This window comes from Phaethon aethereus, assembly GCF_964289735.1.
Source record: "Phaethon aethereus genome assembly, chromosome: W".
In the NCBI taxonomy this organism is placed as follows: domain Eukaryota; kingdom Metazoa; phylum Chordata; class Aves; order Phaethontiformes; family Phaethontidae; genus Phaethon; species Phaethon aethereus.
Window position 1 is genome coordinate 14,866,078 of NC_138581.1, and position 288,358 is coordinate 15,154,435.

General features: G+C 42.6%; 4 protein-coding genes and 1 pseudogene across 7 annotated transcripts; 3 read left to right on the forward strand and 2 right to left on the reverse strand.

Annotated features, from left to right (window-relative positions):
* Window positions 1-11,401: 11,401 nt before the first annotated feature.
* On the reverse strand, window positions 11,402-110,343 carry LOC309415256 (NAD(P) transhydrogenase, mitochondrial-like; the record flags this gene model as incomplete). Its single annotated transcript, XM_082012722.1, has 21 exons — window positions 110,169-110,343; window positions 85,446-85,675; window positions 82,948-83,165; window positions 81,596-81,683; window positions 80,783-80,871; window positions 78,926-79,113; window positions 78,044-78,177; window positions 76,078-76,269; window positions 74,793-74,946; window positions 66,477-66,638; window positions 60,254-60,364; window positions 59,343-59,488; window positions 58,478-58,673; window positions 57,617-57,850; window positions 54,999-55,159; window positions 54,070-54,249; window positions 42,004-42,163; window positions 40,764-40,845; window positions 15,145-15,263; window positions 14,529-14,644; window positions 11,402-11,551 (listed from the first exon to the last, which is right to left on the reverse strand). The coding sequence occupies exons 1-21, from the start codon at window positions 110,317-110,319 to the stop codon at window positions 11,402-11,404; spliced, it is 3,261 nt and encodes a 1,086-aa protein (XP_081868848.1). The 5' UTR covers window positions 110,320-110,343.
* Window positions 110,344-112,080: 1,737 nt separating this feature from the next.
* LOC309415192 (polyadenylate-binding protein-interacting protein 1) lies at window positions 112,081-152,864 on the forward strand (the record flags this gene model as incomplete). Of its 3 annotated transcripts, none has more annotated exons than XM_082012640.1 (11): window positions 112,081-112,594; window positions 128,324-128,505; window positions 136,078-136,266; window positions 139,837-139,949; window positions 141,797-141,908; window positions 143,218-143,343; window positions 146,743-146,849; window positions 148,127-148,244; window positions 148,377-148,431; window positions 149,037-149,130; window positions 151,773-152,864. In XM_082012640.1, 11 exons carry the CDS (start codon window positions 112,564-112,566, stop codon window positions 151,864-151,866), a joined length of 1,221 nt encoding a protein of 406 aa, XP_081868766.1. In that variant the 3' UTR covers window positions 151,867-152,864. The 3 variants fall into 3 exon arrangements, with proteins under 3 accessions (XP_081868766.1, XP_081868765.1, XP_081868767.1); XM_082012639.1 differs by lacking the exon at window positions 112,081-112,594 and adding an exon at window positions 125,554-125,785; XM_082012641.1 differs by lacking the exon at window positions 112,081-112,594 and having other exon boundaries at window positions 128,395-128,490.
* A 2,824-nt stretch (window positions 152,865-155,688) lies between these two features.
* LOC309415132 (uncharacterized protein C5orf34-like) lies at window positions 155,689-189,354 on the reverse strand (annotated as a pseudogene). Its single transcript has 8 exons — window positions 189,047-189,354; window positions 171,600-171,825; window positions 170,122-170,190; window positions 163,916-164,556; window positions 163,202-163,303; window positions 158,128-158,250; window positions 155,996-156,087; window positions 155,689-155,764 (listed from the first exon to the last, which is right to left on the reverse strand). The product of its transcript is annotated as an uncharacterized protein C5orf34-like (transcript).
* Window positions 189,355-193,621: 4,267 nt separating this feature from the next.
* LOC309415245 (hydroxymethylglutaryl-CoA synthase, cytoplasmic-like) lies at window positions 193,622-200,272 on the forward strand (the record flags this gene model as incomplete). Its single annotated transcript, XM_082012710.1, has 9 exons — window positions 193,622-194,069; window positions 194,424-194,549; window positions 195,065-195,229; window positions 195,961-196,129; window positions 196,240-196,410; window positions 197,942-198,048; window positions 199,202-199,327; window positions 199,612-199,775; window positions 200,180-200,272. The coding sequence occupies 9 exons, from the start codon at window positions 193,622-193,624 to the stop codon at window positions 200,270-200,272; spliced, it is 1,569 nt and encodes a 522-aa protein (XP_081868836.1).
* Window positions 200,273-256,217: 55,945 nt separating this feature from the next.
* On the forward strand, window positions 256,218-272,321 carry LOC309415096 (zinc finger protein 131-like; the record flags this gene model as incomplete). Its single annotated transcript, XM_082012540.1, has 8 exons — window positions 256,218-256,325; window positions 257,008-257,146; window positions 258,222-258,323; window positions 259,536-259,680; window positions 263,358-263,715; window positions 263,818-264,040; window positions 268,393-268,523; window positions 271,677-272,321. The coding sequence occupies 8 exons, from the start codon at window positions 256,218-256,220 to the stop codon at window positions 272,319-272,321; spliced, it is 1,851 nt and encodes a 616-aa protein (XP_081868666.1).
* Window positions 272,322-288,358: the final 16,037 nt, after the last annotated feature.

Sequence of the window (288,358 nt, forward strand, 5' to 3'; positions counted from 1 at the left end):
ATTCTTGTATCGTCCTGTGCCGCGAACTCAGCCCAGCAGTCGGTAGGTGCCAGCTTTACGTGGGCGTCCCCACGGAGGCAACGGTGGCCTTGCTGTACACCAGCCCACTGCCCTTTGGGAAATCCTGGTATTTATACATTTGCAGAGGAACGAGTTTCGACACACGTGGCCAGCGAGTGTCGGAACACGCCTCGGTTGTCACCTTTTAACACAGGGAGCCTATGGCGTATGCGCCCGCTGGCCAGACGTGCTGCACGCCACAGCCATCCCATCTATGGTTCGTAGGCTTTGTTCACACGGCATATTACCATAATCCAGCAGTCACATATCAACTATGCTTAAGCCAATAGCAGAATGTTACAAGGCAAACAATTCTAGCTGTAATACTCCTAGCGATGGAAACTACTCCTAGCGATGGAAAAAGCGCCTGCACAAAGCTATGAAAACCAATATTATATCTTACCAAAGGATTTGTAGTTATAGAGCGCTTTGCCCTGAAAGCTTTCCATGTTCCTCTCATGATACCACGAATTTCAGTGTGATTTACCCATACATTTTCTTTTGGCTGAGGTGGCATCCAGATTGTGATGACACCTGATAGTGTCAAGATGTGTCCGACGACGATGATGGTGACTGTTTCACCCATGGTTTTACCCATTTTGCGGGTACCCAACGAGTTCCAGAATCTGTAATGACACAAGCATAACCTCATCCCCAGGTTAGCAGTTGAAAAGGTCCTTCCCACGTATTCTTTTCCAAATGTTTAACTTTTACTTGCACATTTTGTGTTAACTCAAACGGACTTCCTGTCATTCCTTTTACATGTTTTATTATGGGAGGTACTGTTTCTCCTTCTGCTAGACGCAAATAATTTAACACATATAAGGCTTTATTCAAACGTTCTTGCGGTGGCGTGGTAGCCTCTCCCCCTTTTTGTTTTTGCAATAAACACTTCAGGGAATGATTCATTCGTTCAACAATAGCTTGTCCAGTTGGGGAATGCGGTATTCCAGTAACATGCGTCACTCCCCATTGAGCAAAAAAATCTTTGGGTTGACTGGGCTACATAACAAGGACCATTATCGGTTTTAATTTGTAGGGGTATACCCATGGGCTGCGAATGCAGCTCGCAAATGCTTTTGTACATGCCTACTAGTTTCTCCTGTTTGTGCAGTGGCCCAAACTACTGCAGAATAGCAATCAATTGAAACATGAACGTATTTAAATCTTCCAAAGTCTTGATAACAGATTCAACAATGGTGTCATTTCTACATTTGTTATTCCACAAATATTACGAATCCAATTCAAATCTCCAACTAATTTTTGAACACCGTTCAATGATCTGATTTCGGTTCTCAACATCACATTCTGTGAAATTTTTTTTTTTTTTTTTTTTTCGGAATTACAAATACAAGTGTATTCCATGGACTTGTCGTGGGTTTAATATGTTTCTTTTCTAATTGCTCATTTACCAATTCCTGTCGCTTAGCGACCTTTTCTTGAGATAGCAGCCATTGATCCACCCAAACCGGTGTATCACTTTTCCATGTCAATTTGAGTGTTAGTTGCTTCTCAATGGCTGCTCCACAAAAGGTTCCGGAGTGCTACTTAGAACACAACTCATTTGTCCCAAAACGTCTCTCCCTAGCCAATTGATTGGGATTGGAGCTACATATGGTTTTACTGTTACTGTATACACATCTGGGTTCTTACATTGCAAGAGTACTGAACTTTGCATGGTATTAGAGACGCCTCCGACCCCAATCAACCCATGGGCTGGATTATATGTTGGCCAGGTTGCAGGCCAGTCCCTGCTGGAAATAATGGTTACATCCGCTCCCGTATCTATTAGCATATGACAACTCCATTCTTTTGGGTCTGCTTGGTTGTTGCAAAAAGTAATTTTTGAGGTAGGTTGTCGTTGCCCTATTTCAAGCACCCATTCATCTGCCATTCTGGCAGATTGCAAGTTACCTAAAATTCTCTATCCCCCCAACTCTGTTATACCGTATACACCGTGGGGAGAGCGTCTTATTGAAATATACTCTTTGATTCCCTGCAAAAGAAATGATACATTTGTGACAATAATTACAACGACATAGAACAAACCCACAACACCGTTTTACAAATATGGCATATTGAAGTTCCTGCTCTTGAACGTCCAGGGAGTGCCGCTGAAACAGTCAACAAGCCGTCATTCCCCATACAAAAGAGCGAAAGCATCAGCTGGCGGTACGTCGGAGTTGACTGCGTCTGTGGGACGTGTGACAGGATCTTCTGGACTTACTGCCAGCCGTACCGACCTGGCCGGTACCCACTTCACTCCGTCCCCTCCCCCTCTGCCAAGGCCTCTTGGCTCATGCCTCGCCAATGTTGGGCAGGGTCGTATCTCGACTTGGGGGAAGAATCGCCCCAGGCAGCCCCCTCCTGTTGCAGCACGGGCGACCAGCGCTCATGTTCCAGGTCAGGAGGCGGGGGCCAAGGAGGACTCGCCACCTCCATTGGTTGCGTTAGCGGTGGGGCGGGGGCCCGGGTGGGGGGCGGGGGTCGCTCGTTCTCATCATCCCCAGCTCGGCCTCCCTTCTCTCCCGAGGCTGTGGCAGCGGCAGCTGCTGCCGCTGCTGTCCGCTCTAATTTTATCGCCTTTATAGAGTCTCTGACTAATCGCCAGGTTGTTAACATTTTTGCAGCCGTATGATCCCCTTTAGGGGCTGCCTCAAACACCAATTTTCCTGCTTTGTCCCAAGTATCTAGCTCAAAAACTGTTGCAGAGTCTGCTCCTAGCCCCTGGCTCTTCAAAAATGCTAACAATAATCGCAAAGTTTGTTCATCACAAGTAATCCCCCTTTTCTTCAAAATTTTTACTGTAATACAAAGGATTGCTTTTTCTTCTGAAGATATTTGCGACCCCATTACTTAATGTCCCCAGCTGCTCACATCTTTGGTGATTATTTGTTCAGACTGCAGCTCTCTGGTCCGCTGCTATTTTCCCCTTTCAGGTGGGCTACTCCACCGGTCGTCTCTTCCTATGACTCGGGTCCCTGTTTGGGCGCCATTTCTGGAGTAACAGGGCACAGACTCTGGCGGGGATTCAGGCCAAAGACCTTTATTGCTACAAGTGTCCGCTTTTTATGCAGTTACAGCTCTTTCACGTGCCACAAAATACGTCCTGGTTGGTTACCACACACAGTCCACGCACTTCTCCACAGTCGGTATTCGCTGCCTGCAGGTGTCCACGCGCTCCTTTGCTTCCTCTTAGTTGTTTACCACAGCTCCTTCTCCTCAAGGCCGAGCCTTGCAGGTGTCCAGCTGTTTACCAGCTTCTCAATGCCACAGCTCCTTCTCCTTAAGGTCGAGCCGTGCAGGGTGATCCCAACATGTCCCTATGCTCAGCGTTAAGATATCTTCTCTGTTCTCTTTAATCTCTCAGTCCTTGCTCTTAACTCTTCTTTGTTTTAATTTTCATGAGGCCTGCTTTCCTCGTGATTAACCGTTTACACACAGTTACAATGTTAGCATTGAGGCAAATACAGCCTAAGCACTATGAGAGTAGGACGTTAAACATAATCACATAGTTATTAGGCTAAAGAATTCTATACTAAAGACAAACTAATCATGTAATCAATAACCTTCCATATATTAAGAAATTTGCAAAACTTACAGTTGATTAGTGACACATGCTGAAACCTTATAATTCTTTTAGATCCTTGTTTCACTGTCCAGCTGAGGAGGGGGACTGATAAAGCAGCTTGGTGGGCACCTGGCATCTAGCCAAGGTCAACCCACCACAATGGATTAATTTCAAGACCTACTTCATAATAGTTATGTTACACAGATATGAATGCTTTCTAATAACAGTACAGCTCGAGTCATCTGTGACCTCCCCTGTTAACCAGGACTGCTGATAAATGATGGAGAGTGGCTTGACAAGCTCCTCTGCCAGCTCCCTCAGGACTCTTGGGTGGATCCCATCAGGCCCCATAGACTTGTGGGTGTCCAGGTAACCTAGCAGCTCCTTAACTGGTTCTTGATGGATTATGGGGAGTTTATTCTGCTCTCCATCCCTGCCTTTCAGCTCAGGAGGCTGAATACCCTGAGGATACCTGGTCTGGCTATTAAAGACTGAGGCAAAGGTGGCATTAAGTACCTCAGCCTTTTCCTCATCCTTGGTGACAACGTTCTACCCCTGCATCCAATAAGGGATAGATATTCTCCTTGGCTCCATGGAAGTGGTTTTCCTGACCCCCCTCCTTACTTCACCAAGAATCGAGAATTCTACCATGTCGTGGTTGCTAAGCCCAAGATGGCCTCCAACCACCACATCTCCCACCAGTCCTTCTCTGTTCATAAACAGCAGGTCAAGCAAGGCACCTGCCCTGGTAGGCTCACTTACCAGCTGTGTCAGGACGTTATCTTCCACACACTACAGGAACCTCCTAGACTGTTTCCTCTCTGCTGTGTCATACTCCCAGCATATGTCCGGTAAGTTGAAGTCCCCCACAAGAACAAGGGCTAGCGATTGGGAGACTTCTACCAGCTGCTTGTAGAATGCTTCGTCTGCCTCTTCGTCCTAGTTGGGTAGTCTATAACAGACTCCCAGCAGAATATCTGCCTTGTGGGCCTTCCTCCTCATACTTAGAGAATCACAGAATCACTAAGATTGGAAAGTACCTTCAAGATCATCAAGTCCAACCATTAATCCAGCGCCACCATGTTCCCTAAACCATGACCTGAAGCGCCACATGCACACGTTTTTTGAACACCTCCAGAGATGGCGACTCCACCACCTCCCTGGGCAGCCCGTTCCAATGCTTGACCACCCTCTCGGTGAAGAAATTTTTCCGAATATCCAATCTAAATCTCCCCTGGCGCAACTTGAGGCCATTTCCTCTTGTCCTATCACTAGTTACTTGGGAGAAGAGACCAACACCCACGTCGCCACAACCCCCTTTCAGGTAGTTGTAGAGAGCGATAAGGTCTCCCCTCAGCCTCCTCTTCTCCAGACTAAACAACCCCAGTTCCCTCAGCTGCTCCCCATAAGACTTGTGCTCCACACCCCTCACCAGCTTTGTTGCTCTTCTTTGGACACGCTCAAGCACCTCAGCATCCTTCTTGTAGTGCAGAGCCCAAAACTGAACACAGTATTCTAGGTGCGGCCTCATCAGGGCCGAGTACAGGGGCACAATCACTTCCCTACTCCTGCTGGCCACACTGTTTCTGATACAGGCCAGGATGCTGTTGGCCACCTGGGCACACTGCCAGCTCATATTCAGCCGGCTGTCAACCAGCACCCCCAGGTCCCTTTCCACCAGGCAGCTCTCTAGCCACTCCTCCCCAAGCCGGCAGCATTGCATGGGGTTGTTGTGGCCAAAGTGCAGGACCCGGCACTTGGCCTTATTAAACCTCATGCATTTGACCTCTGCCCATCGATCCAGCCTGTCCAGATCCCTCTGCAGAGCCCTCCTACCCTCCAGCAGATCAACACTCCCACCCAACTTGGTGTCATCTGCAAACTTACTGAGGGAGCACTCGATTCCCTCATCCAGATCATCGATAAAGATATTGAATAAGACCGGCCCCAGAACCGAGCCCTGGGGAAAACCGCTTGTGACCGGCCGCCAGCCGGATTTAACACCATTCACCACAACTCCCTGGGCTCGGCCATCCAGCCAGTTCTCTACCCAGCGAAGAGTAAACCTGTCTAAGCCACGAGCCGCCACTTTCTCCAGGAGAATGCTGTGGAAGACGCTGTCAAAGGCTTTACTAAAGTCCAGGTAGACAACATCCACAGCCTTTCCCTCATCCACTAGGCGGGTCACCTGGCCATAGAAGGAGATCAGGTTGGTCAAGCAGGACCTGCCTTTCATGAACCCATGCTGGCTGGGCCTGATCCCTTGGTTGTCCTGCAGATGCCCTGTGAGCACTCTCAAGACAAACCGCTCCATGACCTTCCCCGGTACGGAGGTCAGGCTGACAGGCCTGTAGTTCCTGGGATCCCCCTTCCGGCCTTTCTTGTAGATGGGTGTCACATTGGTAAGCCTCCAGTCTTCTGGGACCTCCCCTGTTAACCAGGACTGCTGATAAATGATGGAGAGTGGCTTGGCAAGCTCCTCTGCCAGCTCTCTCAGTACTCTTGGGTGGATCCCATCAGGCCCCATAGACTTGTGGGTGTCCAGGTGGCTTAACAGGTCCTTAACTGCTTCCTCCTGGATTATGGGCGGGTTATTGTGCTCTCCATCCCCATCTTCCAGCTCAGGGGGCTGAATACCCTGAGGATACCTGGACTGGCTATTAAAGACTGAGGCAAAGAAGGCATTAAGTACCTCAACCTTGTCCTCGTCCTTGAAGACAATGTTCCCCGCCATATCCAGTAAGGGATGGAGATTCACCTTGGATCCCTTTTTGTTGTTAACATATTTGTAGAAGCATTTTTTATTATCCTTTACAACTGTGGCCAGATTGAGCTCTAGCTGGGCTTTTGCCTTTCTAATTTTGTCCCTGCTTGACCTAACGAGATCCTTGTACTCTTCGTGAGTTGCCTGCCCCTTCTTCCAGAGGTGATAAACTCTCCTCTTTTCCCTGAGTCCCAGCAAAATCTCCCTGTTCAGCCAGGCCGGTCGCCTTCCCCGCCAGCTCTTCTTACGGCACATGGGGACCGTCTACTCCTGCGCCTTTAAGATTTCCTTCTTGAAGAATGTCCAGCCTTCCTGGACACCTTTGTCCTTCAGGACTCTCTCCCAAGGGACTCTCTCAACCAGTGACCTGAACAGGCTGAAGTCTGCCCTCTGGAAGTCCACGGTAGCAGTTTTGCTGACCCCTCTCCTTACTTCACTCACAACTGAGAAGTCTATCATGTCATGGTCGCTAAGCCCAAGATGGCCTCCGACCACCACATCTCTCACCAGTCTTTCTCTGTTTGTAAACAGCAGGTCAAGCAAGGCACCTCCCCTGGTGGGCTCACTCACCAGCTGTGTCAGGAAGTTATCCTCAACACACTCCAGAAACCTCCCAGATTGTTTCCTCTCTGCAGTGTTATACTTCCAGCAGATGTCCAGTAGATTGAAGTCCCCCACAATAACAAGGGCCAGCGAATGCGAGACTTCTGCCAGTCGCTTATAGAATGTCTCATCCGTCTCTTCATCCTGGTTGGGTGGTCTGTAACAGACACCCAGCAAGGTATCTGCCTCATTGGCCTTCCCCCTCATCCTTACCCATAAGCACTCTACTTGGTCTTCACAATCATTGATTTCTATGCAATCAAATCACTCCCTAACATACGGAGCCACCCTACCACCTCTCCTTCCTTGCCTATCCCTTCGGAAGAGCTTATAGCCATCCATTGCAGCACTCCAGTCATGAGAAGCATCCCACCATGTTTCTGTGATGGCAACTACATCATAGCTGTCCTGCTGCACAATGGCTTCCAGCTCCTCCTGTTTGGTGCCCATGGTGCGTGCATTGGTGTAGATGCACCTGAGCTGGGCTATTTCAACTCTGGCATGCCACCCCTAGGCTCAACTCTAGTGAGCCTGGTTTTATCCCCTCCCCCCTTCCAATCTAGTTTAAAGCCCTCTCGATGAGGCCTGCCAGCTCATAAGCAAGAATCCTTTTGTTCCTTGGAGTCAGGGAAGGGTCCCCCGGCGCGATCCTTCGCTCCAGAGCCCTTCGCCTCGGTGGCACAAGTGACAGGCTCAGGCACTCTTTGCAGCCAGGCATCTGGACAGCCACGTACTTGAGCAGGAGCTCAGTCTGGGTCGCCACATTCCTTTTGGTCATGGCTTTCAGCCGAGTGGAGACCATGGCTGGGCCTCTTCTGGGAGGGCGATGGCCACTTTACGAGAGAGCCTCTAGCTGCAACATACAGATGGGCTTGTGATCGAGGGGTAGACCTGACCATGGAGGCCATCACACAGGTCACTCATGAATATGAAACATGTGCTGCAATCAAGCGAGCCACATGAGTAACATCTGGAATAGAGGGCGGAGGCTGGGTTTTCGATATGGCAAGGCCTAGCAAATTGACTGTATTGGACCACTGCCACAAACACACCAAGGCAAGTGTTGTCCCAAAAGTGGGATCGTATACCTGGTATGCAACATGCCAGTATACACACTGGTAGTAGTGGGATTTTATTTAAAGCATATTTGTGCAGATATGGGTGCTAGGTGGTATTCCACAAAGCTAGCACACCACACAAAGGAATCACAACATATTTATCCCATTACACGCTAAGCAAAAACAATAGAGAACCTCCCAAATTTACATTCATTGGCTAGTAATTACCACATTGATTATTATTGGTTACATATATTTAAATTATCATGCATGATCCTAGGAAGGGGGGTAATTTGCATAGTCCCTCAACTGAGTCAGTGGTCACCATCTCCCCTTGCCACCTTTACCTTTATCCTAGTTACTGTGGATTCTGCTGATCTCATGACAGTTACTTTTTTCAAGAGTAAAAGAACAACTCAGTCTTCATGGTTCACTGCTTAAGTACAACTACTTCTTCATCTTCTTGACCACTAAATCCAGGTTCATTAATCTTTTTTCAATTGTGTTGTCTCCTACTGACCTGCCCCCTTAGAATCCTTCATTTGTCTCCGACGTCACAAGCACTACATACTCACCATGGTGGAAGCAACTACTGGTTGGCTAGAAACATACCCAGTAAACCATGCCACTGCCCGAAACACCATCTTAGGCCTTGAAATGCAAATTTTATGGCAACATGGTACTCCAGAAAGAATTGAATCAGACAGTGGAACTCGCTTCCGAAATAGCCTCATAAACTCCTGGGCAAAGAAACATGGCATTGAGTGGGTGTATCACATCCCCTATCACCCACAGGCCTTTGGAAAGATTGAGAGATATAACGGACTGTTAAAGACTATGTTGAGAGCATTGGGCAATGGGGCATGGAAGCACTGGGATATAAATTTTGCAGAAGCCACTTCGCTGGTTAACACCAGAGGATCTGCTAACCGTCTTGGTCCTGCCCAAACAAAACCCTTACATGCTATGGGAGGAGATAAGGTCCCTGTAGTGCACATAAGGAAGTGGCTGGGGAAGGCGATGTGGATTGCTCCTCCCATGGGAAAAGGCAAACGCATTCATGGGATTGTCTTCGCTCAAGGACCTGGGTGTACTTGGTGGGTAATGCAGAAAGAGGGGGAGACCCAATGTGTGCCTCAAGGAGATTTAACCTTCGGGGGGGGAATAATGTGTGATGTGAGTTGTATGTTGTAGGAAATAATGTAGCAGGAACAACCTGAAATGATGAAGAGCAAGTTTCACGAGGAACCAGACAAGTGCAGCGATGACCCAAACCAAGTCAGTGCTGGTGCCTGGCAATTGAACATACTGCTTCTCCTGTCCTGAGCACCCATCTTGACAGATGAGGCCCAAGTCACAGCCTGTTCTTGTGAACATCTGGAGGAGTAAAGGAAGCCCATGGAACAGGAGAGTAATATCTATTTGTTAAAGGACAGGGGATAATAGTAAATGAGAATGTCAAACCATCTTTATACCCAACATACAGATTTAAAGTATGCAGTATAAGTTGTAAGTGTTGGTAAGAAAGGGTTTCAGAAATGAGAATTAAATACAATGGGATGGTTAGAAGAGAGAGAGAGAGAGATAATATTAAATTATGTGTGACCTGAACATGACGCAAATGGTATGGAATAAGGCGTGGAGATTGTATTGGGTCTGGCTGAGATGGAGTTCATTTTCCCCATAGCAGCCGTCATAGTGCTGTGCTGTGTATTGGTAGCTAGAAAGGTGTTGATAACACACCAGTGTTTTGGCTACTGCTGGGCAGTGCTCCCACAGCATCAAGACTGCATCTCCAACAATCCCCTCCCCTAGCACCAGTAGGCTGGGGGTGGGCAAGATCTTGGGAGGGGACACAGCCAGGACAGCTGAGATAAACTGGCCAAAGGGATATTCCATACCATATGACATCTGCTCAGCAATAAAACCTGAGAAAGGAGGAGGAGGGCATTCGTTTTTTCAACATTTGTCTTCTGGAGCAACCGCTACATGTACTGAAGCCCTGCTTCCTGGGAAGTGGCTGAACATCGCCTGCTGATGGGAAGTAGAGAGTAAATCTTTTGTTTTCTTTTGCTTCTGTGCATGGCCTTTGCTTTCTGCTTATTAAACTGCCTTTATCTTGACCCACATGTTTGGTTATTTTTTTCTATCCTAATTTCTCCCCCCTGTCCCACTGCAGAGGGAAGTGATAGAGAGGCTTGGTGGCACCTGACGTCCAGCCACGGTCAACCCACCACATATAGGAATTTAACAGTACTTTTAATTATATCAGGGAAAAGTCAAATAATCAAACCACTGGATTTTAAGTTTGGTATGATTCTGTGCTGTCCAAACAATAGCCTATTTATTTAGAGAAATTCTAATGAACTCCAGCATCTTAAATATGTTCAAAAGTGCCTTTTCCAGCATCACAAAAATGTTAATTCAGAAAGCATCACTAAATTTTGAAGTAGGAAATACAGTTAAAAGTCTAAGCGAACAAAAACTGAAACACTGTGGTCCAAATTCTGTGAACAGATCAGGTATGCAAGATATTCTGTACAGAACTGGACCATATTTTTCCTCGGACACTTAAAAAGGTAACGACTGGAAAAGATGGAGAATTTAGCAGCTGCTGAAAACAGTTAAGCAGTGCAAGTAAGTGTACATTTCCTTGTCAGGCTTGAAGATCACTTGGTAGGTCCCTGAAATCCTATGTTTTGTTTTACACAATGTAAGTGGATGCTACAAAAAAGTGGAACTGTATTTTAAAGAAAAATAACTTTCCTAAAGTGTTCCCGATTCACAGCATCCATACAATCCACAAAAGAAACAGTTCAATCTTTTTTTTAATAGAGATTTAACAGAATATTATGTTTAGGATCTCAAATCATGTAAGCATCTGTTTGCACTGCTGCTTTAAATTTTGATGAAATAAATAGTTATTTTTGTCCATACTGGCCAAAGAACAGCTTTGATGATAAAACAGAATAGAATTCTGGCACAGTAATTTTTAGTGAATTTACATGACAGAAGTACAGACAGTTAGGAGGAAGAAGCCAATAACTACTTAAAGATGACAAAGAGTAATTACTTCCTGCTTCTAACAGCTCAACGTTAACCTTAAAAAGCACATTTTTGTTCTTTAATGCATTGCCTCATGGGAGATTTAGTTTGGAGGGCTGATGTGCCCACCCTCTCATAAAAGCCTACATTCCCTGACTGAACTACATCTCCTAAGACTCAATGCAGTCTTCTCCAAATGCCAGTTGCATTACAACAGTAAGAGATTCTTCTAACTCCTGTTTTCCATTACCTCTGTGACAAAACTGTAGTCGCAATCATGAGTGGAATATAAATCAGTATTTAGCTTTGATATGATTCCCTGACTTTGGCCTGTAGGGCATCACAAGTCTTCTTAGCATCTCCCAACAACATGGCAGTATTGGGTTTGTAGAAGATTGGATTGTCCACAGCTGCATAACCGACTCCCAAAGATCTCTTCATTACAATGACCTGCACATAAAGAGTTCATGTTTGATACAGGGAAAACCAACCATCATTCCTCCTCAACTGAAGACAACACAAAACCAGCCTCTATAAATGAAGGGAGAGGAAGAGAGATCCCTGGCCAAAATATGGTGCTCAGTGCTACAAAACTGTATTTCAAATTTTAATATACCAGATAAATTGAAATCTGGACCAGTTTCAGAAACATGGTATTGTTAAACACAATATTACATGTCAGATGAAGTGACTGTGGACGTTACATCTATTCATATGCTTTTAACTTTATTCCATGTAGAATCACAGAATCATTAAGGTTGGAGAAGACCTTTAAGATTGTGTAATAAAGTCAAAGCAGGATGGGCACTGATGATTAAAACATAGGTTTCTGACGGTTTTTTATTTTTAAACTATTTTAAGAACCCAATTCCCTGTCAACACCAGAATTCAGATGAGCGTTCATATCAATACTTGGTGCAACGCTCTCCAGTACTTCTCCAGACTATTACTCTGTATTACTTCACACATAGGATTTTAAAGAAAAAATCCCAAAATAAATTTCAGCTAGTTTTAGCCATTAAATGTCAAATTAGTTAACCACTGCACCTTCAGGAGGGAAACTGTGAAGCTGTACCAACTTTAAACATGTAAATGTTTACTTCTCAAATTCCAACACATAGCTATGGACAAAACACGGATTAATGTATGTGCATATGACACTGAGTAATTGCATGGTTCAGTATAACACTGAACTCCAAAAAAAAATTTCACAAAAGGTGCAAAGGAATAGTTAACCCATAGAAGAACTGAGGCTGACTAGGTTCAGAACAAGAGGTCTAAGATTTCACATAAAGGAAACTGGATATGAGCAGAACATCATTTGTTCTAATCACATTTTTTGAGCAAAAGTACTTTCATTGGTCTTTCTGACTGCAGTCAGCATTGGTCTCACTAAAGCACTTGTTGATGATTATAAAAGGAAGGCCAAGGTGCAGCTACAGCTGAACTTGGCAAGGGATGCAAAGAATAATAAGAAGGGCTTCTTACAGGTATGTCAGCCAGAAAAGGAAGGTCAAAGAAAGCATAACCCCGCTGATGAGCAAGACTGACAGACCAGTAACAACAGATGAGGAGAAGGCTGAGGTACTCAATGACTTCTTTGCCTCAGCCTTCACTGGCAAGCTCTCTTCCCACACCTCTCGAGGGGATGGCCTGCAAGACGGGGACTGGAAGAGCAAAGTCCCTCCCACTGTCAGAGAAGATCAGGTTTGAGACCACCTGAGGAACCTGAATATACACAAGTCTATGGGACCTGACGGGATGCATCCCAGAGTCCTGAGGGAATTGGCTGATGTAGTTGCCAAGCCACTCTCCATGATATCTGAAAAGTCATGGCAGTCAGGTGGAGTCCCTGGAGACTGGAAAAAGGGAAACATTGCACTCATTTTTTAAAATGCTATAAAGGAGGACCCTGGGAACTACGGACCTGTCAGCCTCACCTCTGTGCCTGTGAAGATCATGGAGCAGATCCTCCTAGAAGCTATGCTAAGGCACATGGAGGACAGGGAGGTGATTCGAGACAGCCGGCATGGCTTCACCAAGGGCAAGTCCAGCCTGACCAACCTAGTGGCCTTCTATGATGGAGTGACAACATCAGTGGACAAGGGAAGAGCTATGGATGTTGTCTATCTGGACTTCTGTAAGGCCTTTAACATGGTCCGCACAACATCCTTCTCTCTAACTGGGAGAGATATGGATTTGATGGGTGGACTGTTGGGTGGATGAGGAATTGGCTGGATGGTCTCATCCAGAGGGTAGTGGTCAACGGCTCAATGTCCAGATGGAGATTGGTGATGAGTGGTGTCCCTCAGGGGTCTGTATTAGGACCAGTACTGTTTAACATCTTCATCAATGACATAAAAAGTGGGATCAAGTGCAACCTCAGCAAGTTTGAAGATGACACCAAGAGGAGTGCTGCAGTTGACACACCTGAGGGACGCCATCCAGAGGGACCTGGACAAGCTCAAGAAATGGGCCTGTGTGAACCTCATGAGGTTCAACAAGGCCAAGTACAGGGTCCTGCACCTGGGTCAGGGCAACCCCCAGTATTAATACAGGCTGGGGGATGAAGGGATTGAGAGCAGCCCTGCTGAGGAGGACTTGGGGATACTGGTGGATGAAAAGCTGGACATGAGCCAGCAATGTGCACTCACAGCCCAGAAGGCCAACCGTAGCCTGGGCTGCATCAAAAGAAGCGTGGCCAGCAGATTGAGGGACATGATTCTGCCCCTCTACTCCGCTCTGGGGAGACCCCACCTGGAGGACTGTATCCAGCTCTGGAGCCCTCAGCACAGGAAGGACATGGACCTGTTGCAGCAGGTCCAGAGGAGGGCCACAAAAATGATCAGAGGGACGGAACACCTCTCCTATGCGGACAGGCTGAGAGAGTTGAGGATGTTCAGCCTGGAGAAGAGAAGGCTCCAGGGAGGCCTTATTGCAGCCTTCCAGTACTTAAAGGGGGTTTATAAGAAAGATGGGGACAGACTTTTTAGCAGGGCCTGTTGCAATAGGACAACATGTAATGGTTTTAAACTAAAAGAGGGTAGACTTAGACTAGACATAAGGAAGAAATTTTTCACAATGAGGGTGGTGAAACCACCAGAGAGGTGGTAGATGCCTCATCCCTGGAAACATTCAAGGTCAGGTTGGAGGGGGCTCTGAGCAGCCTGATCTAGTTGAAGATGTCCCTGCTGATGGCAGGGGGGTTGGACTAGATGATCTTTAAAGGTCCCCTCCAACCCAAACTATTCTATGAGAAAATCATGAACACTACCACACTTGCAGAGCACTGACTGTTTTGTTGGGCACCTTGCAGAAAAGCTTCTCATGGAAACCAGAAGATAATCTTGTTAGATTCTCCTATAAACCATGTTTTTAAAAGCATGCTATCTATAGGTAGGTGCTAACACAACCCTGTTTATCTCACCTGTTTGGACTTCCAGACCTCAAGAACTGGCATTCTGGCTATGATAGAGTTTGGATCTTCCTGAGCTGCTGAATTAACTGTATCATTTGCACCAATTACAAGGACCAAGTCAGTTACTGCAGCAAGAGAAAGAAAACAAAACCGATGAAAATTTATCTGAAACCTGAACACAGAGGCTGATCTACATTTGTGTGTTAAATCTGATCTTTAGAGGCAGAAGAACCCCTTATGGTAAGCGCTCTACAAACATTTATGAGGACTTCATTCACAAATATTTTACAAACTTATCAAGGCAAGTTATATATGAGAGTCCAGGTGTGCTACCAACTACCTCCAGCAAACTGCAAGCATCTAGAACCCCATTCCAAGGGGTTTATTAGGCCACTTTGCCACACAAAGTTACATCCTTTGATATTTAAATGTGGTTTCATACACACATAGTATCAGCACTTTCAAATCTCTGTGCATACAGTGGCATCACAACAGGCACAAAGAGAAACTGCATGGCTTAAGATTTTCTGTTTTTAAAAACCTTGTGTGATGTAAAAACAGAAGAATCAAAAAAATTGCCAAGATCAAATCCAATCTATTCAAAAGTTATAGCTCACATGCTAACCTGGGAAGTCTTTGTTGATCTCATCCATTTCCAGTACAATATCATAGGGAACACCAGCTTCTGCTAGGAGTACGTTCAGCTGACCAGGCATACGGCCAGCCACAGGGTGAATACCAAACCTAACAGGAAAAATTCCATCCCTGTTAATAAGTACTGACCACTCTGTTTTATATAACAAAATTGTCACCTGTGACCTACAAGGCTGAGAAGTTATTTAAGTATAAGCACGCGTGCAAATTAATAAAAAGAAATTGTTAAATTTTAACAATATTGTAAGCACTTTTCCAGAGTTGCAGGGAACTGAGTGGGTGGGAAAGGGAACAAGGCCCATAGATTTGACTCTTCACCTGGAGAGCAGCTGTTCCTTTTCTGGAAAGTTAAAAGTATGACTGACACAACAGGTACACACAAGAATATGCTCAATTCCCAGTAAAACTAAAAAAGCTAGGAGTACATTTTCAATCCTTCCATCATAAGATTCTTTCAGAAAGTTGTTGCACCTGCAAAGTGGCTTTGGAGAGCCTACTGCGATAAAAATGCCAAGGACACTTCTAGTGACAACACGGAAGGAACTAGTAGCCAGAAATGCCTGGAAACACATCACTGCAGGATAGACCAACAGAGTAAATTTCCCCCCAGCAAAAGCTTATACCAATAAAAGCTTATACCAATAAGCTTGGTGGGTTTTCTTCAATTATTTTTTAAATTAATAGAACTATTATACCATTCTGTCTGGCTACAATCATCAGCCCAAGCCACATCACGCACAGCAAGCATTCACATCCACCTTCCAAGCAGGACCATATTTAAAACCTTGAGACAGATATCTTTGGTTCTTTATGAATAAGCCCGTTTGCTGCAAAACCATCACCCACATTAATATGCTTTTCAGGTCCCTTACATCACTGAAAAGTGAAAGCACCACAGAGTAAGTGAACTGGCTACAAGAGAATACTCTTCCCAAAAAGGCCAAAAGCATGCAGCCTTCCTGAAGCAAAAGCACTCCTAGACCTAGAAATGCACTTGGCAAATTACCTTATTGACTCAGGTCTCTCTAGAGTATGCATAGTTATCACAGCCTAACACTCCAATCCAATGGAAAAATTAGCAGGTACTCAACTTCAAGCACAAGACAAAGCTGTGCTGAATTAGGTTAACATACCACTTTTTTCTTATGATTGATCTTCGGAGGGGGAAAAAAAAAAAGAATGCAGGGGAGTTGAGAAGCTAAGAATCTATAACAGTTTAAGCATATCATCTTAAGAAACGTTTACAGAACAGCTCAAAACCAACTTACGGAAAATACACTGCTTATGAGTTACTAAAGATACAGACAGACACACAAGGTGTCAGCAGAGGGGTGCTGACGCATGAGTGCAGGTCTGTAAAAACCTGACAAAATTCAGAACAGAGAAGTTAAACTGGTTTAGCTGCAACACCCAAAGACGTATTTTGGTTAGAAGCAAATCTATTTCTTGTGGGCACATAGTACTCTTCTGCTCATCTACTGGCCCTGAATAAACCAGGCGGATCATGCCTGCTGTCCTGTGCATTTTCTGTCTTTCCAGCTCTGGAGCTATCACCAAAAGTAATGCTGACTCAAGCACACCAGAAATGCCTCAGATTAATGTTGTATAGGGCTGAATCTAAATGTTTAATAAGGGAGTCTACATGTATTTTGGAATAATCAGAAAATACCCAAGAGAAAACTGTAAATTCTTGGATTTCTGAACAGAAATTTCTGAGCAGAAATCCAAGTGAGTCAGGAATACAATAAAAGGACTTTAGACAGACTTCTTCAGAAAGGAGGGAAAGACTGACAAATCAACTTGCCATGACAGAGGGACTGTCACGTATTTTTATTTTCAACTGCACTGCAATGGAAGCAGACCATCAGTGATGTGTTATCCACAAGTCACAGTCCAATCAATACACATCACTTGTGAATCACTTGGTCAGTCACCGAGGCGAGCTGCTCTGGAGACAGCCCAATATGCAGTGGAACGGAAAAATCTTGGCATACAGGGGGTTTCCTGAGGCAGAGAAATGCCAGGGCAACAAAGACACCCGCCAGGAGCCGGCAGCTCTCCCGAAACAATGACGAGGCCTGGGTGTTGCCAGAGCAACCATGGCCACCCCCACAGCTATAAAAGCAGCCTAGGGAGTGCAAGCAACCAGAGAAGGAAACAGAGTGAAGTGTGGCAGTTTCTGGAGAAGGGCATGCAGGAAGGGTGTAGTCACCCTACCAGCTCAAAAAGGTGAGTTCAATTGGTGGTCATCACCCTCCCAGAAGGAGCTTAGCAATGGTATCCGCCCAGCAGAAAGCTGTCCTTTGCACTCACCAGAACGGATGTGCCTACCCAGACAGAGCTCCCACAAAAACATGCAGCCATCCAGATCTCAGGCTGTAGAGAGTTCCAGAGCCTCTCACTAGTAACGGATGGCAGTAGCAGGAACAGCTCTGTGAGGTGTGACCAGGTGGATGATCTGCTCAGCCTGGTGGCAGAGGTTAAGGAGCATCAGGAAGTCTGAGAAAGAGATAGAGTTGTGGAACCATGCTCTGCCCTCCCTGAGACAGAAACAGGAACAGCCACCAGAAAAAAAACATAAGATCAAGGGGATCCTGTATCCTCTCCCCACCAGGCAGAAGGAAGAAGCTTAAAGGAGTGAATGGAGACAAATCTTCCCCAACACTGGATGCTTTTAAGATTCAGCTGGACAGGGTGCTGGGCCATCTTGTATAGACCATGCTTTTGCCAAGAAAGGTTGGACCAGATGATCCTTGAGGTCCTTTCCAACCTGATATTCTATGATTCTATGAAGTTCACACTCGGGGCAGCAGGCAAACAGCCTCCTTGCCTACCTCGCCTTCCCAGGTGCCTCTGTACAACAGGTATGAGGCTCTGGATGTGGAAAGCCAGTCAATGGATGATGTGGATGATGGTCCATCTACACCAGAGGTGTTGCCAAGGTCAGAAAGGCCTATTCACCCCATATGACGACCACCTCCATGAGGAAGAAAAGACGGGTTATAGTTGTAGGCGACTCCCTTCTGAGAGGAACAGAGGGTCCAATATGCTGGACAGACCCTCCTCTTAGGGAAGTCTGCTGCCTCCCTGGGGCCCAGGTTAAGGACATCACTAGGATACTTCCTAGCCTGGTACAGCCCTTGGACTATTACCCATTATTGCTCTTCCATGTGGGTGGCGATGAAGTCGCAACGTACAGTCCAAGGGCAATCAAAAGAGACTTCAGGGCCTTGGGACAGTTGGTTAGGGAATCTGGTGCACAGGTTATTTTTTCCTCTATCCTTCCAGTTGTGGGCAGTGACACTTGAAGAAATAGATGGTCAGAGTCTATTAATAATGGCTCTGTGGCTGGTGTCACCACCAGAATTTTGGTTTTTTTCGATAATGGGATGGTCTACATGGCACCAGGCCTGCTGGTTGACACGCCTGAGGGACAGGATGCCATCCAGAGGGACCTGGACAAGCTCAAGAAATGGGCCCGTGTGAACCTCATGAGGTTCAACAAGGCCAAGTACAGGGTCCTGCACCTGGGTCAGGGCAACCCCCAGTATTAATACAGGCTGGGGGATGAAGGGATTGGGAGCAGCCCTGCTGAGGAGGACTTGGGGGTACTGGTGGATGAAAAGCTGGACATGAGCCAGCAATGTGCACTCACAGCCCAGAAGGCCAACCGTAGCCTGGGCTGCATCAAAAGAAGCGTGGCCAGCAGATTGAGGGACATGATTCTGCCCCTCTACTCTGCTCTGGGGAGACCCCACCTGGAGGACTGTGTCCAGCTCTGGAGCCCTCAGCACAGGAAGGACATGGACCTGTTGCAGCGGGTCCAGAGGAGGGCCACAAAAATGATCAGAGGGACGGAACACCTCTCCTATGCGGACAGGCTGAGAGAGTTGGGGTTATTCAGCCTGGAGAAGAGAAGGCTCCAGGGAGGCCTTATTGCAGCCTTCCAGTACTTAAAGGGGGTTTATAAGAAAGATGGGGACAGACTTTTTAGCAGGGCCTGTTGCAATAGGACAACATGTAATGGTTTTAAACTAAAAGAGGGTAGACTTAGACTAGACATAAGGAAGAAATTTTTCACAATGAGGGTGGTGAAACACTGGCACAGGTTGCCCAGAGAGATGGTAGATGCCTCATCCCTGGAAACATTCAAGGTCAGGTTGGAGGGGGCTCTGAGCAACCTGATCTAGTTGAAGATGTCCCTGCTGATGGCAGGGGGGTTGGACTAGATGACCTTTAAAGGTCCCTTCCAACCCAAACCATTCTATGATTCTATGAATTTAACACTGTACAAATACATCCTTAAAAGGTCAACCGAGTGCTTCATCAGCAAGACAACATTAAGGCAATGCAAAGATGAGACAACCAGAATTTGAGATACAAAATTAAGGACATATGATTTATCCACATAATGCTAGATATACTAGAATTTTAAGCTCTATATCAAATAGCAGGATAAAAGCTAGATTAAAAAAAACCAAAAATAATATATTGTATTCAGCTAGTAAACATTTGGGGTCCTGTTGCAAAGGATAATACTTAGAATCAGAAAAAGGAGAGCAAATATACAGGACAAAACATTAACAGCTTACGTTTCATACCACTCAGTAATATAAGCAGTGTGCAGTACTGCAGCTAGTCCTAAAGTGTACAAAATTCAATCACAGTCCATTAGAAGAATTCTTATTCTGAAGTACACTTGAGAAAGCCCATCACTCCTCTGGCAGAGCAAATAGATTTTCCAACAAAATTCTCTTTCGTTTCTAATAAAATTATTTGAGCATCTCTGTGACCAAAGCTGCTTTGACAATACACAAAACAAAATATTTGTGAGGTTTCTATTAAATACTATATACAATCTTATTTCAAGGGCTGAAAAGCCAAAATTTAAGCTGCCAAGAGAATGAGTTTCACCTTTGGCTTCACCATTCCTGGCAAGATGCAAAGAAAACAACAAGGGATCTTAATTCAGGAAGAGTTATGGCATGAACAATCAGTAGTTAGAGACTTCTGACAAACTCTGCTTGAAACCACATATTGCATATTCACAAAGTTTGAGAAAGCTGCTTATACAAAAGTCTTTTGGACAAATATTGAAGTGACTCCCAGAAGTTTGCTTCTGAGAGCCTGTTAACCAAATATGACAGTAGCCTGCCAGTACCTCTTGAAACTGGATGTGCAAGTGTGTCAAAAAATATGCTCCTCTCTAAGGCTTTCATTATTTCACAAGAGAAGACCTACATATATCTGGAGTGAAATTAGCCTGTCCCACTGAAAGCAGAATTCAGGTAGGCATGGGAGAGAGAGAGAGATAAAACCCTCGATGGCTCACAGCATGTCTAACAAAAGCTGTGTATCTTGCTCATGACTCAACAGCAGCAGTCCTTCAAAGCCACATGCATCACGGCAGAAACGTTTTGTCACATATGCTCTCCCAGACGTTGAAAGTATGAACCTCATTCATATGTAAAAATCCAAAACATGAACGACTGAGAATCATATTTTATGGTAAAAATGTTTTCAAGTGAAAAATTGCTAAGTTTCTTTGATATGCTTTTAATATCAGTTATTCAAGAACTCCCTTTGGTTGGTTGGTTTGTTTTTAAATCAAGCAGAAATCTCATGCTCCTTTTGACTTTCTGTTCACATGACATTAAGTTTTCAGTCTACATATACTTCACCCAAAACAAAGATTGACAATCATGCTATGTCTGACATGAAACATTATTCTGGTATTTCATTGAAACACAGAATTCACCAGGAATTTTCTCTCTAGACCCTGATCCTGACTGTATAATGTGGGGCTTGCTTATCACCTCCAGCTGTCAGATATACTGAAGTGAGCATACACTTCCCTGCTAGTAACTTCACATCTAAACAGTATGAGTACCAGGCAAGAATATTCAGCCTTTTTAATCAGCCTCTTTTGGATTCTTTTTAGATTTAGGAAAATAAACACAGCACACTGAAAAATTAGTTCATATTTTGAACCTGTCCTGGTTTCAGCTGGGACAGAGTTAATTTTCTTTATAGAAGCTAGTATGGGGCTATGTTTTGGATTTGGGAGAAAAATAATGTTGATAGTGTACTGATGTTTTCAGTTGTTGCTAAGCAGTCAAGGACTGTCCAGCTTTTCATGCTGGCCTGCCAGCGAGAAGGCTGGGGGTGTTGAAGGTATGCAAGGAATGAAGCTGGGGGTATTGTCTAGTCTCTGTGAGCAGTTAACAAGGTGCAACCTTGAGGGAAGGAACAAAATAATCACAAAAGAAAACATAACTACTGAACCTTGAGTGAACTGTCTTAATTAACATATAATTAGCATAATAGAAACCTGCCCCTGGGCAGGGAAAGCCCCCCCTCACAAAAGCCCCTTCCTCACTGAACATACCTAGGAAAAAGGAAGGATGCTGTGACTTTAAGTGGAGACGAGGCTTGTGAGAACCCATGGGAACAAGGGTGACAGCCAACTTTTAAAAATACTGATAACTGTTGCTCAAAGTGTATAAATATTTTCCGTGTGTTAACTGAGGCGTGCTAGCTTTGTGGGCCTACCACCTAGCACCCAACTCTGTGCAGATTTGGAATAAAAACAAATATCTCGACTCTGTGTGTTTTTCGGCTCTCTGCACACAGAGTGAAAGAACCCATAATTGGGACAACAGGGGTGCACAGGAAGCTGGGAGGGGACACAGCCAGGACAGCTGACCCAGGCCAGCCAAAGGGATATTCCATACCATATGACATCATGCTCAGTATATAAAGCTGGGGGAAGAAGGAGGAAGGAGTGGAGGAACATTCAGAATTACAGCGTCTGTCTTCCCAAGTAACCGTTACACGTGATGGAGGCCTGCTTCCCTGGAGATGGCTGAACACCTGCCTGCCCATGGGGAGTGGTGAATGGATTCCTCGTTCTGCTTTGCTTGCATGTGCGGCTTTTGCTTTACCTATTAAACTGTTTTTATCTCAGACCATGAGTTTTCTCGCTTTTACTCTTCTGATTCTCTCTCCCATCCCACCGTGGGGGAATGAGCGAGTGGCTGCATTGTGCTTGGTTGCTGGCTGGGGTTAAACCACGACAGAAACTTTTCTTATAATATGAAGAGTACAACACTTTCTTTTAAATTTAGACTAAAGATCTAAAATTCCTGACATATACAGCATATCTAGGGCAGCACATTCAGCACAGAAAGCATTTAAGGGGGGGATTACTTAAAGTAGTATGAAGTTAATTACAGAAGTATGAAGACGACAACTATTGCATTAAAAAATTCTTGTAATAGAATCATAGAATCATTAAGGTTGGAAAGGACCTTCAAGATCATCAAGTCCAACTGTTAACCCAACACCACCATGCCCCCTAAATCATGTCCTGAAGCACCACATCCACACGTTTTTTGAATACTTGCAGTGATAGTGACGCCACCACCTCCCTGGGCAGCCTGTTCCAATGCTTGAACACTCAGTGAAAAAATTTTTCCTAATATCCAATCTAAACCTCCCCTGGCACAACTTGAGGCCATTTCCTCTCATCCTACCACTAGCCACTTGGGAGAAGAGACCAACACCCATGTCGCACAACCCCCTTCCAGGTAGCTGTAGAGAGTGATAAGGTCTCCCCTCAGCCTCCTCTTCTGCAGACTGAACAACCCCGGTTCCCTCAGCCGCTCCTCATAAGACTTGTGCTCCAGACCCCTCACCAGCTTCGTTGTCCTTCTCTGGACACGCTCCAGCAACTCAATGGACTTCTTGTAGTGAGGGGCCCAAAACTGAACACAGGATTCTAGGTGTGGCCTCACCAGGGCCGAGTACAGTGGCACAATCACTTCCCTACTCCTGCTGGTCACACTATTCCTGATACAGGCCAGGACGCTGTTGGCCTTCTTGGCCACCTGGGCACACTGCCGGCTCATATTCAGCCGGCTGTCAACCAGCACCCCCAGGTCCTTTTCCACCAGGCAGCTCTCCAGCCACTCCTCCCCAAGCCTGTAGCGTTGCATGGGGTTGTTGTGACCCAAGTGCAGGACCCAGCACTTGGCCTTATTAAGCCTCATACAGTTAACCTCTGCCCATTGATCCAGCCTGTCCAGATCCCTCTGCAGAGCCCTCCTACCCTCCAGCAGATCAACACTCCCACCCAGCTTGGTGTCATCTGCAAACTTCCTGAGGGAGCACTCGATTCCCTCATCCAGATCATCTATAAAGATATTGAATAAGACTGGCCCCAGAACCGAGCCCTGGGGAACACCACTCGTGACCGGCCGCCAGCCGGATTTAACTCCATTCACCCCGACTCTCTGAGCTTGGCCATCCAGCCAGTTCTCTACCCAGCGAAGAGTAAACCCGTCTACGCCACGAGACGCCAGTTTCTATAGGCGAACGCTGTGGGAGACGCTGTCAAAGGCTTTACTAAAGTCCAGGTAGACAACGTCCACAGTCTTTCCCTCATCCACTAGGCGGGTCACCTGGTCATAGAAGGAGATCAGGTTGGTCAAGCAGGACCTGCCTTTCATGAACCCATGCTGGCTGGGCCTGATCCCTTGGTTGTCCTTCACATGTCCTGTGAGCACCCTCAAGACAAACTGCTCCATGATCTTCTCCGGTACGGAGGTCAGGCTGACAGGCCTATAGTTCCCAGGATCCTCCTTCTGCTCTTTCTTGTAGATGGGCATCACATTGGCAAGTGAAAGAGCTAGCACCTACCTAACCCATTGCAGAAGTGCTTCAGGATCACTTCATCTATTTAAAGATAGGATTCCTGTCATTATGCCATAACTGGACAGAGTGATGCAAGTAACATCTGGCTGGTGCCTAATTTAGCTTACTCAGCACTTTAGAAGTTGTATATAGAGAGAATAATTTGACCAAAGGTTTTGCCTCACCCTCTCTTCCCTGCCAATCACTTTGTGTTTTGACACCTCACCACCTCTGTTTCCAGTACAGACAATAATCTGTTAGTCAAGGTAACAGGACAGGAAAAAAACAAAAAAGCAAAACAACCAATCGAGATGAACTAAGCAGCACATCATCCAGATATTCCACAGCTTGAATCCTGCCATATAACAACAGTTGCAGTATAGCACACCTTGTAAATATCACAGCATAATGCTCTCATCACACATTATAGATGTTTATGTAAGTTACTAGCGTCAAAGCACATAGCTAGCTAAGCTAGCTCAGGCCTGGTGACATGCCTGAGTGTATTGGGTTTGCATGGCAAGGTTTTTGGTAGCAGGGGGGCTGTAGGGGTGGCTTCTGTGAGAAGCTGTTAGAACCTTCCCTTGTGTCTGATAGAACCAATGCCAGCTGGCTCCAAGACGGACCTGCCACTGGCCAACGCCGAGCCAATCAGCGATGGTGGTAGCACCTCTGGGATAACATATTTAAGAAGGAGGAAAAAAAACAGTACACAGCATTTGCAGCTGGAGAGAGGAGTGAGAATATGTGCAACAATTCTGCAGACACCAAGGTCAATGAAGGAGGGGAAGGAGGTGCTCCAGGCAGGGGAGCTGAGATTCCCCTGTAGCCCATGGTGAAGACCATGGGGAGGCAGGCTGTTCCCCTGCAGTCCACAGAGGTCCACGGTAGAGCAGATATACACCTGGCAGCCCATGGAGGACCCCACACCGGAGCAGGTGGATGTGCCCAATGGAGTCTGTGACCCCGTGGGAAACCCACGCTGGAGCAAGCTCCTGGCAAGACCTGTGGACCCAGGTGGGCATCCAGCCAGGGTCAACCCATCACATTGACGCAACTAGATGTCCCCAGAAACAGTACTTCAACGTGGACTAAGCTCAGTGGCTCTGCTGGGGTTAGGTCAGTTAAATTTAAACTGAATTTAATTAGTTAAATTAAGCTTACTTAAGTGAGGATTGGTACTGGCTCCCTATTTCTGACCACTATGGTTTATCACAACAGCAAGGGCAAGATCCAAGTACATGGCATGGACCTTAGCTCAATGCAATAACCCTCCCAAGAACCCAACTGCAGGGAAGAAAGAAGAGCCTGCCTCCACAAACTGCTGGACTCCATTTTTCCCTCCATCTGCAGCATTAATAATTCAGAACATACCCAGTTAATTTGACTGTAAGAAAGAAACTGAGAACTGACACACACATACACACTTGGTGTTCTCCTAGTAAACATACTTCAGCTTCCTAGAAACTTGCATCAGTACACATTGTTCTTAAGCTGCCATTCAGCACTGTGACAGTAATTTCCATCTTTTGCACACCTGAGCTATGCAGTATGTTAAGAGTGATTGGGACAGCATCTTAACTGCTCATCCTTTAAAATTCTTCCAGATTTTCTTGTAGAGCAGCAAAGAATGATGACTGTAAACAGAAATAATTAAACAATTAAAATGAATCAGTTTTATTTATTCAGTTAGAGAAATGTGCAAGTGGTACCCATCCACATGTTCTATTACTCACAACCAATTAAAACCATGGAGAAAAAAAAAAGAACCGTAAACACATTTGATTAGAGCTCAGGTGTAGAAGTAACAATAAAAATTCAAAAATGCAGATATAACGCTAAATCCATTCTGTCACATTTTCAAATATGTAAGCAAGCTGTGTTTCCATTTCTCAAAAGTAATTAGATTCTCCAGCATCAGAAGACAGAAATGCAAGTCCTGCAAGATATCCACCTATAAAAATTAGGTTTAAAAAAAAAACACCCACACAAAACACACTAACATATTAGCAAGTAATCTGAAAGGCTGTTAAAGAGATAATCTGCATTTCCCTCAACTACAAGAGTTACCAGAAAACCACCATACTTTAATTATGAGTCAGATTTAGAAAGTCCATACAAAGCACAATTTTAAGAGTCCTTGCACCCTGGAACTCACTTTTCTTATTAAGAGTACTATGCAGGAAAAAAACCCACATTGATAGAAAAAGTCTTAGGAAAGTTATGCTGTGGCAAAAGCTAAGATACTTAACTTTATGTGGACGTGGACAGTGTCAATTACCCATGCATATATGAGAATGTATACAGTTTTAAACTGTATTATAATACTATAGAAGAATTATATATTCTATATATATAATTATTATAGAATATAATTTAATTATATAATAAGAAATATGAGTTTCACAACTAGGGGCCTACAAACAACACAGCATGTGGTTGAAGAACTTTGCTGAAAGTTCTCACCTTACTAATTTACTCAGTTGTAACTTTGCAGAAATACAACACTAGTTGTAGAACAAGCATTTCCTCTCCACGGCCAATGAATTCTGGGGACTGCGGGATTTAGCCTATGAAGAGTTTTGGTTTTTTACCCATCCATAACAAGGAAAGGCTATAATGAAGGGTCAGCAATATCCAGCTTTCTATGTGATCCTACTAATGCACTAAAGATGTGATCTGCAAGACCGTCTCAAGTAAACGATGATGTTAGCTATGCAATTTAATAACTAAAACAGTCTGAAGTTTCCAAACTCTCCCATATTTCTAAATTTAAACCCTAGTCATAAAAGGTTATGCATCATGTTATATAATCTGTGCTCTTCACTGAGAATGTTATGGCTATAGGCAAAGTAAATGAAAACAACAGTGTCTCTGGATCAATCATGAGCCATGAAGCAAAAAAGACCACATGACAGATGCAATTTTTCTTGGCACAGTATGGGCATTACAAACTGATGACAACTGTATGTCCACACTGGCACCCTTACACAGCAGAGCTTTGTGGGAGCCCCACAAAGTGATGAAAGGCCAAAATGACCACAAACTGTAAATTACAGATTTATTTCATTAAAATACTAGGTTACTACTGCAGTGATCCCTTCCAGAAATTGACTCTCTTCAAGTATAAGCCAGTTATTTCAAGAACTCATTCATGTTTCTCCCCTGCAAAGCCAACATAAAAGGCAAAACCAATAATCTTTTATACCACAGAATCACAGAATCACAGAATCACTAGGTTGGAAAGGACCTTTAAGATCATCAAGTCCAACCATTAATCCAGCGCCACCATGTCCCCTAAACCATGTCCCGAAGCGCCACATCCACACGTTTTTTGAACACTTCCAGAGATGGCGACTCCACCACCTCCCTGGGTAGCCTGTTCCAATGCCTGACCACCCTCTCAGTGAAGAAATTTTTCCTAATATCCAATCTAAACCTCCCCTGGCGCAACTTGAGGCCATTTCCTCTTGTCCTATTACTAGTTACTTGGGAGAAGAGACCAACACCCTCGTCACCACAACCCCCTTTCAGGTAGTTGTAGAGAGCGATAAGGTCTCCCCTCAGCCCCCTCTTCTCCAGACTAAACAACCCCAGTTCCCTCAGCCGCTCCTCATAAGACTTGTGCTCCAGACCCCTCACCAGCTTCGTTGCCCTTCTCTGGACACGCTCCAGCAACTCAACATCCTTCTTGTAGTGAGGGGCCCAAAACTGAACACAGTATTCAAGGTGCGGCCTCACCAGTGCTGAGTACAGGGGCACGATCACTTCCCTACTCCTGCTGGCCACACTATTCCTGATACAGGCCAGGATGCTGTTGGCCTTCTTGGCCACCTGGGCACACTGCCGGCTCATGTTCAGCCGGCTGTCAACCAGCACCCCCAGGTCCCTTTCCGCCGGGCTGCTCTCCAGCCACTCCTCCCCAAGCCTGTAGCATTGCATGGGGTTGTTGTGGCCAAAGTGCAGGACCCTAAGGTTGATAAAAAAATAAAGCTTGCCCACACAGAAGCACTGAAAAGAAAGCCAAAAGCATGCGACACTGTCATCACATTAGCCAAGAAAGGTTCTTTTGTTGCACAACTAATGGGTCTTCAAAATTTTTAATGCAATTTGGACACACATACAGCTTTTGCCAAACATGGAGAAATAAGGTGTTGAGAGCTGCTCCAGGAAGCAGATACACCAACACACACTCTCATTTCTCATGTATGCACACACAAATACATCTAAAAAGCAATTTTCTATGCAAAATTATGACATTCTGGGTAAACACTAACAAGTAATTGCTACTAAACCCTACAACAACCCTGCTGTTATTCATCACAATACATGCTGTAAAACACTGCGAAGACTTATATGCAACTTTTCCATGAACCTGGAAAAATAGTGGAAGAAGAAAAGAAAAACCAAAAGAAACCACCCCACTAATTGCTGGAGTATTGACTCAAAAGGGAAATCACCATCTGATTGAAATAAACACATGGAAATCAGAGAATGAGTCTGGCTAACCAGCATCTGTCCAAATATCTTGTTTCAAATGAAAACTGAACCTTGGCTAATTTAGAAATATTAAATTACCATAATTAGAAAATAGTTTCCCAAACAATCAGCAAGGGAGGCATGATGTTAGCTTTCCAGTACTTTCAATACCTATAAGGTCTATGAAAAACTGGAGGAGGAAAGGACTTGAGCCAATACTGGCACCTAAGAATTATCTCTGCTTTTTGGAGTAGCACTCCAACAGAATAAGTCCATGGGACTGGCCACATGCACTCCAATAATCCTTCCATGCAATACTCAAAGAACTCTAATAACAGTATTGCTTGCAATAGCAAAAATTTATGGGAACCTGATAAGAGTATGTCTAAAATGTTTAAGGGATGGGAGTATTTGTCATGAGAAGAGAGGCTGAGAGCTGAGATTCTTCAGCCTGGAGAAGAGAAGGCTCAGGGGAATCTTATCACTGTGTATAAATACTGATGGAGAGGAGTAAAGAAGACAGAGCCAGATTCCTCTCAGTGGTATCCAGTGAACGGACAAGAGGCAATGGTCACAAATTTAAATACAAGAAAAACCCACTTTACTCTAAGGGTGATTGAACATTGGATCAGATTGCCCAGAGGGGCTGTCAAGTCTCTATCCCTGGAGATTGGATATTCAAAACCAAACTGGACGAGATCCTAAGCAACCTGCTCTAGTTGACTCTGCTTTGAGCAAGGGGGCTGGCTGAACTAGACAATCTCCAGAGATCTCTAACTTCAACCATTCTGTGATTCTGTAAAGATTCAGGTTATATTAAAATAGTGACAGAAGTTTACATCTTCATACCTTCCTGTATTCACTGGCTGCTTTCTGAACAAGTCAGACTTTAGAAACCTTAAAAGCATGGTGTGAGAGAAGATACCACAGCCCTTATGCTTGGAAGAAGTGAAGGGAAATCAGGCAGTATATCCTGTGGAAGCTAAAATCCTGCTGCTAACATAAGATCACATGAATTGACTTATGAGGATTTCAAGGAATGTAACAGACAGGTGATCTACTTTTAACAGAGACACTGTGTGCAGCACATCAGTCCAAACACAGCAGCTCTTGAGCATCTGCAAGACACCTCTCATCAATACACACTGAATGTCTTCAGCTATCCCAGAGTGCAGAAGGGGTTAGTAGAAGAGTAAAAAGGTAATGTAGACTGTGGATTTTTAACCAAAGAAGGAGGACATCTAACATTACAATGTGGTTATATTTTTTCCAGCATTGTTTCAAACATGCCAGTCAGAATTGGATGTTACTGTCCATTTTTTTGTGGGGTGGTGTTTTTTTGTTTGGTTGTTTTTTTTTGTTGTTGTTTGTTTGGGTTGGGAGGGGTGTGTTTTGGGGGGTTTTCTGTTGGTTGTTTTGTATTTGTTTGGCATTTTTTTGTGTATTTTTGTTTGTGGTTTTTTGTTTTTTGTTTTTTTGGGGTTTTTTTTTTTTTTTGTCGGTTGCTATTAATGCAAGTCAGTTATCCCAGGAAAGAACTAAGTCCTGTGTTCTTGGTGCAGAGACTGCTACCTGATCTACTCTTCATTTCATACCAGACTGACCCCAGCAAACACTTTCTCCATACTGCAAGGAAGCCCTCATTTCCTGCCTAGAATCCTCAACTCTTCACATCACACCCCTTTAACTATTCCCAAACAGTTTCACAAGCAGAGGGATCAGTTTCCTTAGGAAATTAGGACTTTAAAAAAAAAAAAAAAAAAGCTACTTTAGCCTAGTAAACTAAACAATCCCCCTTAATGGAGGTTTTTCTAGGAGGCAATTCAAAGCACTTAGGCCTGTTCTCTCTCCCCATTGACTACAAGCATAGAGGAAAAAAAACTATTCTCCCTGCACTGGTCAGCCATTGCAATTACTCCACACAGTAACAATTTTCGACAGAGTGACTGCTTTCACAGAGTTCTCCAAACTCCACCTTTAGAAAAGGTTGCTAACTGTTCTCTTGAAGAGACTACAAAAAGCTAAATTTATGAATTTTTTTTTCAAAAAACTTCACTGCTTTTTTTTGTAGAAAAGTACTACTATATCTAAAGGCAGAGTGTATGTATCTAACGGAGCTATCTAACTTACCTTACAAAAAAAGTAAGATTTTGTTGCTACAATAAAGTAGTATTAAATTTTAAAGCCATTCTTTTTAACTAAACTCCAGCATGACACTAAACAAAAATCAGGAAATAAAATTATTCTCCAACTGCTGGGGCTACTTCCAAAACCCAAATTTAAGAACAGTCTGTGATAAATGATTTAGTCCCAAACAGGATTCCAATTTGTTTACAATTTATTAAACGAATAGAGGCAAGCAAACAGTGCTGGGTGCGCCGGGAGTCTCCGCTCCACCAAGACGCACACCTTCACTTCTTACAATTCCTTCCTTTATACTTCTCTAGGCTTCATTTCTCGCCTTTCTCCGCCTTTTTCTTGGAAGATGACTCTCTCTTTAAGTACGTCACCACTTCCCCGGTCTGCGCATGCTTCATCTTTTTCTAGGTGGTCGTCCGGTGGTCGTTGGGAGGAAGATGCTCCTCTTCGTCAGTGCACTCTACATGACCTCTCTGTTTGTGCAGGCGCTCCGTTATTCTACTTATATTATGCTACCTTATTTGGCTATACATTTTCTCGACATTTCTGCGGTTATTTACAACACTGGTTTGCACTAGTATATCAGGAACTAACTTACATATCAGGAGGCTACATAAGCTACACATATCAAGGGAGTTACCCAAACTATACTTATCAGGAAGTTACATAAAGACTACCACTCCCCTGTTTATGGTCATGCCCTACATATATTCCTTTATTTCAATATAATCACAGAATCACTAGGTTGGAAAGGACCTTTAAGATCATCAAGTCCAACCATTAATCCAGAACCACCATGTCCCCTAAACCATGTCCTGAAGCGCCACATCCACACGTTTTTTGAACACTTCCAGGGATGGCGACTCCACCACCTCCCTGGGCAGCCTGTTCCAATGCCTGACCACCCTCTCAGTGAAGAAATTTTTCCTAATATCCAATCTAAACCTCCCCTGGCGCAACTTGAGGCCATTTCCTCTTGTCCTATTACTAGTTACTTGGGAGAAGAGACCAACACCCTCGTCACCACAACCCCCTTTCAGGTAGTTGTAGAGAGCGATAAGGTCTCCCCTCAGCCTCCTCTTCTCCAGACTAAACAACCCCAGTTCCCTCAGCCGCTCCTCATAAGACTTGTGCTCCAGACCCCTCACCAGCTTCGTTGCCCTTCTCTGGACACGCTCCAGCAACTCAACATCCTTCTTGTAGTGAGGGGCCCAAAACTGAACACAGTATTCAAGGTGCGGCCTCACCAGTGCCGAGTACAGGGGCACAATCACTTCCCTGCTCCTGCTGGCCACACTATTCCTGATACAGGCCAGGACGCTGTTGGCCTTCTTGGCCACCTGGGCACACTGCCGGCTCATGTTCAGCCGGCTGTCAACCAGCACCCCCAGGTCCCTTTCCGCCGGGCTGCTCTCCAGCCACTCCTCCCCAAGCCTGTAGCATTGCATGGGGTTGTTGTGGCCAAAGTGCAGGACCCTGCACTTGGCCTTATTAAACCTCATACAGTTGGCCTCTGCCCATCGATCCAGCCTGTCCAGATCCCTCTGCAGAGCCCTCCTACCCTCCAGCAGATCAACACTCCCACTCAGCTTGGTGTCATCTGCAAACTTACTGAGGGAGCACTCGATTCCCTCATCCAGATCATCTATAAAGATATTGAACAAGACTGGTCCCAGAACCGAGCCCTGGGGAACACCACTCGTGACCGGCCGCCAGCCGGATTTAACGCCATTCACCACAACTCTCTGGGCTCGGCCATCCAGTCAGTTCCTCACCCAGCGAAGAGTAAACCCGTCTAAGCCTCGAGCCGCCAGTTTCTCCAGGAGAATGCTGTGGGAGACGCTGTCAAAGGCTTTACTAAAGTCCAGGTAGACAACGTCCACAGCCTTTCCCTCATCCACTAGGCGGGTCACCTGGTCATAGAAGGAGATCAGGTTGGTCAAGCAGGACCTGCCTTTCATGAACCCATGCTGGCTGGGCCTGATCCTTTGGCTGTTCTGCAGATGCCCTGTGAGCACTCTCAAAACCAACCGCTCCATAATCTTCCCTGGAACAGAGGTCAGGCTGACAGGCCTGTAGTTCCCAGGATCCTCCTTCCGGCCTTTCTTGTAGACAGGTGTCACATTGGCAAGCCTCCAGTCTTCTGGGACCTCCCCTGTTAACCAGGAAAATGACATTTGCTTCAAGCTTATATCCACTAGATTTTCTTTACACGAATCACTCATTCCTCACAATCCCCCGTTTTCTTTTTCACCACTGTGATTCGTGTAAAATTTATTTAAAGTTTGTTTGATGGGTATTAACTCGGGTTCCTCTATATGTTTTACCAACATTAAAACATGTTTTCTCTCACTCTGTGTTGGTTCTATTGGAGTGGCTGTAAATTTCATTCCATTAATCGCAGAAGCTACAGCTTGTGAAAGACAAGGAATTAGACATGGTATTATTAACATACCTCCAAACAATCCTAACAAAACGATAATGATTTTTGTTACCCAGTTTCCTGAGAATAAATTTTCCCACGTTGTCCATAGTCCTTGGACATTTATTCCATTCCACGTTTGGACTGGCACATGGGCTACTTTTTTAATTTCTCTTACTAATTCATTGATGGCTTTTCCTTCATCATTTATCTCTAAACAACAATTTGTGAGATTAAATTTTCCACAGACTCCTCCTTCCTGTGCTAGTAAATAGTCTAGCGCGAGTCTATTTTGATATAGGGCTGTACGCATTTTAGTATTTTGTTTAGCCACCAATCCTAGAGCATTACCCGTTTTATTTACAATTATTTCTACTACAGCTTGCAACCTGATTATTCTATTCAACATATAAATGGGGGTCCTATATCCCCAGGACCCATCTTCTGCCCATGTCGCTGGGTCATAATATGCTATTATTCTTTCAGGTGGCCACTCATTATCTTTCCATTTTCCTATTTGTAGCTCTCTTTTTTCCCTTTGGTTGTGAGTTTCTAATGCGTCTGTATATACCTGTACCCCTAGGCGTTCTCCTCGGTTTATAGGTAATAAGAAAAAGCTTGGCCGTATAGTTCCTAACACGCACGCTCCGGTCCAATTTTTTTGGTAATCGGGTATATGCAAATTTTCCACAGATCCAATATTACCCTTCTGGACTTGACCACCCTTTATCAATAGTGGTTCCGTTGGTCCAATTTGCATGATTTTTACTTATTTCTTGGGCAGTGCCCCATTTATCCTACTTTTGGTAAGTACTATTCCAGTTATATCCCCCTTCACATACTAAATATCTGACTGGTTTACTCCTGCCGTCATTTTGCCAACAGCTTCTTCCTATTATGCTGGTTTGTAATATCCATTGTTGTTTCCTGACCTGAGTTGATATATTCTAAACATTAGGGTCTGATATGTTGCTCTCTTGGGCCTCCCAGGGCCAATTCTCTCCTGATTAGTTCCACCACATACATAACAATTAGTTACATTTAGTGACTTAGCAATGTTCTCAGCAAGATTTACAAATAGATTTTTAGCCACTGTGGGAATTTCATATTTCGTTCCTGTTTCCATTTCATGATAAAATGACTTAAATAACAGTCTATGCTGCACTGATTCTCTTTTCTTTCATTTCAATATTAATAACTACACCTGGGTCTTCTCCAGGTCCATATATCTTAAGTCCAATTTTGGTGGTGTTTTTTTTTTTTTTTCTGTTTCCAAATTTCTAAATTTATAAGGTTTAAATTTACTAAATTACAGGTACAGGTTGTACAATTATTGTCTGTTTGTACCCTTGTGATTGAAGCTTGTAAATCCCCACATTGGCTGTCATATCCCCAGCTTGCAGTATCCTAACATACACAAGACCATCCCCTTCTTCCACATAGATGTGCTGACTGATATCTCACCGTTTGACTAGGTACATAATCAGGATTTATCTGACATTGACGTCCACCTCCACCTGGGCAAACATATTTTGGTTGATTACTATAGTACCATCTCCACTCTACACTCCCACAATTAATATCCAGATCATCATCTATAATATCGCATGCATCAAAAATTACCGATACTGATGTGCTCAAATTGGCCATATCCTTACTTATTCCAATTAATCTTCCTACTTCCGAATTTGTTTTCATTTCTACCCACTATTGATAAGGAAGTTCCTTTGGATCGTAACAAACAGTATCATTTTCCACTGAGCATTTCTTATATTGTGTTCCATTGTATATACAACTCCCGTTCTGTTTCCCTTTGCACTCATAATAGGTGTGGTACATTAATGTTTTATTACTTACTCGTCCGTGCCGGGCGGTTCTTATGCACTCGGTGCAATTTTGATTACCTGTCACCAGGTTGGTGAGTCCGAGTAAAATCAGGAGAGGTCCGGTAAGGGATCTCATGGTCGGAGGCATCAGCTACAAGGGGTGCTCGTCCTTGACTGGCCTTACTTGGTCGCGACTGAGAATCCCTACCCGGTCTTGCCCTCTCCCCCTTCTCAAGCGGACTTCTTTATTTCGATGACAGTAATAAATCTTACCCACCAGAAATCTCCTATAGGAGTAGTCTGTCCACACCGAATGCAGAGGAAACTTCAGCTTTGAATTTGAAAACGTCCCTGTTAGCCTCTGTGGGAAATGATATATTTGTTACACAGGTTACACCTAACCCTCAATAATCATACAACATGGTTTACATAGTGGACATAAACTTAGTCCTGCCCAATAATTGCTTAATGCTATAGTCTTTAATTCGTGATCATTTCTCATACGTTCATTCCCTTTTTAATGTTATTTTTGTGGTTCCAGGTTGTAAAATAACTTTCCAGTCTTTCATGGGTCCTTTTACTCGAGTCGCGTGTGTCCACCCCTTTTCCGCAGTCCGGATGGCAGTATCTGTAGTTAACAATACAACAAAGGGTCCTTCCCATGAAGGAACTAAAGTTTCTTTCTTCCAAGTTTTGATCAGTACCTTATCCCCTGGTTTGAATTGATGGATTGCAAACCCCAAAGGCAGGGTTTGTGCCATTATTCCTATATCTCTTAGTTCTTTCAACCTTTCTCCTAAAACGATAACATATTTCCGAATATTATAATCTTCCACTACATTGTTTCCCTTAGAGATAGGGCATGCCGTATAAAACCTAATATGGCGATAATCCAGTCTCACTGTGCGGTTTGATCCTTATGTTAAGAAGGGCTAGCGGTAAACATTTAGTCCATGGCATCTGTGTTTCAACCATTAGCTTTGCTAGCTCTTGCTTTATTGTTTGGTTTATTCTTTCTGCTACTCCCGAACTTTGAGGATGCCATGGGGTATGATATTCCCATTTAATACCTAATGATTGGCACAAGGATTTTATAATTTTAGAAGTAAAGCGAGTGCCTTGATCAGAATCAATATATTGTATTATCCCATACCTGGGGATTAGGTGTTCTAATAAAATTTTATCACCGTCTGAGCTGTCGCTCTTGCTACAGGATAGGCTTCGACCCATCGTGTTAAATGGTCTACTATAACTAACAAATATTTCAATCTTCCTATTCTTGGTAATTCAGTAAAGTCGACTTGAATCCTTTCAAACGGTCTATAAGCTAGTTTTCTTCCTCCCATGGCCACTTGTCGAAACACGGCCTTATTTACCCTTTGACAAGTTAAACACTCTTGTGTAATTTGCCTTGCTATTTCAAAAAATTCCAATACAGCCAAACTGTTTAAGGAAATGATCACTTAACACTTTTGTACCCCAATGTGTTTGTGCGTGTAAACGTTCTAATACTTGCCTAGCGTAAGCTTTTGGCAACATCTCTCGCTCATCAGGTAATGTCCATTTCCCCTGTTCCACTCTAGCTCCTATTTTCTCTAATTTTGCTTGTTCCTCCAGCGTAAACTTTTTCTCCTTTTCCTCTTATCCTCTTCCACTAGTGTCCTCCCTTGTTTGTGTATGATTAATTTTAACAGTTTCAATCCTCAAGGCTGCTTCCTGAGCCTCCTTATCTGCTAAATTATTTCCTCTAATTCGATAATCTAATCCCTTTTGGTGTCCCCTCACATGCACTACGGCTATTTCCTTTGGTTCTCTTAACACTTTTAAAATTTTACTATCAACTCCTGATGTATTAAGTTCTTTCCTTGAGTGTTAATCAAGCCTCTTTCCTCCCAAATTTTTCCAAAAGTATGGACTACTCCATATGCATATTTGGAATCTGTGAATATGGTCCCTCTTCTTTCTTTTAATAATTCCAGGGCCCTACATAGGGCATAAAGCTCACAAGCCTGAGCTGACCATGATGGACTCAGAGGTCCTGATTCCACAAGTTCTAAGTCCTTGTCAATTTTTGCATATCCTGATTTTCTCTTCCCTTCTATTACTTGGGAGGATCCATCTACAAACAATTTTTCTCCTCCCTCTAATTCAATATCTCTAAGATTGAGCCTTACTTTTGTCTGGGATTCTATAACTTCTAAACAATTGTGTTATAGCACTACTGCTTCTGAGGGTTCCCCAAACTGGAACTGAGCGGGGCTCTGGGCAGAGGTGACTCCTAATTCCAAATTAGGTGAATCTATCAAGATGGTTTCATATTTCAAAAGTCGACTATCTGTCAACCATTTCTCTGTCCTCTGTTGGAGGACATTCCTAACATTATGTGGCGTATATACCTTTAGAGGTGCACTAAAGGTAATTTTCCTAGCTTCCTCTATCAATAATGCCATAGCAACTAGGGCTTGGAGACATGCTGGCCACCCCCTGCTCACCGAATCTAAAAATTTAGATAAATATCCCACCAGGTTTTTGGTTTTGTTGGTTTTTTTTTTTTTTTTTTCATTCCCTTTTTAGTCTGTGGAGGTTTTAGGATTAAAATACCAGAAACCCGGTCAGGATCTGATTTCTTTTTTTTTCCTTTGCTTAACCAATGTCCCAAATATTTTACTTCTTGCTCTATAAATTGTAATTTCGAGCAGGACACTTTTAATACCTTTTTCTCTAAAAAATTTAACAATCTAATGGTGGCTTTTCGGGTCTCCCCTTCAGTTTCCCCTGCTACCAGTAAATCATTCACATATTGTAATAATTTTCCCTCCTCGTGTACTGTAAAACCTTGTAAGATTTTCTTTAAGGTCTGTCCAAACAAATTTGGTGACTCCGTAAACCCTTGTGGTAGCACAGTCCACCTTAATTGTTGTTTTTCGTCCTGTTTCGGGGTCTTCCCATTCAAAGGTAAAATAATCTCTGAACCCCTTATCCAAAGGACAGGCCCAAAAGGCATCTTTCAAATCTATTACACTATACCAAATATGTTTAGGAGACAGGTGACTCAATAAAGTATAAGGATTTGCCACGACAGGGAATTTGGTGATTGTTCGCCGATTCACGGCTCTCAAATCCTGTACCATCCTATATGTACCATCTGATTTCTTTACAGGGAGTAAAGGGGTATTATGGGGTGACATACATGGTTCCAAAGTCCCATTTTTTTAGTAATTTATCCACAATAGGTTTTAGACCTCTCCGGCCTTCTATAGATATAGGATATTGTTTAATTCTAATTGGCTTATGAGGGTCTGTTATTTGTACCTTGATGGGTTCCATATCTAATCTCCCAACATCTCCTTCCTTATACCATACTTGGGGGTCAATTTTTTCCTCATCAAGTTGGGTTAAGGTACATAAGTTAATATATAACCGATCTCCTTGGCTCTGAATAGTTAGGTTTAGTTTTAAAATCAAGTCCCTCCCTAATAGGTTATATTCTGCTTCTGGTAATAAAAGTAAATCATTTAAACAAATTTTTGTCTCTGTCTCAATCTCTACTTCTTCTAAGATGGGGACTTTGAAGGGTTCTCCTTTTGCACCTATTACTGACATCTGGGCTTTTCCTTTTCCTACCCCTTTTGGGAGTTTCTGAATCGTTGACCTTTCAGCTCCAGTATCTACTAAAAATAAAACTTCTTCTTTTTGGGGACCTACTAATAGCTTTATCAAGGGCTCTGTTGATGTTGAGGTCCCCAGAAGATATAGCCCCTGACACCCCTAATCCTCTTTGAACATTTTCTCATCCCGTTCCCGTTTACGGCAGTTTTTCTGAACATGTCCCTTTTTGTTACAATAGTAACAGATGGGAATTGTGGGTCTGTCTTGATGAGATTGTCCCTGGGGTGGCTGTTCTGGTCTCTTCTCTTTTTTCTCTCCCAGCTGAGTCTTACTCCTCTGACTTTCCCTCACTGCTGCTACAAAAATTCTTGCCTCTGCTTTTTGTTTTTCTTCGTCCCTCCTGACATAAACCTTTTGAGCTTCTCTTAGTAATTCTTCCAACCCTCTCTCTTGCCAATCCTCTATCTCCACCCAGAGGTACTTCCCGTAAAGGATACAAAGACGCTCTGGGTGCTCAGTTTGGGATCCTTCCCTTAGAGTTGAATTCGACCCCGGGGCCATAGGGGAAGTCGTCAAATTTGGTGACGGTATTTGACGGGTAGCTGGATTATACGGGGGAGGTAAGTGATCTAGGGGGTCCCAATCCTTCTTTTCCTTTTCCATGTGTTGCTCCCCTACGGTCTTATTTTTCCCTACTCCTGTTTTAAGATTAAAAATGCCCACACAGGCCTTTATCCATAAACTAGCATACTCGCTCTCCTCTTGGCAAAACGGTTCCTTAGAATTTACATACAGGTTTAGCACCTGACAAACCCAATCCTCAAATGACCCAAATACAGGCAAAAAAACGTGGGGTCTCAAGGGGTTCTTTGGCCATTTTACCATACAATATTTAACTAATTTCTCTTTTGTCTTCCCTTTTCCAGGGCCCTTATTATTCCAATGTTTTAACATTATCCCTAATGGACTCTCCGGAGGTATTTTTAGTAATTCGCTCCCTTTCTTCTGGTCCTGGGTTCTCGATTTCGTCTGACCCATCCAGGAATTTTTACTGTGGCAATTCCTACAGCCCTTGGTTACCAATAAGAGTGTCTTGCAGGGGGTTTCAAACTTGTCACTCACCTACGGATCCTATAAAAATCGCTTCGGTCCTTCACCGGCCAAGTCCCTCGCGGGAGATTGGAACCGCTGTTAGAAGACCTCCACAATCGCTTCGGAACGAGGTTCCGTCTCAGTCACACTCTTACACACACAGGCAACCGAATCCCACCCAACCGAACGGTATACACCTTAAATACTTACAACCCCGTCGTCTTCGTTCGGATCTTCGCGCGCAGAATTACGGGCAAAATAAACTACTGCAGCTGGCAAGGGAGGTCATAAAAATTAAATTCTTTGCTTGCCCCTATTTGGGTTCAGGATGGTGTTAGTCCCGACCCGACCCGATCAGGAGCCACCAAATGGTGGGGCGCCCCTCCTAGATCAAGTCAGTATTCAGGAACCAAGACCATCCCGGACGAGCCCCCAATTGTGATAAATGATTTAGTCCCAAACAGGATTCCAATTTAAGTTTACAATTTATTAAATGAATAGAGGCAAGCAAACAGCGCTGGGTGCGCCGGGAGTCTCTGCTCCACCAAGACGCACACCTTCACTTCTTACAATTCCTTCCTTTATACTTCTCTAGGCTTCGTTTCTCGCCTTTCTCCGCCTTTTTCTTGGAAGATGACTCTTTCTTTAAGTACGTCACCACTTCCCCGGTCTGCGCATGCTTCATCTTTTTCTAGGTGGTCGTCCGGTGGTCGTTGGGAGGAAGATGCTCCTCTTCGTCAGTGCACTCTACATGACCTCTCTGTTTGTGCAGGCGCTCCGTTATTCTACTTATATTATGCTACCTTATTTGGCTATACATTTTCTCGACATTTCTGCGGTTATTTACAACACTGGTTTGCACTAGTATATCAGGAACTAACTTACATATCAGGAGGCTACATAAGCTACACATATCAAGGGAGTTACCCAAACTATACTTATCAGGAAGTTACATAAAGACTACCACTCCCCTGTTTATGGTCATGCCCTACATATATTCCTTTATTTCAATATAAATGACATTTGCTTCAAGCTTATATTCACTAGATTTTCTTTACACGAATCACTCATTCCTCACAAGTCTAAGGGATCTTAATTCCCTGAAATAGTAAAAAGTAGAAATACCTTTTACACTAAAGCATGAAATTTCTAGATATTCAGCTATCAGTTAATAAGACTAGAGCATTCCTCCAGCTAGTATTTCTGAAAGAGAGATCAGCATAAGAATGACTGCTGAAAGAAAAATTAAACCAACACAGACTTGTAGGAGATTTTAGCAGAATGGAAAAAAAAAAAAAAGTAATACTTTTCATCAAGTAAAGTACTTACCTGACATTTTTCCCTTGTTCTCTCAACATCTTCACTAGATCAGCTATGGGGTACTGAGCTTTTGCTGCACACAAACCATAACCTGAAAGAATTTCCAGTTTTTAAGCAATTTTTCTGTTTCAATACAGACAATAGTTATGGGGAATAAGCGTACCTTCCACACAAACAGAAGCTCTCACAATTAAAAATAAACAAAAAACCAATATATACATCAGAAACTCATATATTCCCAGGGGAGTTTCAGCCTGACCGCTATAATTCAGTAGCTGAATGTGGCTTTTAGCAGCAAATAATCTTTTCAGTCTTTCTATCTGAATTAATTCAGCAGAGCAATAAAGCCCAGGAAGAAAATACAGAGTATAAATTATTAATAGTGTCCTTAATGTCTGACCACAGGAACAAAAGACATCCTTGAAGATGTTTGCAAGCTTTGTTTGAAAGGTAACTTCCCAAATTAGAACCCTATCTCACTGATGTTTTCATTTAATTAAAGACTACTTTGTTTTTTAGAATTCTTCTCATTCTGATGCTAAAATATAATTTAACACAATAGTTGTTCCATTCAGTTGAAGGAAAAGAAGTCTTGAACTACTCCCCACCTGACTTCTCCTAACAGGAAATGTGCTACTTGAACTATATAAGCCTATGGCCAACATAAGAGTTTCAGAGAACTCAGGATTTTGGTTTTCAGGTTTTTTCTACTTCAATTCCAGTATTTATTGGATAGTAATTAAATTTGAGAATTTTTTTTTTCTGCTGGCTTTCTAACAAAACAATACAGAATTGAACAAGTAGACAAGAAGCATAAACAAAACTCTTTCAGTAACTTAAGGGACAGATATTTTGTTATTGGTACCACTGGTACTGTGGTAGTGCTTAGAAACTCACACCACAACAGCTGTACACAAAATTATCTGTAAGCATAATTTACAAAAGACAGCCTTTGTCCTGAAGAATTTAAAATCTAAGTAGGAAAAAGTCTGAAGATATACACACAAGGAAAATAAATTAAAAAAATATCAAGTGACATACACATTTCTACACAGAGGAATGATGACTAACCTGTGAACAAAAACAGATCCCACAACCCCAGTCAACATTTGACATGCTGCTGCTATGTTGCAACTGCAACACAGGCTACAGGTTTTTTGTTTTGGGTTTTTTGTTTGTTGTGTTAGTTTGGGTTTTTTTAATAATACAACCTCTGAACATCTTGCTGTATGAGTCAAGAGTGTCTTACCTGGAGTAATAGTGATATTATTGGCTTCCTTTATCATTTCAATTGCATTGTCCACATTGATTTCTGTGTGGGTTCCAGTAATTTCCATGGGCTTCCCACCAGCTGTTGATGTGATGCCATAGCCCCCTAGAATCGCATTTGCAAGGGAACGGTTCATAGCCTGAAAGACAAGAGCCTTTTGATTAGCTAAAGATGAAATCCAAAAACAAAGGAGAGGAGATAACCACAAATAAAACTTCTGAAGATATTAAAACCTTCCTGACAATAGTCTTGGCTGGTTTTGCCTGTTTTCAACTCAAAACTTCTTAAAACAGGCTCTTTAAAACAGAGACACAGATTAAAACAGCAGTAGCCAAACATCAGCTTCTAACACATTACACACATAAGATATCATCAGCATTTCCCCAAGGCAAAGAACAAAACAACACAAACTTTATAAAACACTTCAGTAAATATTGATCTCTTTCTGTTCTTAAAAGGGAGGGCTATAAAAGAATGCATATTTGATGACAGATTTTTTAATATATAAATATATACACAATTTTTGTAAGATATTTTCTTAAGTTCTTGAGCAATTCAACACATAAGCACAGAACTGCTATATGACAGCATGGAAGCCACACAGCTCTTACAGATAGCACAGAAGCAAAGCTCCTACAGCATCAAGACAGAAAAGAACAGAACAAAGCTAAGCAGCCACACAAAACTAACCAAATGCTAACTCAAAACAAATTGTAATGAACTGAAGGGGGCCATTAACTTACTGTTGGAGCACCAAAGGGGAACAAGAGATCTTAAACTAGGAGCTTTAAGAGGAGAACACATCCTGAAAATTCAGCTCTGTAGATGCATAACCAGGAAAAGCCACTGGCTAAATGCTTTCACTGGCATGTCTCCTTGTGAGCATTGGTCCCAAAGCAATATCTGGAAGTAGGCAAAACTTGTAATTGAAGTAAACAAAACTTTAGAAACAGGAAAGGAACAGGATAAATCGCTTCTTTAAACAAACGTGTCATACATCTGAAGAAAGCTCAGAAACCACAGCAAAATTTAAGAATGGATCTGGAGAGGCACACATACAAGCAAGAGGAAACACCTGCACAGAAGTATGTTTCCAAGTGTCCATTTTCCACTGACATTTCAAATCATGCAACTCCACAGGTTTTTGCTATAGCCTGAGATAATGTGCAATTCTGTGAAATTCAGCATCTAGCAAATAAGCAAAGATGTTAGAAGAACTTTTGTTTATCCTGATACATCATCACCATTTCAGATACTGTAAGGCAGGCACACAAATGCAGGCTCTGTGAAATCAGCATCTTTCTACTGACTGCAGTAGGCAGTAGTTCATATCCTCTAAGAACACACTGCCTTTGACATGCATCACTATTAAACCTCAAAGAGAAAAACAGACTACTTCGTATATTGCATCAGTTAAGCATCAGGTAAGACAGTCTACACAGAAGAATACCCTCTTCAGATGTTACACATGCTAAGCTTACAAGTAGCAAAGCACTTCCTATTCATATCTAAACCAAAAGACAACAGTAAGACCAGACCAAAGGAAAAAAGTTGAAATATTAGAAATCTGAGAATCTACACAAAGCAAGCATGAGATTGAAGCACCCTTGCTTGGCTATGCACCACAGAGCCGAGGAAAGAGGAGGGAGGTCTGGCAAAAAGGGGGTGGTACAGAAGGCTTCAAAATGAGCCAAGATCTCATCAAGCAACAATTAACCAATGCAGCTAAGACCTATCCAGCACAGGGGCACTTCAATGCTTCACCATTCACAGATAATCCAACTACCAGCAAAAAGGCCTCTCTGCTGTGCATACACAGGTGATACTGGCCAGGAGCTTTCAAGCCAGGGAAAACCAAACCTTTCATCCCCAAGAACTCCAAGTCCTTCCACACCACCCAGTGCCCACATAAACCACACAGATAGTACAGGTGTTGGGCCAGCATACAATTTGTAAGATTAACACAATTTGTCACTTTTCTTGCTCTCTTTCATCACCCCAATTAATGCTTCCTTTTCTACCTGAAGCATTTTCCCCATCCCTAAGCATACTGATTGTAATACCACAGTTGTTATCATCAAGTATTCGGGGGGGGGGGGGGGTGCTGACACGGATGACACACACACATGCTAATACAATCAAATGTTCTGAAAAAGTCACAGTGTTAGTATTTTACAAGAAGTCACAATTCACAGGATGAGTGAACAGTACAGGCCTTTGCTTTTTTGTTTTGGAGTTAATTTTTTTTTGTCCTTAACTTACCTCAATAGGCACAAAAGAGGGATAGGTGGAAGAATCAAACTGATACGAGTACAAAAATTAAGATATTACCTGAATATATGTTGGCCAATTTTATTAACTCATGTAAAACCTTTAAGAGATTATCTGTGTAGGCTTTGGATGATTAAGCTACAGTTTTATCACAAAAAGTAATTGGAAATGTTGTAAAAAGTTTTCAACCATTAAGATGTTTCCACAAACACCTTTTAATCTGTACTAGAAAAGCTTCAATAATGTCGTGGTTTAGCCCCAGCTGGCAACTAAGCACCACGCAGCCGCTCGCTCACTCCCCCTCCCACAGTACGGTGGGGGAGAGAATTAGGAAAAACCTCGTGGGTTGAGATAAACACGGTTTAATAGGACAGAAAGAAAGAAGGGAACAATAATGATAATACCAACAAAGGAATGTACAAGAACAAGTGAGGCCCAATACAGAGATTGCTCACCACCCCGTGATCGACAGCCCGTCCCCGAGCAGCGATTTCCGCCCCCCGGCCAACTCCAGTTTATGTACTGGGCATGACGTCGGATGGTAGGGAATATCTCTTTGGCCAGTCTGGGTCAGCTGTCCCAGCTGTGTCCCCTCCCAGCTCCCCGTGCACCCCCAGCCTGCTTGCTGGCAGGCCAGCACAAGAAGCTGGACTGTCCTTGACTGCTCAGCAACAACCCAAAACATCAGCACATTATCAACAGTTTCTCATCCCAAATCCAAAACACAGTCTCACGCTGGCTTCTGTGAAGAAAACCAGCTCTATCCTGGCTGAAACCAGGACAGCTGCTGAAGCCAGTTCTGGTTTCATCACTGCTGCACATTGCTTGGTTTCAGTGAAGCTCATTCTTCATCAGTCTGGGTGATTCTTACTATAATACCATTGATATGGTAGATAGCAGCCATAGTAGTAATGTCATACTGAACAATTAACATAATACAATTCAAATCATTGACTGTTTTCACCCAAAATCAAGTCTCCTTGAGGTACACATCGGACTTCCCCATCCTTCCGCATTACCCACCAAGTGCACCCAGGTCCCTGGGCAAAGGCAATCCCATGAATGGGTTTGCCTTTTCCTAATGCAGGAGTAACCCAGACTGTCTTCCCCAGCATGTTTCTCACATGCACCACAGGGACTTTATCCCCTTCTACAGTACGTAGAAGTTTTGATTGGGCAGGGCCGGCTCTATTAGTAGATCCCCTAGTGTTGACTAACCAGGTGGCTTTGGCTAAATGTTTATCCCAATGTTTGAATGTCCCATCACCCATTGCTCTCAGTGTAGTCTTTAACAGTCCGTTGTATCGTTCAATTTTTCCAGAAGTTGGTGCATGATAGGGGATGTGATACACCCACTCAATGCCGTGCTCTTTGGCCCAGGTGTCTATGAGGTTGTTTCGGAAATGAATCCCATTGTCTGACTCAATTCTTTCGGGGGTGCCATGTCGCCATAAGACTTGCTTTTCAAGGCCCAGGACAGTGTTCCGGGCGGTGGCATGGGGCACAGGGTATGTTTCCAGCCATCCGGTGGTTGCTTCCACCATGGTAAGCACATAGCGCTTGCCTTGGCGAGTTTGTGGAAGTGTGATATAGTCAATCTGCCAGGCCTCCCCATATTTATATTTCAACCATCGTCCTTCATACCAGAGGGGCTTTAACCGCTTGGCTTGTTTGATCGCAGCACACGTTTCACATTCATGGATAACCTGTGCAATAGCATCCATGGTCAGGTCCACCCCTCGATCCCGAGCCCATCTATATGTTGCATCTCTTCCCTGATGGCCTGAGGTGTCATGGGCCCACCGAGCTATAAATAATTCACCCTTATGTTGCCAGTCCAGATCCACCTGAGCCACTTCAATCTTAGCAGCCTGATCCACCTGATGGTTGTTTTGATGTTCTTCGGTGGCCCGACTCTTGGGTACGTGAGCATCTACGTGACGTACTTTTATGACGAGATTCTCTAGTCGGGCAGCAATATCTTGCCACAATTCAGCAGCCCAGATGGGCTTGCCTCTGCGTTGCCAGTTGCTCTGCTTCCATTGCTGCAGCCACCCCCATAGAGCATTTGCTACCATCCATGAGTCAGTATAAAGATAGAGTACTGGCCATTTTTCTCGTTCAGCAATATCTAAAGCCAGCTGGATGGCTTTCACCTCCGCAAACTGACTTGATTCACCTTGTCCTTCAGCCACTTCTGCAACTCGTCGTATAGGGCTCCATACAGCAGCTTTCCACCTTCGATGTTTGCCTACAATACGACAGGACCCATCAGTAAACAGGGCATATTGCCTTTCGTTCTCTGGCAGTTCATTATATGGTGGAGCCTCTTCAGCACGCGCCACCTCCTCTTCTGGTGATATTCCAAAATCTTTGCCTTCTGGCCAGTCCATGATCACTTCCAAGATTCCCGGGAGATTAAGATTTCCTATTCGAGCCCGCTGTGTAATAAGCGCGACCCACTTACTCCACGTAGCATCAGTCGCATGATGTGTAGAGGGGACCCTCCCTTTGAACATCCAGCCCAGCACTGGCAGTCGGGGTGCCAGGAGGAGCTCTGCTTCAGTACCAATCGCTTCTGAGGCAGCTCGAACTCCTTCATATGCTGCCAATATCTCCTTTTCAGTTGGAGTATAGTGGGACTCAGATCCCCTATATCCTCGACTCCAAAACCCTAGAGGTTGACCTCGCGTCTCTCCTGGTGCCTTCTGCCAGAGACTCCAGGTAGGGCCATTCTCCCCGGCTGCCGTGTAGAGCACATTTTTAACATCTTGTCCTGCCCGGACTGGCCCGAGGGCTACGGCATGAACTATCTCCTGTTTGATTTGTTCGAAGGCTTGTCGTTGCTCAGGGCCCCATTTAAAATCGTTCTTCTTCCGGGTCACTTGATAAAGAGGGCTTACAATCAGACTGTAATTTGGAATATGCATTCTCCAGAAACCCACAACGCCCAAAAATGCTTGTGTTTCTTTTTTGCTAGTTGGTGGAGACATAGCTGTTATTTTGTTGATCACATCCGTTGGGATCTGTCGACGTCCATCTTGCCATTTTATTCCTAAAAAATGGATCTCTTGTGCAGGTCCCTTGACTTTACTTTGTTTTATAGCAAAACCAGCTTTCAGAAGGACTTGAATTATTTTCTTCCCTTTCTCAAAAACTTCTTCTGCTGTGTTGCCCCATACGATGATGTCATCAATGTATTGCAGATGCTCTGGAGCTTCCCCCTGTTCCAGTGCAGTTTGTATCAGCCCATGGCAAATGGTAGGGCTGTGTTTCCACCCCTGGGGAAGTCGATTCCAGGTGTATTGGACACCCCTCCAAGTGAAAGCAAACTGTGGCCTGCACTCTGCCGCCAAAGGGATTGAGAAAAACGCGTTAGCAATATCAATGGTGGCGTACCACTTGGCTGCCTTTGACTCCAGTTCATATTGAAGTTCTAGCATGTCCGGCACGGCAGCGCTCAATGGCGGCGTGACTTAATTCAGGCCACGATAGTCTACTGTCAGTCTCCACTCTCCATTAGACTTTCGCACTGGCCATATGGGGCTGTTAAAGGGTGAGCGAGTCTTGCTGATCACTCCTTGGCTCTCCAGCCGACGAATCAGCTCATGGATGGGGATCAGGGAGTCTCTGTTGGTGCGATATTGCCACCGGTGCACTGTTGTGGTAGCGATCGGCACCTGTTGTTCTTTGACCCTGAGCAACCCCACCACAGAAGGGTCCTCTGAGAGACCAGGCAAGGTGGACAGCTGTTTAATTTCTTCCGTCTCCAAGGCAGCTATACCAAAAGCCCACCGGTACCCTTTTGGATCCTTGAAATACCCTCTCCTGAGGTAGTCTATGCCCAGGATGCACAGAGCCTTTGGGCCAGTCACAATGGGGTGCTTCTGCCACTCATTCCCAGTTAGGCTCACTTCGGCCTCCAGCACAGTCAGCTGTTGGGATCCCCCTGTCACTCCGGAAATACAGATGGGCTCTGCCCCTATATGGCTTGATGGCATCAGGATACATTGTGCACCGGTGTCCACTAAAGCCTTATATTCCTGTGGGTCTGATGTGCCAGGCCATCTAATCCACACAGTCCAATAAACTCAGTTGTCCCTCTCCTCCGCCTGGCTGGAGGCAGGGCCCCTCTAATCCTGCTCATAGTACTCGTTACCCACTTCTTGTAAATAGGAATCAGAAGTCCCTTCAAGAGGATCAGAGTTGAGATCAGCTCTTCTGTTCTTTCTGGGAAGCTGCCCACTGGAAAGTGGAGCGACGATTTTCCTCGAGGAACCCGAACCCCCTTTTGTAATTGTTTTTCCTTGCAGCTCGCGTACTCGTGCCTCTAGGGTCGAGGTAGGTTTTCCATCCCACCTCCTCATGTCCTCTCCGTAGTCACGCAATTGAAACCACAGGGTGGCTCGTGGTGTGTATCCTCTGTATCTTCTCTCTTGAACAGAAGAGCGCTTACTCCTAATGGCTGAGACACTGGTCCGTATGGGTGGAGGGTAGGGCATATCCTCTTTGAATTGCCGGAACTCCCTGGACAGTTTCTCTACAGCAGAGACGCAGGCCCGTAGGGAGGAAGAGAGACTTTCTTCGTATTGCCGGAGTTAGCCAGCCAATTCATCCACCGTTGGTCTCTCTCCGTCCTTCCAGGCCATTACTGCTAATGAGTTGGCATATGATGATGGTGCACTCCGTACAAACTTCCGCCACATAGGTTGCGTGCAATTGACTTCATCTGGATCTTTGGATGATTGTCCATTGTCCAAGTCACCATAAATCACTTCCAGCACCGCTAGCTCCCTCAGGTACTGGATACCTTTCTCCATGGTGGTCCACTTGCCTGGGTGACATAGAACATCTTCCTTGAAGGGATACCTTTCCTTCACACCCGACAGGAGTCGTCTCCAGAGGCTGAGGACTTGTGCACCTTTTCCAATTGCTTTGTCAATGCCTCCTTCCCTAGAAAGGGATCCCAGCTGCTTGGCTTCCCTACCCTCTAATTCCAGGCTACTGGCCCCATTATCCCAGCATCGGAGCAGCCAGGTGACAATGTGCTCACCTGGACGACGGCTGAAATCCTTTCGCATATCTCGCAATTCACTCAGGGATAGAGATCGGGTAGTTACCGTCTCTTTTATAAGTTCTTCCTCTTCCTCCTCTTCAAGTGATGACTCGCTCTCTTCCCTCTTCCGTGCTTGTGATGGCCCTGCTTCAGAGCACTCTGCCTCCTCACTCTCTTCCTCTGGCTCCTTCTTAGCAGAATCTTCCTCCTCCCTTACTAAACGAGCTGACTTCTGCTTCCGAGATTTCTTCTTTTGTACAGGGGCAACTGATACCGGGATGGGCTGGTTCTCTGGTTCAGCTGCAACAGTCTGAGTAGCTACAGTGCCCGCCGTGGGGGTTGGAGTAGTCACAGTGCCTGCCACATTGCCATCAGACCCAGAGAGCCTCTCTCCCCTTTGCATAGTGTTAAATAGGGTTCGATAGGCATGGGCCAGGCCCCAGCACATTGCAATGATTTGTGTCTCCTTGGAGCTGCCAGGCTGACAGCATACTTCTTCCAGATATTCTGCTAGTTTATCAGGATTCTGCACTTGTTCGGGAGTGAAGTTCCAAAACACCGGAGGTGCCCACTGCCCCAGGCATTTGCCCATGCTGTTCCACACACCCTGCCATTCATAACTATCCAGCCTTGGGGCAGATCTCCGGGTGATATTCTTAAATCGCTTGCCAACCTTAGACAAAACCGAAACAATGTTCCCCAGAAGTAGCAATAGAGGTATTTTAACTACCCAAGGGTGTTCAAAATACTGAAAAATTATTGTGATGAAGGAGGAAATGTTATGATAGAGGGTACCAAAGGTACCATTCTGCATTTCCTCCATAAAAAACCTTTCAGAGGCAGAAGTATAATTGCTAATCGTCTCCACAAGACAGTAGCCAAAATACAGTAACGGCTTTAGTACAGAGCTCAGATGATACCACATTAAGCTCAAGGTCAGTGCTCTAAAAACAAAATTCACAGGCGAGACATTACTAATCATTGCAGAGTACAGCAGCCCGCAGAAACCAACACCGATCCTTAACATGTACAGCAAAGACGAGAGCATCATGCAAATCAAATAAACTGATATTGTGACCTACAACCGTTATTATCTCAAGCCTCGTGCCCCACGTTGGGCGCCAAAAAGGACTGTCGTGGTTTAGCCCCAGCTGGCAACTAAGCACCACGCAGCCGCTCGCTCACTCCCCCTCCCACAGTACGGTGGGGGAGAGAATTAGGAAAAACCTCGTGGGTTGAGATAAACACGGTTTAATAGGACAGAAAGAAAGAAGGGAACAATAATGATAATACCAACAAAGGAATGTACAAGAACAAGTGAGGCCCAATACAGAGATTGCTCACCACCCCGTGATCGACAGCCGGTCCCCGAGCAGCGATTTCCGCCCCCCGGCCAACTCCAGTTTATGTACTGGGCATGACGTTGGATGGTAGGGAATATCTCTTTGGCCAGTCTGGGTCAGCTGTCCCAGCTGTCCCCTCCCAGCTCCCCGTGCACCCCCAGCCTGCTTGCTGGCAGGCCAGCACAAGAAGCTGGACTGTCCTTGACTGCTCAGCAACAACCCAAAACATCAGCACATTATCAACAGTTCCTCATCCCAAATCCAAAACACAGTCTCACACTGGCTTCTGTGAAGAAAACCAGCTCTATCCTGGCTGAAACCAGGACAAATAAATATACTGCTTTAGATGAAAGTCATACAAGGGGACACACAGGGGACTGTTGCTTCATTACCACAGGTTGCAACAGCCTCAAGCAGAAACTCTTGAACATTTTTTCTCCTGAAACACAGCTTGAAGACTTGCCTGATTTCAGCTCAGGTAGAGTTAATTTTCTTCATAGAAGCTAGTATGAGGCTATGTTTTGGATTTGGGATGAAAATAATGTTGATAACATACTGATGTTTTCAGTTGTTGCTAAGCAGTCAAGGACTGTTCAGCTTCTCATGCTGGCCTGCCAGCGAGAAGGCTGGGGGTGCACGGGAAGCTGGGAGGGGACACAGCCAGGACACCTGACCCAAATTGGCCAAAGGGATATTCCATACCATACGATGTCATGCTCAGTATATAAAGCTGGGACAAAGAAGGAAGGGGGAGACATTCGGAGTTATGGCATTTGTCTTCCTAAGTAACCCTTACGTGTGATGGAACCCTGCTTCCCTGAAGATGGCTGAACACCTGCCGGACGATGGGAAGGAGTGAATGAATTCCTTGTTTTGCTTTGCCTGCGTGGCTTTCGCTTTACCTATTAAACTGTCTTTATCTCAACCCATGAGTTTTCCCACTGGGGGGGAGTGAGCGAGCGGCTGTGTGGTGCTTGGTTGCTGGCTGGGGTTAAACCACAACAAGACATTGATACGGAATCCCTTGATTATAAAAACACTTTTAAAAGTAATGATTTCCATTAAAGGAAGTAAAGCAGAAAAGAAAAATGCTGGGGGAGAATCAAGTTATTCTTCTTATTGATTAGAAATTATACAAAATAATTTTAATTTTACTAGCTGATCAACTTTAATTGTCTAAGCTTATGTGAAGCAACACAAGATTTCTAGAATATTACCTCAAAAACTAAACTTTCTGAAGTTTAAGAAATAGAGGAAAGCCACTATCACTGCATAACTGTTTTGCTAATTATTTCCCCAAGCTTCCTATTTAGAAACATAGAATAGTTTGGGTTGGAAAGGACCTTTAAAGGTCATCTAGTCCAACCCCCCTACCATCAGCAGGGACATCTTCAACTAGATGAGGTTGCTCAGAGACCCATCCAACCTGACCTGGAATGTTTCCAAGGATGAGGCATCTACCACCTCTCTGGGCAACCTGTGCCAGTGTTTCACCACCCTCACAGTAAAGAATTTCTCCCTTAGATCTAGTCTAAATCTACCCTCTTTTAGTTTAAAACCATTACCCCTTGTCCTATGGCAACAGGCCCTGCTAAAAAGTCTGTCCCCATCTTTCTTATAAGGCCCCTTTAAGTACTGGAAGGCTGCAATAAGGTCTCCCCAGAGCCGTGTCTTCTCCAGGCTGAATAACCCCAGCTCTCAGCCTGTCCGCATAGGAGAGGTGTTCCGTCCCTCTGATCATTTTTGTGGCCCTCCTCTGGACCTGCTGCAACAGGTCCATGTCTTTCCTGTGCTGAGGGCTCCAGAGCTGGACACAGTCCTCCAGGTGGGGTCTCACCAGAGCAGAATAGAGGGGCAGAATCACGTCCCTTGACCTGCTGGCCACGCTTCTTTTGATGCGGCCCAGGATACGGTTGGCCTTCTGGGCTGCGAGTGCACATTGCGGGCTCACGTCCAGCTTTTCATCCACTAGTAACCCCAAATCCTTCTCGGCAGGGCTGCTCTCAATCCGTTCATCCCCCAGCCTGTATTGATACCAGGGGTATACATAGATCCTTCCAATCAACAGATGAAAATATCTCAAAATTCTGTGAATTCTGAGAGTAGCTAGCAATAAAAAGGGGACAGTAAAAGAAAAATGAAGCTATAGAGTGACTATATCTACTGGTAAATACATATCCAACAGATCATATTTTCACCAAGACTTACAAGAATTTGATCTTTAAAGAACATACTTTTCATACCTGTGTTACCCATAAGCATCATCTTTCTACTGATATGGACTAAATTGCTGACTGTATACAAAAATATATATATTTTTATATATAAAAAGATATCCTATAAGACATAATCTGATTTCCTTCTTATAAGGAGATACAAAACGTTCAGGAAAGAACAAGATTCTTTAAAATTCATACCTGAGATTGTTCATTTGAACTCACCTCCATGAAGCTGCAGAAAAATACTTTCTTTAAGCTTTTCTGAAATTATTCCTCAGGAGAAATGAACATTCCTAACGTGATAACAACACTATTTATCAGCAGAGAGGAAGTAAAAGACAACAGCCAGGGCTGACCATAGAAAAACATCAGGACAGAAGAACAGCGACATTGATCATACAAGAACATAAGAGCAGAAATGAAACAGAACTACACAACAGAATCAGGAGGATGGCAGCTGTTGCACTGTGAACAGTTTTCTTTAAGTCGTTACCTCTCCATCTATGAAAACAAAAAGGAGACACACAGGAAGACAAGAGAAACTTCTGTACAAATGTTCCAGGAAAAAAGGAGACTATTACTAATAATGCAATACGATTACAGAGAGTTGAAGCTCAAGTTTGCTGACACAGAGGTTAGTATTAGCAGTCCATTAATGCAAGCCTGCTGCCACCCCGTGGTACTTCAAAGTAGCTGCTCTGAAGAAAGTAGCACACTTTTCTATACTTCAAAACCAAACTTTAAACTACTCTCTAGTCAAACCAAACATGTTGGTTTGTCGTTTTTTGTTTTTTTAAAGAAAATCACTACTTAAAATATCTCCTGTTGATAAATTTTAAATTTAATTTAAATTTAACAACACTGCAGAGTGACGTGGCTAAAAAGACAACTGAGCACAAGTAATCATATCTATTTGAGCCCAGATTCAAACCCTGAATGCCCAAATCAATGCAAATGTTTTCCTCAGTTTTGAAGTAGGTATCTCTCCAAACCAGAGAGAGATGACTGGCATCTAGTTAAACAGTTTCAATCAAGAATTTTCTAGTCTCTAAACACCTAGCAGTCTGGTCTTCTGATTGCTTATCTTCCTAGCAAACATGCTGAGTAAGGTTTCTCATTACTTGGAAAACAAGCACAATTTCTGCTCACTTCTTACCACACACATGATGTAAGAGAGGATGGCGCCAGAGGAGCCAATGAGTGCACCAACAATAGTCAGCAAGTTGTTGTTCAGTAGGAAGCCCTCAGCACACAAAGCCCATCCAGAATAACTGTTCAGGACAGTAATAACTACAGGCATGTCAGCACCTCCAATAGCTGCTGTTAAAGTGACACCCTGGAAAAGGAAAGAAAATACATACTTCGGTATAAGCCACGACTAAGGAGAACATGCAAAGAGGACAGTCTGCCTGCAGCATTAAAAAATAAATAGGAAGTTACTTAATAAACCAATCCAAGTATTTTCAACGTAGGAGACATCAAGTTGTGACCTGAGGATTTGACTTACCAATTCTGCCTTCTGAGAAAGGACAGGAAGGCACTCCCCTGTCCTCATCCTGTGTTTAGTCACATATTTTTACTCACAAAAATATCCCACCAGCTCCATGTAATTGTTCATACCAGTAAAGTATTCATACTGAGCAGACTTTGCAAGACTCAGTGTACAGAATGGTAATATGCAGGGTAAATTTTGCAACAGCTGGTGTGAGTGAATGGGGGAAGTTACACATAGGGATAATCTTATTAAGTCATCATAACAACCTGTACATCCAGTGCCTTTATAAATATTTTAAGGATGAATATTCCAAAAATTCTTTTAAAATATCAGTTTATCATATAAAAGCCTCCATTAAATCATAACTGCAAAAAGTAATTATATACACACATGCCTGTTCTTAGAAACAGTTCTGTTTTACGGATAGATTTAGGAAAGTCAGTTACTACTTGCTACTGCAAGTTAACATGGAGACACTATGATGATAGTGACTCAGGATGGTAAAATACAATCATCAAGAGGAAACTTGCAAAGCTGAAGAATGAACTGCTTGTTGAATTTGTTTCACCTCCTATAATTCCCCAACTTACCATTACGGCTGAGAGCACTGAGACCGAACCTAAACAAGTAATTCCCATAGTGTAACTAGGATCAGTCATGTATGGAACCATTCCACCAATGCTAGCAGCCAGCAATCCTGCATTCAATGCACGTCGACCAGGCAAGAGCAGTGGTGTAGAATTCAGGATACCTGCAAACGCATATTCAGAGATTGACACATACATGCAGGAGAACCTGTCTCTTGCCCCAGAGAAGACAAAATACCTCAGCAAAAGAAAAATTTAAAAAAGTGTCCTGGTTTCAGCTAGGGTAGAGTTAATTTTCTTCATAGAAGCTAGCATGAGGCTATGTTTTGGATTTGGGATGAGAAAATGTTGATAAGGTGCTGATGTTTTGAGTTGTTGCTAAGTACTCAAGGACAGTCCAGCTTCTCATGCTGGCCTGCAGCGGGCAGGCTGGGGGTGCACGGGAAGCTGGGAGGGGACACAGCTGGGACAGCTGACCCAGGCTGGCCAAAGAGATATTCCATACCATATAACGTCATGCTCAGTATATAAAGCTGGGACAAAGAAGAAGGAAGGTGTGGAGGGATGTTCAGAGTTATGGCGTCTGTCTTCCCAAGAAACCATTACGCGTGACGGAGCCCTGCTTCCCTGGAGATGGCTGAACACCTGCCTGCCCATGGGGAGTGGTGAACAAATTCCTTGTTTTGCTTTGCTTGTGTGCGCGGCTTTTGCTTTACTTATTAAACTGTCTTTATCTCAAACCATGAGTTTCCTCACTTTTACTCTTCCAATTCTCTCCCCCGTGCCACCGTGGGGGAGTGAGCGAGCGGCTGCGTGGTGCGTAGTTGCTGGCTGGGGCTAAACCATGACAAAAAGGAAGAGGAAAAAAAAAGGGGGGGGGAGGAGCGGAAGATAAAACAAGATAGTTGAAGCTGAGACCTTGTGCTGACTCAGTATTGCAACACATTCAGACTTATTCTAGATTCTCAAATACTCCTGATTAAACTTGGTTTATTTCCTAAACTCTCTTAAGTGTTTCGGAATAGTCAAAGACCTCTCTTCCTCTTGAAAAGTGCCTTTTTTTTTTTTTTCCTTCATTAAACTTACTTAAATTCTGGCCCCAAGTCTTTGCATGCTGTGCATGAAGCTCTGTAACAGGAAGCTCTTAGCTGGAACTTCTTAGTACAGGTATTATCTCAGTCTCTCAAAAGCTGTATGCTTAGAAAAATATGACTACACAGATAACCCCAAATATAAAATACTCCTGCTTTGAAATGCTTTGGTTTCACCAGTACCCTCAGTCACACAGACTTCCCACAGCTTCCCACATTGGCAAAGACTTGAAGGGAAGAGAGGTTTGGGGATTTGTAAGATCCAGTTTAAAAAGACAAACAAGTATTTATTTTCACCCTAGGCTTTAAAACAACACAGCAAAGAGTAAAAATAATTATCCATTAAGTAATAATGTAAGTGTAAGTAATTACTTACTGTCTAATTTAAATTTAGCTGAATTCAAAAGAATGAACTGATCAAAGTGTGTGATCTGCTACCTTTAGTTCAATAGTATAGACAAGTTTATTATTATGGTACTGATATGACAATAGAAGGGAAAAAAAACCAACCACAGGATAGTGGGCTGAAACAGGCAGTGAAGTTCACCAGAGACATGCGCACAGATCACTAGGAGGGGTGGAGAGGGGAAGATGGAGAAGAGGAAGAAAATAATTGCTAAGTAGTTACTCATTTATTTCTTCTCAGAAATACATGCTACTGACAAAGCCTTCAAAAGATTATTAGAGAAGACAGCTTTCCATCCATATCATGCTTCCTCCTTCAATGACTGGTCTCATGAACACTGAAGAAAGCAAACAGATGTTTCCCAAAGGAACTATTGCAAGGCTAATAACAAGATCAGTAATAGGAAGCTCTTAATACCTGTACTAAGAAGTTCCAGCTATCTCAGTCTCTCAAAAGCTGTGTGCTTACAAAACCAGAAATAAATGCAATAAAGAAACCTTCAGGTGCATAAGAATCAGGAATTAGTGTTTAATTTAGAAGGCATATTTACTAAAACAGTAAGAGGCATGGAGTTTGCATAGTAGGTAAAGAGATAGTGGATTGGATGGTTTAAAGTGAGTCAGTCTTAACTGATACTGCAAAACTACCTACCTAAATGAAGCCTGCAATGCTAAGAACAAAGTCCCGTAAATATTAGCAGTGCTCACTGAGTCCAGCAACACCAGGGTTTCAATTAAAATGTCTACTCATGAAGATGAAGTTGTGATCATATAGATTCAATAAAATAGAATCAGGTACAGTGTCTTAACAACACTAAAGCAACATTCATTTCTAGATTAGATGAACTGAGGAAAGCTTATACGATTCGGTAATCAATAGCAGTAATATGTCCAAGCACTGAAGACAAACCATTTATAAAACTGAAGCTGTACACAAGCAAGAACAGAATTTTTAAAAGTACACTCATAAAAATTAAACACATAAAATTTTACCTAATGCAAAATACAATGTTTCTTTCCAATTATACAGCAGTCTAAAGGCAGAGCTAAATCGGGGGGGGGGGGAGGCAGGGGACACAGGACACAACCTTTAACAAATACTTAGTTCTGAATGGAAGGTCTCACCTTGCAGTTTTCCATAAGCAACAAGAGAGCCACTGAAAGTCACCCCACCAATGTACGTGCCAAGGTACGCCACAATCTTGGTGAGGTTTGCAGCTGGATCAGTAGTGAAGTGAGGATATTCAATCATGTATTCTGCTACACAGGTGAGCACAGCAGCCAAACCAACCAAACTATGGAAAGCAGCCACTAGCTGAGGCAGATCTGTAATCTGGATGCGTTTGGCAATTATCAAACCTATTGAGAGTTGAAGACAGGAGAGAAGTCTTATAAAACACAACTAATCTGTGCAGCTAGAAATTGATATATCATGGTTCAGTGTGCAATGAATACATGTACACACATGCTTGTTCGAATGGAAAAATTTGTTCTACACTAGAAATTGCTATAGCATTTAACTGAAAGCTGCATATGTGTATTTTGTGCAATGAGGATATAATGGAAATTAGAGAGAAGATTAAAGCATATCATGTTCTTAGAAGCTTCATTAAATATTGAGAAATTCAACATTTTCTGTTAAGAAAGCACAGTGTGAAAAAGTGTATTTGGCAGCATTCAGTCAGCAACTGAACAGAAGTATGAGGTTGGGCAAGTTCGTTCACCTCTGCGTACCCAGTTTCCCTAACAAAGATGATGTGCTCCTGCTTTTCCACCAGTCTCTCCATTCTTTACCGCATCCTGATGCATTAATAAAAGCCCTGGGACTTATGATTCTTTGTTCACATACTTGCAAAATAACATAAGCAAGCCATAAATGTAAGTTAGTCAATTCGCCTGTGAGCTATACAATATTTTGCATATATACAGCTTGCATAAATGCACATATAGAGCATATATTGTTAGTTTATAGTATCATACACATACCTATGGTACCACCAAGTGTCACTGCACCTGACATCTGCGACAACAATTCAGGTGAGGGTTTAAGGCCTCCAAGAGTTGCTGCTAAACCTCCTGCAACACCAATCATACCCAAAGCATTTCTAAGACGAGCTGTTCCTTGGGTGGACAGACCAGCCAGGGTACCAACACAGCATAAGCCTGAGCCCAGATACATCATCTTTAAAATAAGAAAAACATCAATATGCACACATGAAGTAGAGGCACATTCTGTTAAGAAAGCACAGTGTGAAAAAGTATATTTGGCAGCATTCAGTCAGCAACTGAACAGAAGTATGAGGTTAGGCAAGTTCATTCACCTCTGCATACCCAGCCCCCAGGATAAAGCTATGCTTGGATTCACTTTTTCCACACACAGAAGAATACACATTGATTTTTCTTACTATTAAAACAAATGCAAACAGAAGTCCGTCTACCATAAAAGGTGCTATAGGTACAATCCCTGTACATCCCTCTGTGCTGAAATCTCATCCCATCCAGATATCATACCTACTTTAACTGTCACTTCAAGTTAAGCTTTCAGAAACATTTAAACCAAAGATTGGTTTCTATAGTCACTCTAATATTTAAGATGTAATTTAGGAAAATTGCCCAAAAAATAACAAAGTACCTACTGCTTGGGGGGGAGGGGGAGATTAAGCTTTTAAAATTTGCAGATTCAGCATTTGAGGTATGATTACAAGCTTAATCAACTTCATATTGGCTTTTTTGGAATACATAGCTGATTAAAAGACCATGGCTAATTTGCTGTTTACTCCTTAACAGAGTAAGCAGTGAAGGATACCTTGCTGCGAACAGTGGACTGAGAGTCACAAAGTTATCTTCTTACCTGTTCAATATTATAGCCACCGTTGAGAGCAGCTGCATAGCCTCCTACAAATACACCACCAGGAAGTAGGTACAAGTAGTTGTACTCAGGAGGGTCTGTGGGACGTTTGAACATATCCAGCATTCTCTGTGTAACTAGAAACCCACCTGGACAAAAGGCGGCAACAATTTTTAAGAAATAAAAGCTAAAACTAATCATATGCCAAGCTATAACAGAAATATTTCGTTAAACCATATTACCACACAAAGTTAGCAACTGACACCAATAAAGCCTCTGAAAAACTAGTAAGCTGGAAAACCACCAGGAAAAAAAGGTGTAATCAGGGTAAGATCCTGTTGTCTTTTTTAACCTTTGGAGGGAATTTATGAAAGCCTGGAGGACTTGCTCTGGCTCCATACTCTATGTTGACTACAGGGTACAGTTTAGTTTATAACTATACTCTTTTCCCTGTCTACTCTAGAAAAAAAAAGTATTTAAGTCATGTTACTCACTTTTGCATCTTTTTTTATTCATGAAGCTAGGACTTTTGAAGAATTCTGTTCTATGTCACCAACATATTTTTCAAGTAGGAAAAGGAATACAAAGACAAATGCAGTACCATCTTGGGACATACAGGAAAAAGCTATTTTATATAGTCATCACCTAAAGGATACTGTAAAAGAAAAATGCACATTTAAATGCTTCCCTAAAAAAAGGTTACACCACAGGCTGTGTGAACCAGATACAATAACTACCACGAAATTTGGGGTTTTTTTTTTCTTTATTGATGGATGCTATCAGATCCTATTCCCAGAATATTTCTGGAATCTAGACACTGTAAGAGCTTGAAGAATTAAAAGAATTACACAACTGCTTCAAATTAGCCTCAGGGGAAGAAAAAAAAACCCACAACCAAACCCTAACATTCATACCTGCAACATTGACTGAAGAGTTAAAAGTTGAAAGCACTGCTAGATTTTGAGGAGTGTTTTCAGGGAAATAGTTTCCTCCCATCAATACCAGTCCACCAACTGCAGTTAGTCCTATTTAAAAGGGAAAAAAAGTGTTACTGAACCTTAAAAGGCTCTACATATAGAGCAAGTTTCCTTCCACCTGTCAAAAAAATACCAGTCAACTCAAATTTTTACCCCTACTCTACACATTACTATTTAAACAAAGACTGCCATGATTTATTTCAGCAATATAAACATGTTTAAAAAAAAAGTATATGAATGTAGTTTTGAAGTACAGTGCCTCAAGCACAGAGTCAGCCTCTGAGTACGTATTTGATAAAAGAAACATTGCTTTTAACAGTCAAAATAGACCAGACTCGTGACCTGTCACATATATACACACATAGATATATAAAATCTTACATGTTTATAAGGTTAAGAATCTTACAGGTCACTGTTAAGATATTTCTCTTTTTTCCCCTGCTCAAAACACATAGTTTAAGGAAAGGAAAAAGAGAAAGCAAAAAAAATGAAAGACAAGTTCTTTTCAGGGCAACAATTTGGGAAGAAAGATGTGTTGTATGAAAGGAGAGACTGCAGCTCTCCAAGTAAAATAAACTATAGAGCAAACAGCTTAAGAGTTTATGCTAGTTTTGGCTGTGATACTGTCAATTTGCTTTACAGTAGCTAGTATGGGGCTATGTTTTAGATTTGTGATGAAAACAGCGTTGATAATTCGCGAATGTTTTAGTTACCGCTGAGCAGCGCTTACACAGTGTCAAGGTCTTTTCTGCTTCTCACACCACCCCACCAGCGAGTAGGCTAGGGGTACACAAGAAGTTGGGAGGATACACAGCTAGAACAGCTGCCCCCAACTGGCCATACCATATGACATAATGCTCAGCATAAAAACCTGGGGGAAGAAGAAGGGGGGGAGGGGAAAACACGTTCAGTTATGGTGCTTGTCTTCCCAAGAAACCATTACATGGGATGCAGCCCTGCTTCCCTGGAGATGGCTGAACACCTGCCTGCCCATGGGAAGTGGTGAATGAATTCCTTGTTTTGCTTTGCTTTACCTATTAAACTGTCTTGATCTCAAACTATGAATTTTCTCACTTTTACTCTTCTGATTCTCTCCCCCATCCCACCCAGGGAGAGGGAGCAAGAAGCTGTGTGGTACCTGGTTGCTAGCTGTGGTTAAACCACAACAGTCCTTTTTGGCATCCGAATAGGGGCATGAAGGGTTTGAGATAATGACAGGTTTGATTGGAACATGCTAGATACTGAATTTATAGCTGTTATGGCTGTTTAGCTATTAATCGTCAGGCTTCTGAAACTGTCATGGGGCATGCTTGCCTTCCTGTATATTGAGTCTAGTGCTTGTTAGTGGCTGCTTTTTGCATTCACTGCTTGCCGTACTGCTTATCATCTTACTCTGCCATGCCTGGGAAGATTTTGATAAAAGCAATGACGATGCGCCTGAGCTAGCAGATGGCCAGGACATTGCTGCTGTTTCTGTGCTGCTGTACTGGACAGGATGTAACTCCAGTATGAACTCGAGTCGAAAGGACTGTGACCTGTGGATGAGTCCACGTGGGAACAGGACACCCTGAAGCATCTGTGGCCGTGGACAAGCCCATGCCAGGGCAGGTATATCTCGAAGCATCTGTGGCCATGGTGATGTCTGTGCCACAGCAGGTAGACCTCTGATGGAATTGTGGCAAAAGGATAAGTCCACACTGGAGAAGGTACACGTCACAGAATCACAGAATCATTAAGGTCGGAAAAGACCTTTAAGATCGAGTCCAACCATCAACCCAACACCACCATGCCCACTAAACCATGTCCTCAAGTGCCACGTCCACACGTTTTTTGAATACTTCCAGAGATGGTGACTCCACCACCTCCCTGGGCAGCTTGTTCCAATGCTTGAACACTCTCTCAGTGAAAAAATTTTTCCTAATATCCAATCTAAACCTCCCCTGGCGCAACTTGAGGCCATTTCCTCTCGTCCTATCACTAGTTACTTGGGAGAAGAGGCCAACACCCATGTCGCCACAACCCCCTTCCAGGTAGTTGTAGGGAGCAATAAGGGCTCCCCTCAGCCTCCTCTTCTCCAGACTAAACAACCCCAGTTCCTTCAGCCGCTCCTCATAAGACTTGTCCTCCAGACCCCTCACCAGCTTCGTTGCCCTTCTCTGGACACGCTCCAGCACCTCAGCATCCTTCTTCTAGTGAGGGGCCCAAAACTGAACACAGGATTCTAGGTGCGGCCTCACCAGGGCCGAGTACAGGGGCACGATCACTTCCCTACTCCTGCTGGTCACACTATTTCTGATACAGGCCAGGATGCTGTTGGCCTTCTTGGCCACCTGGGCACACTGCCAGCTCATATTCAGCTGGCTGTCAACCAGGACCCCCAGGTCCCTTTCTGCCAGGCAGCTCTCCAGCTACTCCTCCCCAAGCCTGTAGCATTGCATGGGGTTGTTGTGACCCAAGTGCAGGACCCGGCACTTGTTATCCTTTACGACCGTGGCCAGATTGAGTTCTACCTGGGCTTTTGCCTTTCTAATTGTGTCTCTGCTTGACCTAATGAGATCCCTATACTCTTCTTGAGTTACCTGCCCCTTCTTCCAAAGGTGGTAAACTCTCCTTTTTTTTTTTCCTGAGTCCCAGCAAAAGCTCCCTGTTCAGCCAGGCCAGTCGTCTTCCCCGCAGCTCGTCTTGCAGCACATGGGGACCGTCTACTCCTGCGCCTTTAAGATTTCCTTCTTGAAGAATGTCCAGCCTTCCTGGACACCTTTGCCCTTCAGGACTGTCTCCCAAGGGAATCTCTCAACCAGTGACCTGAACAGGCCAAAGTCTGCCCTCCAGAAGTCCATGGCAGTCATTTTGCTGACTCCCCTCTTTACTTGACCAAGAATCGAGAATTCTATCATTTCATGGTCGCTAACCCCAAGACGGCTTCTGACCACCACATCTCCCACCAGTCCCTCTCTGTTTGTAAACAGCAGGTCAAGCGAGGCACCTGCCCTGGTAGGTTCACTTACCAGCTGCGTCAGGAAGTTATCTTCCACACACTCCAGGAACCTCCTAGACTGTTTCCTCTCTGCTGTGTCATACTTCCAGCATACGTCCAGTAAGTTGAAGTCCCCCACAAGAACAAGGGCTAGCGATTGGGAGACTTCTGCCAGCTGCTTGTAGAATGCTTCATCTGTCTCTTCATGCTGGTTGGGTGGTCTATAACAGACACCCAGCAGGATATCTGCCTTGTTGGCCTTCCCCCTCATCCTTACCCATAAGCACTCTACTTGGTCTTCACAATCATTGATTTTCTATACAATCAAAACACTCCCTGACATACAGAGCCACCCCACCACCTCTCCTTCCCTGCCTATCCCTTCGGAAGAGCTTATAGCCATCCATTGTAGCACTCCAGTCATGTAAGTCATCCCACCATGTTTCTGTGATGGCGACTAAGTCATACCTGTCCAGCTGCACAATGGCTTCCAGCTCCTCCTGTTTGGTGCCCATGCTGCGTGCATTAGTGTAGATGCACTTGAGCTGGGCTATCGATTTCACCCTCAACATCGGCATGCTACACCCCTAGGCTCATCTCTAGTGAGCCTGGTTTTATTCCCTTCCCCCTTCGAACCTAGTTTAAAGCCCTCTCGATGAGCCCCGTCAACTCATGAGCGAGAATCTTTTTCCCCCTTGGAGATAGCTGAACTCCATCTGCTGCCAGCAGGCCTAGCGCCCTGTAAACCTCTCTATGGTCAAAAAACCCAAAATTCCGCCGATGGCACCAGCCTCTGAGACGTCTTAACCAGGCATGTCTTCCTGTTCCTTTCAGTGTTCCTCCCTGCCACTGAACGGATTGACGAAAACACTACCTGTGCTCCCGCTCCATCAACCAGTCGCCCCAGCACTCTGAAGTCCCTTTTAATTGCCTTTGGGCTTCTTTGCGCAACCTTGTTGTTGCCAACCTGCATGACCAACAGCGGGTAGCAATCAGTGGGCTGAACCAGACCAGGGAGTTTCCTAGTGACATCTCTCACACTGGGCCCCAGGGAGGCAGCAGACTTCCCTGTGGGTTGGGTCTGGTCAGCATATTGGGCCCTCTGTACCCCTCAGAAGGGAGTCACCTATGACAATTACCCTCCTTTTTTTCTTGACAGAGGAAGTCTTGATGCATGGGGCTGTGTGACTCATCCCCCTAGGCAACCCCCTGGATGGACTTTCATCAAGGTCCTCATGTGTCTGGCCCTCAAGTTCCAGAGCCAGATCTGTTCCTGCTCTGTTGTGTAAGGGCAGCTGGGATGGTGAAGGAGGCTGGGAGGGGATTTGCCTGCCGCTCCGAGCAGGGACCTGTTTCTGTTCCCCCTTGTCTCTTAGGCCCTCTCCTTCTGCCCAGCAGCAAGAAGGTAGGGGATCCTCTGCTGCTTGTGGAGCCTCCACCCGCTGCCTTTGCCTCAGGGATGGCAGGGTGTGGTTACACCAATCTATCTCCCTCTCATAGTCTCTGATACTCCTCAGCCTCTCTCCTTCCTCTTTCAGCTCTTCCACCAGACTGAGCAGATCATTGTGACTGTGGCTGTGGTTAAGTCCATGCTGCAGCACATACACCTTGAAGCATCAGTGGCTGTGCATGAGATCATGCTGGAGCACCTCAAAGTGTGTGGCCATGGATAAGCTCTTAACAATGCCGGTACATTACTGGAGGTACTGGAATCATGGCTAAGGCCATGCTGGAGCAGGTTCACTCCTAAAGTCATTGTGGCCCATGGAGATGGCCACTTTGGAACAGGTGCACCTCAAAGAGACTGTACCTGTAGATAAGTCTATGTCACAGCAGGTATATCCCTGAAGAGACTGTGGCTCATAGATAAGGCTCCACTTGGAGCAGGTACAACTTTAAGGGACTGCAGTCTGTGGATAAGTCCAAGCTGAAGCAGGGGCAAGGGGAGGAGTTCATTGCAATGTTAAACCCTATGGTCCAGTCCAAAGGGCCCAGGGGTGGAGACTGTAATGGAAATATCTTTAAATTGTTGTAACCCATGATTTGAGTTGCATGTTATAGGAATTACTGCTGTAGCAGGAACCACCTGAACCAATGGAGGACAAGCCTTACAAGAAACAGTGCAAATGCAGCAGTGACCCAACCTGAGCTGGCTTTGGTGCCCAGTAACTCCACAGAACACACCAACTCTCCTGTCCTCACCTCTCCACCATAACAGATGGAGCCCAAAGTCATGGACTAAATGAACTCAATGGATATTTTCTGGATATTTTATGGGCTTTTAACAGATATTTTACAGGAGCAGTCCATAGTCTAAGGAAATTATATATGTGTATTATATCAAAGGATGCAAAGGAGGGTGGTAGTTAATGAGATTGGATAGTGTGGAACCTGGGCATGATGCAACTGGTATGGAATAAGGGGTGGATGCTGTCCTGGCTCTGGCTTGGATAGAGTTAATTTTCTACATAGTAGCTAGTATGGGGCTGTTTTGGATTTGTGATGAAAACAGTGTTGATAATATAGAGATGTTTTCATTATTGCTGAGCAGTGCTTACACAGAGTCAAGGCCTTTTCTGCTTCTCATACCACCCCACCAGCGAGTAGGCTGGGGGTGCACAAGAAGTTGGGAGGAGACACAGCTGGGACAGCTGACCCCAACTGACCAAAGGGATATTCCATACCTGTCCTAGTTTTTCTGGGACAGAATCACAAAATCAGTTTTCTGTTCAGGAAAGCTGCATTTCTGAGAAGACTGCAGCACCCATTACTGTGAGAACAAAGTTGATAAGACACTTTGTTTTAGGTCATGGCCAGCCATGGTATGCAGGTGTCCATAGTGATCAAGGCCTCTAGCAGTCTTGAGACAGCCAGGTGCTACAGCTAGGAGGAATGGAGGCCAAGGCAGCTGACCCAGGCTGGCCAACAGAAGTATTCCATACCATAAGCATCCCACTCAACATAAATTGGGAAGTCTGCTGGGAACAGTACTCTCTCTCTGTCTCAATGGCTGCCATCCCTGGATGGTCTCACCCATCCCTCTGCTCTTGAGGCCTACTCTCCCTTCACTGACCAGCACTGGCATTTTAAAAGGCATATCAGCAGACGTTTGTCTAAAGTTCATGTAAAAGGACTGGCATTTATTTCAAATAGAAAACAAGAAGTTGCATGACAGCTACTTACCAGAGATAGCATTAGTCACTGACATGAGTGGAGAGTGAAGAGCGGGAGTCACACCCCATACTGTATGGTACCCCACTATTCCAGCTAGGCCAAACGTCATCACCATTTGTGTGAAAGCAGTATTAGGAGCTATGATGCCCAGTCCTAACATGCCCACTAAACCTAGAAGACAAGCACAGCAAAACATTTCAGTTGTTTCTTACACTTGATCTATGTACAACAGGAGTCCAGTATTGAGCTAAAAGCAAAAAGGAGTTTTGTGCATGGACTTGTTTCAAGATCAGCTGGATCATCCTTGTCAACTACAAGACTCTAAAGTGCTAGTGGTTCTTTAACAATAGAAAATAAATCCATAAATGTTGGGATCACTCTGCACGGCTCGACCTTAAGGAGAAGGAGCTGTGGCGTTGAGCTGCACGGCTCGACCTTAAGGAGAAGGAGCTGCAGCATTGAGAAGCTGGTAAACAGCTGGATATCTGCACGGCTCGGCCTTGAGAAGAGGGAGCTGTGGTAAACAGCTAAGAAGCAGCAAGAAAAACAGGGACACCTGCAAGCAGCAATCCTGACTGTGTGAGGGGCGCGTGGACAGTGCGTGATCAGATGCTTGTAACCAATGGGGGGCGATGTCTGGCGCGTGGACAGTATGTTAACCTATAAAAGCTGTGTACTTTGCTAAAATAAAGGAGAATGACCATACCCACATTGGGACTCATCATTACTCCGGGATCGCCTCCCACTCCGGCATCTGGTAGCAGAGGATGGTTACGTGCTACAATTCTTCGTGACTGCGGTAAGCGCAGCGAGAGAAGGGGAGTGGGAAACAAGCGACTGGGAGAGGTACTGTAATCCTCAAGCGTGGGGACAGATACGGAGCAGTCTAGCTAACTGCCTCCCAGAGGGTGAGCTGCCATCATGGAGAGTGAGGCAGCTGCTTCGTTGCTCGCAGGCATACTCTCTAAGAGAGAAATCGAGACAACGGGATTAAATTAGGAGAGGGTGAGCTGCCATCATGGAGGGTGAGGCAGCTGCTACGTTGCTCGCGAGTATACTCTCTAAGAGAGGGATCGAGACAACGGTGAAAAAGCTTACTAAGCTGATTAAATTAGGACAGTGCTTGGGACATTTTAAGGACGCTCGCACATTGTTTTCAATAACGGAGTGGCGAGAGTTAGGAGAACAAATGTGGCAGAAACTTATTGAAGGAGATGAAAAGCTGGAAAAGGAAATAAAGTCTGTGAGAGAACTGTGGAGAGACATGATAGAAACTTTAAAGGCTATGAAAGCGGAACGAGAAGTTGCGTGTGCGGCTGCTCAGATGCTAACTCCAGGTCTGATGCCAGAGAAAGCGAAAAACGGGGAAGCCAAGGCGGGGCCGATCGCGCGGTTCTTTGGGCTACCTGCTGTGAAAGGGATGACGGGGTCTACGTGTAAGACTGTAGCTGAGTTGCGTGATAAAGTTGAGCAGGATTCGGGGACGAAAGAGCCGGATAATCTATGCTCCCCGCTTTCATCAAGAATGTCGCCTTCTCCAGAAAAAGCGGAAGTCATCGGGGTTCAAGCAAGACAGCAGAGACAGCAAAGGGGGTGCGGAAGCCAGCCATAGCAGGCACTGCCCCGGTGCCTGGAAGTCGCTCGCGCAACCGAGGAAACTGTTGGAATCTCGCCCTGATCAGGTGAGCGGCTGGGGAGGAGATGGGGTCCACGCTAACAAAAGAGGAAGAAGCAGTGGTTAAGCTCCTCCAACATATCCTCTCCAAGAGAGGTGAACAGTATGAGGAAGCCGGCCTAAAAAGATTATTGGTATGGGCACGGCAAAAAGGACTAATTCCCTCAGTAAGTGAGGCTTTTGAGATCCGATCTGGGAAGGAATTGGCGCAGCACTGTGGGAGGAAGTCAGCACAGGCAACAAAGACAGTGTAAAGTTTCTGACACTCTGGAGGTTGATCCTAGAGACATTAAAAGAACTAAAGGCAGAACACATCGCATGAAGAAGGGGCGATGGTCAGACTCCTGCCACATATGCTCTCTAAGAGAGGACTGAAATATGATGAATATACACTTAGAAGGCTTCTAATTTGGTGCCAAAAAGGGTACCTCCCCAATCTGTCTGTGGCGTTTAAGGCAGAGACGTGGGAGGAGATAGGAAAAATGTTATAGGAACATATTGGGAATGGAGATAAAACCGCTGCGGAGTTAGTGACAGCATGGAAGTTGATATTAACCACATTAAAAGCCTTAAAGGCAGAGAGAAAAGCTGCAGCTGATATGGAGGAGGCTGTTAAACCGCCTTCAACCAATCCCTTTTTAACCGAGTCAGAGGGTCCAGGACCTTCAGTGACTCCGACTGCACCTCCTGAGGTGCCAGATGCACCAGGTGAACCGGCTGCATTAGATAAGTCAGAGAAACAGATCTACGAAGATGTATGTGAGGGCAAGACGGGACAACGTTGCCCAGAACAATGTACTCAAGGTTCCCCTGTGTGCCCGTGTGAAAGATCAACGGGGCGAGTCTCGAAAGGAGATGGGCAAGCAGCGGAGCTAGGAACAATGTGGCGATGGCTATTCGAGACTGTTTTGAAGAGCCAGGGGCTAGCAGCAGACTCTGCAACAGCTTTTGAGTTACCTACCTGGGAGAAAGCAGGGAAATTGGTGTTTGAGGCAGCCTCTAAAGGGGATCATACGGCTATGAAAGTGTTAACAACCTGGCGATTAGTCAGAGACTCTATAAAGGCGATAAAATCAGAGCGGATGGCGGCGGCAGCAGCTGCCGCTGCCACAGCCCTGGGAGAGAAGGGAGGCCGAGCTGGGGATGATAAGAACGAGTGACCCCCGCCCGCCCCCCCCCACACACACCCCTGCCCCCCCCGCTAACGCAACCAATGGAGGTGGCGAGTCCTCCTTGGCCCCCGCCTCCTGACCTGGAACATGAGCGCTGGTCGCCCGTGGCGCAACAGGAGGGGGCTGCCTGGGGTGATCCTTCCCCCAAGTCGAGACACGACCCTGCCCAACATTGGTGAGGCATGAGACAAGAGGCCTTGGCAGAGGGGGAGGGAATGGAGCGAAGTGGCTACCGGCCAGGTCGGTACGGCCGGCAGTAAGACCAGAAGATCCTGTCACACGTCCCACGGACGCAGTCAACTCCGACGTACCGCCAGCTGACGCTTTTACTCTTTTGTATGCGGAATGATGGCTTGTTGACTGTCTCAGCGGCACTCCCTGGACGTTCAAGAACAAGAACTTCAATATGCCATATTTGTAAAATGGTGTTGTGGGTTCATTCTATGTCGTTGTAATTATTGTCACAAATGTATCATTTCTTTTGCAGGGAATCAAAGAGTATATTTCAATTGCTTTTTTACCATTCCCTTAGCAGCTGAGGATGCAGAGAAGTTTGCCTTTACGGTACCACCAGTAAATAAAGGAGAGCCAGCAAAGAGGTATCATTGGGTAGTATTACCACAAGGAATGAAAAATTCACCTACGATGTGTCAGACATTTGTGGCATGGGCTCTAGAACCGGTGCGGAGAAAGTATCCAGACTTAATAATGTATCATTATATGGATGATATATTAATAGCAGGGACACAATTGAATGCAGACCACATTTTACAGCACTTAGAGCACTATTTAGGAAAACGGGGTTTAAAAATAGCACCGAAAAAAAAATTCAAAAGAAGGGACCATGGCAATATTTGGGCTGGATTATTACCAGGGGAGTGGTCCGCCCACAAAAAATAAAGATTAATTCGAAAATAGAAAATCTTTCTGATGTCCAAAAATTAATGGGGGATATACAGTGGGTTTGCAATATTTGCGGAATTACTAATGATGATCTGAGGCCGTTGATGCCGCTCCTGGGGTCTTCAGCAGAGGCTCCAGAGCGATGTCAACTGCACAAGGATCAACACCAAGCTTTGCAGAAGATTACTGAGAAGATAGCAACAGCCTATGCTCACAGATGTTCACCTACTGAGAGTATCTCGCTTATGATAGTTAATTCAGGAGGGCAACAGCAACATCCACTAGGATTGATCGTGCAGTTAGGAAATACGGCAAACAGTTTGAAAGTATTGGAATGGGTTTTTCTCTCCTATCAACCCAGAAAAACAGGGGTCACCAGATATGAATTATTTGCACAACTCATTATTAAGGGAAGACAAAGAATTGTAGAAATATCTGGATTAGAACCTGTAATAATTTATGTTCCTGTATCTCAAAAGTACTTAGATTGGTTGTTGGCCAGTTCTCCGGAGTTTCAGATCGCAATTTTTTAAGACGCGTTACAAATAGCTATCCGTCCGATGGATTATTGTCACTGTTGGCTAATCAACAGTTTGAAGAAATGCCTATGCGATCAGAGACCCCAGTGAACGGGATGACAGTCTTTACCGACGCAGGACGCAAATCCCATAGAGCGGCTGCCACTTGGCAGGAAAATGACGAAGGGAAACATCAACTGTTACCTGGGGTGTGTGGAGATTCTTTACAAACTATGGAACTTTGGGCAGTCCTTTGGGTATTCGAAAAATGGTCTCAAGAGGCTGTTAATGTTGTCTCGGATTCTCAATAGACACCTTTTCGCATGCCATTTGGGCTACCGCACAAGGCGGAGAAACAGCGCGACATGTTATCAAGCAAATGCATGCTGCTATTATGCCCTTAGGAGTTCCTTTACAGTTAAAAACGGATAATGGGCCTGCGTATGCGTCTCGAAAATTTTCCCACTTCTGTCAGCTTTGGGGCATTCGACATATTACAGGGATTCCTCATTCCCCTACAGGGCAAGCTATCGTGGAGCGGGCACATCAAACATTGAAAGCGCTTTTGCAAAAACAAAAAGGGGAAAGCGTGCTGGACACGACAGAATGACTTGCAAAGGCGGTGTATGTGTTAAATTATTTGCATTTTACGGGAGACAGGGAAGACCCTCCAATGGTGATTCATAATTCAAGTCTACGATCTGGGGTGTCCCAGACTGGGGAAAGAATTTTAGTACAGTATAAAGATGTGGTCACTGGAGAATGGAAAGGACCTGCAGAGTTAAAAATGACTGGTCGAGGCTATGCTTGTATTCTTACAGATAGCGGAGTAAGATGGGTTCCAAGTCGATGGCTTCGACCATGGCGAGCGCACCTCTCTCCACAAGCAGAAGAAAGTTGTTCGTGAGTCTGATAGTCACGTGTTTGATATGCCAGGTTCAGGCATGGTTTTCCGTTCAACCAAGAAAAAATATCTGGGTTACACTAGCTAATCAAACGGGCCAAGGCCACCTTTGCTTATCTATATCCACTGCTGAGAATCCGTTTACAACATGCTTGGTTGGTCTGCCCTTAGGGGACTATGATTCGGCAATGGTAGTAAAGAAGACCGCCCCTGATCTAGCCTTGTTTTTAAAAATAACAAACACCTCTGCAGTTATGGATAAGTGGGATAGATGGATGGCACATGGACCACAGGAGTTGTTGGAACCGCAGGAGTTGGATATTTTAGGATGCATTACAGCCCCTACCTGTTTATATTTTAATTGGTGTAATTATACAATGAGCAACATCTCGTGCTCTACTATTGTCCCAATAAGACTCCCTAAAGGAATATTTTTGATTTGTGGTGATCGTGCATGGCAAGGTGTTCCCTCCTGTTTGAGAGGTGGTCCTTGCACATTGGGGCGCCTGACATTGCTAACTCCCAACACTTCTATGATATTGAACCTTACCCGACGGCATAGAATAAGACGACAGATTCGAAAATATCAGGAAGGGTGCAATGACCAATTGGATTTTTGGACTGCGGACAAAACCATACTAGCCTCTTTCCTTGCCCCTGGGGTCGCTGCTGCCCAAGGCTTAACCACTTTAAATAAATTGGGATGTTGGCTAGCGAAACAAATCAATGCTACTTCTGCAGCACTCAGTGCTTTGTTTATGGAAACTGACTCAATAAGGCATGCGACATTGCAAAATAGGGCAGCTATCAACTTCCTACTTTTGGCCCAAGGGCACAGGTGTGAGGAGTTTGATGGCATGTGTTGTATGAATTTAACAGATACATCACAGTCGGTAACTCAACAATTGCGAAAACTGAAGGACTTAACGGACAGGTTACAGGCAAGTTCACTAGGCCCCGAATCATGGCTGTCAAGTTTGGGCCTAAGCGGATGGTTACTTAGTAAAAGGGGCAGTTGTTATAGTACTTGTTATCTTAATACTAATGCTTATTGTACTGTTTTTATTGCATTCTCTACAAGGAATGTTTCAAAAGGCAGTAAAGAATGCTTGGCTAGCTAATAACTCCAACGAGTATCTTACACACCCAATGAATGAGCTTTGTTAGATAAACACGCTCAAAACAAAAAGGGGGAGAGGCTACCACATTACCCTAAGAACGTTCGAATAAGGCCTTATATGCGTTAAATTATTTGTGGAAGGAGAAAGGACCTTTTCAACTGCTAACCTGGGGACGAGGTTATGCTTGTGTCATTACAGACTCTGGAAATCATTGGGTACCCGCAAAATGGTTAAAACCATGGGTGAAACAGTCACCATCGTCATCGTCGGACACATCTTGACACTATCAGGTGTCATCGCAATCTGGATGCCATCTCAGCCAAAAGAAAATGTATGGGTAAATCACACTGAAATTAGCGGTATCATGAGAGAAACATGGAAAGCTTTTAGGGCAAAGCGCTCTATAACTACAAATCCTTTAGTAAGATACAATATTGGTTTTCATAGTTTTGTACAAGTGCTTTTTCCATCGCTAGGAGTAGTTTCTATCGCTAGGAGTAGTACAACTAGAATTGTTTGCCTTGTAATATTCTGCTATTAATTTAAGCACAGTTGATATGCGACTGCTGGATTATGGTAAGACGCCGTGTGAACAAAGCCTACGAACCAATAGACGGGATGGCTGTGGCGCGTGCAGCACGTCTGGCCAGCGGATGCATGCGCCAGAGGCTCCCTGTGTTAAAAGGTGACAACTGAGGCAAGTTCCGACACTCGCTGGCCACGTGTGTTGAAACTCGTTCCTCTACAAATGTGTAATACCGGGATTTCCTGAAGGGCAGTGGGCCGGTGTATGGCAAGGCCACCGTTGCCTCCGTGGGGACGCCCACATAAAGCTGGCACCTACCAACTGCTGGGCTGAGTTCGCGGCACAGGACGATACAAGAATGTACAGATGGTCCATCTTTCTCACAGTCCTTGGGTTGTGAATGATCCATCAGGTTTTGTTTATACAAAAACAAAAAGGGGGAGATGTTGGGATCACTCTGCACGGCTCGACCTTAAGGAGAAGGAGCTGTGGCGTTGAGCTGCACGGCTCGACCTTAAGGAGAAGGAGCTGCAGCATTGAGAAGCTGGTAAACAGCTGGATATCTGCACGGCTCGGCCTTGAGAAGAGGGAGCTGTGGTAAACAGCTAAGAAGCAGCAAGAAAAACAGGGACACCTGCAAGCAGCAATCCTGACTGTGTGAGGGGCGCGTGGACAGTGCGTGATCAGATGCTTGTAACCAATGGGGGGCGATGTCTGGCGCGTGGACAGTATGTTAACCTATAAAAGCTGTGTACTTTGCTAAAATAAAGGAGAATGACCATACCCACATTGGGACTCATCATTACTCCGGGATCGCCTCCCACTCCGGCACATAAATATAATACCAACATCTTTGTTATGCATGCAGACCAAGGAGCAAAAATAGGTTTCTCCCTCAACACTGGCTCCTGTCACACTCGTGTTCTATAGCAAAAATGTAGAAGAGTCACAATCACGTTGAGATACTACTTGAAAGACTCAGAGTATGAAGAACAGAGGTTAACATTAAGAACACTCAATCCATTAGTTACCTCATGCAGAAGTTCTGATGCACACAGAATACCAAATGACAGGAAGAGCCAATATTTATTTGTCAAGACAATGTCCTGTTCCAAATACTTCAGTAGATTGTGGGCATTTAAGTCTCATACAATACATTAAAGACTGAAGAAAGCAATGGCATTAAATTGATTCTGCTGCAAAGTATGAGCACAGTCCCTAGCAGGAATCCTTCAGAATTTTAAGTATTTTACTGATATTTAAATAAAGCCAAAACACACATACATGCACACAGCATGAGTCAGCACTGTTTGAAATGGTAATACTTTTGGTTAAACTTCTAAAATTTTATTTTCCCCTCTTAAAAGCAATTATTACACTACACTGATTTTGCACTCGGATACACCAGCCAGTTATGAAATTAAACGAGTAAAATGAGAAGTCAATGAAAAGTATTAGCCAAATGAGGAACACTACACAGATTCTCCAACTCTGGAAGTTGCCTACCTGCTGTGTATACAGATGCACTAGTCATAGTTTTTCTAAAAGGTGTAATAGTAGCTGCTTTTTCCGCTTCCAGCTCTGCTACAGTCTTCTGCTTCACAGGGGCTCCTTGGGGAATATTATTTGGTGGAGGTGCTGGGAAAATCACCTTGCCATCCTGACAAGAGATATTTACAGTTATCCCTAACATGGCAGATGCTTTATAATTCAAGGAGCCTACTCTTAATCCCGCAACTAAGATAAGTCTTAAGACCCTAGAGCCGTGCCACAAGAACATCTTACGTTTTCCCTGCATCAGCAGAAGTTTGTAAGGCTGAATGAACAGTACAGCCGGACCAAGTTAACCATACTGGTTTACACATTTCTCAGACAAGATTTAATATCAGTGTCCAAGAGCACCTGGCAGAAACACAGCCCGGAGCTTGAAAGCAGGAACAAAAACAAAGAGAAAGTTACTTTGGATAAGTGTTTTCCATTTAAGGAAAATGGGGTCTTGGAAAAAGCAAGTTCTGCTACAGATCTGAACTGTAATCAGGGCCTGCCTGGACCTCAGCAAGGTTCCAGACATGATGTCTCACATTTCTTGCTGTCCTCCAGGCCTCTAGAGGAACAACTGCTGGAGCCATCAGACCTAAAAGTTGTACACGCCACTTCAGTGGTCTGAGCGCGCTGAAGTCAATGCAAGCCTCCTCCAGAGTAGATAATAATCATTACAAAATGTTGGCAACATTATGCAGCAAAACTCAATAGAAATTAATACCTCTTACCTGAACTGCAGATTGTTTCCTAGTAGTTGCACAAGGAGAGTCCATACTGCAAGTTTGTATTTTATCATTTCCTAATAGAGCTTAAATTATCCTGCATATTCTAGTTCCACCATTTTTTTTTCCTGAATTTACTCTCATGAGACAGAAACATGTATTTATTTAAAAAAAAATAAAGGAAGAATGTTTTTCTGGTCCTGTAGTAATGTTTCAAAAATGTTGTAAATAACTGTGCTTTTATCACATGAATACAACATGCAAGTTTAATCTTTTTCCTATTTTTCAATAGCAGATACATTAGGTATTTGTTTAACTTTGACAAGAAGGCAAAAGCAAAGAGGTTTCCCTTCACAAAAAGGGACAGAGGAATATTCAGCTGAATACACACACAGTTACCCACACTCTCCATCAAGCTACCTCTGAAGTCTGTTGGCATGCAGTATCTTTTAATGCATTTTAAAGAGACAGCACTGATAAATGTAAAAGCATGTGCTCACAAATTAAGAGAATATTTACTGACTTACCTTCATTACTACAGTTCCTCTAATAACATGATCCAGAGTCCCATAATCAAATTCATCTTTTGGATCGAAGTAGAAGTTCTCTTTGTCAGGACTAATAGCCTTTAGAAGTTTGATAATATTATTGGAATACAGAGTACTGGCCTGAGTAGCCATTCTGCTAGGCATGTCTGTGTAGCCAATGTGTGTAACACCCTAAAAAAAGGGGGGGGGGGGGAGAATCAAGTAAAATATTAAGGATTAGTTCAATCTCTGAAGAAGCAGCATCTCTTCCAATACATCCTTCTGGAAATATATATCCAAACTGTTTAATTTATTTCTGGTTTTTTACCCCAGATAAAACTGTTACCTGCAGCTCTAACATTATTAGTTGGGGGGAGGATTATTCACAACAGTTACAAAATTCAATGTGATCAAACCCAACGCCTTAAATGCTATTGGCAACAAGCATACAGAGAGAGAACGTATTGGTGCAAGAGCTTGTCCTCTCCAAATTCTACCATTCTCTCAGAATTTAGCTTCTTAAAGCAACCAGGTAACAGATTATCCTGACCAGTGCTTGGCATCTTCTCAGTCCTTCTGGAGGACGTGCACTGGAGGCAACGTTCTACATGACACAAGGAGCAAAGGGAGCTTCCTCAGAGCTAGCTAGCTGTGCAAGTAATATACCCAGTTTCACATTTATGTAAAGATATAATATATCCACACTGTTTAAAGAACAAATGTGAGTATACCTGGCTATCAGGCTCTTGGGCTTTTAGAAGGTGTGAGAAGCTGAGGCTGGCATACACTCTTCATGCTCAAGCAGGCTTGTGTTAAAACACTGCTCCTCACAACTTACAGCTAAGATCCATACATGCTTCCAGGAACTCTGGCTTCTTAATGCAATGCTCCAGCACACTACTAGTAGTTCTGCACTGCTGCTCTTTTCCACAGCTCAGTGTCAGTACGCTATATCCAGGAGTAATATTCCCCTGGCTAAAAGCACTCCATATAAATTCTTCATGGAAGTATCTGCTTATTTCTGTTCTACATACTCTAATTTCAGTTTTTAAGCAATGACATCAAAAGCCCTAGAAAACCACAAAGCCAAATACAATGCGTGACTCATGATATACACACAGAGCCCTGTTTATATTAAGGACAACCATGGCAGCAATATATCCTACAGGCTTCCCTAGAGCAGAATAATAATGGTATTATGCCCTTACGTTACCAAATAATAAACTTGGAAATCTGCTACTTTAAATCTCATCACCCAGATTTCTGTAACTGCTAGTAGATTTCTCACAAGTACCAAAAATAAACCCCCCAAAAAACAGAAAACAAGCTCTCAACTGAGCCAATGAACATCGGAGCAAAACCAAAGTAGTTAGCTCAGTCCAGGGCAAAATTTCTTAGTTTAAAGAACCAATTCATACTACTCCTAGTTTGGGTTAAAAGTGGTTTGGATACTCTAGGGCAGACATGCTCATGCTGGCAAAGCTAAAGACATGAAGATGACACCCTCCTGAAGCTGAAATTATATAGAGCTAAGCCAGAGACTTTGCACTGAAGTAAACACTGACATAATCTGAACCTGTTTAGCTGCACCTGTGACAGGGATTGTAACCTCCAGTCGTGGGAGGTGATGAGCAAGTCAAAGAAGCTATTGCTACTGCCATCTCTTTAGGTATACCAAGAAATAGACATCAAACCACATCCTCAAATCAGAGGCAAATCACTGGACTTGGAAGTCTAAGAAATAACACTTCCATACTTACAAACCAAATTAACATTATACAAAAGTATTTGTTTCTTTAAAAATCTTCAAATTATTATACATAGAGATGATTAGTGACCAAATGGGATTCTAAAGGATTACTTCAGCCTAAAGAGCAAAATCAGCTACTCATTTTCAGCATACAGTTTACAAAATGCAATGTGAATTCATGCAAACAGAGAATGATCTGCAGATCAAAATACTCACCTTATGAACATACATTTCTCCAGGCTTTGTGGTCTCAATGTTTCCCCCTGCTTCTGCTGCTAAATCCACAACAACTGAACCTTCCTTCATTGATTCAATCATATCTTTCTTAAACAAGATGGGAGCTTTTTTGCCTGACAAGACAAGACACGGTAAGTTAAACACAAAATACAGCTTTTATTTGTAGAGCTCAGAAGATGAGTTCTCCCCTTTTCTCTCTAAACCTTATTTTTGTAAGCAAAATTTTCAACTAATTGGTACCTAGGATGAAATGTCACAGAGGGTTTCTTTATACAGGCAGAGAGAAGATATGCTAAAACATCTTGCTCCCAAGCATATAAAAAAAAAAAAAAAGTCTACCAAAGATGCTGGCAAGCCCAATTTTGTCCTCAGTAAACAGACAACATCCAATCTTACAATTCAAGTCATAACCGAAAGAATCGCCACATCATAAGTTATTAAAAAGACAGATGTTGTGCAATGCAAAGTACTAAAACCTAAGTTTTACCTTACTATGTTTCAATTAGAAAAGACAGTATTGTTTCAATTGGACTTGTTTCAGTGCACAAGCTGCATAGCAGAAGTATTAGTGATGCAATAAATATGCAGGAGAATTATATATTCTTACTTTATTACTATCTACTTGTTTAATAAGAAAACATGATATTGAGTCAAAGACTGCTAGTTCATGAAAACAAAAGTTGTAAAAAAAAAAAAAAAAAAGACACACTTTAAAAATAGGCATTTATCAGGGAAGGGCAAAGGTACATGCTCACACAGAGATAATTCATTAACACCTCTGTTTTCACTGCAGGCACAGCTCCAAAACATGGAAACTTACAAATTTTCCTTTATCTTGTGTATCTTGCATGTAAAAAATACCTGGAATAAGTGCTGTAGTGATGTTAATATCAATGTCTTGGCACTGTTTGGCAAAGAGTGTCATTTCAGCTTCAATAAATTCTTTGGACATTTCTTTAGCATAACCACCTTGTCCCTCTCCAGATTCCTTTAAGTCTACTGCCAAAGGCTCAGCACCAAGAGACTTGAACTGTTCCAGAGCTGCAGCTCTAGGAAAAGAAAATGGGAGGTGGGGGGGTTACAGGGGACACAGGACAGGACACAGACAAAAGGTGAGGGACACACAACCACTACATTAAAAAGGAGATTCATGTTTAGAGGCAATTCAATCCACCATGACTTTTCTGGTCTTTTTAGTAGTAGTCTTCTTCAGACAAGAGATCTAAAGTTTATTCTAAGACTAAGGAAACCATAACTAAAGTCATCGATTTTCTGTGTTTAGTGAAAAAAAGTAATTGCATCGCTAATTTTAGGTCTCTAATGAAGATACTTGGATAAGGAATGAAGGCAGCCTACAGTTTCCTGTACAGTCAACAGTTGCTCCAAGAAGAGACTCGAAGCTGGGAGCTTAACTGTTGACTAACGCTGCTCACCCATTTCTCTTGTCATGACTAGGTAAGTCTACAGCCCAAACTTAGATGCCTAAGATAGCCAATAAATACACAGCCTGTGGCCCTGTCTTTCATCTGTGAAATGGGAAATAGCAGCAAGTCTGGTTTTCCACAGGGTTGTGTGGGTTGGTTTTTTTTTTGTTTTTTACACTTATCCTGTAAATCTGTCATTTATTTTGCATCATGTGATATCACAGTAAATGACAGACTAAATTTCAGTGTGAGGTGAGGTGAACATTCACAACATGCAGAGGATTTAAACACAAACATTCTTGCACATCAAGATAAAAAGAATACAAGGATGCTTAAAGAAGGAGATTAAAAAAAAGAAATCTGAAAAGTTTTAGACAGATTTTGATCATGCTTCTAAGAAAAAAGAAACTCTTTCCAGTCTCTTTTAAGGCATATGCAGATTTTTCTAACAAACCAGAGTGAAGGTTTTTTCATATGGCACATCACAAACCTGGAGATATATTCATTATTATTCTTTCATATTAGATATAGCTAAGTAACACTAGATGCCACTTCTGCATAAAAACAAACACATAAGTAATTTTAATGCAGATATAATACCGAATTTATATGTGTTTGATACAAGAAGGCCATTTAATAGAAAATAAAAATTAATCAAGTTTTCAGTTCCTGTAGCAATAAGGAGAAAAATGTTTGTGGTCTGTAATTTTCCCAGTCTATTGCTCTAAAAATAGCTATGGGACAAAATAATCCTTCTGAACCCCAAGACAGCAGCATTTAAAGCAGCTTCAACTGAGTTTCTGACCTTTCATCTTGAGTTTCATATATAAAATAACTTTATCTCTTTCTTTCCTTCAGCAGATTGAAGTGTGTCTCCAAAGAGTTCCTAGCTGGCCTCTCTGGGATCAGGAGAGTAGAGGTGAATGAGAGTATGCAGCTATGAACATGGATCAAAACAAGCTCTAAATGAGGGCATACAGATTCTTTCTTTACTATTCTTCCCTGAGTCCCCAAGAATTGTGGAGACATGAAGTTCAGGACAAAAGCCCTAACTTTCTCATTTTCATAAAGCAATATTTTTTTTTATTCCTATAGTCCCAAATGATTTAATGAGATGGACTCTTTGGAAGGTTTGGTTTTTTTGGGAATAAAAAAATGAAGGAATAATGCAGGAATAAAAACGGTATCAAGGGAATTGTGATTCAGTGCAGTACAAGTACTTTCACCTGTAATACAGCTACAAACTACTTAATCTTAAAAGTTTTAGATTGCTATTACCATTTCACATACCTACCTCGTATCAAATCCACGAACAACTGCACCCATTGATTTAGCTGCTCCTGCAGAAGCCAGACCAGCAACTCCTCCTCCAATGATCAAGACCTAGAATGATACCATCATCATGCTTGGAGCATAAACTAAAACTAGAACTGGTTAGAAAAGCAGCAGCATTATATTGCTTTCGCAACAGCAGATATGCCTCATTAACCAACAATTTAAACAAGTTACCTTTGTAACAGAACCAAAAGCTGCCCTGTAAATGTAACGGTTTAAAAGCTGTAACTGCTAACTTCACTTATACGAGAGCAGACTCATCTGTAGCTAACAGTTTATGTAAGTAAATACAGGTTTTCTACTTAATTTCTCTTCCTTTTTTTTTTTCTTCTCTAATTCTTTTACTTTCATTTCTCTTTATCCCAAGCCACCTGCAATCCCAATCAAGCAATCCTTTCCATCACAGCCTTCAACACACCAAAAATCTCAACCTCTCTGACTTTTCTTAACTGCTTCCTTGCCTTTCCCCATCTGGGAAGAAAAAAAAAAAAAACCCACCACCATCCATGTATCACTAGTCTGAAGTTTAAAACTAAGCAAGCTTACATAAAACTCAAATTATTCTATTATTAAAAGAAACAAACACCACCAAACTACACTACAGGTAGTGAACAAAACTTGGTATGGGAATAACTATATGGGTTTCCAAAGTATCTAGAACTAGCCCCAGGAAACAACAGGAAAAAAGCCTTTAACACAGGTTCATCAGTGGTTAGCTGTGCTCAGGAACTCACGTATTATTCTGCCACAGTATTTGTTTCATTGCACATACCTTTGCTGGAGGAACTTTACCAGCAGCTGTGATCTGACCCGTGAAAAATTGACCAAAGTGATTTGCTGCCAGTACTACAGCCTTGTAACTGTCAAGTAAGAACAAACACATATCAGTATTTTCCCAGGCTCAGCGTGATTCCATTCATGACAGCAATCAAAACAGATATACATTTGACCATAGCATGCATAGGATGAAGCAAGTTCAATATTTTACTATTGAGCACAAGTTTAGTAGTCTTTCTGTCTTTGTTCCTATTTCTTCCTTTTTTTTAAATCATGGGATGCATTTTCAGATAGAATTTTTGGACTGCAATATACTGGATGTCCACAACTATTCACTCTCTCAAAATTTTACATGAATAATAAACGCTAACTTGACAAAAGTTAACTTTGTCATCTTTGAAGCTACCTTCAAAGGCTGTAACCTGAGGCTTGTTAGGGAAGGAAACATGAACAAGCAATTGCAAAACCCAGAGTAATTTTGCAGTAATCTCACTTAAACAAGCAAGCACACATTCAAAAAAGATACCCTAACTAAGCTATATGGCTTCGGGCAAGTAGCTTAACCTTGCTGCTTCTTTTGCCCCATCTGCTTTTTCACCATCCTAAAATGAGCAGCTGGACACCAAGTTAACATCAGTGGACTATCTGAAAATGCAGATTAATGTGCAATTATGTCTCTTGTTAATAAGAGTGCTCATTTTATTGCATTTTTACTAGCACTGTTGTGGTTCAACAGTCCCATTCCACTCTTTCCCATCCCTAACAGGGACATATGGAAGTATGTATGCCGTAAAATCAGTTTTAAATTTGGAATACAGCTTGTAGATTTTACACCTTTAAATACTAAAATATCATAACAATTCATAATGTAAAGTTACACAGAATGAAAACACAGAGAAGCAACCAAACATGTATGTTGAGAGAGAGAGAGATATATACTGCTGGTGTCCACAAAATAATCTGGCAGTCTTCTCCCAGCAACATCAGATCCCAATGACAGAGACAATCTGTGTTCAACCTGTTTCAAGGATATCTCTGAGCCTACTCTGATCTAGTTCTGAGCAAAGAATCACTAGACAAAACAGTCCAGGAATTAGAAGAACTGCCTCAAATTTTTGTTTGTTTGTTTTTTAAAAGTCTTGCTCTGATCTGCTGCAAAGCTGATCATAACCAACTTAAAAAAAAATTGTATGGCACTTTCAACAGCTTCATCCTGCTTGAAACAGCTATATGAAAATAGAGACACAGAATTGGTTTAGATATACCTAATATCAAATTACGCAGCTTTTAATCCAGCTATACTTAAACTAGAGAGAAAAGAAAAAAAAAAAAAGGTAAGGTTCATACCCAGCAATGTTGGCCATGGAACTGAGTGCATCATATCCCTGAGCAATGGTGACCCATGGAACCTGATCCATAGCCAAGACGGTAGCCTTTTTTTCTGCGAGTTTTTTCAGGAGGTCTGGATTTTGTGCTGGGTAGATAAAACTAATCAGGGTAGCCGCTGTCTTAAAAAGATCTGCCTCATGTACACCTAGAGCCGAGTTATATATAGGAGCCCTCACCTGAAGAAAAGGAGAAATTTCCAAATTAATCAGCAGAAATAAACCAGTGCACACCAGTGCACTTCCTTTCTCACAGCTTGCAGTCTGTCCATTCCCATCCACAAAGTACATGACAAAGGAGCATGTTAGTTTACACAACTAAACTGAGTAACTGCACTTCTTAGCTGCAGTCCACATATTAGAATTAACTCTAGGTAGATGGGTGACAGAGCAGTAATAGTCAGCAGACACTTTCAGAAAGTTCTGATGGCTTCTAACCAGCAGTTAATGGCTTTTATGACAGACAGCTGCCCCAAAACCAGCCATTCTCAGGCAAAATGATTACTGAACAGATGTGCCAATTAAACTCTACAGGCTAAAAATCACTAATTAGTTTGCAACGCACCATCACATACAGGGAATTTCAAGCATAAAGTCCAGTAGAAACCCATCTTGATCTGTATTCATTTCTTTGGAATTTCTCACTTTTCTTCAAAAAGAAACCTACTTAAAAGGGTTGTTCTCAAACTAGCGCACAGAAATTCTGTGTTCAATCCTGACACGATAACTCCATATAAACATTTAAAAAGAAGCCTCAACATCAAGTTTAAGGTCTTCCCCCCACCCCTTCAGGACTCTGCACAACCTAATACCTCTCAAGCAACTTTACTTTTAGCAGTCTTCCCAGACCAGATACAACTCCTCTAGTTACAAGTACTTTTGAAACACACTATTGCTGTGAAATTGTTGGATGTCTTATTGAGAAAAGTTAGAAACCCACATCTTGAAAATTCCAAGCAACCTCTCTGAAGAGTAACTTGGAGTTATACGTTACTACTCTTTGAGCAAAAGTTTCTTAAGAGCAGGGATCTTGTCTGATTAGAGTCCAGAACTAGTCTACCTCACTCTATAAAACACAACTGCTCCAAGGTAGTTTAAAAACGTGATAAGAAGTTATCCTCTCACACCCCCCCAATGCTGCTATTTACTAGTTTATTACTGTAGGTGCACATCTGAACTATTAAAAAAGAGACAGACTAAAATTAAAACAGAACTTAGAATGGAAAATATGAATTTAAAGGAGCTTATTTAGTGAACTTTCATCAGACTATTCAAAAAAAATTGACCGATATGTTTCTCCAAAAAGAACATGGTAGGAAATATATTAACAGTGTCTCCCACAGCATTCTTCCGGAGAAACTGGCGGCTCGTGGCTTAGACAGGTTTACTCTTCGCTGGGTGAGGAACTGGCTGGATGGCCGAGCCCAGAGAGTTGTGGTGAACGGCGTTAAATCCGGCTGGCGGCCGGTCACAAGCGGTGTTCCCTAGGGCTCAATTCTGGGGCCGGTCTTGTTCAATATCTTTATTGATGATCTGGATGAGGGGATCGAGTGCTCCCTCAGTAAGTTTGCAGATGACACCAAGTTGGGTGGGAGTGTTGATCTGCTGGAGGGTAGGAGGGCTCTGCAGAGGGATCTGGACAGGCTGGATCGATGGGCTGAGGCCAACTGTATGAGGTTTAATAAGGCCAAGTGCAGGGTCCTGCACTTGGGCCACAACAACCCCATGCAACGCTACAGGCTTGGGGAGGAGTGGCTGGAGAGCAGCCTGGCGGAAAGGGACCTGGGGGTGCTGGTTGACAGCTGGCTGAACATGAGCCGGCAGTGTGCCCAGGTGTCCAAGGCGGCCAACAGCGTCCTGGCCCTGTATCGGAAATAGTGTGGCCAGCAGGAGTGGGGAAGTGATTGTGCCCCTGTATTCGGCCCTGGTGAGGCCGCACCTAGAATACTGTGTTCACTTTTGGGCCCCTCACTACAAGAAGGACATCAAGGTGCTGGAGGGTGTCCAGAGAAGGGCAACGAAGCTGGTGAGGGGGCTGGAGCACAAGTCTTATGAGGAGCAGCTGAGGGAACTGGGGTTGTTTAGTCTGGAGAAGAGGAGGCTGAGGGGAGACCTCATCGCTCTCTACAACTACCTGAAAGGGGGTTGTGGCGACGAGGGTGTTGGTCTCTTCTCCCAAGTAACCAGCGATAGGACGAGAGGAAATGGCCTCAAGTTGCGCCAGGGGACGTTTAGATTGGATATTAGGAAAAATTTCTTCACTGAGAGAGTGGTCAGGCATTAGAACAGGCTGCCCAGGGAGGTGGTGGAGTCGCCATCTCTGGAAGTGTTCAAAAAACGTGTGGATGTGGCACTTCAGGACATGGTTTATGGGACATGGTGGCGCTGGATTAATGGTTGGACTTGATGATCTTGAAGGTCCTTTCCAACCTAGTGATTCTGTGATAATAAAGCAATTACTTTGACAATAATATCAGAAGCCAGGACTTCCTTGGTCCCCTGGATCTTTGCTCCAACTTCTCTGTAATGCTCATCAGAAAATTTGGAAGCTTCTCCAGCACCTGACTCCACCACAACATTGAAGCCTTGTTTAACCAAGGCTTGAATTCTAGCTGGTGATAGAGCCACTCTCTTCTCATTCTCAAATATCTCCTTGGGGACACCTACAGTCAGCTGTTTATAAGGAATTCCTGTAGGAGTGGCAGATAAGACAGCATTAGTTGCACTAAAAAATATTGACTTGATATTAACAGAACTCTTCAGTGTTTTATAGACACATGCAGACATGTCACACTAGTTATTCTCCCTCCTCAGGGACAAGGAAGGAGAATTATATTTTTTAGCAGTGTAGTTTACATTTCCTTAAATTACACCACCTTTCTAGAAATCCCTGTTCTCTCAGGCATCAGCAGGTCAACACAATCAGCCACACAAGCAGTAACAAGTGTTTGGTGCAGTTCATACCTGTGATAAATGATTTAGAACCAAACAGGATTCCAATTTAAGTTTACAATTTATTAAACGAATAGAGGCAAGCAAACAGCGCTGGGTGCGCCAGGAGTCTCCGCTCCACCAAGACGCACACGGTACAGTTCCTGTTCTTGGTTTATATCCTGTCTGCTGATACATATTCATGAATAGGCGTGTCTGCTGATACATATTCATGAATAGGCGTGTCTGCTGATACATATTCATGAATAGGCGTGACTTCTTCGGCGCATGCCCTCTTCTCCTTCTAGAGTCTTCTCGAATCTTCCTCAGCGTGCCCCCAGGATGACCCCAAACTCTATGCATGCACTTACTATGCGGTCAGTGGTCAAACTGGTTTGAGCTGATATACCAGCAAAGTAGTTTAAGTTTCTCCTGTAAAATACCCCTTTTTATGGTACAGGAGAAATCCATAAAGTACAGAAGGTAACACTTCATCACACGAATCAGATGAACATATTTCACAATCCCCCATCTTCTTCTTTATAGTATTGATTCGTGTTTTCATTTCCAATCGAGTACTGCAGATATCTGCATTCCTTGTATAACTGAGTGGATTAATCTAGTAACAATCCCCCACATATCCCCAATACAACTATCCTGATTTTAGTAAGCCAATCACCACCCATAAAATCTCCCCAAAATCCTCCTAGATTGACTCCATTCCAAGTTTGTCTCTCAGGAGGCCATTCGTTATACACCTGGACTCCTAGTCGCTCTCCCCGATTTATGGGTAACAGGAAAAAACTAGGTCTTATAGTTCCAATTCTTTGGCAAATATGCATATGCTAGCTTGCCACAAATCCAATAATGTCCTTCAGGAGTTGGCCAACCATTTGGTATTTTGCCAACAACTTCTTCCAATTATACTCGTTTGGAGTACCCATTGTTGTTTCCTATTACCCTTTCCCATTGTTTTCCAAACTTGGGGATTACTTGTATTGCTCTCCATAGCTTCCCATGGCCATCGTTCACCTTGATTTGTTCCACCACAAACATAACAGTTATATTCAATGACTTAGCAATGTTTTCAGCAAGATCTACAAATAGATTTTTAGCAACTGTGGGAATTTCATGTTTCGCTCCTGTTTCTATTTCATGATAAAATGAATTAAATAACAGTCTATGCTGTACCGATTCCTGTTTCCACTTTTCTAAGTTTAGAAGAGTTACATTTATCGGATTACAGGTACGGGCTGTACAATTAGAAAAGGTCCTCAGTTTTTCAATTTTTGCCTCCAAGTTAGTTCCTACACACTTCTGGGGTAAACCCCAGCTGGACTTAGTTCCAATTAATCTTCTTCATCTCTGTCCAATATTGATAAGGGAGTTCTTTTGGATACACATTGACTACAGTTATTTGCCGTAGTCAGAGTCAAGGAACTCACCCCAAGTAGAACTAGAAGAGGTCCGGTCAGGGCCATAGTGATCGGCGGTCACAGCCCGAAGGGGTTGCAGCCCTTGGCAGACCCATTTTAAGCCGCAACACCAGTTCCACTCCGGTCTTGCCCTCTTCCTTCCTTTAAGGGGGTGCTTTCTTAGTACCCAAATTAATTGAGAGAAAAAGAAAGACTACTTGATTATTATTTCTTAAACTATGTTCTTGTCCTCCTCTTGGAGAGATAATATGCTTATTACACTGAGAACATTTTGCTCTTACAAATAAACAACACCTTCTACACAAAGGACAAATTCTAGTTCCAGCTCCTTTTTTGAGGTTGTTTTTTTTTTTTTTTTAAAATACACTAGTATATTTGCAAAACTGATCCCTGTTATTAATTTTTTTCCCTAATGGATATCCACTCAGGAGTCTCCCTGTTCACCAATTCTACAGGAGTAGCCACAATAAAATTCCCACAGCAATTTAGTCAGATGTGACTTTCCACTCCTTCACTGGACCTTTCACTCGTGACACGTGTCCATCCTTTTTCAGCAGTTCTCACAGCTGTTTCTGTAGTGAATAAAACAAGGAAAGGTCCTTCCCAGAGGGGAGATAGGTTTCCTTCTTTCCATGTTTTTATTAGAATTTTATCTCCTGGTTCTAACTGATGAATTGCAAATCCTAAAGGTGGTGTTTGGGCCACCATCCCAATCTCTCTTAATTCTTTTAATCTTTTTCCAATGGTAATTATATATTGTTGGATACTATGATCCTCAATTACATTGTTCCCCAGAGGCATTCCTTGAAAATAAGGCACGCCATATCACATTTCATATGGCGATAATCCAGTCTCACTGTATGGTTTCGTTCTTATGTTTAGAAGTGCCAATGGTAAACATTTCGTCCAGGGCATTTGCGTCTCAATCATTAATTTAGCCAATTGTTGTTTTATTGTTTGATTCATTCTTTCTACCTTCCCCGAGCTTTGTGGGTGCCACGGAGTGTGGTATTCCCACTGAATACCTAATGATTAATAGTTTTATTATTTTAGAAGTAAAATGTGTGCCCTGGTCAGAATCAATGTACTGGATTATCCCATATCTAGGTATCAAATGTTCCAATAAAATTTTTACCACCATCTGTGCCGTAGCTCGTGCTACAGGGTACGCTTCTACCCACTGTGTTAAATGATCTACTATTACCAATAAATATTTTATCCTCCCTACCTTAGGCAATTCAGTGAAATCGACTTGTACTTTCTCAAAAGGTCTGTAAGCTGTTTTTCTCCCTCCCGTGGCTGCTTGTCGAAACACTGTCTTATTTACCTTTTGACAGGTTAAGCAACCTTGTGTAATTTGCTTTGCTATTTCAAAAATTCCAATACCACCAAATTGTTTAAGAAAATGATCACTTAACGCTTTTGTACCCCAATGTGTTTGCGCATGCAAACGTTCTAATATTCGCCTGGTGTAGGCTTTTGGCAACATTTCTCGCCCATCAGGCAGTGTCCATTTTCCTTGTTCTAATTTAGCTCCTATTTTCTCCAATTTTGTTTGTTCTTCTGGCGTAAACTTCTTCTCTCTTTCCTCTCGTTCTTCTTTGCTGGTGTCCTCCTTTGTTTGTATTACATTAATTTTGGCAACTTTAGTCCTCAAGGCTGCTTCCTGGGCCTCTTTATCTGCTAAGTTATTTCCTCTAGTTCGGTAATCTAATCCCTTTTGGTGTCCCCTCACCTGTACCACTGCTATCTCCTTTGGTTCTCTTAACACCTTTAAAATTTTTACTATTAATTTTTGATGTATTAAATCCCTCCCTTGAGTATTAATCAAACCTCTTTCTTCCCAAATTTTTCCAAAAGTGTGGACCACCCCATATGCGTATAATTCCAGGGCCATACATAGGGCATACAGCTCACAAGCCTGAGCTGACCATGATGGACTCAGAGGTCCTGATTCCACAAGTTCCAAGTCCTTATTAATTACTGCATAACCCGATTTTCTCTTCCCTTCTACCACTCGGGAGGAGCCATCTATAAACAGCGCTTCTCCATTTTCCAACTCAGCATCTCTTAAATCTGGTCTCACCTTTGTCTGGGTCTCAATTACCTCTAAACAGTTATGTTGTAATACCTCTGATGGTTCTCCAAACAAAAATTGTGCTGGACTCTGAGCAGAAGTCACCCTCAGTTCTAAGTCAGGGGAGTCTATTAGTATTGCTTCATACTTTAGGATTCGGCTGTCCGTTAACCATTTTTCCGCTTTTTGTTGTAAAACATTTCTGACATTGTGTGGGGTATACACTTTTAAAGGAGAACTAAAGGTAATCTTCCTAACTTCCTCTATTAATAATGCTGTAGCAACCAAAGCTTGGAGACAAGCATGCCATCCTCTGCTTACTGGATCAAGTAACTTAGAACAATACCCCACGGGTTTTTTGATTCCTGCCCAGTCTTGAGTAAGAACTCCATATGCTGTCTGGCTTGATGTATTCACAAAGAGATAGAAAGGTTTTTCTAGATCTGGGAGGCTCAATACAGGTGCTTGTGTTAATGCCTTTTTTACTTCCTCAAATCTCTGATCATCTTCAATAAACCACTTAAGTTGGTTATTAGTTAATTTTTCATATAGGAGTTTTATTTTTTCACTATAATTTTCAAGCCATGGTCTACAATATCCTAATAATCCCAGTATTTGCCTAATTTCCGTTTTAGTTTGTGGGAGTCTTAAGGATAGAATCCCAGATACCCTATCAGGATCTAACTTCTTCCTTCCCTTACTCAGCCAATGTCCTAAGTATTTTACTTCTTGTTCTACAAACTGTAGCTTTGATCGGGACACCTTTAATCCCTTTTCCCCTAGAAAATTTAACAATTTAATGGTGGCTTTTCGGGTCCCCTCTTCAGTTTCTCCTGCTACTAATAAATCGTCCACATATTGCAATAATTTTACCTCCTTGGGTATTGTGAAATCTTGTAAGATTTTCTCTAAAGTTTGTCCAAATAGATTTGGTGACTCTGTAAACCCTTGTGGCAACACAGTCCATCTTAATTGTTGTTTTCGTCCTGTTTCGGGGTCCTCCCACTCAAAGGCAAAATAATCTCTGGATCCCTCATCCAGAGGACAGGCCCAAAAAGCATCTTTCAAATCTATTACACTATACCAAGTATGTTTGGGAGATACATGACTCAATGAAGTATAAGGATTTGCCACCACAGGGAATTTAGTGATTGTTCGCTGATTTACAGCTCTTAAGTCCTGCACCATCCTGTATGACCCGTCCGGTTCCTTTACGGGAAGAATGGGCGTGTTATGAGGTGACATACATGGTTCTAGGGTTCCTTTTTCCAAAAGTCTGTCAACTACAGGTTTTAATCCTTTTTGACCCTCCATAGGTATAGGGTATTGCTTGATTCTAATTGGGCGGTGCGGATCTATTATTTGAACCCTTATGGGGTCCATTTTTATCTTTCCAGTTTCCCCTTCTTTATACCACACTGAGGGGTTAATAGCTTCTTCATCCTCTTGTGTTAAAGTGTATAATTTAATCTGCAATTTGTCCCCTTGACTCTGAATGCTCAAGTTTAACTTCAAAATCAAATCCCTTCCTAATAAATTGTATTCCGCTTCAGGGAGCAAAAGTAAATCATTAAGACAAATTTTCTTTTCTGTTTCTACTCCTACATCTTTCAATGTATTTACTTTAAAAGGCTCTCCTTTTGCTCCTACTACTGACATATAACTCTTCCCTTTTTCTATTCCTTTTGGAAGTTTTTGAATGGTTGATTTTTCAGCCCCTGTATCCACTAAAAATAAAACTTCCTCTTTATGGGGACCAATTAATAATTTTATCAAGGGCTCTGTTGATGTTGAAGTCCCCAGAAGATATAGCCCCTGACACCCCTAATCTTCTTTGAACATTTTCTCATAAATCTTTCTCGATAAGGCTGTCCCCGGGGTGTCTGCTCTATTCTTTTTTCCCTTTTCTCTCCAGACGGAGTCTTATTTTTCTGACTTTCTCTTACTGCTGCTACAAAAATTTTTACTTTTGCTTTTTGTTTTTCTTCATCCCTCCTAACGTAGACTTTCTGGTCTTCTCTAAGTAACTCCTCTAATCCTCTTTCTTGCCAGTCTTCCAATTTTTCTAATTTTCTTCTTATATCCCCCCAGGATTTAGCTACAAATTGTGTTTTAAGGAGTGCGGTCCCAGCCACTGTATTCAGATCAATTCCAGAATACATTTGTAGGTTTTTCCTCAACCTCTCCAACCATTCTGTTGGAGATTCGTCTTTCCTTTGTTGCTCATTAAATGCTTTATTAACGTTTTGCCCTTGGGGAACCGCTTCCCTTATTCCCTGTATGATTAACATTCTCAAATCCCTCATATTTTGTCTTCCTTGGGGTTGTTGATGATCCCAGTGGGGATCCACATTTGGCCATTTCTGATCTCCCGGGGGTCCTGCCTGATTCTGTCCCAAATTCTCATTCCAGGTTGCCTAATCATTCCCCTTTCCTCAGCGGTAAATAAGATCCCTAAAATGGACTGTATTTCTTCCCAGGTATAGGTATTGGGGCCTAGGAATTGGTCCAATTTTTCAGCTACTCCGAGGGGATCATCTAATAGGGTCCCCATTTCTTTCGTGAAATTTCTTACATCTGTGGTATTTAATGGGACTGCCACAAACCCAATGCCTCCCTGATTGCCTCCGAGGGGTACTTCTCGTAAGGGATATAGAGAAGCTCCCTCAGATACAGCAGTCCTACTTCTCGTACATGCAGCTGGAGGTCGATCTAATTCCGGTGCTGTTGGTGGCGGAGGTAGGGGCAACGGTGGTACAGGTAGAGGTACTACGGCCACCGGAGGGGGAGCCGCTGCCGGAGATGGATTGTTAGGATATGGAGGCAGTAGGTTATCCAGTGGCTCCCATTTATCATCTTTTTCATTTCCCTTTTCACTTTTCCCCTCTTCTTCTTCCTCAAACTTTTCATCTGTTTTTAATGTAAGTATTGAGGCTGTAAAAGGACGTAAAGTTCTGTCCCATAATCCTGCATAATCACTTTCCTCCTGACTAAAAGGTTCCTTTGAATTAACATATATATATTTAAGGCCTGGCAGACCCAGTCTTCAAAAGATCCAAAAACAGGCCAAAAGACATGTGGTCTCAAAGGTTCTTTTGGCCATTCTACCATACAATATTGAACTAATTTTATTTTACTTTTTCCTTTTCTGGGGCCCCTATCATTCCAATTTTCAATCATTATTCCTAATGGACTCTCCGGAGGTATTTCTAGTAATTCGCTCCCTTTCTTCTGGTCCTGGGTTCTTGATTTCGTCTGGCCCATCCAGGAATTTTTACTGTGGCAATTCCTACAGCCCTTGGCTACCAGTAAGAGTGTCTTGCAGGGGGTTTAGGACCTATCACCCACCCACGAATCCTATAGGAATCGCTTCGGTCCTTCACCGGCCAAGTCCCTCGCGGGAGATTGGAACCGTGGTTAGAAGACCTCCACAATCGCTTCGGAACGAGGTTCCATCTCAGTCACACTCTTACACACACAGGCAACCGAATCCTACCCAACCGAACGGTATACACCTTAAATACTTACGACTCCGTCGTCTTCGTTCGGATCTTCGCGCGCAGAATTACGGGCAAAATAAACTGCTGCAGCCGGCAAGGGAGCTCATAAAAAAAAAATCAAATTCTTTGCTTGCCCCTATTCAGGTTCAGGATGGCGTTAGTCCCGACCCGATCAGGAGCCACCAAATGGTGGGGCGCCCCTCCTAGATCAAGTCAGAATTCAGGAACCAAGACCATCCCGGACGAGCCCCCAATTGTTATAAATGATTTAGTCCCAAACAGGATTCCAATTTAAGTTTACAATTTATTAAACGAATAGAGGCAAGCAAACAGCGCTGGGTGCGCCGGGAGTCTCCGCTCCACCAAGACGCACATGGTACAGTTCCTGTTCTTGGTTTATATCCTGTCTGCCAATACATATTCATGAATAGGCGTGTCTTCTTCGGCGCATGCCCTCTTCTCCTTCTAGAGTCTTCTCGAATCTTCCTCAGTGTGCCCCCAGGATGACCCCAAACTTTATGCATGCACTTACTATGCGGTCAGTGGTCAAACTGGTTTGAGCTGATATACCAACAAAGTAGTTTAAGTTTCTCCTGTAAAATACCCCTTTTTATGGTACAGGAGAAATCCATAAAAGTACAGAAGGTTACACTTCATCACACGAATCAGATGAACATATTTCACAATACCCATCTGAAAATATACAGTTCTGACTGTATAAATCAGAATACCAATTATACAATGCACAGTGTTCTGGTGATAACACATTCTAACTGGCATAAGAAGAATTTAAATCCCTCTCCAGTTATTTCAACTTTACTGTGAAGAAATAAACAGACAAGCTTGAACAGCTGAACTGCATTTTAACTGAACATGTTTTAAATGTCCATGAAAACCAAATTACAGTTGTCTCTGATCACTATTAATAGAGTGTACCACAAAAGTACACTGAAAGGAACAATTACATTGATAAGGTACTCTAAGAGCTGAAAATGAAAAAAAGTGAATTCAGGAGTAGTTGAAGAATAATGGAATATCAGTCTACTAGCTTGTTCAATTATACTTCTCTTCAATGTTATCTCCTTGTGTTAACTTGTTCCAAGCACTACTAAATAACACCAGAAGACTGCAGAAGATGTAATTTATCAATTTTAGCTTAAGGTTTCAAATTACAAACATCTAACTTTGTTCACATACAATTTGCAGGCTTCCAGTCTAATATCTGACAGTTAAACTTCTCTGATCCAATCAAGATTGGATACTTTATAAATATATGGACTCAGGCAGAATAACAGTGTATCAAAATACCGCATAGATTCAATTACACTAGACAGCATGCAGTCCAACACTCAGGCCCAGTTCTGCACCAGCTTTCACTGATATCCAGAATTTAAACCCAGATTATGATATTTATACATGAGAGACCTACACCACATATTAATGAAATATAAGTTGAGGAGCCTAAGCAGTCACTCATATTAAAGGTCAGGCAAACAAACACACACCAAAAACATCCCACAAAAACACCACCAAAAACCACAAACACACACACAAACAAAAAGGCTTGTTGTAAATTAAAAATCTGCTTTTAATTTGGCCACCAATACTATGCATTTTGCTATAGAAATTGTACCAGACTAGTAATGCGTTCCATGTTTTGGGAAGGCCTCCTTTTCACTTTTTTTTTTCCCCCTGTTTCTATCTTAACAAACAAACAAGCAAAACAAAGCCAAAAACATACCATACAACAAGAACTCTGAGGAACTGAATTACTTTGATATTTTTAAATCTAAATCTATCTATGAAATAAAACTGGGACTGCAAGGTGCTTAAAATTGAACATCTGAAAATGTATTTTCAGAATAAAAGTCAATAGTATCACAAGTTGTTCATCTAAAACAATACAGAATTGCTAAGAACTGGTACTTAAATATCTACCTGTACTTGTCAGTCTTCTCACCCATTTAAAAAACCTAATGATTGAACACATCCAACAAGACAAAAGAATGAAAGAGCAAAGAAGTGCATTACTTTTAATTATTTTTACTTTTTGTTGTTGTTTTAGCTTTCTCTTTGAAATTAAACTAATAAAATGGTAAGAAATAATTTGAGGACACAAATGTTTTGATATTTAATATGTTGGAGAAAATTTAAAATTTGTTAAATTACAAGACAAAAACCAAATTCAGAAAAACATGCTTTAAAGGAACATGAAGTCATAACAGGAGTGAGAATGCACATCTAAAACAAAGGTAACAATGCTTTGCAAATATTTGCTTCATCAGCATACACCACATCTAAGCATCACTGAGTAACTCAGGGCATCACTATCACAGCAGTACTAGCTATCTAAAAGCTATGGTAACTGTTGCTGTCACTCAAAAATTACCTTTCTCATTTGAAGAGACCTTTCCCCTCACCTCTTCTGCCAATTACTACACAATAAATTCCTGCTTCTGATTTTCATTAAATAAATTCAGCAGAAATGAGCTCTCTTGTCTTTTAAAGCCATAAAAGAAACCTAGAAGATTGACATTTGTTAGAATAACAGAGATGAATCATAATTTCAGAAAGGAAGTAGCTCCAGGACAGAAGGCAAAAAGCTTCTCAAGAAGCACTGAGAAAATAAGAACTGGAGTACTACCTTTGCTTTTCCTTTTGGAAGTTTTTGTAGTGCATAAATGCAGAGGAAGGAAGGAAGGAATAAATTAAAGCATACAGGAAACAGAAGGATGACTGCACCCATTTTTAAGGGTAGAAAGGAGGACCCTGGGAACTAACGACCTGTCAGCTGCCCCTCTGTGCCTGGGAAGATCATGGAACAGATCCCCCTAGAAGCTATGCTAAGGCACATGGAGGGCAGGGAGGTGATTCGAGACAGCCAGCATGGCTTCACCAAGGGCAAGTCCTGCCTGACCAACCTAGTGGCCTTCTATGATGGAGTGACCTCATCAGTGGACAAGGGAAGAGCTATGGATGTCATCTATCTGGACTTCTGTAAGGCCTTTGACACAGTCCCCCACAACATCCTTCTCTCTAAACTGGAGAGATATGCATTTGATGGGTGGACTATTCAGTGGATGAGGAATTGGTTGGATGATCACATCCAAAGTTTAGTGGTCAACAGCTCAATGTCCAGATGGAGATCGGTGACGAGTGGTGTCCTTAGGGGTCTGTATTGGGACCAGTACTCTTTAATATCTTCATCAGTGACACAGACAGTGGGATCGAGTGCACCCTCAGCAAGTTTGAAGATGACACCAAGTTGAGTAGTGCAGTTGACACACCTGAGGGATGCCATCCAGAGGGACCTGGACAAGCTCGAGGAATGGGCCTGTGTGAACCTCATGAGGTTCAACAAGGCCAAGTACAGGGTCCTGCACCTGGGTCAGGGCAACCCCCAGTATCAATACAGGCTGGGGGATGAAGGGATTGAGAGCAGCCCTGCAGAGAAGGACTTGGGGATACTGGTGGATGAAAAGCTGGACATGAGCCAGCAATGTGCGCTCGCAGCCCAGAAGGCCAACCGTATCCTGGGCTGCATCAAAAGTGTGGCCAGCAGGTTGAGGGACGTGATTCTGCCCCTCTACTCTGCTCTGGGGAGACCCCACCTGGAGTACCGCATCTGGCTCTGGAGCCCTCAGCACAGGAAAGACATGGACCTGTTGGAGCACGTCCAGAGGAGGGCCACAAAAGTGATCAGAGGGATGGAACACCTCTCCTATGCGGACAGGCTGAGAGAGTTGGGGTTGTTCAGCCTGGAGAAGAGAAGGCTCTGAGGAGACACGATTGCAGCCTTCCAGTACTTAAAAGGGGCTTGTAAGAAAGATGGGGACAGACTTTTTAGAAGGGCCTGTTGCAATAGGACAAGGGGTAATGGTTTTAAAGTAAAAGAGGGTAGATTTAGACTAGATCTAAGGGAGAAATTCTTTACTGTGAGGGTCGTGAGACACTGGCACAGGTTGCCCAGAGAGGTGGTAGATGCCCCATCCCTGGAAACATTCAAGGTCAGGTTGGAGGGGGCTCTGAGCAACCTGATCTAGTTGAAGATGTCCCTGTTCATTGCAGGGGGGTTGGACAAGATGAACTTTAAGAGTCCCTTCCAACCCAAACCATTCTAAGATTCCATCATTTGTTGGGTAATATACAACAATTATAAGAACTAAGCATTCCATTGTATCTTACTAGGTTCAGACTGATGTTTTTAACAGGGAAAGTGACTTTTCTGTAAAAACAGTGAATTTTTCTAAATGACAGTGTACTTACCATTTACAAAGTGAAACACTTAAAAGCCCTGCAATGAATAAAGGACATATGAAATCTTACACTTGCCACATAATAAAAGAAAATACACTGACCTCTATTTTAATGGTATCCTAGAATAACAGACTCACCCATACATTTGTTCTCAAAGCTTCTCTCTGAGACAAGGACATGTCATTTTTAGTCAGTGGGAAACTGAGGCAGAAAGCAACAGATTTGGAAAGACACCCAACTTTGTAGACCAAGTGGAGACACATGATCGCTCTTAGCTTCTATGCCAGAGGGAGTCCCTGAAGTCCCATAAAGCTATATTTGCAGCCCATAGTAGTGCAAGCAAGAGGGTGATAAATACACTCGTGCTCCCTGATTGAGCTCCACATGCAGGTTCCTGGAAGCAGAACATATGTAGCTCAGAAGGTACCTTTAAAGGTACCTTCCAACCCAAACTATTCCATGATTCTATGACCAAATTTAAAGGCACACAGACACTTGAATAAAGTTTATACACTTATCAAGGGGGGGGGGGGGAAAACACCACACAAATCTAATTTATTTTTTTAGCTCCTAAGGCCCAAGTTTAAATGACAACTGATACTTCAGATTTCTTTTTTTGTTGACTTGCTTTTGTGTGAGGTACCAGAATAGAAAAGTAAATGGCTAAGAGGGATGGGATGGGTACATGCACTCGCTATATGCTAAATGTGTTTCCTCATTTATTTATTTCTTTCACACTATTACACCTTGCATGTAATAAAAATAGGTAAAATAGGTAAAACTTTTTCAGATAGAAAGTACTTGCACCTTCTTTAGTAATCAGAATGATCAGAGACCAATACTGAGGACTATATCCTCCTCCAGTACTTTGAGAATTCAAATCCAAGCTAAACATTCAACAAGTCTCATTCATCTCTCACCTTTTCTCCTCTGTCCCACTACCAAATTTCTAGCAACCAGTGAATATGGAAGTAAACAGACATAGACATCACTTTGCCAGCCTTTAACTAGAACAAGTATAGGAAGGACACTTTTCAAGCAGACTACGCTGAGCTATCACATCATTCAATGCCAAAAAGGAGCAGATGTCTACAACTGCAAAGCAAAGTTCTATGTTAAAGCTTCAGGACAGAATATGATAAATAATATGTTTGATGAAAGCTATACAATTAACACAGATTTGGTTTGTTGAACTCAGCAATTTCAAAGTCATTAGTTTTGAAAGGTTGAAATCTAGAATTATAAACTTAGGATCTTGATTGAGGTTTTATTTTGAGATAGTACATCTGCTATCCTTGCCATGGGTTTAAAACTGTGTGAGGGAGCAAAGCTTCCAAGTTGCCTTTCTAAGCCTCCATGTCAGATAATCTCCTTAAGAACTGCCTTGGGTATATTTTAGTAACTTACTGCTTTATAACATCAAGAACACTTTCCAAAAACAGACCAAGTTACACATACCTTGAGCACCTTTTTGTGTCACATGATTTTGAATGTATTGTTCATTGAGTAGGATATACAAAGAATCAACATAAACAGGATTTCGCCACTATCAAAAGTAGAATCATTAAATTTCACAGGCCTTAGAATCTTAATATGCAATGTACATAAATTAGAATTTAGAAAAACTAATAAGTATTTTTAAGTAAGCCACTCCTATTATTTCACCCCCTTAACATAATCTCCACTGAGTAATGAGGCCATATGCAAAGCACAGTCTCAAATTTCAAATAAACAAAATAAGTAGGTAATCTACATTTCCAAGATTTCGAAATCAAACAATTAAAAATAACTATAAAAGCAATCTTCTCCATTTAACTTCCATCTACAAACTGAGTGTTTAGAGAAGATCCTAAATTAAAACTATCAAGAAAACTCAGAACATTGTATGTAGAGAAATAGAGAAAAATACAGGATTTTTTTTATCTCCTTAACCTGATTTCAGGAAGTAGACTATAGCAAAATATTATCAACAAATATTAGAGACTGACTTAGAGAAAATAGAAAGGAGAAGTTTTGACTGTATGCCATGTGTTCTGGGATAGGAAAACAGGATATGAAACCTGCCTAACTTCTAAATTACTCTAACATCAACTTTAAACAAACCACCTCACCTGTTCTGAAGATGAGGACATATTCTGAAGAACAGTAGTATGATGGGGGGGGAGATAGTACAAAAGATTAAACAAACACCTCTTCTTACACAAGTAAGGAGATACAAAAACCACAAAGAAATTGAAGGAGAATGTCTATGGTTTATAAATCGTGTACAGCTCATCTAGAGAATTAACTGACAATAAACTGTTATAGGTTTAAAAGTTCTGCAAGATTTAGAAAAAAAAACCAGGAAATTTTAAGAAAAAGGCATAAAAATAAAAAGGACATTAAAAATCCTAAGACAGAGAAGAGTAAAAGTCACAGAGCTGTAGGACAAACCAATCTGGAAGTATATTGGAAACCTCAGAATTGGTCACTCCATAAGCACCTTTCCCAGGGCTTGGGAAGGTTTTGCATCTGTTTCTGAAGCATTTGGTACTAGCAACTATTTGAGATAGGAATTTTCATACAGGAATAAACAAGTATTCCAGTAACCTATGTTTCTAAAAAAAAAAAAAAAACCCCAAATAAAATAGCAGCAAAATAAATAGCAATAAGAAAAGTATCCATCCTCCAAGTTTACTTTTCAACTGACTCCAAATCTCTGCACTCCCCAGGCAGCTGTTATTCCTGTATATAACATCCTGGACTAAATGAAAGGTAATCTGAGAGAATGGAAGTAATAACTACAGTCTTAAGAATTACTATGACACTAGTCTTTTCAGAAAACTTACTCTTCTTAGTATTATAGTGATTTTACCAAGTGCCACTATAATCAAAGATAATTTCTAAAAGCATGATTCAAGAACATTTAAAAAGTATACATAGGCTAGAGTACTGCTACTAATTTGTCATTCAACTGCTGTTTTATCCTTGACTTGTCCTCTACTGAATGACAAATCTCATGTTACCAAAAGGAACAGCTTAATTATCAACCAAAAGACTTACCAAACATAATTCTCAGCATTAAATAAACTGCATTGCATGAATACTATTCTCCCTTAAATAAGGGCTTCCACATGAGATCTGAAGGGATAGCACTGAATGCTTGAACACATGACGCTAATCAGAATTCTCCATCCTTGTGGAAAAAATTCTGAAAACTGATTCATAAAAACAAGAAAACATACATAAACACACACAAGCATACTGATTTCAGTAAAACTGAAGAGATCTCTCAGTTTCATGATCAAATTTGTGGTCAAAGTCAAATACAAAGATTGATTCCAAACTCAAACAAGGGCACTTACCTGGGACATCTAAGAAAGGACTTTGAACCTAATTTCCTACGTCCCAGCTTAACACTCTGTATTGGGTCTGGCTGAGATGGAGTTCATTTTCCCCATAGCAGCCCTCATAGTGCTGTGCTGTGTATTGGTAGCTAGAAAGGTGTTGAGAACACACCAGTGTTTTGGTCACTGCTGAACAGTGCTCACACAGCATCAAGACTGCATCTCCAACATTCCCCTCCCCCATCACCAGTAGGCTGGGGGTGGGCAAGATCTTGGGAGGGGACACAGCCAGGACAGTTGACACAAACTGGCCAAAGGGATATTCCATACCATATGACATCTGCTCAGCAATAAAACCTAAGAGAAAGGAGGAGGAGTGGGGGGCCATTTTTTTTTTTTCTCCTTTACACATTTGTCTTCCGGAGCAACTGCTACACATACTGAGAGAAGGGGTTAAGGGAGTCTTAGCAGTTAATTAGTAGATAAGGCTTGAAATCTTGTTAGCTATTGTGTGAAGTAGTTAAAGCAGGAGATCTGTAGTTCCTCCCAAAGACAGGTCCTGATAAACTGAAAGGAGCAAGAAGATTTGTGGCTCCTCACAAGGACGGTCCCTGATAAGAATTAAGAACTTACCTCAAGAAACTAGCTAAAACTGACCCTGCGGTTTGGATAGAAGCCAAAAAACAACGGAGCCTGCGCAAAGGCAAAAGGTTACTAGCGGTGACGAAGAGGAACCACTGGCCTTCATCCCCACGACCCCCAACGACCACCACCAGGAGGCAACACGCAAGCGCAAATGGGAGGAGAACTCATTTTAATACGAAGCGGGGACAGATCGTGCATATGTATAGGTATATTGCTAAACTTTATGTATATGCAACACTTTTCTGTATATATTCGAAGTAAGTGCCGCGTTGGGGGCGCATGGTTTTTGGTGGGACTACCCCCCCGTGCTGCCCAGCGCTGAATAAACATACCTACTTTACAGTCTTACAGATTGTGGAGTCTGTTTTCCGCATGTCAGTTTTGGCGAGCCAGGCAGGAGACTCTCTGCTTAACCACGGGATCGGCTGTGGAGCGGACGCCCCTGGGCGCACCTCGAGCACTTTCCTCGGAGGGGACTCCGCTGCCAGCCGCTCACTGCGGGAGCGGACAACAACCTCCTGAAGCCGCTGAAGAAAACGGTATGTTTTATGAGGGGAGCCTGTAAGTCGTACGCGTGGCCGGGGCAGCTGGTAAATCACGCGGAGACGTCTGGCATGCAGCAGAGTCCCCGTATAGGAGGAGGGTACCCTGTATGGGAATAAGGGGATCGAGCAAATCCGAGGTCACCGCTGCATCCCAGTGTCAGGAGCCAGGATGGACCTGCTAATGACTGGTATATAAGAAGCAGGAGAAGGGTAAGCGGACCTCCTCGCAATTGCGATAGGGTCATCTTTCAATATTTGCAGCTGCTAGATGAGTATTAATTGAAGTAATTGTCTATAAGCGTGAGTGATTGTAACGGGCCCTTGTGTGTCTGAATGTCTGTGTTGAACAACTGAGACGCAGCATAGCTGCGAAGCAAGTGTAGAGTTCCGATCCGCGGCTCCGTGTCTCCGTGGGGAGAACGGCCGGAGACGAACAAAGTGAATGGGAGAATTTGAAGTATGGTGAATGTCTTTAAATAATAGTGGGGGAATCACTCCTTCGGTGGTTTGGGCTCGAACCTTGGGATTATTTAAATGAAGGACACTGGATAAGAAGGGGAGACCAACTATTTTATCTAAAGGGAGAGTATGTAACTTCCACAGGGCGAAAAGTGACCTTGGATTGGGAGCAACCTGATATTTTTACAAATCCCCACGTGAGTAGATATAAAGGAGTGGTTCCCATGGTTCCCTGTCTTGTGCGTGGACTTGTTCCTGGGCTATCTAAATCCTGGCACCAGGCTTGGGTTTTGTTGAAGTATAAATCATATGGGGAGAAATGGTACTGTATTTCTAGTAAGCGAAAAACAGAGTGCTTTAAATGCTTTCCCGAACCTCACAGTTTTACGATAGGAAAGAGTCCGACAAGATTCTGAAATAGTGAAATTGGTGTGCGGAAAAGAAAAACTAATCCCGGAAATTTGGGAAGTGAGGGAAAAAGATTGGGAAAAGACCGTAAGGAAGTGCCAGAAACGATTCGCGTGGAAACTTACTAGAAGCCAGTAAAAGTTGAAAATTATTAATAAACGAGATTACGAAATGGGAAATGTTCAAAAGGGAGTGTTGAAGAAGAGGCCCTTGGGCCGTGTGCTCGCTCATTGGAAAAACATTGTTGGGACTGGGGGAACATAAAGTAAAAAAACCCTTATTAAAAATTGTAATCAGTGGTGGCTGTTGTATAAGTTAGAGAATGATGCTAAGTGGCCACTTAATGGATCCATAGACTATAATACCCTTTTACAATTGATGTTGTTTTTAAGGAGAGAAGGGAAATGGGATGAAGTTTCATATGCAGACATGTTTTTCACCCTCCGAAACCATCCGGAGTGGCAAAGAGACTGTGGAATGGTGCCACCACAGGACCCCATGGTACTTGCACTTGAGCGGGAAAATAATAAAGAACTTAGAGGTAAATTAAAGCGATGTTGCTCGGCATGCAGCATTGGACAAAGACGCATTAAAGTAAACAAAACCCACCAGGCACCGGAACCAGATTTAACTGACCTATTTAAGCCTCCCCCTCGATCTCAGGAACGGGATGTGGACTCGGACGAAACTTCCACCCCCCCAGATAGCCCCGTATCTTCCCGCACTAGGGGGAAGTCTGCTCCAGTGGCCTTACAGGCACCTCTCCGAGAGGCGGTAGGACCCGAAGGTGGGACAATGCTAATCAGAGTGCCTTTTTCTATTGCTGACTTAGAAGGATGGGAAGGGGTCGCGAAGGATTACAGAGCTGATCCAGTGAGAGTAATGAGGCATTTTCAATTTATTGTGAAACAACACAACCCTGACTGGAAAGATATACAGTTATTATTAGAATATATGACTGAGACAGAAAAACAGCTGATTTTAAAAACGGCAGGGAATTTAGCCGAAGATCATTATAAGAGTATAGGAGGGGACGTCAAAGATTATTTTCCTCTCCAAGATCTGAAATGGGATCCTAACAAATCCTCACATATGGAAAGACTGCAGGGGTATCAGGAATGGATTTCGAGAGGAATAGAAAGAGCTATCGCCAAAATAATAAATTGGTCAGCTTTGTATGCAGTCAAACAGGGCCCCTCCGAGTCCCGATCTGAATTCCTGGATTGGTTGAGAGATGTAATGCGCCGTAACACACCGCTAGATCCTGAGTCAGAAATAGGGATACAAAAATTAGTCTCTCTGTTCCTGGGTCAATCTACAGGGGACATCAGGCGTAAGCTTCAGAAGCTACGCACTACAGTGTTGCGTTAAGAGGCAGAGCAATTTGGCAGAAACTAAACCCCCTTGCTTTCCAGTCGATCCTCAGATATCAGAGGGACTGGGGGCGGCTGAGCTTAGGTTCTGAGTGATGCCCAAAGTCAGCGTTAGTAGTCCGGTCGCGCCCAACACCTTTGTTGGACTATCACGGGTCCGGATGCACTACTAACATCACACTACCTGCTCAGCCAGACACCTCCTGAATTCACACGGCCGCACTCAGAGGTACGGTCGCATTCAGGGACCACACACGGCTGAGTCAATCAATAGTGCGATTTATTGAACACACGGCTGAGTCAATCAATAGTGCGATTTATTGAAGCAACAGATATACAGATTCTTTGGATTGCCGGTGATAAATTCACTACCTATAAAGCACGTGCAAATGCTAAAACTACAAGGGACACTACTTGGCTATAAATGCGTTAAAAGATGTAAAGTGACTCTATATAGAGATTTCTAAGTTTCCCGGGGAGGCACTTGGTATGACCAAGGGTTCGAATCTTACCCAACAGCGTCCCGATGGGGGGGAAGAGAGGCTCAGCCCGTCGACTGATCCCAGAAGTTAGAGTGGTACACGACGATGGTATCTTCCCTAACACCCAGCTCTTAAAACATTATTTTATAGTGTTTTACTTTGCAGGTGGAGCTTGAGTGACTCTAGTCATACATACCTTTATCAGGATTGGCGCAGAATTCTCTCGCTTCGCGTTTAAAGGTACAGACTAGGAAAAATTCAGTGCGCACACTCATTGAGGAGGGGTCGCACCTTGGGGGGGTGGTAGCTTTTGAGAGGGGTGTGCGTTTTAGCATTATAATGATATTATAATTAGCAAGGTTCACTCTAAGTACAGCACTTCATCAAAGTTGACAGGTCTTTGGCCCAGGACATTGTAAGCGCAGCTTATCAATGTACATCCTGTGCATCCCTAAACTCCCCTGTTCACCGCGAGGTCTCCACTCCGCTCCACCCTCCATGTAATCTCTCCCAGAGTCAGCACACCAGGCGCCCCTGATGTTGCCAACATCCAAGGCTGTTCAGGGAGTCTCCATGTCACAGACCCGTTGTACACGAGTGCTACGTTCCACCTGGTTTCAAGGCTGTTCTTAGAAGGTAAATTTCCAAAGTACCCCTCAGTGATTACTCCACATTATCCACCCCGTGACTATAGTCACTCAAGCTTCACAATTCTTTTCTTTTAGAAATTTGCCCGAGGCAAAGTTGTGAATATCTATACAGATTCAAGATATGCTTTTGGAGTTGTACATGCGCATGGAGCAATTTGGAAAGAAAGAGGGTTACTGAGCTCTCAAGGGAAAAATATTAAGCATGCAGAAGAAATTTTGAGACTGTTGGAAGCAATCCAACTTCCTGAGAAAGTGGCGATTATGCATATTAAGGTACACCAGAAAGTAAGCTCAGAATTGGAAAGAGGAAATGAGCTGGCGGATAGAGAGGCAAAACAGGTAGCCAAAGCAGAGGTAAAAACAGAAGGAGCTTTAGTCCCCGACGGGCAAATCTCTTTAGAAGGTAAGCCAAAATATACCAAGGAAGATCAAAAACTTATCACAGATCTGGAAGGATTATACAATGAAGAGGGGTGGGCTTATACCCCACAAGGAAAACTAGTTATTCCCTCTTGCCTAATATGGCATTTGGTAAGAGAGGAACATAAGAAGCAGCATTGAGGAATAGAAGCTCCATATAAACATTTAATTAGAGAAATTGTGGCCAGAAATTTATATACTACAGTGAGACAGGTTACTCAGCAATGTGATCTTTGCCTCCAGATTAATCCCAAGAATATTCCCAGGCTAGAAATGGGCCAAATTGGGAAAGGCAATGGGCCTGGGCAACAATGGCAGATTGATTTTACAGAACTTCCAAGAAAAGGGGGGTATCGATATTTATTGGTATTAACTGATACCTTTTCAGGTTGGCCAGAAGCATTTCCAACTAGAACCGCTAAGGCTCGAGAAGTAGTTAAAGCATTAATACAAGAGATAATACCACGTTTTGGGGTCCCAATGATAATGTCCTCTGATAGGGGACCACATTTTGTTTCAAAAATAGCACAACAAGTTAGCCACCATTTAGGCATAGATTGGCAACTTCATACCCCATACCATCCCCAGTCGAGTGGCCAAGTAGAAAAAATGAACCACCTAATCAAGCAACAGCTTGTGAAACTAGGACAGGAAGCAAATCTAGCCTGGCCTCAGTCTCTTCCTTTAGCCCTCTTGCGTATACGAACTAGGCCAAGGGCAAAGGAGCGACTGAGCCCATTTGAAATCTTGTATGGACAACCATATGGAATACAGAGAGGAATATCCATACAAGCTGGAAACGAAATCATGACCTCTTACATGGTTGCCCTAGGAAAACAACTCAATAATATTAGAAAACACGCAATTGGGACTAGGGGGAGAGGTTTGGATGGACCTGTACATAATATACAACCAGGAGACTACATATATGTAAAATCTCTTGCAGAAAAGACTCTGGAGCCACAATGGAAAGGACCTTTCCAAGTGCTCCTTACCTCTTTTACAGCAATTAAAATTAAAGAACAAAACGCTTGGATTCATCATACCAGAGTCAAGAAAGCTCCTCGGCTACCATGGAAGTCAACATTAGCTGGACCTTTGAAATTACGCCTCCAACGAAAAGACAAACCTTGATCGTTTGTATAATGGGACTATGGGCAAAAGTTGTGTGTACATGGGACCAAAATATGTATGTACAAATGACTAAATCAATAGTAGATAACATGAACTTGTCTAGCTGTTGGGTGTGCATAGCTCTTCCCAGAGGTCAGATGGAGATACCCACTTTTGGAGTTATGTCTTCTAATTGGTCTATAATTAACAAAGTCACTGGGGTGGACATGTGGAAGTCAGGAAACACATCCAAACTAGAGTGTCAAACTAAGGTGACAACTAGAGAAAGAGGACCTAAATTTGAACTTCAGGTCTTGGAGGGAGGAATATTTTTTGAGGGATGTAAGAACAAGAGCTCCGAAGCATGTATTAGCGCCCCTCAATTTGGAAGCTTTAATTTGAGCACCATAAACTGTACTATCATTGATTTACAGAACAGGACATCAATTGGAACCTTAAGTAACCTGGTTAATGACGACCTACGGGTGGCTCTGAATGGAATCTATCTTAATATAACTGCCCAAAGAGGGAGTAACGCGGCAAGCCCAATACCTATATGTCCAACCCCTCAAGGGACTTGGTGGTTATGTGGAGATGGACGTGCACGAAAGATATTACCTAGAGCTTGGCAAGGGACCTGTACTCTCGGGTATCTCACAACACAATATAGAATCGTTAATCAAACCGAGGTACCTTCAGGAGTCCTGAGGAGCCCCTGGGTACGAGTAAAACGGAATAACCCATTGATAGATAGACCTACTAGTTTTCACAGTTTCGCTCGATGGTTCCTCCCTTGGTTAGGAGTAAGCGAACTTGAAAAAGCTATCCTAAACATATCAGCAACAATGGAATATTCTTTAAATGCAACAGGAGATGCCCTGTTGTCTCAGCAAAAAGAAATAGAGAGTTTGCGACGGTTTGCGGCACAGAATAGGATGGCCTTAGATATTTTATTTGCTAATCAGGGAGGAACATGTGCAGTGATTAATAGTAGTTGTTGTTCTTGTATTGATCAGAGTAAAAGAATTGCCGCAGACATCAACCAAGTTTGGAAACAGTCAAAAATATTACACCTAGTAACACTAGATGACGCTTCACTGGGTTTCTCTGATCTTTGGAATAAGTTGACTTCTTGGCTCCCAAACTTGACTTGGTTAAGACAATTATTTGTTCTGATAATTGCGATTATCTTTTTGGTTATAACTCGTTGTATTACAGTTCGATGTGGTCTCTGGTGTTTTCAGAACACAGGAGACTCTTACAGTGAATGGAAGAAAAACCAATTACGACTCAAATTGGAATCTAACAAGTACTTTGAAAATGTTAGATAAAGAAACACTGTATTAGAAATAGTATCAGAAATAAATCTAGTAAAAGAATTTACTAACTTTTTAGAAAAGGGGGGACTGAGAGAAGGGGTTAAGGGAATCTTAGCAGTTAATTAGTAGATAAGGCTTGAAATCTTGTTAGCTATTGTGTGAAGTAGTTAAAGCAGGAAAACTGTAGTTCCTCCCAAAGACAGGTCCTGATAAACTGAAAGGAGCAAGAAGATTTGTGGCTCCTCACAAGGACGGTCCCTGATAAGAATTAAGAACTTACCTCAAGAAACTAGCTAAAACTGACCCTGCGGTTTGGATAGAAGCCAAAAAACAACGGAGCCTGCGCAAAGGCAAAAGGTTACTAGCGGTGACGAAGAGGAACCACTGGCCTTCATCCCCACGACCCCCAACGACCACCACCAGGAGGCAACACGCAAGCGCAAATGGGAGGAGAACTCATTTTAATACGAAGCGGGGACAGATCGTGCATATGTATAGGTATATTGCTAAACTTTATGTATATGCAACACTTTTCTGTATATATTCGAAGTAAGTGCCGCGTTGGGGGCGCATGGTTTTTGGTGGGACTACCCCCCCGTGCTGCCCAGCGCTGAATAAACATACCTACTTTACAGTCTTACAGATTGTGGAGTCTGTTTTCCGCACGTCAATACTGAAGCCCTGCTTCCTGGGAAGTGGATGAACATCGCCTGCTGATGGGAAGTAGAGAATAAATCTTTTGTTTTCCTTTGCTTCTGTGCACAGCCTTTGCTTTTGCTTTATTAAACTGCCTTTATCTTGATCTGTGTGTTTTGTTCCCCCTCTCCAACTTAATTTCTCCCTCCTGTCCTGCTGAGGAGGGAAGTGACAGAGCAGCTTAGTGGCACCTGGCATCCAGCCAAGGTCAACCCACCACACACTCCCAACCAAGGGACAATTTGCCATATCAAGACAGACAGATGGCTCATTCAGATACTGAATATAGGAGAAAAAAAAAAAAAAGGACCACCACAAATTCATGGGATGGCAAAACCATTACCTGATCAGTTCTGACAGACCCTAGATCCCCGGGCTGTCAGTCAGAGCAAAGAAATTCAGCTTTCACCATGCAACTGTGGTAAAAAGCCATATGATACAGATTACCAAGAACTCTGAGTAAAAAAACCTCTTCCTCTCACCACATTTCTTCAGAAGGCCCAAACATTGGGTCATTGATTTGAAAGGACCCCAAAATGCACCAGCCACTGTTAGTATTGCCAGAAATTCCATGAAACAAAGGCTTCTCCAAGTTACACGGTCTAATCTTATGTCCTGTGTTTTTATAGCCAGACACTTCTGGTCACAAACAATGCTACTTTTCTAAGCCTCCAAAATATCTAATGCAGTACCTACTGTGCATATGTATAAGAACCGAACATCATGTGTATAATCAGTCTAACTCTCCACATTTATCTGTCACAGACTGAGAAGACCCTAGATCAGCACTGAAGCAGGGTCTCTAAATTCCTTCAGGGAGACATGACCCATGCAGGATAATGGGCAAAAACGTCATTAAATCAGTTTTACATATTCTCCAGTCTTCTAGCTGTCAGGCTATGCACAGTGTAGGACAGAGCAAAAAGATGTCAGTTCTGATTTTCATACACCCAACTTACATCATAAGCTGGAACCAAGGACACCCACATTCCCCTCTCCTTCCCCCCCGAAAATACCTGAACCTGTCCATTATCTGCACTAAAATGTAATCAGTACAAATATACCATCAAACTCTAAGTGTAAAGATGCAAATCAAAAGTTCTTCAACGTGGTACAACATAAAAGTTTCCTGAACAAAGAGATGTTTTTAGATGGGATAATTACAACTACGTATAGACATGCTTGCATTTTGCTCTCTGTGGGGGCTGTGTGCATGCAGGGGAAAATACAAAGTTGCACTACCAAAACTTGTGGGGAACTCAGGCTTTTAACTAAGAAAAACATTTGTTTAAATACTTCCCGCAAGCAAGGTGTCAGCAGGAGCTCTAACCACCTACCCTTAAAGACTATTTGGGGCCAAAGTGTTCATAATAAACACAAACAAAATTGTACCACAACTGACTGACTCAAGTAAGCTGCTGATATCATTTAAGAGTGTTCTTTTTATTTTAAGTCTTTTCTGTACTAACACATATCTGAAAGAAAAATTCAAGCTATCTTCAAGTTTTAAAATAAAAGATTATTTATAATAGTTTAATCAATTTACCTGGCTTTGGAGCTGCCCGAGACCTGAGCATCTGGTGGGTTCTAAACATTCGCAAACACGGCATCTTTGCAGAATGAACCTTAGATGGTAATACATTGCCAAAAACAGGAGTTGAGCACCCACTAACAGCAATACGCAGAAGGCTTGCCATTTCACCTAGACCTCAGAGCAGACTCCTCGCCATGTATGAAAACCCTGCTGCACATGTAAAAACAAAGCAAGAATTATTAATGATACTAGATAGAAGGTTGTAAACTCAGCAGCTTAAGTCCAGTCAACTGACACTAGCCACGAGATAATCATTTCTCCCCACCTTTTCTTTCTAGCTAGAAAACAAAATCCACTGTTTTTCCAAACTAAGACAAATATCAAATTGAAGCAACAAGTCCATGAGAGAATTGACGTTACAAGTTGACCTACAGATTGATATTTCTGTGACTCAAGACCATATTCTCTTTACACCGTTGCTCTAAACAAGCAACACAGACAAATGAAAATCTCCTGCACCCCAAGGAACCAGACAAATTCAAACCCCAGCCAGAGCTCCCAAAGGAGTTACCCTGAGCGGGACAGCAGCTTACAGGCATCAGAAGACATACCAAAACAGGCACTCGTGAGTGGGAAAGGCACCACCGAAGAAAGTGGGGCAGCAGGGAGCGAGCAGGAGAGCTGGTCCGCGCTCCCCGCCGGCTGCCGGGCCGCCCTCGCTAGCAGGTGGCTACTAGCTGTTGGCAGAGGAAGGGGCTCTTCGTCTGATATCCCGCCGTCCACGTTTATGGAGACACTAACGCGCTGTCCCGCCCCTCCCCACAGATCGCGGCGGCGGCCCACCGCTCCCCACCGGCCCGGCCCACAAGGCAGCAGCCCCGTTTTACTCCCGCCGCTATTTATAGTCCGAGGCTACTGACTGACCTTGGGCAGGCGGCTCGTCCTCCGTCGCCCGGGTCTCGCCACTCCCCACAGCAACAATGGTCGGCGGCCATCGCGCCCACTCAGGGGGAAGCCCAGAGCTACCACCTCTCCGCCTGGGAGCACTCCTGGGGGCTCCTTCCCGCGTCACCTGCCTTCTCCACATGTCCGCCTGCCCCTTCGTTCCCGCCGCTCCCTGGGCTCCGCGAATGCAGGACACCACAGCCTTCTCCTCAGCAACGGCCGCCCCGCCCTCGCGCCAGGACAAAACAACGGCCGCCCCCCGCCCGCGCCAGGACAAAACAAAGGTGCCCCCGCGCACCGCGACCGAACCCACCGCGGTACGTACTAATCGACCTTGGGGCGAGGCCGGGGCGGGCCGAGCCTGCCCGCCAACCCGGAAGGAGTGAGGGGAACGTGGAGGTCAGAGCGAGGGGGTCATGTGGCGTCCCTTTCCGCTCTGGAAGGGGGCGATGGGGAGTGCCTGTCATGTAGGACCTGTGTGCCGCCGGCAGCTCGTGCTTGTGCTTCAGGCGCCCGCGTGCGGGGGAGGAGTGGCCTCGGCAGCTCTCTGCAATACGGGAAGATAAAAGAAAAAGAGGAGCTCTTGCAACTGTATAAATACTAACATATGAATCGATAAAGAGAACGTGCTATTAAAGAGACAGTTTACAGAGAACAGCTTATTAGGTTGCCTACGCTATTGCCTGTATATGTCGTCCTATTTCACACAATCTAGGTATAAATTAGGTGCTTTTTTTATTTACATCTGTGCAACTGTTTATGCAAAATATGTTTGCCTGAGGCATTTTACGTTGTCATACAGCTTCCAGTCTCACAACTGGTGAATTATGACTAGAAGTGAAGTACTGAAAACGTGAATCTCTGAGAGTGATTAAAAGATACCCTACTACTAGATGTTCAGAAGACTACCATACTTTTAAATAAATTTGTGAGAAAGATGCCATTTAGACTTATGGCTTATATGCTAATATGTGCTTTGTGTTTTGGGCTCAGTAACCATTGCCTAATGCAACAACATGCTTCCTCAGTATGATAGGGATCAATATAATTTCAATTCTTAATAATATATTCTGTTTTAAAAGGTAGAACCAGCCCTCTCTGTCTTTCTAATTAGAAATATGTTGTCAGTATAAAAAAAACCCAAGTGCTTGAGTTCTGAATAGCGATAAAGTTGCAGTGTTTGGTTTCTCAGCACCAGGCACTGCAAGTCTGTGCAGTATTGCTTCTGAATTAAGTTTTAGACTATTAATTAACATGCTTAGGATAAAGCAGGTAACTCCTCTAGCGGATATTTATATGTTGACTATTGTAGGTAGTATTTGGGGATTGTAATTTTGGATTTAACTGCCTGAAAGATTTTTTTTTTTTTTTTTTAGTGTCTACACTGGGAAGAAGAAATTGGGTTCCCAACCAAACACAACTGTTCTCATGCAAACTTCAGTAGTGCATCTGTAATGAAAAGATGGATCTGGGATCACATTCCACTCTACACAGTAAGTAGTTGCCAAGCAGTCATTAAATTAAGATAATAGAGAATGGCTGTGTCCTGGTTTTGTCTGAGAAAGAGTTAATTTTCTTCCCAATACCTGGTATAGTGCTGTGTTTTGGATTTAGTATGAGAATAATCTTGATAACACACTGACGTTTTTAGTTGTTGCTAAGTAGTGCTTACATTAGTCAAGGACTTTTCAGCTTCTCATGCCCTGCCAATGAGAACCTGGGAGGGGGCACAGCCAGGACAGCTGACCCAAACTGGCAAAGGGATATTCCATACCATATGATGTCATGCTCAATATATAAACTGGTGTTACTGAAAAAGTCAGCAAGAAAACCCTCTAACACTTAGTTTGAAGTTTTAGAAGGCAGGCATTCTTTATTGCAGTACTGGAGACACAGGGGATAACTCCGCCCAATGCGTCTGTCTTGAGTTTCATAAGCACTTCTTTTATTGTAACAAGCTATACATATTCATTACATTTTCTGAGAAATCTCCACCTCCCTGCCTATCTACTACATTTACGTAATGCTGACTTTGCAAAACTACACTACGCATGCGTGGGGGTCTCGGCTGGTCGTCGATGGTCGTTTGGGGAGTTAGCCCCCTACTCCTTTTTCCCTTTTATGGTCACGGGTCTCGAGGATAGTTTCTTCTCCTTGGATGTTTGCCCCTTCTGTTGTACAGCCAAGCGATTCTTTCTTATCATCCTTGTTTGAGCACTCCTGCTAGGATGTTTCTATTCCCAAGGTTAAGCTATTTTCTCTATACTCATTAATCTCTCAGTCCTTGCTCTTAACTCTTCTTTGTTTTAATTTTATGAGGCCTCTTGGTTCTACACACACGCATTTCTTGTGATTAACTACTTACACATAGCTGAAATGTTAGCATTGAGGCAAGTATAGCCTAAGGACTATGAGAATAGGCTGTTAAACATAATCACACAGTTATTAGGCTAAAGAAATCTTTAAAAGTTAAACTAATCATGTAATCAGTAACCCCCCAGAAAGTACATAAATGTATCACTGGGGGAGTTGGCCAGGTGCACCCCAGCTTGGGAACTGGCTGGGTGTTGGTCAGCAGGTGGTGAGCAGTTGTATTGTTCATCACTTATTTTGTATATTCTTTTATCATAATTATTATTGTTGTTGTTATTATTTTATCTTCCCTTGCTGTCCTATTTAAACTGTCTTTATCCCAACCCACAAGTTTTATTCTTTTTTTTTTTTTTTTTTCTTCTTCTCAATTCTCCTCCCTATCCCACGGAGGGGGGAGGAGTGAGCAAGCAGCTGCATGGTGCTTAGCTGCTGGCTGGCGTTAAATCACGACACTCTGCTAAGTGAAAAGAATTCACATTTATGACTGACATTTATTGACATTTGGTTCAATAATGATAACCTGGCTTGGACGGGTTTACTCTTCGCTGGGTGAGGAACTGGCTGGATGGCCGAGCCCAGAGAGTTGTGGTGAATGGCGTTAAATCCGGCTGGCGGCCGGTCACAAGCGGTGTTCCCCAGGGCTCGGTTCTGGGGCCAGTCTTATTGAATATCTTTATTGATGATCTGGATGAGGGGATCGAGTGCTCCCTCAGTAAGTTTGCAGATGACACCAAGTTGGGTGGGAGTGTTGATCTGCTGGAGGGTAGGAGGGCTCTGCAGAGGGATCTGGACAGGCTGGATCAATGGGCAGAGGTTAACTGTATGAGGTTTAATAAGGCCAAGTGCCGGGTCCTGCACAACAACCCCATGCAACGCTACAGGCTTGGGGAGGGGTGGCTGGAGAGCTGCCTGGTGGAAAGGGACCTGGGGGTCCTGGTTGACAGCCAGCTGAATATGAGCTGGCAGTGTGCCCAGGTGGCCAAGAAGGCCAACAGCGTCCTGGCCTGTATCAGAAATAGTGTGACCAGCAGGAGTAGGGAAGTGATTGTGCCCCTGTACTCGGCCCTGGTGAGGCCGCACCTAGAATCCTGTGTTCACTTTTGGGCCCCTCACTACAAGAAGGATGCTGAGGTGCTGGAGCGTGTCCAAAGAAGAGCAACGAAGCTGGTGAGGGGTCTGGAGCACAAGTCTTATGAGGAGTGGCTGAGGGAACTGGGGTTGTTTAGTCTGGAGAAGAGGAGGCTGAGAGGAGACCTTATCGCTCTCTACAACTACCTGAAAGGGGGCTGTGGTGAGGTGGGTGTTGGTCTCTTCTCCCAAGTAACTAGTGATAGGACAAGAGGAAATGGCCTCAAGTTGCGCCAGGGGATGTTTAGATTGGATATTCAGAAAAAGTTCTTCACCGAGAGGGTGGTCAAGCATTGGAACAGGCTGCCCAGTGAGGTGGTGGAGTCGCCATCTCTGGAAGTGTTCAAAAAACGTGTGGATGTGGCGCTTCAGGACATGGTTTATGGGACATGGTGGCGCTGGATTAATGGTTGGACTTGATGATCCTGAAGGTCCTTTCCAACCTTAGTGATTCTGTGTGATTTAATTCCTCATAGGTATATAACTTAAAGAATGAGATTTGCTTTCTTTAATGATTGGCCAGTATGTAATGATGATTTTCTTAAAGCCTCATGGTCCTGAGACCAGTGATTGAGAATCTCAACTTTTTTTTCCACATTAATGTAAGCTTTTCATTCTCTTCCTGGTAAGAAAAAGTGTACAACTGTGACCAGAGGTCATAATATAGGCTTTAACACCAGAACTGGAATAACACAAGAACACTAAATATTTCTTAGTTATTTTAGTAGCTAATTTGTGATCTTTAAAAGCTTGGTAATACTGCTTAAATCTAGTTTTGACAGTTGCTTACACAAGGGAAGTCTTCTGCTTTTTTGAAAACTCATCAAAAGCTCTTACACTTGCTCTCATTTCAGTTGCAGAATATAGATTTATTAGTTTATCAGTCTTCACTTTCAGTAATAGTTGCCTAGGAACAGTTTTCCCATGAGCCTAATTAATTCTGTGTCACCTTTACTGTCTGGCCAACTTTGTCTCTCGCAAAAAATCAGTCCGATTCATGCCTTAGGGAAGTGTATTGGGTTTGCATGGCAAGGTTTTGGTAGCAGTGGGGGTTGCAGGGGTGGCTTCTGTGAGAAGCTGCTAGAAGCTTCCCCTGTGTCCAATGGAGCCAATGCCAGCTGGCTCCAAGATGGACCCGCTGCTGGCCAAGGCTGAGCCCATCAGCAACAGTGGTAGCACCTCTGGGGTAACATATTTAAGAAGGGGGAAAAAAACAGCACGTGGCATTTGCAACCAGAGAGAGGAGTGAGAATGTGAAAACAACTCTACAGACACCAAGGTCAGTGAAGAAGGAGGGGGAGGAGGTGCTCCAGGCACCCGAGCGGAGATTCCCCTGCAGCCCCTGGTGAAGACCATGGTGAGGCAGGCTGTCCTCCTGCAGCCCATGGAGCTCCATGGTGGAGCAGATATCCACCTGCAGCCCGTGGAGGACCCTATGCCAGAGCAGGTAGATGCCTGAAGGAGACTGTGACCCTGTGGGAGGCCCATGCTGGAGCAAGCTCCTGGCAGGACCTGTGGACGCATGGAGAGAGGAGCCCAGGCTGGAGCAGGTTTGCTGGCAGGACTTGTGACCCTGTGGGGTTACCCACATTGGAGCAGTCTGTTCTTGAAGGACTGCACCCCATGGAAGGGACCCAGGCTGGAACATTCGTGAAGAACTGCAGCCTGTGGGAACGACTCAGGTTGGAGAAGTTCATGGAGAACTGTCTCCCGTGGGAGGGACCCCACACTAGAGCAGGGGAAGAGTGTGAGTCCTTCTGTTGTCCAAAAAGGCAGATTCATTACCCAGTGTGCAATAAGCCAATTTCACACACAGAGATGAGATATCGGTTTATTCCAAATCTGCGCAGAGTTGGGTGCTAGGTGGTAGGCCCACAAAGCTGGGACACCCCAGTTAACACACAGAAAATATTTATACATTTCAGGGAACAATTATCAGCGTTTTAAAAAGTTGGCTCAGTCACCCTTGTTCCCATTGGTTCTCGCAAGCCTCGTCTCCACTTAAAGTCACAGCATCCTTCTTTTTTTACTGCGCATGCTCAGTGAGGAAGGGGCTTTTGTGAGGAGGGGGCTTTTCCCACCCAGGGGCAGGTTTCTATTATGCCAATCATATGTTAATTAAACGTTAATTAGGATAGTTCACTCAAGGTTCAGTTTTAATCATGCTTTTGGCTGACTATTCTAAACATACTAATTAACCACACAGTTAGTTCACTCATGCTTTGGGATGTTCCCTCCTTGAAGGACAAATGTGAGGCAAAATCGAGATTAGAAATGCCTTCATTATCCAGTCCTGACTAACTCAAGGATGCCCAGCTTGTTCCCAGGCAAAGAACACACCTCAGCTACATCCACATTTATGCACATACAGATTAACTCTTGGTTGCCTTATAACAATTCCCCCCCTTTGAGACTTGTCTAACTAATAAAGTTAGATTAGTGTCATCATCTCTGAAGTCTTATTTACTAACATAACACAGCACTTGGATGTATACCATAGCATAACATATAAGCAGACTAAAATCAAAATAGCTATAATCACTACCACTACGATTTTCTTAACCCATAACTTCAGGTTAGGGAACCAGGAAGTCAGCCAGTGGAAAGCTTCTTCAAATCCATAAGAAGTATCATCCTTCTGTATTTCATGTAATATTTTAGTTTGTTTCAAATTTTCTTCCAAATCTGTGGAAATCCTCCTACTCTGATGTACATAAACACAACAACTAGTGTTAATTACTGTACAACCCCCCCCCCTTTTGATGATAATAGCATATCCAATGCCATCCTATTTTGAAGGGTCATCTTTCCTTCCTGTGAATCTTCTTCTTGTAATGGATGTATAGCATGCATTGTTTAATTTTTATTTTTTTTTTATTATTACCTCCAGAGCTGCAGATATATTTACTATACCTTTTTCTGATTCACTAACTCCTAACCATGGGAGAAACCATCTAGCAAAGGAGTGAAATCCAGTAGGTCTCTCAGTTAGGGGATTGCCCCTCTTCTGTCACCTAACATATGTTCGTAGCCAAAAAGGCTCTTCATTTATCTGATTAACAATTGACATTTGGTAGGACAGCTCCTAGAGCGCATATTCCCTTCCAATTCGGTGGTAATACTTTCCTTGCTTTATTTCCACATAACCAATACCAAACTTTTCCTGCTGGCACTGGCCAGGATTTCTGGTAATTTCCTCCCCAGTTATCAATCTTATGACAATTTGGATAGTTTCCCACTTCAATAGTATTAGTCAGACAATCAAACCTTCCTGTCCCTTTTGGGGGAAAACATCTTTGAACACATTTACAATGTTTTTGAGTGCCGCTAGGAGTTTTCACATCCCACTCTTGCTGGTTATTCCCCTTTATCCACAGTGAAATTTATTTCTGTCCATAAATTCCTCCGAGATATGTTAGCTGGAATAGGCACTCCAACTAAAGGAATACCCTGATCAGCATGTTCAGGGAGGTGGGCGCATACCCAACAATCAGATTTATTTGCTACATGGACTGTTTTTTTGGACTACTTTATGAAACAAATTTTGGTTCCAGGGAGTTCCTGGTTCCCGATCCTGTCCTACAGCTTTCTTTACTATCCAGAGGTAACAGAGGAATATCACCCCCCTTAGTACCTTCATTTCTCACACGTAGAAAATATACATATCAATACAATACTATATTGTTACGGTAAGCCTAACATAGAACCATCAATCCTTATATTCTTGTTTACAATCTGCTTCAACACTTATTTTCCCAAAAGTCCTTAAGTCTGCTGAAATTTCAACTTCAAGGGTCACAATTCAGTAGAAGTCCACTCTTGTTGCGGGGCCTTCTTGACTCTCATATAATGTATCCAAGAGTCCACTCCTTTCACCTTTATTGCTGTGTTTGTCATCAGGAGTACCAAGTATGGTCCTTTCCACCTTTCTGTCAAAGGCTCATCCTTCCAAGTTCGGAGATACACAAAGTTCCCCAGCTTGAAGGTATGTACTGGTACACCCAAAGGTATGGTGGCTCTCAATTGCACGCACTTGTGGAGGGAGGAAAGGACCCTTGCCAAGGACAAGAGGTATTCTGTTAATATTTGATTACCTATTACATGCATTTGATCTGCCTTTCCAGTTAGATTTACCATATAAGGTCTTCCATACAAAATATCAAAAGGGCTAACTCCTTCCTTAACTCTAGGATTTATCTAAATTCTCATCAGTGCCAAGGGTAATAATTCTACTCATTTCAGATGTGTTTCTTGAAAAAGCTTCCCTATCTGTCTTTTCAATGTCTGATTCATTCTCTCTTCTTGACCACTCAACTGTGGTCACCATGCTGTATGCAGATCCCATCTTATTTGTAAGAACTTGGATACATCCCACACTACTTCTGCAACAAAGTGGGGTCCTCGATCCGAGGAGAGCCCTTCTGGTATCCCAGATCTTGGGATTATTTCTTTTAACAATATCCTAACCACCTCCCATGCCCTGTTGGTTCAACACGGGAAAGCTTCAGGCCATCCCAAAAAAGTGTCCACTAACACCAATAGATACTTATATCCATTACACTTTGGTAATTCAGAAAAATCAATTTTCCAGTATTCCCCAGGTACTATACCTTTTCTTACCTCTCCTGGAGGGGGTTTCTTTTGGAATTTAGGATTATTTCTAAGACAAATTTCACACCTTTGTACAATACTCTTAGCAATTATTACCATGTTTACCCCAATTGCATATCTCTTTATGGCTTCAATCAGAGCATCAACTCCCATATGAGTGCTCTTATGAGTCTTCTCCATCAATATCTTCATTACTGAAGGGGTAACTATGCATTGTCCTTGGGGAGTGATCCACCATCCTTCCTCAGTTTTGGTACATTTGTGTAACCCAGCTAACCTGTTCTCCTTTTGGCCGTATTCAGGGATTTCTACATTCAGTGATTTCTCTGGAACCAATGCTCCTATCCATATCAATGGTGCTGCCCTTTTTGTAGCCTTGTTGGCCACCTTGTTTCCTCTGACAACATCGGTGTATCCTGATTGATGGGCCTTACAGTGCATTATTGCTACCTCTTTAGGTTTATTGACCGCTTCCAAAAATCTCATAATTTCAGAACTATATTTTATAGGAGTCCCCTGTGAGAGTAATAGTCCTCTTTCTCTCCAAATTGCTCCATGGGCATGCACTACCCCAAAAGCATATTTTGAATCTGTATATATGTTAACCCGCTTTTCATTTGATAATTCCAGGGCTCAGATTAAAGCGATCAGTTCTGCTTTTTGAGCTGATGTATTAGCTGGTGTTATAGGAGTCACTTCCTAGTTCAAACGAAATCCATTGTATAGCATTAGTAAAAAGCCTTAGGCCGCAAGCTGTGATCTTTTACCTAGGTACTGATGAACTTATACCGAACTCTTACTTAGTTACATGAGGGGAGGCCCCAAAACTGGTGTAAATTAGAAAGATAAGATAGGCACATCCATCAGCAGAAGTTGCCTCCTTGAGAAAAGAAAAAGAACAGCCCGCCTGGAGACAGTGAAAGGATCCAATGAGGAACAAGGAGATGCCAGACCCAAATACTACTATTGGACCGAACCGTCTCGTAAGGGGAGGGGAACTTAGACTGGAAGGGTATAATTGCCCAGAGATTCTTTTGTTCAGCATCCCTCTCCAGAGGCACCCAGCTTGAGCTGTTCTACACCGCTGTACCGCCTAATAAATTCGTCTGGCGTACATCATGTCAGAGATTCTGCTTCGGGAAACCTGGGGTTGAGCCTGAGGGAAGAGGAAGCGCCTGAGAGTGAGTGTGTGTGTGTGAGCAGTCGAAAGGGGCACCCATCGGCTCACTGGAGTCGCCCACTGCGAAGGGACTCTGGTCCTAGCAGTTAAAGTCTCGGGTGGTGTGTGTGCGCGACTCCTTGATTGGTGTGTGAATGCTCAGGCAGTGGCTTCTCCCTTAACACTGGTAAGGGTTTTGCTTCTAATTCTTCGTCCAAAGTCATGACAGCATATCCAGCTCTTCATTCTCCTTTAATTACAAAACTACTCCCGTCAGTATACAACTCCCAATCAGGATCTTCCAAGGGGGTATCTTTCAAGTCCATTCGACTGGAATATACCTGCTCAATAGTCTGCAAGCAGTTATGTGTTAATTCTTGTTCTCCGTTAACAGGTAGCAAGGATGCAGGATTCAAAACACTGGACATTTTTAATATCACATCATCCTGTTCAAGTAATATAGCCTGATATTGTAACATCTGGCTCAGGGATAACCAGTGGTGACCCTTTTGTTTCAAAACAGATATAACAGCATGTGGCACATATACAGTGATTTTTTTTCCTAGAGTCAATTTTCAGGCTTCCTGTATTATCATTAGAATCATTCATTGTGGTCAGCAAGGTATATGGATTTGGCACCACAGGATGCACATCAACTACAATTTGATTGATGGCCCGCAAATCCTGAACCAAACGGTATTCCTGCAAGCGGGGCTTTTTTTACTGATAAAATTGGAGTACTGTATTCTGATTGGCACTCTCGCAACAGTCCATACTCAAGAAAATTCTTGATTATTGGTTTTAATCCAATCCAAGCCTCTAACTTCATGGGGTATTGTTTTTGTCTTACCAGTTTTGCTCCTGGTTTTAACTCTACCTTCACTGGTCCAGCAGATTTATCTCTCCCCGGTTTCTCTGATGCCCACACAAAGGGGACTACTGCATCCATAATTTCTGCTGGTATTCGTTCTTTCAGTTCTTCTTGTTCTTTTGAAGGTTCTTGTAACAGATCAACTTGTGCCTGCCAAGCATTCTCTTGTGGGATATGAATGTGAATTCTATTCTTATCAAAGGTTATTTGTGCTCCTAATTTATTTAGTAAATCCCGTCCCATGAGAGGTAAGGGGCACTCTGGCATATACAAAACTTCATGAGTTAAAACTTTATCTCCTACTTCACATTTAATTGGTTGAAAAAAAGGCCTTACTTCTCGCTTTCCCATGGCTCCAATCACTGGCATAGAAAATTTACTTACAGAACCCTTACAACAATTCAAAACAAAGTACGTAGCTCCAGTATCCACTAAAAAAATTAATAACTTCATTCCCCAGCTCTACTGGAACCAGGGGTTTGGCTGGGGAGATTGGCATATTTACCCCCAGTCCCTGTCAATCAGAATCTTTCACTCCCATCATTAACAGATCCACTTCCAGCACCTGCACTGGCATGGAGCCATTCTGCCAGTTCAACTTAGGGCACTCCCTCTTCCAGTGTCCCTCTTGCCGGCAATATGCACGTTGATTTGATCCTAGGGGTCCATTGATCATTGTTGTGGGTTGGGGACTAAATCCCCTTCCACGACCCCTTTCTCTGCAACTCGCCCCACAACCCCTTCCCCTATAGCTCACTGCATGACCTCTTCCTCTCTGATTGGTTGCTTGGACTATAGCTGCTGCCAAAAAGCTTGCTTGCAGCTTACTATTCTTTTGCTTGTCCCTTTGCTTGCTTTCTTTTTCTGCTTCCTCCCTATTATTATACACCTTGTATGATATTTCAATTAATTGGGAAATGGACATTCCTGAAACTCCATCAACCTTCTGTAATTTCTTTCAGATATCAGGGGCCGATTGTCCGATAAATAACATATTGAACATAGTTTTGTTCTCTTCTACTTCTGGATTCAAATCAGTCCATTTCCTAGCAGTTTCGCATAATCTCTCATAGAAAGCTGATGGATCTTCAGTCAGGCCCTGAGTTACTTGATATAATTTCAAAATATTTTTAGGTCTCGGTACTCCATGTTGTATTCCATATAATATCAATTGCTGGTATTGTGTGGTCATCAAATGCCCTCCCTCTGTGTTGGGATCCCACCTTGGTTGTTCTTCGGGCATAAATCTTTCTGGACCTTCCCTCGTATTTACCCTTCTATTTTCCTCATTTGCTTTCTCAAAAAACAGCTGCTTTTCTTCAGGAAGTAACGACGTCTTTAACAGAACTTGCATATGTTTCCAATCAGGATTATGATTTAAAATTATCATTTGCATAGTTCTATAAACTTTTTCTGGATTTTCCCTATAACACCCAGCCAACTCCTTCCAGTTCATTAGATCTGAAGAAGAAAAAGGAACCTGCACCCAGACAGACGCTCCCATGGGCCCTACAGCCTGCCTCAGTGGTGCCTGGACAACAGGGGCTTGCTGAGACCTAGTTCTTCCTGCATTCGGACTAAATCCCTCCGATCCTATCATTTGACCATTTCCTACTTCCCCACTAGCATTTGAAACATCATCATCCCACCTTCTGTCCACAGCACCAGCCACCAACAACTGCACATCCTCCTCATTATTCTGTTTTAAGCATTTTTTCACAATGCTACATGCAGAAAAACACCTCTCTTCGTTCTTGGTTTTCTCATTTTCTAACAACATCATTATAGCTCCTGAATCAGTTTCCATTAATTTACATTTTTTTCTAACATCACAATCATTTTGTAATGTGAAAAATCTACATATGGGACCTCATCCCATTTTCCTGTTCAGTGACAAAATAACATCAACTGCAATATAGTGTTATATCCCAGAGTTCCCATAGCTGGCCATTTTTCCCCATCTTCCAATTTATACACTGGCCACCATTGCATGCAATAGCGTTTCAATTTTTCCTTTGTTAAGTGATCCCCACCAAATTTACCCCAATTTTTAAGGATGCATCCTAAAGGACAGCAAGGAGATACTTCAGAGGAAAGACCAGTCCCCATATTATTGTTAAAGTCCTTTACTTATGTTCTCATACACTCAGCACGCAGTCATCTATGTGTATGTTATGATCAGTTCTACCAAACCAAATACCAATACCAAATGCTGGCTCTTTTACCAAAGTTATCTAATACCAACAATACTAATAAACCAAATCCTCTTTTCTTTCCTTGCTATCCTACTAATTGATATCTCAATTTAAGCGTTGCACCTTTGTGTCACTTACCACTCCAGCAGGGGAGATGGCCCGACAGAGTCCCCAAACAAGAGGTCTGTGTGCACTGGAGTCTAATTGGTCCACAGCTCCCCGCCGGTCACAGCAAGTTGATCCGGGCAAGTCCTTATGGCGGTGTGATCTAGGTCGCCAGAAAACTGTTGTCCGAAAAGGCGGATTTGTTACCCAGTGTGCAAGAAGCCAATTTCACACACAGAGATGAGATATCGGTTTATTCCAAATCTGCACAGAGTGGGGTGCTAGGTGGTAGGCCCACAAAGCTAGGGCACCCCAGTTAACACATGGAAAATATTTATACACTTCGAGGAACAGTTACCAGTATTTTCAAAAGTTGGCTCAGTCACCCTTGTTCCCATTGGTTCTCGCAAGCCTCGTCTCCACTTACAGTCACAGTGTTGTCTTCAAACTGCAATTATCTTATCATGTACTTAGAATTTAAGCCAGTCATGTAGCCTTTAGAACCTTGAGAATGTTTTTGGAAACTGTCAAGGATGATTAGTTGAGGGATTTATAATTACAGACCTCATCTTTGAAAATGAAACATCCTGGAGAGGATTTAGACACAGATGTAAATCATATGTACACATGTATATGCATAAATGGGCATCCTTGAGTTAGTCAGGACTGGATAATGAAGGCATTTCTAATCTCGATTTTGCCTCACATTTGTCCTTCAAGGAGGGAACATCCCAAAGCATGAGTGAACTAACTGTGTGGTTAATTAGTATGTTTAGAATAGTCAGCCAAAAGCATGATTAAAACTGAACCTTGAGTGAACTATCCTAATTAACATCTAATTAACATATGATTGGCATAATAGAAACCTGCCCCTGGGTGGGAAAAGCCCCCTCCTCACAAAAGCCCCTTCCTCACTGAGCATGCGCAGTAAAAAAAGAAGGATGCTGTGACTTTAAGTGGAGACGAGGCTTGCGAGAACCAATGGGAACAAGGGTGACTGAGCCGACTTTTTAAAACGCTGATAACTGTTCCTTGAAATGTATAAATATTTTCTGTGTGTTAACTGAGATGTGCTAGTTTCATCTAGCATCCAGACTTGCACAACTCTGTAATAAATCAATATCTCGACTCAGTGTGTTGATTGGCATTTTGCACACTGGGTGAAAGAACCCTGATTTAGGGACAACGGTACAATAATAGTCACATTGGAGGCTTAACTTTGTTGGCTTAAATTTACAATTTAGCCTGCAGCTTTTCCACACAAAGCCCTTTTTTGTGGAAAACAGCTGTATATGCACAGTGTGGCATGATGCTTTTAAAAGCAGACACCTTTAGCTACAGGTTTCCTACCATGCGTAGCTGCGATCTTGTTCCTGTTACGGTCACAGCATGTTATTTGTTCCTGTAGGGAATCAATTGCAAGAGAATATTGACTTTTTGAAAATGCCATTTCCAAGCTTTTGTGATTTTTGAGGAAGATGTGACTCAAATACATCCTAAGGCCCCAGAACCGGCTGCCGACACAAATAAACCCCACGCTTGTGTTTTGCTGGAAGTCGATCCTGTATTGGTGGTGGGGGGGGCTGACTCATCAGTTCTGAACACGTGGGGTTGGCAACGCGGCCCGAAAACCAGGCGAGAGCCTTTAACCCATGGCAGGCGAGCTGGTTTCCTCGACGGTGGCAGGTCTCGTGGACACCCCGCCCGACCCACACCTGCGGGCGGTAGCGGCTCGGGCACACCTGGCGCGGCGGAGCCGCGGCCGCCTGAGGGGCCGCGTTCTTACACCGGCGGCGGGCGGTGCTAAGCCCTGGCGGCGCCAAGGTTGCTATGGCGACGGGCGGTGCGAGGGTGCGAGGCCGCGAGGGGGCGTTGTGAGCCGTTCTGGGTCGTGACCATCGTGGTGGTACGTGTGGGGGTGAAACTGAAAGTGAAGGCCTCGGGCCGCGGCGAAGGGGGATTGAGTCGCTGGCTCCTTCTCATGAGTGCCTGAGCTACCCCGGCCCGAGCATGTCGGATAGTTTCGACCGAGCTCCAGGTGCTGGCCGGGGCCTGGGTCGAGGAGGTGCTGCTCTCCTCAGCAGTGTGAGTGCGTTGGAGAGTGGCCGTGGGGCCCGCTTCAGGAGCGGTGGTTCCCACAGCTCAGGATCGGCCGAGCAGCAGCACAAAATGGGCGGCCTCTTCCCGCAGCAGGAACCGTTGCGGTCTCCGAAGACGGCGCCGCTGGGCACCGGAAACGCAGGTACTGGCCACCGTGTAGAGGCTCCTTCCTCGCCCTTCTGGAGGTCCCCGGTGACGAAGGTGTCGGGGAGCAGCTCTCTAAAGCCTGCCGCGCTCCTCTCTGCGTGCACCGCCCTGCTTTGCTTGCTATTCTGACACCCCCGTCATCCCCTTCGCCGTCCTACTGAGAATGCAGCCCTTGGGCTTCTCCTTTCACCTCCCTACAGTCTGACCCCAGGGACGTGTCCTTTCTCCCACCCCCTGCACCTATGTGCTGAGAGGTCACCGTGGCCTGAGGGCCAGCACTCCGGGCATCCCGGGTGCCTGCCTGGTGCCTCTCAGCACTGCATAGAGATGAGCTGCGTAGGGTGCCTGGCAACTCATTTTTTCTTAGATGAGCTGTCACGTTTATGGGCTATGGGCCTGTGCCCAAGTAAAGGTGTGATGTTGTGTTACAGCCTGCTTGCAACATCTCTCTGTCCATCCCTCCCTTTATGTGCCTGCGCATCTGTATGTGTGTGTTTTATCCATTTGTTAATCTCGCTGTAGATGATCTCAGTCTTCCCCTTATTGAAGAACTCTTTAACTCTGGTCTAAAGGTTTGCCAAAAAATAGACCCAACCGAACTATAACGTAAACCATTGTTTGTTAGCTTTTTCAGATATCTGTTGTGGTTTAACCCCAGCCAGCAACTAATCATAGAATCTTTGGGTTGGAAGGGACCTTTAAAAGTCATCTAGTCCAACCCCCCTGCAATGAACAGGGACATCTTCAACTAGATCAGGTTGCTCTGAGCCCCGTCCAACCTGACCTTGAATGTTTCCAGGGATGAGGCAACTACCACCTCTCTGGGCAACCTGTGCCAGTGTTTCACCACCCTCATTGTGAAAAATTTCTTCTTTATATCTAGTCGAAATCTACCCTCTTTTAGTTTAAAACCATTACCCCTTGTCCTATGGCAACAGGCCCTGCTAAAAAGTCTGTCCCCATCTTTCTTATAAGCCCCCTTTAAGTACTTGAGGGCTGCAATAAGGCCTCCCTGGAGCCTTCTCTTCTCCAGGCTGAACAACCCCAACTCTCTCAGCCTGTCCTCATAGGAGAGGTGTTCCATCCCTCTGATCATTTTTGTGGCCCTCCTCTGGACCCGCTCCAACAGGTCCATGTTCTTTCCTGTGCTGAGGGCTCCAGAGCTGGACACAGTCCTCCAGGTGGGATCTCACCAGGGTGGAGTAGAGGGGCAGAATCACGTCCCTCGACCGGCTGGCCACGCTTCTTTTGATGCAGCCCAGGATACAGTTGACCTTCTGGGCTGCGGGCACACATTGCCAGCTCATTTCCTTCTTGGCAGGACTGTTCTCGATCCCTTCATCCCCCAGCCTGTATTGATACTGGGGGTTGCCCCGACACAGGTGCAGGACCCTGTACTTGGCCTTGTTGAACCTCATGAGGTTCACACAGGCCCATTCCTCACCACACAGCTGCTCGCTCACTCCCTCCTCCCGGTGGGATGGGGAAAGAATTGGAAAGGTAAAAGTGAGAAAACTCGTGGGTTGAGATAAAGACAGTTTAACAGGTAAAGCAAAACAAGGAATTCGTTCACCACTTCCCATTGGCGGGCAGGTGTTCAGCCATCTCCAGGAAAGCAGGGTTCTATCACATGTAGCATTTACTTGGGAAGACAAATGCCATAACTTCAAACATCATCATCCCCTCCTCCTTCTCACAGTTTATATACCGAGCATGATGTTGTGTGGTATGGAATATCCCTTTGGCCAGCTTGGGTCAGCTGTCCTGGCTGTGTCCCCGGCCCAGCTTCCCATGCACTCCTTGCCTTCTTGCTGGCAGGCCAGGATGAGAAGCTGGACAGTCCTTGACTGTTTAGCAACAACTGAAAACATCAGTTTGTTATCAACACTATTTTCCTTCCCAAATCCCGACTACAGCACTATACGAGCTATTAAGGAAGAAAATTAACTCTATCCCAGCTGAAACCAGGACAATATCAGTTTCTGTTTTCAATAAATTTAGGAGCTAATATATAAATATAGATTTGGAAAATGTGGCTTAAAAAAGTGTTTCATTGGATTTTTTTGCAAATGGTATACGAGAATGATAGTTAAGTGTCTTTCAGGATTATGTTAAAAATTAGTGATGTCTTCCGTTTATTGACCCTCAAAGTCTTGCCTTTGCATCTGAAATCTATGAAAAACCCACAAAAACAGCAAGCATATCATAAGATTTACTAGTTTCTCGGGTTAGCTCATGTTTTCATGGGGGAGGAGAGGGCTCTCCCCCCTCCCCCCCCCTTTTTTTTTTTTTGGTCACCTTCACATGAACGTTGCGTTCACTTTCTGTCACGTAGAAAGGCATCTAGAGTTTGCTAAAGTGAAACTTTATCCATATTTAAGAAAAAACAATAAAAACTATATTTGAAGTATACTTGAAAGTATATTTCTAGTATAAGTAAAAGTATATTTCAAGTCCTAAAAGTGATGTATTCTGTCTGAATACATACTAATTTAGCAATTTCTAAGAAAAACTGTTAACAAAAACTTTTCAGAACACCTGCAACAGGCAAGAATTCCATCTCGATCACAAGATAAAGTTTCAGTTCCTGATTCTGGAGTGGAAATGGCTGAATCTCAGGCGGCTGTGGCTCCTGTGGTAATGTCAAAGTTGTCTGTTAAAGCACCTGAGTTTTATCCATCAGGATACAACCAGAACTTCAATCAGAACTTCGCAGTGAGTGTTTATCTTCTCTTCTTAGTATGTGCCAATTTATTTATATTCAAATTAACAATTTTATTGAGATCTTGTGTATCAGATAACTCGAATGCTGCATTTGCTGAAGAGATTCCTAAAATTTGGATGATAACTTCCAGAGACGCAGTCAGAATGTTAAGTGATAATGAGTGAATATTATGCTATGTGTGAGAGCCTTTAGTGTGGGATATTTTGCTAAACCTTGATGCAGATGATAATATTCTATGTTGATTACACCAAGCATTGATTACACCCAACATCACAGTAAGCTGTCTTTTTGGCGACTGCCTCTGTTGTAGTTACATCTGCACTGCATTTTAAGTAAAAGCTTAGCTGCACTTTTATTCAGATTTCACAGGTTTTTGAAGCAAGTATGGGAGAAAGCTTTTCTAAGCACAGGCTTTAACTCTCCTAAATTTACTGTGCTATGGGTATGATTGGCCATGACTGCCTAACTTTATGTACCATCATGTGTCTCTTATTCTGTCTTATTCAGTGATATTGTATCACCAAAGGGCAAAAAAGTAGGGTTGGGCTCATCTCTAGCAGTTAACCTACCCACATACCTAATATGAAATATATTTGCAGCCAGACTAAGGGTAATCTCAGATCAATATTGTAGGTTCATCACGTAATAAAAGTTGGTATTTCTTATTTTCTACTCCCCTTGTCATCCATATTATTGCTACAGTAATTCTACTCCAGGGAAGATCTATGTGAATTCTTGGAATATCCTTTTGTTATGCAAGCAGACAAACTCTGGTACTATATATAAGTAGTTGGGAACTATTACTTTTACAAATACAATTAAGTGATAAAAAAATTATACTGAAACAAATAAATTTTGAATAACTTACAGAAAAAATACTTGATTTGAATGCTAAGCATGGTGGTTTGGTGTTTTGAATTTTTTTTTCCTCACCAATAAAATAGATGTTTTCTGGATGTTACCAGCTTTCCCAGCTTACTGAATAAAATCACTGTCACTGATAATACAAGCCCATAGCCAGTATACAACTGTTGACAAATGCCAATACAAACATGCTTCAGTGAATTAATCATCTAGGGGAAAAAAATACTACTTTTCCCCAGTACATGTTACATGTTTTCTATAAATAAAGAAAAAATGCCATTTGGAATGGCATACGTGTGCATATGTACAATTACAAAGTTTTGAGGCCAGCAATGTTGCTTTTCAGCTGTTTTGCAAAAACATACAAGCATGTGGGAGTTCCTGGTTGCTATGTTGTAGGAATATGCTATGAATATAAGTGACTCATCTATTAATGAAAATAACTTAAAATGTTAGCAAAACCTAGGACATTTGGAAGTATGTTGCAGGGACCCTAATCTAATCGGAGTATACTAGGCATAGAATAGTGATGTTTCAGACTTGTTAGTCCTTCACTGTTACAAAGTTTAGTTTTTTGGGGGTTTTTTTGGTTTTTACTTTAAGACTGAATTAATTTCATAAACTGGGTTCACCTGCAATAAAAATAAGGAATTTAGCACACTTTACTATTACACAGATTTTTCACCATGAGTTTTAAAATTTGAATCAAAACAAAGTTTTGAGAAACTTCTGTTTTTCTGACTTAGAATTAATACTTCTTAGCTTTCATTTAGAATGTTCCCTGGGATTTTTAGATCTGAAAACTTGCATTGTTTTTGCTATTTATTAAGCATTTATTGTTTTAGAAATAATGTGTTAAATTCCTTGTTTGATTGTACATTACTGTAATTACTATGTGTGTCCATATAACACTTGATTATTAGGTTAGTTAATCTCCAGTTAGTTCTGATACTCAAAACTATCAGTTACCTGTGAAGATGCTTTAAGGGGTACAGCATCCAAGGCATACTAGAATTTTCATAAAAACTTTACCGGGACTTCCGGGGGGAAAGACCTCTGTGGGATTCTCTGTTTGCATACAGCTGTCCGTCCCATAGGAAGTTGTGGATGTCTGCAGTAGAACTGGTGACTAGATTTCGGTTTGGATTGCCAGTAGGAAAGATCAGACTTGTTCTCTGGCATGGATATATGAGAATAATATGGCTGTCACTTCATCAGAAGGGCATAATGTTCTCACTTCATAGTTTTAGGAGTGAGATTTGTATTATCTTAAGTGGAATCTCCCCCTGCCTCTTTTTTTTTTTTCTTTCTCCAACTAATTTCAGAAAGGAGGCTAAGCAGCCTCAGTGGTGGGTTTTATACTTTTAGCCAAGCATGAGGGTGCCACTTAATCTCATACAACATGAATAGGTGATTTTGTACGTGAAACAGTCTTTGTACTTAATTTTGCAATAACTTTATTGTAAAATTGTTGAGTACGTATAATCTGAAGGGGAAAAAAAAAAACACTTGTTCCTAAGAAGTCTGAAAAAATCAAATCGGTGATAAATTAATGGTGACTAGGTTCCTAAGTGGAAATGTGAATATTTCTCAGGTATAGGAAAGTTGTAATTAGCACGTGTACTGAAACAGAGCCTGAGAACAGATTTGGCTCATGGATCTTTTCTATAGACTTTCTGGTTTTTATCTTTATGTAAATCAGAGGGATTTTAGTACCTAATTAGCCTTTTCATTGTTATGTCTTTAAACTCATGAACTGATTCTTAGTAGAAGAGTGGCAAATCTATTACCTTTAAGTTAGTGATTATTGGGTTTTTGTAGTGAATAATCCAGGATCCAATCCTATAGCTATCAAACATAAAGGAGAAGGATTAGACAGTGTTGGCCTGCCTGAGAAATCATTGAAATTAATGGAAACGTTCTAGTTGACTTTCATGGCTTTGAATCATAAATTTGTAATGAATGTGTAAACTTATAGCTTCTTGTTAGCCAACTACTGTTTAAAAATAACCAAGAGGAATTTGCTTTACTTTCTCTTAGTTGATACAGTATGTGGTGCTGTTAAATCTTAAAATCTGCCAGTGAGAAACATGAGTGGTTTATGTCTAGACGTTACTGGACTAAATATAATTAGGTTTTTTATGTATCAAGTGTTACTAATTTAGCAATATACAACATATAATAATGTTTTAATTATTAATTTTTCTCTTCCATTTGTTCTGTTCCCTGGCATAGTTACTAAATCCTAGACTGCCTTTGGAGTTGCATATTTAGTATAGGTAGATGAATGTGGTGCTGAGTTTAGCCTCTGTGTTTAGCCATTACAAAATGGGAAGAGGAGTATGAATACAGGGACACCAATATACCAAATGGGATTGGAGCCCCTTCCAGAACAAGGACAATTTCCTCCAAGATTGAATTTTTATCAGGTGAGGCTGAGAGGAAGATACTTTCCCCTCTGCTAAATAAGGATCTCTTAACAACCTCATGGCTGTCAGAAAGAGCAGCTTCTTTTACTAGTGTCCTGGTTTCAGCCAGGATAGAGCTGGTTTTCTTCACAGAAGCTAGTGTGAGGCTGTGTTTTGGATTTGGGATGAGAAATTGTTGATAATGTGCTGATGTTTTGGGTTGTTGCTGAGCAGTCAAGGACAGTCCAGCTTCTCGTGCTGGCCTGCTAGCAAGGAGGTTGGGGGTGCACGGGGAGCTGGGAGGGGACACAGCCGGGACAGCTGACCCAGACTGGCCAAAGAGATATTCCCTACCATCCGACGTCATGCCCAGTACATAAACTGGAGTTGGCCGGGGGGCGGAAATCGCTGCTCGGGTACAGGCTGTCGATCACTGGGTGGTGAGCAATCGCTGTATTGGGCATCACTTGTTCTTGCACATTCCTCTGTTGGTATTATCATTGTTGTTTCCTTCTCTCTTTCTGTCCTATTAAACCGTGTTTATCTCAACCCACGAGGTTTTTTTTCCTAATTCTCTCCCCCGCCCCACTGTGGGAGGGGGAGTGAGTGAGCGGCTGTGTGGTGCTTAGTTGCCAGCTGGGGCTAAACCACGACAACTAGCTACAGCATTTGCATCCTGTCGCGAATGAGTGGTTTAGGCTGCTTAAAGAATCACCGCCAAAGGTATTAGAAAGCAAATGATTGTAATATAAATTTGTAAAAACTGTGACTTAACAGAATTTGATGGCAAGGCCCACTCTATTACTTATTCAATGTGGAAAAAGCATACAAAAGAGAAACCAAATTAAAATTAGGTTAGAATGATTTACACGTGGATTGGGAGGAATTATTTACACAGGGAAATTGAGTCAGAATTGAGTTGATGTGATTTATCACTTGTGATTAACACTAAGGTAAATCACAAGTTATATAATTTTCTAACTAAGCTTAACACAACAACTTAGTTAAAGACTTAAAGTTCTCAAATTGCACACACACAGATATAGATATATAGAAAGATAGATAGATATAGAAAGGTACCTGTTAAAAATTCCCCTTGGGTCCAGTGAAATACTCACATTGAATGCTTTTGCATTTCTCAACGGGTGAGGGTTGAGCCTCAAGGAGCGAGGGTTTCAGCCTAGGTCCATGCCAGTCTTCAGCGACGGTCCTCCGAACTTATCGCGTACTTAAGAGTTCACGAGCTCTGAAAGGTGTCCCATTCAGAGGGAGATGCTGGTCACAGCCCGCTGCAGTCCAGGAGAGCTCAAAGGGTCTCACTTGGGACTGCTGTTTCTAGGATTGGGAGATGATTGACTTTAGGCATCAGTGAACTTCCATCCTTGCCACGATCATTTGCCAGTAATTCCAGTGACACTGGTACTGATCCACCCGAGTCACGATTAGATAAAATATGTTCCGGGGCTATCAGGGAAGGATTAGTTACTCCCACAACTGATAGTCCTGGGACGGTCAGTAACATTCCCTACCTTAGCTACACAAGAGTGCTTGGCATGGTCAAGGGGCTCTTAACTGCCAAACTCATTGCACCAAGGCCAAGACTTGATGAGAGTTCCAGGAGCAAGGGTGGGGGGGCCGGCCACGGAATGCACCACCACACATCCCCTGCAGCCTGGCTGGAGACTTTTCAAACAGGTTGTTTGAAGAGATGCTAGTTCAGCTGCATGTGACTAAGATGCAGTTATGCACAATAATGTCATAGTTCTGTGGAACAAAATAGTTTAACTTTATTGTACAGAACTTTTACTGGGCTATTTGAAATTGCCTAGTAAAAGTTTATTTCCTTTAGAGAAATAGAATATTTAGCAAGTTACACAGAGGCCTGTTAGCTTTTATTCTTTGCTTCATAAGCTCCAAACCGTTAGAATCTTAGAATAATTTAGGTTGGAAAGGACCTCTGAAGTTCCTCTGGTCCAATCCTCAACTCAAAGCAAAACCAACTTGGATTAGGTTGTTGAAGGCTTTATCTTTATGAGTAGTTAACAATTTGCCGCCATTTCCTTAAACCCATATTTTTTTTCCCTATTTCTGGTGGGCCACATTAAGTAACTTTGTCTTCAGTATTATTCACTGAGCAAATATTCTACTTAATTAAACAACATATGAAATCTTTCTAGTTTTTCTTCTGTTATATTCATGTGTTATATTGATGTGTCCCTCATTAGCTTAAGTTGCATACCCTTACTACATGGGTCTTGGAAGAATTTTGGAAAAATCTGCATTTTTACCCACACATTCTTCACAGGTTGTGAAATTAATGTCAATACTTGATTTTCAGCAATGTGTATTTGTCTTTCCCCACAGTTCAGATCCAGGGCTTTTATCTTTCACAGATCCATGTTGCCTCACAGTAGAGGAAAGAGCGAGGCATTTTGAAGGCAGAACGTAAAGGATATCTCCTCGTTAAGGGAGGGATGGTAGGGAGAGGGTAAATATAATTATAAACCTGATCAATGTATTTATGTCCGCTAAGTAAAGAAAAAGTGGTTTAAATTTTTTAGCTCAATTTTTCATTACAGTAGATATATTTTAGATCTTTTTCGTGTTAAATAGTACATCAGTTGAGAATTCTGATATCCTGTATGTTATCCTTATGTATTGAATCACTAATTATAAGTCAGTTCTTTAGCAATCCCTCTTTAGGCTCCTGCTTGCACTTCTGAGATCTCATATGAGATACTTTTTACAATCTTTTGTATAGTGTGACAAAGTGAATTATTTGTACTGTGTTATTACTAGTTATATCACAAAGTATGTTGCTTCCTATGCTTCTCCTCTCATATACTAGCATTGTAATCATCCAGAACAGCATTGACTTTAGAGACTGTTACATACATTCATTTTTGAATGGACAAAATTAGCAGTCTTCTGTTCCATCAGCAGGAGCATAAGCATTGATTAAAGTGGTATTGTTCTAGCTCCTCCTTTCTTTAGGGACCAGGTGTGTTTACTGTCTGTTTTTTAACCTAAGTAACTGCAAATTAATGCAATATCATTTGAATAGTTTAATTTCATGCCTTGTAGTCTTTCATCCATTGCCAGGAGATTCAAATTTGATGACTTCAAAAGATAGTTTTCCTGGCTGTATTTTGTACATGGGAACACTACACTGTATTGTATTTCTCACAGAATCATTAAGGTTGGAAAAGACCTTTAAGATCATCAAGTCCAACCACCAACCCAACACCACCATGCCCACTAAACCATGTCCCCAAGTGCCACGTCCACGTGATTTTTGAACACTTCCAGTGATGGTGACTCCACCACCTCCCTGGGCAGCCTGTTCCAATGTTTGACCACACTCTCAGTAAAGAAATGTTTCCTAATATCTAGTCTAAACGTCCCCTGGCGCAACTTGAGGCCATTTCCTCTCGTCCTATCACTAGTTTGTTGGGAGAAGAGACCAACACCCACGTCGCCACAACCCCCTTTCAGTTAGTTGTAGAGAGCGATAAGGTCTCCCCTCAGCCTCCTCTTCTGCAGACTGAACAACCCCAGTTCCCTCAGCCACTCCTCATAAGACTTGTTCTCCAGAGCCCTCACCAGCTTCATTGCCCTTCTCTGGACACGCTCGAGCACCTTGATGTCCTTCTTGTAGTGAGGGGCCCAAAACTGAACACAGTATTTGAGGTGTGGCCTCACCAGTGCTGAGTACAGTGGCGCAATCACTTCCCTACTCCTGCTGGCCACACTATTTCTGATACAGAATAGAATTTCTCCCCCACCTGCATATTTTGGAGCACTTTTGTGTTCTATGTAAGCTCAAAATATTTTGTTTCCAATTTTCAATTATTTTTCCTTCTACAGTTCATATATCTGCAGCACAGTTTGTGTATACATCAGGAAAGGATGTTGAGCCTCAGTTTGGTAGTTTTATTCTTAACAGGTATACTTACTTGTTAGTTTGTTAGTTAATCTTACACCCAACTTGGCAAACTGATTTCTTTTTAATCTGTCTTTTGATGTGTTTTGCTGGGAGACCCCAATATCTATAAAAACATGTTATATAGTTCTTAAAATGATAGGATTACTGGAGATTTCTGATGCATTGAGGTCTATGCTCTCTAAAAATGTTTAAGTGAACTGTGTAATAAAGATCACTATCAAGTATGCAGAGCATCAGGAGTTACTCAAGACTAAGGGCTATATGGTTACTTCTGGAGATAGTAAGTGTAACAACTTTATTTTAGGTTCCTTTTAAATAGCTGGTATATTCTTTCACTGCTGTAGGTTTCTTCCTTTGAAGATGGAGATGATGGCTATCTGACTTTGGCAGAATATGTACAAGACTTCCTAAATCACCTCACCAAGCAACCAGGTGGTTTTGAAACTGAAATAGAGCGGTTTGCCGAAACACTGAATGGCTGGGTCACTGCAGATGAAACTTTGCAAGAACTTGTTGAACTCATATATCAGCAGGTAGCCTGTGTATTCTGTCTTATAACATGGATGTTATGCCTCTGTTACCTAGTGTCCAAGATATGCATGCTAGTATTATTTGTTATATCGTCATACCTACGTAGTATTTTAATGGTTTGAATTTTTCTTTTTAGACTGAAACGTATAAGGAAAGATTTTTCTCAATAAACTGAAATGATAGCTCAAGTGTGGGATACTTGGCTGGTTGATAAATTTCCTCGATTTACTCTGTTTCCTTTGCTGTGTATTTGAATCTCCTGGGTCACATACTAGAGTTGAAATTACAGCAGTTTAATTAAAGGAGTTATATTTGAATTGCTGGATTTATATAGTAGAGACTGAAGAAACTCTTAAGCAATGTCAGTTGTACATTTTTATTCTATCCTACAAAAAATTTCTTCATAATACTTAGATATTTTTCATTCCTTGGTATTTTAAAAAAATAAATTTATACCTACTGTACAAATCGCCCTTTGGGAAATGGTCTTTTACTGACAGGCTTTGTTCTTCATTTGGAATTATACCTATTTCAGAATGGCATAATTGGAAAAGGGGAAAACTAGTCTGCTAGTAACTAGGTCCAGTCTCATTGATGGCCATGGAAATGAGGACAGAGACCTTGAATTGAACTCTGTACTAATTGGGGGAGCCATTGGAAAGAACAGCTTAATCTGTGTTGCTAAGCAAATGAGCTGCTGTTAAGGTCTTCTGGGCTTGCTGCAGAGAATTAAGTCACACTTGTGCTTGCTATTTATTACATTGTGTGTCTCAGTTTCCTGAGTTGCTTTCAAATTCTACCTTGAAGAATGTAAACTTTATTCACCTTTTAAGTGCAGATCCTTGCAAATTTTTTTTACTGTGAAATAATTTGGGGTACGTAGAAGCTGTGTGACTGGTTGGTCATTGTACAGAACTGGAGAGTCTTAAGTTTCTTATTATAATACAGAATTGATGCACATTTAATTCAGAACAGTTTAGTTAGACGTTAAGATTACCTGTGCTGTGTTTGGCAGCATCATTTTCCCATCCTTTATTTGGACACATGGAGAATAGTTAATAAAATATGGAAATATTCCATATCACTTTATTGGAAGAAAAAAAGAGGAATTTATCCTATTTATAATGTCATATATGTTAAATACATTAAATGAGTCAATTTAAGTCTTTTAATGTTACCTCTTCTTCTCTCCCCCTATTTAAAACAAGTCCAATGTTAGGGTTGGCTGTGCCTTCCTGAACTGAGAAGCATTGAGTGTTATCAGTCTGAAATATAACAGTTTTATGTGAAAAATAAAATTTAGCTCAGTGCAAAATGCTGTCCTAGTATCCAGAAGCATATGATTTTAGCTTTGTGTTATGTCAGGATATGATAGTGTTTGAGTGTCAGTCGACTATGCTTATTATTCTTCTGTCATGAGATTCTGCTCAAGTATTTGTTTCTTCATCCTGGTTTATCACAAAACTTCAATAAAAATTGCTGAAGTGTGTTTATAAGCATCTGCTTCAGTGATGTTTGAGCAGATTTACAGATGCTAGGTTTGTGAAGGAAAAAGGCTAAAATGAAAGAAACCCCAGTCCTGTACCATCTTCCCTTCATCTGAGTATCAGGTATCTTAGTCTGTCTATAAGAATTAATTATCTACTTCCCCTTGTTCTTCTTAATCCATTTATGTCTCGACAGAGTGAAGTGCCAGTTCTTCTGTTTTCCAAAAGTTGAACATTCTGACTTCATGGTTTAATCTTGACTGTTGTCTAGTTAATACAGTGGATTGTTGCTGTTACAGCAACTAAAATTTCTGAAGATACATATTGGTAGACTAGCCTTCATGCTTAGACTGTGACTTTTTTAGAGTTGGAGATAAACTGGGATTACCAAGAAACAGTAATTCAGGGAAGGCGTTATTGCACTATAATGATTAAGATGATGTGAGGTGGTTTTCTTTGGTCTCTGTGTGCTATGCCAGGTCATAATACCCAAAATTGAATTGTTTCAGTATTTGATGCAACCATAAATACCGACCAACTAATTGGGAAGATAATGGTTTAAAAAATACAGACGAGGTTTGAAGAAGTTGTGGGTTTTGGTGGGTTTTTTGGTTGGGTGGTTGGGTTGTTTTTTTTTGTTGGGGTTGGGGTTTTTTGCTGTTTTTTTTAGGAAAGAGAAGTGTGATTTAAGTGATGTATTTTGCCTTATAAAAAGGGGGACACCTCTTCTGGTCCAAGCAACTGATTGAACCAAAGCATAAAAAAGCTTGTTAGCTATTTCACATGCCTCTTACTGGAAACTGAAGTCAATTTGACTATCTTAATTACTTAAATTTGTTATATCTTCCAAAGATACCTCGGTTCTTTCCAGCAATGTTATGCACATAGTACAGTTATGTTGAGTGCATATTTTCTTCTGCCTGTAGAAGGTAACTAGCTACCTATAATGCATTGACATGCTAATGGAAAGATGCTTTTTTCAAACATGTTAGAAGCAGAAGCATGCAAGCACATCTATAGTGCTGATAGATGATCAAGATGTAAAAGGAATGTTCAAAGATGATAAAGCCAAAGAAGTTTAATGAATTCTTAGTATCACTGGTGGGTTTTTTTGACAGAGCTGATTGAGTTACTTGGACCAGAGCCTCTTTTCACTGAAGCTGTATCTGAGAAATAATCTCAAATTCAAGTCTTGTTAGAAGAGAATTCAAAACAAATGAACAGTAATAAATTGACAAAATAAGGGGATGTTCTGCTTTAAGTTCTAAGAGAGGTTGAATGTAGACACTAATGAATTCCCAATTACTTTTTCCACCTCTTGGAATTTTCAAGTATCAGATTGAAAGCAAAATATTTTTCAGACAGTGTGTAACTTATGTTGTGGAATTTCATTGCCACCACCTGTTTTTAGATGATAAAAGTATAAATGTTCAACAGTAACAGTATTTGTTTTGGAAAAAAGGACCCATCAAGAGCTATTAACTGTAATGATACAGTTTTAATATCTGAATCAGAAGTTTGCTGTTCTGCAGTTTGCTGGAGCATGTACAGGAGAAAGTATTTATCTTTACTTGCCATGTTTTTGTGCTCTTTCCCTGGGTATTCACTATTGCCAAAAATAGATTTTAGGATAAATAGCATTTAGACTGTATGAAGGTTATTTATTTTGTTTTAATGCACTCATCGCTCCTTGAGAGAGTGCATGTCCTTGAAAAAGTGTCTTAATGTCCACTTTATGGGGTTTTTTTGTTTGTTTTTTATAAACAGTTTGTAAGTGACTTTCGGACACTCTGGTGTAGGTCACAATGGAGAAGTAGAATTGAGGACACATGGTATAATGGTGCTTGTTTTCTTAAAGCCACAAAATCACAGTATAATGAACTTCTAAGTGCTGAAATGCATATAGCAAAGTGTTTATGTGATACAAAAATTAACATGAGAAATAATAATTATCAATCTTCTGCACTTCAGTTGTCTAGTCAACTGTTGTTAAACACAGTTTTCCAGAAAGCTTTTAAAGATATTTCCTGATAACCTAATCATGACTTTTATGAATAATTTATTTTTCCACTTTTATTTTTGAAGGCCACATCTATCCCAAATTTTTCCTACATGGGAGCACGGTTGTGTAACTATCTATCTCACCATCTAACCATTAGTCCACAAAGTGGGAACTTCCGACAGTTGTTACTTCAAAGGTCAGTATCAGCATGTCATTTTAAGCCTGTTACTTTCTCAGGTTGTCTTCCTCTTTTGTATGTAACTCTTAACATAGCATGCAAAGAGATACATATTTAAAATAGAAGTTTAGATTGAGGATTATTAAAGCACAGGTACATACTGGATATCAAATACATACATTTTAAAATATTTTTATATTTTTTAATATGGAAATAGGACTCAATTTGGGGTTCTGTAGGCTCTTTTGAACTGAGTATATTAGATTGATACTGGATTACAGGGTAAATTTGAAAGCTAGTCAACTTTAAAAGTATACTAAATGCATGTATATGTACTGTTCTTGTCCTTTGACTCTTGCCAGGACTTATTTCATTGTGTTTTTTCTTTAATTACTTTTCTGGCTGGTGTTGCTGTGTAAGGTTTATTCATTGATTGTCTAACTGACTTTACACCTATGAAGTAGATGCATAAAATCCAGAAGGATAAATTTCTTCAATTTTCAGTTACTACAGAATTTGGGGGCTTACGGTTTAATAACGATTAAACTTCATAGTTGACAAAAATGCAACATTTTTTTAAATGGATATATTTCCTTTTAAATCTTACAGTATGACATTTGAAGGAGTAGTACACTTTAATACTTCAGAATTCTTTAGCAATTAGCCTTTTTTCTTTAAGGACTTTTGGCTTTCTAAGCTTCAGACTTGCTTCGTATTTTAAACGTTTCACTTAGTCTTATGTTTAGGAGCAAAGGCATGATAAACTTAAAAGAGCATCAGAATGCACTACTGTTAATCAGGAGCAGTACCTTATGGAGAAGCTGAATTTCTTTTTTTTTCTTTTTTTTTTTTTTTTCTCCTTATCCCAAAGCAGATGAGCCTTTTTGCCTTCAAAATTATCCCTTCTATCTTGTGGGGTTTTTTTAACTGTGTTACTTAAACAATACCATGAAGGAAATCCCTGTTAATGTTGGATTATCTGATTCCTGGTTTTAAAGACAACTCAATGGATAACATTCCTTTTAGCACCCTGAAGCCATAAAATTAAAGTTGCTCATATTTCTATTGCTAATGTGGATGGAATTGGGGTGGGGGAGATAAACAAGCTAACAATATGAATACAGAAAACTCCTGTTTCTCAGCCCAAGTTTCTACTTCAAATTTTTTATTTCAACTCCTTAGATTTTTCCATTTCTCAGGTATGTATTAATCTATTACATAACCATTGAGAATACATTGGAGGTTGTCTTGCTTTCCTTTTTATTTCAAATACTTTTACTTTGTATTTGAGCTGCTATGTAAACTTGTATATTTTGGACACAGTTGTGGAATACTAGAAAATTACCTCACTGCCATGTTATCTTAATCCTCAGTATTTGCATTTATATCTAAATTATGCATCACTCACTTAAAATGGTGGGATAAAGAATTTATCAAATAAGTGTAAAGGCATCTAAGACAATGTGGGCAGCACCCTGAAACAGGGAAAATGTCTTTCAGAGTATATCTACTTTATTTCTGTTGATGTTTGGCTGCCTATGTTAAACATCCTGGACCCATATTCTAATATATAAACTGTGTAACTGTCTTTTAATTTTTACGTGTTGCAATTTGCTCTATTTCATTTTGCTGTCTCGGGTATCTCAGTGCTTGAAAACACAATCATGTAATCATATGTGTTCATAAAGACAATGTGGTTTTTTGTCCTTCTAGATGAAGTCCTGTTACTTCCTTCACAAATCATACTTCCTAGCATTCAGCATTTAATAGTTTTAGTGCAGTGAATAAGTTCTTAGCATTCTATTAAATAAGTAGCTAGTTACATATGTTGGGATGTCTACAGATTTTTGTTTTAATGTTTTCAGGTGTCGAACAGAGTATGAAAACAGAGATAAAGCTGCCAAAGGAGATGAGACTACTCAAAAACAATTTCATGCCTTTGTGTTGTTCTTAGCTGAACTTTACCTTAACCTAGAGGTAAGAAGAAAGTTGCATGTCAGATGGTTCTTCATTAATTTTTGTTGTATTTAGGTAAACACTAAAATGGAATATCATTTGAGGTGTGGGGGTGTTTTTTGGTTTTTGTTGTGTGCTTTTTTGTTTTGTTGTGGGGTTTTTTGTTTTATTTTTTAAAAGGAGAGAGGAATAAAGTAAAAGAACTTCAGAACAGTTTCATTAAAATGTGTGTCCAAGAAACAGATAAACAAAAAAGGACAAGATCATCAGAAGAGAAATGTATAAAGATTTAAAAAAAGTGTAAGAATTCATAAAAAGAACAAACCATAAACCACCTTTGGAATGAAGTTTTTGGTATTTTCTTTTGTCTGGTAAAACCACCAGATTACTATACTTAACCAACATAGGAAATGTTACAACCTAGCAGCAGATAACCCATGTAATTCAGAATTCAGCCACTAATAGGAGCTATTATCAAATGCTTGAGGAAGGTATGGGAATCTTCAAAATGAGCAATTAAAAATGCAGACCTTTAAAGAGACTTCTGAAGGTTGAGCCCTTGGCTTATGCATGAAGCTTGAAATCTTGTATTTAGATTTTTTTTTTATCTGATATGTACAAAAAAGTTTATGTACACATAAAAATTCTTTGACCTGTGAGTTCAGTAAGTTCACCGATTACTATAGTGTCCTTAAAAATATATTTTTCACTGGATTATTTCAAAGGTTTGATTTAAGCAGACACTGTAAAAATGTTCTGCTGGCACGAGGAAAGAAAACTCTCTGACTTCCATTTTTGTTCATAAGTGGGCCTTGAAATCTAATTTTCACTTGCTAGAAGTAAAAAAGAAGCTTTCCAAAGGGTTTGGGGGAGGGGGAGTTGCCCAGTTTGGAGTATACTGTTTATTTTTAAACTATTTTCTATAGTTTTTAAATATATAAAGAGTGCCTTCTAGAAGTAAGCTACTCTACAGCTGTAGAGAATGCATAACACAGGATGGGTAAGAGCATGGGATTCTGAGAATTTGGGATGATATGGACCACTTGCCAGGCATTTTGCAGCTTTTCTTAGCAATTTCTTAGCAAAGAAACAAAATGCTAGATAAGCATTGTTATGTATATGTCAGGGTTGTAAAGATATTACTCAAAGTCTGTGTTCTAGAATAGTTACAGTATTTGGCATATTCTTCCAACTGAAGAGCTCAACTATGTTAATCACAAACCAAATCATACAGCATTTGAGAGAAAAAACGTGACTAAATTAATTTCTAAAACTCAAGTCTTTTAAATGTGGTTTGTTGTTTTTTTGTTTTTTTAAATATATTTTGCAGATTAAAGGAACAAAGGGACAGGTAACACGAGCAGAAATTCTTCAAGAAGGCCTTCGGGAATTACTAAATGCACTCTTTTCTAATCCTGTGGATGATAATTTGATATGTGCAGTGAAACTGCTGAAGGTGAGATAGTAGTTTTAAAAGAAGAAAAAAGAATTAGTGGGTTGTTTTTTTAATATATCATCATAGTCCTGAATGAAAGAGGGAAGCTCACGAGCACTACTTGTTTATATAATCATATGTAGATCATAATATTTTTTAAATACAAATACTAAGATACTTTGGGTTTTTTCTTGAGATTTTTTTCATCTGGGATAAGTAAAAATAGAGTACATGATAGCTGACAGTGGAAAGTGAGGAAAACAAGATATGGTCCTATATGGTTACTGCTGGTGAACCTGTGGAAAAAAAAAAAAAAGAAAAAAAAAAATCAAGTGAAAGCTTATTTCTTTGTGCCACAGGCTAGAATGGATTCCTGGGCCACAGATTCAAGATCCAGGGTAACAGAGGTAGCCACATCACATGATTCCTTCTGTAGGTCGGTACTATAGTATGTGGTTAACAGCTCTAATTAAATGAAGTAATATGGAGAGGCTTCTAATTATCGGTAATTAGAAATTCATAATTTATTAGGTAAAAGGAGGGAGGGAGTATTTCACCTCTTAATCAGCATGAACACTGACGGACAGTTGCTTAACTCCAGTATTCTTGGATGTCCAGCTCATATGATTCCATGCCCTGTGAATGCTTTAACTGGATGCCTCAAAAGAGAAATGAGCGATGCATGAAGTCAGTGGGTTGTGCTTCTGGAACACATAAAGCGTAGATGATAGCATCTTATGATAGTATTTCTTGTCAGAAAGATGAGAATTTTTGCATGTCTAAATGAAGTGCTTGAAGATTGGGAAGAGAAAGTGGAGAGACTTTGGATAATGGGAAGAGTGTTTTGGTTTTGTTTGTTTTCAAAAAACCCTACTACACAAGGAAAGCTATGCAGGGAGCATTAAGTTTCTTTTTGAGACAACGGATGTACCTTCATACCTTTGGGAGCAGTGGAGGAAACAAAACTGCAAATGAGGAAATATTTATGGGGTTTTATGTATTACATCATTAGTGGAGCAAGCTGTACTTTTGTTTTTCTTACTACCATTATGAAATTGAGCAAACAAAAAAAGTAACGCAAGTACAACAATTTTACTTTTTTTAAGTAAAATGCAAAGCCATTTGTGCATGTATAAGAGCAGTAGAACTGAAGCTACGGTGCAAAGGAGTAAGCAATCCCTTTAGCTCTCCTTTTGCCACTTCTGGTGTGGGAGAAAACTCTAACCAACTTGAATGAATTGTGGGGTTTTGGATACATTCTCTGTTCTGAAGGACACTCAACAGTTAGGGTTTATCACTTGAGGGTTTGGGGTTTTGGTTTTTTTTGCAGCAAAAGGTTCTCTCAGTTATTTCCTACTTTATTGGCTGCATCATTACTACTGTAGAAATATATTTCTCTTTCATGATGAAGACAAGCCTCTTTGCTCTTAAGTTTTATTTAGGAAAAAAAAAATTTAGGCTCTATGCAGGGAGAAACTTATATCTTCACAAGCCATGGTTATACTCATAGTTGTGAAAACAGTTTATTTTAGGAATGAAGGTTAAAAGCTAAAAAATAGAGTACATGATAGCTGACAGTGGAAAGTGAGGAGGTTTTCTGTTTTTTGTGGTTGGTTGGTTTGTTTTTCCTCATTCTTCCCACTTCTTCCTGCTCTATAATTTTTTCAGACTCTTTTATCTTAAATTCCATTTCTGGGAGCTTCTTTTGATATGGTGAATAGGGAAGAGATTTTAACATCCTCCAATTTAAAACATTCAAATAAAGTTTGGATGTTTAAGCAGGTTGCTTCATAGCATATTCACTCCTGCAGTCAATCCTTATGTTGAAAGTGCTCCCCTGAGGCAAGGCCCACTGAAGGACCCTTCAAATAGGCAGTACACAAATCAGGAAGCTTTCCAGTACTACTGCTGTGTTTTCTGATTATTCCCCAAAGAAGATGGGAGGGCTCTCTATTTCTGTGAATATTCACAGAAATATTTATTTGGCTTCAGTATCCATTCCAGAATAAAAGACAGTTTTATGTGATTTTTGTTTTGTTTTGTGGGTGTTTGGTTGGGTTTTTTTTGTTAGGGTTTTTGTTTTGTGGGGTTTTGTTTGTTTGTTTGTTTAATGCACGTGTTTTCCGATGTCTCAAAGTATCTATAAATGTTGGAGTGTATCTGTAGCTAGACTGGGCTACCTCATGAAACCTTGGTTTCGCTACTGAAGCAATAAATGTCTCCTGTTGTCCTTTCCATTTAATATAGTGATAGATACAGGTTTTTCACCTATTTGCTTTGCTGTATATTTATTTTTAATTAAACCTTCTTGGTGCTGTTATCTAATTACCTAAGATCAAGGCAGGACGGCAGTAGAAAACTGGGAATGTGAAACAAGTGCTGACCAAGATGCTTGCCTTTATCTTTGCATTTTATTCCTTTGTATCATCAGATGCCATTCCAAGCACTTTTGGATCATGTACTATTTATGCTGAGTAGATCAGGAATTGCTATTAACTTCAACCATAGTGGCAAACTAATTTTTCCTAGTTTAACTCTTATCTCCTACTGTGCAATTATTGGGCAATGAAGTACCTATTCTTAACAGAAAAGGCTTTCATCCACAGCAGTTCTAGACTATCTGCTGCTAAAGGTCTCTCAGCAGCAGCTTCAGTCTCACATATTTTATGTATTAAAACTCAGGCTGGCTTGGTCAGATAATTCTTGGCTCCTCATATATACCCAGGTGAAATTCTCTGGCATGTCTGATGTTAGGTATGTTGACTGAAGTCTTTCTAAAGCTTACTAACCTGTTGCTATTCTCAGGTAAGCCTGTGGCATCATCTGCAAAAATATGGTCTCTTTTTTCATAGCATGTACTTAAAGCAATTAAGATCTGACAAATGCTGTTAGTCCTTTCAAACAGGATTCAGAATGTTGCAATATTTCTGTGTTGACACAACCCAAGTAACAGTATGGTCAAATGCAATCTCCATGTCCCATTGATGTGCAACTTCAGAAAGATGATGAAATGTAATGATTTTTCACAAGAAATCACTGCAATATTAAAAAAAAAGTTACATGTATGCATTTTGTTGTAATGTGACTGTTTCACAGTGTAATTAAATCACTGGAAAGTTGTTTCAAAATCATGTTTCAAGACTGAAAGGAGGGAAGTGCCACTTGGCTGTGAACTTTTAGGCAGCATAAACATTGGACATAGAGTTACCATACCGTCTGTAGTCTAACTAACTATTTACAAGGTCTATTAATCTGTTTAGCAAAAAGATGTAGGAGATTGGGAACTTCAACCCTCAGGTAGTCGCACAATGCATCTAAATATTATGGATTGTTACAGAGTCTCTTCTGTTGACAGTTTCTTAAAGTTTTATAATTTGCTTTAAAAAAAAACCCAATCAATTGCTAATCCCTTGTCTTTAGTTGACAGGCTCAGTTTTAGAAGATGCCTGGAAAGAAAAAGGAAAGAATGATATGGAGGAAATGATTCAGAGAATTGAAAATGTTGTGTTGGACACAAACTGTAGCAGGTGAGAAGATAAATTTATGTGCAGTGTTTTGGGGTGGTTTTTTGGGTGTGTCGTCGTTCCCCCCCCCCCCCCCCCCCGACAACATACCTTTTTGGCAGGTTCTTACTACAGGCTGGAAAAGAATGAGTGGTTGGCTAATATATTCTGCTTCTCAATTTGCAATCAACTGCATGCATGAGGTTATCTTATTCTGCTGTATTTCACCCTCATTCTTGCAAACTTACTAAAAACCTATAGAGGGTTCAGACATTGCCTGCAGCGATAGGACAAGGGGTAATGGTTTTAAACTAAAAGAGGGTAGACTTAGACTAGATCTAAGGAAGAAATTTTTCACAATGAGAGTGGTGAGGCACTGGCACAGGTTGCCCAGCGAGGTGGTAGATGCCCCATCCCTGGAAACATTCCAGGTCAGGTTGGACGGGGCTCTAAGCAACCTGATCTAGTTCAAGATGTCCCTGCTCATTGCAAGGGGGTTGGACGAGATGACCTTTAAAGGTCCCTTCCAACCCAAAGATTCTATGATTGTGACCTGATCTCTTGCCATATGGAGGGAGGACAGCAGGTAGCTGGTAGCATCTGTTGGTTGTAATTTAGCTGCCTCCCAGAGAAGATGAGGAAAAACTTGCTTCAGGAACCACAGAAAATAGCACAAGCCTGAGGCTTCAAAGACACAGAAGCATGAATTTCTTTTAATAGAGGAAACTACTGAAGATTTTTTTTTTTCCTTAATGAGACTCACTGAACTTTTCTCCATGGACTTGCTTAAAAGAAGCAAGCAATTTCTCTTATTTTAGGGATTAAATGGGTGGTGGTATCTAATGTATTGGAGACATTACTTTTCACTGTTGACTACAGAATTTCAATGTTATTTAGAGAGCTAAAGTTAAGAGCATAAATTAGATGATTAAAATACAATTTGAAAATCACCCCCTGTTTTCCTCAGTATTATCCTTTTATAAGAAAAGGATTTGTTCCTCAACTTGTTCTGCAGGTTTGGTATCTTAAAAACTATAGCAATTTCTATTTCATATGGACTCCTTACTTTATCACAGAGGAAGTAGAGCGTGAATGTCTCATAATTGAGAGGGACACATAAAGCATCTAGACTTGCAGGAAAAAAAAACCAAACTACTAACTCAATATTATCTGCATACTGGACCAAATTTTGTCCTTTTTGGAGCTTTTTTTGAGATCTAAATATCTAGTATATGCAAGATATAGCCCGATTATTCCTTAGCACATAACATTCTAACTTTTGTGGTGCTTCTGTCTTTCAGAGATGTGAAACATATGCTTCTGAAACTAGTAGAACTACGATCAAGTAACTGGGGTAGAGTTCACGGAACTTCTCCACATACAGATGCTACCCCTGAAAATGACCCAAACTATTTTATGGTAAGAATGTACTGACACTTCAGTTCTTTAATTTAATGTGAATTTAACTTGATTCATAGACAATTACATTGCTGAAAGCTACGAACAGCTGTCTCTGAATGCATATAACTTACTGTATAACTTTATTCTTAGAATGAACCAACATTTTACACTTCTGATGGTGTTCCTTTCACTGCAGCAGATCCAGGTACGTCACAAGCTTAGTATACCTGTCTTCTCAATCTTCTTTAAAAAGATATAATTAAGTTTGTCCTGTTGAAGTACATAAGTTGTTCTTAAAATATCTGAAACTCATACAACTTAAAAGACAAAATTATGTCTGAATTCCTGACTTTGTGTAACACATGCCTTATTCTGTACTAAAAGAAGGTTTGAAATGGAGAATGTGCCTTTGAGTTCATGTAGTTCAGAAGAATTTGTGCCATAGTCCTCAGCACTTGGACTTTCCAGGAAGCCAGAAATCTTAAAGTCTTCTGTTGTTTGTCTGTTGTTAGTAGCAAAAGCGTTTGTTTCTTCCTTGGTTTCTTTGTTTTCTATAATCTGAGTGCAACATTGCATGACATCATTTGAGGTAAAGACATCTGTGACTACCTTTACAGTTCTCTGGGAAGATAAGTATCATTCTTAGAGGTTGATTGATGTCCTGAGAAAACACTGTAGCAGGAGTTTTTTTCTATAATATGTTTCATGCTATTTATGGTTTCATTAAATAGGCTATTTTCAAATTGTATAGATGTATGTTAATTTAGAGGACTAGTCATATATTACTTGATCTCATTTTTACTATGCCAGATTATCAAGAAAAATACCAAGAGCTGCTTGAAAGAGAGGATTTGTTTCCAGATTATGAAGAAAATGGAACAGATTTATCAGGACCTGGAGATCAGTATGTTTTCTTTTTGAGTGATAGTTGGGTTTTTTGTTGTTTGGGTTTTTTTTAACACTAGTTATTTTTACTGCAGACTTAGGAATCCAGTCTTGACAAAAATGAAACTAAATAATTATTATTTAGCCCTACAATGTAAGTTATGTGTTTGTTCAGGTGTAAGTTGGTTTGTAATCACACAAATTTTATATTTATCCAACTGAGTAGGACAACTGAATTTCAGACATTCTTGCACACATACAAACATTCTCTTCTGCATTTTAGAATAAAAAATTTGCAAGCAAAATGAAGCACTAGACTTTCAAGTGTTGGTAGTGAGGCAACCTCAATTCGACTGATGCGTATACACATCCTAGCTAGAGATAATTACAAAATTTTCAGTGTCTTTCAAAGGGAGAAGGTTGTTAAGTTTCTCTCCTCAGGATAAGTAGTATTCCTTCAATTAAATGGCTATTCAGTATTCCTGTAGAACAAGAAAAGCAACCTAACGGCAAAAGGGGAAGCAATAGATGGGAATATAGTCTGACTTTCTGACACCAGTTTATAAGAATTTGGTAGGGAACCAGTTGTCATGGTTTAGCCCCAGCCGGCAACTAAGCACCACGCAGCCGCTCACTCACTCCCCCTCCCTCAGTGGGACAGGGGAGAGAATTAGAAAAAAAACTCGTGGGTTGAGCTAAAAACAGTTTAATAGAACAGCAAGAAAGAAAGAAACAACAATGATAACAACAATAATAATACCAACAAAGGAATGTACAAGAACAAGTGATGCCCAATACAGCGATTGCTCACCACCCAGTGATCAATAGCCTGTCCCCGAGCAGCGATTTCCGCCCCCTGGCTAGCTCCAGTTTATGTACTAGGCATGACGTTATATGGTAGGGGATATCTCTTTGGCCAGCCTGGGTCAGCTGTCCTGGCTGTGTCCCCTCCCAGCTCCCTGTGCACCCCCAGCCTCCTTGCTAGCAGGCCAGCACAAGAAGCTGGACTGTCCTTGACTACTTCGCAACAACCCAAAACATCAGCACATTATCAACAATTTCTCATCCCAAATCCAAAACACAGTCTCACACTAGCTTCTGTGAAGAAAACCAGCTCTATCCTGGCTGAAACCAGGACACCAGTGAAAGAAACAAAGTCTAAAATAAATTGCTCCGAGTTTTGTACTCATCTGGTTGAAGGCGAACTTTCAGATCATGATTTGATACCCAAAAACATTTTCAGCGTTGTGTTTATGTGTGATAAGAGAGCTGATCTGGATCAATTTTTTTTTGTTGTTAGTAAATTAGAAAACTTTTAGATGACACCTAGCTGAGGGGAGTTGCACGAACTTTGGAAGATGAATTAGAGATGTCATCAGAAATCAGCAAGCTCATACTGTGGGGGGGAAAAAAACTAGCCTTGTGAACTGCTGTACTTTCATGAACAAATTAAATGCAAAATGGAGACAGACAGCAGTTAAACACAGCAAATCTGAAGAGTGACATGTGGAAGTCTGATTCAACCTTCATGCAAGGTGACTGTGGAACCTTCTTTGTTGAAGGCTTAAGAAAAGCTTAGACAAATCTATCCTGATCCTCTGTCAGCTATTTCTCATGACTGACATCAGGGAGAAGGGTTCTATGTTGAGTTTCTTCTCAAGTCTACACTTCTACAGGAAAAGAGGAACAAATAAAATAAATATGTAGACTGCTTCTTTAATGAGCATGCCGATTCCCTTGTTTGGAACTAAGGCACAGAAGATAATAAACTGGGCACCTGAAACTAATGCACACTTTTTGAGAGTCAATAGCTGCTGACTTGTTTTAAGACTGTTTAGAATTATATACGCTATCATGTTCAAGCTACAACTCTGTTGTCCTAGTTTATGGTGATGAACACTCCAGTTGGACCTAGAGAAAACAAGGAACACTCAAGTTACTTCCCAATAACTGTGAGGAGAAAGCAGGCTGTTAAGTGATCCCCGTCACTTCCCAGCTTTATTTTGAAACTCTGTGGTAGTCTCTCTCCACTCTGCACAATACTGATTATCATTAATGGGATCCAGTCTTTTCTCTGACCTAAATGAGACAGATCTTTTCTGAAAGACTGGTTACCATGTAATAGAAGGTAATATAATGCAGATGCAAAAGGGAGGTGAATTAAGGTTGCCTTCTTTCATTTATGAACAACTAGGAATACAGGTTTTCTATATAAATATATTTTTCTGACTACCGTGCAACCAAGACAGTTGATGCAGTATTTGAACTAGGATGTTAATCAACCAAAATTATGTTAATATGATGCTAATTATGTTTTTTTAAATACATCAATGCAAATGCATTATTAAATGTTGGAAAGCTTGTATTGCATTATTGCATTTTTCTGTCATCTTGGAAACTATTTTTATCTTTTAACCTGTGGACAGCATAAGATGATCTAAAATGGTCACAAACGCTGTAGCAATTTGTACATATCTATGCTGCTTTGAAGTTTCTGTTTGTTTTCCTAGTATCCATATTTTTTTTTTTGTCCCCTTTTAGTAAACGTCATAGTTAAAACAGAGCTTTACAAATAGTAGTTATTCTTGACATAAATATTTCACCTATTTACTGTTTCTGAACATCTGTACATAAACTTAACATTTTTTGATATTTTTAAAGGTATTTTGATGACCTTGATGACAAGATGGATCCAGAAATTGAAGAAGCATATGAAAAATTCTGTCTAGAATCAGAACATAAGAGAAAACAGTGAGATGTTACACATTAATGTTAGTTTATTAAACCAGTTTAGGTATGGTTAGAATACAGGGGGACACAAAAAAATTGTACACAAATAAGGGAAATTTAGTTTCTCCAAGTATTAAAGTTATACAATTTCCATTTTGTTAAACAGAATCTGCCAAAAATTGTGAACTTATGCCTTGTACCTTAAAATGTTGTGTATATATCATAGTTTATTTTATGTACAGGTATATGAACAGTGTTTTGGCTGAAAAAAATTTGATTTTAAAAGTATCATAATGGAAATTAAAATTTAATGGGGAACTGTCCCATAAAATTGGAGGGGGGGCGGGGAGGGAGGAGGAAGAATAACTTGATCTAAATGTAATTGCTTGCTTGGTTTAGTATACATTAAGACTTATCCGTTTTTACCATATAAAAGATCTGGTATTTAATTTATTTTTTTTAACTAAGGAGCATACGATCCAAATATGGATTTTTTTTTTTTTTTTTTTTTTTTCCCCCTCTGTAGATCACCATCATGAAATCATGAGAAGTGGTTTGTGAATGGTTTGTTTGGGGGTGGGGTGTGTTTTGTTTTTTTCCTTTTCCTTCCTCTTCCAAAACACATATGAGTGAGGTTTGGACTCTTTTTTTCCTTGAATAAACATGTTATATATCAATATGTGAAAAAGCAAGTAGTATTTTGGAAGTTGGGTGCTTTCAAGACCTTTGGTTCAGGTAAGCTTATTTTCAACTTCTACAAGCAAAAACTATCCTTTAATTTGCTGTGTTCTTCAAGACTACGTGAATATAGTTATGTTTTGACCCATGCTTCTCTAAGAGTATGTGCAGTGCTTGATATATTTTTTTGAAGGTATCATGTCTAACCTTCCAGCAACCCCTGTAACTTTCTCCATTCTTCTAGTTATTTTATATAGTTTGTTTTAATTTTGTAGTTTGAGTAAATTAATATGTTTCATAAATGTTGACATTCTGAAGCCAACTGCTCTTTTTGACCCCATGTTAGTCTTCCTAGGATACATCATTGTTCTTGACAAACTCAGTTGTACTTCTTACTGTTACCTGTTATTGGTTAGACTGAGTAGAACCTCTTACCAAAACCAAATGGGAAATATTTCCCAAAAGGTAGCTACTATAAAGAAAGCATGTTGAAAATATGCATGTAAATAATTCTGTTATTTGTTTGGTGAAATAACTTATGTGTCTGCTAATACAGTGAGCACTGATTGTTTTCTGGATACTCATTTAGGTTGGAGTTCTGGAAAAGAAAATTTAACTAGCTTTGTTTCCTTTGATATAATTTCCACTATCTTTTTGCTTTTAAAGAAAATATTTAACTTTTTTTTTTGCATTCAAATGCACATTATAGTACAGTAACAGTGTCTTCAAGGGACTCTGCCTCACATGTTTAGTTTTGCATCTTTTGTACAGTGTCTTTTTTCCTGAAAAGTAGCCGTCAGACTCCAGATGTATACTCTGTCAGCTTGTGGAGACAGTATGTCTTAGATGTAGATAATATGCTAAGTCATCTCGTTGAAAAATTTTGGGAACTAGGAATTGTATATTTAAGGCAATTCAGATCAAGGTTTGCAAAATAAAATTTTTTTCCTCCACCAGAAATACTGAAAAATCAAACTGGGACTTTTGCTCAAAAGAGTAGAGAAGTTTGTGGTGTCTGTGCATATGAAAGTTTGTAAGAGCTTTAAGCCTGTATTGCAGTAAGGAAAAATTGGTTTTAACTCTGTCCCACTGAGTAAAGACGACAGGATAATCTTTGCTTTAAACATTTAACAATCTATCCTACTTGTCTTAAATTTCACAGGAGTCTAATACCAAATTAGTAATGGGGGAATGAGATGTGAGACAGAAAAAGAAAGAAGGAGGTTTTGTGCTGTCACAATCACCATTTGCTGCTTCTCTGCCCACTTTTAACTGCCAGTAGTTCTGTGGAGGATAGAGGTGGGTCTTGAGAGGTTTAGAGATGATTTCACCTGAATTTACAAATCTTAAATGCACTGTGTAAAAGTGTTTTTCATCTACAAGTTTCTGAACAATACCTCACAGATAAACAACCCTTATGTATTGGGTTTGCATGGCAAGGTTTTGGGAGCGGGGGGGCTGCAGGGGTGGCTTCTGTGAGAAGCTGCTAGAAGCTTCCCCTGTGTCCGATAGAGCCAGTGCCAGCTGGCTACAAGATGGACCTGCCACTGGCCAAGGCCGAGCCCATCAGCAACAGTGGTAGCACCTCTGGGGTAACATATTTAAGAAGGGGGAAAAGAAATGTCACACAGCAATTGCAGCCAGAGAGAGAAGTGAGAAAACGTGAGGGAAACAACTCTGCAGAGACCAAGGTCAGTGAAGAAGGAGGAGGAGGAGGTGCTCCAGGCACCAGAGCAGAGATTCCCCTGCAGCCCCTGGTGAAGATCATGGTGAGGCAGGATGTCCCCCTGCAGCCCATGGAGCTCCACAGGGGAGCAGATCTCCACCTGCAGCCTGTGGAGTACCCCACGCTGGAGCAGGTGGATGCCCAAAGGAGGCTGTGACCCCGTGGGAAGCCTGCACTGGAGCAAGCTCCTGGCAGGACCTGTGACCCTGTGGAGCGAGGAGCCCAGGCTGGAGCAGGTTTGCTGACAGGACTTGTGACCCTGTGGGGGACCTATGCTGGAGCAGTCTGTTCCTGAAGGACTGCACTCCATGGAAGGGACCCAGTCTGGAGCAGTTTGTGAAGAACTGCAGCAGAAGGACTCACGTTGGAGATGTTTGTGGAGGACTGTCTCCTGTGGGAGGGACCTCACGCTGGAGCAGGGGAAGAGCGTGAGGGAGGAAGGAGCGGCAGAGACAACGTGTGATGAACTGACTGCAAACCCCATTCCTTATCCACCTGCACCGCTCAGACGGTGAGAAATTCGGGTAGAGAGGTAGAGAAATTCAGGAGTGAAGTTGAGCCTGGGAAGAAGGGAGGGGTGACAAGAAGGTGTTTTAAGATTTGTTCGTATTTCTCATTATCCTACTCTGATTTGATTTTTAATAAATTAAATTAATTTTTCGAGTCTGTTTTGCCCGTGATAGTAACTGCTGAATGATCTCTCCCTATCCTTATCCTGACCCACAAGCTTTTTGTTATACTTTCTCTCCCCTCTCCAACTGAGGAGGGGGAGTGATAGAGCGGCTTTGGTGGGCACCTGGCATCCAGCCAGGGTCAACCCACCACAACCTTTTAGTTCCTTTGAGGTCTTTCACCGGTGTTTCCCTGTTGGCTCCTATTACCTCAGGAGCCCCTGGCTCATCTCCATGAGACTTCAAGTGTGCTCCAGTGTAGCCAGCACATCTCAGAGCAACAGGCTGAGGGCCTGTTTATAGGATATACTCGCCATTCTTCCCTCTAGACTAGGTCTTATTCCCTATAGCCTGTATAATCATCCTTATAACGCAAAAAGATTTATAAATCTTCAGCTACATATAATTATCATATCTGCTGCTGGAAAATGGCGAGTTGTTGGGATCACTCTGCACGGCTCGACCTTAAGGAGAAGGAGCTGTGGCATTGAGAAGCTGGTAAACAGCTGGACACCTGCAGGGCTCAGCCTTGAGGAGAAGGAGCTGTGGTAAACAACTAAGAGGAAGCAAAGGAGCGCGTGGACACCTGCAGGCAGTAAATCCTGACTCTGAGAGGCGCGCATGGACAGCGCGTGATATTTTGTATATAGCCAATTGCAATAATGTGTGTAACAAGCTGTAACCAATCATGAGTGTGTGTGTGGTGACTAAACAAAAATTATGATATATATTAGAGTCAGATAAGACAATAAACTGCTTCGGAGTATAACTCTCATAGAGTTGTGAAGTCCATCTTTCTCCCGCAGCGAGTTAATGATAGCTTAGTCTTATAGCAGTACTGAAGCATTCTGAGAAAAAAAAAACAAACAACCCACAACCAAAAGATTAAGCATTTCATACTTACTTACTATAATGTCTTCTAAACAGTTGAGACCTTTGTCCTGTAAGTTTATAGATGTCCTCAGTGCTAATATAAATTTATTTAATTTTTATACTTAATGTCATAATAAGTATTATGTGTAATTTTAACTACTGTCCTTTAAAAGTCAGAGGAATTAATATAACAAAGATAAAGTTACTTGGTTGCCTGAGTAATAATGGAGGATATAGAGTATGGATTTCCTGGTACATCAAGAGGTAGACTGTTTACCAAACACATATTTTCTTCTCTCTGCAGTAAAGAGCAGAAAGGAAAAGAGTTATTTATAGGTACTGTAGCATGAAAACAGTATTTAAGAGCTTGCAAGATATGAAATTTCTGACCTTCCAGAAAGCAGCTATAATCACATTTAAATTTGTCCACCCTTAATTCTGCTTTAAAAATAAAAATATCCAAATCTAAGGACAGAAGAAAAAAAAAACTTTTAAATTTGCAAATATATTTAATAAATGGTGAAAAAGCAAAGGATAAATTTAAGAAACACAAATGGAGTAAAAGCCATGACAAAGAAACTTTTCACATGAAAACCAAGAAGCATTTCTGCTATAATACTTCTAGCAACTCTCCCCCCTTCTCCACAGCAAGCATAATAACCAACTCTTGGGTTTTTTTCTGAATTGTTCTAGGTACCTAAGAAAGAAGAGATTACTATCCCTCCATACCAGCAAGCACCACTACTACTGAGCACTAAACATTATGTTATGGGACAGAAGAGATTAAAGGATTGCATCTCCTTTCTGACTTTCAAATATATTCTGACCCTAACAGGAAAAGAGAATCACGTGTGATGATGTATACTGTCTTGCAAACATCCTCTTCAGTACAGTGCCGTATTTCTCTCCTTATTTTCCAAGAAATCCCCTTACTCTGCTGCTCAGCTGTGAATACTGCACTTAACACACTTCCCCCCTCCATCCCCAAACAGATCTCACTCAACTAGATTACAAGACGTAAGGGTGGCAGAGTGGTAGAACAGGGCTTTCATAAACATACATCCTAACTGTACAGGCTCATTCACTTGCTCAAATGCATCAGAGCATCTCACTGCAATGAACAATTTCAGTTCAACTGCTTGTTTTGTCTCACAGATGCTAGTCCATTTTTCTCCAGCATGTGAACTGCAAATGTGGAAACAGAAGCTTACTACCTTCTTTTCTTTTTATCTTTGCAGTTCGATGCAATGCATTACATTAAGCACTGCATAAGCACTTGAGAGGATCTCTACTCTGGGAAACTTAACAATAGGTAGACAAGACACACACATAGAGGCAAAACCATTTCTCCAGCACTGAACAGCTGGTCTGTGGCAAAGGCAGAACAGAACCTGCATCTTCTAGGTTCTGTCTCCATACATTAAAAAAGAAAACACTTCCAAGTACATAAAGATTAGACTAATCAATATATTAGTTTAAAAAGTAAACTACTCTTCTAAATTAGTGAGAAATGGATTGTCGTGGTTTAGCCCCAGCTGGCAACTAAGCACCACGCAGCCGCTCACTCACTCCCCCTCCCCCAGTGAGACAGGGGAGAGAATTAGAAAAAACTCGTGGGTTGAGCTAAAAACAGTTTAATAGAACAGCAAGAGAGAAAGAAACAACAATGATAACAACAATAATAATACCAACAAAGGAATGTACAAGAACAAGTGATGCCCAATACAGCAGTTGCTCACCACCCAGTGATCGACAGCCCATCCCCGAGCAGTGATTTCCGCCCCCCGGCCAACTCCAGTTTATGTACTGGGCATGACGTCGGATGGTAGGGAATATCTCTTTGGCCAGTCTGGGTCAGCTGTCCTGGCCGTGTCCCCTCCCAGCTACCTGTGCACCCCCAGCCTTCTTGCTAGCAGGCCAGCACGAGAAGCTGGACTGTCCTTGACTGCTTAGCAACAACCCAAAACATCAGCGCGTTATCAACAGTTTCTCATCCCAAATCCAAAACATAGTCTCACACTAGCTTCTGTGAAGAAAACCAGCTCTATCCTGGCTGAAACCAGGACAGGATATTATAGAATCTTACTGCAGTACTTACTTAAGCTTGTGAAATAAGTGTTACAATGCATAAGATTTTTCTTATTGTGTCTAAAATTTATGAAAATACATTCTGAAAGAGAAGGAATAATCTCATTTTTTGTATGACTGATTACTTGATTCAGTCATTATAGTAATTACCAATGTGGGGACTTCACTATAGACTCCATAGCCAAATGTCTTAAAACTAAGAAAGCTGCTAACTTGAAGGAATTAGGAACATATTTTAAAATAGTTTTATGCCTTTTGTTCCTTTCTGGATTGCATAATGTACAAAGGAGTTTCCCAAAAATGCTCCCTCTGACTTAAAAATGAGTCATCACCAGGATAAATTTCTGTGATGCTTGTCCTACCATGGATAAATCTAAGAGAAATAACAAGATTTTTAAGAAGTATTTAAAATGCTGTGTCGCTAGACAAGCAAAACAGGTTAGTACACTTGAAGAATGCACTAAGTACAAACACATTTTCAACACAACTCTCACATGAAAAACTTTATACTGTTTCACAAACAGCAGAGTGTACCAATTGTTTCTTTTAACACAGAAGATTAGCATTACCACTCTTTGTTTGCTTGGAGGGGGGCGGGTGTGTGTGTGTGGGGGGGGTGAGTGTGTTTGTTTTTAAACAAGCTAAGGAGAACTTTTTTGTGTTGAGGTGAACATCTCACGAGAGCTGCTCAATCCCCATTCCACCGATCACAAAATATAGGAATCCTAAAGAGAAAATCCACTCTTCTTAGTAGACCAACCCTACCTAGTGTACGCAAAGAGAGAACTGTCAGATTGAATGTTTCCTGAACAACCTGAAGCCTTAATTTCCACTGCAGCTGTGTGTTTTTCACTAAGAAAGATCAGTGGTCTTTTACTTGCGATCATATGATATCCTGGAGTCTAACATCCATTTAATGACCCAATTCTGCAACTCTGCGGTTAGATGCCTGGACTTCGGTAATGGGACTTTAAGACTAAGTATGGCTACTCACTATACTTCCAGTTATAGTACTGAAAAGATGCTAAACATTTTGTTCATATGAGATGAAAATTTAGGAATTACACTGAGAAAAATGAAGAACACTGGGCAGAAAGATTAAAGCTTTAAAGACTGATTATGCTTTTATCAAAGACTTTTAGATGCTGATAGTAACTGTAGCATTTTCAAAGTTTGTATAATAGATTTGAAAGGGCAATTAAAAAAAAGGTTGCTTTTTTTTTAAACAACATATGGACAAGGTGATTTACCAGGAAAATCTACAGTTTAGCTGCCTGCAACATGCAAATTATGTAGGTCACCAAGACAAACATTTCTAAAGTGTGAAATCTTCAGCATCAAAAGGAGTGATGTAATTTGCAAAGAAACCAATCATCATAATTGTCAGTGAAGTCTGTGGGAGCTCCAGCTGACCAGTAAACCTCTACAAAATCATATCACTTCTTTAAAAGCCTTAAATATGATTTCAGATTGATTGTTTCAGGCATACCCAATTTCAGACCTGGAAATATACTGTACTAGACAATTTGAAGCTCAATGAACAAACAGCAGAAATTAACAGAATCTTACATGAAGACTGTGTACAATTTCTCAAGGGGTGAGAAAAGATGAAATGTCTTACTTGTCCCTAATTCCCATACAAATGAAGTCTTCCAAAGATGAACAGCATGATCGAAGCCACCGAGGCGAAGGGCTACGGAGCGAAGGATCGCGTCGGGGGACCCTTCCCGAAGCGGCCAAACCGCGAAGGCAGCAGCACAGGGAGAGAGAGGGTGCCCCAGCTCCCCCCCCCAGGCCGGCGGAGCGGACTCCTAACGAGCGGCAGCTCTGACTCAGCGTGGGCCGGGGTTCAGAGCAGCGGCGGCGGCGGCAGTTTAAACGCCAGTGCGCCCGCCATTTCAGCGAAGCCACCGAGGCGAAGGATCGCGCCGGGGGACCCTTCCCGAAGCGGCCAAACAGCGAAGGCGGCAGCACAGGGAGAGAGAGTGTGCCCCAACTCCCCCCCCCAGGCCGGCGGAGCGGGCTCCTGACGAGCGGCAGCTCTGACTCAGTGTGGGCGGGGCCTAGAGCGGCGGCGGTCAAAGCCCCTCGCCTACAAGAGCAGCCCCCGGGAACGCGAGCGACCTAGAGCGCGTCGAACAGGGCGGGCAAACAGGACGTGGCGCGTCAGTTGGCGCAGGCAGGGTGTGCAGCGTCCCCCTCCGGCACTAGAGGCTCTCTGACAACTGGCCATCGTCCTCCCAGAGGAGGCTCAGCCATGGTCACCACTCGGCTGAAAACCGTGGCCAGAAAGAATGTGGCGGCACAGACGGAGCTCCCGCTCGAGCACGCGGCTGTCCAAGTATCCGGCTGCAAAGAGTGCCTGAGCCTGTCGGTTGTTCCAGAGACCAACGGGGACACCACCTGCGTGCGGTATGACCAGGTGAGCGACCTGCTCAGCCTGGTGGCAGAGCTGAAAGAGGAAGTGGAGAGGCTGAGGAGCATTAGGGAGTGTGAGAGAGAGAGAGAGATTGGTGGAGCCGCACCCGGCCATCCCTGAAGCAGGGGCAGCTGGTGGAGGCTCCACAAGCAGCAGGGGATCCCCTGCCCTCTTGCTGCCAGGCAGAAGGAGGGGACCTAAGAGATGAGGGGAAATGGAAGCAGGTCCCTGCTTGGAGAGGCTGGTGAGTCCCCTCCCAGCCTCCCTCACCGTCCCAGCTGCCCTTACACAACAGGTATGGGGCTCTGGAACGTGAGGGACAGGAACATGAGGACCCTGACGAAGGTCTGTCCAAGGGGGTGGCTGTTACAGACCACCCAACCAGGATGAAGAGACAGATGAGACATTCTATAAGCGACTGGCAGAAGTCTCGCATTCGCTGGCCCTTGTTCTTGTGGGGGACTTCAATCTACTGGACATCTGTTGGAAGTATAACATGGCAGAGAGGAAACAATCTGGGAGGTTCCTGGAGTGTGTGGAGGATAACTTCCTGACACAGCTGGTGAGTGAGCCCACCAGGGGAGGTGCCTTGCTGGACCTGCTGTTTCCAAACAGAGAAGGACTGGTGGGAGATGTGATGGTCGGAGGACATCTTGGGCTTAGCAACCATGACATGATAGACTTCTCAGTTGTGAGTGAAGTAAGGAGAGGGGTCAGCAAAACTGCTACCATGGACTTCTGGAGGGCAGACTTCAGCCTGTTCAGGTCACTGGTTGAGAGAGTCCCTTGGGAGAGAGTCCTGAAGGACAAAAGTGTCCAGGAAGGCTGGCCAGCCTTCAAGAAGGAAATCTTAAAGGCGCAGGAGCAGACTGTCCCCATGTGCCGTAAGAAGAGCTGGCGGGGAAGGCGACCGGCCTGGCTGAACAGGGAGATTTTGCTGGGACTCAGGGAAGAGAGGAGAGTTTATCACCTCTGGAAGAAGGGGCAGGCAACTCACGAAGAGTACAAGGATCTCGTTAGGTCAAGCAGGGACAAAATTAGAAAGGCAAAAGCCCAGCTAGAGCTCAGTCTGGCCACAGTCGTGAAGGATAACAAAAAATGCTTCTACAAATATATTAATAACAGAAAGAGAGCCAAGGAGAATCTCCATCCTTTATTGGATGTGGTGGGGAACATTGTCTCCAAGGATGAGGACAAGGCTGAGGTACTTAATGCCTTCTTTGCCTCAGTCTTTAATAGCCAGTCCAGGTATCCACAGGGTATTCAGCCCCCTGAACTGGAAGATGGGGATGGAGAGCACAATAACCCACCCATAATCCAGGAGGAAGCAGTTAAGGACCTGTTAAACCACCTGGACACCCACAAGTCTATGGGGCCTGATGGGATCCACCCGAGAGTACTGAGAGAGCTGGCAGAGGAGCTTGCCAAGCCACTGTCCATCATTTATCAGCAGTCCTGGGTAACAGGGGAGGTCCCAGAAGACTGGAGGCTTGCCAATGTGACACCCATCTACAAGAAAGGCTGGAAGGAGGATCCTGGGAACTACAGGCCTGTCAGCCTGACCTCTGTACCGGGGAAGATCATGGAGCAGTTGGTCTTGAGAGTGCTCACAGGGCATCTGCAGGACAACCAAGGGATCAGGCCCAGCTAGCATGGGTTCATGAAAGGCAGGTCCTGCTTGACCAACCTGATCTCCTTCTATGGCCAGGCGACCCACCTAGTGGATGAGGGAAAGACTGTGGACGTTGTCTACCTGGTCTTTAGTAAAGCCTTTGACAGCATCTCCCACAGCATTCTCCTGGAGAAACTGGCGGCTCGTGGCTTGGATGGGTTTACTCTTCGCTGGGTGAGGAACTGGCTGGATGGCCGAGCCCAGAGAGTTGTGGTGAATGGCGTTAAATCTGGCTGGCGGCCGGTCACAAGCGGTGTTCCCCAGGGCTCGGTTCTGGGGCCGGTCTTGTTCAATATCTTTATAGATGATCTAGATGAGGGAATCGAGTGCTCCCTCAGTAAGTTTGCAGATGACACCAAGTTGGGTGGGGGTGTTGATCTGCTGGAGGGTAGGAGGGCTCTGCCGAGGGATCTGGACAGGCTGGATCAATGGGCAGAGGTTAACTGTATGAGGTTTAATAAGGCCAAGTGCAGGGTCCTGCACTTTGGCCACAACAACCCCATGCAACGCTACAGGCTTGGGGAGGGGTGGCTGGAGAGCTGCCCAGCAGAAAGGGACCTGGGGGTGCTGGTTGACAGCCGGCTGAATATGAGCCAGCAGTGTGCCCAGGTGGCCAAGAAGGCCAACAGCGTCCTGGCCTGTATCAGGAATAGTGTGGCCAGCAGAAGTATGGAAGTGATTGTGCCCCTGTACTCGGCCCTGGTGAGGCCGCAGCTTGAATCCTGTGTTCAGTTTTGGGCCCCTCACTACAAGAAGGATGCTGAGGTGCTGGAGCGTGTCCAGAGAAGGGCAACGAAGCTGGTGAGGGGTCTGGAGCACAAGTCTTATGAGGAGTGGCTGAGGGAACTGGGGTTGTTTAGTCTGGAGAAGAGGAGGCTGAGGGGAGACCTCATCGCTCTCTACAACTACCTGGAAGGGGGTTGTGGCGACATGGGTGTTGGCCTCTTCTCCCAAGTAACTAGTGATAGGACGAGAGGAAATGGCCTCAAGTTGCGCCAGGGGAGGTTTAGATTGGATATTAGGAAAAATTTCTTCACTGAGAGAGTGGTCAGGCATTAGAACAGGCTGCCCAGGGAGGTGGTGGAGTCGCCATCTCTGGAAGTGTTCAAAAAACATGTGGATGCGGCGCTTCAGGTCATGGTTTAGGGAACATGGTGGTGCTGGATTAATGGTTGGACTTGGCAATCTTGAAGGTCCTTTCCAACCTTAGTGATTCTGTGATCTCCTTCAAACCTATAAAACACACCCTGGCTCCATACAATTTGAATTAGCTGAGGGCACGAATACTTTTCAGTATCTTGATTCTTCTGTAGAAAGAAGTCACAGAAACTCCACCTGTATTAAATACAATAAAAGCTTTTATTAAGTTCGAAGGTGTGTTGTTTTGGTTTTGTTGGGTTTTTTTTTCTTTTTGCTGATAGTTTCCGTATCCTAAATGGAAATATATTTCTATACCAAGAACAGATGTATGCACATGTATTCAAAGGAAAAGCAGCCACATATTTTCATTGTCCTCTGATTCCTTAGTTATCCACATTATTTACCAAATTTATTTTGTCAAACCTGCATAGGTTTTTTGATTATTTTTAGTGGTGCTGACAGAGAATATATATGACCGGCCCACCTCAGAAGTATTATCTTCTCAAAAACAAACACAAACCTGTGTTCTCTTTCAGCATTCTCTTTTTCATTTATATATTTATACGGCATGTCAGAAAATAAAATTTATTTTTCTCTGGACTAATTACTATTTATCCATTACTGTAGGATACAGAATGTTGGTTTAACAAATTTCACGTTTCAAGAAGTTCCTAATAAAAAAGAACATGATAGTAATTTTTTTATTTCTTATAGCTAGAATTCAGTTATTTTGCTAGAGGTTGAAGTTCATAATTGCAGAATTGTAAAACATATGTTAACAATTAAGTAGTAAACAGTTTAAATTACCTGTGTAAATATGGAGCTCTGCAGCTGAGTGGTAAAGCTGTAGGCAAATGAGAAAATGTTTCATGTGTTTCAGGGTCTATTAAAGTCTATAGATATATGGTTGTTATTCTCACATCTTCATTACATTCTTAATAGTATGTCAGTTATAGTGCACTAATGCCAATGACAAAGGGTATTTCCATTCTTCTGGGCAGGAGGAAACAGACCAATGCTGTGTAACCCAGATGTATTCAGAAGAACAATTTATGTAAAACGAAGGGACTCCATCTCTCTCTCTCTCTTTGGTCTTTTGGTTTGGTTGGTTCCCTGTATTTACCTTCAGCACAACCATGTTCATTCTTCTTATTCTCTGTTCTTGTTTGTTTTGAAGACATTTCTGGAACAGAATTTTTACTTGATTTTCCATACTGATCTCCAGTTTGATAGTTGCTGTTATTTTGAGAAGAATGCGAGAATGCTGCAGATAACTGGCTGACTTTGCATAAGAACTCTATTGTAAATTCTTGCTGCAATTCTGACAGGTAAAGGTGAGCATAACCATCTATTGATGAGATCTTCACGCTGCCATTGTCTATACATCTTGTCAGATCAGCCATAGCAGGGTCAGGCCATCTAACTTCTAAGACATCACTGAAAAGAATCTAATACAAGAAAAAGGATAGGAATGTGTTGCAAGATAAAAACAACATGCTTGCCAGGAATTACAATGGAGGATTTACATTTAAATTAATTTGGTCCTTCTGCAAGGTGATATATGACAAGACACTTTACTCTCTATTTATTTGCATACATGAACTCAAGAGGAAGCAAATATCTAACCTTCATATCCACCTCCTCCTGTTCTAACAGGGTTCTATCTAGCAATAAGGTTGTCATTTAATATCCGTTCATAAACTAGTAAGATACATGGCCAACTGACCAGGCACAACTGCCCACAGACAGTAGATATTTCTGTTTCCAACTGTTTCTTAAGAAACACTGAAGAGAAAGCCTAAATTATCTTGATCATATCAATTATCAGTAGAGTTTATGGAAAGTCCATGTTAAAATTGTGTACGTTAAAATGCCACATGCTCCGAAATCTTCTCTTTATTTATAAAATTAAAATAAGCCTGTAAAAATGGCATGTAACATGTATTTATGTGTTTTTACCAAAACAGAAATTTATTGAAAACGTTTTGCAGCTATGTGGGTAAACTTAATTAATCCCCAGCACCAAAGATTAAGTTGCACATCTATTGCTGGGATGTGGATAGAGCATATTTCTGAAGAGGAATTTAAAATATAATAAAGATTTTAGACTTTTACAGTACAACATTTGGAAAGTCTCAAAAGAATAGCCTCATCTTACTGCAGTGATATTCAAGTACAGACTGCTGCTTCAATTAGCATTTTTGTTCAAAACAAACAAAAAAACATTTTCATGGCATATGCCCTTGTGCTACACCTTCTACAAAACTGAAGCAGGTGATTCTCAACAAATTACTCCAAACAAGCACTGCATCTACCTCAAACCCCAGATTACAGCTTTGCCCAAAGAGGAGATATAGTTAGATATAGTTTAGAAAATGCACTAATCACATCCTGAAACTAGAAAAATTCTGTCAAGATAGAGAATGCTTTTCTAGTCATCAGCAAAAGTTCTGCCCCAAAAGGAGATATTTTCCTTTGTATTGTCCTTATGCCTGATCACTGCACAGAAAATATCCTTAGTCTGCTTTCATTTGAGGACTCCAGGTATAGCACTGGATAAACACAGAAGTGCAAACTCTCTCAAATAAGGTGTGGGAAAAAAATAATTAACCAAAGATTAGTCACACTCCTCAATTGTTTTATGTCAATTTAATCAGCTTTGTCTCATTTGTCTGAGCTTTAATCAAATATGTTTCAGCCAGGATCATACTTTAGCCCAGCACTGGAAAAGCCTGGAGTCCAATAAAAATGAAATATGACAGCATAGTATTAGTAAGGTGAGAAAGTCTGCTGAAGGTATTTGGGGCATTAAAGATGAAAATTTACCATAAAGAATTGCAAAAGGACCCTAAAAAAAAAAAAAATCAAGTGGGCGGACAATAAGGCTGCAGATAAAATTTCAGTGGAGATAAATATAGTGTGATATAAATGGGAAAAGGCAATCCTAAATTTACATTTAAAAGGATGGGCTCTGAGCTGACTACCACCACCTAGGAATGAGATCTTGGTGTTATGATTGACAGTTCCATGAAAACATACTCTATGTTCAGTAGCAGTTTAAGCAGTATATAAAATGTTAGAATTTTCTAGGAAAGAAACAAGAACAAAACAGAAGATAGAACTATGCCACTGAATATATTTGTGGTTAATCTGCATGTTGAATACTATATGCAGTTCTACACAGGCCACACCACTGACAGGATCCCCCTCGTCAAGCTGCCTAGAGATGTGGATAGTGTGGCCAAAGCAGAGCCTAAGCAAACCATAGTACTAGATTGCTTATGCTTGAATTCAAAACAAAGTAATGCAGTATAACTGTAGAAGCATTTTTTTTTTTTTTTTTTTTACTCAGTGGCCCAGTAAAAGTACTATTGTCACAGCTAGTAACAGGCCACAGGTCTCATGCTAACTATGCCTTATGTTAACTGTGCAAAGCCCCAGGCTGGCCTGTTCGGCTCATTACCAACTTGTTATGAGAACACGATGAATAAACTGGAGCTTGATAACTGATAACTGTTATCTTGTTATAATGGACTGCTGAAGTCTGGGAAATAGCAAAGGCCTTGAAAATGTGGGCACTGGTTGAAAATAGAGGCCACAGAACAGTAAACTGATAGTAAATTGCTGGTCACTGAAGTACAATCTCAAGAGCTACAAAAAGACTACTTTTGCTTTAAGAAAAGCAGCAGCTGATAAACCAAAGGGGAAAAAAAAAAGGTAAGAAAAAAAGGCAAGCAACAGGATAAGGCACTTGCTACGGCTTGGGAAAGTTATCCCTCGATATCCTGAAGCAGGTAGTCACAGTGGAAGCTAAAAGTTAGAAACTGTCTAGAAACTCAGCCATCTTCCAGAAGAACAAGATCCTGGCCCAGGGGGAGGGTGGAAGGTTACCCACTAGTGCTAAGGACAGTGCACCAGCTCTGTGGTGCTATGCACTTGCAGTGAACATATGGTGACGACTGTTAAGGACCAACTGCTGTAATTATGTAGTGATAGTGTTTGACAATGTTTTTAACAACTAAACATTAGCATGAAGTGTGTTGCTAATGAAACGCCAGTCTAAAAGTTTTAAATCAGGTGAGTTTTAAGTTTTATCAGGCTTCTAAAGATTCCCACCACAGTGCACACACTCACATAGATTCAGCAGCAACACCAGAGGGATGCTGATGTACTCCTACTTTCTAGGAGTAAAGCTCCTAGAAACAGTAAATGGGGGCTAAATGGACCTTCAGTCTGACTTGGGGTAGCCGTTCCCACAGGGTGACGCTCTGCCCCAATCCTCTCTCAGGCCCTCTTAACAGACTCACTTAGGTACATAGGGGGAAACGATAGGATTCTGAACCTGACAGCATCTCAGAAAATACGTCGTATTTCACTGAGTCTTCCCTGAAAGGTTTCAAGTACAGCAAAGTGACAATAGATAAAATAGCTCATTCTATTGAAAGGGTTAAATACCTGGCAATCACTGGCTATGACCTTAAACATGTAACTTGCCTGACAAGATCAAGCAGACCTTGAGCAAGCTCGTTAGGCTTCCCATGTAAATCACTGATAACAGGAACTCAGGACATTTATGCCGAGATAAGCACCAAAGAACTAGTTTAAATTGACCTCCTTGTACCATTCTGAGGCCGAAAGACTGATGAGCTAATTCAATGACTATATATATGGACAAAGGAAGCCCAAAGTTCAACTAGCGGACAGCGTGAGGAAGACTATGGACGACCACCCGAGGGTGAAAAGACCCTAACCCTAATTTTACTGCGCATGCTCGGACTATGTAAATGAATTCTGGGAACTCATCACCATAAGACTGCCCTTCTCAGGGAATCTGATGAATATGTATGATTTTTCTGTATATTAACTGATGTGCTTTACTAACCCGTTGGAGCACACATGGTGGAGCAATCCCCAGTGCTGCCCAGCACTGCAATAAAGAATGCCTGCCTTCTAAAACTTCAAACTAAGTGTTAGAGGGTTTTCTTGCTGACTTTCTGGTATCACATGTAGCGGTTGCTCCAGAAAACAAACATCGGAAAATGAATGCCCCCACTTCTCCTCCTTTCTCTTAGCTTTTATTGCTGAGCAGATGTCAAATAGTATAGGATATCCCTTTGGCCAGTTTGGGTCAGCTGTCCTGGCTGTGTCCTCTCCCAAGATCTTGCCCACCCCCAGCCTACTGGTGAGGGGGGAATGTTGCGGAGACAGCCTTGATGCTGTGAGAGCACTGTTCAGCAGTAGCAAAAACACTGGTGTGTTATCAACACCTTTCTAGCTACCAATACAAAGCACAGCACTATAAGGGCTGCTATGGGGAAAATTAACTCCGTCTCAGACAGAACCAATACAATTTCCACCTCTTATTCCATACCATTGGCATCATGCTGTTACCGAAAAAGTCGGCAAGAAAACCCTACCGAAAAAGTCGGCAAGAAAACCCTCTAACACTTAGTTTGAAGTTTTAGAAGGCAGGCATTCTTTATTGCAGTGCCGGATGCACGGGGGATCGCTCCACCTAACGTGCATGCGCTGAAACAAAAGTTCATCCTTCATCCTTTATATACCTTAAAGACATAAATATTCACACATTTTCCGAGAAATCTCCGCCTCCCTGCCTATCTACTACATTTACATAATGCTAGCATTACAAAACTACACTACGCATGCATGGGGGTCTCGGGTGGTCGTCGGTGGTCGTTTGGGGAGTTAGCCCCCTACTCCTTTTTCCCTTTTATGGTCACGGGTCTCTTGAGGATAATTTCTTCTCCTTGGATGTTTGCCCCTTCTGTTGTACAGCCAAGCGATTCTTTCTTATCATCCTTGTTTGAGCACTCCTGCTAGGATGTTTCTATTCTCAAGGTTAAGATATCTTCTCTGTCCTCATTAATCTCTCAGTCCTTGCTCTTAACTCTTCCTTGTTTTAATTTCATGAGGCCTCTTGGGTCTACACGCACGCATTTCCCTGTGTTTAACTACTTACACATAGCTGAAATGGTAGCCTTGAGGCAAGTATAGCCTAAGGACTATGAGAGTAGGCTGTTAAACATAATCACACAGTTATTAGGCTAAAGAAATCTGTATAAAAGTTAAACTAATCATGTAATCAATAACCTTCCAGAAAGTACATAAATGTATCACTAGAAACATACCCGGTAAAAAAGTAGATAGGCAGGGAGGCGGAGTTTTCTCAGAAAACGTGTGAATATTCATGTCTTTAAGGTATATAAAGGGTGAACCTTTGTTTCAGGGTATGCACGTTAGGTGGAGCGATCCCCCACGCATCTAGCACTGCAATAAAGAATGCCTGCCTTCTAAAACTTCAAACTAAGTGTTAGAGGGTTTTCTTGCCGACTTTTTCGGTAACACTAGCCAACCAGTAGTTGCTTCCACCATGGAAGTGGTTGCCTTGGCGTGTTCGTGGTAGTGGTCCAATATAGTCAATTTGCCAGGCCTTGCAAAACTCAGCCACCGCCCTCTATTCCAGGGAGATGTTACTCATGTGGCTCGCTTGATTGCAGCACGTTTCACATTCATGAGTGACCTGTGTGATGGCCTCCATGGTCAGGTCCACCCCTCGATCATGAGTCCATCTGTATGTTGCATCTCTTCCTAGGTGTCCTGATGTCTCTTGGGCCCATCGAGCTACAAATAGCTCACCCTTACGCTCCCAGTCCAGGTCCACCTGAGCTACTTCAATTTTGGCACCTTTGTCTACCTGTTGAGTGTTTTGATGTTCTTCAGGTGTGACTTTTGGGCATATGAGTATCTACATGACGTACCTTTAGAGCCATGTTTTCTACCCGGGCAGTGATGTCCTGCCACAATGCAGCAGTCCAGATGGGTTTACCCCTGTGCTGCCAATTGGTCTTCTTCCACTGCTGTAGCCACCCCCATAGGGCATTAGCCACCATCCAGGAGTCAGTACAGAGATAAGAGTACTGGCCACCTTTCTCATTCAGCAACCTCTAGGGCTAGTTGGATGGCTTTCAGTTCTGCAAACTGATTCGACTCACCTTCTCCTTCAGTGGCCTCAACAACTCGTGTGGGAGTCCACATAGCAGCTTTCCACTTCCGATGGCTTCCTACAACACGACAGGATCCATCAGTAAACAACACACAACACCTCTCATCTTCTGATAACTCATTATATGGTGGTGCTGCTTGGGCACGAGCCACCTCCTCAGGCAATGCTCCAAAGTCCCTGCCTTCTGGCCAGTCCATGATCTCTTCCAGGATTCCTGGGTGGTTGGGTTTCCCCAGTCAAGCTTGTTGCATGATCAGTGCTACCCACTTACTCCATGTAGCGCTGGTTGCAGGATGTGTAGAGGGGATGTTTCCTTTGAACATCCAGTGTAGCATGGGCAATCATGGTGCCAAGAGTAGATATGGTTCTGTACCAACAACTTCTGAAGCGGCTCGAACTCCCTCATATGCTGCTAGTATCTCTTTTTCAGTCGGGGTGTAGTAGGCTTCTGATCCTCAATACCCTCAGCTCTAAAACCCTAATGGTCAACCTCGGGTTTCTCCTGATGTTTTCTGCCAGAGGTTCCAGGTAAGACCATGCTCCCCAGCTGCAGTGTAGAGTACATTTTGCACAGCTGGTCCTGTCTGGACAGGCCCAAGAGCTACCGCATGAGCTATTTCCTGTTTGATCTGCTCAAAGGCTTGTTGTTGCTCAAGGCCTCACTCAAAATAGTTCTTTCATGTTACTCGATAGAGAGGGTTCACAAGCTGACTGTAACCTGGAATATGCATTCTCCAGAACCCCACAAGGCCTAGGAAAGCTTGTGTTTCCTTCTTGTTAGCTGGTGGAGACATAGTTGCTGTCTCCTTGACCACATCCATAGGCACATGATGGCATCCATCCTGCCATTTTATTCCCAAGAACTGAATCTCCTGTGCAGGTCCCTTGACCTTGCTTTTCTTTATGGCAAAACCAGCTTTCAGAAGGATCTGAATGACTCTTTTTCCCTTCTCAAACACTTCCTCTGCCTTGTTTCCCCACATGATGATGTCATCGATGTATTGTAGATGTTCAGGGGCATCACCCTTTTCCAGTGCAGTGCAGATTAGTCCATGACATGGTGGGGCTGTGCTTCCACCCCTGGGACAGTCAATTCCAGGTGTATTGGACACCCCTACACATGAAAGAAAACTGTGGCCTGCACTCTGCTGCCAAAGGAATTGAGAAAAACTCATTGGCAATTGTAGCATACCACTTGTGTGCCTTTGACTCCAGTTCGTAGTGGAGTACATATCAGGTACAGCAGAACTCTGGTGGCGTCACTTCATTCAGGCCACGATAGTCTACTGTTAACCTCCACCCTCTGTCAGACTTTTGCACAGGCCCTACGGGGCCATTAAAAGGTGAGTGAGTCTTGCTCATCACTCCTTGGCTCCCCAGTTGATGAATCAGCTCATGGATGGGAGTGAGGGAGTCTCAGTTTGTGCAATATTGCTGCTGGTGCACCATCCAGGTAGCAATTGGTACCTGCTGTTCTTCAATTCGCAGCAGTCCCACAGCGAAGGGATCTTCCAAGAGGCCAGGCAGGGTTGGTAGCTGTTTGATTTTCTCTGTATTCACAGTAGCTACACCAAAAGCCCATCGGTACCCCTTTGGGTCCTTGAAATACCCCCTCCTGAGGTAGTCTATGCCAAGGATGCAAGGGGCCTCTGGGCCGGACACAATGGGGTGCTTTTCCCATTTGTCCCATGTCCTGGTTTCAGCCAGGATAGAGTTAATTTTCTTCATAGAAGCTAGTGTGAGGCTATGTTTTGGATTTGGGATGAGAAAATGTTGATAAGGTGCTGATGTTTTGAGTTGTTGCTAAGTAGTCAAGGACAGTCCAGCTTCTTGTGCTGGACTGTTAGCAACAAGAAGGCTGGGGGTGCACAGGAAGCTGGGAGGGGACACGGCCAGGACAGCTGACTCAGGATGGCCAAAGAAATATTCCCTACCATATAACGTCATGCCCAGTACATAAACTGGAGCTAGCCGGGGGGTGGGAATCACTGCTCGGGTGTTGGGATCACCCTGCATGGCTCGACCTTAAGGAGAATGAGCTGTGGCGTTGATCTGCATGGCTTGACCTTAAGGAGAAGGAGCTGTGGCACTGAGAAGCTGGTAAACAGCTGGATATCTGCATGGCTCGGCCTTGAGGAGAAGGAGCTGTGATAAACAACTAAGAAGAAGCGAGGAAAACAGGAACACCTGCAAGCAACAATCCTGACTGTGTGAGGGGCGCGTGGACAGCGCATGATATTTTGTATATAGCCAATTGCAATAGTGTGTGTAACAAGTTGTAACCAATCATGAGTGTGTGCGCAGTGACTAAGCGAAAATTATGATATATATTGGAGTCAGACAAGACAATAAACGGCTTTGGAATATAACTCTCATAGAGTTGTGAAGTCCATCCTTCTCCCGCAGCTGGTGACCCCGACGTGATATGATCTCTGGGATCTCATCGTTGAACACTGGTCAAGCGCAGAGGACGCCGCAGGAGAAGCCCGGTTGGAAGAATTGCAGTCAGCGGGACTGACGCAAGGAAAAAGAAAAAGGAATACATTGCAACGGAGAAGCACCCAGCGAGGTGAGGTGAGCAACCGGGGCGGCATGGGGCAGAACACATCGCATGAAGAAGGGGCGATAGTCAGACTCCTGCTGCACATGCTCTCTAAGAGAGGACTGAAATATGATGAATATACACTTAGAAGGCTTCTAGTTTGGAGCCGAAAGAAAGGGTACCCCCCCGATCCGTCTGTGGCGTTTAAGGCAGAGACGTGGGAGGAGATAGGAAAAATGTTATGGGAACGTATTGAGAAAACCGCCGCAGAGTTAGTGACGGCGTGGAAGTTGATATTAACCACATTAAAAGCCTTAAAGGCAAAGAGAAAAGCTGCAGCTGATGTGGAGGAGGCTGTTAAACTGCTTTCAACCAATCCCTTCTTAACCGAGTCAGAGGGTCCAGGACCTTCAGCGACTCCGAATGCACCTCCTGAGGTGCCAGATGCACCGGGTGAACTGGCCGGATTAGATAAGTCAGAGAAACAGATCTACGATGATATATGTGAGGGCAAGACGGGACAAAGCTGCCCAGAACAATGTACTCAATGTTCCTCTGTGTGCCCATGTGAAAGATTGATGGGGCGGGCTTCACCACCCCCGAAACCACCCAGACTTAACCGATCGAAAGCCGTAGTTTTGAAGCCCTCAGCCGAGCCCCTGCCACCTTTACGGCCCCCGTTGCCTGATAGCAGTGATAAAGGAGAAGAGCCTGTTGTAGAGACTATAGGGAGGCAAGAGCCTAGAATGAAAGGCGACCCTAGGGAGCGGTGGAAAGACGTTTTTTTAGGAGCGATGAAAGACGAGGAAACAGAGTTACCGATGGCATTTCCTGTTAGTGTACAGCCTCACGGGCCCAATCGCTGGGACCCATTTCACTGGGACTTGATTAAGAAAGTGCGGAAGGCAGTACAAAATTATGGCTTGCAATCACCTTTCACGCAAGCTCTATTAGATAACATATTCACGGGAATGGTTCTTACACCATGGGATTGTTGGCAGATGATAGATATGTTGTTGACACCAACCCAAAGGTTATTGTGGGCAGACAGATGGTATAAACTCTGTATGCAAGAAGCCCTGAAAAACCTGGAGCGTCAAGACGGCGATCCACTGCAGAACATTACTATGGAACAAATGACAGGCCAGGGACTGTTTGTGGATGTTAGATTGCAAGCTCAGCTGCCCTTAGAAGCCTTGCAATTAGTTGGGCGACTAGCATTGAATGCGTTGCGAACAGTCCCTGAGGAGGGAAAGAGGCAACCATCTTACACTCAAATTAGACAAGGGAGAGATGAACCATACATGTTTTTTGTTGATCGTCTGAGAGACACTTTGAATAAAGTGTATACCAATGAAGAGGCAAAACTAGCAGTGTTGTTGAATTTAGCGGTAGAAAATGCCAATGTAGATTGTAAAAGAATTTTGTTAACTTTGCCAAAAGAAGCAACGTTAGTACAAATGGTAGAAGCCTGCAACAGAGTAGGCTCTGCCACACATCAGGCAGAAACACTCGCAAGTGCCTTTGCAGCAGCAATTAAGCCATTTATAAATGGAAAAGGGGAGAAAAAATGTTTTAATTGTGGAAAAACAGGCCATTTTAGAGCTCAGTGCAAGGCTACAAGGAAAGGACCTAGGCAGATTGAGACAGGTCATAAATCCTTCCAACAAGGACCCTTTCAGCAAGGAATAGGCCCAGCAGGAGCACCATGTAGACGATGTCAAAAATTTGGTCATCAAGCCTCAGAATGCTGTTCAAAGTATCATCGGGATGGTATGAAATTGGGAAACGGGCGACCGAGCGCGAAGGCACCCCACACGACGACACAAATGGGGAAGCACCACCAGGCTGCTTGGCAAGCTTCAGCGCCCAAACCAGAGGGAGCGCCGGAATGGAGGTGGAAACAACAGTAGAAGTTGCCTTATGGGACATGTCGGTTTATGATGTCCCGACTAACGCAAATGGACCATTAGGATATGGATTGAGTGCTTTGTTATTAGGATGATCTTCAGCAACAAAGTAGGGACTTTTTGTTCTCCCTGGAGTCATTGACGAAAAAGGCCATATTGTGCCAACCACTAGTCCTTGGAACACACCTGTTTTTGTGATTCCAAAGAAAAGTGGAAAATGGAGACTATTACATGACTTGTAAGAAGTCAATAAGGTATAGTGGACATGGAAGCCTTGCAACCAGGGCTACCATCTCCCTGTATGATACTGAAGTATTGGAAGCTTTTGATTATAGATCTCAAAGACTGCTTTTTTACAATCCCTCTGCATGAAGATGATGCCAAACATTTTGCATTCTCAGTCCCAAGTACAAACAAGGCGCAACCCATGCAAAGATATCATTGGACAGTATTGCCACAAGGCATGAAAAATTCGCCCACGATGTGTCAAATTTATGTAAATTGGGCTTTACAGCCAATCAGAAAAAGGTGTCCTCAATATTTCATCTATCATTATATGGATGACATATTGTTGGCTGGTGATCAATTAAATCCGGAAGAAATGATCGGGGAGCTCGTTGAGCTTTTGAGGCAAAGTGGGCTGCAAGTGGTGCCGGAAAAGATACAAACTGAAGCGCCTTGGAGGTACTTGGGGTGGATGATCACTGAAACGTCGGTAACCCCCCAGAAGGTTGAATTAAGAATTCAGATTAAAACATTAAATGATGTACAAAAATTGGTAGGAGATGTTAACTGGATTCGACCTATTTGTGGGATCACAAACCAAGATATGGAGCCCTTGGTTCAGCTCTTGCAAGGGGATAGCAGGTTAAACTCTCCTCAGCAATTGACCAAGGAAGCCTGGGAAGCAGTAGCAAACATTTCTGAAAAGGTAACTCAAGCATTTAGTTCTAGGATAGACCCCTCGATAGGGATCACTTTGGCAGTAGTCAATCATGAGCGACATCCCTATGCGCTTATAATACAGTAGATAACAAAGCTGGAATCAAAAGCTGAGAATTTTAGAGTGGGTCTTTTTACCTCAGTAGCACAGAAAAACCATCACCATGAAAGTAGAGTGTTTTGCAAATTTGATTATGAAAGGGCGCAACAGAATTATTGATATGTCGGCAAAGGACCTGAAAACGATTTTAATACCATTACAACAAGAATATTTGACTTGGGCTTTGCAGCACTCTGTTCCCTTCCAAACTGCATTAGCAGGATTTGAAGGTGACATTCAGATTAATTATCCATCACACAAAATGTTTACCTTTAAAAAAAAAAAAACCAACACCAAACATGAAGTAGAAGAAAAATCAAAGTGTAGTCAATATCCAGTTCAAGGTGCTACAGTATTTATGGATGGTGGTGGGAAAACAGGCAAGGCAGCAATAGTATGGCGAGAGCACGGAGAATGGAAAGAACGGGTACTTGTCGTGCCAGGATCAGTTCAAAAGGTAGAACTACAGGCAGTAATTGAAGCCTTTAAATTATGGTCTGAAGAACCTGTGAATATAATTACTGATTCTTTATATGTAGTTGGAGTACTCCAAAGATTGGAAGGTTCAATCCTCAGACAGGTACAGCAGGAACAGCTATATCAACAATTTAGAACGCTTTGGTTTTTATTGCAGAAAAGACGACATCCTTATTACGTTATGCATATACGCAGCCATACCAACCTTCCAGGGGAATTGGTGGAAGGAAATGCAAGAGCTGATCGGCTGACTGCCGCAGTATGGGCTGGACCTGTCCCGGATCGTTTAGGTCAAGCACAAGCCTCTCATGCCTTTTTCCATCAATCTGCCAAAGTTTTAGCGAGACAATTTAATCTAAGTGCAGGTGACCCTAGAGCTATTATACAGACTTGTGCTGATTGTCAACAAATAGGCCCAGGAATCGCGATTACAGTTAGTCCCCGACGATTGCATTCGCTACAACTATGGCAGATGGATGTGATACATGTTGCTGACTTTGGAAGATTTAAATATGTTCATGTTTCAATTGATTGCTATTCTGCAGTAGTTTGGGCCACTGCACAAACAGGAGAAACTAGTAGGCATGTACAAAAGCATTTGCGAGCTGCATTCGCAGCCCATGGTATACCCCTACAAATTAAAACCGATAATGGTCCTTGTTATGTAGCCCAGTCAACCCAACCATTTTTTGCTCAATGGGGAGTGACGCATGTTACTGGAATACCGCATTCCCCAACTGGACAAGCTATTGTTGAACGAATGAATCATTCCCTGAAGTGTTTATTGCAAAAACAAAAAGGGGGAGAGGCTACCACACCACCCCAAGAACGTTTGAATAAAGCCTTATATGTGTTAAATTATTTCCGTCTAGCAGAAGGAGAAACATGTAAAAGGAATGACAGGAAGTCCGTTTGAGTTAACACAAAATGTGCAAGTAAAAGTTAAAAATTTGGAAAAGAAAATGTGGGAAGGACCTTTTCAACTGCTAACCTGGGGACGAGGTTATGCTTGTGTTATTACAGATTCTGGAACTTGTTTGGTACCCGCAAAATGGGTAAAACCATGGGTGAAACAGTCACCGTCGTCGTCGGACACATCTTGACACTATCAGGTGTCATCGCAATCTGGATGCCACCTCAGCCAAAAGAAAATGTATGGGTAAATCACACTGAAATTAGCAGTATCATGAGAGGAACATGGAAAGCTTTTAGGGCAAACCGCTCTATAACTACAAATCCTTTGGTAAGATATAATATTGGTTTTCATAGCTTTATACAAGCACTTTTTCCATCACTAGAAGTAGCTTCTATCGCTAGGAGTAGTACAGCTAGAATTGTTTGCCTTGTAACATTCTGCTATTAATTTAAGCATAGTTGATATGTGACTGCTGGATTATGGTAAGATGCCATGTGAACAAAACCTACGAACCAATAGATGGGGTGGCTGTGGCGCGTGCAGCACGTCTGGCCAGCGGGCACATGCGCCATAGGTTCCCTATGTTGAAAGGTGACAACCGAGGCATGTTCCGACACTCGCTGGCCACGTGTGTTGAAACTGGTTCCTTGGCAAATGTATAAATACCGGGATTTCCCGAAGAGCAGGGGGATCGGTGTATGGCAAGGCCATCGTTGCCTCCGTGGGGACGCCCACGTAAAGCTGGCACCTACCGACTGCTGGGCTGAGTTCGTGGCACAGGATGATACAAGAATGTACAGATGGTCCATCTTCCTCACAGTCCTTAGGTTACAAATGATCCATCAGGTTTTGTTTTTAGATAAACAAAAAGGGGGAGATGTTGGGATCACCCTGCATGGCTCGACCTTAAGGAGAAGGAGCTGTGGCATTGAGAAGCTGGTAAACAGCTGGATATCTGCATGGCTCGGCCTTGAGGAGAAGGAGCTGTGATAAACAACTAAGAAGAAGCAAGGAAAACAGGAACACCTGCAAGCAACAATCCTGACTGTGTGAGGGGCGCGTGGACAGCGCGTGATATTTTGTATATAGCCAATTGCAATAGTGTGTGTAACAAGTTGTAACCAATCATGAGTGTGTGCGCAGTGACTAAGCAAAAATTATGATATATATTGGAGTCAGACAAGACAATAAACGGCTTCGGAATATAACTCTCATAGAGTTGTGAAGTCCATCCTTCTCCCGCACTCGGGGACGGGCTATCGATCACCGGGTGGTGAGCAATTGCTGTATTGGGCATCACTTGTTCTTGTACACTCCTTTGTTGGTATTATTATTGTTGTTATCATTGTTGTTTCCTTCTCTCTTGCTGTCCTATTAAACTGTTTTTATCTCAACCCACGAGTTTTTTCCCCAATTCTCTCCCCCGTCCCACTGGGGAGGGGGAATGAGCGAGCGGCTGCGTGGTGCTTAGTTGCTGGCTGGGGCTAAACCACAACAGTCCTTTTTTAGCGCCCAATGTGGGGCGAAGGGCTTGAGATAATAACAGTTGCAGGTCACAATATCAGTTTATTTGATTTGCATGATGCTCTCGTCTTTGCTGTACATGTTAAGGATTGGTGTTGGTTTCTGCGGGCTGCTGTACTCTGCAATGATTAGTAATGTCTCGCCTGTGAGTTTTGTTTTTAGAACACTGACCTTGAGCTTAATGTGGTATCATCTGAGCTCTGTACTAAAGCCCTTACTGTATTTTGGCTACTGTCTTGTGGAGACGATTAGCAATTATACTTCTGCCTCTGAAAGGTTTTTTATGGAGGAAATGCAGAATGGTACCTTTGGTACCCTCTATCATAACGTTTCCTCCTTCATCGCAATAATTTTTCAGTATTTTGAACACCCTTGGGTAGTTAAAATACCTCTATTGCTACTTCTGGGGAACATTGTTTCGGTTTTGTCTAAGGTTGGCAAGCAATTTAAGAATATCATCCGGAGATCTACCCCAAGGCTGGATAGTTATGAATGGCAGGGTGTGTGGAACAGCCTGGGCAAATGCCTGGGGCGGTGGGCACCTCCGGTGTTTTGGAACTTCACTCCCGAACAAGTGCAGAATCCTGATAAACTAGCAGAATATCTGGAAGAAGTATGCTGTCGGCCTGGCAGTTCCAGGGAGACACAAATCATTGCAATGTGCTGGGGCCTGGCCCATGCCTACTGAGCTCTATTTAACACTATGCAAAGGGGAGAGAGGCTCTCTGGGTCTGATGGCAATGTGGCAGGCACTGTGACTACTCCAATCCCTGTGGCAGGCACTGTCACTACTCCAACCCCCACGGCGGGCACTGTAGCTACTCAGACTGTTGCAGCTGAACCAGAGAACCAGCCCATCCCGGTATCAGTTGCCCCTATACAAAAGAAGAAATCTTGGAAGCGGAAGTCAGCTCGTTTAGTAAGGGATGAGGAAGATATTTCTAAGAAGGAGCCAGAGGAAGAGAGTGAGGAGGCAGAGTGTTCTGAAGCAGGGCCATCACAAGGACGGAAGAGGGAAGAAAGCGAGTCATCGCTTGAAGAGGAGGAAGAGGAAGAACTCATAAAAGAGACGGTACCTACCCGATCTCTATCCCTGAGTGAATTGCGAGATCACAGAATCACAGAATCACTAGGTTGGAAAGGACCTTTAAGATCATCAAGTCCAACCATTAATCCAGCACCACCATGTCCCCTAAACCATGTCCTGAAGCACCACATCCACATGTTTTTTGAACACTTCCAGAGATGGCGACTCCACCACCTCCCTGGGCAGCCTGTTCCAATGCCTGACCACCCTCTAAATATGCGAAAGGATTTCAGCCGTCGTCCAGGTGAGCACATTGTCACCTGGCTGCTCCGATGCTGGGATAATGGGGCCAGTAGCCTGGAATTAGAGGGTAGGGAAGCCAAGCAGCTGGGATCCCTTTCTAGAGAAGGGGGCATTGACAAAGCAATTGGAAAAGGTGCACGAGTCCTCAGCCTCTGGAGACGACTCCTGTTGGGTGTGAAGGAAAGGTATCCCTTCAGGGAAGATGTTCTATGTCACCCAGGCAAGTGGACCACCATGGAGAAAGGTATCCAGTACCTGAGGGAGCTAGCTGTGCTGGAAGCAATTTATGGTGACTTGGACAATGGACAATCATCCAAAGATCCAGATGAAGTCAATTGCACGTGACCTATGTGGCGGAAGTTTGTACGGAGTGCACCATCATCATATGCCAACTCATTAGCAGTAATGGCCTGGAAAGACGGAGAGAGACCAATGGTGGATGAATTGGCTGGCCAACTCCAGCAATACGAAGAAAGTCTCTCTTCCTCCCTACGGGCCTGCGTCTCTGCTGTAGAGAAACTGTCCCGGGAGTTCCGGCAATTCAAAGAGGATATGCCCTACCCTCCACCCGGACGGACCAGTATCTCAGCTATTAGGAGTAAGCGTTCTTCTGCTCGAGAGAGGATATAGAGGATACGCACCGCAAGCCACCCTGTGGTTTCACTTGCGTGACCACGGAGAGGACATGAGGAGGTGGGATGGAAAACCTACCTCGACCCTAGAGGCACGAGTATGTGAGCTGCAAGGAAAAACAATTACAAAAGGGGGTTCAGGTTCCTCCAGAAAAATCGTCGCTCCACTTTCCAGTGGGCAGTTCCCCAGAAAGAATAGAAGGGCTGATCTTACCTCTGATCCTCTTGAAGGGACTTCTGATTCATATTTACAAGAAGTGGGTGACGAATACTATGACCAGGACTAGAGGGGTCCTGCCTCCAGCCAGGCGGAGGAGAGGGACAACCGAGTTTATTGGACTGTGTGGATTCGATGGCCTGGCACATCAGACCCACAGGAATATAAGGCTTTAGTGGACACTGGTGCACAGTGTACCCTGATGCCATCAAGCCATACAGGGGCAGAACCCATTTATATTTCTGGAGTGACAGGGGGATCCCAACAGCTGACTGTACTGGAGGCTGAAGTGAGCCTAACTGGGAATGAGTGGCAGAAGCACCCCATTGTGACTGGCCCAGAGGCCCCGTGCATCCTGGGCATAGACTACCTCAGCAGAGGGTATTTCAAGGACCCAAAAGGGTACCGGTGGGCTTTTGGTATAGCTGACTTGGAGATGGAAGAAATTAAACAGCTATCCACCTTGCCCGGTCTCTCAGAGGACCCTTCTGTTGTGGAGTTGCTGAGGGTTGAAGAACAACAGGTGCCGATTGCTACCACAACAGTGCACCATCGGCAATATCGCACCAACAGAGACTCCCTGATCCCCATCCATAATCTGATTCGAGGGCTGGAGAGCCAAGGAGTGATCAGCAAGACTCGCTCACCCTTTAACAGCCCCATATGGCCAGTGCGAAAGTCTAATGGAGAGTGGAGATTGACAGTAGACTATCGTGGCCTGAATGAAGTCACGCCACCACTGAGTGCTGCCGTGCCGGACATGCTAGAACTTCAATATGAACTGGAGTCAAAGGCAGCCAAGTGGTACGCCACCATTGATATTGCTAACGCATTTTTCTCAATCCCTTTGGCGGCAGAGTGCAGGCCACAGTTTGCTTTCACTTGGAGGGGTGTCCAATACACCTGAAACTGACTGCCCCAGGGGTGGAAACACAGCCCTACCATTTGCCATGGGCTGATCCAGACTGCACTGGAACAGGGTGAAGCTCCAGAACACCTGCAATACATTGATGACATCATCATATGGGGCAACACAGCAGAAGAAGTTTTTGAGAAAGGGAAGAAAATAATTCAAGTCCTTCTGAAAGCTGGTTTTGCTATAAAACAAAGTAAGGTCAAAGGACCTGCACAGGAGATCCAGTTTTTAGGAGAAAAATGGCAAGATGGACGTCATCAGATCCCAACGGATGTGATCAACAAAATAACAGCTATGTCTCCACCAAACAGCAAAAAAGAAACACAAGCTTTCTTAGGCGTTGTGGGTTTCTGGAGAATGCATATTCCAAATTACAGTCTGATTGTAAGCTTTCTCTATCAAGTGACCCGGAAGAAGAATGATTTTAAATGGGGCCCTGAGCAACGACAAGCCTTCGAACAAATGAAACAGGAGATAGTTCATGCCGTAGCCCTCGGGCCAGTCCGGGCAGGACAAGATGTTAAAAATGTGCTCTACACGGCAGCCGGGGAGAATGGCCCTACCTGGAGTCTCTGGCAGAAGGCACCAGGAGAGACTCGAGGTCGACCTCTAGGGTTTTGGAGTCGAGGATATAGGGGATCTGAGTCCCACTATACTCCAACTGAAAAGGAGATATTGGCAGCATATGAAGGAGTTTGAGCTGCTTCAGAAGCGATTGGTACTGAAGCAGAGCTCCTCCTGGCACCCCGACTGTCGGTACTGACTGGATGTTCAAAGGGAGGGTCCCCTCTACACATCATGCGACTGATGCTACGTGGAATAAGTAGGTCACTACTTATTGGGGAACTGGGCTTGTTCAGTCTGGAGAAGAGGAGGCTGAGGGGAGACCTTATCGCTCTCTACAATTACCTGAAAGGGGGTTGTGGCGACGTGGGTGTTGGCCTCTTCTCCCAAGTAACTAGTGATAGGACGAGAGGAAATGGCCTCAAGTTGCGCCAGGGGAGGCTTAGATTGGATATTAGTAAAAAATTCTTCACCGAGAGGGTGGTAAAGCATTGGAACAGGCTGCCCAGGGAGGTGGTGGAGTCACCATCACTTTAAGTATTCAAAAAACATGTGTATGTGGCGCTTCGGGACATGGTTTAGGGGACATGGTGGTGTTGGGTTAATGGTTGGACTTCATGATCTTGAAGGTCCTTTCCAGCCTTAGTGATTCTGTGATTTATCACACAGCGGGCTTGAACAGGAAACCCCAGTAGCCCAGGAATCATGGAACTGATCATGGACCGGCCAGAAGGCAAAGATTTTGGAATATCGCCAGAAGAGGAGGTGGTGCGTGCTGAAGAGGCTCCACCATATAATAAACTGCCAGAAAACGAAAGGCCTGTTTACTCATGGGTCCTGTCGTATTGTAGGCAAACATCGAAGGTGGAAAGCTGCTGTATGGAGCCCTATACGACGAGTCGCAGAAGCTGCTGAAGGACAAGGTGAATCAAGTCAGTTTGCAGAGGTGAAAGCCATCCAGCTGGCTTTAGCTATTGCTGAACAAGAAAAATGGCCAATTCTCTATCTTTATACTGACTCATGGATGGTGGCAAATGCTCTATGGGGGTGGCTACAGCAATGGAAGCAGAGCAACTGGCAACGCAGAGGCAAGCCCATCTGGGCTGCTGAATTGTGGCAAGATATTGCTGCCCGACTAGAGAATCTGGTCATAAAAGTACTCCATGTAGATGCTCACGTACCCAAGAATCAAGCCACTGAAGAACATCAAAACTACCACCAGGTGGATCAGGCTGCTAAGATTGAAGTGGCTCAGGTGGATCTGGACTGGCAACATAAGGGTGAATTATTTATAGCTCAGTGGGCCCATGACACCTCAGGCCATCAGGGAAGAGATGCAACGTATAGATGGGCTCGGGATGGAGGGGTGGACTTGACCATGGATGCTATTGCACAGGTTATCCATGAATGTGAAAAGTGGGCTGCTATCAGACAAGCCAAGCGGTTAAAGCCCCTCTGGTATGAAGGACGATGGTTGAAATATAAATATGGGGAGGCCTGGCAGATTGACTATATCACAGTTCCACAAACTCGCCAAGGCAAGCGCTATGTGCTTATCATGGTGGAAGCAACCACCGGGTGGCTGGAAACATACCCTGTGCCCCATGCCACCACCCGGAACACTATCCTGGGCCTTGAAAAGCAAGTCTTATGGCGACATGGCACCCCCGAAAGAATTGAGTCAGACAATGGGACTCATTTCCGAAACAACCTCATAGACACCTGGGCCAAAGAGCACGGCATTGAGTGGGTGTATCACATCCCCTGTCATGCACCAGCTTCCGGAAAAATTGAACGATACAACGGACTGTTAAAGACTACACTGAGAGCAATGGGTGATGGGACATTCAAACATTGGGATAAACATTTAGCCAAAGCCACCTGGTTAGTCAACACTAGGGGATCTACTAATAGAGCCGGCCCTGCCCAATCAAAACTTTTACGTACTGTAGAAGGGGATAAACTCCCTGTGGTGCATGTGAGAAATATGCTGGGGAAGACAGTCTGGGTTACTCCTGCGTCGGGCAAAGGCAAACCCATTCGTGGGATTGCCTTTGCCCAGGGACCTGGGTGCACTTGGTGGGTAATGCGGAAGGATGGGGAAGTCTGATGTGTACCTCAGGGAGATTTGATTTTGGGTGAAGATAGTCAATAATTTGAATTGTATTATGTTAATTGCTACGCAATACAGTATGTCATCACTACTATGGTTGCTATCTACCATATCAATGGTATTACAGTAAGAATCACCCAGACTGATGAGGAATGAGCTTTACTGAAACCGAGCAACGTGCAGCAGTGATGGAACCAGAACTGGCTTCAGCAGCTTGCGCCCAGCAACTTCCTCGAGATCGATATCTTCGACCTGCAGATCATGGACATGGACCGTGCCAGATGACAATCCAACACCACATACCAACTCATCTCCCCTGCCCTGAGAGACTGCTATGATGGATGAAGCCCAGAGTCATGGACCGAATGAACTACACAGACATTTTAAAGTGATGGCCCATGGACTAAGAGAATGGTATCCGTGTGTATATATTAAAAGACAGGAAGAGTAATAATGAATAATTGGAATGTATTGAAAAGTGTAGGACCTGGGCATGACGTAAATGGTGTGGAATAAGGGGTGGATATCTCAACCCATGAGTTTTTTTCCCAGTTCTCTCCCCTGTCCCACTGGGGGAGGGGGGAGTGAGCGAGCGGCTGCGTGGTGCTTAGTTGCCGGCTGGGGCTAAACCACGATAGTGTGGTGGAGCCCTGCTTCCCTGGAGATGGCTGAATACCTGCCTGCTGATGGGAAGGAGTGAATGAGTTCCTTGCTTTGCTTTGCTTGTGTGCGTGGCTTTTGCTTTGCGTATTAAACTGTCTTTATCTCAAACCAATGAGTTTCCTCACTTTTACTCTTCCGATTCTCTCCCCCATCCCACCATGGGGGAGTGAGCAAGCGGCTGTGTGGTGCTTGGTTGCTGGCTGGGATTAAACCATGACAGTCCTTTTTGGAGCCCAATGTGGGGCTCGAAGGGTTTGAGATAATGACAGGTTTGATTGGAATCACAGAATCACTAAGGTTGGAAAGGACCTTCAAGATCATCAAGTCCAACCGTTAACCCAACGCCACCATGCCCACTAAACCATGTCCTGAAGCGCCACATCCACACCTTTTTTGAATACTTCCAGGGATGGTGACTCCACCACCTCCCTGGACAGCCTGTTCCAACGCTTGACTATTCTCTCAGTGAAGAAATTTTTCCCAATATCCAATCTAAACCTCCCCTGGCGCAACTTGAGGCCATTTCCTCTCGTCCTATCACTAGCTACTTGAGAGAAGAGACCTAGAATGTGCTAGATATTGAATTTATAGCTGTTATTGCTGTTTAGCTGTTAATTGGCAGGCTCCTGTGCTTGCCATTGATTTGCTTTCCTTACTGTATATTAGAGTCTAGTGCTCGTTAGTGGCTGCTTTTTGCTTTCGCTGCTTGCTCTGCTGCTGTACTGCTTATTGTCTTACTCTGCTGTGCCTGGGAACATTTTGATAACAGCAATGGCCTTGTGCCTGGGCTGGCAGATGGCCAGGGCATCGCTGCTGTTTCTGTGCTGCTGTACTGGACAGGCTGGAACTCCAGTGTGAACTCGAGTCAAAGGGACTGTGACCTGTGGATGAGTCCACATGGGAGCAGGACACCCCAAAGCATCTGTGGCCGTGGACAAGCCCATGCCAGAGCAGGTATATCTCGAAGCATCTGTGGCCATGGTTATGTCTGTGCCACAGCAGGTAGACCTCTGAAGGGATTGTGGTCCAAGGATAAGTTCACGCTGGAGAAGGTACATCTCAAAGCATCTGTGGCTGTGGATAAATCCATGTTGCAGCAGGTACACCTTGAAGCATCAGTGGCTGTGCATGAGGTCATGCTGGAGCACCTCAAAGCATGTGGCCATGGATAAGCCCTCGACAGTACAGGTACATTCCTGGAGGGACTGGAAATATGGGCAAGGCCACGCTGGAGCAGTTTTACTCCTGAAGGGACTGTGGCTGTGGGTAAGGCCATGCTGGAGCAGGTATATCTCTGGAGGCATTGTGGCCCATGGAGGAGACCATTTTGGAACAGGAGCACCTCGAAGTGACTGCAACTGTGGATAAGTCTATGCCACAGCAGATATACCCCTGGAGAGACTGTGGCTCATAGAAGGGACTGCAGTAGTAGGCTATGTAGTAGTAGACTGAAGTATGAGGCTATGTTTTAGATTCGGGATGAAAAAAATGTTGATAACGTACTGATGTTTTGGGTTGTTGCTAAGCAGTCAAGGACTGTCCAGATTTCTGTGCTCTAGCCTGCCAGCCAGAAGGCTGGGGGTCCATGGGAAGCTGGGAGGGGACACAGCCAGGACAGCTGACCCAAACTAGCCAGGGATATTCCATACCACACGACATCTTGCTCAGTATGTAAACTGGGGGAGTTGGCCAGGGAGGGTCTGCAGCTCGGGAACTAACTGGGCATCGGTCAATGGGTGGTGAGCAATTGTGCTGTGCATCACTTGTTTTATATATTCTTTTATCATTATCATTATTATTCTTTTTTTTTTCCTGTCCTATTAAGCTGTCTTTATCTCAACTCAGGAGTTCTACCCTTTTTCTTTTCTGATTCTCTTTCCCATCCCACTGCAGGGGGGGCGGGGTGAGTGAACTGCTGTGTGGTTGTTTTGGCTACCTGCTGGGTTAAACCACAACAGTAGCAATAAGACAGTCCCTGCCCAAGTAGTCTTACAATCTAAATAATTTGTTTTATATCATGTAGATATCATTTAACTATAAAATATGAAAATAGGGGAAGTGATTCTGATCTTGTTTAGCTTCAAGTAACAGACTTTATAAATACAAATTAGAACTAATAAATGCAAATTAGAACTTATTTTTTCAAAATGTTGGCATTTCACATACCCCTTGGACTTGTGAACTCATGCATCTGGTTTTCCAAAAAGAGAGTTGCCAAAAATAGCCCCACACATTAATTTTTTAAAATTTTCTTTTAAAATTTCTTAAGTAGATTTTCCACAGACAGTGACATCATGGAGGAGGATGGGGAGGATCTATATCTAACTCATGCATCATTTTACTCTTCAGAATTTTAATGTCTCCCATTGTTGATAAAGTATGGCCTTTTTCAAAAGCTGTGCATATCAGATTTCCTACGAAGTACACAGTGGAAATTACAACATTAACCCAGCTGCAGTCCTACCTACTGTGTTTCTTAATAACACATGACTGAGTTGTATACTGAAGTTCTTCTGTGCCCTTCTGGGAAAAATGTACTAAAAAAAAAAAATCAAAGAGGTGTGGGGAAGAAGCTGTTTTGGATGAATGTTCCTTACATGGTGAGTTTTCCCCACTTCTGCCAAGCTACCTGGCAGATCCTGAAACAGGATGAACATAGATAGGAAATTCATGCAAAGACCCAAGGTGAAAACACACCACTCTTGTTTCGCAGTCAGTGGGCCAGTGGGCCCTTTCAGAAAAGAAAGATCCTTTGTTAGTGCCACCCTCATTTCTTAGCCCAGGGTATGAGAAGCATAAAAGTAGTTATGAAGCTCTTTTTCCTCTTCCCCAGCTTCCATACCTACACCGGGCATAAAGAAAGTGTGAATTCAACTCTGTAAGAGTAAGACTTTTGTAATCTGTATCAAGCCTTTAAAACTGTATCTGGAGATCCCATGTGAAGCATTTGTCAGAACAAACTAGTTATCCACAAGGACACAAAGCACCCCGTTTTGCAGTGCCAAGCAGACACTGGAATACAAAATCAAATTAATACTGACTGAAACTGTTTCTTTTACATGTTACTCCAGTAACACCTGTCTCATATTTCTTCTAGCTTGTTCCTCTCTGCTACTTCAAAGGACATTAATGTCGCTAATAGTGTCACCAAAATTGGGAATAAACTTCTTAGCACCAATGTAGCATTAAGAAGCAAGCATTCTTTTATTGCAGCGCTGGATGCACGGGGGATTGTTCCACCTAACATGCATGCCCTAAAACAAAAGTTCATCCTTTATATACCTTAAAGACATAAATATTCACACATTTTCCGAGAAATCTCCGCCTCACTGCCTACTACATTTACATAATGCTGGCATTGCAAATTACACTACGCATGCACGGGGGTCTCGGGTGGTGTCGGTGGTCGTTTGGGGAGTTAGCCCCCTACTCCTTTTTCCCTTTTATGGTCACGGGTCTCCTGAGGATAGTTTCTTCTCCTTGGATGTTTGCCCCTTCTGTTGTACAGCCAAGCGATTCTTTCTTATCATCCTTGTTTGAGCACTCCTGCTAGGATGTTTCTATTCTCAAGGTTAAGATATCTTCTCTGTACACATTAATCACTCATTGGTCTTGTTAAATTCAAAGTTAATCACTGTTTGGTAAAAGAATTTCTCAACATCGGCAGGAAGGAATCCTCTGGAACCTGTGCAGCAATGGATTAGCTGGATATAAATCATTATGGGGCCTAAAGGCTACAGAGGTTGGCATGCGAAACCCATACATTAGCTAATTGTGAAATTGTCAAATAACAATAAGGCCATGAGAGATGCTGTGGATTTAACAAGCTGGGAAAAGACTGTTACGGGTGGATTTGGGGCAGGTAGGACAGGACATCACATCCTCCGTGAAGCAATTTCGCTGGCAAAGCCCCCTTGCATGCCCCGAGTGCCTCGTCCTCACCCACCAAGGGGAAGGACAGAGGGTAGGTTTTACAGGCAAGGGAGATGTCACAGGCTGCCACACCGAGTGGCACCGGGCGTCCTGACCGCCCCCGCAGACCCCTGCCCGCTCCAGCCTGCGCCTCACGGCCTCGGCACCCCCACCAGCCCCACTACTCCTCTCAGCCCGCCGCTGCTGCCTCCCAGCCCCTCACCCGCGGCCCTCCGCGCCCGGCCCCAGTCCCGGACAGCGCTGGAGCCTCCGGGCCGGGGCCGGGGCCGGGGCCGGGGCCGAGGCGGCACGACGGCCGGCCCTCGCCGGGGCCGGGCGAGCCTCGCCTCCCGTTGCTGGGCAACCACCTCCTCGCCTCGCTGGGGACCGGGAGCCGTCCTACTCTCACCCGCGGTTGGCAGCGCGTTCTCATTGGCTGCCCCCGCGCTGCGCTCGGCTCCCATTGAGCGCCCACCGCCTCTGCCGTGTCTTCATTGGCGCGCTGCCCTCTGGCCACGCCGCGTCACTTTCTCACACCATTTCCCCCGCCTTCTCCGCCAGCTGCGGGCCAGCTGGCGGGCGGGGCCTGGGCGGTGGCAGCTATGATTGGTCGTGGGAGCTTCCGCTCAGGGTGCTGGCCGGAGCCCGGGCGGCGGGGCTGTTTAAAATCGCCGCGAGCCAGTATACCGCTTTTTTTCTCTGTGCATGTGAGTGAAGGTGTGGAGTGGTGAGCGACACCGGGGGCTATTGCCTCGGATAGGTGAGGGCGGCTCAGCCCCCGGCGGCCCTTGGGCCGGGCAGTGTCCCCTACCTCTTCTCGCAGTGGCGGGGGGGGGGGGGCCGGGCAGCGGCACCGTTGGGGCTGCGGCATCGCGTGGAGCTGGAGCTGCTCGCGGGGCGTGGGGATAGGTCGGCGTAGCTGGGAGCGGTGTTTTCAGTGGATGTGTGTTTGAAGTAGTATCTGCAGTGCAGTAAGAGGAGGTGGGAGGGGGAAGGGTGGGAAGAAAGAAAAAAAGGCGTTTCTGAGTGTCACTTAAGGTAGGTGTCAGCCTGCAAACGCCGCTGGGCGCTACCTGGAGCATCATCGAACAGCGCCCGTGGCTGCTTTCGCCTGGTGTAGCTGGCGAGGCAAAATACATCGTGAAAGACCTCATAGCCCTAGTGTTGGAGGACTCTGGGTACTGTGTCGCGTGCTGCACGCCCTTCACCCCGAAAGAAGTACCCGTGGTGGGTGCGTCCCTGCCGCTGCCCCGCACAGCGAGGCTTCGCGGGCTGTTCTGCGGGGTCTTCCGGGCTCTTCCCCCGCCTGCGGAATGTCCCCAAAGAAACCTGAAAGCGACGGCGCCCTAGGCGTGTCCCTTAATCGTCTCTGTGTCGCAACAGAGGCGCCCACCCGCGACGGCGGGGTGGGCGTGACACCTCCTTCATTGTGCTAGGCAAAGACAGCCTGGTGCTGCCCCCAGGGATGCCATCGCTTTCTTTCGTAATAGCGTTTGTTGCACAGGTGTGTGCTTCCTGCAAGCCCACACGTGTTGCTAACGGAGTCTCGGTCTCGGAGGGCACCTAGAGGGAGGTTGCCTCGGATCCCTGCAGCACGCCGACCCCCGCAGGGAGAGACACTTCAGATAAATCTTTTATTAATGAATTCAAGATAGTCTTCTGTAGTTTGGTGGTGGTTTTTTTTTTTTTTACGCTGTTTTCTTGTTTCTCACTTAGTCTCATTCTTTTGGCCCAGAGGTGAGTGAGGGACGTGGTGATGCCACGTTCATGCCGTGGCGGGTCGCAGCAATCCGGGTAAAAGCAGTGACTTCTCGTGGCGTGACAAGTGTTTTGCATTTGCTTGCACTTGCTAACTATAAACCTTTTAGCTGTGTGGGCATAACTAGATTTAGTTAAACGATGTTGTAACTGAAGCTACCAGATCATTGCTGTTGAACTTCGGAAAAACAGACTGAAGTGGCTTTGCTTTCATGAGCAAAATCTGTTCTACAAGTTCTCCAGGAAAAAAAAAGCCAAAGGGAATTACCAAATGTATTACTTGCAGCAAACAGGCTCGGGTTTTATTTTCTACCTTTCAGTCAAGTGTTTTGTATGAATTTAAAAAATAATTAGGAAATAATAAAGTCAAATTATTGACAGAATATCCTCAAATTCTTAGACTGAAGCCACCAGTTGTGGGACAATGTATTTCTGGTATCTGGAAGCACTAGCAGAAAGTAGTGGCTGTCTTATGCTGCTCATCATCCCTTACAGAATCTTAAGGGGACACAAAAAAAGCAGACTTCTTGTTTCTTTATTAAAGCATTTTGGGTTCTCAGTGTTTTAAAAGAAATAGTACTTTTAAGTACTCTTTCAGTAAAAACTGTGATGGGATTTTGTTTGCAGTTTGACCAAGAGGACAAAAGGCTGCTTGCTTTGCATCAAGTAAACATTTTTTTCCCCCTGTAATGACTAACTGACTTAAGAAAATGGGACATATGACATCTTAAGTGATCAGAGCAAGCTTATAAAGCAATATTTTTTTCATTGTGGTATAACCTGATTAGCCCTGACTGCTGCTATAGTAGGTGTATTTGGTGAACCATGGGAGGGGGTGTGTGGTGTGTGTCTCTCCAGGCCACTGCACTCCCTTCCCTGGATGTGGCTTCAGGAAAGCTGTGACTGCCACTCTCACAGTGTAAGCCTGCTGCTGTGCCATGACAAATCCTTAATCCTGCCCACCAGGGTCAGCTTCCTGGAGGGTAGATATTCTGTCTTCCATGGTTGCTTTTTGTAGCCCAGCTAGTTTAAAAAGGGTGATGGTACTGCTTGCCCTTACTGCCATGGCATGCAAAAAGGTGCAACTTAAAAGCATTTGAGAAACTTTAAAAATTAAATGCTAATAGAGGTGAGTTGCCTGCAGGATGGGGTAGTCTGTGGTCAGGGACTGTCAAAACCAGGAATTTTGGATGCTGGTGGGTTTTATTTCAAGTTTTTATTGGGTTTGCCTCCATGTGCATGCGCGGCCATGGGATTCCACAATGTGTAAGGTCCGGGGTCGCGGCCAGCAGGAGCAGGGCGGGGTGCAACGCGACACCCCCCACCCTGGTGGCTCCTTGCAATTTTCCTGGCCGGGTCACAGGTAACCTTGAGGTGTGGGGGCGCCCTTGGCGCCCTTAGCAGCGTCGTGGGGCTGGCTCGGCAGGAGGAGTGGCAGGCCCCCAGCCGGGCGCTGCAGCCCACGGCGTGATTGTCTGAGCTGAGGAGCTTCACAATGGGATGGATTAGGAAAAAAAAAAGAGTTCCGGTCAGCCGCGGCACTCGGTTTTATCTGGACGTTGTAGTGGGGCATTTGTGGGCACTGCGCTGTCGGGTGAGCGGATATGAAATCATGAGCCTGTGGTGGTAGCAGAACACACAAATAACGCGAAATTGGTTTCCTTGCTTGAAATCTTATGGCAATACGCTGTACGGCTGTTCTGTAGTGCTCCAGTAAGCAGTTTTAAATAGCAGCCTTCTGTAATTTACACGTTTTAAAGTATTTCATTTATAGCATTTATGCATATTTAAATGGATTATTTTAGGTGCATCATAGGTATGTTTGGAACTTTGTTAGAGGCAATCAAAATGAATGAGGGGATATGTGCTCTTTAGGTCTTATGTAAGACCTTGATATCTAACTGTACATGTAGTGGAAGGCACTTCTAATGTTTTCCCAACACTTGTTTTAACATGCATTGTGTAAAGTCATCATTCCTGCATAGAAAGGCTTTATTCCTTTATACATACAGCGCATTGTGATTTTTATGGAAGAAGCTGGGTAAGGTCAATGTGATGGTACAGTTGGGCATAAAAAGGACAAGTGTTCTGTAAGGATGTAAGCAAATGTATGGGAAGATGGTGCCTGTCTGCATAATACAGATAGGGTTAAAGTAATAGGATATAGTATATCCTAGAGTATAGTGGCAGTAAAGTTATAGGGTTAGAACAAGAAAACTTGGTCTATCAGGAAGAATCTTTGCCCTGTGAAATATTCCTCCAGGCCTGGTGTTAAGAGTTCCAGCGCTCAGGATTGTTAAAATAGAGCATGCTTTAAAAAAAACCCAAATGAACGAACAAAAAAACCCAACCAAAAACACCACACCAAAAAAACTTCTTTGTTGCAAGTATAAACAAAAAAAAAGGCAACTTAGACCACTTAATTTAAAAATAAAAAAAATTTTGAAAAGTCCTGGCCTGTTTTAAGGCTGAGATTTCCTGTTAAGTATAAATCTTAAACTTAACGTCTCAACTAGCAACACTTTTTTTTTTTTTTAAAACACCACCCGACCCAAAACACTGGTGTTTCCAGCTTGGTTGTGTAAAATTGAGACTTTGCATATAAGCAAAAGTAGAATAATGAACATTAAGACTAATTTCTCAAACCACATTTGTTAAGCATGTGTTTTGCTTTGGTGAAATAACTTGGGCTTAAGCTACGTATATTCATCTCCAGGGCTGAAATTGTACTTTTGCTTAAAAGATCTTAATATAAAATGTTATAAAACTTCTAATGATATTTACAGTATCCTCAGACCAAGATTTCACCTGGAGGCAAAAGCCTGCCTTTTGCAAATGAACCTGTAGAATACCTAAAACTTAACCTTTTCTATAAATCTACAGAAGATTAATGTATGAAGTAGTTATCTAAAAATGGATGTGAATAAATCAGCTGGGTTTTGTGGTTTTCTTTTTTCTTAAAGATTTACCACGATGCCTGGGTCTCTTCCAGTGAATGCTGAATCTTGCTGGCCCAAAGATGTGGGAATTGTTGCACTGGAAATATATTTTCCCTCTCAGTACGTTGACCAAACAGAGCTGGAGAAGTATGATGGTGTGGATGCTGGCAAATACACCATTGGGTTAGGCCAGTCAAAGATGGGGTTCTGCTCTGACCGGGAGGATATCAATTCTCTCTGTTTGACTGTGGTTCAGAAGCTCATGGAGAGGAACAACCTTTCCTATGATTGTATTGGGAGATTAGAAGTTGGAACGGAGACAATAATTGATAAATCAAAATCTGTAAAGACTGTCCTGATGCAACTTTTTGAAGAATCTGGTAATACGGACGTAGAAGGAATTGACACCGTGAATGCATGCTATGGAGGCACCGCTGCTCTTTTTAATGCTATTAATTGGATTGAGTCCAGTTCTTGGGATGGTAAGTTCAGGGTAATTTCTTGAAAAGTTGCGTCAGTCTCTTTTTGAGTAGTCTGCGATGCAATTAGTGTTGATGTTTAACCATATAAAACCCAGAGGGTAAACTCTTGTATGCTTCTGAAGTCTTTTTCTTAAATGCTCTGGGCATTTGCCACTATTTCAGTTACATGCAAAAACATAATGACACTGATAATCATCACTGGTCTTTGCCTGTAAATTTTGGTGGCTGCAAGGATTGAAGAGCCCTTTAATCCTGGAGTTATCACCTCTATAACCAAAGTCTAAAAATTGCTGATGGATATTAAAATGTGCTAGATTCTTGGCTACTTTTCATACTTATTTCTGTTTTTTGCAGGACGCTATGCACTTGTTGTTGCTGGAGACATAGCTGTGTATGCCACTGGAAATGCCAGGCCAACAGGTGGAGCTGGTGCTGTTGCTATGCTAGTTGGTCTAAATGCTCCGTTAATTTTTGAGAGAGGTTAGTTCTGTGAGAAAACAAACACTGTTCAACCAGATACTGGATCTGTTCTGAAGCCCATCACCTGTTTTTGTGGGTTGCTGGAGGGCTGGATTAATTCCCACTAATGTCAGAAATTGTACTTTGTGTCCTCTTGTTCTGGGCTAACTTGGGCAAAGTCCTGTTATAGGAAGCATCAAGAAACAACTAGAGATGCTTCTATCTGTTTTTCCCTTGGGGATTCTCCAATAAAATTGACAGAGTGGACTAGAGCTGAATAACACAGCACTCTACTTCCAAGGTGAAATGATGAAAATCATGTTATTTGTGTTTGTCATGCTCAGTCTTACTGTACTTGAGTAACAGGTGATTGAGAACTGTATGAAACATTACCTTAAAGGGCCTGAAGTGCTATGAAAACCTGCTTGACTTAGGCCAAATATTACTTGTTTTCCATGTGTTAAGCAATGTGTTCAAACTGACTCAAAGCAGCTGAACAAAGTAGCTTTCAACTTTTGTCAATTTCTCTTAATCAGGCTTGCGTGGAACCCACATGCAGCATGCGTATGACTTCTATAAACCAGATATGGTCTCTGAATATCCTGTAGTTGATGGTAAACTATCTATACAGTGCTACCTCAGTGCATTAGATCGCTGCTATACTGTCTATCGCAACAAAATCCATGCTCAGTGGCAAAAGGGTATGTAGCCCCATGTGATATTGCAAGATCTGGCAAATATTATAATGTGTAGCTACACAGACAATGTATTTTCAAGTTTTAGAATCCAACTTAAAGACTAGTACATGGTCCCTTTCTTTGTGTTTTCAGTTGTCTCAGAACACATAATGTTTGCACTCTACCATAAAGAAATGTCTTATTTCTGTTTTGGTATGGCTAAGTACCTGATAGTCAATAAGCAGTAGTCTCTACAAGCTTTTGTTGGTGTAATGTATATCTTGCTTAAGTGTGTTGTTCCCTTCTCTACCAAGGCTCTTAAGATACTGAGGTTAATGTTTACATGTTGTTAAAGGATACTGTTTGTTTTTTTTTTTTTCCCCCCCATATGTTTAGTAATTGCTTCACCCATATTAAGAAGCATAGGCTTGAAGATTAGATAGTTAGATGAAGTAGATTATTTCTTATTTCAAAATACTGGGTAGAAATACTGAGATTCTGTTAAGCTTATAAATTTTTCTTCTAGAAGAAAAAGGGCAAGCATTGCTAGCTGTTGCACAAGATCAGTAAAACTAATTTTTAAATAGAAGGAGCAGCAGTGTGTTTAAATAAACTTGCTGGCAATAGTTAGTCTTATGGTTGTCTTTTGTATGCTGATGTGTTATGACTGGTATCCTGCCATCCCCCTATTTTATTTTAATACTTGAAGTGAGTAATGAACATAAGTTGTAACACAACACTTCTGCCACTTTCAGAGGGGACAGACAGACATTTCACCTTGAATGACTTTGGATTCATGGTCTTTCATTCTCCCTACTGTAAACTGGTACAGAAATCTGTGGCTAGACTGCTGCTGAATGACTTTCTCGGTGACCAGAACCTAGAAACAGCAAATGGTGTTTTTAGTGGTTTGGAAGCTTTCAGGTAAGAATGACTGCTGTCTTCCTTATTCAGATAATCTTAACTTGTTAAATATCCAAGATGATTTTCCTTGCTGCCATTTTAGTAACTGTTTCTGAACCTTTTTTTAATAGGGATGTAAAACTTGAAGAGACATATTTTGACAGAGATGTGGAAAAAGCTTTTATGAAAGCCAGTGCAGAGCTTTTCAATCAGAAAACCAAAGCTTCGTTACTTCTATCCAATCTGAATGGAAATATGTATACCCCTTCAGTCTATGGTTGCCTTGCCTCTCTTCTAGCCCAGTAAGCATAAAATTGGAAGAAGTCATAGCTTTTTATATGTAAGCGAATAAAAGGGGTTTTGTTTCAGAAAGTGCTTTTACAAAAGGCTATCTAGCAAACCTTTTCCTACTAGATTGCCTTAAGTAGCAAGACTAAAGTTAGAAAACTATTCTGCGTACACAATTGGGTCAAGTGACAGGTGGATTCAAAATTTCTGTCAGAAGCTGATCTGAAACAGCAGCTTAATGCCTTCCAAAGTAAGATCTTATTTGTAAGGTGGTATATCTTTTCCCAGCCTCAACACACACACGCATACACACCCCCAAACACCCCAGCAGAAAAGAGAATCTGAATGCATTCTCTGTTCCACTATAATCACAGAATGGTTTGGGTTGGAAGAGACCTTTAAAAGTCATCTAGTCTACTGCCATGGGAAGGGACACCTTCCACTAGATCAGGTTGCTCAAAGCACCATCCAACCTGGCCTTGAACACTTCCAGGGATGGGGCATCCACAACTTCTCTGGGCAACCTGTGCCAGTGCCTCCACCACCCTCACAGTAAAGAATTTCTTCATAATATCTAATCTAAAGCTATCCTCTTCCAATTTAAAACAGTTACCCCTCATCTCCTATCACTACACTCCCTGATAAAGAGTCCCTCCTCATCTTTCCTGTAGGCCCCCTTTAAGTACTGGAAGGCTGCAATAAGGTCTCCCTGGAGCCTTCTCTTCTCCAGGCTGAACAACTCCAACTCTCTCAGCCTGTCCTCATAGGAGAGGTGTTCCATCCCTCTGATCACTTTTGTGGCCCTCCTCTGGACCTGCTGCAACAGGTCCATGTCTTTCCTGTGCTGAGGGCTCCAGAGCTGGACGTAGTGCTCCAGAGCTGGACGTAGTACTCCAGGTGGGGTCTCACCAGAATGGAGTAGAGGGGCAGAATCACCTGCTTCGACCTGCTGGCCACACTGCTTTGGATGCAGCCCAGGCTACAGTTGGCCTTCTGGGCTGTGAGTGTACACTGCTGGCTCATTCAGTTTTTCATGCACTAATACCCCCAAGTCCTCCTCAGGGCTGCCCTCAATCCACTCATCGCCCAGCAATAATAAGCAAAGCCAATTTAAATTAGTATTTACTCAATAAATTGTTGGGTTTGTTTGTTTTTTTCAATGACAGAGTTTTACAAAATCATGTTAAGGTTAATTTAAACCAGTCCTCTTGGGTTCTTTTTTTCTTTATTGTGACTTTGCATTCTAAGATGTGATGCTTCATTTTAGACTTTAGGATGAAAATTGGCTGCCTTCTAGAGAAACATATTCTGGGCATTTCTTTGTTTTCTTTTGCTTAGGTAGCTTTGAAAATTATTTTGTAACAGCAGTGTTAAATCCTGTTTTTAAAAGTCATAATTTATGCATTTAGCACACTAAATGTGTATTGTAGTCAATATAATTTTGCTGGCTGCTTTTTCTAAGCTAGCTGTGCTTTCTAGTTATTCAAAATTGGCACCTTGGCTTAATTCTCACTTTAAAAAAAAAACCTGTCACTTGATTTGCAGGTATTCCCCAGAGCAGCTCGCAGGACAGAGAATTAGTGTGTTCTCATATGGCTCTGGTTTTGCTGCTACACTGTATTCTATCAGAGTTACACAGGATGCCACTCCTGGTGAGTGAAAGGAAGAGATGTTGATTAACTCCCTTGCACGGCTCACCTCTAAATGCTTTGTTATGCCCACCAGCATAAGTAAACCTGCAGAACAATGCTTAATGACAGTAGTGTTAAACTGAAGATGTTCCAGCTCCAGGGAATGTTTTAAGTGTCTCTTTGGGCAAATATATAACATTCTACAAATGCTTGAAGCGTTTTGCTTTGAGTAATTTGGAATATTTTTTATATGAGTAAAACTTTAGCTTCTCTAATGCAAAATATCTTGAATGGGCTTGAAATGCTAACATGATAGTGTGCCGTTCTTGGCACTGGTGTTACCTTATATAGAATTTTATAGAATCTTTGGATTGGAAGGGACCTTTAAGGTCATCTAGTCCAACCCCCCTGCAATGAGCAGGGACATCTTCAACTAGATCAGGTTGCTCAGAGCCCTGTCCAACCTGACCTGGGATGTTTCCAGGGATGGGGCATCTACCACCTCTCTGGGCAACCTGTGCCAGTGTTTCACCACCCTCATTGTGAAAAATTTTCCTTATGTCTAGTCTAAATGTACCCTCTTTTAGTTTAAAACCATTACCCCTTGTCCTATCATAACAGGCCCTTCTAAAAAGTCTGTCCCCATCTTTCTTATAAGCCCCCTTTAAGTACTGGAAGGCTGCAATAAGGTCTCCCTGGAGCCTTCTCTTCTCCCGGCTGAACAACCCCAGCTCCCTCAGCCTTTTCTTATAGGAGAGGTGCTTCATCTCTCTGATCACTTTTGTGGCCTTCCTCTGGACCTGTTGCAACAGGTCCGTGTCTTTCCTTGCTGAGGGCTCCAGAGCTGGACGTAGTACTCCAGGTGGGGTCTCACCAGAGTGGACTGGAGGGACAGAATCCCCTCCCTTGACCTGCTGGCCACGCTTCTTTTGATGCAGCCCAGGCTATGGTTGGCCTTCTGGGCTGCCGGTGCACATTGCTGGCTTGTGTCCTCCTTGGCAGGTCTGCTCTTCATCCCCCAGCCTGTATTGATACTGGGGGTTGCCCTGACCCAGGTGTAGGACCTTGTACTTGGCCTTGTTGAACCTCATGAGGTTCACAGAGGCCCATTCCTCGAGCTTGTCCAGGTCCCTCTGGATGGCATACCATCCAACATGATGGTTTTATATTGTAGGTTCTGCACTGGACAAAATAACTGCCAGCCTTTCTGATCTCAAAACAAGACTTGACTCAAGAAAATGCATTGCACCTGATGTCTTTGCTGAAAACATGAAGATTAGACAGGAAACACATAACTTGGGTAAGAATGTCATAAATATAAATCCTAGTCCTACAGCACTCATCACTTAATTTGCATGACTTAAATGATTGAGGTGTAAAATAAAGGAAATGGCTAACTCTTTCTACTTCTGAATAGCTTGTAAAGTGCTTTTTCTATAGCTTGTGTTCATTGGCCCAGTATGGTTGAAATGAAAATGCAGACTTGGTTTTCCTGTCTTATTACTTCCAAATTGCAAAGGCCTGTGTTGTATAAAACTCTCACCAGGAACCAACCAACAGTATGTTATTGGCTTTTTTTTACAGCCAACTATATTCCACAGTCTTCAGTAGAAGAGCTCTTTGAAGGAACGTGGTACCTTGTGTGTGTGGATGAAAAACGCAGAAGAACTTATGCACGCCGTCCACTCATGGGTTATGGACCTCTGGAGGCAGGAGTTGAAGTTGTCCACCCAGACATTGTTCATGAGGTGAACACTCAGCACTCTTTAGTTTGATATAAATGGTGGAACAGTTCATGTGTTTGACTTGGCATGTGCACATATGTTAGAAGAGGAAGTGGTTTAACAAGTTATATCAAGTACTTTATTAAAATATGTAACATATAAGCCAGAAGTAAAAAAAATGAGCACGGTATTTAAAAAAACACATTTCGTCATAACAAGAACAAAACTGCGCAAGAATGAAACAAGAACAGACTGTCTCTTTTCAGTCAGTTTGCATGAAGCACAACAGATTTGAATGACTTAAGACCAAGCTGTCTAGTGTAGCATGAATGTTGTTTGAGAGTTGGACTAGCCATGAAGTATGAATGTTTGTGAACTAGAAGACCGTATTTAATGCTTTGTTTTGTGTGTGTGTCCCCCCTTCTTAGCAGATCCCAAGCCCTGCTAAGAAAGCATCAAGAATCCCTGCAACAACAGAATCTGAAGGCGTTACTGTTGCCATTTCCAATGGGGAGCATTAAGATATCTCTGTGAGGTGGGAAATGAAAAAAGATGCGAGGATAGGGTGAGAGAGGGAAAGGATTGCAGTAGTACCAAAACTTCAGTGTACAGTAGTACTTCATTAGAGCATGGAAAAACTGTTTAAACTCCTTGAAAAGATTTTTTTGTAATATGGTGTGCTGATACTTATAGTATTTTCAGAACACTAAAATTGTGAATATACTAGAGATGGAGGAACTTGCCGGGGGCTTTGTGGATTCCTTAACATGTATGAATTTAATTGCTGCATAGTAGCTGTAATCTATTACAAGGTCTTTGTACATAGAAAAAAAAAAAGTATCTTCTACTTGCTTTTTCCATATAAAATGACTTGAAACCTACACTGTTAGCTTTTCTACTTGTACTCAAAAGTGGGTGGCAAAATAGTCCAAGCTTTTAATGTTAGGGTTTTCAGTGCCTTGACAGTAAGCAGTCAATCTTTTTTGAATACTGGCCTTGTCTTTCCCTTTATCACCTTCTCTTTCTTCTCACAGTCTACCTCCCATCACACCATTGCTTTGGGAAAGGTATAGAACCAAGTGACATTCATTACTGGAATAGAATCTCTCTCTCCTGTCAAAATGACTGGATCAAGAATGGCTAGACTGACAGGTGTGGGTTTTTGGGTGGTTTTTTTTTTTTCTTCCAAGAAACTGTGACCTACTGTGTTAGGAGGAATTACATAGTAACTAACATCCATATTACCTGTTTTATAGCTGCATTATAAATCACAGCAGTCTGTGAGGAAAGAGGAACAAGAAGGGAGGTAGTAGTTTTTTCTTCTAAAGAACAAAAATGGTATATTTATTGGGTTCATTGATTTGTCACCTTTCAGGATTGTTTAACTGTAACAGAGGTATTTAAGGCAGCAGAATTTTCAAATGCAGCTTCTGGATATTATGAAGCTGTTTTAATTGGCAAACTAAGGAAGGGAGGAAGATCACTTTGGAACTCTGGCCTCTCGCTATTCTTTATATAATACATTTCTAAGACTGTTTCTAACTTTGAATTTGGCTTGTACTTTGAAGTCCTTCTCACTATTGGTCATGTTGTAGGAGTCCTGTCCTGTCCCTGTCCTGTTGTTGTGTCCCTGTCCCATCCCCCCCACAAGCTAAAAGCTATCCATTTTGCAAGTGGTAGATATACAGTGCTAATGAGGCATCCATTCTGGTAGATTTTTAAAGCCCAGTTTGGAAATGAACTATGACATGAACCTTGTAAGCTTGTAATATATTTAAATTGAGCTAATGTACAAAATGAAGTTTTGTTGAATTTTATTTCTTTGTTAATTCTACAAAGCTACATTTTCTAGTAGCAAAAAAAAAATTTGCTTAAATTACAGTTTTCTTGTGTGTGCAATGAAGTGTTTATGTCACTCACTAGGATTTGATAACACTGTATTTGTACAGTCAACCCTTGGTAAAATAGTTGTTTATCATAAATTGATGTATGCTAATCTGTTCTGCTGAAAATGATGGAGCAATGATGCATGAAGACAGTGTTTGCAAGTATTTTTTGTTTAGGTTGCCCTTGTAAAACTACTTTGTATCAGAAACAAACAAAAAAAAAAAGCCATGGAACAAAGTCCATTGCTGGCAGTGGACAATCCAAGAAGTGAGCTACTAACACAAAAAACTAACCACAGGGACCTCACTTTCTGTGAGGCCGATACTTTATTAAAATAGTTTGAGATACTTGAAACCTGTTAAAGTAGTGCTGACTTGTTGGGTTTTCAGGATGCGTTTTTCTTTAACAGGAAAGAAAGAGGAAACTGTCCCTGTGGAAAACCTGAAGTTGTGGGTTCACAATCTGTGTGGACCTTCTGGATCTTTCTTCTTAATATCATTCCATTACAAAAGTGGAAAGAAAGGGTTGCTTAGGCTGGTGGGAAATGGTTATTTCAGGAATGTGTTTCAAGATAGCTTAAATGTTTTCAGATGGAAACTGTTTATAGTGGAGGAATTCATTCCCAGCTTATGAAATACAATTCATCTTATTACTGTCTTATGAAAGATGGTATTGGTTTTATTCCCTTTTCACAAAAATTGTGAAAGGGGATTGGTTCTTGCCTTATACTTCTGAGCTTCACTGAGTCCAGATTCCCATGGGTGGCTCTTCAGAGTCATTCTGTTGCTCATTTATACTAATTATTCCTTTTAAAGTCAACTGATCATCTCATCAGTCCCTATAATAGATAAGGCATCCCTGCCCTTAAATTTGAAAGCACCCGCTGTACCTCTCTAAACCTTGTATTGGTTTAATTGCCTTAATTAAAATATAGGCTCTTCCTCTTAGCTTGGGCATTTCAACTGTGCCTGTTCAGAGAAGGACAGCTACTGTACTCTTTTTACCATTTGTATTGGAGCTGATGTTGAAAATTAAAGTATAAAATACCTGATTAAAGCTGAAGGTAGGAGTATCTACATTTTGGTGATGCTCAGGACAATTGGAAGTGTCAGGCTATCCAACTTTTAATTTGCAATGGTCAAGAGTATCAAAATCAGCTTTGTGCTGGCAGAAGTTAGTACAAGCCTGTAATGCTCAGTATATAAGCAGATTTTGTTATTTACTGTATTCAACTTACTGTGATACCTAGTGCTAAAGCAAGAATTTAAAACTACATGAGTTATGGAGTATGCTTATATCTATCTTTTTTGGAGTGTAATGGGAGTTCAAGCGGTTCTAGACTGTCAGAATTTTACAAGTAATGGAAAGTGCTGGTAGTTTAGTAGCTGGTAGCCCAACCAGCTATGCACTGGGAATTGCAACCACACATGCAGGGTTAAAACAGCATATCTGAACTTGCCTTTCTGAATTGTGACAAATCAGGAACAATGGTCAACAACAGCATTGCTGTTTCTTTAAACAAAATTAAAAAAAGAAAGGCTCCAATATACATCTTGTGTTTAATTTGCTGAAGAAGTTTTAGAGCAGAATTTGCAGTTGTTTAGATTGTCTGGTTTCTGCTTAAAATTAGTTTGCTGCAAAAGCTGCCCTGGTTTGCAGTGGTAAAATTGTGTCAAGCTAAGATAAAACTTTTCAAGAAATTAGCTGTTATATGCCTGTACTGAGAATCTCCCAAGCATGTTAAGTGCAATACTATTTGATTTTTAATAAAGATCATATCCACAAATGATCTCTTACCTGTTTTACTTGAGTTCTTGCACTGGCTATACCAAGTTTCTGGAGCAAGGGGCAAACAAGCGTATGAGAGCTCTGCATTTGAGCACTTCAGTGTGACTTGAGAAATACAAAGGAGATGAGGCATTTTTGGTTTATTTAAAAACTACCAAAAAATGTAACATCAAAACTTGTGAAAACTGAATAAAACCCTTTGTTAAATGTGCAGAGTTGAAAGCCTGCAGTGCAATTCATAAAATAGAACACAGCTTGGATGTGTGCTTCACCCCACTAAGAACAGATTCCTGAAGTCTTGTTCTTTGGGCTCTGGATGGGACATGATAGGAACATAGAAGAAAAGTGTGCTTGAATGTACTTGGTGCAAAACAATTCTGTAGACCTCTGTTATTGAGCTGCATGCATATCTTCCCTGGTTATTTTGAACGAGGTGTTCTGCAATTCCCAGATCATCCAGAATATTTTTTCACTTCAGTTTCTTCCTTTTTGATTGTACCAACCTCTGATAAACAGTTTGGATCCAGTTTAAACAGACGTAAAGGTTTGGGGTACTGTATCCCTTTCATCCATTCACTGTTCAATAAGTTTGACAGTATTGTTTACCACACAGGAGAAAGGGAATTACCTTGGACAAAGTGAGAAATAAGCATTGCAATGAAATTGAAAAGTTAAAGTATTTCAACAAATTTAACTTAATTCTCTAATGATACCAAAAACAATAGAGTAGATGGAAAAGATAAGGAGGATGCTGTTTTTATAAGAATTTCATTAAGCAGATTTGTGATGGCATCATGGCTAATACTACAAGACTAGATATCTTCATATGCAAGATCTGTGTGTTTTTTTCAGGGTTCAGAACACTCTTGCAATTACCACATTTCTGTAATGATGTAAGTAACAAAATATTTTTAACAAATTCTATTTTTGTATGTATTGTAAGCTTGTGAACTCATTAAGTTAAACCTTTTAGTTTACCAAGACCATGAAGTGAATGTCATCATATATAAAGTAAGTTGCTACAATTCTGTTGTGTGATCTAATGTCCTATGAAGAACTGGTGGTGGCAGGAGAAAAGGATCAGAGACTTGTGCTTTGTGGTATTTCACATCCTTGCAGGACACCAAGTTTAGTTGTCTCCAAGTTTTAGAAATCTAATGTAACTTAGACTCTTTTTTTTCCTTGAAAATGGCAGTAGTAGTCAAGGACTGAAACTGAATTTTTCCTTAAAGACAGATCTGTCTTGATTAGGTAAGGGTTTAGGTAAGGGTTATTTGAAATCTTTCAAATAACTAGGAGGAATGAATGTGTTTGAGCACTCTGCCCTCCCCTCTGAAGTAACAAGGTGTATGTGTATCTGGAAGCAATAAGGAAACCCTTTGGTGGCATCCGAAGACTTTTAAACTGTCATCAATAAAAGGCAGGGCTCTTATTTCCTTGTGGGGCTTGACAGCAGTGACAGGGGATTTAAGTGGCTTGGATTTGATGGTATAGCAAAAATAAAATGTTTTTGTAGAAGTCTGTATGAGTGAAGAGGTTGGCTAGCTTGGTAGTCTGGGTTTAATGCTAAAGAATAAACGTGATCTTGAAATATAAGTTCCAATAGCTCCTGAACATCTGTCCTACGGAAAAGGTGTTGAAGCTAATCCAGGGGTTAAAGGATATCTGAGCATTTTCACAGAATCACTAAGGTTGGAAAGGACCTTCAAGATCATCAAGTCCAACCATTAATCCAGCGCCACCATGTTGCCTAAACCATGTCCTGAAGTGCCACATCCACATGTTTTTTGAACACTTCCAGAGAGGGCAACTCCACCACCTCCCTGGGCAGCCTGTTTCAATGCTTTACTACCCTCTTGGTGAAGAAATTTATCCTAATACCCAATCTAAACCTCCCCTGTCGCAACTTGAGGCCATTTTCTCTTGTCCTATCGCTGGTTACTTGGGAGAAGAGACCAGCGCCCTCGTTGCCACAACCCCCTTTCAGGTAGCTGTAGAGAGCGATGAGGTCTCCCCTCAGCCTCCTCCAGACTAAACAACTCCAGTTCCCTCAGCTGCTCCTCATAAGACTTGTGCTCCAGACCCCTCACCAGCTTTGTTGTCCTTCTCTGGACACGCTCCAGCACCTCAGCATCCTTCTTGCAGTGAGGGGCCCAAAAGTGAACACAGGATTCAAGCTGCGGCCTCACCAGGGCCGAGTACAGGGGCACAATCACTTCCATACTTCTGCTGGCCACACTGTTTCTGATACAGGCCAGGACGCTGTTGGCCTTCTTGGCCACCTGGGCACACTGCTGGCTCATATTCAGCCGGATGTCAACCAGCACCCCCAGGTCCCTTTCCGCTGGGCAGATCTCCAGCCACTCCTCCCCAAGCCTGTAGCGTTGCATGGGGTTGTTGTGACCCAAGTGCAGGACCCGGCACTTGGCCTTGTTAAACCTCATACAGTTGACCTCTGCCCATCGATCCAGCCTGTCCAGATCCCTCTGCAGAGCCCTCCTACCCTCCAGCAGATCAACACTCCCACCCAACTTGGTGTCATCTGCAAACTTACTGAGGGAGCACTCGATCCCCTCATCCAGATCATCGATAAAGATATTGAACAAGTCTCGCCCCAGAACCGAGCCCTGGGGAACACCGCTTGTGACCGGCCGCCAGCCGGATTTAACGCCGTTCACCACAACTCTCTGGGCTCGGCCATCCAGCCAGTTCCTCACCCAGCGAAGAGTAAACCCATCCAAGCCACGAGCCGCCAGTTTCTCCAGGAGAATGCTGTGGGAGATGCTGTCAAAGGCTTTATTAAAGACCAGGTAGACAACGTCCACAGTCTTTCCCTCATCCACTAGGTGGGTCGCCTGGCCATAGAAGGAGATCAGGTTGGTCAAGCAGGACCTGCCTTTCATGAACCCATGCTGGCTGGGCCTGATCCCTTGGTTGTCCTGCAAATGCCCTATGAGCACTCTCAAGACCAACTGCTCCATGATCTTCCCCAGCACAGAGGTCAGGCTGACAGGCCTGTAGTTCCCAGGATCCTCCTTCCGGCCTTTCTTGTAGATGGGTGTCACATTGTCAAGCCTCCAGTCTTCTGGGACCTCCCCTGTTACCCAGGACTGCTGATAAATGATGGACAGTGGCTTGGCAAGCTGCTCATCCAGCTCCCTCAGTACTCTCAGGTGGATCCCATCAGGCCCCATAGACTTGTGGGTGTCCAGGTGGTTTAACATGTCCTTGACTGCTTCCTCCTGGATTATGGGTGGGTTATTGTGCTCTCCATCCCCATCTTCCAGCTCAGGGGGCTGAATACCCTATGGATACCTGGACTGGCTATTAAAGACTGAAGCAAAGAAGGCATTAAGTACCTCAGCCTTGTCCTCGTCCTTGGAGACAATGTTCCCTGCCATATCCAGTAAGGAATGGAGATTCTCCTTGCCTCTCTTTTTGTTGTTAATATATTTGTAGAAGCATTTTTTATTATCCTTTACGACTGTGGCCAGACTGAGCTCTAGCTGGGCTTTTGCCTTTCGAATTTTGTCCCTGCTTGACCTAACGAGATCCTTGTACTCTTCGTGAGTTGCCTGCCCCTTCTTCCAGAGGTGATAAACACTTCTCTTTTCCCTGAGTCCCAGCAAAATCTCCCTGTTCAGCCAGGCCGGTCGCCTTCCCCGCCAGCTCTTCTTACGGCACATGGGGACCGCCTGCGCCTTTAAGATTTCCTTCCTGAAGACCGTCCAGCCTTCCTGGACCCCTTTGTCCTTCAGGACTGTCTCCCAAGGGACTCTCTCAACCAGTGACCTGAACAGGCTGAAGTCTGCCCTCCGGAAGTCCATGGTAGCAGTTTTGCTGACCCCTCTCCTTACTTCACTCACAACTGAGAAGTCTATCATGTCATGGTTGCTAAGCCCAAGACGTCCTCCAACCATCACATCTCCCACCAGTCCTTCTCTGTTTGTAAACAGCAGGTCCAGCAAGGCACCTCCCCTGGTGGGCTCACTCACCAGCTGTGTCAGGAAGTTATCCTCCACACACTCCAGGAACCTCCCAGATTGTTTCCTCTCTGCAGTGTTATACTTCCAGCAGATGTCCGGTAGATTGAAGTCCCCCACAAGAACAAGGGCCAGCGAATGCGAGACTTCTGCCAGTTGCTTATAGAATGTCTCATCTGTCTCTTCGTCCTGGTTGGGTGGTCTGTAACAGACACCCAGCAAGATATCTGCCTCATTGGCCTTCCCCCTCAACCTTACCCATAAGCACTCTACTTGGTCTTCACAATTGTTGATTTCTATACAATCAAAACTCTCCCTAACATACAGAGCCACCCCACCACCTCTCCTTCCTTGCCTATCCCTTCGGAAGAGCTTATAGCCATCCATTGCAGCACCCCAGTCATGAGAAGCATCCCACCATGTTTCTGTGATGGCAACTACATCATAGCTGTCCCGCTGCACAATGGCTTCCAGCTCCTCCTGTTTGCTGCCCATGCTGCGTGCATTGGTGTAGATGCACCTGAGCTGGGCTATCGATTTCAACTCTGGCACGCCACCCCTAGGCTCAACTCTAGTGAGCCTGGTTTTATCCCCTCCCCCCTCCAAATCTAGTTTAAAGCCCTCTCAATGAGGCCTGCCAGCTCATAAGCAAGAATCCTTTTGCCCCTTGGAGTCAGTTGCACTCCATCAGCTGCGAGGAGGCCCGGTGCCGTGTAAACCACCCCGTGGTCAAAAAACCCAAAATTCTGATGACGGCACCAGCCCCTGAGCCATGTGTTGACCAAGCGTGCTTTCCTGTTCCTTTCAGCGTTCTTCCCTGTCACTGAAGGGGAATTTTGTCAAATGTATTTTTCAAAATACATTATGTATTTTGTCAAAATACATAAAAAATGAATGCTGTTTACATATGTCATGAGCGATTTGTAATGTAGTTTTTAGACATCTGACCTGGGAACACTCTTGCTCTTGACTTTCAGAGCCTTTCAGGCTTTCAGAGCCCAAGGCTATTATGTGGCATGTGAGAATATGAGCTGCCAGAGGGCACCCTGAGCCAAGTTTAACAAATACTAGTTTTACTTCTCAAATTTGTAGAACAGTCTTGTGTTTTTATGCTGCTGTTATAACAGCACAGTGGGCCATGAATCCACACCCCACAGATCTTATTCACGGGGGGGGGGGCACAAAAAAACCCAATAGAATAAGTTGCAGGGATCCTGTAAGGCAGCAAGTCTAGCTATCTTACACTGTCCTGGTAATGCAAAGCTGCTGTTAAGTTCTAGCTGTTTCTGTAGCATATCTACAGTGAAGCTAAGGGCCACAAAACATGGATATACATCTGCAGCTGCACTACATCACCAGGGTAGCTCAGAGCAGTATGAACAGGTCAATCACAATTGCCTATTAATAATAACGTTTTTGTATATAATATGTTTCTGTATTAACTGGTATATTATGGCTTTTGTATTCACTCTATTGAATGCAGCTGGTATTTGAAGGATTAGTCTGGTTAAAATAGGTTTAAAGTGGCTTTGTATAACTTATCAAGACAGCAAAATTAAACAGGATCATGGAAAAACCAACTTATTTCTGGGGAAAAAGCTTTGGTGTGTTTTTTAGTCAATCATTCAGATTTCTTAACAATAATTTTTATCACATTTTTTAGAAAAAGGTTTCACCTCGGTTTCTAGCACATAGAAGTATATTTTTAAAAGCCGGTAGTGTTTACTTCTTGCTTTGGGAAGAGTAAGAAGGCCATTACATTTGTATGTGTGTTTTGGTATAAAATAATTCAAAATGTTTTTACTTAATATTATAAAGTTATTTAACTAAAGTTTAGTTTCAACATTTCTATAAGTGCTGTAGATATGCATATATCTCTGTACAGATCAAGAAAACTCCATGTTTGGTATATTTACATTTCTTAGTACCAAAAATGCCTAAATTGATCCCCCTACCAGAATGTGGCAGATATTCCAAGCAAACGTGATTCTTGTAAAAGGTGCTGAACTATCCCTTGATGCACCGAGGAGCTTGTGCAGAGTATAAAGCAGTCTTCCCTACACTGCTTTTCTCTGACCTGTTTCATACTTTCTAGTGAGCCTGCTAGGAAAGAGGGTACTTACTCCTGCATGGTGCTGATGGTGGCGGGGTGAATTGGAAGGAAATGCAGTTTAAATGATAACAGCATATGATGCTGATCCTGGGAGAGCTCTGGCTGCTGACTCTAGGGGTGAAAGACTAAAATCCTTGTCACATTCACAGAAACATTAAGGTTGGAGAAGACCTCTAAGATCATCAAGTCCAACCAACACCATCATGCCCACTAAGCCATGTCCCAAAGTGCCATGTCCACACGTTTTTTGAATACTTCCAGTGATGGTGACTCCACCACCTCCCTGGGCAGCCTGTTCCAATGCTTGACCACTCTCTCAGTAAAGAAATTTTTCCTAATATCTATCTCTTAAGATTTCTCCCTTCTCTTAGGCACTGACTGTAAAAGAAAATATCTCTTTTTGTATGGTATCTGGATGGATTTTACTGGTTTAGATTACAGGAAGGAACCTAGGCCATAAATAGATGGTATATGTTCTACTAACTCCAGGAATATTCAAATAGCTCCTCTTAAAAGACAGGGGAAACCTAGCCAGTTGGCCAAGTGCCAGGAGATTGCAGGAAATACCTCCAAAATCCTCCTTTCCTCAGGCTTGTCTCTCCTGAGGAAAGCAGGATTTTGGAGGTATTTTCTTAGAGTAGGGGATTAGCTCAATTTATTTGACTTCCTTTGAAGAACAGCTTGTCTCCTTAGTACATTATATGTACTGTGAGCCAGCTGTGAAAATTAACTGAATTTAAAATAGTGGGGCTTTAAGTCCTTGGTAAGAAAATATTGATCCTTCCTTTTTTTACCATAACTTGGAAAACTCAGTTATTGCAAGAAAATAACAACAACCTACTCTATCCCTATGTTTAGAAGGCCTACCTCTTATAAAAGATGAGAGCCCAGCAGAACAGTCCACAAGACCTGTACCACAGACCAACCACAGCACAACCGGTGTCCCGTGCAGCCACACAGTGTGTTCACTGACACATGGAAAGCAATAGCTCCACTTCTGTACTTTTGCTCAAGTAATATTGGTTCAGTGCATGGCTGTTGTTGCCAAAGGAAATTGGTGTTTGTTCAAGGTTTGCCCTGAGCACATTTTTTGGATTTCTGTGAATGCTAGAAAACAGAGTGACTATATAAAATATGCACCCCAGAACTTCATATGGGTAGTTAAAAAAAAAGATTCAAAACATACAATATAGCACAGTTAGAGACTGAACTCAGATCTGTATGTTCCCAGCTCAAGTAGGAAGAAATACAAATGGTGCTTAGCATTGACTGTGGAGAGCCTCAAGAAACAACTTGCTCGCTTTGCTTGGGTCCACATGCAGAGCCCACAACCCATTTCAGTACATCCCAGAATTACTACTGTTAGCATAGCATTCAGTTTGCTAATTACTGTTCAAAGAGTACCAGACATGATCAACATAATTTTTAACCTTATAAATATCATTGCCTAAGATACCACATTGTTTTTCCACACATGGAAGATTAATGTATGCAGCAGCCCTGGCTAAAGCAATATAAAACAACACTGTACACACTTTTAGAAACATGAAAGTATAACCACATGCGTGTTGTACCAGATGGAATTTAGGATGGTGAAATGGGAGACAGGCCCTGTACAGCAGACTATGAATAAGTTCTATTTACTTTTTCAAGTTAAATTAAAGCCTATTTGTTCAATACAAGACTGTGGTGGGTTGACCCTGGCTGGATGCCAGGTGCCCACCAAAGGCACTCTATCACTCCCCTCAGGTGGACAGGGGAGAGAAAATATAATGAGAAGCTTGTGGGTTGAGATAAGGACAGGGAGAGTCAGCAATTACCATCATGGACAAAACAGACTCGACTTGGGGAAATTAGTTTAATTTATAGCCAATCAAAATCAGAGCAGGATAATGAGAACTAAACCCAAATCTTAAAACACCTTCCCCCCCCTTCTTTCCAGGTTCAACTTTGCTCCCGATTTCTCTACCTTCTCCTGCCTGAGCGGCACAGGGGGATGAGGAATGGGGGTTGTGGGCAGTTCGTCACACGCTGTCTCTGCCGCTCCTTCCTCTTCAGGGGGAGGACTCCTCACACTCTTCCCCTGCTCCAAAGTGGGGTCCCTCCCACGGGAGACAGTCCTCCAGAAACTTCTCCAATGTGAGTCCTTCCCACAGGCTGCAGTTCTTCACAAACTGCTCCAGCCTGGGTCCCCCCACGGGTGCCATCCTTCAGGAACAGATTGCTCCAGCGTGGGTCCCTCATGCGGTCACAAGTCCTGCCAGCAAACCTGCTCCAGCATGGGCTCCTCTCTCCATGCATCCACAGGTCCTGCCAGGAGCTTGCTCCAGCATGGGCCTTCCACAGGGTCACAGCCTCCTTCGGGCATCCACCTGCTTGGGCATGGGGTCCTCCATGGGCTGCAGGTGGAGATCTACTCCACATTGGAGCTCCATTGGCTGCAGGGACACAGCCTGCCTCACCATGGACTTCCCCACAGGCTGCAGGGCAATCTCTGCTCCTGTGCCTGGAGCACCTCCTCCCCCTCCTTCTTCACTGATCTTGGTGTCTGCAGAGTTGTGTTCACATATTTTCACTCCTCTCGCCAGCTGCAAATGCCATGTGCCCTTTTTTTTCCCCCTTCTTAAATATGTTATCCCAGAGGTGCTACCACCATCGCTGATTGGCTTGGCCTTAGCCAGCGGCAGGTCTGTATTGGACACAGGGTAAGCTTCTAACAACTTCTTGCTGAAGTCACTCCTGCAACCCCCACTGCTACCAAAACCTTGACACACAAACCCAATACAAACATATATGGCACAATATTTTAAGACGATGACTGTAATGTTCATTGTAGTGAGTTATAGCACTCATTCCTTCTGTTGTCCCAAATATAGGTTCTTCCACCCAGTGTGCAGAGAGCCGAAAACCACACAAAGTCAAGATATTTGCTTTTATTCCAAATCTGTGCAGAGTTGGGTGCTGGGTGGTAGGTCCACAAAGCTAGCACACCCCAGTTAACACACAGAAAATATTTATACACTTCGAGCAACAGTTATTAGTATTTTTAAAAGTTGGCTCAGTCACCCTTGTTCCCATTGGTTCTCACAAGCCTCGTCTCCACTTAAAGTCACAGCATCCTTCTTTTTCTAGGCATGCTCAGTGAGGAAGGGGCTTCTGTGAGTAGGATGCTTTCCCCACCCAAGGGCGGGTTTCTATTATGCCAATTATATGTTAATTAGGTGTTAATTAGGATAGTTCACTCAAGGTTCAGTAGTTGTGTTTCTTTTGTGATTATCTTGTTCCTTCCCTCAAGGTTGCACCTTGTTAACTGCTCACAGAGACCCAATACCCCCAGCTTCATTCCTCCCATACCTTCAACAGATTCCTCCCTTTGAGACTTAAAGAAATAATCAATATTTCAAATGTCTCACTTAGATCTTTTTATTTTAAAGTCCCCATCCTTGGGAGGCTTCAGAATTTTCAAAAATTGCTCTTTTGGTTCCTTCTCATTGCCATATGTCTTGTTGGAATTTTCTCTATCCTTTATAGGGAGGCTTTCAGGTCTGAGGAGTTTATTTTCCTCTGTCCTGAGCATGTCTACCTTGGGTGATCGCATTAGAGCTATTTGCTTCATTATGAGCCAAACCTTAAAGTACAATATGATTATAAGCAATAAACATGTTAATGACAACAAGATCACAATGGGATGTAGCATGAGATTAAGAATGCCTGTCGCTGTGGGTGACCATCCTAGGAGGGCTTCCTACCATCTATGTTCTCCATCTTTCTTCATTCGTTCCAAAACACGATGTATCTCTTCTGCATCATGGTGAACAGTGATTAAAGTCCTTTGTCCATCATCTTGGGCACATTCCAGCAACTGGTGTAGATCGTTATGTTGTAAAATTTTTTTACCAATGTGAGATTCATTCCAACAGGAGTAGGCAATAGATTTTTTTAACTAAAGTATAATTGAATTGTAACAGCTGATAAGACATAATAGGAGCTGAATAGTTAAAATCACAATCTATAATGTTAATGAAGTTACAAACACAAGTATTCGAGTGATTACTTATTCCAACAGTGACATTATCTACAACTAAAAATTACAAAGAGTTCTTATACATACAGATATCCCTTCCCAGTGTCACCGAAATCGGGAATAAACCTCGTAACACCAATGTAGTGTTAAAAGGCAGGCATTCTTTATTCACGGCGCTGGGAACACGGGGGATAGCTCCTCCTAAATCGTGTTCATCGATCAGTTCAAAAATCAAACATTTATAGGCAAGATTACAAGATTAATACATATTCATCAAGTATCCGTACAATGATTGGTTAAGTATTCCTCGCCTACCATGTAAATGACCACGCATGCTCACTATAATTTCGTGAGATTTTACTTCCTTAATCTTTTGAGTCGGAGGGTTTCTTGAGTGAGTGGTCTCTGAGTCGGTGGTCGCGATCTCCCCCTGCCGGAATTACCTTTCCCACAAAGTTCACTTAAACTTGGCAACACTCAATAGGCTTTCACGGGCTATCGGCCCAATATGCAATCATTCACCCCACAGTCCTTTGTTTTAAGACAGGACTATAGAATGAATAATCACCTACCCACCGGACCATAGAACTGACCAAGGTATTCCTTCTTTCTAACTACTTGTTATTAGAACAAAACATAATACCATGATCACAATGTTACACTTAATTCCTTGATAATTAAATCAAGATGGGAAGGGTCAGGTGAGTCCTCAAGCAGCACTGCTGGTGCATAACACTGATGCGTAACCTATTCCTATAGTTATGTCTTTTATTACTGTCCTATTTTCTAATTTTCGTTTGATTTCCCCATCACCTTGGTTACACCAGTATATATAAGTACATCTTCTTCCGGATGTATCTTGAAGTGACAAACATTTTGCTGTCAAGGCAAATGTCCTGAGCTTTAACGGTGTTACTTTCGCAAATAAATCCCTCTTGTTCCTGTACCACACATGCATCAATTTCAACAGTCTGACATTTGTTAACAGTTCTTTGGGCCCATACTCTATGCTCTAATGGATAGAGTACAGTCCCGTTGTGACTTAACCCTAATGCAATTGTCACCGAAATCGGGAATAAACCTCGTAACACCAATGTAGTGTTAAAAGGCAGGCATTCTTTATTCACGGCGCTGGGAACACGGGGGATAGCTCCTCCTAAATCGTGTTTGTCGATCAGTTCAAAAATCAAACATTTATAGGCCTATGATTACAAGATTAATACATATTCATCAAGTATCCGTACAATGATTGGTTAAGTATTCCTCGCCTACCATGTAAATGACCACGCATGCTCACTATAATTTCGTGAGATTTTACTTCCTTAATCTTTTGAGTCGGAGGGTTTCTTGAGTGGGTGGTCTCTGAGTCGGTGGTCGCGATCTCCCCCTGCCGGAATTACCTTTCCCTCTAAGTTCATTTAAACTTGGCAACACTAAATACATCTTCACGGGCTATCGGTCCAATATGCAATCATTCACCCCACAGTCCTTTGTTTTAAGACAAGACTATAGAATGAATAATTACCTACCCACCGGACCGTAGAACTGACCAAGGTGTTCCTTCTTTCTGACTACTTGTTATTAGAACAAAACATAATACCATGATCACAATGTTACACTTAACTCCTTGATAATTAAATCAAGATGGGAAGGGTTAGGTGGGTTCTCGAGCAGCATTGCTGGTGCATAATGTTCTTAGAGTTACAACTTGCTACAAATTCACAAACCTATTTTCTAACCCTATTTTATTTTAATTCCCTACCACCTTGGTTACATTTCCCCCCTTTGGAAGTTTTGAAATAATTTCTTTTCAATACTTCCATTACAAATTAATTTCCTTATTAACATTCAATCACTTCGTTGTATGATGGTAGGAGCATTATTAGTTAGTCCATTTAAATTTTGGTGTTTTGTAGTCAATGCAAGTATAATTCTGTTATCAATGGTAGCTCTTTTTGTAAATTCCTTTTTCAAACAATGATAAATGAATAATATTCCCAAAGATATTAATAATAATAATAACACAGTACCAATTAAGGACTTAACCCAAGAACTCAAGTTTCATCCCAATCCACTGAAAATTTTATCAAACCAATTTTCTTGCATGTCTTGTTGCATTTCCTGAGTATCCTTTTCTATTTTTCTCAATAAGTCCAAATCATATTCAACATCCTGGGTAACATTTGGGATATGTATGCAACAATGATCTATCCTATCCCTCAGGTATCCACAAACTCCATGTTCTTTTAGTAAGAGCATATCTAGAGCCATTCTATTTTGTAGGGTCATCTTCAAAGTGGCTTGTAACTGTAAATTTAGTTGTTTAAATCCTTTCCTTGTTATTTTGGCTAATCTTTTCACTTGACCTGTCAGCTTATATAACCAATCCCTATTCCTGTAAGTTGCCAAGGGAGTCAATAAGGATTCTAAGGCTCATCCAAGTTTCACTCCTGTCGAGGGTTCATTCCAATCATCATCATCATCAATTTGTGATCTTTTTGTCCATATTAACTTTAAATTTTCAGAATCTCCCCTAAAGGGAGCTTGCTTTCAGATTGGACATAATGTTGGCATTCCTAAAGTAATTAGTTTTACTTTCCCATCCATCGGTAAATGGGTGGTCCAAGTTCCATCACTCATTGCCCAAACTAAATGTCCTGGGCTCTGAACTGTAGACCTTCTACAACTAAATATTGATCACCTTCTAATTTTATATACACTAGTCAAATTTAAATCGTTCTTGAGTCCTCTGCACCAACACCCATATTTCAATGCAGCTGCTAAGGGAGGAACTTCTTGGACTGCTCTATCAACTGCACTGCAATTATATTGTTTTACAATTCCACCAGGGTACTATATCTTCCTTTTCCCTGGATGTGGTTCCCCTGTCATTAACTGATGGGAAAACTGTAAAGACTGTTCCGTCCCAGGCAAAACACCATGAAGTATTAGCCATATATTGAAATTGAGATAGAATAGCCATAGACCACACTGAATCCCATGCAACCTCTGCCTCTCGCTTAGTCTGATTTTCACAATTATGGACTACACGTCCAGCTTCCTCGGGATCATGTACAGGGAGGCCTCTACTTATTTCTTTGCATAATTGTTCATCCCTTGTGCTTTCTGCGCTCAAATTTGTTGTTAAGATTCCCCATGGAATTGATTCACCTACTCCTCTTGGAATTGGAAGACATGCGGTTATTTAGGTTACATTTTGTAAATTTGCAAATTCTTTTATCAATCCTACCATTAAATTTTCTTCTGGAGTTTTCCTTGGAATGTATATTAGCTGTCCTACTTTGTCTTCAACTTTCCCTTCCAACTGGTCTATTGTTACCCCAAACAATGCTCCCAACATCATCATTTTCCAAATCAAAACCTATTTTTCCATATTTTCCAATGATAATTTCTTAAACATGTTTTAAAGTCAGCTTTGCAGTCTCTGAATCCCTATTGATGACCTTCCATGATGGGGCTTTCTTCACTCGGGTGTAGTATATCCCCGGTTCCACTCCTCCTACCTTGATTGCAGTATAAGTTGTTAACAGTACCTAGAATGGTCCCCTCCACTTTTCCTGCAGTGGTTCAGACTTCCAAGTTTAAAGATCACCTGGCTGATACTGATGTACAGGCATATCCAAGGCAAGTGACCTAGTCAGCACAATATATCTCCAAAGTGCTCCAAGGACTTTTCCTAAAGATATTAGATACACTTTCAAATCAGTTTCCCCAGCTACCTTCATATCCCCTGGGATTAGAGGAGTCTGGTACAGTTTACCATACAGGACTTCATATGGACTTATACCGTCTCTTGATCTTGGTTGGATCCTGATTCTCAAGAGAGCTAGTGGTAAAGCCTGTGGCCGCTTCAAAGATGTTTCCTGACAAATTTTACTTATTTGTCTTTTCAACATTTGATTCATTCTCTCAATTTTTCCACTCGATTGTGGCCTCCAAGGGGTATATAAGTCCCATTTTATACCCAAAATTTTACTGATCTGTTGAACTACATCTGCCACAAAGTGTGGTCCCCTATCAGAAGACATTCCCAATGGCACTCCAAATCTTGGTATTATTTCCTTCAACAACACTTTAACTACCTCTCTAGCTTTGTTGGTGCGGCAAGGGAAGGCCTCCGGCCATCCAGAAAATGTATCAATTAGTACTAATAAATACCTGTATCCATTCTGACTGGGTAACTCAGAGAAATCAATTTGCCAATAATCTCCTGGAGAATTTCCTTGTTTTATCATTCCTAGAGGTGGCCTCTTTTGGTTCATGGGGTTATTTTCAAGGCAGATTGGACATTTAGCTATTATTGATTTAACTATTCCTGTCATTCCTACACATACTACAGATGTTTTTAAACTTGAAACCATAGCATCTACTCCCCAGTGTGTTTGTTCATGTTTTTCCTCTGCGAGTTCTGTCATAACTTGTGGGGTTACTATCACCTGTTTTTTTGTTTTACTGGTACTAGTGCAAGGATACCTCGTTCTGCAGCCTCTTTTGCAGCTTTGTCTGCCAATCAATTACCTATATTTACAGCCGTCTGACCAAATTGATGAGCTTTACAATGCATTACTGCCACTTCTTTCAGTCTCTGCACATCTTCCAGGAGTTGGAGAATTTCTTCTTTATACTTTATTGATGTTCCTTGGGCTGACAGCAATCCCCTTTCTTGCCAGAGGGCTCCATGAGCATGGATCACGCCAAATGCATATTTAGAATGAGTCCAAATATTTACCCTTTTTCCTTCTGCTATTTGCAGAGTCCGCCTTAATGCCACCGATTCTGCTTTCTGTGTTGAGGTACTTACAGATAGTGTCCTTGATTCCAATACCTCAGAGGTGATGACGACAGCATATCCAGCCATTCGTTTCCCTTCTCGTACAAAACTACTTCCATCCGTGTATAACTCCAGATCAGGCTTTTCCAGAGGTTCATCTCTCAGGTCTGGTCTACTGGAATAAACTTGTTCAATAGTTAACAAACAATCATGTTCTAAATTTTTCTGTTGGATTCTCTGTTGACAAAAATATTGCTGGATTAACAATCGGTGTGGTTTTCAATTCCACATCATCTTGTTCCAATAGGACAACCTGATACTTCAGCATTCTGCTGGGGGATAGCCAGTGACCCCCCTTTTGCTCTAGAACAGTTATTACCATATGCGGTACGTACACCACCATCTTTTGACCCATAGTCAATTTTCGGGCTTCTTGGATCAGCAATACTGTTGCCGCTACAGCGCGTAAACATCCTGGCCATCCTTTACTCACGTTGTCAATTTGTTTAGAGAAGTACCCCACTCGCCGTTTCCAGGATCCCAGCCATTGTGTCAGCACTCCAAGAGCCAGATGTTGCCTTTCATGTGCAAACAACTCAAAAGGTTCGGTCACATCAGGTAATCCCAGAGCAGGAGCCATCATTAATGCCTTTTTCAGTTCTTTGAATGATTTCTGACATTGAGGTGTCCAAGTCAGATACTGATCCTTGGATTCCTTTAAAGCCTCATACAGTGGCTTTACATACAATCCATAATCCAAAATTCAAAGTCAGCACCACCCAATCATTCCCAGAAAAGTTCTCAATGCTTTCGGGCTACTAGGTTCAGGAATTTGACAAATAACTTCTTTTCTTTCATTTCCCAATTGTCTCTGTCCTTGGGATATTTCACATCCCAAATTAATTACTGTTTCTTTTCCTATTTGGGCCTTATTTCTGGAGACTCTATATCCTCCTTGGCCTAGGAAATTTAGTAAACTGATAGCAGAACACTTCCCTTTTGGTCCTGTCTCTTCCATATCTCTAATTCCTTGGCCAATTGATTCCCAAATATCGTAGGGCTATTTTTGAATCCTTGTGGAAGTACAATCCATGTCAATTGGGTCTTTCGCCCTGTGGCCGGACTTTCCCACTCAAAAGCAAATATGTTTTGACTGCCTATATCTAGAGGTATGCAGAAGAAGGCATCCTTTAAATCTAGTACAGCAAACCATTTATGTTCCTCTTTCAAAGAAGTCAGTAAAGTATATGGGTTAGCCACTACTGGGTGTATATCTTGGACTATCTGATTTATAACTCTTAAATCCTGAACCAGTCGGTATTCCTTGCCTCCGGATTTCCTTACTGGTAATATGGGAGTGTTATATTCTGATTCACACTCTACCAATAGTCCATATTCTAAAAATTTTGTAATCAACCTCTCTAATCCTTTTCGAGCCTCCCACTTAATAGTTTTTGTCTTACTGGTTTGGCTCCAGGTTTTAAAATCACTTTTACCAGCTCTGCCAATTTAGATCGTCCCAGAATTCCACTCGCCCAGACCAAAGGAATAACTGCATTTTCCACTTCTTCTGGAATCTGTTCTTCCCTGTAGGAATCCTGTAACATAAACACTCTTGCCTCTATGGCTTTTGATTCTGGTATTAACAATTTAATCTTTCCGTCTTTGAAAGTTATTTGTGCGTCTAATTTACTCAATAGATCTCGTCCCAACAAAGACAGTGGACATTCAGGCATATACAGAAACTGGTGAGTTTTCCCAATTTAAACTTTAATGGCTCTAAAAATGGCCAATTTTCCTTCTGCCCTGTCGCACCAACAACATCTACTGATTTGTGACTAAATTTCCCTTTACATGTATTCAGTACCGAGTAAGTAGCTCCAGAAACTCTATTTCTTTATTCCCTAGCTTCAATGTAACCAGACGTTCAGCTAGGGTTGATTCCCCTGGTCCCCTTCATAGTTCTTCATCCAGAGTCATTAATTTAATTGCCCGGAGAGCCGGATATAATTCTCCTGCCTTAGGATATTCTCTTTTCCAGTGCCCACACTCCTTGCAAACAGCACATTGAAACTCTATTGTTATATACAGCCCAAGCAATTTCAAGCATTTTACCCTTGCCACCCTTTCGGGATCCTCCCGATAGGTACCTGCAGTCTCTTTCCATGATCTTAAATAAGTAACTGAAAAAGGAACTTTCACCACCACTGAACCATCATTCCCCACCGCTTCTCAGAGAGGGGCTTGGAGGTAAGTTAGTCTTACTTCCCCCCTCCTTCTCCCTGAAATTGGGCTAAATCCCACTGCTTCCCCTTCCTTGGGAGAAGTAGGAGTACTATCATCCTCCGAATTTTGGACCTCTCTTCCCCTTTCCCACCTTTGGTGAGGAGCAACCATTAATTCAATATCTTCCTCCTCAGTTCCATTTTTCCAACAATTTTCTTTAGTATTATAAGTAGAACAACCCCTTTTCGAGTTCTCATCACATTTTCCCTTTTTCACAATCTTTACCATGGGATCATACGGATGTATTCCACACTGTCTCTGCCATTCTGGATGATTTTGTAGTGTAAAGAACAAATCAACATAAGCCATTTCTTCCCATTTACCCTCCTTTTTACAAAACAACATTAATTGCAAGATGGTGTTATATTGCAATGGCCCATTTTCTGGCCATTTCTCCGCACTGTCCAACTTACACATTGGCCACCAATGATTGCAATATTCAATTAATTGCTTCCGAGTCAGAGGATCACCTCCCAGATCTTTCCAATGCCTCAAAATACATCCCAAAGGTGTTTTTTTTGTGGGATAGATCTTTTACTCGGAAATGTTCCCATCTTCCCAAGACTAGTGGGTGTGATTGTGCACTATCACAGGTACTAGTCGGAGGGACCCCTACTCTCCTCGAGGGTCCCTCCGGATCTTCTAGCCCCCTGCTAGAAATCCCCCAACCTCCTTACCTGGGCCCCTAGCCCAACCTTGCGAGGCTTTCGCCGCGTCTTATAGGCAGGCATTCCTTGTGAGGGTCTCGTACCCTCACCCTTTCCAGAGGTACCTTTCAGCCCTACTCTGCGTAGCTTTCGCTGCACCTTACGAGCGAGCTAGTGGGACTCGAACCCACGTTACTTCAAACCTTTAAAGAATGCCTTATTACCTTTCCAGGGGACTTGCTCAGAATTCTTCGGTTCGGGGATCAGAGGTTCTCCCCGAGAATCCCTCGGTGTTGGCTGGAGGGCCCGTGATCCCGCGGATCCGTTGAGATTCACAAGCAGTGTCCCATCTGGGTCGCCAAAACTGTCACCGAAATCGGGAATAAACCTCGTAACATCAATGTAGTGTTAAAAGGCAGGCATTCTTTATTCACGGCGCTGGGAACACGGGGGATAGCTCCTCCTAAATCGTGTTCGCTCGGTCAGTTCAAAAATCAAACATTTATAGGCAAGATTAATACATATTCATCAAGTATCCATACAATGATTAGTTAAGTATTCCTCGCCTACCATGTAAATGACCACGCATGCTCACTATGATTTCTTGGGATTTTACTTCCTTAATCTTTTGAATCGGAGGGTTTTTTGAGTGGGTGGTCTCTGAGTCAGTGGTCGCGATCTCCCCCTGCCGGAATTACCTTTCCCTCTAAGTTCATTTAAACTTGGCAACACTAAATACATCTTCACGGGCTATCGGCCCAATATGCAATCATTCACCCCACAGTCCTTTGTTTTGAGACAGGACTATAGAATGAATAATTACCTGCCCACCGGACCGTAGAACTGACCAAGATGTTCCTTCTTTCTGACTACTTGTTATTAGAACAAAACATAATACCATGATCACAATGTTACACTTAACTCCTTGATAATTAAATCAAGATGGGAAGGGTTAGGTGTGTTATAAATGATTTAGTCCCAAACAGGATTCCAATTCAAATTTACAATTTATTAAGCGAATAGAGGCAAGCAAACAGTGCTGGGTGCGCCGGGAGTCTCTGCTCCACCAAGACGCATGCGGTACAGTTCCTGTTCCTGGTTTATATCCTGTCCGTTAATACATATTCATGAATAGGCGTGTCTTCTAATACATATTAATGAACAGGCATGTCTTCTTCAGCGCATGCCCTCTTCTCCTGCTAGAGTCTTCTCGAATCTTCCTCGGCGTGCCCCCAGGATGACCCCAAACCTTATGCATGCACTTTCTTTACACAATACTATGCGGTCAGTGGTCAAACTGGTTTGAGCTGATATACCAGCAAAGTAGTTTAACTTTCTCCTGTAAAATACCCCTTTTTATGGTGCAGGAGAAATCCATGAAAGTACAGAAGATTACACTTCATCACACGAATCAGATAAACATATTTCGCAATCCCCCATCTTTTTCTTTATAGTATTGATTTGTGTTTTCATTTCCAATTGAGTATAACCAAGTAGATTAATCTAGTAACAATCCCCCACATATCCTCAATACAACTATCCCCATTTTAGTAAGCCGATCACCACCCATAAAATCTCCCCAAAATCCTATTCCATTCCAAGTTTGTCTCTCAGGAGGCCATTCGTTCTCCCTAATTTATGGGTAACAGGAAAAAACTAGGTTTTATTGTTGATTACAGGTATGCGCTGTACAATTAGAAAAGGTCCTCACTTTTTCCATTTTTCTGGGGTAAACCCCAGCTGGACTTGTTCCAATATTGACTACAGTTATTTGCAATAGTCAGAGTCCAAGGAACTCACCCCCAAGTAGAACTAGAAGAGGTCCGGTCAGGGCCATAGTGATCGGCGGTCACAGGCCGAAGGGGTTGCAGCCCTTGGCAGACCCTTTTTAAGCCGCAACACCAGTTCCCCTCCGGTCTTGCCCTCTTCTTTCCTTTAAGGGGGTGCTTTCTTAGTACCCAAATTAATTGAGCCCTGCTTGTGAAGGCCAGAGCTTTGCTAGATCAGTGGTTTGTCCAGACCTGAGCACTTGCCCGAGCCTGGCGATCCTCTTTATTTGCAAGGCTTTATGGCTACAGAAAACTGCCAGTTAGCCTGCAACACTAATCTTACAAATACACACCACCTTCTACACAAAGGACAAATTCTAGTTCCAGCTCCTTTTTCCTGTTCTTCTTTTGCCAACAACTCCTTCCGATTATACTCGTTTGGAGTACCCATTGTTGTTTCCTATTACCCTTTCCCATTGTTTTCCAAACTTGGGGATTACTTACATTTCTCTCCATAGCTTCCCATGGCCATCGTTCACCTTGATTTGTTCCACCACAAACGTAACAATTAGTTATATTCAATGACTTTACAAATAGATTTTTAGCAACTGTGGGAATTTCATGTTTCACTCCTAAACAGGAGTGGCCGCAATAAAATTCCCACAGCAATTTAGTCAGATGTGACCTTCCACTCCTTCACTGGACCTTTCACTCGCGACACATGTGTCCATCCTTTTTCAGCAGTTCTCACAGCTGTTTCTGTAGTTAATAAAACAAGGAAAGGTCCTTCCCAGAGGGGAGATAAGTTTCCTTCTTTCCATGTTTTTATCAGAATTTTATCTCCTGGTTCTAACTGATGAATTGCAAATCCTAAAGGTGGTGTTTGGGCCACCATCCCAATCTCTCTTAATTCTTTTAATCTTTTTCCAATGGTAATTATATATTGTTGGATACTATGATCCTCAATTACATTGTTCCCCAGAGGCATTCCTTGAAAATAAGGCATGCCATATCACATTTCATATGGCGATAATCCAGTCTCACTGTATGGTTTCGTTCTTATGTTTAGAAGTGCCAATGGTAAACATTTCGTCCAGGGCATTTGCGTCTCAATCATTAATTTAGCCAATTGTTGTTTTATTGTTTGATTCATTCTTTCTACCTTCCCCGAGCTTTGTGGGTGCAACAGAGTGTGGTATTCCCACTGTATACCTAATGATTGACATAATAGTTTTATTATTTTAGAAGTAAAATGTGTGCCCTGGTCAGAATCAATGTACTGGATTATCCCATACCTAGGTATCAAATGTTCCAATAAAATTTTTACCACCATCTGTGCCGTAGCTCGTGCTACAGGGTACGCTTCTACCCACTGTGTTAAATGATCTACTATTACCAATAAATATTTTATCCTCCCTACCTTAGGCAATTCAGTGAAATCGACTTGTACTTTCTCAAAAGGTCTGTAAGCTGTTTTTCTCCCTCCCGTGGCTGCTTGTCGAAACACTGTCTTATTTACCTTTTGACAGGTTAAGCAACCTTGTGTAATTTGCTTTGCTATTTCAAAAATTCCAATACCACCAAATTGTTTAAGAAAATGATCACTTAACGCTTTTGTACCCCAATGTGTTTGCGCATGCAAATGTTCTAATATTCGCCTGGTGTAGGCTTTTGGCAACATTTCTCGCCCATCAGGCAGTGTCCATTTTCCTTGTTCTAATTTAGCTCCTATTTTCTCCAATTTTGTTTGTTCTTCTGGCGTAAACTTCTTCTCTCTTTCCTCTCGTTCTTCTTTGCTGGTGTCCTCCTTTGTTTGTATTACATTAATTTTGGCAACTTTAGTCCTCAAGGCTGCCTCCTGGGCCTCTTTATCTGCTAAGTTATTTCCTCTAGTTCGGTAATCTAATCCCTTTTGGTGTCCCCTCACATGTACCACTGCTATCTCCTTTGGTTCTCTTAACGCCTTCAAAATTTTTACTATTAATTCTTGATGTATTAAATTCCTCCCTTGAGTATTAATCAAACCTCTTTCTTCCCAAATTTTTCCAAAAGTGTGGACCACCCCATATGCGTATTTAGAATCTGTAAATATAGTCCCACTTCTTCCTTTTAATAATTCCAGGGCCCTACATAGGGCATACAGCTCACAAGCCTGAGCTGACCATGATGGACTCAGAGGTCCGGATTCCACAAGTTCCAAGTCCTTATTAATTACTGCATAACCCGATTTTCTCTTCCCTTCTACCACTCGGGAGGAGCCATCTATAAACAGCGCTTCTCCATTTTCCAACTCAGCATCTCTTAAATCTGGTCTCACCTTTGTCTGGGTCTCAATTACCTCTAAACAGTTATGTTGTAATACCTCTGATGGTTCTCCAAACAAAAATTGTGCTGGACTCTGAGCAGAAGTCACCCTCAGTTCTAAGTCAGGGGAGTCTATTAGTATTGCTTCATACTTTAGGATTCGGCTGTCCGTTAACCATTTTTCCGCTTTTTGTTGTAAAGCATTTCTGACATTGTGTGGGGTATACACCTTTAAAGGAGCACTAAAGGTAATCTTCCTAACTTCCTCTATTAATAATGCTGTAGCAACCAAAGCTTGGAGACAAGCAGGCCATCCTCTGCTTACTGGATCAAGTAACTTAGAACAATACCCCACGGGTTTTTTGATTCCTGCCCAGTCTTGAGTAAGAACTCCATATGCTGTCTGGCTTGATGTATTCACAAAGAGATAGAAAGGTTTTTCTAGATCTGGGAGGCTCAATACAGGTGCTTGTATTAATGCCTTTTTTACTTCCTCAAATCTCTGATCATCTTCAATAAACCATTTAAGTTGGTTATTAGTTAATTTTTCATATAAGAATTTTACTTTTTCACTATAATTTTCAAGCCATGGTCTACAATATCCTAATAATCCCAGTATTTGCCTAATTTCCGTTTTAGTTTGTGGGGGTCTTAAGGATAGAATCCCAGATACCCTATCAGGATCTAACTTCTTCCTTCCCTTACTCAGCCAATGTCCTAAGTATTTTACTTCTTGTTCTACAAACTGTAGCTTTGATCGGGACACCTTTAATCCCTTTTCCCCTAGAAAATTTAACAATTTAATGGTGGCTTTTCGGGTTCCCTCTTCAGTTTCTCCTGCTACTAATAGAACATCCACATATTGCAATAATTTTACCTCCTTGGGTATTGTGAAATCTTGTAAGATTTTCTCTAAAGTTTGTCCAAATAGATTTGGTGACTCTGTAAACCCTTGTGGCAACACAGTCCATCTTAATTGTTGTTTTCGTCCTGTTTCGGGGTCCTCCCACTCAAAGGCAAAATAATCTCTGGATCCCTCATCCAGAGGACAGGCCCAAAAAGCATCTTTCAAATCTATTACACTATACCAGGTATGTTTGGGAGATACATGACTCAATGAAGTATAAGGATTTGCCACCACAGGGAATTTAGTGATTGTTCGCTGATTTACAGCTCTTAAGTCCTGCACCATCCTGTATGACCCGTCCGGTTTCTTTACGGGAAGGATGGGCGTGTTATGAGGTGACATACATGGTTCTAGGGTTCCTTTTTCCAAAAGTCTGTCAACTACAGGTTTTAATCCTTTTTGACCCTCCATAGGTATAGGGTATTGCTTGATTCTAATTGGGCGGTGCGGATCTATTATTTGAACCCTTATGGGGTCCATTTTTATCTTTCCAGTTTCCCCTTCCTTATACCACACTGAGGGGTTAATAGCTTCTTCATCCTCTTGTGTTAAAGTGTATAATTTAATCTGCAATTTGTCCCCTAACTCTGAATGCTCAAGTTTAACTTCAAAATCAAATCCCTTCCTAATAAATTGTATTCCGCTTCAGGGAGCAAAAGTAAATCATTAAGACAAATTTTCTTTTCTGTTTCTACTCCTACATCTTTCAATGTATTTACTTTAAAAGGCTCTCCTTTTGCTCCTACTACTGACATGTAACTCTTCCCTTTTTCTATTCCTTTTGGAAGTTTTTGAATGGTTGACTTTTCGGCCCCTGTATCCACTAAAAATAAAACTTCCTCTTTATGGGGACCAATTAAGAATTTTATCAAGGGCTCTGTTGATGTTGAAGTCCCCAGAAGATAGAGCCCCTGACACCCCTAGTCTTCTTTGAACATCTTCTCATCTTGTTCCCGCTTACGGCAGTTCTTCTGAACATGTCCCCTCTTGTTACAGTACTAACAGACGGGAATTGTAAATCTTTCTCGATAAGGCTGTCCCCGGGGTGTCTGCTCTATTCTTTTTTCCCTTTTCTCTCCAGACGGAGTCTTATTTTTCTGACGTTCCCTTACTGCTGCTACAAAAATTTTTGCTTTTGCTTTTTTTCTTCGTCCCTCCTAACATAGACTTTCTGGGCTTCTCTAAGTAACTCCTCTAATCCTCTTTCTTGCCAATCTTCCAATTTGTCTAATTTCCTTCTTATATCCCCCCAGGATTTAGCTACAAATTGTGTTTTAAGGAGTGCGGTCCCAGCCACTGTATTCGGATCAATTCCAGAATACATTTGTAGGTTTTTCCTCAACCTCTCCAACCACTCTGTTGGAGATTCGTCTTTCCCTTTGTTGTTCATTAAATGCTTTAGTAATGTTTTGCCCTCGGGGAACCGCTTCCCTTATTCCCTATATGATTAACGTTCTCAAATCCCTCATATTTTGTCTTCCTTGGGGTTGTTGATAATCCCAGTGGGGATCCACATTTGGCCATTTCTGATCTCCCGGGGGTCCTGCCTGATTCTGTCTTTCCCAAATTCTCATTCCAGCTTGTCTAATCATTCCCCTTTCCTCAACAGTGAATAGGATCCCTAAAATGGACTGTATTTCTTCCCAGGTATAAGTATTGGGGCCTAGGAATTGGTCCAATTTTTCAGCTACTCTGAGGGGATCATCTAATAGGGTCCCCATTTCTTCCTTGAAATTTCTTACATCTGTGGTATTTAATGGGACTGCCACAAACCCGATGCCTCCCTGATTGCCTCCGAGGGGTACTTCTCGTAAGGGATATAGAGAAGCTCCCTCAGATACAGCAGTCCTACTTCTCGTACATGCAGCCGGAGGTCGATCTAATTCCGGTGCTGTTGGTGGTGGAGATAGGGGCAACGGTGGTACAGATAGAGGTACTACGGCCACCGGAGGGGGAGCCGCCACCAGAGATGGATTATTAGAATATGGAGGCAGTAGGTTATCCAGTGGCTCCCATTTATCATCGTTTTCCTTTTCACTTTTCCCCTCTTCTTCTTCCTCAAACTTTTCATCTGTTTTTAATTTAAGTATTGAGGCTGGAAAAGAACGTAAAGTTCTGTCCCATAATCCTGCATAATCACTTTCCTCCTGACTAAAAGGTTCCTTTGAATTAACATATATATATTTAAGGCCTGGCAGACCCAGTCTTCAAAAGATCCAAAAACGGGCCAAAAGACATGTGGTCTCAAAGGTTCTTTTGGCCATTCTACCATACAATATTGAACTAATTTTAATTTACTTTTTCCTTTTCTGGGGCCCCTATCATTCCAATTTTCAATCATTATTCCTAATGGACTCTCCGGAGGTATTTCTAGTAATTCGCTCCCTTTCTTCTGGTCCTGGGTTCTCGATTTCGCCTGACCCATCTAGGAATTTTTCCTGTGGCAATTCCTACAGCCCTTGGCTACCAGTAAGAGTGTCTTGCAGGGGGTTTAGGACCTATCACCCACCCACGAATCCTATAAGAATCGCTTCGGTCCTTCACCGGCCAAGTCCCTCGCGGGAGATTGGAACTGCGGTTAGAAGACCTCCACAATCGCTTCGGAACTAGGTTCCGTCTCAGTCACACTCTTACACACACAGGCAACCGAATCCTACCCAACCGAACGGTATACACCTTAAATACTTACGACTCCGTCGTCTTCGTTCGGATCTTCGCGCGCAGAATTACGGGCAAAATAAACTGCTGCAGCCGGCAAGGGAGCTCATAAAAAATCAAATTCTTTGCTTGCCCCTATTCAGGTTCAGGATGGCGTTAGTCCCGACCCGATCAGGAGCCACCAAAAGGTGGGGCGCCCCTCCTAGATCAAGTCAGAATTCAGGAACCAAGACCATCCCGGACGAGCCCACAATTGTTATAAATGATTTAGTCCCAAACAGGATTCCAATTCAAATTTACAATTTATTAAGCGAATAGAGGCAAGCAAACAGCGCTGGGTGCACCGGGAGTCTCCACTCCACCAAGACGCACGCGGTACAGTTCCTGTTCCTGGTTTATATCCTGTCCATTAATACATATTCATGAATAGGCGTATCTTCTTTGGCGCATGCCCTCTTCTCCTTCTAGAATCTTCTCGAATCTTCCTCAGCATGATCCTGTTCGCTAATACATATTCATGAATAGGCGTGTCTTCTAATACATATTAATGAACAGGCATGTCTTCTTCAGCGCATGCCCTCTTCTGCTAGAGTCTTCTCGAATCTTCCTCGGCGTGCCCCCAGGATGACCCCAAACCTTATGCATGCACTTTCTTTACACAATACTATGCGGTCAGTGGTCAAACTGGTTTGAGCTGATATACCAGCAAAGTAGTTTAACTTTCTCCTGTAAAATACCCCTTTTTATGGTGCAGGAGAAATCCATGAAAGTACAGAAGATTACACTTCATCACACGAATCAGATAAACATATTTCACAGGTGGGTTCTCGAGCAACATTGCTGGTGCATAATGTTCTTATAGTTCCAACTTGCTACAAATTCACAAACCTATTTTCTAACCCTATTTTATTTTAATTCCCTACCACCTTGGTTACATAGGGGTCTTGCAATGATAGAAAAATCGGGAATGTGTTTTCTCCAGTACACAAGTAGCCCCAGTACATGCTGTATGAAACAAAGGTCTGAGACAAGGAAGAAGGTTTTAATATGTAAAATCAATCAAATGTGAGTTTTGTAAATTTCCTTTTGTATGCGGGGACTGTGTAAGATAAACTACTGTGGAGAACTTCGTCTATCTTAACCAAGCAACTGGCAGGAACCGATAAGAACCAGTACAATGTTAAAATACAAGCTAAGCAAGTAGATAAGAAAAGAGTTCCTCTGGAGGACAGACGAGTTAAGGGGACCAAGTACTGCAAAAACCCACCAGAGACCACCAGAGTACCACCGACTCATTTAACAGCGCATGTGTCAGGGACATTTGAGTATGTTAACATTTCTCGGAAATGTCATGAATATGCTAACAATTGGAATGAATATGGATGTATGTACTCTATATAATTCAGATGCTGGTAACACGAGGCACGCATGTTAGGAGGAGATATCCCCCATGCATCCGGCGCTGTAATAAAGATGTCTGCTTAATAACACTTTGATGTTATTAAGTTTGAATTTCTTAAATTTTAATTTCTTTGAATCATGTGGCGACCCAGGTGGGACATCCTCTGCTCGGCTGCGGGACCCGATGAGTCTGGGACTCTCTTGAGTACCCCCGGAGATCTTTTCCGGAGAGACTCCCGTTCTCAGTTGGATCTCCACGGGAACAGACAAAGACCCTCTTGTAAGAAGACATCTTTAAATCTTGAATTTGGTAACGATCGATTGATTTGGGACCGTCTATAAGACGTGCAGATGTGCACGCAGGTCGGCGTATACCAGGTTGCTAGCACCTTACAGGTATACATTTGGGGGACTTATGTCCCATTTGGCAGGGGTTTAAATTCCCCATTTGGAGGGGTTCAGTCCCCATTTGGTAGGGGATTAAATTCCCCATTTGGAGGGGCTGTGTCCCCATTTGGAAACAGGATTGGTAAACTGTTATCTGACTTTTGGCTAATGCATTTCAGGTATTGATCATTGGTTTGTCATTTATCGGATTTTGGTTATTAACAGTAAAATTTACATCAGATATGGGGGGGTCACAGAGTGGCAGAATTCTAAAGAAAAGTCCATTGGGTTGTGTTTTACAGCATTGGAAAGATCTGGGGGGAGTGCCAGGAGGAAGTGTCGATAGGAAAACTTTAAGTATTGTAAACAATGGTGGCCTCTCTATAAGTTAGGTGATGGAGAAAAATGGCCCTTTAATGGGACATTAAAATATAATACATTGTTACAAATAATGTTGTTCCTTCGGAGAGAGGGAAAATGGGATGAAGTGGTTTAAGCAGATATGTTTTTCACACTGCGAAATCATCCGGAATGGCAGAAAGATTGTGGAATCAATATAGCCCCTTCAGAGCCCTTTGTCCTGGCTCCGGAGAAGGCAAAAGAGAAAGAACTGGGAAAACCGAAACGATGCTGTTCAGCGTGTAGTATAGGATAAAAATGCCTTAAGTTAAAAGAAAAGGGAGAGTCAGAGGAAAGACTGGAAGATTATACCACACCACCGCCGGCTTCGGTGCCAGTCTCTCCCTCCCCCTTAAGGAATGCAGATACTTCTGATGAAGAATCTGCTTCTGCCTCTGGGAGTGCCACTTCGGGTCCTGTAACCCGAAGCAGAGTCTGACCGAGGATACAAGCCCCCCTCAGACAAGCTATGGGTGCGGAAGGACCGACTCGAATTAAGGTCCCTTTTTCAATGAGTGATTTGGACATGTGGAAGGAGGTAGTGAGAAATTATAGGGACGACCCAATAGGGGTGGCGAAAAGATTTGAATTAATAGTTAAAAATCAGGACCCTGGCTGGAAAGATATAGATTTAATGTTAGATCCAATGATGGAAACAGAGAAACAGCTAGTGGTGAAAACTGCTCGAACACATACAGAAGCCCTTATCCCTGCAGGAACATATACTGGTAGAGTAGATAATCATGTTCCTCTCACCGATCCGAACAGGGATCCTAATGATCGTATGGAATATAGACAGTTGAAGTCATATCAAAAGTGGATAAAATTTGGACTCGAAAATGGAATTCCAAAATCAGTAAATTGGTCAAAAATTGTATGAGGTAAAGCAAAGTCAGGATGAAACCCCCTCAGACTTTTTGGAAAGGCTAAGGGAAGCCATGCGTAAAAGTACCACCTTAGATCCTACCTCAGACGTGGGACGGCAACAATTAGTTTCGTTGTTTTTAGGACAGTCATCAGAGGATATAAGGAGAAAACTTCAAAAATTAAAAGAGCCAGATGTAAGAGATTTGGAGAAACTAATAGAGGAAGCTTGGAGAGTATACAGGAATAGAGAAAATACTGAAAGGCAGAAATTAGGCAAAACAATTGCAATGGCTACCGTGGCAGCTTTGAACCATCAGACTCAGGGTAATCAAAGATTCACCAGAGGAAGGGGTCGAGGAGGATCTAGTAGAGGTCGAGTGGGAAATCTCCGGGCATCTTTGAGAAAGGATCAGTGTGCTTATTGCAAGGAACAGGGACATTGGAGAGGAGAGTGTCCCAAATTGCCGGGAAATAGGCTGTCCACTATGATAGCAGAAATGGAGTGACGGGGACCTGGGGAATCTACCCTGGCAGATCCACTGGTTAGACTGAAGCTAGGGGAACAGAAAAAGGAGATAGAATTTTTAGTAGATACAGAAGCCTCGTATTCTGTTCTGAATCAGCAACTAATACCCGTAGATGAGGAATTTGTAAATGTAGTAAGTGCCACAGGTCAGAAGGAAAAGGCTTTTTTCCTACAACCACTTAAGTATAAATTAGGAAAGCATATTGGAACACACAGATTTTTGTACATGCCTGGGTCTCCTAAGCTGCTTTTAGGAAGGGATTTGCTAGAACAATTAGAAGCCAAGATTATTTTTGAGAAAGGAAAAATCAATTTTAAAATTAAAGAAGATCGAGTGATAGAAATTCTGAGCCTAGCTTTGATTCAAATAGAAGAAAAGAACCAGATAGATACCCCAAGAAATTTTGGACCAGGTTTTTCCAGGGGTATGGGCGTCTGGCGTTCCCAGAAGGGCTAAAAATGCCACTCTGGTAGGAGTTAAACTAAAGCCCGAGGCCAGACCAGTTCGAATCAAACAGTATCCCCTAAAGAGGGAAGACAGAGAAGGAATAAAAGGGATAATTAATGTTTTTTTGCAATTTGTGTTATTGGTAGAGTGTGAATCTGAGTATAATACTCCTATCTTGCCAGTGAAAAAGCCAGACGGGAAGAATTACTGTTTAGTGCAAGATTTAAGAGCCATAAATAATATAGTTGAGGATTTACATCCTGTTGTGGCAAATCCATATATGCTACTAACAAAGCTAAAGGAAAATCAAAGCTGGTTTACCATTTTGGATTTAAAGGATGCCTTTTTCTGTTTGCCGCTTGCCAAAGAGAGCCAGAAAATTTTTGCCTTTGAGTGGGAAAATCCCGATACCGGGAGAAGAACCCAGCTAACTTGGACAGTGTTACCACAAGGGTTCAAAAATAGCCCGACAATTTTTGGGAACCAGTTAGCTCGGGAACTTGAAGGATGGAATCCACCATCTCCAAACAGGACATTATTACAATATGTACATGATTTATTGTTTGCTACAACAACTGAGGAAGAATGAATTCAATGGACTATTAGTTTGCTGAATTTCCTGGGACTGAGTGGTTACAGAGTATCTCAACAGAAAGCCCAGTTGATCCAGACACAGGTAACCTACCTTGGATACAGGATTTTGAAAGGACAACAAGAGCTAGGAACAGAACGAAAGGAAGCCATCTGCCAAACACCAAAGCCAACTACGGCGAAAGAATTGCGGATCTTTCTTGGAATGACAGGTTGGTGCAGATTATGGATTTATAATTATGGGATATTGGTGAAACCCTTGTATGATTTGTTGAAAGGAAGCCCTTCACTGTTAGCTTGGACTGGAGAAGCAGAAAGAGCCTTTAAACTATTAAAAGCTGAATTAATGAGAGCACCAGCCCTTGGACTTCCCGATGTGTCCAAACTGTTTTGGCTCTTTTCACATGAAAAACAAGGCATTGCTTTGGGCATATTGGCACAGCGATTGGGACCATACAAGCGGGCAGTTGCATACTTCTCTAAACAGTTAGATGAAGTAAGTCAAGGTTGGCCCAGTTGTTTGAGAGCCATAGCAGCAGTAGTGCTTAACATTGAAGAAGCTCACAAATTGACCATGGGCCAGAAGATAACTGTGTTGATGTCACACACAGTATCAACAGTGCTGGAACAGAAGGGAGCACATTGGTTATCGCCCTCCCGGTTCCTGGAATATCAGGCCCTCTTAGCTGAACAGGACAATGTCAATATAGTAACAACTAATATTGTGAATCCAGCATCTTATCTCAGTAGCAAAGTCACCGAACCAGTAGTCCTCATGACTGTCTGGAGACAATGGAAATGGTTTACTCCAGTCGACCTGACCTAAAGGAAGAACCACTTGAGGATGCCGAAGGTAACCTGTTCACCGACGGAAGCAGTTTTGTGAGACAAGGAATGTATTCAATGCCAGATGGTAGAATAATAGTACCTTATAACATATTATGGAAACTCCTACGGGAAGAACATAATAAAACACATTGGGGAGCAGATGCATTGTATAAATATTTAAATCAAAGAATAGAGAGTCGAAATTTATATACTACAGTGAAGCAAGTCACCCAAAGATGTGAAACATGTTTGAAAAACAATCCAAATAGCACGCATAAGATACAAATTGGGAGTATTGGAAAGGGAAACATGCCTGGACAACAATGGCAAATAGATTTTTCTGAACTCCCAAGAAGAGGGGGGGTTTCGATATTTGTTAGTATTAACAGACACCTTTTCGGGCTGGCCAGAAGCTTTCCCTTGTAGGACTAATAAGGCTAGGGAAGTGACATGAGTACTTTTAAATGAGATTATTCCCAGATTTGGAGTACCAGCAGTAATATCTTCTGATAGGGGTACTCATTTTTGTGCGCAAGTAGTGTCACCGAAATCGGGAATAAACCTTGTAACACCAATGTAGTGTTAAAAGGCAGGCATTCTTTATTCACGGCGCCGGGAACATGGGGAATAGTTTTCCCAAATCGTGTTCACTCGATCAGTTCAAAAATCAAACATTTATAGGCATATGATCGTAAGGTCAATACATATTCATCAGGTTTCCATACAATGATTGGTTAAAAATTCTTCGCCTAACATGTAAATGACCACGCATGCTCACTATAATTTCTTGGGATTTTACTTCCTTGATCTTTTGGGTCGGAGGGTTTTTTGAGCGGGTGGTCTCTGAGTCGGTGGTCGCGATCTCCCCCTGCCGGAATTACCTTTCCCTCTAAGTTCATTTAAACTCGGCAACACTAAATAGACCTTCACGGGCCGTTAACACAAGCACAATTATTCATTTCAAAGTCTTTGTTTCAAGACAGAAAAATTGCCTTCACTATGTTATACTACACCATTCAGACTAGTTACACTGTTCTCTATTTTCTATCAAAGAACGAGACATACTACTCTTAATTCTGATCTTATACAATTACAATGTTACATACTGATTAGATCCTTGATGTTTAAATCAGGATGGAAAGGATTGGGTGGACTTCTGAGCAGCATTGCTGGTGCATAATGTTCTTATGGTTACATCTATATAACCTTATTATGATTCCCACCACCTCGGTTACAATAGTGCAACAAGTTAGTAAGTTTTTAGGGATTGACTGGCAACTGCATACTTCATACCGACCTCAGGCAAGTGGGCACGTGGAGAAAATGAATCACTTACTTAAACAACAGCTAGCTAACGTCAGTCAAGAAGCAAATCTACATTGGTACCAAGCGCTCCCACTAGCCCTATTACGAATCAGGGTAAAACCGAGAACTAAAGAGAATTTAAGTCCATTTGAAATTTTGTTTGGGAGGCCGTACCAATCCCAATACCAAGGGGAAGATCTCACCCAGTTAGGCGAGAATAATCTACAAAAATATGTAATAATATTAGGGAAACAACTTAATGAGGTAAACAAGAGTTTTAGAAACCAGATCTAGAGGTCTGGATTCTCCTATTCATCCTTTTAAGCCGGGAGACTGGGTTTATATTAAGGCTTTTACAGGTGAACCCTTGGAAGAGAAGTGGAACGGACCCTTCCAGGTGCTGCTAACAACCTTCACTGCTATCAAGATTAAAGAGCAATCGGCGTGGATTCACTATTCAAGGATTAAAAAGGCTTCCCCTCCATGGGTGACAGAACAACAGGACTCTCTGAAGTTAAAGATAAAATGACAAAATGTATAAATACGTTGTGTTTATTGTAAATTTGGTAACCATGAGTCCAATTTGTGAAATGATTTACTGGGATCAGAATACACATCTGACATTGACCCAGGGTGTTACCCAAATTCCAAACAAGAGCGATTGTTGGATGTGTACTGAAATGCCTAGAGATTCTAGACAGACACTACCTTTAATAGGAGTTCCAGTTCCTGTTAACATCTCTCTATTTAATAACCCCCACTATGGGATAAGACATGATAAGAGTACTTGGTGGCCAAATCTTTCAAAAAAATGGGAACAGGTTGAATTATCGGTCTCTATTGTAAATCTTGATTCCAACTCTTCTCTTTATATATATGGTCCAGGAAACGATTCCATCTCCTCACATGATTTAAAGTCAGGAGACGATGGATGTGGTGATTATACGTATAAACGAACCACTAGGTTCATAGGCTGTTTTCCCGGTTGTAATAGAACGGCATCATACTGGAGACCAACAACACCCCTTGTACCTAATTTTTCCGGACTGCCGGTTCCTGAAGGAACAGGATGGTTTTGGCTATGTAATGATACAGCTAGGAGAATTCTACCCCCAGATTGGCAGGGAGCCTGTACTTTAGGGGCCTTGGTTCCTAATATGACCACAGCAGATAAATTACATCAACAAAAAGGATGGATCAGAACTTTTCCAAGGAGAACGACCAGGGCTTGCAATGCAATTGCAGACAGACCCTTGAAATGTCATGGTTTTGTAAGATGGTTCCTCCCATGGCTTGGTGTGAGTGAACTTGTCACCGAAATCGGGAATAAACCTCGTAACACCAATGCAGTGTTAAAAGGCAGGCATTCTTTATTCACGGCGCTGGGAACACGGGGGATAGCTCCTCCTAAATCGTGTTCGTCGATCAGTTCAAAAATCAAACATTTATAGGCAAGGTTAATACAATATTCATCAAGTTTCCATACAATGATTGGTTAAATATTCCTCGCCTCCCATGTAAATGACCACGCATGCTCACTATAATTTCTTGAGATTTTACTTCCTTAATCTTTTGAGTCGGAGGGTTTCTTGAGTGGGTGGTCTCTGAGTCGGTGGTCGCGATCTCCCCCTGCCGGAATTACCTTTCCTACAAAGTTCATTTAAGCTTGGCAACACTCAATAGACCTTCACGGGCTGTCGGTCCAATATGCAATCATTCACCCCACAGTCCTTTGTTTTAAGACAGGACTATAGAATGAATAATTACCTACCCACCGGACCGTAGAACTGACCAAGGTGTTCCTTCTTTCTGACTACTCGTTATTAGAACAAAACATAATACCATGATCACAATGTTACACTTAACTCCTTGATAATTAAATCAAGATGGGAAGGGTTAGGTGGGTTCTCGAGCAGCATTGCTGGTGCATAATGTTCTTAGAGTTACAACTTGCTACAAATTCACAAACCTATTTTCTAACCCTATTTTATTTTAATTCCCTACCACCTTGGTTACAAACTGGAAAAGACTCTAGTGAACATTTCAGCAGTAATAGAAATAATAGAGAACAAGACAATAGATGCAGTTCAAGCCCTACAGAAAGAGGTTTCCAGCCTATCACAGGTGATACGTCAAAACCGAATGGCGTTAGATTTATTATTAGCTTCACAGGGAGGTGTTTGTACCATCATAAACACTATCTGTTGTATGTATGTTGATCAAAGCGGTCGAATATCAACAGACTTCGAAGAGATTTGGAAACAAACCAAAGTGTTACATAGAACGGCCTTAGGCGACACCTCTTGGGGATTTGAAGAAGTTTGGAACAAATTAACCTCTTGGTTACTGCATTTCAAATGGATCAAAGAGCTGTTTGTCCTCCTATTAGTTGGTAGCTTGCTTGTTTTATGTACTTGTTGTATGATTCGATGTTCAATGTGGTGTTGTCAGAAGAATGTGGACAGTTATGTTACCTGGAGAAAGAATAAGATCAGACATGAAGTCACAACATCACAATCGATGGACAAATGATAATGGTATGTTATGAGGGATTGCGGAAGAATTACGAGTTTTATTTCCTGATTTGATGGGTGGGTGGGATTATGCCGGAGTGGATTATACTATCTGGAATGTTTATCTCTGGTGGTGTGATGGCTCCTTGTTAAGGGAATATTCAAGACTCCATTCAGGTTTCAGTTCTTATCATGATGCAGTGTTCAGGCAACCCCGGGCCGAGCCGTTTCCGCAGCTCCCCCCAAGTCATCTCTGCATAGATCAGGATCTGTCAAGGTGAGACGAAGCTGAGTCGAACTTCAGCTCCCTCCGTTTTGCCTTTGTGCTCCGAAACCGGTTTAGTCGGGTGATCCCATACATTCCACCCCGTGACCTGAGTAACAATTCCACCACTGATACGTCATCTTCGTCCAATGTGTCTGTATAATTTTCATCTGAGTGTTTAAGTAGAGCCAGGTATTCCCCAGTTTCTAGGTAAACCCTTACCTGATAGATTTTACAATAATTCTTTTAACACAGCTAATGGTAATTCATGCTACAATAATGCAAATTATGGTAACAGTCGATGTTTGCAACAAGTCAGTAATCCATCCAGTAAATACCCATCCTATTTTACCAAAGATATTTCCCAACCAAGTGTACTTTATTTGGTCCTGCAGCTCATGTGTAATTTCAGCTACCTTCATCTTCTGGAGGTTTTCCCAAAGAGGTAGTGACACATTAGGAATTGTAACAGCATTTTCCTTGTTCGTAGTTTGCCTTCAGGTATCCACACACCCCTTGTTCATCTGCTGAAGGTATGCGAGGAATGTTTAGTCTCTGTGAGCAGTTAACAAGGTGCAACCTTGAGGGGAGGAACAAGATAATCACAAAAGGAACACAACTACTGAACCTTGAGTGAACTATCCAAATTAACACCTAATGAACATATAATTGGCATAATAGAAACCTGCCCCTGGGCGGGGAAAGCCCCCTACTCACAAAAGCCCGGTGGTGGGGCTTTCCCATTCAAATTCCCATTCCCATTTCCCATTCTGCGCCGGGTGCATGGGGGAACCTTCCGCCAAACATCCACACAAATTCGTGAGAGGCAGGCATTTTTATACGCGTCATGATCCACGTATTCATTATATTTCCTGGAAAAAAATAGTCATATGTTGATTAGTTCCCAGGCGTCATTTACATATTTTCCCTCCCTTTCCCACATAGTTCACACTGTCCTGGGGGTGTCCCTCGGGTGGTCTCTGGTGGTTGTGGGCCCCAAAGGAATTGTTCTCTTTATCTCTTGTTCAGGTATCAGCAACTTAGATTGCATGAGCAACCTTGACTGCAGCAGTTAGCATGTAGTTAGCATGTCCCCCTCCTAAGCACATATTTACATATCAACAGCTTTGCGACAATATCTATTCTTTATTTTTTATTTTCAGCGCTGGGAACACGGGGGATAGCTCCTCCCAAAATCGTGTTCCCCGATCAGTTCAAAAATCAAACATTTATAGGCATATGATTACAAAATTAATACATATTCATCAGGTTTCTATACAATGATTGGTTAAAAATTCTTCACTCATTATGTAAATGATCAGACACGCTCAGTTCAATTTCTTAAGATTTTACTTCCTTGATCTTTTGAGTCAGAGGGTTTCTTGAGTGGGTGGTCTCTGAGTCGGTGGTCGCGATCTCCCCCTGCCGGAATTACCTTTCCTACAAAGTTCACTCCAAGTACAGCGTTTTGTCAAAAACATGACAGACCGTTGGCTCAGGGTAGTGAATATGCAGCTTATCGGCTCCATTGTACCTTCGAGTTCTCTATATCTCACAGAGCCTGGCCGCGGTGTCTCCACTCCGTTCCACCCTCCGTACACTTTCTCCTAGAGTCAGCGCACCAAGCTCCCCTGGTGTGGCAACATCTAAAGTTAGAGGCCTAGGGAACTCCCGTGGAATGGATTCCTTGCATACCAGCCGCACTACACCCTGGATGCTTCTTCAGTGCTGTACCTTTCTTTAAAATATGGATATAAGCACAGCAAAATTACATTTCATCGAACCATTGACTAGGCAGAACTGACCAAGTTGTTCCTTCTTCCTAGCTACTCATTATTAAAACAAAACAGTACTATGATCACAATGTTACACCTTAATTCCTTGATAATTAAATCAAGATGGAAAGGGTTAAATGGGCTCTTGAGCAGCATTGCTGGTGCATAATCTATTCCTATAGTTACATCTTTACAACTTATTACTGACCTACTTTCTAATTATTGTTTGATTTCCCCATCACCTTGGTTACAGTGTCTGAGTCGGTGGTCGCGATCTCCCCCTGCCGGAATTACCTTTCCTACAAAGTTCACTTAAGCTTGGCAACACTAAATAGACCTTCACGTGCTGTCGGTCCAATATGCAATCATTCACCCCACAGTCCTTTGTTTTAAGACAAGACTATAGAATGAATAATCACCTACCCACCGGACCGTAGAACTGACCAAGGTGTTCCTTCTTTCTAGCTACTCGTTATTAAAACAAAACATAATACTGTAACCAAGGTGGTAGGGAATTAAAATAAAATAGGGTTAGAAAATAGGTTTGTGAATTTGTAGCAAGTTGTAACTCTAAGAACATTATGCACCAGCAATGCTGCTCGAGAACCCACCTAACCCTTCCCATCTTGATTTAATTATCAAGGAGTTAAGTGTAACATTGTGATCATGGTATTATGTTTTGTTCTAATAACGAGTAGTCGGAAAGAAGGAACACCTTGGTCAGTTCTACGGTCCGGTGGGTGGGTAATTATTCATTCTATAGTCTTGTCTTAAAACAAAGGACTGTGGGGTGAATGATTGCATGTTGGACCGACAGTCCGTGAAGATCTATTTAGTGTTGCCAAGCTTAAATGAACTTTGTAGGAAAGGTAATTCCGGCAGGGGGAGATCGCGACCACCGACTCAGAGACCACCCACTCAAGAAACCCTCCGACTCAAAAGATTAAGGAAGTAAAATCCCAAGAAATTATAGTGAGCATGCGTGGTCATTTACATGGTAGGTGAGGAATACTTAACCAATCATTGTATGCAAACTTGATGAATATGTATTAATCTTGCCTATAAATGTTTGATTTTTGAACTGATCAACGAACACGATTTAGGAGGAGTTATCCCCCATGTTCCTGGTGCCGTGAATAAAGAATGCCTGCCTTTTAACACTACATATTTTCCAATGATATTTTCTTAAACATGTTTTAAAGTCAACTTTGCAGTCTCTGAATCCCTGTTAATGACCTTCCATGACGGGGCTTTCTTCACTCGGGTGTAGTGTATCCACGGTTCCACTCCTCCTACCTTGATTGCAGTATAAGTTGTTAACAGTACCTGGAATGGTCCCTTCCACTTTTCCTGCAGTGGTTCAGACTTCCAAGTTTAAAGATCACCTGGCTGATACTGATGTACAGGCATATCCAAGGCAAGTGACCTAGTCAGCACAATATATCTCCGAAGTGCTCCAAGGACTTTTCCTAAAGAAATTAGATACACTTTCAAATCAGTTTCCCCAGCTACCTTCATATCCCCTGGGATTAAAGGAGTCTGGTACGGTTTACCATACAGGACTTCATATGGACTTATACCATCTCTTGATCTTGGTTGGATCCTGATTCTCAAGAGAGCTAACGGTAAAGCCTGTGGCCATTTTAAAGATGTTTCCTTGCAAATCTTACTTATTTGTCTTTTTAATGTTTGATTCATTCTCTCAAATTTTCCACTCGATTGTAGCCTCCAAAGGGTATATAAATCCCATTTTATACCCAAAATTTTACTGATTTGTTGAACTATCTCTGCCACAAAATGTGGTCCTCTATCAGAGGACATTCCCAATGGCACTCCAAATCTTGGTATTATTTCCTTCAACAACACTTTAACTACCTCTCTAGCTTTGTTGGTGCGGCAAGGGAAGGCCTCCGGCCACCCAGAAAATGTATCAATTAGTGCTAGTAAATACCTATATCCATTTTGTCTGGGTAATTCAGAAAAATCAATTTGCCAATAATCTCCTGGAGAATTTCCTTGTTTTATCATTCCTAGAGGTGGCCTCTTTTGGTTCATGGGGTTATTTTCAAGGCAGATTGGACATTTAGCTATTATTGATTTAACTATTCCTGTCATTCCTACACATACTACAGATGTTTTTAAACTTGAAACCATAGCATCTACTCCCCAATGTGTTTGTTCATGTTTTTCCTTTGCGAGTTCTGTCATAATTTGCGGGGTTACTATCACCTGTTTTTCTGATGTCACCCACCATCCCTCTGCATTTTGTGATGCTTCTAATTGTTTTGCTAATTGCTCATCCAATTTATTGTACTTCGGCTTCAAATCTAATAATTTTGTTTGTTTTACTGGTACTAGTGCAAGGATACCTCATTCTGCGGCCTCTTTTGCAGCTTTGTCTGCCAATTGATTACCTATATTTACAGCCGTCTGACCAAACTGATGAGCTTTGCAATGCATTACCGCCACTTCTTTCAGTCTCTGCACATCTTCCAGGAGTTGGAGAATTTCTTCCTTATATTTGATTGATGTTCCTTGGGCTGACAGCAGTCCTCTTTCTTTCCAGATGGCTCCATGAGCATGGATCACACCAAATGCATATTTAGAATCAGTCCAAATATTCACCCTTTTTCCTTCTGCTATTTGCAGAACCCACCTTAATGCCACTAATTCTGCTTTCTGGGCTGAGGTATTTATAGGTAGTGTCCTTGATTCCAATACCTCGGAGGTGGTGACGACAGCATATCCGGCCTTTCGTTTTCCTTCTTGCACAAAGCTGCTTCCATCTGTGTATAACTCCAGATCAGGCTTTTCCAGAGGTTCATCTCTCAGGTCTGGTCTGCTGGAATAAACTTGTTCAATAGTTAACAAACAGTCATGCTCTAAATTTCCTGTTGAATTTTCTGTTGATAAAAACATTGCTGGATTAACAATTGGTGTGGTTTTTAATTCCACATCGTCTTGTTCTAGTAAAACAACCTGATACTTCAGCATTCTGCTGGGGGATAGCCAGTGACCCCCCCTTTTGGTCTAGAACAGTTATTACCATATGCGGTACGTACACCACCATCTTTTGACCCATGGTCAATTTTCGAGCTTCTTGAATCAGCAATACTGTTGCCGCTACAGCACGTAAACATCCTGGCCATCCTTTACTCACGTTGTCAATTTGTTTAGAGAAGTACCCCACTCGTCGTTTCCAGGATCCCAGCCGTTGTGTCAGCACTCCAAGAGCCAGATGTTGCCTTTCATGTGCAAACAACTCAAAAGGTTCGGTCACATCAGGTAATCCCAGAGCAGGTGCCATCATTAATGCCTTTTTCAGTTCTTTGAATGATTTCTGACATTGAGGTGTCCAAGTCAGATACCGATCCTTGGATTCCTTTAAAGCCTCATACAGTGGCTTTACATACAATCCATAATCCAAAATCCAAAGTCGGCACCACCCAATCATTCCCAGAAAAGCTCGCAATTCTTTCGGGCTACTAGGTTCAGGAATTTGACAAATAGCTTCTTTTCTTTCATTTCCTAATCGTCTTTGTCCTTGAGATATTTCAAATCCCAAATAAATCACTGTTTCTTTTCCTATTTGGGCCTTATTTCTGGAGACCCTATATCCTCCTTGGCCTAGGAAGTTTAGTAAACTGATAGTAACTTCGAGACATTCCTCTTTGCTTTCTGCTGCAATCAAGATATCATCCACATATTGTAGCAGGACACTTCCCCTTTGGTCCTGTCTCTTCTATATCTCTAATTCCTTGGCCAATTGATTCCCAAATATCGTAGGGCTATTTTTGAATCCTTGTGGAAGTACAGTCCATGTCAATTGGGTCTTTCGTCCTGTGGCCGGACTTTCCCACTCAAAAGCAAATATGTTTTGGCTGCCTATATCTAGAGGTATGCAGAAGAAGGCATCCTTTAAATCTAGTACAGCAAACCATTTATGTTCCTCTTTCAAAGAAGTCAGTAAAGTATATGGGTTAGCCACTACTGGGTGTACATCTTGGACTATCTGATTTATAGCCCTTAAATCCTGAACTAACCGGTATTCCCGGCCTCCAGATTTCTTCACTGGTAATATGGGAGTGTTTTATTCTGATTCACACTCTACCAATAGTCCATATTCTAAAAATTTTGTAATCAACCCCTCTAATCCTTTTCGGGCTTCCCACTTAATAGGATATTGCTTTTGTCTTACCGGTTTGGCTCCAGGTTTTAAAATCACTTTTACCGGTTCTGCCAATTTAGATCGTCCTGGAATTCCACTCGCCCAGACCAAAGGGATTACTGCATTGTCCACTTCTTCTGGAATTTGTTCTTCCCTGTAGGAATCCTGTAACATAAACACTCTTGCCTCTATGGCTTTTGATTCTGGTGTTAGCAATTTAATTTCTCCATCTTTGAAAGTTATTTGTGCATCTAATTTACTCAGCAAATATCGTCCCAACAAAGGCAGCGGACACTCAGGCATATACAGAAATTGGTGAGTTACCCACTGTTTTCCCAATTTAAACTCTAATGGTTCTAAAAATGGCCGATTTTCCTTTTGCCCTGTCGCACCAACAACATCTACTGATTTATGACTAAATTTCCCTTTTCACATATTCAATACCGAATAAGTAGCTCCTGTATCTACCAAAAATTCTATTTCTTCAGTCCCTAGCTTCAATGCAACCAGAGGTTCAGCTAGGGTTGATTCCCCCAGTCCCCTTCACAATTCTTCATCCAGAGTCATTAATTTAATTGCTCGGAGGGACGGATCTAACTCTCCGGCTTTAGGACATTCCTTCTTCCAGTGCCCACGTTCCCTACAAACGGCGCACTGATCTTCTGCCAATCGGGGTCTTACTTTCCTTCTTTCCCCAATATTCATTCCTCGTCCCCTTCCTCTATTTATCCTGTTATTCCCAGCCAAAACTGCTAATAGCTTTCCATCCCTTCACGCTTGTCTCACCTCTTTTTCTTTTTCTCTATTATTATACACAGCCCAAGCAATTTCGAGCATTTTGCCCAAGTCTCTAGATTCGGGTCCTTCCAATTTTTGAAGCTTTTTTCTAATGTCAGGAGCCAATTGTCCCATAAATATAGAGGCCAATTGTACCGCCTCTTCTGGTCTTTCCAGATCCAAATTAGTATATTTTCTGGCGGTTATTTTCAATCTTTCCATAAAGGCTGAAGGGGACTCATTCAACTCTTGTCTTACCTCATAAATCTTTGACCAATTTATTGCTTTCGGCATCGCATTCCTAACACCATATAGGATCCATCTCTGATATCTACTTAGCATTGCTCTGGGTCCTGGCTGATTAGGGTCCCATTCAGGATTTACAGATGGAAAATTTTGATCTACTGTTCCCTGTAAGTCTCCATTAGTGTGTGCTCCCTCCACTTGCTTTCTAGCAGTAGTTAGTACCATTCTCTTATCAGTTTCATCAAGTAAGGTATCTAATATTACTTGCAGATCATTCCAATCAGGATCCTGTGTTCTAATTATTGTCTCAATTACCCTGGATACTCTGTCTGGATCCTCCCGATAGGTACCTGCTGTTTCTTTCTAGGATCTTAAACCAGTAATTGAAAAGGGGACTTTCACTAATATTGGACCATCATTCCCCCCTGCTTCCCAGAGAGGGGCTTGGAGGGAGGCTGCTCTAGCTTCTCCTCTTCTTCCCCTCACCATTCTTGAAATTGGGCTAGATTCCCTTCCTTCTCTCTCCTCGGGAGAAGCAGGGGAATCATCATTGTCATTATCCAAATCTTGGATCGCTCTTTCTCTTTCCCAACTTCGGTGAGGGGCAACCATCCATTCAATATTTTCCTCCTCATCTCCTTTATTCCAACCATTCTTTTTGGTCTTACAAGAGGAACAACATTTTCCAGAGTTCTCATCACATTTCCCTTTTTGTACAACCATTACCATAGGATCGTGTGGATATACTCCACACTGTTTCTGCCATTCTGGATGATTTCGCAGTGTAAAGAACAAATCAACATAAGCCATTTCTTCCCATTTACACTCCTTTTTACAAAACAACATTAATTGCAAAATGGTATTATATTGCAATGCCCCGTTTTCTGGCCATTTCTCACCGCTTTCCAATCTATACATTGGCCACCAGTGATTACAATACTCAATCAATTGCTTCCGAGTCAAAGGATCACCCCCCAGTTCTTTCCAATGCCTCAAAATACATCCCAAAGGTGTTTTTTGTGGGATAGATCTTTTACTCGGAAATGTTCCCATCTTCCCAACACTAGTGGTTGTGATTGTGCACTATCACAGGCACTAGTCGGAGGGACTCCAACCCCTGTTGGAGCTCCCTCTCGGATTCTGGCCCCCCTTGCCAGAAATCCCCAATCCTTACCTGGGCCCCTAGCCCAACCTTGCGAGGCTTTCACCACGACTTATAGGCAGGCGTTACTCGGGGAGGATCTCGTACCCTCACCCTTTCCAGAGGTACCTTTCAGCCCTACTCTGCGTAGCTTTCACCGCGCCTTACGAGTAGGCTAGTGGACGAACCCATGTTACATTAATCCCTTAAAGAATGCCTTATTACCTTTCCAGGGGACTTGCTCAGAAGTCTTCGGTCTGGGGATCAGAGGTTCTCCCCGAGAATCCCTCGGTGCCAGCTACAGGTCCCGTGATCCCACGGATCCGTCGAGATTCACAAGTGGAGTCCCATCTGGGTCGCCAAAAACTGTCACCAAAATCAGGAATAAACCTCCTAACACCAATGTAGTGTTAAAAGGCAGGCATTCTTTATCCATGGCGCTGGGAACACGGGGGATAGCTCCTCCTAAATCGTGTTTGTCGATCAGTTCAAAAATCAAACATTTATAGGCCTATGATTACAAGATTAATACATATTCATCAAGTTTCCATACAATGATTGGTTAAATATTCCTCGCCTCCCATGTAAATGACCACACATGCTCACTATAATTTCTTGAGATTTTACTTCCTTAATCTTTTGAATCGGAGGGTTTCTTGAGCGGGTGGTCTCTGAGTCGGTGGTCGCGATCTCCCCCTGCCGGAATTACCTTTCCTACAAAGTTCACTTAAACTTGGCAACACTCAATAGACCTTCACGGGCTGTCGGTCCAATATGCAATCATTCACCCCACAGTCCTTTGTTTTAAGACAAGACTATAGAATGAATAATTACCCACCCACCGGATTGTAGAACTGACCAAGGTGTTCCTTCTTTCTAGCTACTCGTTATTAAAACAAAACATAATACCATGATCACAATGCTACACTTAACTCCTTGATAATTAAATCAAGATGGGAAGGGTTAGGTGGGTTCTCGAGCAGCATTGCTGGTGCATAACACTGGTGCGTAACCTATTCCTATAGTTACGTCTTTTATTACTAACCTATTTTTTAACTATTGTTTGATTTCCCCATCACCTTGGCTACAATTCTGCCCCTCTACTCTGCTCTGGTGAGACCCCACCTGGAGTACTGCGTCCAGCTCTGGAGCCCCCATCCCTGGAAACCTTCAAGGTCAGGTTGGAGGGGGCTCTGAGCAACCTGATCTAGTTGAAGATGTCCCTGTTCATTACAGGGGGGTTGGACTAGATGACCTTTAAAGGTCCCTTCCAACCCAAACTATTCTATGATTTGTATTCTGCAGAATTATGAGAAGCATGCCTAAAAGAACTGTACAGTGGTTTAGTGCTGAAATAACACTAGGTGTTAATTACTTTGCTATTTTTTCCTTTTATCCTAGAATATAGAATCATAGGATCATAGAATCATAGAATGGTTTGGGTTGGAAGGGGCCTTTAAAGATCGTCTTGTCCAACTACCAGTATAAATTGAGCAGGCCTTGGCTAGGTCAGTATTTGTCTGGGAAACCTCCTAAGGAAAACCTTTGTTAAAAAGTTACCTGTGTTTATTGTTAAAATAAATATATACTGTGCCAATTTTGTATGGATATGAATTGTGCATCATGAGCAGAAACAACATATCACAGAATCACAGAATCACTAAGGTTGGAAAGGGCCTTCAAGATCATCAAGTCCAACCATTAATCCAGCGCCACCATGTTCCCTAAACCATGTCCTGAAGCGCCACATCCACACGTTTTTTGAATACTTCCAGTGATGGTGACTCCACCACCTCCCTGGGCAGCCTGTTCCAATGCTTGAACACTCTCTCGGTGAAGAAATTTTTCCTAAAATCCAACCTAAACCTCCCCTGGCGCAACTTGAGGACATTTCCTCTTGTCCTATCACTTGTTACTTGGGAGAAGAGGCCAACACCCTCGTCACCACAACCCCCTTTCAGGTAGTTGTAGAGAGCGATGAGGTCTCCCCTCAGCCTCCTCTTCTCCAGACTAAACAACCCCAGTTCCCTCAGCCACTCCTCATAAGACTTGTGCTCCAGACCCCTCACCAGCTTCGTTGCCCTTCTCTGGACACGCTCCAGCACCTCAGCATCCTTCTTGTAGTGAGGGGCTCAAAAGCGAACACAGGATTCAAGGTGCGGCCTCACCAGTGCTGAGTACAGGGGCACGATTGAGATGAGGGGTTAAGGGAATCTTAGCAGTTAATTAGTAGATAAGGTTTGAAATCTTGTTAGCTATTGCGTAAAGTAACTAAAGCAGGAGATCTGTAGTTCCTTACAAAGACAGTTCCTGATAAACTGACAGGAGTGAGAAGACTTGTGGCTCCTCACAAGAACGGTCCCTGATAAGAACCAGGAGAGTGCCTCAAGAACCGGCTGAAACTGACCTTGTGGTTTGGATGAAAACCAAAGAGCAATTGAGTCTGCGTAAGAACAAGGGGTTACTAGTGGTGACGAAGAGGAGCCACCGACCTTCATCCTCACGACCCTCAGCGACCACCACCAGAAGGCACTGCGCAAGGGCAGATGGGAGGAGTTCATGGAAATAACGTCTTGGAACTCATTTCAATACGAAGCGGGGACAGATCATACATATGTATAGGCATATTGCGAAACTTTATGTATATGCAACACTTTGCTGTATATATTTGAAGTAAGTGCCGCGTTGGGGTGCGCACGGTTTTTAGTGGGACTACCCCCCCGTGCTGCCCAGCGCTGAATAAACATACCTACTTTACAATCTTACAGATTGTGGAGTCTGTTTTCTGCACGTCACGATCACTTCCCTACTCCTGCTGGCCACACTGTTTCTGATACAGGCCAGGACGCTGTTGGCCTTCTTGGCCACCTGGGCACACTGCTGGCACATATTCAGCCAGCTGTCAACCAGCACCCCCAGGTCCATTTCTGCCAGGCAGCTCTCCAGCCACTCCTCCCCAAGCCTGTAGTGTTGCATGGGGTTGTTGTGACTCAAGTGCAGGACCCGGCACTTGGCCTTATTAAACCTCATACAGTTGACCTCAGCCCATCGATCCAGCCTGTCCAGATCCCTCTGCAGAGCCCTCCTACCCTCCAGCAGATCAACACTCCCACCCAACTTGGTGTCATCTGCAAACTTACTGAGGGAGCACTCGATCCCCTCATCCAGATCATCTATAAAGATATTGAACAAGACCGGCCCCAGAACCGAGCCCTGGTGGAGAATGTACCAGGAATGCGGTTGCCTGACCAGGGTGAGGAATGAGAACAGGACTAACTAATCATCTCCTGACAACCCTGGAACAACCGGTACCAGTGCTACTGGAGACTTGAGAAATTACCTGTCTGGGTTGTGGCCAGGATGGAAGTTTACTGATGCCTGAAGTCAATCATCTCCCAACCCTATAAACAGGGGTTCTCAGTGAGACCTTTTGAGCTCTCATGGACCGCAGCATCTCCCTCTGAATGGGATGCCTCTCAGAGCTCGTGAACTCTTAAGTTCGCAATAAGTTTGGAGGACTGTTGCCGAAGACCGGCATGAACCTGGGCTGAAACCCCCACTCCTTGAGGCTCAACCCTCGCCCGTTGAGAAATGCAAATGCATTCGGCATATTTCACTGGACTCAAGGGGAATTTTTAACAGGTATACCTTTATATGTCTATATATCTCTGTGTGTGTAATTAGAGAACTTTGTTAAGTCTTTAATTAAGTTGTCGCATTGTTGAGCTTTGTTAGAAAATTATGTGATTTAACATTGTGATTTGCCTTAATAATGTTAGTGAATTTTAAATTGCCGCTATTTGGCGTTATATTGTTGCCATTCTAAAGTTACACAAAACACAAAATCATATGCTACATCACCACACCAAAATCCCCTGCACTTGATTCCTTTAGTCATAAAACATTGACCAAGTCTGGGACTAGGAGTGGATTCAGCTGCACCTAGAATCCTCTCTGAGAAGGAAGAGTTCCACTCTGAACTTCGTGACTCAAGGGGAGGGCATCCTTCGTCTTTCCCTACATCCAATCTTTAGACATAAACTGTTGACCGAGTCTGGGACTAGGACTGGATTCCGGTCCACTCTGAACCTCATGACTCAACGGGAGGGTCTCCCTCACTTTCTTTCCCTAATCCACATATGAGTCACAGCAACCCAATTCGATTTCCCTGACTCTGTGAAAACCATTTCCCCTGAGCCATGTGTAAATCATTCTAATCCAATTATAATTTGATTTCTCTTTGTATGCTTTTTCCATGTTGAATAAGTAATAGAGTGTACCTTGCCATCAAATTCTGTTAAGTACTGCTTTTTACAAATTTATATTAAAATCATTTGCTTCCTGATATCTTTGGCGGTGATTCTTTAAGCAGCCTAAACCATAGAATTATAGAATCATAGAATATTGGAAGGGACCTTTAAAGGTCATCTAGTCCAACCCCCTGCAATGAACAGGGACATCTTCAACTAGATCAGGTTGCTCAGAGCCCCCTCCAACCCGACCTTGAAGGTTTCCAGGGATGGGGCATCTACCACCTCTCTGGGCAACCTGTGCCAGTGTTTCACCACCCTTATTGTGAAAAATTTCTTCCTTATAGATATAAGTCGAAATCTACCCTCTTTTAGTTTAAAACCATTACCCCTTGTCCTGTGGCAACAGGCCCTGCTAAAAGGTTTGTCCCCATTTTTAAGCTCCCTTTAAGTACTGAGAGGCCACAATGAGGTTTCCCCGGAGCCTTCCCTTCTCCAGGCTGAACAACCCCAACTCTCTCAGCCTGTCCTCATAGGAGAGGTGCTTCATCTCTCTGATCATTTTTGTGGCCCTCCTCTGGACCCGCTCCAACAGGTCCATGTCTTTCCTGTGCTGAGGGCTCCAGAGCTGGACGCAGTACTCCAGGTGGGGTCTCACCAGAGCAGAGTAGAGGGGCAGAATCACCTCCCTCAACCTGCTGGCCACGCTTCTTTTGATGCAGCCCAGGCTACGGTTGGCCTTCTGGGCTGCGAGCGCACATTTCTGGCTCATGTCCAGCTTTTCATCCACCAGGACCCCCAAGTCCTTCTTGGCAGGGCTGCTCCCAATCCCTTCATCCCCCAGCCTGTATTGATACAGGGGGTTTCCCCGCCCCAGGTGCAGGACCCTGTACTTGGCCTTGTTGAACCTCATGAGGTTCACATGGGCCCATTCCTCAAGCTTGTCCAGGTCCCTCTGGATGGCATCCTGTCCCTCAGGCATGTCAACCACACTATTCAGCTTGGTGTCAGCTGCAAATTTGCTGAGGGTGCCCTTGATCCCACTATGTCATTGATGAAGATATTAAAGAGTACTGGTCCCAATACAGACCCCTGAGGCACACCACTCATCACCGATCTCCATCTGGACATTGAGACATTGACCACTACACAGTGTGTATGCCCTGCATATAAGAATGGTTATGTAATGGAGGGAGGTTGGTTCAATGAGGGGAGCTGAAGAGAATTATGTGTATTGACTCATGCTGGTAAGGGCTGGGGGTGTAAGCCCTCCCAGCCCCCCCACCAGTCAGTCTTCCAGAATATTTTAGCAGATCACATTAAGTAACATAGTCACTTGCACAAAGTACAGCAACATAACTTTCCAAAGCACATCTAGAAGAGGAAACATATGCATTTTCCTTCAGCAATCAGAACATACCCATGTACTTGTTTGTTTTGATCTCACAGTTGTGCGATTTTGTATACCACTTATATAGAACTTCTTTAGCATAACTTGCTTAGCATTAGTAGCTAAATTTGCTGAAGCCTTAGGCCACAAGCTGTGAACTTTCACCTAGATATGTTGAACTTTTACCTAGTCAAGTAAAAGAAGGCCCCGGAGCTGGTTCAAGCCAGAAGATAAGGAAGCTACAACTGTCAGCAGAAGCTGCAACCTTAGATAAGAAAAGAAATGGCATGCCTAGAGACAATGAAAGGACCCAGTGAAGAATGGGAAGACCCCAGACCCTAATATTACTACTGGTCTGAACTGTCTCATGAGGGGTGGGGAATTTAGATTGTAAGGGTATAATTGCCCAGGGATTTCTTTGTTCGAAGTCCCTCTTTGAAGGCACCCAGCTCAAGCTGTAGTGCTATTAATAAAAAGGACTTTATAGAAGAATCTCCTTTCGGCTTACTGATTCAGCAGAAACCTAGAATTGAACCCTGTTATGGTGACTGGCACACGTAATTTCCACGACACAGTAAGGGCAGTCAAATATTGCCAGCACTTTGTTACAACGGTAATTTGCAGGGACTTGTTGGTTCATTTATGAAACTGGTGAACGCACAGACTTGAAGTCTGGGAAAAACGACGGTGTTTAATCTTATCTTAATGGTGAATTTAATTGCATTTTTCTTTCATGTTTAGAAAGCAGCCATGTCCCTCCCAGAGGCGGAACAGCCGAGGCCACCTCCCCACAGCCCTCCGGCAGGGTGCCAGGTAACCGCCGCCGGCCGCTCCCCCAGCCAACCGTCCTGCCTGGTGGAGTGGCCGCCCGCCGCCGCCGCCGCCGCCGGCGCAGCTCCAGGACGGTACTGGACGAAGTGATCACCGGATGCTGCGGCTGCATCGCCCTGCGCGGGCACTGCCCGCTCCTCTGCGGAGAGTGCCGGCGGCACGGAGGTGTGCAAGACCTGGAGGAGGCAGCTCGCCCGCCCGCCCCATTCCCAGGCCCGCCCCGGCTGCAGCTCCTCACAGCGGCGCCGCCCACCCCCAACGGCAGCTCCTCACCCGCAGCCATGCGGTGCTGACACCCACCCACCAGACTACAACTCCCAGAACGAACCAAGCAGCCGAACCACCCCCCTGCCACCTGCGCACCCTGTCGCGTGAAAGGTGACTCTGCCGTCACTTCCGCCGCGTGGTGCAGGCCGGGAATGCGAGTCGCGATTGGCTGGTGCCTGTCCCGCTTTTCGACGCGCTGGGGAGCAGGAAGCGGTAATGGCGGAGCGAGCGCGGCAAGGCGAGGGGCTTCTCGTGGTGAGTACCTAGTAGAACTACCTTCCCACCTCGCGGAGCGCCGCGCCACCAGAACGCGACCCGGCCGGGAATTGAAAAGGGATCGATTTAATGCGCGCTTTGATGACGTAGTAACGACTAATGAGGTGGTGGTGCTGCTAAAACGCGTGGCTCGGACCGGCACTGGTCGGGTCCCCTCCTCGGGGGTGCCCTCGTGGGATATTCGCGCCTGCCGGCAGTCGTCTGTGATGCTCTCAAGAGCGCCCGTATCTGGCGGGCACCCGGCGCTGGCTAGGCCTTCCGCCTTCTCCCGCTCCTGGGACCCGGAGAGCGCTCATTGGCTCCTCCGCCTGGGGTGGGCTCTGCTGCCGTCTTACGATTGGCGGGGGTCGCGCTGGCTGCCATCAGCGCCCGCCAATAGGGTTGCGGCTGACTATGGGCGGTGCGCGCGGCCGCGAGGGGCTCCGGCGTGGTTGGGGCTTCGATAGCTCTGCGGAGCCTCAGGTTGGCGGGGACTGCCAGGGGCTTCTCAAACCCCTTGGTGGTGCGACACCCAGCGCGTGCCCTGCTCGGCTTGGTAGGGCGTGGGTGCCTGGGTCGCCTCTGCTTCAGCGGGAGGCCTTGTCTGTGGCTGAGAGGGGACTGAGGGGCTGGCCCACATCTTTGCTCTGCGGTTGTTATTTTTGAAGAAAAGTATATAGCAAAGTGCACAAGAAGTTCTTACATCTGTGCTATCGTGAAGCAACCATTGCTGTTACCCGCTAAACACCCCTCATTCTCCCTTCCCGAGGTGGCTACAACGAGATTGCAGTGGTTTGGCCAGTGCTCAGTCTGCTGATCCGTGTTGTCTGAATTGCTATAACTCTGCTCTGCCTGCCTGCATTTGTGTATGATCCGTGTAGGCAAAGAAAACAAATGTCTAGTGCCTAAAATAAGAGGAGTTCCTGTTGAAGTCCAGGAGTGTGGAAATAATAAGATGGCTTCATTGAGGTAGATTTATAAGAACAGATTTGCAAATTGCATGCATATGATGTGAGATGCATCCAGTGTCAGAAGTTGATAAGGTTAAGTCAGTAGTCAACTGGGTCTTCCAAGAAAATCCAGGTAAATCACTGAACTAGTCCAGTTTCCATCACTTATCTATGAGCCTGCATGTAAGTGTCAACTTGGATCACTTCTGTCTGCTGCCTTTGGCTTCTTGTTTTTTCTCTGAGGACTGTGCTTTCAATTTCTTGCTCCAAAGTAGTCATGCTCTCATTGAGCATATGCTGTTCTGTTAGGCTTTCTTCTGCAATATCACTGAGTTTAAAATGAGAATACTCAATTAACGTTGCAACTGTATTTGGATATGTGATAAATTAATGGTTTTTTACTAGTTTTGTGTTAATTCAGGACAATAAATTGCCTATTGCAACTTGTTTTCTTATTCATGATTTTCAGTGTTCTGAGAAAGACTGAAACTTTTTTAAATTTCTTGGATTTGGGGGAGGCTTGCTCTGTTATTTTGAGGTGGGGTTTTTTTTTGGTAAGATGTTTCTACAAACATGCAGTTTGGAAGTAAATTTTGGACAGGTGGAAATCATGAGATTTGGGGGTTGAATTTTTGTTTGGTTTAACTTTTAGGGAATTACGCTTTTAACTGCAAGTCATCTATCCTTGTACGATGTGTCAAAAATGGGCAAGATGAATTAAATGTTGAAGTAAATGGCTGACAACTTCCCGCATAAGATTTTATATGGGATACCAGATGATGGAAGAAAGGCTGGCTGCTGGTAATCTGTCTTAGACCTATCGTTACAGATGAGGTGAAAGCAGCATTCTCTCCCTTCAATCTCACCTTTCCCTTTGCCCTCACAAGATCCTGATATGTATTTCAGCATTTGCTTGGCAAAGCAGTGATAGCAGATAGAACTAGGCTTCCATAAGTAGTTGCTTCTGCTCTTTTTTTTCATGCTTTTGGCAAAATGACTTCTCCATGGGACAGTTTTTCTGAGATGTAAGAAAGTGTGTTTTGTGGTAAAAATAGAAATTCCACAGTTTCCTTTACTTGATGTCTGTTATTCATAAGAAAATAGCTTTACCTGGTTATGATAAAAGCAATTCTTCTCCTCTCTACTTCTGTTGAGCCCCTATACCAATATGTGTGTTTGTTGGAAGTGAGGTAGAATTTACACAGCTGCACAGGGGAGTTAGCAAGTGTGGTGGCATCAGCTTAGATGTGGTTAGTACATGTAAGGAACAGGTTTGTGCTCAGGACTTTCCAATTACAGCTGCACACAAAAAATCTGCACCAGAAGTTAGGAAGCACCTGCTATCTAGTTTCTTCTAGTACTCTGAAGATAACTGCTTCTTTGCCATGCCAGAGTTTTCCATCTCTGTATTCGATGTTTGGTTTGATACTAGCTGCTCTCCTGACTTTCTTCCTTTTGTCCATACTAAGTATAATAATATAGTGAAGGGTATGTCTCAAATTCCTTTAAGACTCATTCAAACCTAATCACAATCTTCTCTCAGAAACCATATGTTCTTCAAAGTGAGTTAGACTGTGAAAAAAACCAAAGCTTCTGTGTTAATGTGACTTTGAATGTCTTTGTTTTTTCTGTGGCATTATCAGTGTGAGAGTCATGTGAACATGGGAATTTGAAGATGAGTGCTGCTGCACAGATCTGAAGTTATTTTGCCAGGAGTTAATTTGTGAAATGCTTTCATTGAAGCACTTGGACTCTCTCCAGAGATTCTTTTGCATAAGCAGTACACTAACATCTGTGTGTCATCCACAGGCACAGAGTTCTGCTAAACCTCTTCAGGTTTGAGAACCTCTGAAACTCCTACCCCCAGCTATGTTTGTTGTATAAGTAAGGGAGGAAGAGCCATCTGATTACAAGCCTACATCTCTCAAAAGGTTGGCAAAGAATATTTCACCTTGCAGGGGGAGAAGCGTAAGAAGGCTGGGTGAACAAGAAGCTCTTTGCTCTTGGGTGTGACAACACATTAAATCCCTGGCAACTCCTATGTACTCAGAAACTGAAAAGTGCTGCTTTATTACATCCTTATTTAAAGGAAGTAAACATCTTGTGTCCACTAGATACAAAATGTGACTTAAGTATGAAAATTTTCAGAACTGTTCTTCCACCAAGTGGATTAGTAGAATTGCAAGAAGTAACTTTATAAAGATTCTGACATTATGCTGCTGAGATGTTACATCCCTGCAGTATTTGCTTTGAGGGAGGTGGGTCCCTGCTGAATCTGTAGAATAAAGAAATGCACTTACCCACTTTGACTGTTTTTTCATGTGTATAAATAAGGCCATACTCCATTAACCCTAACGTTTCCTACCTGTCAGCTAAAATCGGGTAAACCTGTTAAGTTTCTATTGGTTCTGTAGTCCCTAAAAAGTGCTAGTTAGTTCATGTTTGTATACTAACATGACTGTGCATAGTATTTACTGAGTGGTGCAGTATTCTTACTGTCCTACTACATCTTTTGCAGACTAGTCCTTTTGCTATGGAAGCCAAAGAAACGATGGAATGTATCCAGGAATTCCCTGAACACTATAAAGTTATTTTGGATAGACTGAATGAACAACGTGAGCAGGACCAGTTTACGGATATCACTCTGATTGTCGATGGTACGTACAGGCCTGAGAACCAGCAAAACCAGCTTGAAATAAGATTGTCTTCTTGCTTTTCTGTTATCTGCCTGCTATTTTAATATATAGTTAAAATAGGGTAGAACAACTCATTTTTCTTTGTGTTGTAAAGATATAAGTATTAGTTTAAAAGGAAGACAGAGATATAAGTGCTTATTATCTCCTTAGAAAAGGTGGTGTCTGATCACCTAAGATTGCTTCTTATCCCAAACATGTCTTAGAATGGATGAGCACTTGAAGGAAGTTAGGCAGTATCCACTAGGACAGACCTAGCTAAAGGAGTACCACCTGATCCTTAAAAGGATAGCAAGAACTCCCTTGAAGGAAAAGGGTCCTACAGAGCCTGGATTTGAAAAAAAAGCAAGCAAATGAATTAAAAATGACTTACCTGGAGTCACCATAGTTTCACTGACAATGCTTGCACAAATCTTATCCTGAATGTTTGTTCCTGCTCTGGTATTAACAAATCCACATGTTGAGCTCAAAACTGTTTTCTTGTGCAGCTGTGTAGTTCTAATCCATGTTGCTTCTCTTATCTCTGTCCCACGGAGACTTATGAATGTTCATGCCTGCATCAGGGAGGAGGCAACAAAGTGATGGAGAATACACAGTCTGGAAAACAGGAAGAACAGAGCAGAACTACTTCTGTTCTGTAGGGGTCTTTATGCTGGCAGAAGTGTTGATAAAATACATCCATATGTAAGAGCGGTAAAGACCAAGGAGAGCCTGGATAAAACCTGAGAGCTGAGCCCAAGACATACAGGAAAAAGTTTGCACAGGAGTTTCCCATAACTTAAATATTTGAGAAGAGAAACGCTCTAGAGTGAGTGAGTCTTCCAGCTGATTGAGTTGCAGAACTTCAACAAGGTCGGTGATGTTAGCAAGGGTCTGTATGAGATGGGACAGGCTAGCTGTAGTGGTATCCCATACATACTAAATGACTATGTGCTGCTGGAATAGATTTGTAGACTGGGTCATTCTGCATCTGCACTTATTCTGCACTATGAGTAAAGAAGGTGTTATCCTAAGCCAAAATTTTTGTCTCTCTTTGTAGGTCACCATTTCAAAGCTCATAAAGCTGTTCTTGCTGCCTGTAGCCAGTTCTTCTACAAATTTTTCCAAGATTTCACTCAGGAGCCCTTGGTGGAGATTGAAGGTAGTCTGATTCATGCAAATAAAAGCCTTCAGAGTTGTGTGCCCAAGCTCAAAAGGAATGTAGGATCCTTGGTATGGGCTTAAGTGCATGCTTGGTCATATCAATTAGCTTTCTAGATCTCAGCTCTTGAGTTGTTCTGAGGTAGTGTTGTGGTTTAACCCTGGACAGCAACTAAGCACCACACAGCCAGGCTCGCTCATTTCCCCCCCGGTGGGATGGGAGGGAGAATCAGAAGGGTAAAAGTGAGAAAGAAACTTGTGGGTTGAGATAATAACAGTTAAAAAATAAATAATTTTTATAAAATGGTAAGGAAAAGAGAAAAAAATAACAGAGAGGAAAATAAAACCTAAGACAGACAAGTGATGCAAATGAAAACAATTGCTTGCTACCAGCTGACTGATGTCCAGCCAGTCCCTGAGCAGCAGCCCCTCTGCCTGCCTGCCTGCCTGCCTGCCCGCCCCCCCCCCGGAGTTTTATTGCTGAGCATGATGTCATATGGTATGGAATATCCCTTTGGTCAGTTGAGGTCAGCTGTCCCAGCTGTGTCCCCTCCCAACTTCTTGTGCACCCCCAGCCGACTCACTGGTGGGGCAGTGTGAGGAGTAGAAAAGGCCTTGATTCTGTGTAAGTGCTGCTCAGCAATAACTAAAACATCCCTGAATTATCAACACTGTTTCCAGCACAAATCCAAAACATAGCCCCATACTAGCTACTATGAAGAAATTTAACTTTATCCCAGCCAAAACCAGTACAGATAGCTATCACCACTGGAAAAAACTTCCCCTGAAGAAAAATTTTAATTGGCTTGGGTGCAAGAACAGGATAGATGGGGAGCAATACTTGCCTGGTAGGCAAGGAGCAATATCCTAGAGCAATACTTCAGCTTCTGGTAACTTGCTGCTCAGAGTTCTCTTGAGAAAGAGATAATACTTTTATATTTACATTTATACTTTTTATTATTCTATACAAACAGCTTTTTGTCCATCTTATCCTTCCTTTTATCTTTGTTGTGGCATGACTCTGTAGTTCCAGATTCATGTTTCTATAGTAGACTTTTTATTCCAACATGAGCCTTTCAAGGGTGGCATCTTAATGAAACTGGCTGTCAAAATACTGTGAGCAAAATGGTGAGCAGGCAAGTGTGCAAGATTCATCAGATAGATGAGACTGAGGAATTGCTAAAAGAGGCTGTTTTTTCTTGCTTGTAAACAGGTGTAAGTAACATGGCATTTCGTCACCTAATTGAGTTCACCTATACAGCAAAACTAATGGTCCAAGGTGAGGAAGAAGCAAATGATGTTTGGAAAGCAGCTGAGTATCTACAGATGTTAGAAGCGATCAAAGCACTTGAAATCAGGTAAACACATAAGCCTCTTTTTCTTCCCAACACTGAAATGTAGAGCCTTAAGAATCCTTTTATGAGAGATGGCTGCCAGTATTTTGCAGTTGTTTTTTATCCTGGGATCTCCTAAATTGTGTGGGACCATATACTCTTCTACTATAAGATATGGGTCAGAATTATAAAGGCGAAAAAATGAACGTCACATTTTTTAGGCTGTAACTCAATGATAAGTGATATGGCTGGTAAATGTTGCAGACATTGTAGGGCTGTGACTTTGTGGTAACTAATAGCAGGTCTCTGCTATCTGACTGCTGACACCTGATTGAGAGCTGGGTGTACAGTGATGATGTCTCTTGGGTAATTAGACCACATTAACAAGTTTGTGCTGGTGTTTTGATTTCATGCAGCTTTCTGCTTTCAAGAGAATAGGCAGTGATTTTAAAACTTCTTGGTGCAAAATTAATCTCTCAAACGTATTGAATAAATGTAATTGTTATAATCGGTTTTATATGGGTACAGTAATTAATCAAATGTTGCTGTGGCACCTTTTATCCAGTACAAGGAACTATACTCTATTGCCAAACTCCAACCTGAGAAAAGCAGGTGCTATTCCCAACATGCTGTTTTTCTTTGTGATTTAACCCCAGCTGGCAACTAAGCACCACTCAGCTGCTTGCTCTCTCACTCCCCTTGGTGGGATGGGGGAGAGAATCAGAAGGGTAAAAAGTGAGAACTCATGGGTTGAGATAAAGACAGTTTAATAGATAAAGCAAAAGCCGTACACACAAGCAAAGCAAAACAAGGAATTAATTCACTCCTTCCCATCGGCAGGCAGGTGTTCAGCCATCTCCAGGGAAGCAGGGCTCCATCATGCGTAGCAGTTACTTGGGAAGACAAATGCCGTAACTCTGAACACCCCTCCACCCCCCACCCCTCCTTCTTCATCCCAGCTTTTATATACTGAGCATGACATCGTATGGTATGGAATATCCCTTTGGCCAGCCTGGGTCAGCTGTCCCGGCTGTGTCCTCTCCCAGCTTCCCATGCACCCCCCGCAGGCCAGCATGAGAAGCTGAACAATCCTTGACTGCTTAGCAACAACTGAAAACATCAGTATGTTATCAACATAATTTTCATCCCAAATCCAAAACATAGTGTCATACTAGCTTCTACGAAGAAAATTAACTCTATCCCAGCTGAAACCAGGACACATTTTCCTTATGCTGTCTCCCTTCTCTTCCCCAAAGTGCTGTCATGTTCTCATTCCTTGTGTATGCTATACTGTTCTTCTGTCATGAAGCAGAGGGAGGGGCAATAAATGTCTCCCAGCATTACGGTTATCCTTGCTTTCTCTTCTAGACTTGCTGAAAGTGTCTTTGTGTTCAGGCTAAGGAAAGACTGTTGCTTCCTCTTTATCTCCCCATAGACACACTAGCTAAGGAGAGTAACATTGACCCAGAGTTCCTCTAGTAGTCAGCTAACATATAAAAAAAACAACCATCCACAAAAAAAACCCCAAAAACAAAACCCAACCAACCAAAATCAAACAAAACCTTCATGACATGGTACACTGGAAACTTGGTGTTCAACATCAGTGGTGATTTTTTTTTTTTTTTCCAATCAACTTATTCTGTGCTTATTCTGTGGATTTTTAGCAGAGCTGAATAAGTATGGTTTTGGTTTTTTTGTTGGTTTGTGGGGGGGGTTTTGTTTGTTGTGGGTTTTTTTTGGTGGTGGTGTTTTTTTTTTTTTAGCAGAATAGATGGGATTGTGCATTTCTAGTCCTACCCTCCAACCTCACCAACACCTTTTTTTTGATGTTATTAAGATTAAGCATGGTATCACCAAAAGAACTTTTTTTTTTTTTATCCAGGAAAAAAGCAGACCTTTGTCTGATTGAGAAATTTAAGACACTTGAAACTGAAAAAGTATGTTCTAGTTGGTATCACTTTGAGTCTGTGTACACCAATAGAGCTGTTGAACCAGGATTCAGATCAGTCCATCAAGTTAAACTGTCCAGCCTGCAATTATTTCCCCTTATTGTATAATGTTATGCTGTTTGTTGGTTATGTATCACTAGTAAATGCTGCAGTTCTTATGTTACAAGGAAACAAATGTTTTGTTTAACAAACATACATGCAAGACAGTCTATTCTTAGAGTTATTTCCATTGTTCATAGGTTTTGAAATTTTTTTTTTTATTTTTGGTGGGGTTTTTTGGTTAGAAAAACAAACTTGAGTACCACTGTCAGTCTTGGTTTGCTCCTCCACAGTAGGAGGAATTGCAGTACAGTGCCTCTGTCTGAGCTTTGACTGAAAGGGGTAAGCTTCAGAAAGTTCAGATAAAGTAGAGATTATTATAGAGCTAATTATTTGTGTAATGCATCAAAGTGGCACATCACATAATCTAGACTAGAAAGAAAACAACCAGCTGTTATTCCTTGAAGTACAGTGTGTTGTATGTGTGTATCCCCATTCAAAGTTTCACACCTGAGCCACAGTGTGCTCAAGGATGGTAGTCTCCTCTTTGCTGAGCAGATTTTTTTGGTACATGATCCTGGAGCTCCTTGCAGTCATGTGCAAAGTAACTGTCCTCTTCTAGACAGCAGAAATCCAGGCTAGATGAAACTCTTAAGTTTAGCTTCTCTGTCTTCCTGTATCTGAATATAGTAAGGTGCAATTTGATAAGCTGTATCCTGCGTTAGGTCATTAGCCACACATCTCTGCCATATGACATACAGATACTGGAGAAAAACCTTATCTCTCCTATTACTAAAAAACCTGAAAGTGATAGGGAATAGGTTACATAAAAAGATTCATGAGGCTGCAAAGGAAGGTAAAAGCACAAATTACTCTTGTTAGTCTGATTTGAGGGGAAGATAGCCACTCATTTTTGAAACTGATAATCAGTAGTAAAACCTCCAGCATGTAAGTGCTGTGGATAATTGTGAGGGTGTGAGCATTGGCCTACTCAGCTCTGTCTGTGTTTGAGATGGGATGCTATCCCTGACATCTTGGAGGAAGGGGGCTGTGCGTTTATGGTGCAAGGAGAAGAGGAACAGAGCTGGGGGTTGTGTTTAAGCCCAGAAAAATAAATTGGAATACTCTTTCCACATCCCAGTGGCTTTTTTTTTTAACCTCAGCAGTTAGCTGTGTGCTTTCCTGAAGTACATGATGTTACAATAATCACTGTGTGAAGTCACAGCTGTAATGTTTTATAACAAGCTGTAAGTGCTGCAGGCAATTGCATGCACTCCAGAGCTTAAGAGGTGAATAGTATAGGAAGGACTTGAATCTTATTTCTCAGTAGGCAGGCCAAAGAACTCCTTCCTTCAGGGAAGTTTTCTTTCCAAGTACAGAATTTCACAAGTTTCTTAGATAAGCCTATGTCATTAGGCTAACTGACCTTTCTTCTTAATAGGTGGTGTGTATTGTTCAAGCGGAGCTATTTAAAACGCTTTAGTAACCCTATGTCAAAGGCTCCACAGCTTTAACTGTGCTATTCTACAGCTCTAAGGAGTATAGATTAAGGACAAATTAGCTTCTGAAATGCATGCAGGTTATGCAGTCGTTCATCATTCAGCTTCTTTGAGAAACAGCTAGTGAGTGTTTAATGCAGAAGCTCAGTATCAGGCAGGAATTGTTATGTAAGTGCTTATGGATCTTAACTATGTTTATGCAAATGCTTTGCAGGAACAAAGAAAATTCATCACCCTTAGAATCAAATCAAATGCAAGGTAAAAATAAACCGAAAAAGAGGAAGATAGCCGAAACCTCTAACGTTATCACAGAAACACTGCCATCTGCAGAATCAGAACCTGTTGAAATTGAGGTTGAGATTGCTGAGGGGACAGTTGAAGTGGAAGATGATGGCATCAAAACACTTGAAGTAGCTTCTGCAGAGCAATCTATAAAGTACATACAGACAACGGGTACATCAGATGAATCTGCTTTGGCTCTTTTGGCAGATATCACCAGTAAGTATCGTCAGGGAGAGACAAAATGCCAGATCCAAGAAGGTGATAGTGCAACTGATCCCTCATGCAAACAGGTAGATGGTATTGAAATTGTTGAACTTCAGCTGTCACACATGAAGAATTTATTCCACTGTGAGAAATGTAACCGTTCATTTAAATTATTTTACCATTTTAAGGAACACATGAAAACACATTCTACTGAGAGTTACAAGTGTGACATATGCAATAAAAGGTACCTACGAGAGAGTGCTTTGAAACAGCACCTCACCTGTTACCACTTTGATGAAGGTGGTGCCAGCAAGAAGCAAAGACCTGGCAAAAAAATACATATATGCCAGTACTGTGATAAGCAGTTTGACCACTTTGGACATTTTAAAGAGCATCTCCGGAAGCACACAGGTAAGAGCACTGCTATGGTCCTGTACTTGTGGCTTTGGCTCTAGCATTTTGTGGGTTTGCATGTTTTGGGGGAATAGAGAATACATTGAAGAGAACATGTGAGTCCCGAGTACTAGAAATACTTGGTTTCTAGTTGTAACTAAAATTCCTTTTTTTTTTTTTTTTTCTTTTCTCTCCATTGATATAAACTTTGAGGGATCGAGGTGGTTAAAAATAGGCACCTAAAACCAGAAAGCACTAAAGATTTTTTTCAAAATAATTTCTTAAAACATGTTTTCTTCAAAAGTACCAAACTGAGGAGCTACTCTTATTTTCACAATTCTACTAGTAAATGTTTCTGTTGAAATATGATCTGAACTGTGAGCTTCTCAGTGGAATACACAGTTTAAAGGGTTTCTTTAACTAATAGAACTTCTGAGCAAGTTCCTATTAATGCATTAGGCATAAAATACCCCCCAACAACTCTCTCTTGTACCATCTTGTTTGAAAGTTTCATCCTCGCTCTTGACATCTCATCTACATTTTCATTTTCTTTGTTAACTTATACAGCAAAACATTTCTAGTGACCATAGTAGACTTTTGTTACTGTAAAATCTGCCTCTGAAATCTGGATAGCATCTTTTGAGTGCAAAATGACTTGTGCTTCTTCTATATAATATGGGAGGTTAAGATGCTATTTCTTCATCTCACTGAAAAGTCTGTACTATCTGAATAGGTAATGAGCATTAAATAGCTCTCTGAATGTAAAATTTATGTTGTCCTGATCTTTCAGGTGTTTTTGTTTAATGTCAGTCATGAGTCATCAGTAAGAATTTAATGGAGGGTAGCAGTCCTATTTCTTTCATGGCTTGCTGCTGCTAAAGCCTTTTAATTGGAACTTCTTTGCATCTGTGTATGGGATTGCTGAGTATTGATATGACACTGTATCCAGTCTACTCCCAATAGCCCCTTAAAAGTTGCATTTATAAAAAGTCTTTAGCAAATCCTTATCCCCTATGAAGTAGGGAGTGTTTCTCCGTTATGACCAAGTCAAATACAAGCTACTTAACAAAAGTCTTTTCAGAGAAAAGTTTGTGGCAGATTAACAGAGTAACCCAGATATCACAGTATGTTGGTTGCTGTTGTGATGAAGGATTTTGGGGATGAAGCAACTTAGCATATCATAGGAGATGCAGAGTACTTTCTAAATATTTATTGATACAAGTATAACACATGGAATCTAATTACTTTTAGTTCAGCATTTTGAAAGCCTTAAGCTTAAAGTTAAACTAGATAATACCATTTAACTTCTAAGGTCAGTGGAAAAACTCCCATTGAGCCAGAGGCTGAGTTCTTAATTCTGTATAGCACTGGTTGAATATGAAAATAAAATTAAAAGGCCAGGGAGAAAATGTCCTACAAAGTATTTGATCCTGTTGCTGCTTAATCACACCACCAGCAATAACATGACAGTAGCAATTGGAGCAGAAATAGACACCTTATCAGGGTTGGTAATTCTTTTTGATGTAGGAATTTGACATTAGTAATGGCTATTATCTTTGTCTCAATAAAAGAAAGGAAGGAGAACTATAGAGTTTATTGTGCATGCGTACAATGCCTTAAGCAGCTTCTGAATATCTAGAAAAAAAACCCTCAAAATTTTCTTGTGTGTCATGTAACTGAATGTACTAATGAAGTTATGTCCAGAACTTAGAGAGGGAAGTTTTTTGGCCTGATCTAATGATTCTCTTATTCATTCTCATAAAGGGAAAAAAAGAGATTTCACTTGCCAATCATAAGTAATTCATAGGACAGAAATTCTGCAAGGCAGCACTTAAATAATGTATATCCGAGTTCAATAGCTCTAATTTTGTCTTACACAAGAAGAGCAATTTCCTCATACAGAAATCAATCTTAAACGAAGCTACTGCTCTCAATATACTTGTCTAATCCTGGTATTTTGCAAAGCTTATATCCCCTAGCAGAAAGAGACACTGAACAGCTTTGATTCCCTCTGATTTTACTGGGAATTTTGACTGCTGAATATTTCTCAAAGTTAGGCCACCTTGATTATTTTTTCTTTTTTTTTTTTTTTTCCCTTTTATGGAGAGTGTGTGTGTGCTCACATGAGTGAAGGTGGAAGTAAAGGAGTTGTGATGTGCTCTAAGCAGCCAAATTAATCATCCCTTGTCTGAAAACCCTGTAACTGAAGTAATTTGTATGCAGATTATACAAACTTCTTAGGAAAAAAATTAATCAAGGCCTTTGCCATTCTTCATAAAACTGAAATATGTTTTACAGGAAATGTACTTTGAGCTGCAAATAACATCTTCCATAGGAGTGAATAAATGGTCTCTATTTACATACCTTGAATAAATGATGCCAAGAAGTTAATTTGATAAATGCTTGCCGGGGGGGGACGGGACACCAAACCACCAACAAAAAAAACCACACCCAACTAGGCTTACTGTTTCTCTCTAAACCAAATCTAAATAATGATATGGCAGCTTTATGGTTGAATCCCCTGGTATTTCTTACATATTAGGCAAATAAAGGTCACTGTGTTGTTATGAATGTCTTTGCCCAAAGTAAATATTTTTTTAACCCAGTCTCCTTCATGTGGCTGTAGGATTATAAAGGACCAGCACAATGTTGGACTATCTTAGGTCAGAATTCCTGTCCTGAGATTTTACTTACAATTGGTAAGTGAAATCTCACCTGTTCTCATAAATATAAAAAAGATAATTGTTAGATCAGGCCAGAACCCTCCCTCTTTATAAAATCTCACTTAGATGAGACTAAACTCGTAGTTGGATGACACCCAGGGGAAGAGAAGGAAGTTGTCACCTTTAGCAGAGGAGTTTATCCCCCAGTTTGCCAGTGCATTTCTCAAGCTAGAGGCAGGCTGACATGCTCTCTGTGTTTTCCATCGCTGCTGTGACTAGTGCAGCTGAGGTCACAGCATTGATTTGCACTGTGCAAGAAGTCACACAATGTCTTTTGGCCTTTGGATATCACCGCTGTTGTCTTTGAATTGTTACTTTCAGATACTTTTGGCAGAATATGTTGAAGATTAATTGAAGAATTTGAGTAAGAATAGAATAAATCTGTCCTTGACTAGGTGGTGCCTTGCTCCAAGTAACTCTTTAAATGTGACCAGATCACAGGGCAGGTGGAGGTCTGTGGTGTGAGTTTTGTTCTGTAGTATCCTCTTGGCTCACCAATGTATTTGGTTGCTCATGCAAAGTCCATGATTTTTGATCTACAAGACTGATGGCAGTTCAGCATCCTCTGCATTACCTGTACAACAGTCTCCAAAAACATAGCATTTTATAACCATTAAGGGGAATATTCCCACCATTTAACATTTTTTCTGTGGCCTTTAGGTGTATAAGTGAGAATTATAGGCTACTTGTGGATTTATTTTGAAAAGCTAGTTAGGCACTTCTGAATAACTTTATTTCTGAAAATACAGGTTTATTGGCTTTCTATCACAGTAATCAATAACTACTGCATTCCTGAAAATGTAGGCTTTTAAACTTAATCTAGCTAGAATAGATTCTTGTGTTACTCACTGAACTGTCTCAGTCTCTTTTGGAGTTCATTAAGTAGTTTGTTTCAGTACTTATGTTGGTATTGGTACCTCCACAGATTAATTATCAGACTTTCAGAAGAAACACACTGTTCCTATTTTTTTGTACTTTAATTTCCTTGAATTTCATTGCGTTTCTGCATGATGAAACTAGTAAGCAGAGACACCAGTTGTTCTTTATTACTACTTGATGATGGTAATAACAATATACTACTTTGGATGAAGGTTTTGGTATTTGTTTTGTTTGTTTTAATACTGATGCATTGTTATTTCATGGTCATTCTGTGCCAACTTCTTTTTCTGGAGCTCAGTTTCAGCTCTCAAGCATAAGCTGTTATTGTTCTTGAAAATAAAATTTGGTATTATTTAAATACTTCCTTCTTTAATGTGTCATTGTATATACTAATGTTGAGTCCTTAACTGTTTATATTATCAGGTGAAAAGAGAGAAATAGCTGCTATTTCTTTAAGATATTTTATCTTAATAATAATCTAACTTCCATAAAAACCTAAATGTACCTTAAATGGCACTGGTAGTTATGTTGCATCGTTTGTTTGGTTTTGTTTTATTTAAATGAGAGTTATGACTCCATGTTAGGTTTTTGCCCTTTTATTTACATAAATAAAGTTTACATAAAATGTCTCTCTCCTGTAGAATAATCCAGTTGGCCACATCTTTACAGCATATTTATCAACCTACACAAAAGGAAGAGGAGAAGGGAGAGCTGACTGAAAACTGGCTGGTTTTATATGCTTACAAATCCCCGTATCTGTCTTAACAGGTGAAAAACCATTTGAATGTCCAAACTGCCATGAACGTTTCGCTAGGAATAGCACACTGAAATGTCACCTGACGGCCTGTCAGTCTGGAGCTGGAGCTAAAAAGGGAAGAAAGAAGCTGTATGAATGTCAGGTGGGTAATGGAAGTAGCAGCGTCTGAGGCTAGATACCTCCTTACTGTACTGAAGGAGTGTGGGAGTACTGAGCAGGAAAGGCAATGAGTGGGTTTATGTTCACTAAATTTAGTGAAATAAATTTTAAAGATTGCATTCATACACAACATGAGGGTAAATTCTTATATCTAAATAGTTCCATTTAAAATATGGAATTACCGATATGGAGCTTTGTAATACTTTGTTAATCGGAGAGATTCTTGTGGGTAGGTAAGTGTTCATCTGCATCTTACTGATCTTTCTGCTTCCTTTTCAAGGTTCTTGATGCACTGACCTAGGCCTTTCCTGCTTGTGAGCATGCTTCACTAAAGTCCAAAATACAAAGTACTAATTTATTTCCTATTTTATTATTCTTCTGTTTAATGACAATATATTGGCTTTGTCTGGAAAGTCATTCCAACTTATGACAATCTGTAATGTCTTTTAAGCGATATATAAATGCTGTAGATGGATAGCTAGGGTACTTGGTCACTATATGTAGCTGACACTTGAAAAGCTGTGCAGAAGAATGTTACTTAGCTTTTAAAAGTTGATTCTGAAAAGCTAGAAAATGAGAGCTGAGGTTGGTTGTAGCATTGGATGAAAAGCTGTGCATGAGCCGGCAATGTGCACTTGCAGCCCAAAAGGCCAACCACATCCTGGGCTGCATCAAAAGAAGAGTGGCCAGCAGGTCGAGGCAGGTGATTCTGCCCCTCTACTCTGGTGAGACCCCACCTGGAGGACTGTGTCCAGCTCTGGAGCCCTCAGCACAGGAAAGACATGGACCTGTTGCAGCGGGTGCAGAGGAGGGCCACAGCAATGATCAGAGGGATGGAACACCTCTCCTATGAGGACAGGCTGAGAGAGTTGGGGTTCAGCTTGGAGAAGAGAAGGCTCTGGGGAAACCTTATTGCAGCGTTCCAGTACTTAAAGGGGGCCTACAGGAAAGATGAGGAGGGACTCTTTTATCAGGGAGTGTAGTGATAGGAGATGAGGGGTAACTGTTTTAAACTGGAAGAGGCTAGCTTTAGATTAGATATTATGAAGAAATTCTTTACTGTGAGGGTGGTGAAACACCGGAACAGGTTGCCCAGAGAGGTGGTAGATACCCCATCCCTGGAAGTGTTCAAGGCCAGGTTGGATGGGGTTTTGGGCAATCTGATCTGGTTGAAGATGTCTCCCTGCTCATTGCAGGGCGGTTGGACTAGATGACCTTAAAGGTCCCTTCCAGCCCAAACTATTCTCTGACTTTCTATTTGCCATTTTGCTTCTCCACTGCTGTGACAGTCTCAAATAAGAACACACTTCACCCTCTTCCCCCCCCCCCCCCCCTTAAGGCTCTCACCTTATTCAGTTCACAGAATGGCTGTGGTTTGAGATTAAATTGGATTGTGTAGTAAAGAAAACTGCTGGATATCAGCTTTTATTTGTTCCAAAAAAACAGTGATCGTATTCACAGGAAGCAGTGAATACTGCAGGAGATGAATGTGTGTTGCTAATCAAATCATGTAATCAGAAGTTTCACTGATGCTGTTGTATCGTTCAGTTGTTATGCTAGTCTGAAGTTAATTCTTGGGGGCATACCTTTTTCTTAAAGATAAGTTTGTTTTGAACATGAGAACGAATAAGAACACAAAATTGTACTTAGCTTCACTGAAGATACTGTTTTGTCTTTGTGACCCTCTGGTTTAATTGCTTTACCTCATAGCTTTCTCTGTTACGGATATTATGAGTGTGGGTTAGTGTTATTTCAGCCAGTAGCAACTACAGCAATTCTTGGATAAATTTTTCTTTATTTTTTTTTTCCTCTTTAGAACTAAATTTGAATAGTGTTTGATAAATAAAATCTTGTCTCACTGAACAAAGAGGAGAAAACAAAATTGCGCTTGCTTGATGAGCACTTTTGGTGCTCTTCATTTTAGTCTTGAGTACTGAATTAGGCTCCATGTGACAAGAACAGTAATTATGTTCTTGGGCATTACTGATAGTCATTACCTTTATGTATGACTAAGTAATTTTGAGTGCTTCTCTATAAGGTTAGTCTTCTAAGAAGTGTGTGTGCAACTTCTTTCTAAAGCGTGAGCCGGGGGGGGGGGAACGGGACACAAAAAGCATGTCACTAGCATCACAAACATGGTTTTAAGACTTCAACAGCAAAATGGAGATATTCAGCTCCATTACACAGACCTGTTCCTTGAGTTAATCCCTGTCAGATACTCCATCGTCCTTCTGTGCTGTTGCTGAAAATTGAGGAGATGGAACATTCTGTTTCAAAAATATTTGCCAACAGTGAAATGCATGCTCTTTGCTTCTTTCTGCAGCCAAGAACACTTGCATGGACAAAGACCCCTGAGCCTGTTTCTTTACTCCGAGCCTGACTCTACCCCACTCTTCTCTCTTCTACCCTGGCACCTCATTAATTTCTGCAGTCTTTGTGTATTGTTTTCAGGCTACTTACCTCAGTGCCAGCTGAAGGGAAGGAAGCGTGCTCAAAGTGCTTTGTGAAAATAGTATGTCTGCAGTCAAAGCAGTACTTTTAGCTGAAAGAGACTTAAAGGGATGGAGTTTTAAGGGATTTTTATCTGCTGAAATCACTCAAGTATTTTTTTGAAATGGTATAATGGGAGAGTTTAGTCTAGCCAGGTAAATCTTAGTGCCATGAACAAATGAAAGCTGATAAGGAAAAGTTGGCTAGTAGTACTGCATCTAGAACTTCAGTAAAAGGACAGTTTGTATTACACTTTCATCATATATTATTACATAAATAGTTTTCCACCCAAAATTCTAGCACCAGACATATATTGGGGTGTGAATCTGTATGTGAATTCCACATAAGGTTAAAATAAGAAAACTTTCAAATGCTGTACAGACTCATAAATTTTGTAGGTATCCTGTGTATGCAGAACTCAAAATGGCATACTGTTTCTTAAAAATAAATAAATACCAGGTCTTCTGTTCATCTGAAGCTGACTTATCAGCTTTTACCTCTGATGTACATGATCGGTTGTTTGTTTGTTTGTTTTTTATTCCAAGTAGCAAGAAGCTACACTATGTGAAGCTATGATCTGAAATAGGCACTATACTTTGTCAAATTTCTGTTGGCACTGTTTAACATACTATATCTTTTGTTTCAGGTTTGTAACAGTGTGTTTAACAGCTGGGATCAATTTAAAGATCACTTGGTAATACACACCGGTGACAAACCCAACCACTGTACCTTATGTGATTTGTGGTTTATGCAAGGCAGTGAGCTGAGAAGGCATCTCAAAGACACACACAATATTTCAGAACAAATAGTGACAGAAGAGGTTCTTCCAGTGGAAGTTGTGGAAGCTGAACCAGTAACATCAATGACTATAATAGAACAAGTGGAGCAAGTCCATGTCTTACCAGTAATCCAGGTACAAGTGAATTCTGCACAGGTAACGGTGGAACAGATGCACCAGGACCTCGTACAGGACAATCAAGTCAAAGGTACTCAGATAGATGAACTGCAAGAACAGGTGCAAATTAGTTACTTGGAAGTTGAACACATTCAGACTGAACAAGGTGCTGAAGTTCATGTGGAGCAGTTACATGTTGAGCATGTAAATCAAATACAGATGGAAGAAGTACAGGCAGAACTTATAGATGGAACAGACCTGGAACAAGTAGAATATGAAAGTGTTGATCGAGGAGAAGCAGAAGAAAAGGAAACTAGTCAAGTAGATGATATAGATAAGAAAGATTATGAACAAGCTGAAGACTTAAACTCAACAGTTAGTGGGGACACAGAATGAAAAGGTAGATGACTAGGACATAACCACACTTTGCAGGTTTAGGAATGAAATACCCAATTACTTTTGCTAGCTTTTACATTGGTTTTTGAACCATCAGTGGTCATTTTTCCAATATGCTATCCTTAGGAAGCTGGACAAGTGGACCAAAGTTATCTGTCTTCACATACAACTAAACTTCTCTCATATGTGAGAAATAACTTTCCCATTCATGTAATACCATGGAAGAGAAACTACCACAGAGATGGACAGCTTTGTGAGGATTTTAATAATGAATAGCTTGTATCACTGTTACATCTTCCTCTTGCCATAGAAGCAAACTCTTGTTATAGATTTGCAGGGTGTCTGTGGCAGAAGAATCAGTAAAATGTGATGGGTTCTAATGTAAGTGGCCAATTGGGTACCTGTGAATTTTCTGGGCAGACTGCTGTTTTCTAACAGTGATCCCTAACTTTCAGGCTGGGGAAAAAACATTGTTGCTAGAGGCTTCAGAGGACAAAAATCCTGTGCCTTTTCAACACTCTCTGGTTAAATTTCCACAAAGCTCCTAGAGTGTTCAAAAGCCTAGTTCAGTAAAAGGCAGTGTAGGTAACGTTATAGTGCTTTATATTTTTTGCTTTAAATTGTCAGCTACTGATTTCTTTTTTTTTTTCCCCCCATTAAATTTGGGGATGGTGGTGAGGGAGGAAATTGATTCCACGTGGAGGCAGCAGGACACTCTAAAAGGGACACTTTAAGAAAAACTCAGTAGAATCTGTGGTAAACATGAGCTGGAAGAAAACTACCAGCAGACTCTTATTAATTTTCAAAAATGACTATTTATATTTTTAAACATAAATATAGAGAAGACTTGTCTATATGGTATCAGGTTCCTGGTTTTTTTGAAATGAAATTCTGACACTTGACACAAAGATGTTGTACTAAAAGTAAAAGCCATAGGTATGAATGCTAAAATGTGGATTGAAAAGTAGGGGTGTAAATATTTTAATCAATATTAAACAATAAAACAATACCAGCCATGAAATACTGCATTATTTGCTTCATCCAATAAATTGGAAATAACTGAGTGACTGGCAAATACAATGCCAGTGTATTTGTGTATCTTCCCAGTGGCAAGAATCAATCTCATTTTAAGCAGATTAATAGTTCACTACTGTAAAGTTAAGTTTGTTTAGAAAATACTTGTCTAGCTCTATGTTTAAGGATGCTAAGGACTTCTAATTCTCAATTATTGCCATGAGATTAGAGGTGCCTCCATACTTCTGAAAAACTTTCTTTCCAAAGCTTTAGTTAAAAGGAGGAATTTTTGCAAGGACGCTCCCTAATGCTCTTGGTAATCCTGTAGATCTTAGTTAAAATCAGGCTTTTCTATTCATTCTTCTCCAAATGCAGAATTATTTCCTGAGATTTGTGCTTTTATTTAGTCTCATTCAAAATGATTCTTGTGTTTCATTGTAGCATAGCCTTTGAGAAACTGTTGCAAAACAAACATGAATCTCAATTAAAATTTCAAACAAGTTGATTAACATAACTTGCATTCTTTTTTATGATGTTTTGTGTTTTCTGAGATGCAAGTAATGTGTGATGAGATTCTGCACAGAGGGAAGAATGTGGCCCAATGGTAATCATGAAAGTAAAAGTTGGCTATTGTATTTATATCTAGCTTCTGATAAGCTCTTCTTTTGATAACATGCAGGGGACAGGCCTGCTTGCTTAGCTGCATAACTCGATATGCACAAATACCTAAATATTAGACACAAGGTCTGTATCTGTGGAATTAAAGGAACAATCTGGCTGTGTGTCTAACCACTGAAACTATTAGGTAATTTAAGGTCCAATGTAAATTGAGAAGGTACATGGTAATCACAGTTGGAGTTTTTTGGAGTGTGGTGTTTTGGGTTTTTTTTTTTGTTCTGTTTGATCTCCCCTTTCAACAACAGCTTGCGAATTTGGTAGGAGAGAAACAATGCTCTATTGTTGTGCCCAGTGCTGCCTCCATCCAGACTCCTCCTGAGCCTGGGTGGGAGTGCAGTGGGGGTATGAGCAATCCCCTTCTCGCCCTGAGGGACAGGGTGAATGGCTCTCCTCAAGTAATAACTCCACTGGAAAGTGTTTCCCTTTGCAACCCCCTCTTCCCTAGAATTTCCTTCCCAAATGTCTAAAGCCCTAATTGCTTCCACCAGTGGAGTCCCCATGCCTCCTTGCTGCAACAGCTGATACTGGGGGAGGGACAATTGACTTGGAGAGTCAGAAGTTCTGGTTGATCTCTGTAACAGCCACCTTGCCATCCTCTATCTGCCCCAAATGTCTGTATAGACACACAGACCTCTCCAAACTTTATATTACCTATGCACCATTGGAGGAGTTCTTCCTTCTAAATAAGTATATACTACTGGTCCCCAGAGTACCCTGTGTTATGCATGTATTGGTCTATAGCTTCCAATGGGGTGGGCCATGTCATGTGGGGTGAATGCTTGAATTTATGCTGAAATGAATCAGCTAAAGCAGTGGGGTCTAGGCAGTGAGAAATGGAAAAGCGGGAATGAACAAAAATCTGGATACAAAAATAAAAAGTGAGCATTAAATTGAGACTGAGGTAAGGGGTAGACTTGTAGATTTATATATAGTATTCATGAGAGGTCGCAAGCTATTTCTGAAAGAAGGGCAGGGAGGGGAAAGGGAACTGATCAATAGTTTGAGCGCTGCTGAATTACTCAGACAATATAAGAAAAGATTAGCTGCTTTTTTCAAAAACAGTTGTCAAAGCATGTTTCATCTGCAGGCTTATGAGGATGAAATCAGATGTCAGTCCTGTGTAAAACGGTTACTAGAAGAAGATTGTGCAGCCTCTGCTTTCTCACATCTGCAGTGGAACTTTCAATTAGCTAATGGTGCAGAATATGGTATTCTCTTACACAAATTCTGTAACTCATTATTTCAAATGAGAAAACATTTAAATAGATGTTTAATTTGGTTGCTTATTTTTAAGGACTGAAATATCTCTTCTATAGGGACTATTGTGAGAATGTAACATGCAGTTAGATTTTGTTGTTGTTGTTATTTCTAACAACTTTATTCTTAAACTGTAGTTTTTGCTGATAGCAAATAATTTAAAAATTAGAACAACCTGTTTATAATGAAAATACAAATAACTTATAGGTTGTTCAACACGTGGCAGCTCAGGCAGGTACAACAGAAGCTAGACCCCTTTCCTGACACCAGCTCAGATCTAGTCCAGCTGGACCCAACTTTGGGAGCATGCCCTTATTTGCATAGTTGACACAGCTTTGCATGCATTGTGAGAAATGCTCACATGGCTCCCTGATGCTTTCTGCCTGCCCAGTCTTTTTCACTAACTTGAACCTTGACATATTTATAAATGTCTTTGCTGGGGCTTGTCTTTCTGATTCTTTTACATGAGGGCTGGTGGCCTTTTGAGGAAATAATTTGTATCATTAAAAGAACTGAAACTAAGTAGGGGGATGCAGCCTCTAGCTCCTAGGGTGAAGGTCTCAAACGTGGGGACATGAAGAGCGGGGGGGGGGGGGGGGGGGCCTGTGTCTGGCCGGAGCTGTACCAGGAGTTTTGCCTCAGAGGTGGCAGCGACCCCTCACCATGGGTGTCGGGAGCCGCGCAGGCCCCCCCGTCTCTCCCGAGGGCAGGCGGGGGGCGTAGTAAGGCAAGGAGGCCCCTCCTCGCTGCGTGAGGGGAAGAGTGACGCAGACAAATGGCGGGTGGTTGGCACGGGATGAGGCCCGCGATCTGAGGCGAGCCGCCTTCAGCCCGGGGTTGGTCTGCTGGGAGGCGGGAAGGGGCGACGATGTCCTGCCGAGCTGGGGCTAGAGGCGGCGGGAGCGTGGCGGCTGGCTGTGTCCCTCTGCCCGGTCAGAGATCCGGCTCCCAAAGGTGGCACTGCCTCAGCCGAGCGCCCTGGGTGGTCCCATCTAGGGGACCCTCTCTGCCCGGCTGCGGGACCGGCTGAGAGTGGGACGTCCTTGGCGCGCCCCGAGATTTCTCGGAGGACCTCCCTTGCTCGCCTGATCACTGCAGGGACAGACAAGGACCATCAGTGGACCAGGTATGTTAATTTGGGAGGGGAACCTGTAAGTCGTGAGGAGACGCCCTATGTGAGGTAAAGAGCATTGGCGCTCACCCCTGGGTGGTTAGGATTCGAATCCAGTAGTGGCGCGGGAATCCCTGATAAAGGGTAGTACGCGATGGGCGCTCTTCGCTGAAATTGCGGGAGTATGGGATGGGATAGCTATCGTTTGGAGCAACTATTGTAACTGTGAAATATGTTCATCTGATTCGTGTGATGACATGTAATCTTCTGTACTTTCATGGATTTCTCCTGCACCATAAAAAGGGGTATTTTACAGGAGAAAGTTAAACTACATTGCTGGTATATCAGCTCAAACCAGTTTGACCACTGACCGCATAGTATTGTGTAAAGAGAAACTTGTAAAGTGCATGCATAATGTTTGGGGTCATCCTGGGGGCACGCCGAGGAAGATTCGAGAAGACTAGAAGGAGAAGAGGGCATGTGCCGAAGAAGACACGCCTATTCATTAATATGTATTAGAAGACACGCCTATTCATGAATATATATTAACGGACAGGATATAAACCAGGAACAGGAACTGTACCGCGTGCGTCTTGGTGGAGTGGAGACTCCCGGCGCACCCAGCGCTGTTTGCTTGTCTCTATTCGTTTAATAAATTGTAAACTTAAATTGGAATCCTGTTTGGGACTCAATCATTTATCACAATTGGGGGCTCGTCCGGGATGGTCTTGGTTCCTGAATTCTGACTTGATCTAGGAGGGGCGCCCCACCTTTTGGTGGCTCCTGATCAGGTCGGGTCGGGACTAACGCCATCCTGAACCTGAATAGGGGCGAGCAAAGAATCTGATTTTTTTATGAGCTCCCTTGCCGGCTGCAGCAGTTTATTTTGCCCATAATTCTGCGCGCGAAGATCCGAACGAAGACGACGGAGTCGTAAGTATTTAAGGTGTATACCATTCGGTTGGGTAGGATTCGGTTGCCTGTGTGTGTAAGAGTGTGACTGAGACGGAACCTAGTTCCGAAGCGATTGTGGAGGTCTTCTAACCGCAGTTCCAATCTCCCGTGAGGGACTTGGCCGGTGAAGGACCGAAGTGATTCTTATAGGATTCGTGGGTGGGTGATATGCCCTAAACCCCCTGCAAGACACTCTTAGTGGTAGACAAGGGCTGTAGGAATTGCCACAGTAAAAATTCCTAGATGGGTCAGGCGAAATCGAGAACCCAGGACCAGAAGAAAGGGAGCGAATTACTAGAAATACCTCCGGAGAGTCCATTAGGAATAATGATTGAAAATTGGAATGATAGGGGCCCCAGAAAAGGAAAAAGTAAATTAAAATTAGTTCAATATTGTATGGTAGAATGGCCAAAAGAACCTTTGAGATCACATGCCTTTTGGCCCGTTTTTGGATCTTTTGAAGACTGGGTCTGCCAGGCCTTAAATATATATGTTAATTCAAAGGAACCTTTTAGTCAGGAGGAAAGTGATTATGCAGGATTATGGGACAGAACTTTACGTTCTTTTCCAGCCTCAATACTTAAATTAAAAACAGATGAAAAGTTTGAGGAAGAAGAAGAGGGGAAAAGTGAAAAGGAAAAAGATGATAAATGGGAGCCACTGGATAACCTACTGCCTCCATATTTTAACAATCCATCTCCGGCGGCTCCCCCTCCGGTGGCCGTAGTACCTCTATCTGTACCACCGTTGCCCCTATCTCCACCACCAACAGCACCGGAATTAGATCGACCTCCGGCTGCATGTACGAGAAGTAGGACTGCTGTATCTGAGGGAGCTTCTCTATATCCCTTATGAGAAGTACCCCTCGGAGGCAATCAGGGAGGCATCGGGTTTGTGGCAGTCCCATTAAATACCACAGATGTAAGAAATTTCAAGAAAGAAACGGGGACCCTATTAGATGATCCCCTCAGAGTAGCTGAAAAATTGGACCAATTCCTAGGCCCCAATACTTGTACCTGGGAAGAAATACAGTCCATTTTAGGGATCCTATTCACTGTCGAGGAAAGGGGAATGATTAGACAAGCTGGAATGAGAATTTGGGAAAGACAGAATCAGGCAGGACCCCCGGGAGATCAGAAATGGCCAAATGTGGATCCCCACTGGGATTATCAACAACCCCAAGGAAGACAAAATATGAGGGATTTGAGAACGTTAATCATACAGGGAATAAGGGAAGCGGTTCCCCGAGGGCAAAACATTAAAAATCTACAAATGTATTCTGGAATTGATCAGAATACAGTGGCTGGGACCGCACCGCTTAGAACACAATTTGTAGCTGAATCCTGGGGGGCTATAAGAAGGAAATTAGAAAAATTGGAAGATTGGCAAGAAAGAGGATTAGAGGAGTTACTTAGAGAAGCCCAGAAAGTCTATGTTAGGAGGGACGAAGAAAAACAAAAAGCAAAAGCAAAAATTTTTGTAGCAGCAGTAAGGGAAAGTCAGAAAAATAAGAAGACTCCTGGAGAGAAAAGGGAAAAAAGAATAGAGCAGACACCCCGGGGACAGCCTTATCGAGAAAGATTTACAATTCCCGTCTGTTACTACTGTAACAAGAGGGGACATGTTCAGAAGAACTGCCGTAAGCGGGAACAAGATGAGAAGATGTTCAAAGAAGACTAGGGGTGTCAGGGGCTCTATCTTCTGGGGACTTCAACATCAACAGAGCCCTTGATAAAATTCTTAATTGGTCCCCATAAAGAGGAAGTTTTATTTTTAGTGGATACAGGGGCCGAAAAGTCAACCATTCAAAAACTTCCAAAAGGAATAGGAAAAGGGAAGAGTTACATGTCAGTAGTAGGAGCAAAAGGAGAGCCTTTTAAAGTAAATATATTGAAAGATGTAGGAGTAGAAACAGAAAAGAAAATTTGTCTTAATGATTTACTTTTGCTCCCTGAAGCGGAATACAATTTATTAGGAAGGGATTTGATTTTGACGTTAAACTTGAGCATTCAGAGTCAAGGGGACAAATTGCAGATTAAATTATACACTTTAACACAAGAGGATGAAGAAGCTATTAACCCCTCAGTGTGGTATAAGGAAGGGGAAACTGGAAAGATAAAAATGGACCCCATAAGGGTTCAAATAATAGATCCGCACCGCCCAATTAGAATCAAGCAATACCCTATACCTATGGAGGGTTGAAAAGGATTAAAACCTGTAGTTGACAGACTTTTGGAAAAAGGAACCCTAGAACCATGTATGTCACCTCATAACACGCCCATTCTTCCCGTAAAGAAACCGGACGGGTCATACAGGATGGTGCAGGACTTAAGAGCTGTAAATCAGCGAACAATCACTAAATTCCCTGTGGTGGCAAATCCTTATACTTCATTGAGTCATGTATCTCCCAAACATACCTGGTATAGTGTAATAGATTTGAAAGATGCTTTTTGGGCCTGTCCTCTGGATGAGGAATCCAGAGATTATTTTGCCTTTGAGTGGGAGGACCCCGAAACAGGACGAAAACAACAATTAAGATGGACTGTGTTGCCACAAGGGTTTACAGAGTCACCAAATCTATTTGGACAAACTTTAGAGAAAATCTTACAAGATTTCACAATACCCAAGGAGGTAAAATTATTGCAATATGTGGATGATCTATTAGTAGCAGGAGAAACTGAAGAGGGAACCCGAAAAGCCACCATTAAGTTGTTAAATTTTCTAGGGGAAAAGGGATTAAAGGTGTCCCGATCAAAGCTACAGTTTGTAGAACAAGAAGTAAAATACTTAGGACATTGGCTGAGTAAGGGAAGGAAGAAGTTAGATCCTGATAGGGTATCTGGGATTCTATCCTTAAGACCCCCACAAACTAAAACGGAAATTAGGCAAATAGCCTCCCAGATCTAGAAAAACCTTTCTATCTCTTTGTGAATACATCAAGCCAGACAGCATATGGAGTTCTTACTCAAGACTGGGCAGGAATCAAAAAACCCGTGGGGTATTGTTCTAAGTTACTTGATCCAGTAAGCAGAGAGGATGGCATGCTTGTCTCCAAGCTTTGGTTGCTACAGCATTATTAATAGAGGAAGTTAGGAAGATTACCTTTAGTGCTCCTTTAAAGGTGTATACCCCACACAATGTCAGAAATGTTTTACAACAAAAAGCGGAAAAATGGTTAACGGACAGCCGAATCCTAAAGTATGAAGCAATACTAATAGACTCCCCTGACTTAGAACTGAGGGTGACTTCTGCTCAGAGTCCAGCACAATTTTTGTTTGGAGAACCATCAGAGGAATTACAACATAACTGTTTAGAGGTAATTGAGACCCAGACTAAGGTGAGACCAGATTTAAGAGATGCCGAGTTGGAAAATGGAGAAGCGCTGTTTATAGATGGCTCCTCCCGAGTGGTAGAAGGGAAGAGAAAATCGGGTTATGCAGTAATTAATAAGGACTTGGAACTTGTGGAATCCGGACCTCTGAGTCCATCATGGTCAGCTCAGGCTTGTGAGCTGTATGCCCTATGTAGGGCCCTGGAATTATTAAAAGGAAGAAGTGGGACTATATTTACAGATTCTAAATACGCATATGGGGTGGTCCACACTTTTGGAAAAATTTGGGAAGAAAGAGGTTTGATTAATACTCAAGAGAGGAATTTAATACATCAAGAATTAATAGTAAAAATTTTAAAGGCGCTAAGAGAACCAAAGGAGATAGCAGTGGTACAGGTGAGGGGACACCAAAAGGGATTAGATTACCGAACTAGAGGAAATAACTTAGCAGATAAAGAGGCCCAGGAAGCAGCCTTGAGGACTAAAGTTGCCAAAATTAATGTCATACAAACAAAGGAGGACACCAGCAAAGAAGAACGAGAAGAAGTTTACGCCAGAAGAACAAACAAAATTGGAGAAAATAGGAGCTAAATTAGAACAAGGAAAATGGACACTGCCTGATGGGCGAGAAATGTTGCCAAAAGCCTACACCAGGCGAATATTAGAACGTTTGCATGCGCAAACACATTGGGGTACAAAAGCGTTAAGTGATCATTTTCTTAAACAATTTGGTGGTATTGGAATTTTTGAAATAGCAAAGCAAATTACACAAGGTTGCTTAACCTGTCAAAAGGTAAATAAGACAGTGTTTCGACAAGCAGCCACGGGAGGGAGAAAAACAGCTTACAGACCTTTTGAGAAAGTACAAGTCGATTTCACTGAATTGCCTAAGGTAGGGAGGATAAAATATTTATTGGTAATAGTAGATCATTTAACACAGTGGGTAGAAGCGTACCCTGTAGCACGAGCTACGGCACAGATGGTGGTAAAAATTTTATTGGAACATTTGATACCTAGGTATGGGATAATCCAGTACATTGATTCTGACCAGGGCACACATTTTACTTCTAAAATAATAAAACTATTATGTCAATCATTAGGTATACAGTGGGAATACCACACTCTGTTGCACCCACAAAGCTCGGGGAAGGTAGAAAGAATGATTCAAACAATAAAACAACAATTGGCTAAATTAATGATTGAGACACAAATGCCCTGGACGAAATGTTTACCATTGGCACTTCTAAACATAAGAACGAAACCATACAGTGAGACTGGATTATCGTCATATGAAATGTGATATGGCGTGCCTTATTTTCAAGGAATGCCTCTGGGGAACAATGTAATTGAGGATCATAGTATCCAACAATATATAATTACCATTGGAAAAAGATTAAAAGAATTAAGAGAGATTGGGATGGTGGCCCAAACACCACCTTTAGGATTTGCAATTCATCAGTTAGAACCAGGAGATAAAATTCTGATAAAAACATGGAAAGAAGGAAACTTATCTCCCCTCTGGGAAGGACCTTTCCTTGTTTTATTAACTACAGAAACAGCTGTGAGAACTGCTGAAAAAGGATGGACACGTGTCGCGAGTGAAAGGTCCAGTGAAGGAGTGGAAGGTCACATCTGACTAAATTGCTGTGGGAATTTTATTGCGGCTACTCCTGTAATAGAAACAGGAGTGAAACATGAAATTCCCACAGTTGCTAAAAATCTATTTGTAAATCTTGCTGAAAACATTGCTAAGTCATTGAATAAAACTGTTACGTTTGTGGTGGAACAAATCAAGGTGAACGATGGCCATGGGAAGCTATGGAGAGAAATGTAAGTAATCCCCAAGTTTGGAAAACAATGGGAAAGGGTAATAGGAAACAACAATGGGTACTCCAAACGAGTATAATCGGAAGGAGTTGTTGGCAAAAGAAGAACAGGAAAAAGGAGCTGGAACTAGAATTTGTCCTTTGTGTAGAAGGTGGTGTGTATTTGTAAGATTAGTGTTGCAGGCTAACTGGCAGTTTTCTGTAGCCATAAAGCCTTGCAAATAAAGAGGATCGCCAGGCTCGGGCAAGTGCTCAGGTCTGGACAAACCACTGATCTAGCAAAGCTCTGGCCTTCACAAGCAGTGCTCAATTAATTTGGGTACTAAGAAAGCACCCCCTTAAAGGAAAGAAGAGGGCAAGACCGGAGGGGAACTGGTGTTGCGGCTTAAAAAGGGTCTGCCAAGGGCTGCAACCCCTTCGGCCTGTGACTGCCGATCACTATGGCCCTGACCGGACCTCTTCTAGTTCTACTTGGGGTGAGTTCCTTGGACTCTGACTACGGCAAATAACTGTAGTCAATATTGGAACAAGTCCAGCTGGGGTTTACCCCAGAAAAATGGAAAAAGTGAGGACCTTTTCTAATTGTACAGCCCGTACCTGTAATCAACAATAAAACCTAGTTTTTTCCTGTTACCCATAAATTAGGGAGAGCGACTAGGAGTCCAGGTGTATAACGAATGGCCTCCTGAGAGACAAACTTGGAATGGAATCAATCTAGGAGGATTTTGGGGAGATTTTATGGGTGGTGATTGGCTTACTAAAATCGGGATAGTTGTACTGGGGTTATGTGGGGGATTGTTACTAGATTAATCTACTCGGTTATACTCAATTGGAAATGAAAACACGAATCAATACTATAAAGAAAAAGATGGGGGATTGTGAAATATGTTTATCTGATTCGTGTGATGAAGTGTAATCTTCTGTACTTTCATGGATTTCTCCTGCACCATAAAAAGGGGTATTTTACAGGAGAAAGTTAAACTACTTTGCTGGTATATCAGCTCAAACCAGTTTGACCACTGACCGCATAGTATTGTGTAAAGAAAGTGCATGCATAAGGTTTGGGGTCATCCTGGGGGCACGCCGAGGAAGATTCTGGAAGACTCTAGAAGGAGAAGAGGGCATGCACCAAAGAAGACACGCCTATTCATGAATATGTATTAACAGACAGGATATAAACCAGGAACAGGAACTGTACCGCGTGCGTCTTGGTGGAGTGGAGACTCCCGGTGCACGCAGCGCTGTTTGCTTGCCTCTATTCGCTTAATAAATTGTAAATTTGAATTGGAATCCTGTTTGGGACTAAATCATTTATCACATAACCCATGGGAATTGAATTTTATATTATTGTGGTTATAATTGGGATTTTGATGATAGTCATTACAATCTGAATACTTAAGAAGTTTTGTGCCTGGTACCGTGTGTTCTGTGAAAGTGCTTCATTGTGTAACCAAGGTGATGGGGAAATCAAACAATAATTGGAAAGAAGGTCAGTAATAAGTTGTAAAGATGTAACTATAGGAACAGGTTATGCACCAGCAATGCTGCTCAAGAGCCCATTTAACCCTATCCATCTTGATTTAATTATCAAGGAATTAGGGTGTAACATTGTGATCATAGTACTATGTTTTGTTTTAATAATGAGTAGCTAGGAAGAAGGAACAACTTGGTCAGTTCTGCCTAGTCAATGGTTCGATGAAATGTAATTTTGCTGTACTTATATCCATATTTTAAAGAAAGGTACAGCACTGAAGAAGCATCCAGGGTGTAGTGCGGCTGGTATGCAAGGAATCCATTCCACGGGAGTTCCCTAGGCCTCTAACTTTAGATGTTGCCACACCAGGGGAGCTTGGTGCGCTGACTCTAGGAGAAAGTGTACGGAGGGTGGAACGGAGTGGAGACACCGCGGCCAGGCTCTGTGAGATATAGAGAACTCGAAGGTACAATGGAGCCGATAAGCTGCATATTCACTACCCTGAGCCAACGGTCTGTCATGTTTTTGACAAAACGCTGTACTTGGAGTGAACTTTGTAGGAAAGGTAATTCCGGCAGGGGGAGATCGCGACCACCGACTCAGAGACCACCCACTCAAGAAACCCTCCGACTCAAAAGATCAAGGAAGTAAAATCTTAAGAAATTGAACTGAGCGTGTCTGATCATTTACATAATGAGTGAAGAATTTTTAACCAATCATTGTATAGAAACCTGATGAATATGTATTAATTTTGTAATCATATGCCTATAAATGTTTGATTTTTTTAACTGATCGGGGGGCCTGATTTTGGGCGGAGCTATCCCTCGTGTTCCCAGGGCTGAAAATAAAGAATGCCTACCTTCTAACACTACATTGGTGTTACGAGGTTTATTCCCGATTTCGGTGACAATTGTACAAGGAAGGTTGGTGCAAGTTGGGTGAGTGTTTGAGTAAGTGAGACGCAGTCGGATTGCGGGGCGAGTGCAGAGTCCTGATCCACGGTTCCGTGTTCTCCGTGAGGAGAGCAGCCCGAGACGGACGAAGCGTATGACAGACTTTGGAACTGTGTTAGTCGAACCGATTGTTAACCCTTAATGCTCTGGTTGTAAACAGAACGTTTGGGTGTGGTTTGGGGGCGATTTTTTGGTGTGGTGAATGTTGAGGAAACTCGTCTGACTGGGATAGGATTGAGTGTGGAGACTTAGAAGGTGTAAGGAATCAGTAAAGAATGCCGCTGGTATATGGGGGGAAATGTAGAACAGAGTAGTGACGAAAGGTTTATTTGGCATGGAGCATGAACGAGTGCCTGTCCGCTTTGTCATCAGTGTTGCTTGTTTGTTCACGCTAAGTGTTTGGAGTGTCATAAGTACATTATTTCTTTTAACGGGAGGCAGGAGTTTCATCTCGACAATTGTCTTGAACTTAGGTGCATTCGCTGTGGGATGAGTACGCCCTTACATCTTTTGCCTTGGATAAGGTATTATTGTTGTCAATTCAATCAGGTTGCATTCTTAGGCTGAGGAATAAACCCCTGCGGGCAGGGTGTTCATTATGGGAGGTAAACAAAGTGGCGGAATATTGAAAAGAAGCCCTCTGGGCTGCATTTTAGCTCACTGGAAGGAGATAGGAGAGCCGCCAGGAGGAAGCGTGAATAGAAAAATCTTAATTAAGTATTGTAATCAGTGGTGGCCTCTCTATAAATTAGATGATGGAGAAAAATGGCCCTTTAATGGGATATGAAAATATAATACATTGTTACAACTAATGTTGTTCCTTCGGAGAGAGGGAAAATGGGATGAAGTGGTTTATGCAGATATGTTTTTCACATTGCGAAATCATCCATAATGGCAGAAAGATTGTGGAATCAGTATAGCCCCTTCAGAGCCCTTTGTCCTGGCTCTGGAGAAGGGAAAAGGGAAAGAACTGGGAAAACCGAAACGATGCTGTTCAGCGTGTAGTATAGGACAAAGATGCCTTAAGTTAAAAGAAAAGGGAGAGTCAGAGGAAAGACTGGAAGATTATACCACACCACTGCCGGCTTCGGTGCCAGTCTCTCCCTCCCCCTTAAGGAATGCAGATACTTCTGATGAAGAATCTGCTTCTGCCTCTGGGAGTGCCACTTCGGGTCCTGTAACCCGAAGCAGAGTCCGACTGAGGGTACGAGCCCCCCTCAGACAAGCTAATTGTAGGGGTGGCGAAAAGATTTGAATTGATAGTTAAAAAAAAAAAAAATCAGGATCCTGGCTGGAAAGATATAGATTTAATGTTAGATGCAAACTGTTAATATTGTAGGAGCAACTGGACAGGCTGAGAAGGTGTTCTTTTTGAAACCACTAAAATTCAAAATTGGGAAAAGTGGAGGGATTCATAAATTCCTCTACCTGCCTGAGGCTCCTAAACCACTTTTGGGAAGGGACTTATTAGAACAATTGAATGCTGAAATAGGATTTAGAGATGGAGAAATTGAATTTAAAATACCAGATGAGAACTATGATGAAATTTTAAGTTTGGCTCTTACTGAATCCCAAATTGGGGAAGAAGAAATTATACAAGAAATAAAAGGCCAGGTATACCCAGGAGTATGGGCTTCAGGAATACTTGGAAAGGCTAAAAATGCAGAATTCGTTGTTGTTAAACTCAAAAAGGGAACATGACCTGTTAGGGTAAAGCAATATCCCCTTGAAATTGGAAGAGAGGCAAAGAGTGAAAAGCATTATAGAAGAATATATAAAATTCAGATTATTAATTGAATGCTCTTGAGAGTGTAACACTCCTGCCTATCAAAAAGCCCAATAGCAAAGCCTACAGATTGACACAAGACCCGTGGGCAATAAATAAGATAGTTGAAGGTTTACACCCGGTAGTGGCAAACCCATACACATTGTTGACTAATTTAAAAGAAACCTATGAACCGTTCACAGTATTAGATCTGAAAGATGCATTCTTTTGCCTCACCTTGGCCCCTAAAAGCTGCAGTTTAATCGCCTTTGAATAGGAAAACCCTTATTCAGGGGGGAGAGAGAGAGAGAGAGAGAGAAAATCAGAAAAACCCAGCTAACCTGGACAGTGCTACCCCAAGGATTTAAAACAGCCCCACGATCTTTGGAAATCAATTAGCTAAAGAATTAGAGGCCTGGGAAAGACCTCTGGGAAATGGGATTCTTTTGCAGTATGATATTTTGATAGCCACAGAAAAGGATGAAGAATGTAAAGAATGGACTGTGAGTTTTTTGGATTTTCTTGGACTAAGTGGTTACCAAGTCTCATTACAGAGATGCCCAGATCTTGAAGAAAGAAGTAATATACCTGGGATTTGTGATTTCTAAGGGACAGAGGCAGCTCGGGTATGACTGAAAAGAAGCTATTTGCAGGACTCCAGAACTGACCATGGTAAAAGAGCTTCGAATCTTTTTGGGAATGACAGGTTGGTGCCGGTTATGGATCTATAATTGTGGACTTCTGGTTAAACATCTGTATGAACTACTGAAAAATAGCCAGACACAATTAATATGGGCTGATGAAGCCAAGAGGGCATTCAAAAAAACCTGAAACTGATGTTAATGAGGGCTCCAACGCTGGGCCTGCCTGATATAACAAAGCCCTTCTGGCTGTTCTCCTATGAAAGGCAAGGAGTGGCTTTGGGAATTCTAACCCAGAGGCTGGGTCCTCATAAGCGAGCAGTAACGTACTTTACCAAACAATTGGATGAAGTCAGAAAAGGATGGCCAGGACGCCTTCGGGCAGTGGCTGCCATTGTTTTGATTATTCAAGAAGCCTGAAAATTCACTTTGGGGCAAAAGATGATTGTGCACACTTCCCATGCTGTAACTTCCGTTTTGGAACAAAAAGGAGGACATTAGCTCTCGCCATCAAGGTTCCTGAAATATCAAGCAGTCCTGATGGAACAGGATGACGTAGAAATTGTCACATCTACTGTTATAAACCCTGCTTCTTTTCTACAGTGATAAGCAGGAAATGGAGACTGTGGTGCATGACTGCATCGAAACCATCGAGACCGTGTACGTAAGCAGGCCTGACTTGAAGGAGGAGCTGCTGGAGGAACCTGAACAAACTTGGTATACCGGCGGGAGTAGTTTTGTAAAGGATGGAGCTCAAATGGCGGGGTATGCTGTGACCACCACAGACCAAGTGGTGGAAGCAAAGTCACTTCCTAAGGGTACAGCTGCACAAAGAGCCAAATTAATTGCTTTAGTGAGAGCATTAGAGCTTGTTGAAGGACTGCAGTGAATATCTGGACAAATTCAAAATATGCCTTTGGTGTATGTAGTTCATGCCCATGGGGCTATCTGGAAGGAACTGGGACTTTTGACAGCCCAAGGAAAACATATTAAGCATGCTGACATGATCCTAAGGCTTTTGGATGCGTTACAA